At 52.0% G+C, this 282,752-nt stretch overlaps 2 protein-coding genes and 1 long non-coding RNA gene across 3 annotated transcripts; 1 reads left to right on the top strand and 2 right to left on the bottom strand.

Moving 5' to 3' along the window:
- The first annotated feature begins 59,414 nt into the window (after positions 1-59,414).
- Positions 59,415-75,541, top strand: TP53I11 (tumor protein p53 inducible protein 11). The gene is made up of 8 exons (XM_036326116.1): positions 59,415-59,614; positions 69,825-69,904; positions 70,311-70,470; positions 71,059-71,117; positions 71,327-71,375; positions 71,777-71,873; positions 72,681-72,782; positions 73,228-75,541. The coding sequence occupies exons 3-8, from the start codon at positions 70,342-70,344 to the stop codon at positions 73,359-73,361; spliced, it is 570 nt and encodes a 189-aa protein (XP_036182009.1). The 5' UTR covers positions 59,415-59,614; positions 69,825-69,904; positions 70,311-70,341; the 3' UTR covers positions 73,362-75,541.
- An 831-nt stretch (positions 75,542-76,372) lies between these two features.
- On the bottom strand, positions 76,373-222,473 carry TSPAN18 (tetraspanin 18). Its single transcript, XM_036326115.1, has 11 exons — positions 222,149-222,473; positions 194,390-194,468; positions 121,898-122,030; positions 95,413-95,496; positions 93,913-93,983; positions 91,202-91,396; positions 83,678-83,752; positions 82,485-82,583; positions 81,768-81,950; positions 78,876-78,959; positions 76,373-78,500 (listed from the first exon to the last, which is right to left on the bottom strand). The coding sequence occupies exons 5-11, from the start codon at positions 93,973-93,975 to the stop codon at positions 78,453-78,455; spliced, it is 747 nt and encodes a 248-aa protein (XP_036182008.1). The 5' UTR covers positions 93,976-93,983; positions 95,413-95,496; positions 121,898-122,030; positions 194,390-194,468; positions 222,149-222,473; the 3' UTR covers positions 76,373-78,452.
- Positions 222,474-241,068: 18,595 nt separating this feature from the next.
- On the bottom strand, positions 241,069-254,812 carry LOC118664009. The gene is made up of 3 exons (XR_004970248.1): positions 254,730-254,812; positions 253,695-253,784; positions 241,069-241,327 (listed from the first exon to the last, which is right to left on the bottom strand). It is a non-coding gene; the product is annotated as an uncharacterized LOC118664009 (long non-coding RNA).
- Positions 254,813-282,752: the final 27,940 nt, after the last annotated feature.

Below are 282,752 nucleotides of genomic sequence, written 5' to 3' on the forward strand. Positions count from 1 at the left end.
CATCTTCCTGGCCTACATTTGCTTTGATCCACAAATGGCTTCATGTTTCCTCTAATAACTTACTATTCCAAGTCCATTCTTGGTTCCTGTTTTTCTGTTAGTCAGGGATTGCTGAGCTGCAAGGAACAGAAAGGACTCAGACCAGCTCAAATAAGGTCGGGGAGGGTACAGGCATCATGCACATGGAATGGTGTCGGGCCTCATGGAATCTGGAGCTTTGAGGGACCAAGAAAGCAACTTACTCCCATTTACTCCCTCTCTCTCTCTTTCTATGTGGTCTGTCTTCTATGCCTCTCTCTCTCTCTCCATTTTTTTTTTCCTACTTACTCGGCATCCTTGTGGCTTCTCTCCTCCCCTGTAATTTTGGCCCAAGATACTCAAGTGAGAGTCTGTTGGTCTAGGGGGCAGAGAGGGCGCAAAAGAGAACCTTGCCAATTTGACTTGCTGTGGTGTCCAAACTGGCCCCCGTTCCTCAGTCCTTACAGACCCAGAGGCCACCAGTCATTACCCAGAGACTTCATGTCTCTTAATTCATGTTTTTATTAAAGAAAAATGGTTCCTGACCTCACAGTGGGCTGGCTCCCTGGATTAGCTGTTCATCCCTCAGCTCCCAATGTCCAGGAAGACGTGACATAGCAATGGCTTCCCAGCTGCGGTGGGCCTGGATTCTCAGGGCAGCAGGCTCCCGAATTCAGTCAGGACTTACCCTGGGATGTCAGGATCCAGAGAGACCTCTCCAGTGTGTCTCCTGGAGACCAAGGTAAGGGGACACCAGGAGATGGTCTTGCTGGTCAACCTACCAACTCTCCCCACCCAGGCCTTCCCTTCCAGGTCTCCTCAGGAATTGCTGTTTTTTTTCTCCTAGAGCAGTGATGGAGAACCTATGACACGCATGTCAGAGGTGACACGCGAACTCATTTATTTGGTGGATTTTTCTTTGTTAAATGGCATTTAAATATATAAAATAAATATCAAAAATATAAGTCTTTGTTTTACTATGGTTGCAAATATCAAAAAATTTTTATATGTGACACGGCACCAGAGTTAAGTTAGGGTTTTTCAAAATGTTGACACGCCGAGCTCAAAAGGTTTGTCATCACTGTAGAGGGTGAGCCGTTCCCAGTTTGTGATGGTGAGGTGCTCTGGGTCTGGCACGGAAAAGGGGCTCTCGTGCTGGTCCTGACTTTCATGAAGGCAGGACCATCACTCTATCTGGTTCTCCCCTGGCAGGAGGAGGAGGGGGAGGGGCAAAGGTAGGGAATGTCAATGCCTAATATAGTTTATGGTACTGGAAATCCTGAAAAAATGATGGCTGACTAACAATAATGATAGCAATTGGTAGCATATATCATTAATAACTAAGCTCCTTTAGCCTTTGTGTTTTGAGGGACTGAATCCCCTCATGCTTGCAGATGACTAGGACCCCTCAGCCTTGGGATACAAAAGTGGTATCAGGGTGTGGTGTGACTCAGTCAAGTGACACCTTAGATCTCCTTGATGACTGCTGCTGGTGGTGGTGGTTGTGGTGGTGGTGGTGGTGGGTGTGCAGCAGGCCTCTGAGGACCTGCTTCCAACAGTCCAGCTCTAAATCAGCCACGGCCTGAGGTGGGGTTCCTGCAGCAGGTTAGAGCCATGTCTCTGGGGCAGGGATCCCCACAGCCTTTCCAGGTATTTCTGAGGTCGGCTAGGTCCCTGTGAGGCCCCAGGCCCAGCACCCAGGTAGATCCTAGGAGGCCCTGGGTGAACTCTGGGGACAGATACCCATCCATGGATTCTGCAAACACTTCTCTTTTCCCGGCTTTCTGCTTGGTGGCCTCCACCTGCTTGGAGCACCCCTATTAGAACATGGGTCAGGAAAAAATGCAAATTTGTGACTCAGTTCCCAGACAGCAGCCAAGACTGAAGATCCAGGCATCTGTGTGCACATGGGGGTGGAGGCTGGCCCTTGCTTGCTGGCTTTGGAAATTGGGTGACTCAGATGACAGCTGTCGGCCATCCTGCCTCTGAGATCTAAAGGAGATGGTCTTTAAGGCCTTTGTTCCAACACCCAGTGAAGTTCAAAGCCTTCTCCTATACCGTTGCTAATTCCCAGCAGGAGCTGGGGGCGGCGGAAGCGTTGGTGCTCACCTCTGCTGGAGGTGCTGCCTCTGAGCTGCACCTCAATGACCCTGACATGAAATCTGCCTGGTTTCCAGAACAGCAACAACAAACATTTACATCAAGTACCTTCGAGTCAGTATCTTCTACTGGAAATTGGTTCGGAAAACCTGGGGATGGGCCTCCTCTCAGGATTTTCAGCCTCGTACCCTTCCCTGCTGCTTCTTCGCCTTTGCCCCGTAGCAGAGGTAAGGAGCACAGATCTGGAGCCAGACCCCCTGGGTTCATACACCAGCTCTGCTGATACTTACTAGCTCTGCAGCTCGGGCCCCTTCCCCTACCTCTGGTTGCCTCTATCACATGGGGAAACCAAAGTTACCTGTCCTGATGGCTGTTCTGAGGCGAGGACAAATTAAAAGAGTTAATGGTTGTAAAGTACAGCTAGTCCTCTCTTAACATCCTTTCATTATAAGGTTGATGAGGTGCCATAGGAACTTGGTTCTGTTTATATCAATTGACCTGCGGTAAATTGGTTTCATTATGTGTTGTTTCGAGAATGTTAAGTGAGTACTGACTGTACTCACGGGGATGCCTGGTTCGGACAAAGTGCTGTAGCAGCGACTGGTAAATCTCACCCCTTTCACTTGAAAACGGGGACTGATGACAGAACTTACCTCAATAGGTGGTTGTGAGCATGGCATGACATCACCTGTGTGGTGGACATTTGTTTTCTGGCTTTTGGTTGTGCCTGCTGCCATTAGCGTGACCGTAGCTATGGGTCCTGCCCCATGGCCACCAGGGTTCCTGACCAGTTTCTGAGCCTGACACCCCAGCTTCCCAGCAATGCTGTGAGCTCCCCAGTTTCCAACTGTGGCAGAGACCTCTGCTCCCCCTGGAGCGTCTCTCCTCATGCAGTAATAGAATATTTTGCTGGCCCAGGGGCTGCTCAGAATACAACTACATTGTCCAGCCTCCCTCCACCAGGAGTGGTCGTTGAGCAGGCTCTGTACTAGGCGTGTGAGCAGACAGATGTGTGCACCTTCGAGGGGGCCCCATGAAGGGCAAGGACAGCCTCTCCCCTGCCTCATTCTCCTTCCTGCCAGCTGAAATGTAGAGAGGCCATTGAGCCTTCCTGGACCACATGCTGAGGGCCTGAAAAATTCATAGAGCAGAACCACCGTAACATTTCAGCTACTTACTGAGAAAGAAAGTCATTGCCACCTTATTTAAGCATTGCTATTTCTGGTCTTCCTTTTCTAGTAGCCGCAGGCCTTATATATACCTCATACATCTCATGATTCTCTCAGCTGCTACAGCTGGCCAGAGGGGGTTCCTTTGTCTTGTTCTTTTCTGTTCTGTTCTTTTTCTTTCCTTTCCTTTTCTTTCTTCCTTTCTCTTTCTTTCTTTCTTTCTTTCTTTCTTTCTTTCTTTCTTTCTTTCTTTCTTTCTTTCTTTCTTTCTTCTTTCTTTCGTAATCAGGCCGCTGATTGCTGCAATATGCTAAGCATACAGTGTGCACATTCCTGAGTGGGGACTGAGATATCGGTAAACATTGTTCTGTTATTCTGCATCATTCTGCACTCCCACTGTTGTGGATGCCCTGGGAGCTGCACCCTCCCTCACAGGGCAGCGCCTCCCTCACTCTGAGGCTTTGGCGCGTGGCCCACAGTTCTTACCTTCCTCCCAGCACTTGTCAAAATATTTTTTTCCAAACAATGTTATATGTCCTCCTGTAACGAGCTCTGGTGCAAGCTGTTAATAAAAGTTCTTCCACTCTCATAAGTTTGTTTTGTTTTGTTTTGCCTGTAAGTGTGGTGTCCAGCATTTCTGTGCCTTTGATCTCTAACTGGAAAATAGAACCCAAGGGGCCTGGGCTTATGGCCTGTGGAGAGAGGCCTACCGGGCCAAGTTCAGCAGCCCCTGGGCTGAGCCAGGTTTTGGGTGGCAACTGGAGAATGTCCGATCCAGACGACCCCGAGATGCCAGGTGGAAAAAGGGAGGCCATTGCTGGATGTTGCAGAGTGAGCCAGGGACCACACCAGGACTTCTGCTTCCTGGCCAGTGATTCTGCTGCTGGACCAGAGGATCACCTAGGTCAGTGATGGCTAACCTATGACACGTGTGTCAGAGGTGACACGCGAACTCATTTTTTTGGTTGATTTTTCTTTGTTGAATGGCATTTAAATATATAAAATAAATATCAAAAATATAAATCTTTGTTTTACTATGGTTGCAAATATCAAAAAATGTCTATATGTGACACGGCACCAGAATTAAGTTAGGGTTTTTCAAAATGCTGACACGCTGAGCTCAAAAGGCTCGCCATCACTGACCTAGGTTGTTCCTATGCATGTGTGTGTAAGGGACACAGAAGCACCAGATATGGGTCCTGTCCTCCTGGGACTCACGGGCTCACAGAGGAGCTGAGACATGGTCTTCAAAGTCAATGCCATGGGGTAGAGAGCGATCATGACTAAGAGGGCTGTGGGCACCAAGGAGGGAGGGCTACGTGTCTCAGAGCGGGAGCACAAGGAGACTTCCTGGAGGAGGGGGCATATTAGGTGGTTCTGGAAGGATAGGGAAGTTAGGCAGGGAAGGCTTTCAGAAATAGGTACCTTTTATTCCACAAATGTTTATTGTGCTGGGTTGATGAGCGTGACAGAGATAGCCCTGCCTCCAGGAGCTTACAGTCTAGAAGAGAGACAATGAGTGAGCATAATAACACCGGCCAATATCTAATTGCAATTGCAAAGGATGCTGTAAGGAAGACCAGGAGACATCCAGCAGGCCCTGATCCCATTGGGATCAGGGAGGGGTCTTCGAGGAGCTGTCATTTCATCTGAGAGCTGGAGGATCAGTAGGTGCTATCATATCAGAAATGGGGTGAGTTCTCAGCAAAAGACACCTGCCAGCAAAGGCACCGTGTGTGGGACGGCCCAGGGCAAGGAAGAGTGCAGGGTGCCCAGAGCACAAGAGGGGAGAGAAGGTGCTGGCGATGCCGGAAGAGGCAGCCATGCATTCCGAACAAGGGAGTGAGGATACGAGGGCTGGCATGCCAGCTCCAACGAGTTTAAATGAAGTGAGTGTGGCCAAGACTGCTAGTGGCCCCTAATCTCCGTTCTTCCTTTCTTACCTGATCTCAGAACTCCAGTTTTTCTGCTGAGTATGTAGCCAGTCAGATTCAAGATTACATTTCCCAACCTCCCTCCCAGCTCTGTGGAGCCGTGTGACTAAGCTGTAAACACGAGTATAAACAAAACTAGAGCGTGCAGTTTTCAGGAAGTGTCTTTATATGGAATGGAAGAACCTTTCTTTCTGAGAGCTGGAATGCATGCATGATGGTGGGAGCTCAAGCAGCCATCTTGATCCATGAGTTAGGACCTTTTTAAGTGTAATGAAGCGACAAGCTAGAAAGAGCTGGGACTTGGACGGTCCTGGATCTTCTATGCCTGCCCTGAATTTGCCTCTAGGTTTTTCCACTTGTGAAAAACCAAAAGTTCTTATCCAGCATAATCCAAGGGCTTGGATGATGAATCAAGAGATAATGCAAGGTGCAAGTATTTTAAAGTATGGAAGTAAATACCCCCAAAATGCAACCCCAAAAGCTGAAAGTGCAGTAGTTGCTTCTGAAAACTGATGCAAGAGCTAGATAGAAGGAAGCAAGTATTGCTTAAAAAAAAAAAAAAGTACTATTTAATCTGTAAAGGTATACTTTGAAAATATAAAATTTAGAAAAACTGTGACGTGGACGTGGACTCTCCCTCTTTTAAACCCCTAAATCATGTGGACAGTATTCTCTGAGGGTAACACATAGGCTTTGTAGTCAAAGTGGCTGTGGTTGGTTTGCAATTGTATCCACTACTTAGTAGCTGTTGCCCAGGGAAGGGAGTGACTCTCTGAGCCTCAGTTTCCTCATCCATGTAATGGGTACATGAGTCTTCCGTACATGTTGCTGTGGAGAATTGATGCGGGTCAGGTGCTTGGCACACATCTGGCTCACAGTCCTCTAGGTAGTGTTTGCTGTGGTTATTTGTATTGTTTGTTCTGGGTTAAGCATTTGTAAACTCATCTCATCTCCCAGTGGTTCTCAAACTTGAGCGTGCGCCCATCACCTAGAGGGCTTGCTGAGAGATGGCTGAGTTTCTGGTTTGGTGGGGCTGGGCTGGGGCTGGGTCCCAGGGGAGGCCAGAGCTGTGCTGCTGCTTCAGGAACCACACTGCTCTGCTGCAAGGCTGCTTCGTGACGGAGCCAAAGTTGATCTTGGGAAACAGACTTACAAGAGGAGCTTCTTGGGGAGATAGCTCTGAGCGGGGCAGCAGCGCCTTTGTGGAAGGTTTCACAAAGGAAGTAACACTTGAGCTGAGTATTGACAGCCCGGGAGCAATTTGCAAGGCTAGCTAGACCAAAAGCACCCCCAGCGAAGGGAACAGCTAGTGCAGAGGCAAGAACTCGGGAGATAATATGGCACGTCGAGACACAGCGCCCATTTTTCCTAACTCCGCTGACATTTGTAGAGGGCACCGTGGAACGAACAGGGCGCTCAGCAGCCTGTTTGTGCGTTTGAAGATCGCTTTGAAGGGCTGGGTGATGAGTAACTCACCCAGGAAGGTGTGAGAGGGTCCGAGCTGGAGAGACAGCGAGAGCCTTGAAACTAAAAGGCTGCCATAACACCCTCCAGACAGGACGGCTTTGATGGTTCTCACGCATCAGTGATATCACGCGCGCAGAAGAGTACAGAGCCTCATTATAAACGCCTTTAATCCCTAACTGCCCCTTCCATGGGCGTCTTTTCACATCCTCGGGGCAGATGGGGCTTGGAGGTGAGCATTCCCAGGGGGTGCTTGCGGGGAGCAGCAGGGCAGACTCTAAAGTGATGTCCGAACCCGAAAACCCAGGTGGCAAGTTCACTCAAGGGCACAGCTTTCCTCTGAGGAGGCCTCCTCTGCCCCTGGTTCCTCAGCCCCTTCTCCTTTCCCGCCTCCATCTCGCCTGTTGCCTGGCTGTTTTCTGCTCTGCTGTAAATCTCACCCCAGAGAACACAGTTAGTCACTGGCCTGCAATTCCAATTACACATTAATGGAGGGTCAACAGTGACTCACCCAGCCGGTCTCCAGCATTTGAAGGTGCCCATGCTGAGCTCGGGTCCCAGTTGGCTGCGAGGGGCGGGGGGCCATCCCTCTCTGGGGAAACTGCAGGCTGGATGCCTCCAATTGCCACCACCTGCATCCATGTCCAATGTTGATTCAGTCCCTATTGTGTTTAAGGCTAGTTGCTGCAGGGCGAGGTTGTGGCTCTGTCTCCTCTGGCCAATGATCTCTCCTATCAAATGCCTACTAATGCCCGCCCAGCATGGCTCCATGGTTGAGCATCGACCTATGAACCAGGAGGTCACGGTTCGATTCCCGGTCAGGGCATATGCCCGGGTTGCGGGCTCCATCACCAGTAGGGGACATACAGGAGGCAGCCAATCAATGATTCTCTCTCATCATTGAGATTTCTATCTCTCCCTCCCTCTCCATTCCTCTCTAAAATCAATAAAAACATATTTTTAAAATGCCTACTGTACGAGGTCCCTGTGCTAGAGCCTTTCCGCACATTGTCCTGAAACGAGGTAGGCACTAATGGGCCTACTGTATAGAGGGGAAAAGTGAGTTTCAAGCAGCTTAGGTAAGCAAGGCCGCTGAGGGGACTATGGTGTATGGGTTGAGCATGCAGACTCTGGCATCAGCCTGTCTGAGCTCAAGTCTCAGCTCTGTTCTAACCGGCTGTGTGAGCCAGGGCAAGTTACTTCACTCTCGGTGCACCTGTCCCCTCCTCTGTAAAATGAGCGCTTCTTTGAGGATCATGTGAGCTGAAGTATGCCAAGCACGTAGAACACCGGCTGCCATGTTTGTGGCAGTTCTATTGCTATTATTAAATTAATTCATGGGCTGCAAGTGGCTGACCCTTGCTGGCTCCAGGCTCCTAGAATATTCAATCGATAGCCCGCACTCCAGAAGAGGGCTCTCATGGTGACCCAACCACGCTGGCACCCTGATTTGGACGGACGGCCTCCAGACTCTGAGATATGCATTTATGTTGCCCCTAAGGCTGGTTTCTGGGTGGTAGGGGAGTAAGGACACGAGGGATCACAAAGGTACCTGCACTCTGTACTTCAGAGTCAGACTGTCGTGGGTCTGCATCCTGGCGGTGTGACCTTGGTCAAGTCTCCTGACTCTCTGAGCCATAGTTTCCTCATCTTTAAAATGTGTCACGAGTGCTTTGAGGACTAGGAACATGATGACAGCTTAGTTCACCCAGGCTCCGGGACCACACTGCTTGGGTGAAATTCACAGTTATGCCATTTTCCAGCTGCATGCTTTGGATAAGTCACTTTCTTTCTCTGTGCCTCAGTTTCCTCATGTGTAAAACGGGAGTGGTGATGGCTCCCACGTCATGAGGGGGATGAAATGAACTGTCCCACTCAGAGCCCTTTGAATAGTACTTGGTGCAGAGTAGAAGCTACACAAGTGTGTGCTGAGGTTGTCATGCCCACAACCACCAGAGGCCTGGCACCAAGTAGGTGCTCAATAAACATCAGCGACGAGGAGGCTATACAATTCAGCCTCTCCTGTTACTAACTTAAAGCCTCCGGGCCAAGAATTCTCAGGCCAGACTGCTCATGAGAACAAGGTGGGGGATCCTCGGGGGGCCCACACCCGGAGAGTCTTACTTAATTGGTCTACACAGCACCTGACGCTGAATGATTTATTTGAAAGCTCCCCAGACAGCTCTAACAAGCATCTAGGACTGAGAACCGCTGAGTTAGAAAATAACTGGGGGGCTACTTGGAGGGGACATTCTAAGCAGAGGAGGGCAGGCCTCTCTGAGGAGGTGACATGTGGGCTGAGATCTGAATGGTGACAAGGAGGGAGCCAGACAAAGACCTGGGTGGGGGATGTTTCAGAGAACAGAGCAGGTGCAAAGGTCCTGAGCAGGCAGGCATGCGCTGGGTGTGTTGGAAGAAGAGCAGGAAGGCCAGCGTGGCAGAGAGGTCCGTGTGAGTTGAGGACCCACGCCCAGATGTCAAGTAGCAGAAACTGAGTCCCCTCCAGATGGAGGGGTAAGTTTAGCCCTTGGACTAGGCAGAGAGCAGCAGGAGGCATCACCGCTCATGTCCACAGCTGGGAATCTCTGTTGATTCAGGCCTCAGACTCCCAGGATAGTTTCCTCCCCTCCATCGGCCGAAGAAGGAGCCCTTTTGACAGCAAGGTGGGGAGTCATTCCAGGGTCCAGAGAGGGAGGAGGGGGAAGAGGCTGGCTGAGTGTGCCCCTGGGGCCCATCACAAAGGCCACTTGGGCTGGTGGCCCTCTGGCAGCGAGGGGCAGCAGGACTGCCAGGAAAATGCCAGTCTCCTGTGAAGGCTTCATTAATCTGCTCCTGCCGCCCGCTGCCGGGTAATGGCTTGGTGGGGAGCAGGTGTGTCTATTTTCTGGTACGATTATGTGGACAGTGAGGCAGGGGCCACAGCAGATGTGTCTGCTGCTGTGTGTGCGCTAGTGTAAGGAGTATCTGTGTGGGTGTACATGGGTGTCTGTCTTGTGCAGAGCGGCATGTTTGTGTGTCATCCTCGTAGGAGAGTATCCTGCTGGGTGGTATGTCTGTGTGTCCTTCTCAAGTCTGTCTGTGAGTCCATGTGTTGCAGTGTCTTTGTGTTTCTGTCTCACTCATATCAGAGCACCGTGTGTCTGAATCTAATATCACATGTGTGGTTGCTGTGGGTCTGTGTGTGTGCACATGTGTATACACATATCTGCCTAAATGAAGGTGCGGCCTGGCTCTCAAACCTGCAGCCTTCAGAGCAGGCCGGTCCCACCTCTGTGCCCCTGTCCTCAGCTGCTGAGTCGGCCACCGGTCTTGGCCCTGGGGCCACACAAGCACACATTGCTGTGTTGAGTCTCCTGAGAATACGTCTCAGTCCAGCTGCTTTGTCCAGGGCCGTGGCCTGGCCACTCCCCATGCCACATCCACATGCGTGCCTTGTACCGTAGGGCCAGACAGGGCCCAGCTGCATCCTGGCTTGGGCTCTGACGTGTGCTGGGCCATGAGGCCTGGCCTGGGGCTGCCTGAGCCCCTGTGTATTGTCTGTGCGTATGCATGTGCGTGTGGGCCCCACAGGAAGAGCCTGGCGGCTTCCCTATCAGCTGGGGTGCAGGGAGAGGAGCAGAGGAAGAGGAAGTGACTCCCCTTCACGGGGCTCAGGAAACGTCAGCCCAGGGCCAGCCAGGACCCAAGGATATGAGACCTTGGGGAGCCTCTCTAGTCATCAACAGGGAGGTGATGGGTTTCCATGGAAACATTTCACAGCTTATGCCTGAACCCTCACTCATTAGCTACTTGTCCAGCATGAGCTGAGCCTTTTCTCTGGGTCAGGCTTTGAACCTTGGCTGATATCAATTATGGAGTCTAATAATGAAGCAGCCCCATCTGTTCATACCACCAGCACAGGCTTCTTCACAGGCTCCTCCCACCACCTTGCAGACCCCCAGGCCTCCTTGCAGAGCCCCTGGGTTCCTGAGCCTCACCCATCCACCCCAGTCCCTCCTCAGGGCCTTTGTATGTGCTGTTTCCTGTGGCTAGAGCCGCCCTTTCTCCTGATCTCCCAGCGCCTGGCTCCTTCTCGTCATCTCGGTCTCAACTTAGAGGTCACCTCCCCAGAGAGGCCTTCCCTGGAGCCCTGTGAATGGGATTAGTGCTCTTGTAAAAGAGACCACCCCCCCCCCCCCCACACACACACACACCCCAGAGCTGCCTGGCCCGTTCACCATATGAGGATGCAGCGAGGAGTCGGCAGCCCGCACTCCAGAAGACGGATCTCATGGTAACCCAACCACGCTGGCACCCTGATTTGGACTGCTGGCCTCCAGATTCTGAGACAGGAATTTCTGTTGTTTGTAAGCCGCCCAGTCTATGGTATTTTGTTACAGTTGCCTGAACTGACTAAGAGAGCTATAGAGTGCAAGAAGCTAACTCCTTCTTTCTAGACCCACAAGGGGATTGCAGGGCCTTGGAGACAGTTTCTGGGGTGCCCGTGGATACCTGCCCCATGAGGTCCCTCCTTCCACTCACTGATTTCTGGTCCAGGGAGGGGCACTGGGCTAGGAGTGTAGCCCCCCATTCTCACTTGCTGTGTGACACAGGGTGGGTGTCTGTCCCTCTCTGAGCCTCGATTTTCTCCCCTGAATAATTTGGGAATTTGCACTTAACGAAGATCGCCTCTTAAGAGGACTTGCAGCTTCTACTCTTGCTGTCTGGGAACCTACAGCCACATGAAGCAGCCTAAGCTAACCCACTGGAGAGGCCAGGTAGAGGCAAACTGAGGCTGCCAGCCCTGCGGGGAGGCCCTCTGAGGCCAGCCAGGCCTCAGCTAACCTGCCACCTGACCTTCCCTTTTGCCTAAATCTAATCCAGCCAACACCACCTGGAGCAGAGAGGGGCCATCCCAGCCGAACCTTCCCCATTACTGAAGCCTAAATCGTGAATAATTAATGTTAGTTGTTTGAAGCTACTACGTATAGGGGTGGTTTGTTTCACAGCAGTAGATAACTGATACACCTGTCTGTCTGTCTGTCTGTCTGAATCCTTGGCCAGACTTGTCTTACTCTTCCTGTTTCCTGATCACAACAGAGCAGAGCGTTGTGAGCATAAAGCAGTTATGGGCCCTCAGGACTTAAGCACCTTGCATGCACCCTGCCTTCCAATACCCTCCCCTTAGGTTTTCAACATCACAAATTTTAGGGGGGTAGGAACACTCAATCTATAGCACCAGCCTCAAGCTTACTCAGCCAAAGACCCACTTTGAGCTAATCCCAAGGCTGACCTTGTCCCCTCAGTCATTCCAGGAGTCAGGATATTGGAATCCAAGCCCCACTGTGGCCCCGCTCCCGTCCTCCCTATCTCACCACCTGGCGATCTCTTCCATCAGCCCGTCTTGCATCCCTCCCCATAGAAAAACTTGCTAAATGGTCCCTTCCTGTGGAAGCATGTGCTCAATGTGCCTTGTCAGCTGACCTTCCTCACATCGGACATCTCTCGTGGTTATGTTTATTGTCACCTTCCCTGCCAGAATGCCAGCCTCTTGCAGGCACAGGCTGATTTCATTCACAGCTATAGCTTCAGTTTCTAGAACTCTGCCTGGCGCGTAGTAGGTGCTCAGCAAAGGTCTGTGAGAAACCCATGGAACCATGGTGTAGTGTCAAAGACTAGGAAGGATTTGGGTTTTGGTGGAGCCACACTTTAAACTCACATCAGCAGGGCTCCCATTCTGGCTTGGCCCTTATCTGCTGTGTGATCTTGGGCAAGCTGCTTGCCGTCTCTGAGCTACAGCTCTTCATATGTAAAACAGCAGCATGCTGGAGCACTGTGCCCAGGGCCTGTCAGACACTGCTTCCCAAGCCTCACACTGAGCATTCATATTCAGGTGACGAAAATGAGGACGAGGAAGTGCCAGACTCTTGCCCAAGGCCACCCACAGATCTGGGGTCAGGCTGCTCTCATATTTAAATTCAGATTCGTCTGCTTCCAAACCCACCAATTCTTTCTGCCTCCTGACCCCTAGTTCCGCATCTGCCTCATGAGGGTTGGACGAGAGGGTTCAGCAGGCCTGAGTGCCCCCCACTCGCCCACTGCCCGCAGCTGCAGAACCACAGCCTTTGGGGAGAATGCCAACTGAACGGGGTGGCGCTCTTTCCAGACGTGGTCTGGCTGCCTGATTAAGGCTCATTTCCAGGCTGCGACTGGCAGGCATTTATTTCCTTTTAAAAGGACAATGTCAGCGGCATATTTATGATTTAATTTGTGTTTTCTCCTCCACAACTCCCCACAAAACTACTGGAGGAGACACTGCAGTCTGCATGCGGCCTCCTCTCCAAGGGGCAACGCTGGCCTCTCACTGGGCTCAGAACAGCTGCCCCTTCCCTCAGCCCGTCTTGCACCCCCCACACCCACCCCTTTTCCTCTCAGAGTTGGGCTGCCAGTGTGTGCATGGATGTACCTGGGAAGCCTCAGCCCCTGGTCCTACCTCCCAGACCTGGGGGGAGGTGACCAGGAGGGTCCTCCCCCTAGAAGGGGTGGCTTTGGGGTCAGCATATTCTCCTGTTGTTCATTGCTTTCGTTTACATAACTTTTTGATTTGGAATCATTTTTTTAGACTCACAAAAAGTTGCAAAACTAGTTAGGAGTTCTCACCCTGCACCCAGGTCCCCCTAGTGATGATATGTAAAGTGACCGAAGGACATTATCCGAGTCAGGAAACCGGTGCAGGCACGCGTTACTAGCTCAGATGCAGACTCGACCAGTTTTTGCATGCGCTCCAATTGTATGATTTCTGATCTCCAAATTCCAGCTGTTGCCCAAGCTCCTGTTTAGAGTCAGCGGGTTAGGAGGTTCGTTAAGACAAGCTGCAGCTTCCAGCTCTGCTCCCCTCTCCCTCCACACCCTCCCCACTTTCAGTTCCTTCGGCAGAACATCTGTACTCAGCCCTATGGCTACAGAACATGCTTGTGTTCTTCTGTATGTTGTTCGGTGGTAGGCCTCGTCGCTGCTTCCCTGCTACAGTCCCTGTCCTTCCCTGCCCTGACCCACACTTCCTTCCCTCGCAATCTCCTCAAATAGCCGTGCCATAATTTGGGGAGATTGGTTACTCAGTGTTACAACTGAGCTTTTCATTTGCTTAATTTTCTATACGTTGATCCCTAATTTTTTTTTTTAACTCAAACTCTTTGCCAGCGGTTCAAAACTTTCTCGGGACTTTCACATCCAATGTTCTATCAATTTCATTGTTTGAAAGAGGTCTCTTCTGGAACCTTCTGGCCACTGAAGCTGGCACTCTGGGATTTCCCTCCCCCATCAGCCGAAGGATCCCTTCACCTCTCTTCTGAGTTGGAGTTCGTGCTTCCTGGATCCCAGGCTTCCTGTTTCCTTGTTCACGCCTTCATTTTATTGGAGCACATCCTTCAGTAGTTTCCTGAGAAGGAGTAGGTGAGAGGTGAATTTCTCAAGACCTCGCATGTGTTTGGGTGTCTTCACATTTTCGGCTTCACGTAGAATAAAATTGGCACAAAATTCTTTCAGACTTGTAAAGGCGTTGCTCCTTTATCTTCTCACTTCCAGAGTTTCTGTAGAGAAGTTGAAAGCCCTTCTGATTCTGTATTTACTTCTCTGGAAGTTTGTCGACTCTCCTCTGTGCTGCCAATGTCCTGAGATTTCCCATTGACCTTCCCAGATGGAAATCTGGCTTCATGTGCTGTGCTAATCACTTTGGACCTTGAGAGGCATGTCCTTCACTTTGGGGTAGTTTTCTTCAACTATTTTATTGGTATTTCCTCCCCACTGTTTTCTTCCTCTTTCTAGAACTCCTGTGATCTGAGTATTGGAGCTCCTGTACCAGTCCTCTAATTTTCTTATGGTGTATCTCCTCTTTCCAGTGGTTTATTTTGCTGTATATTCTTGAGAAATGTCCTTAACTTCATCGCCCAAATCTCTGGCTGAGTTTTATATTTTTGCTCTCAAATTTTTTCCAAGAGCCCTTCTTGTTCTCTGTGTTCCTTTTTTATGGCATCATGTGCTTTTTCGTGGATGCATTATCTTCTGTTCTCTCTCTCTGGATTTAGAGGGTTTTGTCTTTATTATGATTATATATTTTTATGACTTTTCTCTGTGCATACTGTCTTTTTCCATTCCAGCTCCCTTGGTCTGCAAAAGCTAACCACATGAGCTGTCACTATCCCGCCCCACTGTGCCAGACATTGCTAATCAATCATGACACTCCTTCCCACTGAACTAAAGAAGGATTTCTCCCCTTGGCACTATTGCCATTCGGACAGAATCATTCTTGGTTGAAGATGGGGGTGGAGGTGGGGTAGGACTATCCAATGTACTTAAGGACTTTGGCAGCCTCTACCCACTAGATGCCATTATTTCACCCCACCCCACTCATGACAACCAAAAGTGTCTCTGGACATTTCTGTCACATGTCTCCTGGGGGACAAAATTGCCCTTGGTTGAGAACTATTGGCCTAAACTCAACCTAAACATCTTTGTCAACATAATGCTCTCATAGCTAGTCAACCTGAGTTGTCCCATGGAATAAAACCTGTTTTGCCAACAGAGCTTAACACTTCATATAGTTTCAGAGCCTGGTAGGTCAATAACATAGTTTGGCAATTCTATGACCCAACTTCAGAGCCTTCTCTATGAGGGTGACAGCAAACCCAACCTGCCATTTCCTGACATAGAGGTCACAGCTGGACCTGAGGGCTTCAGACCTGCTGTGTTAAGTGTCACCCTGGCAGCTGTGGACTTGGTCCCATGGGCCTCCCAGAACCACCCAAATGTGTCGGGAATTGGGGCAGAGTTGTTGTTCCTTGTCTGCAGAATATGGAGAGAAGATGTGACCAGATGTTATCAGGGTTCTGACCACTCTTGACCTCAAGCTTGAACAGTGTCTGGCTGCAAGCAGGAAGTCAGAATAGCCTCAGAGTGATCTTCAAAGTGTCAACATGCAGTGCCCCAAGCTCCAACCGAGATCTTCTGAGTCAGCATTTTGAGGATGGGGTCTGGGACCTGCCTTGTTAACCAGCTTTCTGGGTGAAAACTAGTACCATGGGTAACACATGCAGACATTGACTCTGATTCAAATCCTGGTTGTGCTTCTTGGTAATATATAGCCTAAATAGCTAATATTACTAAGAATGGCTAATATTTATTATTTATTATGTGCCAAGCACTGTGCTAAACTTGACCGTGCATTAGCTTAATCAATCACTCGATGGCCAGTTTCATTTTTGACATGTTTTAGATGGGAAGCCAAGGCTTGGGGAGGTTGTGTTACTCAAGATCGCACAAGTGGGAGGCAGGGAGAGCTGGGACGTGTATCTGGGGGTCTGAGACAACATTCTTTCACTCAAGCCTTAAAAGCCGAGCACAGGCTCTAACAGCAGCGGGAGACCCATCCATACATGGTCATGTTCTATATCATTAAAGGGTCACTTTTGTTATTAACAACCCTGTGAGACAAGGATCCTTAGCCCACTGCATGAAAGGAAATGAGTCTCAGGGAGCCTTGACGACTGCTGCTAGAAAGTGGTAAAGTCAGGATTTGAACCCAAATCTGTGTGACTTCCAAGCCTAACTTCTCAAGTTTCCTGTGTTCAGTCACTCCACTGCCCTCTCTTGGGTCAGGTTTGACCCATACCCAGCATCTCACAAATAGCCAGGTGAGTTTGACCATTCATCCTGCCCCTTTGGGGATGTTCTAATGCTCTGCCCAGGACTTGATCCCATCCCATCTCCACCTTGACCCAGATAGCCATAGATACTCCATGGCATGGGAGTGGGTGATGTCAACCAATAGGGTGAATTTAGGGTACAAAGGTTTAGGATTTCTCAATTTCTCACTAATTCACTCATTCAACAAATCTTTGCAGGTGCCAGTCATGTGACAGGACTGAGGATGCAACAATGAACTAAAGAACAAAGCTTATGTCCTATTGGGATGAGACAAACTATGAAGGAAATTATAAATATGTAATTTAAAATAAGTTAGGCTAAGGGGAGAACAAGCAGCAGAAAGGGGGCAGGGATGGCCTCTCTTGGGAGGTGACAATTGATGGGATGACCCATAGGAAGCCAGGCAGTGAGCTGCAGGGACAAGTGGTTGGGGGGACTTCAGAAGTTGCAGGTGAGAAAGTGTGTGAGAGTAGGTGGGGGTGTCCACACAATGCGCCTGGTTGAGGGATTATGTGTCATTCCTGCGGAAATAGTCCTAGCCAAGGTCACTCAAGGTCTCCAAGACAATGAGGGGAAAAGGAAGACACCAGTTCTGGCCAGACCAAAATTATGTCACAACCGAGTTTTCTGCAAGGAGAGCAAAGAGACTTCCTTCCCTGGTAGCCCTGAGCACTTCTGGATGGGAGTAGGCCCAGGGCTGCCCTGCTCACCCCAAGGACAGAGTACTGGGAGAACTTTCAGACATCACATAGGAATTGAGGCCATACTCTGCTCTAGGCATTCTATTGGGGACTGTACACACTGCCTTGTAATCTGGGGGTAGGAATTACTGATTGCATTTTACAGTTGAGGAAACTAAAATTAATCTTATCACTGGAAAGTGACAGAAAAGTAGCTTGAGCCTAAATCTATGCAGAATCCACATTCTTACTATTACATGGTACTAAGAAGACCAAGAGCCTTAGAAGTGATTACCCAAACTGCAAGTTGAGAAGACCAGAACATCCTGAGCCTTCCCTACTTATTGACTACATGGATGATGAACGGATGGAGGGATGGATGGATGGAGGGAGGGATGGGTAGATGGATGGATGGATGGATGGATGGATGGATGGATGGAGGGATGGATGGATGGATGGATGGATGGATGGATGGAGGGATGGAGAGATGGAGGGATGGATGGATGGATGGATGGATGGAGGGATGGAGGGATGGATGGATGGATGGAGGGAGGGATGGATGGATGGATGGATGGATGGAGGGAGGGATGGAGAGAGGGAGGGATGATGGATGGATGGATGGATGGAGGGAGGGAGGGAGGGAGGGAGGGAGGGATGGATGGAGGGAGGGATGGAGGGAGGGAGGGATGGATGGATGGATGGGGTGGATGGATGGATAGAGGGATGGGATAGATGGATGGGATGGAAGGATGGATGGGTGGAGGGAGAGATGGATGGACAATGACAGACAGACACAAATAGGCAAGCAGACCCTTTTCTATAACTTTTATGCAAATGTTTTTAAATGTATTTCCCTTTTGTTTTAATATTGAAACTCTGTCTTCAAATGCTACCTGTGGGGAAAGTTGGGCATAATAAAAGAATTGCTCTGGATGGGGTTGGGGAAAGAGGTAGGCAAGTTACAAGAAGCTCTGCTCCTGTACCTCACCCTCACTTTCTGTAGGAGAACTAGAGACACCTTAACAAAAGCAAAGAAGGCCTTGGACAAAGGTGATCCAGAACATTCTGGTTTCAGAAACAAGAACAGACATATTGGGGAGGAATAGCTGAGTAATGGGACATCCTAGCCAAATCCCTAGCCTTCCTGTCCACATCAAATATTACTACCAGGTGGGTTAGCAAGGACCTGCCTAGTGAAGAGTAGCCCAAGGGAGCCCAGTGATGTCTGCTTCTAGCTCTCCTGAGGATGCATGAATGGGAGAGTTGGGTGTTACTTGCAACGCTGCCACGTTGCTCACTCAGCCCAGGGGCCCCGAGAGGAACAAATAACCCTGAGCAACCTCTGCCACCTACTGTGTCCCATTTGTGAATCAGACCACAGAGTGGGAGCTGGTCCACGTGACCAACCTCACTCACTGGATGCTCCTATGAGCTCCCCCAGAAGGTGGGACTAGCCAGACCAAGTAGGACATTAATTTGATTTGTCTGGGGATGCAGAGCCCAGGCAGGTTGAGAAATGCTTGGAGCCACTATAGCTGGGTGGGGGCAGGTGTTCTGTGTGCTGACAGCGGGAGACAGCACTCTCAGATGGAGTCCAGTCCCAGAAAATTGAAGGAGTCCACATAGACAAGACTCCCATAGAGTTCTTGGCAGATGACTATCCTAGTTTCTCTGTTGTACAACATTCTACTGAAAGAATGAGCTGAATGTTTAGGTACATGGAGTCAGCAAGACCTGGGCTGGAGTCCAACTCTGCCCTTGACTGATCAGATGACCTTCAGCAAGTTACCCATCTTTTCTGAGCCTGAGGTCAGAGAGGAGAATGCTTGGAGCTGTCTGGCCCGGTTATAGCCTATTTACTTAGGATAGGGTCCCAACTGCTTCGCATGACAGGCCTGGCTTCAGTCTATCTCCCGGTCTCACTGGGCATCACTGTCCTCTCTCTCCCTAGGAGTTTTAAACTCAAGGTTTCCTTGGGAGCACTCTTCTTCCTTCCCTCCTTTTCTCTCCACAGGGTGCCTTCTCTTATTTCCTTTTAAAGAACACTAGGTGCTGTACCAAATGAACCCCAAACATCCATGGCTTAAGGTAACAGAAGTTTATTTATTGTCCTCATGGCAGTACAAAGTGGGTGTTCCCGCCCTGTGGGTGGCTCTCCACCACATGGACTTGGGGATCCAGCCCCTTTCTGTCTGTGACTCTGTCTTCCCCCAGCATCCACGTCCAGATGGGGGAAGGAGATACCGGAGAAGACACACCTGCTTCTTAAAAGCCTTAGCCAGAGAATGGCACATACAACGTCCATTCATGTTCTACTGGTGAGATCTCATCACAAGGCCTCACCAGCAAGAAGAGGGCAGGCTGGAAGATGTAGCCCCTTCAATGACAAGTCTACACTATGCAGGGACAGCCAGCCATCTCGACCACATCTGGCGAGTTTCAGCTCCTCCTTCAGGTGTCCAGTTAAATGTTGCTCCTCTAGGAAGCCTGCCTTGAGTCTCCAGGTATGGGGATTAGGTGTTCCTCCCGTGTTCATCCAGCATCCCCAGCCTCCCCTGTGTCACACTGCACTGTGTTCTTGTTTGTGTCTAGACACAGAACATAAGCACCTTGAGGTCAAATTCTGTTTTTACCCCTGTTTACCTCTGAGGGGCCAGCCTATGTTATGCCTGGGACATAGTGGGCACAATATATTATTGGATGGATGGATGGAGGACAGACAAATCTTCCTCACGCAAGCCTTCAAGCTTTCTCATGCCTCAGTGGTTCTTGGTTCTCTGGAAGCTGGCAGTGGACTGGAGAATTCCTGGGTATACATTCTCATGACAGTGCTATGAAAACTACTGCTGAAGAGCCACCTGCCCAGGTAGAAGGCTGCTCTTCCTTCTGCTCCATTTCCTTCTGCTCCTGACAGTCCCGGGTGGGGCAACTGCCCCTGGGTTTCAGCCTGGAACCTGCTGCAGCCACAGGCTGGCTCCATTCCACGCCAGCCCCAGGTCACCTGCTCCCTTCGCTCTTTCTGTGGGGAGGGTCCCATGAACCCCACCAAACACCTTTCTCCCTTTATCTTTAGATTCACAAGGACTTACTAGTACAAAATTGGTATACTAACTATATCGGAGCTACATAGTAAAAGAACTGCATTTGAGTGAGAATTCAAAGCTTAAGCCAAAAGCTCTGATAATGAAAGTTTGCAAAACCTGGATTCTAGGCTTCTCTGTATGACCTTGGGCAAGTCACTTTATGATTTAAAAAAAAATTTTTTTTATTGATTTTGGAGAGGAATGGAGAGAGAGAGAGAGAAACATCAGTGATGAGAGAGAACCATTGCGCGGCTGACTCCTGCACGCCCCCCACTGGGGATCTAGCCCAAAACCCTGGCATGTGCCCTGACTGGGAATCAAACCATGACCTCCTTGTTCATAGGTCGATGCTCAATCACTGAGCCATGCGGGCCAGGTGGTCACTTTACACTTTTGAGTCTTATTTTTTTAATTAGTAAAGTAGGAACAATAAGAATAATTTCTATGTTGTATAGGAATGAGGAGTCCAGGAAGTTATAAATAGAATATCCTTTGACCTAGAAAGTGCCCTTGAGGTGTTCATGTTGATATTTTTGAGGGGGATTGATAAATATTTCCTTTCTTCCCACTCTGAGTTCTGAAACAATGGAGAAATAAGATAAAACAAATATCATTATTACCGATAAAGCGGATGATGGAAAATGTAGCTTATCTCCCTGGGCAAATGAGTGTCATGGAATTAGGCAGGAGTTCTGTGCCCCTCCCGCCCCAGGGCGGCTTGGGCTCCAGTCTCAGTGCTGAGATGGAGAGAGAGTGTGACTCAGAGTCTAACTGGTGATGGAGCTGACAAGGTTTGCTCATGGATTGATGTGGGTGGTGAGGGAAAGGAGAGAAACCAGGACGGCTTCTACGTTTGTAGTCTGGGGAACGGGGGATGTGGTGCATTTACAGAGACGAGAAAAATGGGGGTTCGAGCAGGTTACCTGGAAGGGAGCAAACCAATTCAAGCAGTGAAAGCCCACAAACTGCCTCGCTAGATCACAGAGGGCACTGACCCCAGTTGGAACGACCCTAACCCTGGCCACTCTCTAAATCCTGTCTTTGCCGATGTCCGTGATTGTGCCTTTAGTGCCCAAGGTCCCACAGATGAGAGTCAGCTAGAGGGGGTGGGAGCTGGGAGGCCCATTCAATGGCCCTCTGTCCCTCTGGAAGGTCAGCTGTCACATGGGCTTAACTCTTCTTAGGCCCATGTGGACCCCCACATTCCCAATGCAAGGGGCTCCTCTAAGACTTCTGGGGAACCACGCCCTCTGCAGGCCCTGGGACCACAGACAAATAGGACCCTGGTCTTACCTTTCAGGAGGGACAGCTGGGAAAGGCCCACCCATGCAGTAACCTCCCCTTAGAAGAGGCTGAATGGCTCAAACACGGGCCTGTGACTCCCTATCCAGTGCTCTTCCTACTCCTTCCATATCCCCTTCAGGACAGTTCTCTCGCCGCCCAGGACAGCCCATTCCCCAGGTGCCCCCTCTCCCCACCAGAGGAGACAGCTGTGATGACAGCCCCCGGGGTCCTGTGTGATACTGACAGTGCACATAGGATCCCGAGGGTTTCACCACGCTCTCGCTCTCTCGGCTTCATTCCTTGCAAACGGTCACAAGGTCACCCCCTGTAGCTTCAACCCAGATCACATACAGATTATATTTGGGAAAATATTGTTCTCTCCCAGCTGGGAGCCAGCAGGTGCTGAAGGCCGGGTGGATGGGGAGGGGTGAGGAAGGGGTTTCCACTCTGTACTGAACTTAGCCCTACCATGTGGGGTGTAGCAGGGGCGGGGGGCGGGGGGAGGGTACATCCTGAACACAGAAAGGCCAAGGGCAGGGGCCCTGCCCCCACAGGATGAAGTTTGGGCAGTTCCTGGCTGCCTGAGCCCATCTGACCTGAGAAGGTGGTGGGGGGTTGGCCTTGTGAGCCACCCTCAGGAAAAACAAGCACAGCGACACCAGAGAACACTGGGAAGGTGAGCCGAGGGCAGATGGTTCCACCTCCCATCTGCTCGGAGCTTGCCCAGCACGGGCGCAAACTGGGAAAGTGCACCAAGATCCCAGCAACCACTAATGCAAAACCGCACCTGGCTTTTTTTCCCCTTGGCTCGTAAGCCAATTAACAATATACTTACTCAATATTGTTTTTAGTGACTAAAATAATATCATCCATTGAGAGTTTACTCCAGGCACCGTGCTAAGTACCACTTATGCCTCAGCTCATTTAATCCCCTCATGAACCCTGGGAGCATGATTATCCCCATCTTACTGAAATGAACTTAGAGGAGATAAGCAGGTGAGCCGAGGTCCTCCAGCTAGGAGCGGGGAGGGGGAAGAATGGAACAGGGGTTGCCTCTGCAAAACCCACACTTGCAATTTTTGTCACTTTATAGTTCTTAAGTAAAGTAACATCTCCTCATCATTATTTTATTACTATTCCTGTCCAAAATTTTCTTGGCTAATCTCAAGCTATTACTGTTCCAAATGAACTTCACATTCCCACTGCTCTTTTCCCTGGAATTTCATTATGTTTATTAATTATATAAAAGGCAATTGATATCTTTGCATTTGGGATTTCCTCCCTAAAAATCCGATGTGTCTCCATTTAGTCAGATATTCTTTTGTCCCCATGCAGTAAAGTGTTAATAAATTTCCTCCTAGAGCCCTTGCAGTGCTTCTTGAGCAAGTTGCTAAGAGGGTTTTCGGCTTTTTGTTGCCATGATGAGCAAGATCCTTTCTCGAATAACACTCTGGAATTCAGTATAGTGACTAGATGGGGAAACAAGTAATTTTTACCTAATTCTTCTATCTAGTTCTTTTACCGAACTTTCGTCCCCAAGCACATTTGTTGGGATTTTTCAAGGTAGAAAATCAAATCATCAACAAATTTTTATAACATTTGCCTTCATTTTCAGTGTTATGGTTCCTATTGTGTTTCCTTGTCCATTCGGCCACCTGGCGCAATTCTGTCACGTGCCGAGACTGGGGCCGTGGCGGGCGAGGTCAAAGCCAACACTGCTGTACGTGGTGCTTGCATTTTGTATTTTGCAAGCACTTTACATGCGCTGTCTCATCTGATTTCCCAGTGGCAGTCGGTCAGCAACCATGTGCCGAACACCTCCCATGTGCCAGGTGGCAGGAGACATATTTCTTGTCTTCACACAGCGCAGCCCAGTGTGAACCCAGGAAGTAAACAATGCACAAATTAATTAAACATTTACAAGTAAATAAAAGATCAGAAAATGTGTGAAGGACCATCACCTCCAGTGTACAAAGGAGAAATTAAGACCCAGGATGGGGAAGTGACTTGCACAAGGTCAAGGTAGCCTTTTTTTGCTCCTGGAGCCTGGGGGCAACCTCCTGACTTTCTCTCTCCTGTACACGTGGTTCTTCTGGGCCCAGAGGGCCAGCTGTCCTCCAGGCCTGGCGGCTTCCTTGGCAGGGCCCTTCCAGCTGGCGGGGGGCAGAGGAGAGCGCTCTCTGGCTTTCCTCGATGGCCAGCCAGGGAGCAAAACGCTGCCCTTGGCAGGGCTTCTGCGGAGCCCAAGGCAGCCAGGCTGAGGACCTTGAGCCCCACAGCTGTTGCCACCCTGCCGGCACTGCCAGGCCCCCGGTTTGCCCTGAGGCTGAGCCCTGCTTCCCTTCCTGAAGGCTCTGCCCTGAAAAGTGAGGTCTGGCTACCGGATGTAACCCGGCTCCAGGGCATGTGGCTTCAGGCCCGGCTGAGGACCGAGGCCAGAGCCAGGCCTTCTAAAGTGGGAATGAGTGCGGCTGTTGACAAGAGGTCACATTTGTTTACAGACGCCCAGAATATGCTCAGAATATGGTGGTTGGGGTGGAACCTTCTATGGCTCAACGTATAAAACCAATCCTGAAGCTCCCAGCCTCTGCCCTCCTCCATCCGGTCCAGCCACATTTCACCCTGAGTAGTCTTCATGGTCAAGGCCAAATGGTGTTATTCCCTGTTTTGCATTTGCATCCAAAACTCACTCTGTGACTTTGCTCACTCCATTCCTCCCACCACGAACTCTATCTCCCTCTCACTCGGACCCCCATCCTTTTCCTACATGACCACATTCTCCACACCCCACCTACCCCAGTTCAGATGTCTTCTCCATCAAGCCTATCAGCCCACCCCGCTAGGAGTGACCGTGCTTCCCCAGAACTCCATGTCAGACAGAGGGATTCTGATTGGCTGTGTTGGTGGACCTCTCTGAGCCTCAGTGTTGCCGTCTGAAAAGTGGGATGCCAGCCCCACTACCTCAGAGAATCATAGGCTCAGAGGATAAAATCATAACAGCCTCTGCCACCCGTTTGACGTGTTTTACAGACGTGCCCTATTTTTCCCAGTCCATGAAGACAGAGCCAAGGCACAGGGAAGCGAAGGAGCAGCTCCCTGCTCTTGGCCACTGCATGGTAGCGTGTGTATGTGTGTGTGCCTGTGAATGCCTGTGTGTGTACGACAAAGCCCACAGCATAGGACCAGGCACCGAGTTCAGGGAGCACTTCCTTTCCACAGCCCTTTATCTCGGCCACTGTTTGACTTGGCCTTTTCTACTTCATTTCACCATTCTGTTGCTCATGGCTATCTCCCGCCTGTCTTTGAGCTCCTGGAGGCCAGGCCTAGCTCTCCCCGCGTCTGAGCTCCACTGACCCAGGGCCCCCACACCCTCCCACCCTCAGTGAGCCTTTGTGCCTTCCTTAAGCACGCACATCTTGCCAGCTTGCCAGGGAGGACCTTGCTGGGGCACACGAGCCGGGCCTGCAAACCAGAGGCCCCTGCTGCAGGTGCCCCTCCCCTGATTGGGAAAGGGCTGGCCCCTCTTCCTCCTTCAGGTCTCAACTCCAATGCCACCTGCTCAGAGAGGTCCTCCCTGGCCACCTTTCCCAAAATGGCTCACTTCTCATTCCCGTTTTATTTCCTTCAGGGAACACGTTGCTGTCTGAGACGGTCTCAATGTATTTATTTTTATTTGATTGTTTGTTTCTGTCTCCCTCCCACTGGTGTCTAAGCTCCGGAGTGAAATCCTTGTGCCCGGGTGGCTCAGAGCAGAGCTCTGTACACTGCCGTGTGCTCATGAGTCACCAGGAAACCTTGATGAGAGTCTGCACTTCTAACCAGTGGGGGCCATGCTGACGTGACTGATCCCCATGCATTGAGCAGCTGGGTCCCACCCAGTGCTGTGTTTCTCAGCCCCGTGGACTCGAAAGCTCTGGGTGGGGGTCCAGCAGCAGGTGTTTAAACAGGTGATTCTGATGCACACTCAGGTGTGCAGTCCACTGGCTTAGAGCAGCGTCAGGGGGACCAGTCCAGAGCCAGGGCTGCTCGGCTCATATCCTGAATAACTTCCCTTTCCTGCGCCTGTTTTGCCAGCCATGTAATGGGTGTGATGAGCGTCCCTTCCTTATAGACTGTCTGTCTGCCACCATCCGGTGATTTGTCCAATGAGTGGTTAGGCGTCAGCCAGAAGCTGTCCCCAGCAGGGGAGGGAGTCAGAACGGAAGGTTGTGCCAGGTCAGGTGTGACCTTCTGGGCCGGCTATCTTCTGGCTGATGAGGGTCCCTGTTTGCAATGACTCCCAAGCTCCAGCGAGATGACAGGGTTGACCTAAGCGCCCAGCAGCACCTGCTTTAAACAGCAGCTGGCTTCTCAGTGTTTACTGAGGTGTTGGCAGCACAGGAATCGAGGGGCCCTGGTGGCCAGCATAACAGCAAAGCACCTAGTCTTGCTGCTTCACAGATGCTGGCTTGTGGGTGGCCAGAGTACCAGGGAGGATGTGAGGTGGCTCTGTCACCAGCCCAGATGGATGGCAATTCACTGTTCATCACACACGCTCTTTCCAAGCAGCCTCATTGGAGCGAGTGTCAGCCTGCAAGCTGGACCTTATTATCCCTGTTTAACAGCCAAGGAAACCAGAGCTCAGGAAAGCTGCTGGGAGGACCCACAATAAAGCTACCTGCCCCTGGATGATGGCGAGGCAGGAGGGATGATACTGACTCAGAGGAAGGTCCAGGACCCCTGCGTGGTGTCACCATCCTTCACCCATTTATCGCTATAGGCTGAGGTGGACCCCCCCAAGACAAACACAGGGTCCCAAAGCTGCCTTTTAACTTAGCACAGGGACACTGCCTGGCCCCTGTGACTGGCTGAGGGCCAGTCAGAGTAAGTGACATGTCCACTGGGAAGAGAAGCAGGTTCCAACAGGAGGTCATAACCTTGTCTATGCCATGGACCCTGCTGGCTGCTTGGTGAAGCCTACAGACCCTTTCTCACAGAATTGTTTAATCATAAAATAAAATGCATAGAAGCCAATTATGTTAAAACATGATTATCAAAGTAAAACAAACATTCAATATAGTAACATATGGGCTTGTTACTGATTCACTGAAGAGCAAGATCCAGAGGGAGGCTTAATAACGAACGTGATTTCAAAGTCCCCAAGAGCACAAATGGCATTTCAAGATGCCGCAACTAGAATGTGACGTGAAAGTAGCTGGGTGGGCTGTTGGTGACAAAGTCACAGGTGTGCTAAGCACTGTGGTTTGTTGCCTACCCACACTTGAAGGAAATGCTATCTTTCAAGGAATAAAGATGCACTTCCCCCCCCATTCAAATCCATGGACATCAGCGGAGCGCTCTTTACAGGAGGCTGGGGCTCGGGAGCAGGGCTTGGTGGCTGACGGCTGGGTGACACTGCGGCTTTGGATGGAGACAACACTTTCCCGAGGCCCTTTGCCTTTGACCGTCCCCTCTCAGCATGGTGCCTGGCCCCTGGTAAAGGCTCTGACTTAGCCTTTCAGCTCCTGGTAAGTGTGGACACCAAATAAACTGGTGCTCACACCATGTGCCATGCTGCTTCCTCTACTGTCTTCTCATCATAGTCTCAGCAGCCTTTCAGCACGCTTCAGGAGAATGGACTCCAGGGGCAAGTCCACTCCTGAGCCCACTCCCAGAGTTCATCTCCCTGGGTTTGCAGAGATGCCTTGCCCCCACTGCCAAGGCCAATGTCACACAGCGGGAGGGGTGGGCAGGGCAGGGAGAGCTGGCTACTGCTGAGTCCATCCTTGTTAACCAGTTCTTTGCTATTTACAGGACTTGCCTGCTAATGGTCTCATTTAATCTTCATTACCATCTTGTGAATTAGTACTGCCATCTCCATTGTATAGATGGGGCCCAGAGAGGTGGAGCATTTGCCCGAGGTCACACAGCCAGGAAGTAGAAGTTGCCACTGTGGCTGGCCACTGTCCCTCAGATAAGTAGAAAGCAGGTCTCTTGTCTCTACAGATGTGGCTGCCTAACTGGGAATTCATTTGCATTTTGAATCTGGCTTCTTCCATCCATCCGTCCATCCATCCATCCATCTGATAAATATGTGCTGGACACTGTGCTAAGTAAGCCCAAGAAATGCAGTAAAAGCAGACACATCCCCCCCCCCCCCCATGGAGCTTATGGCTGGGGGTGAGGGGCTGCATAAACAGACAGGAACTCACTGAATAATGACACAAACATGACACAAATGAATGGAAATGGCAGCGGTGCCAAGTGCTCTGAGGCAGAGCTGTGATATCCATGGGGCTTCAGCAGAGCAGAGGAGGGGAGAGAAGGTGGAAAGCAGGCTCCGGGGGCAGGCTGGGATTCCCATCCCGAGGGTATCGCTGACCAGCTGTGCAAACATGATAAGCCCTTCACACTTTGAGCCGTGATTCCCTGGAAATCAGGATTATAAAGCGAGTACCTGCTTCTCGGGAGTGCCATGAAGATTTAATGAGACGAAGTGAGTAACACTCTCAGCATGGTGCCTGGCCCCTGGTAAAGGCTCTGACTTAGCCTTTCAGCTCCTGGTAAGTGTGGACACCAAATAAACAACTCCATCCATGCACTTTGCGGGAGGGTCGGCCTCGGCATTAACGGAAGGGGTGTGTGGAAAGCTCACCCAGCGGCAGCTCAACCTCAGCTGCACCTGAGACTCATCCAGGGGCCCGGTGTGTCCCCCAAACCGATGGAATAACCAGGGTATCTGAGGGTGCACCCTGGCGACAGCAGCTTTTGAAGCGCCCACATGATCCCAATGTCCATCCAGGGCTGAGAGGAGGGTTTCCTCAGTGTCAGGAGCAGCCGGGGAAGGGTTGCTGGGGAAGGGTTCCTGGGGCAGGTGGCGATTGAGAGGCTCTCCGAGAATTGAGAAGATTTGGAGCCACAGACAAGGCCAGGGAGGGCATTCCAGGCTTTGGGGAAAGGCTGAACATAATCTTGGAGATTGGAGGGCAGCACGGCATTTGGGAAAGGGGTGCAATGGCTGGGTAGGGGCTCCCACAGGGGGGTGGTTGGACACAGAACAGAGCTCAATTGCTGAGTTGGCTTGAGGGTTAAGAGGGACCTTTAATTTGGTTGGAATGGAAACGTTGCATGTGGGTAGATGGGCTTAGAACAACTCTCAATTGCAGGGCTGCCTCATTGGAAGCAGCAGGGATGGCAAAGGGTACCATCTTACATGCCAGTTCCCATGGACTGGCGTAGTGGCTCAGAGAGCTGCATTGAGAAGGATTCTGAGTCTGTATCTGAGTGTGGCTACTGAGTAACAATGGTGGCCGAGGGCTTGGGGACCAGATGGCCACACATGTGCCCGACACTTCCCATCCTGGCTAGGGCTGCAGGGGGCAGCTAGGGTCGAGAGTAGGAAGTGGTCTTTACTTCCCTTCTGTGGTGCTTTCCCTGAAGTTGCTTCAAGGAAGAGGCCTGTCCTCACATCTTGGCGATAAAGAAGCCAGCCAGGAGCAGAGAGTTGGGTCTATATGCCTTTGATGACTCTGAGCTACTGGGCTGACAGTGGGACTAGCAGAACCATTTCCACCCGGAGGGTTCCGATGAGGAAACTGAGCCTCAGAGAGGTTAAGTGTGCGAGCGAGGCCACCCTGTCAGGAGCCTGTTTGGATATGAGGACAGATGAGACACCAGCCCTTCCTGTATTAGAGGAGGGGGTGGGGACACAGACATGAAACAGCGGCCCCCCAGCCCAGTAATTAATTCTTCCCAGGGAAGAGGAGGGCACCGGGGGGAGGGGAGAGAGGGACTACTGTGGACTTGATGGAGGCATGTGAGGTGGAAGGCACAGCGCCAACAGGCAAAGGCTCAGTCACTAAATGGGCAGTGAGTAAAGCGAAGGCGAGACGTTGAGGGTGGAAGGAAGTCGCAGAAAAGGCAGCTAAGTGGGGAGGCGAGGAGTTAGCATAAAGAGATGGGACTGGAGGAAGCAAACAGGAAGGGCAGGCCTGCAGGAAGTCCACCGTAGACAAGGCTGAGCCAGGACGAAACACGAGTGAAAATTTTCTCATCTCCTACTGTCCGCCGTCTCCGTCTTCCATCCAGCTGATGGGTGAGTAGGCATTTCCCATTGCACGTGCACACCCACCCACACGTGCACAGATGCACACTCAGCCATCACACTTACCTGGCCTGGGGTTCAAGAGGCAGTCACAGTTTGGCACCAGTTGTATTGAAGTAAATTCGATAAATAAGCAGCACAGGACTCCAGTATGCCCGGCTCAGCTGTCACTGAGTTTGAGGCCTGGTCTTCTGAAGAGAGCCCAGGGGCTGATGCTGCCTGCCTCTGTCGGGCCTCCCTGCCCAGGGTCCAGGAAAAGCAGAGCTCCCCCCCCCCCCCCCCCCACACACACACACCATCTCTGCAAACTCCCCAAACCACGCTATCAGGAATTGGGGCAAAAGAGCTGCTGGGGAAGTTCAAAGCGAAACAGCCAGCAGGCTCTTCAAAGCCCGTCTCTAACAAAGGACTGAGAGGAGGTAGGACAAATAGGCGCTGGCCAGCAGGGGGGCGGCTCCTTGGCTGATAAGACAGACCCCAGAGAAAGGTGAGCTATATGAAGAGGCAATTAGAGCCCCCGGGCTCTCTGATCTTCCACAGAATCCCCTCAAAGGCCCTTAAGTCCCTCCAGCAGTGAGGGTGGTGGCCCAGAACTGGGAATTGAGAGGCCGGGGTGCAGTCCAGCTCTCCCGTTGGCTCACTACGTGACTTTGAGCACATTACAGTCATCCTCTCTGTGCCCCAGTTTCCTCATCTGTAAAATGGGCATAATGGGGACCACTGACTTGGGTCAGACTTTCTGGAAGCAGAGCCTGAGACAAGGATTCTCGTGCAGGTGACTCATTGGGAGGAACCTGCAAGTGGGGGGGGAGGTGGGGGTGGGGAGGAAATAGGCGAGGCTCTGGAAGAACCAGGTAAAGCACTGGGTTCCGCTGAGGTCTGGTCTGGGCAGGGAGCTTTGGAGTGTGGAACGCACCATGGAGTTGTTACCCTGAGACAAAGGCACGACTTTTGTACCTGTCCTGGGGGAGGTACCTGTCCCCATCCTCCCCCTGCTGTGGGCATGTGAATACTGGTCCCCAAAGATGCCCACATCCTCATCCCCTGAACCTGCTGGATGTTACCTTCCAGGTAAAAAGGACTTTGTGTTAAGGGTTTTGAGACAGAGAGGTTGGTCTGGGTTGGCTGAGAAGGCCGGTGTGGTCACAGGGTCCTTGTAAGGGAAAGCAGGAGGGTGGGAGTCAGTAGCAGGAGAGGTGGCGATGGGGGCAAGAGGCTGGAGTGGTGCAAGGAAGGGGCCACGAGCCAAGGAGTGCCGTGCGGCTCTCTGATGCTGCCAAGGCCAGGAAAACGATCTTTCCCAAAGCCTCCAGAAGGAACTCAGCACTGCCGACACCTTGGTTTTTGACGCCTGGCCTCTACAACTGAACGAGAATACATTTGTGGGTTTCAAGCCGCTAGGTGAGGGGTTATTTGTTAGAGCAGCAGTAAGAAACTCATACAGCTGCCAAGGCTCAGTGGCCACATGACGTGCCCAGGCTCAAGGGCCCAGGTCCCAATCTGTGGTGTGAGCAATCGCTGCTCCTGCTTACTGAGCACCTTCCCTGTGTCACACAGGTCCCCCTGGTTCCCCGGATGCCTCTTACCAATCCTGAGTGTCCCACCTCACCCTCAGCTTCTGTGCTTCTAATAGCCGTCAGGCCTGGAGCCTCTTTGGCCTCAGCTGGAGAGAGTTAGAAGCCAGGGTGACCCTCTGCCAGTGACTGGGAGCCTCACCTCAAGTCTGACCAACTCCTGGGTGAAACCTACCAGGAGAGCAGCTGGGTGTGACACCCTGGCTCGATCCTCCCCTCCCCTGCCCTGCCCTGCCCTCCCAGGCCCCCCAGTTCCCTTGGGAACATGTCCTTAATGACCCAGTGCATGCACAGGAGTCCTTGTCTCAGGCTCTGCTTCCGGAGCCGACCCGAGGAGCACTGTGCTAGGAGCAGCTCTATCCTGTCCTCACAATCACGCCCCGGGGCAGGAAGGAAGGCTGGTTCTCATTTCACAGACTCGGCCCAGCGCAGGGCCACCAGGGGTTAAACCGATGTCTACATCCAGACACCGGAGACCGTGCTCTTATTATTTATTTATTTATTACATATATTTTTATTGATTTCAGAGAGGAAGGGGGAGGGTGATAGAAATATCAGTGATGAGAATCATTGGTTGGTTGCCTCCTGCACAACCTCTACCAGGGATCAAGCTCATAACCCCTGACTGGGAATCAAACCATGACCCCCTGGTTCATAGGTCGACGCTCAACCACTGAGCCATGCTGGCCGGGCAGGAGATGGTGCTTTTAATCCGTGGGCTCCACCACCTCTCAAAGTCCTCTTCCTGGGGCTCCCCCAGCCCTTGGGAAACAGAATAATCATCTCTTTTCCTGCGGGCAGGGAGTGCTTGCATGCAATGAGCTGGTGCAGGAGAGCGGCTGCCCATCTCCCCTTCTGGCCCCGCCTGGGTCCCCAGAATGGACTGGGGTGGAGGGTGGCCCTGAATGTGGTTGCTGAAGTCGTGGCTCCCTGGGACCAGGAAAACTATTGAAAACTGCACAGACTTTGTATTGACTCAGGTCCAATCCTGGCTAATGATTTACCCCTCTCCCACCTCGCCCTCTCCTCTGTGAGGGGAGGATAACATCATCCAGCTCACCTGGCCAGGGCGGCAGAGGGGGGGGGAGGGGTGGCGGGGGGAGGACAGAGGAGTTACAGGTGGGAACGTGGCCAGGATGGAGCCTGACCTGATGGAGTCTTGTTCTGTGCTCAATCTCGCTGAGCCGCAGTTTCCTCTGTAAAAGGGAGGAAATCAAACAATAGTCCCCACTTACCCGTGGTTTTGCTTTCTGTGGTATCAGTTACCTGCAATCAATCACGGTCTGAAATTATTAAATGGAAAATTCCAGAAATAATTCCTAAGTTTTCAATTGCGTGCCCCATCCTGAGAAGCGTGATTAAATCTCTCACCATCCCACGCCGTCCTGCCGGGTGTGAACCATCCCTTTGTCCAGTGTCTCCACGCTGCTCTCGCTCCCTGCGCATTAGTCACTGAGCAGCCATCTCGTTCCTCAGAGCGACCGTCCAGGTGTAGCCGTGCTTGGGGTCAGGTAACTGTTATTTTACTTAATGATAGCCCGAAAGTGCAAGAGTAGCGATGCTGACAAAACGCCAAAGAGAAACTGTAAAGTGCTTCCTTAAAGTGAAAAGGTAAACATTCTCAACTTAATAAGGAAAGGGGGGAAAATTGTGCGGAGGCTGCTAAGATCTATAGCAAGAACAAATCTACCTGTGAAATTGCCCCATTTATAATTTCACTTTATCATAGGTGTGTGTGCATAGGAAAAAACAGAGTACCGGGGGGCCTTGACTTACGATCTGAGACCAAGCTCGTTAAGGAGCTCGTTAACTAAAATTACTCTGTCAACTCAATGCAAAAAATCGCGGAGAGACAGCTGGTATCTCAAAAAACTCGTCAGTCGGGACACTCGTAAGTCAAGGCCCCACTGTATATATAGGGTTCCATACTACCCTCGTTTCAGGCAGCCACAGGGGCCTAGGAAGAATGTATTCCCCAGGTAAGGGGGCTGCTGTGTCTGCCACACAGGGATCATGAAGAATGACTCAGCATCCCGAGGGGCTGCACTGGGGGGCACGGGTATAGCTTCTGGAGTCCCAATCCTGGGTGACTTTGCATTAGTCGCTTAACCTCTCTGTGCCTCCCCTGGTTGTGAGGACTGCATGAGTGCACGTGAGTGAGTTGCTCAGAAGAGTGCCCAGCACAGAGTCAGTGCTGTTGTTATCACGTATGCTAAGGGCTTGGCCAGCAGCTGGTACATTGTTAGTGCTCAGCAAACAACAGCTGCTTTATTATTGGAGTTTCCTGGCCCTTACAGTGAGGAAGGTCACTTCCACACATCTCCACAGCCCTATGGCTTCCACCCCAACCTCCCAGAGCCCCACTGGTTGGTTACCGGGCTCAGGCCAGTTGGATAGAAAGTTGAATTTATGAGGAGCAGGGACCCTGCATACCCTCTCCACCTTCTAGGGCAGCGGTCGCCAACCGTTAGTCCTTAGACCACTGGTGGTCCATGAGGTTGGCAAGGTTGGCGACTGCCATTCTAGGGGACTTTTCATGCCTCCAGCTCTCACCCCAAACAAGCCTTTCCATTTATTTCTCTCCCTGCCCAAGGGCCCAGCCTTCCCGCCACCCCCCTCCTATTCCCTGCCATTAGCTAATCCGGTGACTCACCATAGAGCTGGGCCAATGCTGCCCTGGGCTCTGCCATACTCCCCGGAGGCATTTACCTTCCCACAGCTCCTGAGGGCACATTGTCTGCTATTTCTGAAAGTTCGCCAACCTCTGGGACCCTCGGGGTTGCTACTTGCCTCTTCTCTCCAAAGAACAGTGTAATGTGGCAGCCCGTTCAGGTGGGAGGAGGCTCCCCGTATTGTCCTGCAAACACCTCTCCTGCGGCCATGACTCTGCGTGTTTGCTTCGGTGCATCCCTGCCCCAGTGGGAAAAAGCAGCTTCCAGAAGCTCAGTCTGGCGCCTCCGGTACCGGAAATGCTGTAGACGGCAGGAGAGGCTCCAGGTAGACCCATGTGGTCAGATAGTACCTGGGCTCAGCAACCTCAGTGCGTGAGTTCTGGCTAGGAAAGAATTCAGAGCCAAGACTCAAACTATCAGAGAACACTTATTTATAAAATCACGGAGGTAGCAGAAGTAATCTGTGGGAGAAATGGGCTGTGGAACCAAGTTATAGTGGTAAAGGAAGAGTGAGGGAGCGAATGTAATGAGGCTGGGGGAGTGAGGGGAGGTGTGCTCCCAGGAGGGAGAGCGCGTTGGGTCCTCTGTCCTAAGGGTTTTAAGGGTGGAGATTTTAGGGGAGGTCCCGGGGAAGATCTTAATAGAATATTCAGAAGGTTTTCAGGTGTCCTTTCAGGGTCTAGGTGTCCACTGATTGATTGATGGGTGCCAGGGCAGCTGATCCTGAGGGCAGCCTTGATGTCGCTTGTCTGGTTTTGCTGCTTTTCTGGGCCTGAAGCTGAAAAACAACTGAGGCCTAGATGTTCCCTCTAGAGATGTTACCTCCATGTTCCTCCCTTTCTGAGCCCAAATGCCTGGGACACGCAAGGCATCAGAGTTGGTCAGACTGCCAAGAGAAGGGGGCCCTCCGTGGCCCTCGGCCTGGCCTCCGTCCTGGCAGGCAATTCAGCGGCCAGGCCAGAAGCCCCCATCACCTCCGGTGCTCCCAGGACCTCAGCTGGCACCGGCCAACCCAAGTTGGAAATGGCTGGGGTCATTTTCACCCAACAGGTGAGGCTTGGGTTTGAACCTGAACCACCTCCTTTGTTAAATAAAACCAACCTAGAAAACAAATAGTAACAACCTCCAAACCCACCCACACAGAGCTCAGCCAAGCACAGGTTGTTGTTGGAGTGCCAGCCATGTGACGATGCTGACAGTTCTGGCTCTGGGCTGTGGCTGGGCTCAGGGATGAAGGCCCACATTCCCTCCCATCACAGCCCATGGAGGCTCCAGGCGCTGTGCCCAGGGGACCCAACGCCCAGGTGCGCAGACACAGTGAAGTTCTCTGTAGATTTCCAAGGCTCCTGCAGGGAGGAACACATCACAGTGTACATGTCTCTTTTCCCTCCACCAACCCCTCTGACGCTGCGGCTTTTGCCGGCTCCTTCTCTCACGTGCAGGCCCTTCTCTCTCCCCCTCCCCTCCTCCTCCTGGAAGCTGGCCCCAGCCTCACTTGTTTCAATCTGCTCTCCCCTAGACCGCCCTGGTTCCCCACTCCTCACACACGCCACATGCCTCCTGGATCACCTCCTGTTGCTTGAATGTCCCCTCTGTCACCACCACCACCATCCCCCTCCTCCCCCCAACCAAGAGACCCCTCTAAGCGCGGTCCCTGAAGGGAACTCCAATGACTGAAAATATCTCAGTCTTGTTTCAAATTAAAAGAAGCTCAGCTTTATCAAGGGCTAAAATGTTGGTGAATGTTGAAGTTCAAACTCAAGGCTGCAAAGGCATTTCCTGCCCATGAGATTAAATGAGACCAAGTGGGTGAAGCCTGGCCCATGTTTCGCACTCGGGGAAACTGTGCTGATGGAGGCTGCTTTAGACCACCCTGGGGAGATCTTTGCTCTCCTTGGTTGTCAAGCACCTTGGAGAGGAAGGCCAAGAAGCCTTGCAGTGTATGTGAGGGGGCCCCGGGAACAGTCACGCGACAATCTTCAGGCATGCGTGTGAAGGGGTATGTGTACACGTGCATGCATATGACTGACGGGTGAGCATAGGGAGGCGTGTTATAGGAATGCTCCCACAACCTCCTGCTGAGTCTCTTCTCTCCCTTGGGGTCACACTTAGCTGCTCTGTCTTGCTGCCACCACCATGCTGGCCTCAGGAGGTCACAGTCCCTTCTGGCTTGGCCTGAGCCCCTTTCCTTTAGTTCTCCCCAACTGTGTGGAGACTGGCTGTCATTTTCCAGGATGATTTGGCAGGAAGAACAAGGTGAAAACCTGATCATATTTGTGCTGGCTATATGCCCCATAATTATCGCTGAAGGCCTGGTTTCTGGTTTCAAGAGACTCTGAGGAAGCAGCAAAGACATTTCAGCCTCTGATTCTCCATCCTGAGATAATCAATCACAAAGACACCTGCCGATCCTGGGCACACGGGCGCTCTTCTGCACACTCTCTACTGACTAAGGGTCAACTGTGGTCCTGGCCATTGAGCAGGGAGAAGCGGGTCTTCCATCTACTAACAATGCCCTCCCTGGCCCCCCCTCCCCCCTGTGGCACAGGCCCAGATACGTCAAGTTCCTCATCTAAGGTCACAGAGTTGGAAATAATAGCTCCATTGATGGGACGTTCTCTGTGAGGTGGAAGTTACTCCACATTATATATGTGACAGCACTAGAGCCTCCTGAAACAGCAGTAAAGCGTTAGGTGCTACTGTTGCCCCATTTCACAAATGAGGAAACTGAAGCTCAGAGAAAGGACGTGATTTGTCCAAGGTCAGCAGCTGATTGGAGGCAGCTCGGGGCCTGTGGTCAGGGTGTGCTGAGAGCAGCTACATCCCTCACTTCTCCCAGGCTGTCCTGAGGAGGAAATGAGCAGCTCTTAACTTTCTCAGAGCTTTGTCCCGATAACGACAGTTAATGCAGGATTTGCAAGGGCTCAAGTTTAATCTGGGCAGGAAGTGCTGGCTTTGGTAGGTGGCCCAGAGCCCAGCTCTGCCGGCAGCCATTGACTCGTAATAGTTCTTTCTCTTGGACTCAGTGGGAGCAGGCATTTGGGGTGCTGGGGTCCTGGAAAGCCTCTGCCGGGCTCTCTTACTCTCCATCAACCCCTGAGTCCTCCCGCCCCAGCCAGATTCTGGGTCACTTCTGAGTCCCCATGGACCTTACTTTTTCGAGCCTCCAGTTCATGCTTTAACTTTCTACTCTACCCTGAGATAATGTGTGAAGGCATTTTGGTCTAAAAGTTGGTAGGACCTCTGCTGTCCTCTCCAGCAGCGGGACTGGCAGGGTTGAACCAGGGTGCTCCCCCTGCCTTGGGTGCCAGGAACCTGGGTTTAAATCCCAACCCCTGCCATGCACAACCCCTGCCATGCACAACCCCGGCCACACACAACCCCTGCCATGCACAACCCCTGCCACACACAACCCCTGCCATGCACAACCCCAGCCACACACAACCCCTGCCATGCACAACCCCTGCTGTGCACAACCTCAGGTGCATTCACTCACCTCTCTGAGCTCGTTTGCCTCCTAAGGTGCAACCAACAGTAGTACTTGACCCAAAAATGATGTGAGGTTTTCTTCACCCCCAATCCCAGCCCACCCCCCTTTTAAAATTTTCAGTGAACATTATTTACGTAATACTTGCTGTTCCCGGCACTGTTTTAAACTCTTTTATTCCTAATTTAAGCCTCATAACAACCCAATGAGGGAGGCACTACAACTATTATATTTTCCAGATGCGGACTCTGAGGCACAGAGAGGTTAAGTAACTTGCCCAAAGTCAGACAGCATTTTGAAAATTGAAATAAAATGAACATAGACCAGTGTAGTACACACAGCTTTTAAGAGGCAGAGGCAAGAAGCAAACCTAGGAAGGCTGGCCCCAGCTTTCATGCTCTAACGTCTACTCTATCCTGAGATAATGTGTGGAAAGCATTTTGGTATAAAATTCAACAAAGGGAAAGGCTTCATAAATGGTAGTTGTGGTTACGGTGTGACATTGGCTACATCATTTTACTTCTGTAAGTCTCCCCTCCTCCCGCCCCCCCGAAATGGGACTAGTGATGCTTCTCTGACAGGGGCAAGGTACAAATTCCATAAATAATGGGTGTGAAGTGGCCACCACAGATCCTAACGCAGAGCAGGCCACAGGCTTTTGGTGGGTTTCCTCGCAGGAAGGGACGGGTGGAAGGGGTCGGAACTGACAGACACATTCACTGAGCCAGCAAGAGGAAGGTGTAGAGAATCTGCCAGCATTGGGGGACCAGGTGAAGCAACAGGTGACACAACAGGTGTGCCGAGCATAGGTACAGGGCCTCTGAGGCAGGAGGTGGCATCTGGGGGTCCAGGCAGGGGGAAGAAAGATGTGAACAATTATGGGGCCATTTAATCCACCCCGAGAAAACAAGAGTCTCAGAGAGGGGATGTGACAAGATCACACTTCTAGAAAGCGGGGTGATGGGCTTTGCATCCATGACAACTTGTGATTTCTCTACCCCCTTCCCAGATGGCCCATCAGCCCAATGAAGGGCCCCAGCTATGGAGTCAAGGTCAAGAGTAACTATTTCCTGAGAGGGTCTAGCAGAGAAAGGTCAGAGTCCCTCCAGAAGAGTCATCCCAATAGGCAGGTTTCCAGGCAGCCCCTGAGCTGTGGGAAGAGGGGCCTGGCCTAGCACGGGCCAGGCAGGCAGATGGGTGAACCAGCAGCTGGGGCAGCCAGATGCAGCCTTGAGTCGGGCTCTGCCCTGGGAGGGGGCTGGGCCCAGCCAGGACTCAAGGGAGGATCCCTTCGGGGCTCCAAGAAGGACAGGGGTGCTCCCCCTGCCTCTGCCCCTCTCTCCAGAAGACATGCCCCAGTCCCAGGGTCAGAGCAACCTGCCCAGGACTTACGCCCAGCGGGTGACAGAGCCCTTTCCAGACAGGCCGCCTGCTGTCTTCAGAGGCCAGAAAGCCACTTCCTGTGGCTCCAACTGTGAAAAACCAAGTGAAAAACCAAGCCCCGGACCACAGCCTTCTCCTTCCTTTAAGCCAGAGGAAGCCTGAGCTGGATGCCCCCAGAGTCCTTGCCCTAAGAGGGCAGATCTGTTTTCTCTGGAGAGATTCCTCACAGTTTTTCCATCCCTTTTGAGGGTGATGACAGTCCAGTCTGAGTCCAGTGGCTCCAGAGTGAGGTCACCTGGGTGAGGCCTGACCTCAGTGTTGCCATGGAGATGCTCAGCCTGCCACCGCCACCTGTCAGCAGCACCTTTACCCCAGAGGGAGTGGAAGGGGAGCGTGGCTGATGTTGACTACGGTCACCCTGCTCCTGGCTGGCCGGGTTGTTTGCCCCCAACGTATGTTGTCAGATCTCAGCCCAGCAGGGTGGGTCAGGGGATGGGTGTGGGGTGGGTGTGTGTGTGTGTGTTTGGGGCCTGGGGAGAGGTGTTTATGAGGCCTCCCGGGGTGCCTCATTTCCCCCCTCCCTGAGCCCAGCTGCGATGCTAATCACTGTGCTCCTCATGGACCCAGACTGACATTCACAGCAACCTGGTCTCCATAGCAACCAGCTGTGACATCACAAGGAAGCTCCAGACCCTTCAGCAGGAGCAAAAAAGCACTTTCAGGGGAAGAAAGGCATCTGCTTCCCCTCTGGAGGCCCCGTGTGGTGGGGAAAGTGGGCGTAGAAACTTGGAGGGGGCGAGGGACTCTGCTTGGAAATGCCAGGTCTTCATGTGAGTTGCAAACCGACGCTTCTCTGGAGGTTTGAGCTGATTCTAAATGAAGTCTCTCCCTGTGTCTTCCTCTCGCCCTCCATCCCTTAGAAACTACATCTCGATGTCCTCAACCGTAACATGGGGGTAATAGAAGTCGCTCTTATGAAAGGCTGCATGAGCCAGGCATGTGGATTGCTCATTTACCTTGTAGCAACCCAACCAAGTATTTCCTCGAACTACTCTCCCTTTTATTAGCGGAGGAAAATGAGGCATCACAAAGGATCTGAACCCAGACTGCCTGGCTCGAGAGGAGAGTCTGTGTTCACAGCCTCGCAGGCGCTACGCGGCACCTCTATTTCCAGCCACGCTGTGACAAGCCGTTCCCCACCGGCTTCCTCTCATGATGCACTGACAGCATCTCGCCTCATGTGAGCATGGAACGTTTTCCTTCCCTGCCTCAGGCTTATGTGGTGCCCAGCACGGGCTGCTGGCAGGAGTATGCTCTGTGTGAGGACATGTGGAAGGAAGTTGGGCCAATCTCAGCCAGTGGGACATGGGAACCAATTGGGGAATATTCCTGCCAGTCTGCCATCTGGCTGCCAAGTCCGAGGGTCTTTCTTTTTAAAAAAATATATTTTATTGAATTTTTTACAGAGAGGAAGAGAGAGGGATAGAGAGTTAGAAACATCAATGAAAGAGAAACATCGATCAGCTGCCTCCTGCAGGCCCCTGACTGGGGATATGCCCACAATCAAGGTACATGCCCTTGACCGGAATCGACCCCAGGACCCTTCAGTCTGCAGGCCGATGCTCTATCCACTGAGCCAAACCGGCCAGGGCCCGAGGGTCCTTCTATACACAGCTCAGGAGTGACCCGACACACACAGCAGTGACCTGACGATGCACTGTTGGCTTTTTTGCTCTCCCCCCCACAACCCACCACGCTGGTATTAGTCCCTAATTTTTGCTCCCTAGGATCACCCCAGAAATAATCTCCCTGCACACATGTTCTTGCAACGGTTCTGCTTTGAGGGGACCCTGGCTAAGATGGTTGGCACTAGACCAGCCCTGAGAGCAACATTACAGGGTGGCAGACGGAGCTGGGCCACTTGGCGAGATGCAGCAAGGACCTCCTCTGGCCGCCCCGGCCTGCTGAGCCTCCCAGTTATTGCCTGTCACCTGTGGTGTGCTGGGAGGACACGTGGGTCGAAGGGGAAGCTTGGGGTTACGTGGAACCTCTAGCATCTGAAAGATTTGGGGCCATGATCATTGTAAGGATCATGGGGTTGCCTGGCTTCCATTTGCTGATTCAGAAGCTTTACACAAAGAAAGAACTCTCTCCTCCCGCAGCCAAACGGTACCGCGTGCTGGGATCCAGGTGCAGGATGGAACTGGAGGGAGGCAGGGCTGCGGAGGAGCCTGAATGCACAGCTCTCCTGGGCAAAGTCAGATCCCTGCTGGGGACAGAATGGGTCCCTGAGATGGCGACACTTTGATAGATGATTCTGAGAATCTGGGAGACCCAGACTCCACTGAAACTTTGAGCATTGAGCTCCTATAACTCAGCAAAGCATTCACTGGCCAGGTCGGGCAGGGGCTGCCTCCAGGAAAGGCCACCACGTCATTGCTCACCACCCCACCTGTCCCCTGCTCAGGCTCGGGGGGCCTGGCTGAGAAACCCTGACCACTGAGGGGTTCGTGTGTGTCCTCGAGCAGAACCCCAGGCCCTGCAGCTCGTCTCGTGTCAAATGAGCATGGGATAAATCAAGTCCCGAGCGGAAACACAACTTGGTGAAGTGGGGACTCGGCTCAGGCTTGGGCTCAGCTAGACCTGGTTCTAATCCAGGGGTGGGCAAACTTTTTGACTCGAGGGCCACAATGGGTTCTTAAACTGGACCGGAGGGCCGGAACAAAAGCATATAAATATAAATATAAATTCAAAGTAAACATCATTACATAAAAGGGTACGGTCTTTTTTTTTTTAGTTTTATTCATTTCAAACGGGCCAGATCCGGCCCGCGGGCCGTAGTTTGCCCACGGCTGTATCTAATCCAAACAACCAGTGTAAGTGCCAGGCTTGTTCTGAGCTCTGCAGACCCGCAGGATCACAAGATCACAAGTGGAAACAGGTGGTAGGGCTGGGACGGCACCCGCATCCCCGCCCCCTGCGCCTGGTTGTTTTGAGACTGTGACAGGCTCAGCAGAAGGATGTCCAAGGTTCAGAGAACACCAGTTTGGCCTGGTGGGAAGACCCAGGTAAGCTCCCCGGGGTGCTGACCAGGCAACCAAAAGAGCGGAACCAACGTGGATGGTGGTGAGGTCATCAGAGCAGCTGTAATGAGGGCTCGTCCTTGGAAGCAGGTTTTCAGAAATGGCTCAAGACAGCACAGCTCAGAGCAAGCATGCGCTCTGGCCTCCGCCCCACACTCAGAGCGGTCCTCACGTCTGCAGCCCCTGGGTTACAGAGCATGGGGACCAACCACTCGGGTCTCAGCCCCTCCTCTTTTTTTTTTTTTTTAAATATTTTATTGATTTTTTACAGAGAGGAAGGGAGAGGGATAGAGAGTCAGAAACATCAATGAGAGAAACATTGATCAGCTGCCTCCTGCACACCCCCTACTGGGCATGTGCCCGAAACCAAGGTACATGCCCTTGACCGGAATCAAACCTGGGACCCTTCAGTCTGCAGGCCGATGCTCTATCCACTGAGCCAAACCGGTTAGGGCTCAGCCCCTCCTCTTTGATGTATGAGCCCTATAGGGTAGGGGTCCCCCATATGGGGGCGGGGAGGGGGTGCTGGGAGGTTCTGGCCTGGATGGAAGTAAGGCTGTAGTGCTTGGGCCCCGGGTTTTGAGTCCTAGACACCCACTCCAGCCGGGTTCAGCAGAGAGGGAGGACTTCTTCATGAGGCCGATGTTGTCTTCCAGATGTTCACCCTGAACGGGCAGGAAGGGCCAGGCCTGGAGAGACTGAGCTGAGCTGGGAGCTGTCAGGGCCGTCTCTCACTCCTCATCTAGGCTCCCCTCGGCCAGCTGGCTTCCTTCCTCTCTCTCCTTGCCAAACAGAGCCTTCCATTCCTCGGAGGCCATGGCTACCCTGAGTAACTGTGGCCACTCTTCTGGCTTCAGCCCAGCTACGCGGACAGTCCAACTGGGCTGTCCTTTCCTCTCCTTTCCTTCCAAAATCCTGCTGTTTGGGAGAGAGAACTGATTGGCCCAGATTGGGTCACGTGTCCAGCCTGAGTCTAATCACCCACAGCTAGGGTGCAGTATGCGGTACAATCCCGCACTCCCCCTCCTGGAAGTGAGGGTGCGGGGGGGAGGTTGCTGCAGATAGAAGGGTCTTTGACACATAGGCTGTGCAGACCTCCCTGAAAGCGGCCGTAGGCAGGGACCTACCTCTACATCCACTTCCTACCTTCTCCTCTCCTCACCCCACTCTGGCCAATTGCCCACAGAGAACATTTTTAAAATGTGCAACTGGTTCTAGGCCTCAAGCAATCTGTAAGTCATCAGCTAAAGCTTTGTACCGTCAATGGAGTTAATGATATTTGCATCCTTATCGTTATCATTATTGAGCCCTTACTGAAGGCTTCCTATATTCTACGCACTGGGCAGAGCCCTTTACACATTTTTTTTTTCATTTAATGTTCACAACACTATGAAGCAGATGCCATTATCATCCTTCCTTTACAGCAGTGGTTCTCAGCCTTCCTAATGCTGTGACCCTTTAATACAGTTCCTCATGTTGTGGTGACCCCCAACCATAAAATTATTTTCGTTGCTACTTCATAACTGTAATTTTGCTACTGTTATGAATCGTAATGTAAATATCTGATATGCAGGAGGTATTTAGGCGACCCCTGTGAAAGGGTCGTTCGACCCCCAAAGGGGTCGTTCGACCCCCAAAGGGGTCGCGACCCACAGGTTGAGAACCGCTGCTTTACAGAATGAGCAACTGAGGCACTGAAAGGGGAAGCTGCCTGCAGATGTCACCCTGGAGTGGCAGAGCTGGTATTAGAGCGCTCATTCGTGTGTGTGTGTGACTCTGGGCTGGAGGCTGCGGGACATGGAGCTCTGGGGCTTCCGGTTGAGAGGAAAGCCTCCCCACAAACAAGAAACTCAGGGCCAGGACTCGGGCATGGCTGGAAGGGGTCACAGGAGAAGGAGGAATCCTGAACAGGCCATTTGGAAAGACTAAACAAGACAGCACGCCCAAGTCCCATCCTAGTGCCTGGCTTAAGACACACATTCCTTCCCCCCATCCCACCCCTTTGCAATTCTCCCTCGTGTCAAATTTGCGCTTCTGACACAAATGACGCACTGGTCTAAGAAAAGCACCACTTGTGAACTTGAATGCACAGGCGTGAGCTGAGAAAGCATAAAGCGTTTTCCCACTCCCGCCAGAGCGAGCACCAAGGCTTCAGAGTAAACCGGTCCAGGGCTGGGTGGGGGTCCTTGCAGGGGATCAGGCTGGATTCAGCTTCTGAGTTCTCCTCCCTGGGGTGCAGGGCACGGGGCAGAGGCAGACGGCTCTGGCTGTAGAGCTGGGCCGTGGAGCACTTTGTCAAGGAGACCCTTTGGTCTGGTTGACCAAGAATAGGCCAGAATGTTCTGGGTGGCAGGGCAGGGACAGCATTCCTCTTCCAAAGACTGAGCAACAGACCTGAGCTCCACCCACACTTTTTTTTTTCTTTTAAACAAACCACCAAGGAATGAGTAGTTCTGTTCCAGGCATTGTGCCAAGCAGGTTACACGGATCCCAGCCACAACCACTTGCACAGCCTTGGGAAAATTAGTTAACCCTTCGAGCTTGTCTCCTCATCTGTGAAATGGGTTTAATCATGTGCCTGGCTCATAGGGTTAAATGAGAATTAAATGAGTTAACACAGTAGCAATCTTAGTGAATGCTGGCCGGATTTCAGCATTATTTATATGTATTCGTCAATTTGACCTTCACAATGACCCTGAAAGGTAGGAACAATTGTCCTCTTCTAGGATGGGCCCGCTGATGCGTTTGTAGAGGGTGCAACAGCCTGGGCGAAGTGGGGAGCTGATGCAGGTGATTTGCAAAGGCCTCTCAGCCAGTAAGGGGAAGGGGCAGAGGCAGGGTTTGAATGTTGAGATAGGAACCTAAACCAGCATTAATAACACAAAGAGCACTTCCCCAGGGGGTGGTCACTGACCCCCTCTCTATTGCTCTCTCGGCCTAGGGGGTTCTGGCCTGGCCCTCTGTCCATGCAGAGTGCTGGGGGCCCTGCTGGCTTCCTTTCCTCAAAGCCACCCTGAGCCAAGACGGCCGGGGGCATGGGACCCATCAGCCCTAGTGGATTCTGGGTGGTCTCACCAATGTCAGGGACACATTCCCCATTGGCTCCCACAGACTTCCTCTCCAGGGCCCTCTGGTGCCACTGGGCACACAGAGAGCCTCTGGCAAAAGTCAGGAGCTGCCGAAGCATTTGGTTACTTTGCTCATTTTATTAATAAATGCGCAGTGGTGCCAACTCATGGAAACTGCTGCCTGGGAACAGGAGTGCGAACATGCTCTGGGGAGTTCTCTGGCTGGATCGTAGCAACGGGCTCTATGGCGGGAGGGAGGCGGACAGCCGGATGGTCCAATTTAGGGCATCCTGGGGCATCCAAGGACCTCTGGGTCTGTGGAGACCTTTTTGGGAAGAGGGGAGTTGAGAGGAACCGGATGGGAAAAGCCTGGTGCCCTGGCCCTTCAGCCAGAGGACTTTGAGCTGCTTGGGCTGGAGGCCTCGCTTGGCTCAGCAGCAGGCGGTCCCATAGTCACATCTTCCCCCAGGGGCGGCTGGACCCTGCGTGCACGCATGGAGCAGGCGAGGTCGCTGGCAGCGGTACAGCACCTGCTGAGGATCTTAACCCCAAAGCAAGGAGGAAGGCAGGGCGGCATCTGGGCCAGGTGCTGGGCTGTGCGGGAGGGAAGTGCAGGGCCCGAGTCTGCACACAGCGGACCTCCATGTGCACAGCTAGCATTGCAGCCCCTGTCCAGGATGCTGTAGAGAGAAATGCCCAGGAACAATGTGCCCAATAAGGACAGGCCAGAAAAGCGGGCCTCCGTGGAAGTGGCTGGCAGGAAACCTGGCGGGGGCAGGCTCAGGCCGCCAGGCCTCCAGGCTCCGTGCGCAGGCACAGAAATGCGCCTCTCCAGTGAGGATGTGTGTTCTCTTCTATTACTGGCCGGTGAATAAATAATCAGAAAGGCTTGCCAGGATCTGCCGTTTACCCTTTAAGGGCATGAACTTGGGGAGTTAAAAAAAAAAAGCCTCCCAGACAAGAGCCTGGGCTGGGAGAAGTGTTTCTCCTAGTCGTCGTCATGGAATGAGCTGGACGGATGGCGTGGTGCTGGCAGGAGCCTGAGGATTCCCAGGAGAGGGGCCCCTCATCCCCCGTAGGCGGGCACTGGGGCCTTGGCACCACCTGGACAGCCACCTCCGGCAGGAAGCCAGCACAGCCCAGGCGGCACAATCCTGGGCTCCTCACAGCACAGCCTGGGGTGCTCCACCAAGTGTGCTCATGCCCTTACCCCAGCAGAAAGGTGGATCGCACATATTCAGCACTTGCATTCCTTTATAAACAGAAATGGTGTGCCGCTGCACTCACACATTATGAATGTTATGGAACATGCACAGAAATTAATGGAAAATTAAATTAGATTACAATAAAACCGCCTTTTCAAAGGTTTTAATAATGGTGAATGGCTTTTTGGCATCGTTAGCTAACATCTCGAAGCAAAAATCTATACTGACTTTTGGGCTCATTAGTATTAATAGTGGATATAAACTCATTGCAAATTGTCTTCTCACGTACGTTTGAAATTTGGGGACCACTTTCTTGTTACAGCCAATTATGTTGTTATTACCTTTTCCTCCCTGGGGCTGAGCAGGAGGCAAGGCCCACACAGTGCCCAGCTCTGGATTCGAGGGCTTGTGTTACGTTCGTTGTCTTTTCCTTGTTTTCCTCCTGTCTTTTTATGTCCTTTGTCCATCGGGTGAAAAATCAGTTGAAGGGTGTTTTTACCTATAAATCTGCTGGACCAATCTCACACGCAAAGAAAAATTCTTCAAAACGCTAACAGCAAGGAAGAGAGCCTGCTGCCAGCTTCTCTGTGTGGCCCACGTCCACCCTTCCCCGAGTGACGACCCACGTAAAGACCAAATGGGGACCTCGGTGTCCATCTGTAGATACTAGTAACATTTACTTCTTCTTCTTTTTAGAGGGGACACAGGGGCAGAGAAATATCCCCACTGATCAAGCACGTCACCTTCCCTATTGCCTCCTGACCTATCTCTATTGCAAACAGTAGCAGCAGGAGCTTGTGGGAAAAAAATGTAGATATGATCAAGTCACTGCCCCTCCCTTGCATCCATGGATCTTGGGAAAAAGTAAAACTTCTTCTCAGGTCTTGCTGCTTCTCAAACTTCCTCTGTGCCTGAACCCTCCCTCCTCCTGCCCCACACTGTAGCCGCCATGAGGGCCTCTTGGAGCTCCTTGGCCCAGTCTCATACCTCCACCCAGTAGGACCTGTGGCCGGCTCCCTCTCATCCTTCAGGTTCCAGTTCTAATGTCACACCTTAGAGAGGCCAGGGTCAGCCTCTTATCTATAGAATATTACTACCCTCCCCCCCTTCTCTTTCTCTCAGGGCTCCTTTATGACCTTTAAGGCAAGAATCACATGTGGTCTCTGTATAAATCTATGGACTCTGCTGGCTCCTCCATCAGATGATAAGCTTGGGGACCACCGGGGAGCAGGCACGCCTCTTCTTTCACTGCGGTATGCCAGAATCCAGATGTTTTTGGGATATACAGGTTCCCAATAAATAAATGAATAATGAAATGAATGAGTCAGGTTTTAGAGCATCTACAAATGTTTTCCTGGATTGGGCTTGTCTCTTGGCCACAGCTGGAAGCTACTGGATATGGGAAAGTGCTCCCCCCGACCCCCTTTCCGGTCAGGCCCAGCAACAGTTGTGAGGCAATTTGCAGACCTTGATCACCCGTGATAAGCTGATGCCCGTGATAAGCTGATGCCCAGGGGAGGGACAGTCACCAGCCTCACGCTGGTGTCAACAGGTGTGGCTGCTCCCCGGCACCAACCACTAACGGAGCTTTTGCTCACTGCCTGCCTCTGGAAGGAAATGCAAGCTGATCCTCTGGGAAACCCCGGAGAGAAAGCAGGAGAAAACATCTCCTTTCAAGAGAGGGACCCAAAGGGACCCTTGTTCTACCAGATTCCTTGACAGTCTCAGTGAAATGAACCTTTTTATTTCTTTTTCTTTGAAACGAAGCTCTTTTAATAGCTTTTTAAAAGAAAACAGAAGCACAGGGGAATGACTGGGGTAGGAAGTGCTGGGGACCATTTCTAAAGGTCCTTCCCTCTTTGGGTCTCGGCTATAATGAAAGGATTGGCCTTGACAACCCAAAGGGAACGAACAGTGGACGAGGGGATGGATGGTAGGCTCCCAGGATGGGCTGGAAGGTTCCCAGAAGGTGGGGGCAGCCTGGGGCCTGACTGCAGGGGAGGGAGGTGCGAGGAGGAAGGAGGCTGTTGGAGGGAAACGGGTGTGGTAGATAGAGCCTCAAACCATGCAGCAGGACACCTGGGTTCCAGTCCCAGCTGTGCCGCTGACTTGTTGCGTGATGTGGCCCCTTCCCAGGCCACAGTTTCCCCATCAGTGAAACTGGTAGGAGTGGGTTAGACCAATAACCTCTGAGCTTCCCAGGGCCTGATGTGTGGGAGAGCCGCCCCTGCCCCACTGGGCCACCTCCTTGCTCTCGCGGAGGACAGAGGTGCCACTCGGATTCTCAGGCCGCTGGCAGCTTGCTGCTGGGCCTGCTAATCCCCCTTCACCCCGCTGCTGCCTGACTACTGTTGCCATGAGTGGCTCGTGGGGCCTCCTCTCCCAGGAAGAGAGGACTTTGTAACTTGGCAGGGGAAGGAGGCAGGCCTGGCCTCTGCCTGCCCCCGTCACCTGCCAGCGGCCCCCAGGCCATCTGTTCTTCAAGCTGGATCCCAACAGAGAGGCCATTGAGCACTGTGCCTGTGTGTGCCCCCCTTCCAGGCCCAGGCCTGAGCAGATGGCCCACCCGCCCGCCACCTCCCGCCCCCAATCCAGATCTCAGGAGCCCTGAGGCCCAGCTGCACTTGGGGGCGGTGGGGTCTGCCCTTCTCTGGCAGAAGTGCTCAGCCCCCGATTCCAGGCCCTGGGCCCCTGCCTCACTGGGCCTCTGTTGCCAGGCCTGGGGCCCTCCCTACCTCCCCGCAGCCCAGCCAGCCCCACCCCTGCTGGCCTCAACCTCAGATACCACCAGGCCTGCCCCCTGGGTCCGCACAGGAGGCACCAGCCGCCTGCCTAAGGCCACACAGCTCCTCAGGATCAGCCAGCCTGGGACAGAGTCTCTGAGAGTTCACTGCCTCACAGACCGTGGGAGCATCAGGGTCACTGGGGGTGGGAGGGTAGGAATGCCACTCCCTGGGCCCCGGCCCCGCAGAGTCTGACCCAGGAGGCCTGAGGTCTGCAAGGGGCCCTGTTAATCTGCGTTCTTGCTAAACTCGCAGGTGATTTCCAGAAGGTCTCATAGGCACTGCCACCTGCCTGTGGTCTGTTTCTTTCCAGCCCGAATGGCAGTGGAACTCCTGTGACAGGGGCAGGACCGGAGCCATCATCCCCATTTCAAGAGTGAAGATACTGAAGTCCCAAAAGGCACAGTTTCACAACGCAGATTTCACACAGCCAAGTCCTGCCCAAGTCGGGCCTGGGTGCTTCTGGCTTCCTAGTTAATGGCTTTGGGGCAACAGTCCTCTGCCAGGTCCTGGGGGAGATCAGGGGTGGCCCATACACACTCCCACCGCCCTTCCCCTTCCCCCTTCTCTCTTCCCCCTTCCCCCTCCTGGTTAAAACACTCCGAGGCCCCAAGGCCTGCAAAGAAGATGGGGTCTCCACTCACCCCAGCGCACTCCTAAACAAACAGCACTAAACTCTAAAATGAGTGTAAGGAAACCCCAGGATGGCAATAGCACTTTGATGAGGTTTTTTACATTAAATTCCTTATGACCACCTCCTTTCTTTTTTGGGGGGGGTGGCCTGCTATGTGGTGCCTGAGCAATACCCCCACTTCCTCAAGCTCACTGTCTCAGGTGCCCTAGCCAGTGTGGAGTCTGGGTGAGGGACTGGCTGCCCAAGGAGAGCTGCCCTCTCATCCTTGACCTGGTCCCTCCCCAACTCCCTCATTTCCATCCAGTTTTCTTTCCTAGCAGTTGGGATGCCCCCGCCAGGGGTGCCTGGCATCTCAGAGGGCCCTGGCAGGCAGACTCTGGTTGATGGGCACTTGAAACTCATGCCTCTGTCTGCCTGACAATCTGCTCCCCTTCCTGCGGGGGCCGTGGGCAAGGCCAGGCTCCCCCCTCCACAAGCTTCGGAGGAAGTGCTCCCCACTAACCTCTTTAGAGAGGAAAGAGACCCCAGAGAAGGGCAGCCCACCCAGGATGCAGCCCAGAGCTGCTCTCTCCACGTGGCCCACTGGTGCAAGATGGTGCTGGAGAATGGAGAAGCTGGGAGGGACTTCAGGGCTAAGGAAGCTGTGCTGTGTGCCCTTGAGTAGGTCATTTAACCTCTCTGAACCTCACCGAGGTAAAACAGGGCCAACATTCTAATCTGGCCTAACAGCATTATCCACAGTTGAAAGGAAACAGCACACAAACACACAAACACACACACACACACACACACACACACAGCGCATTTAGCATAGAGACACTGTCCTTACTGTCACTATGAACTAGTTTGACATCAGAAGAAAGAGCCCGGGAACGGAAGTCAGGGCACCTGCGTTCTCACTGGGCTCTGCCACTGATGGCTGGGTGGTTTTGAGCAATTCCCCCGACCCTCTTTGGCCTCAGTTTCCCCATCTGTAAAACAGGAGTGTGGGACCAGGTGACTTCTCTAGCTCCTTCCAAGGCTGCCTTTCCCTCCCTCCCTCCCTCGCTTTCCATAGCTCCCATTCACCCTCCCCCCGCGCAGTTAAATGTCACCATTTCTAGGAAGCCTTTCCCAAGATCCCTAAGCTGTGAGCCGCTCTGGGCAACCCCCACCGCCCCCCCACTCCATTCCCCCCACGGGCCCCCGCAGGAAAAACATGTCCCAGGCTGTGCGCTGTGCGTGCTTCCTTAGCCTCTGATGGCAGCCCCGGGGAGAACCAGGGGGTTAAGGTGACACTTTGTCAGCTCCCTTGGGCTGGTATTATTCCCTCCATTTTACAGACAAAGACACAGAGGGCCTGGGCATGAAACACCCCCTGCGACACAACTCGGGGAGCCTGGGAGTGCCAGGGCCCAGCCTGATTTCTGCAGTGACTCAGCGCGTCGACAATCAGGACGGCCGTGATTACTCCTTAAATTGGTTATTTTTCACTGTTGACTCTGCTGTGTGGGCCTCTTTTTTCTCCCTTCGCTTTTCAGTTTGCATTCACCGGGCTGGGGGAAGGGACGGAGTGTAAAACAAAGCCGAAGGAGAAGGAAGAAGAGGAGAAGGGTGGGAGGGCTGGGCAAAGGAGAGGGGCCAGGATGGCTGGGGTTTCTCACCGTCTCTGGGGCTGCCACGGACCTTGGTGGGGGCTGGAGGCTGGGGGAGGGGGAGTAGGAGTGGGGGCAGAGGTGACAGAAGGTGAGTGGGGGAGTCCGAGGGTAGATGCACCCGTGGGAGGCTCTGAGTAGGCTTCGTATGCTTGGGCCGGGAGCTGTGTGTGTAGGAGGGGGCAGCTCTCACAGTCTCCCCGCATCCCCACACTTTTCAGACACCTACCAGGTGCCCGCACTGTGCTAGGCACAAGGTATAGCAGGGAGCAGACTCAGAATCGAGCTGTCAAATCCACGACTGAGCTGCTGGGGTCGCTTGGGGGTCTGTGGCACCCACTCTTGGGCTAGGGCAGTGGTCGGTAAACTCATTAGTCAACAGAGCCAAATATCAACAGCACAACGATTGAAATTTCTTCTGAGAGCCACATTTTTTAAACTTAAACTATATAGGTAGCTACATTGTTATTAACTTAATTAGGGTACTCCTAAGGCTTAGGAAGAGCCACACTCAAGGGGCCAAAGAGCCGCATGTGGCTCGCGAGCCGCATGTGGCTCGCGAGCCGCAGTTTGCTGACCACGGGGCTAGGGTATGAGGGGTGCAGGTGAGGGTTGGGAAAGGCGTCCAGCGCGAGTGAGCTGAGATCAGAGGAGCATGAGACCGTGCTGGCAGCTGAAGGCCGTGGCAGGGCCCCAGCCGAGGGAACAGCACCCAGGACGGCCCAGGCGCAGGGCGGAGGGATGCTCTGGAGGGCACCTGGGGGTAGCACCTGCTAGATGTGTGTCTCCGTCAGCTCCTCTGATGCAACAGTGGGCTCCAGCCGTCGCTCGTTTCCTATGCGTACATACACGTGCGCAGGCAGGCTTTCATTCCTTCATTCGTCTGAGCTGGAACGACATAACAATCTTGACGAATGAAGTGCAAGAGCTGTGACGGCCTTTACCCTGGGGCTGTGGCTGCTGCCGCACAGGCCACATCCTGTGCCCATCCTCCCACAGTAAGTCCGGGGCGCTGCTCTACCCTGTCATCCATAGTAGTTATCGCCCTCTCCCCCTGTGATACGTGTAGAGTAAGTTGCTGGGGATACAACGGTGAGTGAGATAAATGAGGTTTGTACCTTCAAGAAGGGTATATTCCAGAAGAGGCAGATACAATAAACAGGAAAATTTACACAAGTCCTAGCAAAGGAAACCTTAGATGGTGACACAAGCTATATAAGGGCAGTGAGGCAGGGTGAGGCAGAGGAGTGACAGGGGTCTCCTGTGACGTGTGGTCTGGGAAGGCGCTCCAGGGTCACCTTTCAGTTGACATCAGCAGCTGGAGAGAGGCAGGGAAGGCCTGAGGGAGAGCATTCCAGGCAGAGGAAACAGCATGTGCCAAGGGCCCAAGGTGAAAACAAGTTCGGTGGCTAGAACTAGGAAGGCAGACGTGGTGTGGCTGGAAAGAAAGGACTAAGAGGCAGGGGCCAGAGAATGCAGGGCTATGCTGGCTATAGTAATGTTAAAATATATATATGTTTATATTGATTTCAGAAGGGAAGGGAGAGGGAGAGAGAGAAACATCGATGATGAGAGAGAATCATCGATTGGCTGCCTCCTGCACGCACCTCCCCTCCCCCACTGGGTATCAAGCTCACCACTCTGGCATGTGCCCTGACGGGGAATCAAACCGTGACCTCCTGGTTCATAGGTTGAGGCTCAACCACTGAACCACGCCGGCCGGGCAAGGGTGACTTTTTATTCTAGATTTTATTCTAAGTCGCAGGGAAAGGCGTATTTCATAATCTCTGATCAGCCTTTTCAAAGCTCTCTTGGACTCCAGGAGAGAAGCAAAGTTATGAGCTAGGGGACCATTTAGGAGGGAAGACAGCAGGTCCACGAGAGAGGACAGTGGCTTGGCTGAGCATCAGGGAGCGTGTGAGGGGAGACAGTGGCAGCTGAGGTGAAGAGGCACAGAGGGCAAGATGGAACTGGGTCCTCTTCCTGCTCCATATTAACAGTAATAATGTTCATGAGGACAAAGCGCCTTTACCGCCACTTTCCTCCCTTTGTGAAACGGACAGGACACTGGTTATGGGCCCATTTTCAGCTGTGTACACTGAGGCTGAGCGAGGTGAGGAGTCCTCTGAGGTCCACAGAGCCTGGAGGAGACTCACAGGAGCTCTCTCCCTGCCGCGGCATCCCCGCCGACACCTGCTCTTTCCGTAGGCCTGGCTCCAGGACCCCGTGGGAGCAGCCAGGCAGAGTGCGCTTCGTTTACTGGCAATTTTCGCAATCAGAAAAATGCAGGGGAGCTGCAGCTCCACGTGCTTGGATTGGCAAGTGCACGCTGTGCCCTTCCTTCAATATAAGGATATGAAATAATAATTAATGTACACGCAGCAACCAGAACACTTCCTGCAACCCCGCCCTTCAGCCCCACCTCCACAGAAGGGCTCCCAGAATGCCCCGGGGTCTGTGGGGTCCGGGGAGGCTTGAAGGCAAAAGGAGAGCTGTCCTGGGAGCCTTCCATGTATCCTTAACTGCTTCTCACCTGATTGTCAAAATAATCGTGGCCCGGCTGGCGTGGCTCAGTGGTTGAGTGTTGACCTATGAACCAGGAGATCACGGTTTGATTCCTGGTCAGGGCACGTGCCCGGGTTGCAGGCTCGATCCCCAGTGTGGGGCCTGTAGGAGGCAGCCAATCAATGAGTCACTCTCATCATTGATGCTTCTATCTCTCCCTTTCCCTTCCTCTCTGAAATAAAAAATATATATACATATATATTTTTAAAAAATTAACAAGGCCACAGAGCTAGGAGTTGGCAGAGCCATTGGCAGCTCTGTGGCGTTCAGAAGCCAGGGTCTGAAGCTTGTCACCAAGCATTAAAGCTATCTGAGGGTTCCACCCAGTGCTAGAAGAGGCCTACTGTGTGCCAGGCCCTCTGCTAAGCGGTGGGGCAGCTCCGTGAAGATGAGTCAGACCCAGAGCCAACTAATGGAGGCAGACATAACACTAGCTCCCCTAATGCAGTGTGTCAGGTGCTGTCACCAGGCCTCCCAGGGCTGGAGGAGACAGATTTGAAGGCTTTCTGGTGTGTGGGGGGCGGGGGTGAGGGGCGGTGATGCTGGAAAGACATCCCAGAGATGAGACAGCCTGTGGATGGGAGAAGGGCATTCCCGACACAGGGCATTCCTGGGCCAAGGCCCGGAGGGCTGGTGTACTGGAGTGTTTGGGGTACGCAGGGGCTGGTTCTCAGAGCCTGGGCATGGTGGGGAGTGTGGGGCAGGGCCTGGTGTGCTGACCCCCCCACACTCCCCACCCCCAACACAAACAGCCATGGCTGTTCTTTGACACCATCTGCTCAGTGGACACCAGTGTCGCGGCTGCAGAGCCCCCTGTGCCAAACCCTCCCCCAGGCCCCTAGATGCGCACAGTACTTCCATCCTGTCACTCTGAGCCCCAATGGGGAAACAGGCAGCAACTGATCCTTGGTGGCTATGAAACCCTCTGGGGGGCACGAGGTAAAAAGCATGGGCTTTGAACCCAACAATTTCAGGGACTGGAATGCTTAGCGTGTGGACCCAGACCCTTCTGGGCCTCAGGTCCCTGCCTGTAAAGCGGGCCACCTCACTGAGGCTGCCAGGAGTTGGATGCACAAGCCGCCTGTCCTGCAGCCAGAAGTTGCCCAACGTGTTGGTCTTTTTCTTTCACTCTCCCCCAAATCAGAGTGAGGGTCCGGCAAGGAGGGGAGGTGGTGAGTGGAGTGGGGGGAGCTCTGGCTCTGCCTCTGGAGCCCCCAGGGCCAGCTGCCTCTGAGGGCCTCTGTGCTTCTGGGCGTGGGAAGAGCGTGGGGTGAAGGGAGTGAGGAGTCCTGGGCAGGTGCAGCCCCGTGCCCGTGCCCGGAGCCCCAGCACCCAGGAAGAGTTCCCAGCCCGCCCTCAGCTCCAGGCCAAGTGCCCTCAGGGCCTCTGGCGCTTGCCAGGGCCCTCCGCTGCTCCTCTGAGCAATTACATAATGAAGCCTGGGTGCGTGGCTGCGGAGCCGCCTTTGTTATTGTAATCTGCCTCGGCAGCGGCAGCCCTCGAGTATTAATAAACCGATCACTCACGGTGCCAGGCTAGGCTTTATTTATGTAGATTTGGATTGGGGTACCTCTGAGGGAATCATAAACAGACACACGGGCCTCCTCTCCCGGCCTCCTCTCCCGGGAGGGAGGAATGGAGCTGGCCCCTCAGCACGGAGCCCCCCTCATCCCGACCCAGTCCACAGTCTGATCTTGAGATCGCAAACAAAAATACTCCTGCCCTTGCAGCTCAGTTGGTCGGAGCGTCATCCCTACACCAGTCAGGGCACATTCCCCAGGGACACTCATTACCCTCCCTGGGCGAATGGGCAAAACAAAGTGCCCAGTGTCCTTTCACAACTAGGAATCTGCTTCACGAACTCCACATGGTTCTCAAACCTCAGCTCCTTTGGGAATCTCCCGGGGCTGGGGAAACGCAGGCTGTTGCCCAGCCCCTCCCTGTCCCTGCGGGTTCCCATTCCGTGGTGTGAAGCGGGACTGAGACGTTGCCTTTCTAACACACGCCCTGTGAGCACACGGTGAGAACCGCTGCTCCAAGGCGATTTTATGAATTAGAATCTGTTGGCACAGGGGACGCTCAGCACTTTGAATCTGGACCCAGCCCGAGGCTCCTGTTGGTTTGGCAGAAGTGTCAACGTGCCCACAAGGAATAATCCACACTCCATCCTGCCTGAGTCCTGGAAGCTTCCCCCTTCATAGCACAGAGCCACAGGTGTCCTGGGCCTAGGGTTCAAGGTCCTCAGACATGTCCCCCACCCGCAGCTGGTGGAGGATGGTGTTCCTGCAGGAAGCCACATGCACTCCCCTCCACTTCCACTCCATTCACTGAGTCAATGAACAATTACTGAGCCTTTCTGGTGAGCCAGGCCCTAAGCTCAGGACCTAATGTAGAGTCTCACTTAATCCTCCAAGTACCCTGTGAGTCATCACAGTTTCCCTCTTTCCATTTGACAGATGAAGAAAAAGAGGCTCAGAGAGGCCGAGAAACTTTCCCGAGGCCAGAGAGGAAGTTAGGGAGGCCTAGGCCCTTGGCCCTAAACCCCAGAAGGTCTGACTCCCAAGTCCTGTTCTCACCTGTCCCCTTAAGTGTCACTCTGCTGGATGCAGAAAAGGGCTCACGGTGGCCCTCTGGCTCCAGAGCTGTCACATCCTTCCTTTGGGAAAGGCTGGCCTCCATCCTGCTGTCTGTCCCCGCAGGTGAGGAGCTGCTTGGCATTCCACAGCAGCAGCAGCAGGAGAAGGATTCCCAGGAGGGGGAGTGGCCTGGCGGAAGAGGGTGGAGGGGAGGCCTGTCTCAGAGTTCCTGAGCTCCCAGCTGCTTCTCCCAGGCGCCAAGGCTTTGCTCAGCCTGGGACCACCGGGGTGGAGAGGAAAGCCCCAGAGGTCTTACCAGGGAAGGAAGCTCTAGAGGAAGTGAGGGGAGCCAGGGAGAGAAAGTGGTGGGAAGGATGAGTGCCCAGCCCCTCTGCCTCATTCCTTGGGACAGTGGCCTTTTTGTCCTGGGCCAAAATGGTGCTCCTTATGGCAGCTTCACCCACCCTGGCCTGACAACCCCAGAGCCACCTTTCACAGTTTACAAAGCACCAGCACCCCTGCGGCCCTCTCCCTCCCTCCTCCTCTGGCTGCCCGTTAATAAGACCAGCAACAATAATTTACTACGTGCCCGCTCCTTGCTTTACAGGCATCCATGCTGTTAAACTCGCAATAAGCCCAGGAGGTAGGCACTGATATCTCCATTTCAAAGAGCAGGAAACTGAGGCTCAGGGAAATGAAAGCACTGGCCCATGGTCCCATAACTAGGATTTGAACCCAGGTCCATCAGCTCCAAAACCTCTGGACTCAATCACAAGGACCTCTGCCAACATCCTCTTCCAGTATGTGCTCCTCCTCCCGCACCTCCCACCCCCACATCCCCATGGAGGGGATCGCTGCTGAGACCTCTCTCCAGCCTCTATCCCTATGACCAGGCTCAACCCCTCCCCCTCGCCTCTCTCCTCCACCGCCCAGGTTCTGAAACTAGGCCCAAAGCCTGCATCTTTTTATTTTTTAAATATATGTTTATTGATTTCAGAGAGGAAGGGAGAGGGAGAGAAATAGAAACGTCAATGATGAGAAAGAATCAGTGTTTGGCTACCTCCTGCATGCCCCACACTGGGGATTGAGCCCACAACCTGGGCATGTGCTCTGACCAGAATCCAACCATGACCTCCTGGTCGATGCCTAACCACTGAGCAACACCAGCTGGACAAACCAGCATCTTTAAAATCCAATTGCATTTGTATTCTTCCTGGGGCAATTCACAATCCACAAGTGATTTCTGGTGCAGACAATGACATTCCTTGTGCCCATGCCATCGCCAGCACCCACCTGCACAGGCCCACACAGACACACAGACTCACTCACTCACACCCAGGCGCCAGGGCAGAGGGAAGCCCAGCTGCTCCCCAGTGGAGGAAAGTGACCCTCCCCCAGCTGGCCTTCCTGGCTCCATCCCCCTTTTTATCTCTCTTTTGAGGGAAAGATTTCATAATAACGAGAATCACAATAATAATGATAATCACAGGAATCAGCCTTCCCAGCTTACAAACCTTTTTCATCTAATTGCCTCACTTGACTCTCCCAGGCTCTGAGAGGCAGGTGTTTTTATATTTCCATGTTGCAAGGGCAGCAGAGGGCCCCATCGCCAGTTAGGAGCAGAGCCAGGGCCCTATCTCCCTTCTCACACCCTCAGTTCCTTCTCGTGCATCATAATGACAGCTCATTGTTACCAGGCACTGAGAACCTATTCTTGCTTAGATTTGGCTGCGCGTTATGAATGCCAGTTTTAATCCACACAATAGCCCAGCGAGGTGAACTTTTTAATGCTCAAGGTAAAGATGAGGTAACTCGGGAAAGTTAAGGGCAGAATGGCAGTCTAAGGAATGTTCCCGAACTAGATGCACATCACTTTAGACAAGTGTGGGAAGGAAGAGAACAAGAGCTTCTATGGGAGCTTTAGGGAAAGTGGATGCTGGGGGCGGGGGGGCAGCGGGGGTGGTGGTGGTGGTAATGAATAGTCTCTTCCTTCTACTCCGGCCCTCCAATTACACTTTGCCTGTGTAATTGTGAGCTGTGTCATTTACTGCTGTCTCTGTGTGCCTAAGGCCAGTCACCAAGAGGCTGGGCCTGGATTTGAACCTGGCAGTCTGGTTCCAGAGCACACGTGATTAACATTTAAGGAACTAGTGCAGAAAGAACTCAGACCTGCAGTCAAAATGCCCAGCTAGCTAGACGCCTGGGGCACCAGCGCTCACCTCTCTCTGCCCCATTGACTTGTCTTGTGAAATGGAGCATGTCATCAACCTTGCCTTCCTCTGCCCTCCCCCCTCACCCCCCTCCCTCCCTCCCACACATTTGTGACCATCAGACAAGATGAAGAGAGGCAGGCTGTTTTCTAAGGAGGAGGGTGCAGGCAGGGTCTTGGGAGTTGGGGTGAGCACACGACTGGTCACCGAGGGTTGAAATGAGTCCAGAATCTGGGGGGAAGGGTGTTGCTTATAGGAGCCTGGTTCTTTAGGCTGGAAGGCTCCCAAAGAGCCTCCAGAGTCCCCAAGCCCCATTTCACCCCTCTTTAGTCTGACAACTGAGCATCCCTACCCACTCCACATGTCTGGGAGCCCCAGATAAGATCTTAGTCATGACAGTGTGTGTGTGTGTGTGTGTGTGTGTGTGTGTGATCATGTTATTTGATAAAGTCACACCAAGGGGAGGGGGTGGGGGCGGCGGGAGAGAAGACTGGGCCTAGGCTGGAAGCCAGAAGGCTAAATGAAATCAAACATTAATGACAGCCATCTGTAAAATGGGACTGAACGCCCGGACCTCACAGGTGGCTGTGAGAATCAAATGAGTTGATGCCCATAACACCTTGGGCTCAGTGCGTGGCCCCGATGGGCTGGCAGCCAGTGACCATTATAACTGCGCTACTTACTGCACACTCGGTATCTACCAGCCAAGCAGTCCTTCCCATTGTAGACACCGGCCTAGGCTCCAGGGAGCACCCCAAGGATATCTAAGACAGTGTGGTTTGCCGACCTGTGGGGTGGTTGATGGTCTCCCAAAAAGGGCGCAGTCTTCATAACTTGCCAAGAAAGTCATCCCGGCCAGGCGGCGCGGGGCCTGGATTTTGATTCCCAAGCGTTTTCTCCTCGGGCGTGAGCGCGCCCCCGGGCGGCGTTTTCCAGGAAAGCCTCCGCTGGGGAGCCCGGAACCCAGTCCCCCCAACCTCGTCCTCCCGCCCGCCCCGGCGGCCACCCTGGGGGCGCGGCAGCCCGGTGCGTGGGAGGGGACGGCGCGCCATTGGCTTCAGCGCGGCACTGAGAGGAGGGACCAGCGCGGGCCTCCAGACTCGGGCAAACCCCAGCCGCGCGGGTGCCGCTCGCAGTCCAGCCCGGCCCTGCCCTGCCCTGCCCGGCGCGGCGGCGTGATGTGAGCGCCCGAGGGCCCCCTGCACGCCCGTTTCGCGAAGCCGGCCCCGGCACGCGCTGGGAACGTAAGTTCTGCTCCCCACCGCCGCTCCGGAGCCTCGCACTTCGCCCCTCTCGCCGCCCGCCGGCCGGTGCCTGCGCAGCTCCGCGGTGCTCCTGCGGCCGCGGGGACCGCTGGGGGCAGTGAGCGGGGCGCCCCGGGACCTCTAGGCACCGGCGGATTCGGCCGGGACCCGGGGATCCTCTCCCTGCTCTCCCAGGCGCCACCCCGCAGCCCTTCTGCTCCTTTCCTCTGCGCTCTCGGCTCGCTGCCCTTCCCTCTGATCGGCTTCCCTCTCCTCAGCTTGGTCCTCCGCTCTTTTCTCTCCCGGACTGCTTATTTCGCCCTCAGCCTCCCGTCCCGGGCTCTCGCTCTTGCTTCGGAGCCAGAGAGGAACGGAGCGAAGAGCAGTTTTCCTCTCGCAGGAGTCAGACTCTGCCCTCGCGCGCAGGTCTCTGTCCCCTCCCCCTCCCCCTCTGCCCCCATCCCCAACCTGCCATTGTTCCCGGGTCCGGGCAGCGCGCGGCCAAAACTTGCGAATCCCCCTCCTCCCCTCTTCGCCTGGGCAGGGCCCCGGAAGGAGATGGCAGAGTTCCCGCAGCCCACAGGTCTGGCTCTACCTTCTGGTTCAGGGGGCCGTGGGAGCGGGGATCCTGGGCCAGGGGACCCGGAGGCGCCCACAGCCCGGAGCTCCCCGCCCGGAGTCTTGCAAAGTGGGTAACTGGCTGGAGCTGGGAGATAAAGGACACCTTGGAGGGGGCGAGGAGCAAGGCCTTAAAGGATCTCGGTGTCCAGACTGGGGTTGGGGGGCGGGGGGGGAGCTGGCAGAAACGGAACCCCTGCCTCAGCCCCAGTTATTGGGGGCGGGGTGGGGCAGGCACAGGTGGAGACCAGCGCGCCTCCCCCACCCGCCTCCGAGTGGCGCGCTGAGCTGGAAGGGGGCAGTGTGGGGCCTTGGGCTTGGCGCTGGGTGGATGGGTCCCCGGCTGTCGGCAAAAAGCTCGCACCTATGCTGCGCGTCTGTAGAGGAACCGCCTGGGACGCCGCGCCCATCCCCAGCGCGCCTAGCGGAGCCTGGCTTTCGCTTTGGGTCCCCTCGCTCCACTCTCCACGCCCCCAACCAGTGCCGGTTCCACGCCTGCCTCCTTGCCTCCCTAGGGGAGCGTATTTCTCGGTTGGATCGGAGCGCTGGGGGCGGGGGCAGGAGCGTGGCGGAGGCCGTTAAGTCCGAGGTTCCTCCGGAGCCAAGGCTGCCTCCACCACCTCAGCCCCACCGCTGCGCACTTCCTGGTTGATTTCCTTCAGACAAACTTTTCCTGATGGGGCTGTCTAGCGGGATGAAGGCCCCGGGGCTGCAGGAATGCTCACCCCAACTCTGTGGCCTCTTGGACCTTTGCCCCAGGAGGCCTGTGGAAGAGGGGGGTCCACAACCCTCTCATCCTGCAGCCTTCAAATCCCAGGGACACTGCGGGTGGGGTGGGTGGTTGTTGGAGAGACATACCTTAGCCGAAGCTCCGCACTCAGACCAGGAGGAGGAAAGGTTTTTCTTGTGGGGTTGTTAGGAGATAAGGTACTGGGTCTTCTCCAGGCCTCTGTGATCCCGTCTGAGAAATGGGTCCCCGAGGTACCCTCTGCCCCCAGTATCCTGGAAGCCAGCTGCCCTGGCTTCTCCTTTTCAGACCACATGCTGTCCCCTTAATCAGTCCTCCCAAATTCAGGTGAAGGGCTGAGGCCCAAAGCCCTTCACTCGGATCTGGATGTCAACACCAGCTGGGGCCCACTGTTCAAGTCTGTTCTCTGCAGGAGCCCCCTCTCCCCCCTGCTCTCAGGCCCCCTGCAGCTTCTCCCAGCCCACGCTCAGCTGCTTCCTCTCCCCCAAGATCTCACGATAGCAATCCCCACATCCTCCCAGTGCAATTATATCCCACACGTCCCTGGACCGATCTGTGCTTTCACTCATTGAAGAAAACGTGAGCTGTACACCAACAATGGTTTAATGAACAAAGCGCCCCGCTGGGAGACAGCTGGGAACAAAATAAAGATTCTTGCCTTCTGGGAACTGACACTTAAGGGGCAAATAACTAACAAAATCAATGGTGTATTGGGAGGTGAAGGGGAAAAGTTGAGTGTTGGGCCAGGGAAGGGATTGTTCATTTAAATAGGGTGGTCAGGGAGGCCCCCCCTGAGGAGGTGACTTTTGAGGTCAGGCTTTGAGGGAGTGAGCTGTGGGGATATCTTTGGGAAGGAAAGATCCTGCAGAGAGCAGCCTGTGCCGAGATTCTGAGGCTGGAATGTGCCTGCTGTATTTGAGGAGCCAGTGGGGACGAGACAGGAGGCAAGGCTGGCTGAGAAGGGATGGAGCCTACCCATTTCACAGAGGAGGGAAGTGATGTCCTGAAACAGCATGGAGCGGCAGCTGTAGGGGGGGGTGGGGGGTGCCTGATATTCTGACTCTGGGCCACAATACTTTCCCTTCACTCTGCACCTCAACCATTCATCCGCAGCCCTGGTTGTGCCCCTCCCAGGGCCAGAGCTGGCCAAGTGCCAGGGACCTGGAGGGGAGCCACCCAGGCTTATACCCAAGGGGCTCCATATCTCTGCAACCTGTTGTCAGTTCCCTGTCCACCTGTTGTCAGTGCACTCAGGGCAGCATCTTCCTGCTGACCCAGGGTTCTCTCTTCCCATTTCCTTCCCATGGCCACCCCCTTGTAAGTGCCCCACTCTGTAGTTAATGATGATGGAGTCCCTGGAGGGTGCCTGTCCTGAAGCTTATGGTAAGGTCAAGGGGAAATCTGAAGCAAGGGACTGAGTCTCCTAGTCTGAGAATAACAACAGCAACATTACTATTGAGCGTTCACTACGAAACAGGTACTGTGCTTTTCTAGGTGTTTCGTGTGAGTTTTTTCACAGGTGTCATTATTACACCTGCTTAACAGATGAGAAACTGAGGCTCAGAGAGGTGGTGTCCCTGGCCCAAGGCCATGCAGCTAATCTATATATGTAAAAGCCAAGCGACCTGAACAACTGGAATGACGGGAACAACAGTCGCTATGACGCACACTGCGGCTGGCCAACCGGCCTGATCAGGGGCAGGGGTGACCGGCCAACCTCCTGCAGCCCCTCCCCCCGATGGCCTCAATTGGGGTGGACTGGCCGGACCCCACCCATGCACGAATTCGTGCACCGGGCCTCTAGTAAGTGATAAGCACAAACCTTTTTAGTTGTGACCTCCTCTTTTAATTACTAAGCCAGGGCCCCAAACCCTGGGGGAGATGTCAGTCCTGGACCGTGGTTCTGGCCCATCAGCATCCTGGGAAAAGTATAGGGACCCTTCTGCCTGCCTCCTCCAACTCCCCAGAAGGCATTTGCTTCTGAAAAAGTTCACTCAAATGGTGCAGTCTCCCTTCAAGGAAACTTCCCTCCTCCCCTCCTCCCTCTCTGAGTTCCTGAGTAGCTAGGGGGGCGGGGGGGGGGGGGGGGGGGGGGTGAGAGGGGGGGGGAGGCGAGAAGGATGTGTCCACTGCCTTCTCAGAGGAGCTCTGGCTGCAGGGAATCCGGGAACCAGGCTCTCCCAATGACCTCAGCCCCGTGGGATCCTGAAGCACCAGCTGCCTCTGAGGGTCCTGACATGGTCCCTGGAAAGGACAGGAATTCTCCATGTGCCCTGTCTGCCCTTTGTGAGTGACAGCAGGGCCAGGGAAAACCCTCTTAGTGACTTCTGAGTGGTGACAGACAGCAAGACCCCGCCCTCCCTGCACACAGCAGCAGCTTCAGACCCCAGGTCAAGGCCCCCAGGGATGTGCCCTCTGGGCCCTCTCCCCTCTGCAGCTCAGCAGGCGATGTTTACTTTCTGTCCCTGAAGCTTTGCAGATACTTGTTTGTGATGGGAGCTCCGGCTTTCCTGTGCCTTTCTGGAGATGAGGCACCTTCAAAACGAGAACTAGTGGCGGGACCTGGAGACCGGCAGCTGGAGTGTGGCTAGTGGATGGCAGGGTTTGGAAGCCAGATCCTGAATGTCACAGCCCGGGGGGGCCCTAGGGACCACACTCCCATATTTTCAGATGCGGAAACTGAGTCCCAGAATCTGGCCCTGTGGCAGAATCGGCCGGTGGCCTCAGCTGACTTGTCTCAGCCCAGTGGCTCGGGCTCCCCCACCAGCCTTCCAGCTTCAGTGGGAGCCCTCTGCTGCCAGCTCGCGCTCCTGGAGGCTCGTGGAAATGGAGCGTGGGATCCCTCTCCTGACTACGGAGCTTTGTCGTGGGAACCGGGCTTGTTGCCACAGCAGGATTCGCATCATGCTCCCTCCTCCCCCTGCCAGTTCTACTCTGTCATCCTCGCCCTTTGCAGCAGCGTGGACCCTGAGCTGAGCCCGTGGTGACGGTGACGGTGACAGAGATGGATGATGCAGCCTGGCTCACCGGCTCCTTGAGAGACCAGGCTGACTAAGGCTGGCCCAGCCTTTAGATTCTAAAGTTTAGAATAATTACGCTTTCCGGGGGACATGCAGCAAGGGAGCCCTGCCTCATGCCAGCCTGGCCTCGGCTTCCTCCCTTAGCCAGTGGGCCCTGAGACCTGCCCCCCCCCACCCCCCGGCAACAACCTGCACCCAGAGACCACTGTGATGATGTCGGTTATGCAGCTGTGTCCATCCGGCCTCCCTTGTGTCCTGCAACTTCCTAGTTTAGCTCTAACCCACCTACGATCTAGTAAGTCGGTCATTGTCACCCCCATTTAGAATTAAGGAATGGAGAGGTTCAAATGCCCAGCCAGGATGTGAACACAGACCCCTTTGCCCCCCTACCCCCACCCCACAAGATTCACTGCCTGAGGGCCCAGGTCATGGGTTCTGGGCTGGGGGTCTTTAAACCCCATCTTGCCCAAAGGAGTGATGGGCTGCCCCAGACAGGGACCACAGGGTGGATGGTGTGGCTCTGCCCCCTGGCTTGGGCTCTGTGCCTCCCTTTCTCTCTGGCCAGGGCCTGCATCTCTTACCGCCTCCCACTGCCTGATGCTGCCAGTCCCAGATCCCATTTCCAGCTATTTTGCACGATGTGATAACAGAACAATGGGTCTCCCAGAAGCCCTTCCCAGGTCCTGCTGGAGTCCCAGGGCTTCACCAATGCAGGGAGGCTGGACCCCAGGGAGGCGTGCAGATGCTGGCGACGGGCCAGGGACTTTCAGGGGGAGATGGGATGATAGCTTAGAGCTTAGTGCTTTTTGGAGGTCAGGCTCCCACTCCCACAGACGTGCTCCCCAACTCCTCTCAGGATGGCCAGTTAATTTGGTTTGAATTTCAACTCTGCCACTTACCCCAGGAGACACTTTGGCCTTCATTCCTGTGAAATGGGGGTGATAGTACCCCAGTCTCAGAGGGCGTGGTTGTGGTTACAGGGAGTTCCTTGTCTGGAAGTACTTTCGCCCCCTCCAGCCCCAGGGTGGATGCCCAGGGGACCGTTCTCCTTACCAGATGGGAGGACAGGTGTGTCCCGCTGCCAGCAGGGGCTCTTGTTTGCAAGGAAGTGGTTCTTGGCAGACACAGCAGCATCAACTCCCCTTTGAATCACAGGTGGTGGGTGTTCTGAGGCCCAGGCCCCTTCCTCTCCTTCCCCTCCCCCTGCCAGTCAGGTTCCACGATGGGGACAGCTCCGTAGTCCAGCCGTTTCTATGGAAACCCAGCTTCCGGGGACGGGGGTTGGGAGAGGTCCTCTAGGACTGGCAGAACGATGCCCCAGCCCATCTGCTCTGCGGCAGGAGCAGGGCCTGGGCAGCCGCCCGGTAGCCTTACTAATTGCTGTCCTTCACTTGGCACATAGCCCGTGCCAGGCCCTCCACTGCCTGCTCCGTGTGCCTCGTCACAGCCCTGCGAGCTGAGAAGGAGCAGTGTGGTTTCTCGAGGAGGAAATAGAGGCTCAGAGAGGTTAAGAAACTTTTCTGAGGTTACTGCCTAATTGAGATAAAGCATTGAGGTTTGAACCCAAGTTTACCAGTCGTGAAGTAGATGCCCCTCCCCACCCCACTCTGTCATCCGCCTCTGACACCTTTACCACCGCTGCGCCCTCCCTTCCTGCTGGTTCCGCCTCTGGGGGCTTTGCTTGGCCTCTGCCCAGTCCTGGCCCCTCTGTCTTGCTGCCACGGGGAGCTCTTTGGGGATGTTCTCCCCTGGCCTCAGATGTCAAGCACAGGAGGCAGGGGGGTGGGGATGGGCTGCTACCAGTCAGACCTTGGCCAGCAGGGGCCTCTCAACCCCACTCCCATCTCACTAACTTACCAGAAATAGATGCTGAGCCCATGTGCCCGGAACTGTCCCAGGCCCTGTTGACACCCCGCCCCTTGGCAGTCCCCTCCCAGTGCCGGCTGCAGCTTTCTGAGGCAGCTTTCTCACCCAGTCCTCTGACCCCACCACGTCCTGGCACCCATCTGCCAGGCCCTCTGGTGTTTGCACCCTCTCCTGGGGTCCTCAGCACCCTAGGGAGCCCTTGCCCAAGGCCACCTGCCCAGTAGCAAATTGAAGCCCAGCCCTGCCTGACTGCAAAGCCCCCTTCCTGCCCTCCTCTGCCACCGGCTCATGTGTGGCCTGGGGCAGGTCCTGTCCCCTCCGCCTCAGCTTTCTGCCCTGTGTGTTTGGAGCTGAGGCCCCCTTGGGCCCTGTGTGATCCTGAGTGTCCTGGGTGGGCAGTGAGATCTGCTTCTCTTAGCCTGTCTCGTTTGTCTGTGCTGACAAAGTGCCTACTGCGTGCCAGGGTGCAGCAGGGACACTCTCAGATGGGCACAATACCAGCCCTGCCTCAGCTCACTAAATCTCAGAAGGCCAACTGCCCGTGACATGACTGGGAGTATGGACCCATGAGCCCAGAGGAGGAAGGGCAGGGCCCTGGGAGGAGGAACAAGGAAGATGGGGTGGGAGGGGGGTTGGAGGGCAGGAGGGGGCCTCCTGGCTGAGCAGTGGCTCAGAAGTGGAAACAGCTATTAAAAGGAGCGACTTCCCAGCTTTATTGGGAATCGAGGTCAAAGCAGCTGTCCAAGGGCAGAATGCAGAGGGTCATGAACTCAGGGCTGGGGCCTGCAAGCCACAGTCTCCCTTCTTGCTTAGCAGATCCCCCCAAGTGAGCGTGTAGATGGAGGGGCAGCCCTCCTCCCCACCTTCCTCTGGTGCTGGGGAAGCCTGGCATCCGGGGGAGCCCTGGGGCCCTTCAGACTGGATCTGGGAAAGGAAGCGTGACAGCCCTGCCAGGCAGGCTTTTTCCATCGTGCGCGGCCGAGTGAAGGGAGAGGGAAGTCAGGAGCGTGGGCCTGTCTGTCGCGGGCAGGGTGCCTTGCTGCAGGCACTGCCCGCACGGCACGCCCTCTGTCCGCCAGCACTTCTGCAGGGTGGGCCTTCCCATTACCCCCATTGCTCAGGGTCAACACTGAGACTGCACGACTTGCCCAAAGCCCTGCGCCTGTAGGAGAGCAGACCCGGGATTTAAACCCAGGTCTGGCTGCCCCAAGCCAGTGTCCAGCCTGAGTGGAGGAAGAGGATCGGAAGGAGGTGCCCTCTGTCCTCTCTTAGGTTAAAGTGAGGCCAGGCCTAAAATAAATACACAGAATGGCCTCTAATAGGGAGGGAAGTTCAAGGGTTGCCTTGGGAGTGGGCATGCCTAAGGCTGATGGGTATACAGGAGTGGTGCAGCTGCTCACCTACCTCCCCAGGCAGCGCCCGGTCCTGCAGGTGAAGATGGGACGGAACTCAGTGCTCAAGAAGTTAACTAGAGGCAGGTGCAGGGGCCACTCCCTGGAGATCAAGTTCAAGCTCTTGCTCTCCCTGGGAGGTGCCAGGGCCCTTTCTTTGTTGGTGGTGAGCTCCGTGCTGGGGCTGGGCTCTGGGGCGGGTGGCTGCAGTGGGTCCCGCCCGCCCAGGTCCCCGGTGGCAGTGCCTGTGGATAAAGCTGGTCCCACCTATGAGTGATGCCAGTGTCAGACGGAGCCCCTTTACACCCAGCCCCAGTAGGCTGGCCCTGCCACGCCTCACCGTCTTTGATTTATGGCTCCGGCCTGTGTGGCAGACGGGAGCTTTGTGTGTTGCTGGGGGAGGACATTGGGCAGAGGAGCTGGAGTCACTGACACAGCCCAGGCCTGGGGGCTGGGGCTTGAGAGTCAGCCTCATGCCATGGGACTGAGGTCTGGGGCTTTGCCCAACGGAGGGAGATGTTAGCAAATGCTAGTGAGGCCCTTCTGATTTTCCCTGGCCTCCGTCCCAGAGCCACTGCTGCATGGGGAGCCAGGGTGGGGCCGGAGTGTCCAAGTGCCCAGCTCCATCGAGCACTTTCCAGGGGCCAGACACACTGCCCTACGTACTTCACAACGATAGCCTGTGTTCTCACAGCATCCCTTGAAGGTAGGACCCTTTATTTCCCCAAGTACAGGTGGGGGGCGGGGGCGCGCTGAGGCACAGAGAGATTAAGTGACTTGCCCACAGGCACACGGCTAAGAAGTGCTGGACAGGATTTGAACTCAGGTATGACTTCAGCAGTTAAGCTCTTAACCGTTAGGCCTTCTGCAGCAAGCTGGCCCTTCCTGAAGCGCTTCCTGTCCTCATGCTGTTTCTCCTTAGCCCAGCCCTAGGGGAAAGGTAAGGGTTTCCATTTCACAGATGAGAACATCGGGGCTCAGAGAAGTAACTTGCTCTGACTGATGGCTGACAGATCAGCCCCCGCCCCCCTGCCCCCACTCAGGCAGGGGTCCTGGGCCACCATCCTATACCTGCCTCACAGCACATCCTCACTGACTGCAGTTTCTTCATTTAAATGTGCAGGGGCTGCACTGTGTGCTCTGACCAAGCTTCTCTTTTTGCTGTTAAATCTTTAGGAGGTGGGAAGTAGTATAGCTCCATTTCACAGATGGGGAAAACTGAGGCTCAGAGAAGTGAGGAGACTTGCCCAAGTCACACAACCAGTAAAGACTGAGTCAGACAGCATGGCCAGCCAGTGAGAGAGGGTTAAAATACAGGGAGACCGGTTGGAAGACTGACCATGCCTGGTGCTGGCAGGATGGGGAGAGAAACTGGAATGCTCATGCATTGTGGGGGATGCAAATGGGCTGCCGTTGTGGATGCAGTTTGGCGAGTTCTCCTAGAGCAAAATGGAGAGGTACCGTATAACTCAGTATTTACCTTAGAGAAATGAAAACTTATGGTTGCACTAAGCCTGTATGTGGATGTTTATAGCAGCTTTGTTCACAGTCATCAAACTCTGGAATCAACCCAGTTGTTCCTTGGTGAGTGACGATAATGACACTGGTACATCCGTCCCATGGAATAAATACTACTGTGCAGTGGCTCTCAGGCCCGCCTGGCCGTGGGAGGGATGCCAAGCTGATTACAGCTTCTATCTGGATTCACGGGGAGGTGGTGGCAAGTGGCTGAGGTGTTGTGACAGCTCCTGGGTCCCCGAGGAGCAGTGTGATTAAGCCCTGGCTCCCCCAGCGGGACTGGCTGCCTCCCGCCTACAGGCATGGGGCACTGCGCTGCCTTCTGGTGCCCCCAGGTGTGTGTGGGGGAGGGGAAGGCATACCTGCCCCCAGTTGACAGATGAGGGTGGGGCTGGGGAGCTTAGGCGGGCTATCGCCAGGGACATCGCACTCACTGGAGACCTCCCAGCCGGATTTTGCCCTCCTTTCCAAACTCTAGCTGGTGCGTCCTGCCCAGTGTATCTAAGCCTACAGCCTCATTATCAGATCGCCCCACAGTCTGATTCTCCGATCTGATGTTTATTTGCTGGGTGCTTCATTTTGCTTTAAGACACAGGGGGGTGGGGAGGGGGGGGCTGGGAAACTGGAGGGGACCTAGGGACATCTCTGCTCTCTGCCTTTGGCAGCCCTGGTCAGCGAGGCTTGCCTGGGGCCACCCAGCACTAAGACCTGGGTCGGAGGCCCGGTTGGGGAGGCCGGCCAGTCCAGCCCAGGTTCCCGGCTGAGCCTTGTCTGTGAACGGGGTGATGGCCCTGCCTTCCCAGAGGGTGGCCGTGGGTGGCAATGAGATGTTGGAATATGGGTGGCACCCACTGCTGGTCTCTGTTGAACCTCATTGAACTTGGTTGAGCTTCATTGAACTTGGGTTTTCTCATCTGAGGAAGGGGTGTAAACAGCACCCATCTTGCAGGGCGGAGTGGCTGCGTTTAGAGGAGCCTCACGCCACCCCAGGGCCAGCTTCTGGAAGCCTTTGCTTCACTGTGGTTCTCACTCCTGTCTCGTCTGTGTAGGTGTTGTGCTGACAGAAGGCGAGAACGGGCACTCAACTCATCTCTGCGTCTCCCTTGCCCTGCACGGTGCCTGGCACACAGTAGGTGTTTAAGACCTAGCCCAAGGCGGAGCTGGGAGCTGGCCGGGGCCTGGGGCCTGGGGCCTGGGGGAAGTCATGGGCAGACATGTGGGGCGGGCGGGGGGGCAGGGGGGAGGCTGGTGATGGGTGCTGATGGCAGGGAGGGGAGAGGCCTGGATTGTCTGAAGCCCTGCCCATTCCGTGGCCATCCTTCCTCTGGCTCAGCCGGGTCCTATGCCAGCTCCTTCCCCTGCCTTGAGCCCAGAAGGTATGCAGCGGGGAGGGCTTGCTGGGCAGCAGGAATTGTCTGGGCAGGAGTTCACTGGGGAGCCTGGGCCCCAGCCTCCGCAGGCCCTGGGCTGGGTCAGGCTGCCCCCTGAGGTCTGGCAGCTGGGACCCAGGGCCTGAGGCCCGTGTCCCCCTGCAGCCCTTCCGCAGAGGCCGGGCTCCAGGACAAGATGGCGGCCAAGCAGCCCCCGCCTCTCATGAAGAAGCACAGCCAGACGGACCTCGTGAGCCGCCTGAAGACCCGCAAGATCCTTGGAGTGGGCGGCGAGGATGACGACGGGGAGGTGCACCGCTCCAAGGTGGGGTCTGCCTCTGAGGACCTGGTGGGGGCGGGTCTGGCCACCACTTTCCAAGAAGACTAGCCGAGACCCACAGAGCTGCAGGAGCCCTGAGACTTAGCTCGTTTTTCTAGAGACTTAATGGAGATGTCAGGGGAATAATAACAAAACTGATAATTAGGCTTGAGTGCTTATTATATGCCTGTTAGTATACCGCTGTTTTAGAAGCATTATTTCATCTTGCTAGTCCTGGAAGATGCAGATACAGGCATCAGCCCATTGTATAGATGAGGAAACTGAGGCTCAGAGAGGTTAGTGATTTGTCCAAGGCCACACCAGGAAGTGGCAGAGGAGCCGGGCTTCAAGCCCACGTCTGGCAGACCCCCGAGCATTCCTTCTCCGCCACTGTCTTTTCAGCTTCCCTTAATCTCTGGTGTCAGGGAGGCAGTGGGTGGCCTCAGTGGGACCTTCCAGCCTGGGTGGCCATTTGGCTAAGCATAGGTACCAGGTGGGCTCCTGAGCAGGCCGGGAGAGGGGGCCTGGGGGGTTGAGTGGCCTGGGCATGCCTTCCCCCTGGTTGCCTCTGACCCCTCCCCTCTGTGTTCACAGATCAGCCAGGTCTTGGGCAATGAAATCAAGTTTGCTGTTCGGGAGCCTTTGGGACTGAGGTGAGCATTCGTGTGTGTTATAGGGAGGAGCTGTGTAAGACCCCGTCTCATCAGCCTTGCCCCACTGGTCTTGCCCTGGATTTCATCCCAGCTCATTCCCTCCCCCCAAACCAGCCATCCCTGGGCACCTTGGCTGGAGAGGGGTATCCCCTGGGGCCTGGGGTGGGGGCCAGGGGTTGGCTGTGACCTTCCTATTGGTGCCTTCCCAGGGTCTGGCAGTTTGTTTCTGCTGTGCTCTTCTCTGGCATTGCCGTCATGGTGAGCCCCCCACCCCCCCACCCCAGAAACCTGGGCCTCTGCGAGGGGCTCCTCCCTGCCCAGGGCCCCCTGCTGCCTCTCCTCACCCCATGGCCTCCATGAGGCCCCATCTGTCAAGGCTCGCTGGCTGCCTCCATGTCCTGGCTCCTGACACATCCCACCTGTGCCTGCCTGCCCCGCAGCATCCTGGATCCGTGGCCATGGTCCCAACACCTTGTTCCTGGCAACCCCTTGCCCCTGGCAACCCCAGGGCCTTCCGTCCTGGCATGAAGGGGTTGGGGGGCAGTTAAGGTCCTGACCCCAGACTGTCCCAGGGACCCTGGCCCACTTCCTGGGGGAAGATGTCCAGGGAGTTTTCACAATGTCCCCCTCCCCCTGAGCCTCCCAACTGCTGTCCCCAGGCCCTGGCCTTCCCCGACCAGCTCTATGACGCCGTCTTTGATGGAGCTCAGGTGACCAGCAAGACCCCCATCCGCCTCTATGGGGGTGCGCTCCTCAGTGAGTATTGCTGGGGAGGACTCTAGGGGAGGTGATGGGAAGCTGGGGTCCCAACTGGGATGGAGGGAAACCTGGGGAGTCTTCCTCTGTGCAGAGGCTTCCCTTCCCAGAGCCCCGCTTCAGCTGCTGTCTGTCTCTGCTGGGTGTATGCTGCCATCTTGTGGCCACTGATAGAAAATGCACCCAGTGGTTTGGGGCTCTGCCATCTTCTGGACCAGCATTTACTGAGCGCTTGCTGGTAGTGCACCACCTGGGCACTGGGGTGCAGAGATGAATGAGACCAGGGCCCTGCCCTCCAGGGCCTCACAGTCTAGGGAAGCAGGCAAAATAAACACTGTAAGCTTGGCCTGGTAGAGGCTAAGTAGGTGGTTCTTCCTGGGAATATGGTCTGCCTCCCCCCACCCCCATCCCCACCCCTGGGAATTCCTTAGAGAGAGACCTTCATGGACTCAGGTTTTCTGTCTCCAGCAGTCGATTTGAAAAGAAAATGTGACTGTAGGACCAGACAGCCCATCAACCCAGAATCACAACAGAACCTGATAGGGGCAGGGTACCTAGAGCTCAGGTCTCCCATTTTACAGATGAAAAGACTGAGTCCCAGCGAGGAGATGTGACTTGCCCCGTGTCCCACGGTGTGATGAGTTTTAATTTGAGGAAATGTGTGAGGGTAGGAGATGTGGATGTACAGGATCCGGGCTCCCTTGCCATGTAGGGCCAAAGGGACAAGGAACAGGCCCCTTGCCCCTGCCCCAAATGGGTAGGTGGGTCGGGCTGTCCTGCCCCCAACCCCTCTTTACCCCTGCCCAGGTATCTCTCTGATCATGTGGAACGCTCTCTACACGGCCGAGAAGGTTATCATTCGCTGGACTCTACTCACCGAGGCCTGCTACTTCGGGGTCCAGTTCTTGGGTGAGTCCTGAGGTGGGCAGGGAGGGGAGGCTGGCTGACGGCAGGGTGGGCAGGGCAGCTTTTCCCCCACCTCCCAGCTCTTGCCACTGAGGTTTCTAGGAAGTGATGGAAACCTGGCTAAGGAGGAGGCCCCCCTGCAGCTGTGTTTACCTGTGTGCCTGCACACCTGTGCTCACGCAACGGACACCTACCTGTGTCTTCTGAATACACACTCAGGCATCTCCACAGCCTCCCGCACCCTGGCACTGGGGTGACAGCACACACGGGCTTTGCCCGCATGCAAACCTCAGTTCCTGCTGCTGCCGCGTGGGGGACATCAGAACAGACGTGTCTGTGGGGTCAGCCAGCTGGCAGGACCCCCAGCTCAGGGATCAGCCTGCCGTCCTGTGGCGGGGTGAGGGCACAGCCCTCTGACCTCTGTTCCTTCCTGGCCTTTCTCCCACAGTGGTCACTGCCACGCTAGCCGAGACCGGCCTCATGTCCCTGGGGATTCTGCTGCTCCTGGCCAGCCGCCTCCTTTTTGTCGCCATCAGCGTTTACTACTATTACCAAGTCGGCCGAAAACCCAAGAAAGTTTAAATGACCACTGGGCTGGGGCCCTTCTTGGGCAAGGAGGCCCGGGGCCTCAGTTTCCCTTTGGTTCATGGAAGGCAGGAAGGACCCTGCCCTGCCCCAGGCAGACAGGAGCGGCCCCCTTCCTCCTCCCGGGCTCTCCCCGAATGCTGTGATCAGGGCTTTCAGGTTTGAGGAGGGACAGGGCCTCTGCACCCTGTTCTTTGCCCCACACAATGACACCTCTTTTCTTGAGCCTCTTGGTCTCGGATCCCCTGGACAGACACGGACTGAAGAGCCTGCATCACGGGGTATCGGGCTGAGGCGAGGTCCTACCCCTTCTGCCGGACGCTCTTTCTTTTGAGAGAGGCTGTGGGCTGCCTCCTTGTCCTCCCCCTTTACCCCCAGCCAATCGAGTGCCCAGGCAGCTGGAAAACCCAAGAACTTGACCTTGTGCCCCTACTCCTTGTGGGCCCTCCCACATGTGGGGGCCCCTCTCCACCCCTAAACACAGGCACCTAATCTCCCCACAGCCCAGCCGCAGGCCGACAGGTGGGGGTGGCTGTCTTTGAGCTGGCATTTGCCGACCTCACAGGAAGGCCACGGCAGCAGAGCCCTGTCCCGGCCACCACAGGCTCTCCGGGGCCTCGATCCAGGCTGCTCTGCCTCCACCCCAGCTCCTGGGGCCTCCTAGGAGCCCCCCCTCACCCAACCTGCCTGGGTGCAGAGGCTGCCAGAGGCCTCACCCACAGGCTGGCCTGACGTGGACACAGAGATCCACCTGTAGGTGATGGGGCTTGGAGATGAGAAGAAAAGCCTTGAACTTGGCATGTTCTCCAGGGTCTAATGCTCACCCGGCTTAGCCCCTCTCCTCCCCTCCCCTCCCCCCCTCCCCAGGGTGTTGCCCTCTGGACCTCCAGCCTGGGCTGCCCCCAGGGTCTAGCAGGATAAGACTGGGTGCCCTTCGAGCTCAGCTGGGGAAAAATATAGAAATATTTCAGCGGGACACCTCCTCTCATGTCCCTCCACGCCCCCAGCCCCCCACCCCCCGCCCCGCAAATGGAGAAGGCGGACACCTGGCTCCCTCAGAATGAACAGCCCTGCAGACCCCCCCGTCCCCCGGCCTGTGTGTCCCCCAGTACTCCCTCCTCCCTCCCAGCACTGTCCTCTCCAGCCCTGTGTCCTGGGGACGGGTGTGGAGAGCAGTAGCCCAGGCCCAGTCTCGCTTTCTGTCTTGGAACAGAGAGTGTTTGGGGGCGAGATGGGTGGTCTTTAGTGCAGCCCAGCTCTGTCTACTGCCGGGTGGACCTGTGCCTGGGAACCTGCCCACACTGGGCTCCACGCTGCTGTCCCTGCAGCCACATACCTAGTGTCCAGCACAGCTGAGGAGCGAGGTCTGGCGGGTCAGGGGCCTAAGGCTACGCTGCTGGTGACCACGGCTGAGCCGAAGGGACAGCAGACCTAAGGAAGGGCCAGCTCTTTCCTGGCGTCCATCTCCTGCCACTGACGTGTGTGCCTGTCCCCAGGGAGAGCCCTAGGCAGGCTGCCCACTGCCCACTTTGGGAGGTGCTGTTGGTGACTGGTGGGTGTGCCCCAGACCAAGGCCAGGCCCTCCATCTGGCCCACGCCTTTGAAGGCCCGGCTGGTTCTCCGGCAGGTGGTGGTTTGTCCGAATAACCGCTGGGCCCGGCAGGTAGACCCCTCCAGAGGCAGGCAGGGAAGTGGAGGTATGGGCTCTGGAGCCGGGCTCTGTGTTCGGCATCTGCTAGGGCTGAGCTGGCCAACCTACTTCACTCTCAGCTGGGGTGCGGGGTGCAGGGCACGGGGTGTGGTGAGGGCCCACTGGAGGGCAGTGTCCATGCACTTCCTGCTGTTTGAACATTCCAGTGAGGCCTGGAGGGAGGGGCTCTGGCAGGCAGACATGGCCTTGGGGGGTGGGGGCACGCAGGGCGAGAGTGAGGGGGAGTCCTTGGGGAGGAGACGGTGACAAAGGGGAGAGGGACAAGGGGACCCACAAGTCTAGTGAGGAAGGCCCAGCTCCCATCCTGAAGATTTGGGGAGACCCAGAATGCCCCTGCCCAGTCCCCCCAGGTCCCCTTTGCCCCAGCCCACCCTCAAATCAAGACCACCTTTCTTCACGGTCACTATTTATTCTTCGTTCCTTTTTCTTTTTGTAAGAAACGGTCACAAAAACCAGTGCAAAACCATCAGTGTGGGTGTTGTTTTATATTACAAAACTCTTGATATATAATATAAAAGGGGTCCCGGGAATAAACATGATAAATTAGCTCTGCTATCTACTGCGAGGAACATTTACCATTTTCAAAATAGACTTTCGACGGGGCCCACGAGGGAGGGGAGGGGGCTTCTGCAGACGTGGGTGCTGGGGCCTCAGCTCGCTTGGGGGTTTCCAGGTGGGCCCCTTAGGCAAGGACAGGAGAGGGGGTGCAAGGGAGGCTGTGGTTGGGCCCCAGCCCCCAAGCTGTGTCCCTTCTCCCCGAGGCAGTAGTTTGGGAGCAGGGAGGGTGCTGGGCTCCCGTGTAAGGTCTTCCCTGACCTGAGGAGGCACTCCTACCTGCTGCCCCCCCCCCCCCCCCCCCCCCCCCGCAGCCGGCAGCTGCCACCAGCACCTGTTACATATGGGCTATACTGTAACCACCACAGCCGAGCTCAGGAGGCTCCTCATATTGGGGCAGAGCTTGCTTTCTTCCAAGCCCCAAGCCCCTGCCCTCCGACAGCCACAGGCAGCCTTGCAAACAGCTACCAGCCCGAGCAGATCCCGGGTTCCCTTCCAGCCTGGGTGGCCGGTGCCTGGGAGGTCAGCAGGGTCAGATTCGGGTTCCTTGGCACCATTCTGGAAAGTTCTTGGCGGGAGTCTCACCCCCCTGCCTCAGCCAATGGTCCTCCGTGACCTGCCTCTCACACGCGTATGGGCACTTCTTACCTCTGAGGCCCCAGATTCCCCTGGGCTGCCCTGCACTGGAGCCACAGCTGCCCGATTTGACCTCCAGTCCTGCCTACCCAGCCTGGAGTTTCTCTTTTTTTTTTTTTTTTTTTTTGTCAACCTCAGACCGGACACCTGCCTTTTCCAGGAGGCTGTGTATGAGTGGTAGGTGGATTTGGAGGGGCAGGCTCCAGGCCCTTGTCAGGCTGGGCTGGGGTACCAGCTGTGGGGCCCCTGGATCCTGGGATGCCCAGTTGCTAGGGAGCTCGTGGCATCATGGGATTGCCAGGGCAGGCTGGTACAGTGAAAGACCCAGGCGGAGAGGAAGGTGGGAGGGGGAACGGAGAGTTGGGAGGAAGGTCTAACCAAATTGCTACAGCAGGCACAGAGTTCTGGTGTAGCTCAGAAGGGGGCAGGGGGCAGGGCAGGGGAGCACTGGGCGCCTGGCCGCAGCTCTCTCCCCCAGTCGTTGGAAAGCAGGGGAGGCTGGAAGCTGGCACAGGGCCTGGGAGACAGACAGGGCTTGTCCCAGACCCTGAAGGGGCAGTGGAGAAGAGGGGCAGGCAGGCATCATGCTACCCTTCCCACCCCCACGCCTGGGGCCGACATCACCAATCGGGATTATATAATCGGGATTATACTGCCCTCTCCCACCAAGCCCAGGCCAAACCTCAGATCCTCTGCACAGCCTCCACCAGCCACTCCTGACTCAGCAGGGCTGAGGCATCTTGTAATCCAGTTGCCAGCACTGGTCTAGAACCTGAGGTCTGTGTTCTGAGGGGCTGATCTGTGGGAGCTGTGTGAGTGTCAGTGAGTCTGTGGGAAGACCTCTTCCTGCCTGAGCCTGGAGGGAGCACTCAGAAATGTGCTGTGGATGGTGAGGGGGCAGGAAACGATGTCACAGCAGAAATGATGAGATGCCTTGGAATTCTTTAGCCTGGTGATAACGGGGCGCAGGGGGAGACAGTGTGCGGCCTTAACACTCCGGAAAGGAGAGAGAGCCTTGGGCAGAACCACAGAAAAAGGGAAGTCTGAAGTCAGCTGTCGAAAGGCAGAATGCTGTCCTGGGAGGTAGTGAGGTCCCCATCCCTGGAGGTGTGCAAGAAGAGGGTGGAGATGCCTTGGCAGGGATCTTGCAGAAGATATCCAAGCTACAGTTCTGGGTGGGGAGAGAAGAACCGGGTGATCTTGGGGGCTCCTTCCAGCGCTGGGAGCCAGGGAGTTGGTGGAGAACAGGAAAGTGATGGGCTTGTGAGCAGAGACAGGCAGCGTGGAAAAGGGACTCTGGTGTGTGTACGTGTGTGTGTGTTCCTGGGGGCTTAGAAGGTGGGGAGTTGGGAAGGCAAACAGCAGGGATGGGGAGGGGGGCAGGGAGAGTCTAGAATCATCTTAGCAGTGGAACTGGGAAGAGGCAGTTCCTGGCCAGCTGCCCTGTCTCTTCTGGGGAAACCATGATGCCAGGGCCCGGGAGGGAGATAAGCAGCTCTGCTGGACCGACAGCCCCGGAGACCACCCAGTTCTTGTTCAGAATGTCACGCCTGTGCGGTGTGACTGTGGGTGATACTCTGGGCCTCCCAGATACTCGGTCCAACAGCTGGGGAGAGCGAGGACCCCGCCAGCTGGGCCATTCTCGGGTCCAGTGTCCGCAGCCCACTGTTGGCCGGAGCAGGAGCAGGGACAACTCCATTGACCGGACGAGGGGCCGCGAGGAGGTGCCAGGTTCTCAAGGACGTGGTGACCCAGTGTCCGTGGGCCCCTGGGCTCTGCCCACCTCTCCCCCAGATTTGCTTCTGCCTCCTTGTTGCCTAAATCCTCACTTTCTTGGCACCAGATCCCGAGGCTGTGAGGAGAGGGCCCAGGCCCAGGGCTGCGGGAGTCCGGTGGGGCCGAGGAGGGAGCCGGGCACGGGTGTTCCTTTGGTCTCTAGTGCAGACGGCAGCCTGGGTGCAGAGCCCACGGCCCCACCCTGGAATCCAGGCGGGGCACAGCAGTCCATATTTTCGTCATTTTGTTTTGTTAAAAAAATAGCTATTTTCCCCTGGCCCTTCTCCTGGCCACTCACGATGGCCTCACCTCCTACCCCTGGACCCAGGAGCAGAGGTGCCGGGGGGAGGAGGGCCTGGGTACTGGGCAGTGGTGGGCAGGGCGACTCCTCAGGCTCCAGGCCACGCCCTCTACTGGATGCCCCGGAAGAGGCACATGGCGAAGATCATGGCGAAAAGCTGCACAGAAAGTAGGAGTTGGCTAGTTAGGCCAGGCCCCCAGCCTCCCACGGGGCCGCCCAGCCTGAGGGGAAGGGGCTAACCCAGGGGTGGGCAAACTTTTTGAGTCGAGGGCCACAATGGGTTCTTAAACTGGACCGGAGGGCCGGAACAAAAGCATGGATAGAGTGTTTGTGTGAATATAAATTCAAAGTAAACATCATTACATAAAAGGGTACGGTCTTTTTTTTTTTAGTTTTATTCATTTCAAACGGGCCGGATCCGGCCCGCGGGCCGTAGTTTGCCCACGGCTGGGCTAACCCATGGGGGGTCTTCCCCAAACCCCCAGTGTGCCTTGCTTCTGGGGAGGAGCCACAGAAGTGGGCCTTCACTTACCTCGATGGCCAGCACCCCTATGGCGAGGGCTCCGGCCAGGTAGACGTAGGTTTCGAAGGCGTTGAGGATCACTGTGTAACAGCCCTGGGGGAAAGGACCAGAGGTGAATCCACAGCCCGAGGGATAGTCAGGGGTTGTGGGTCAGGGGTCAGGGACCAGGGCTGTGAAGCCGGGAAACTGGCATGTGGCCCCAAAGCTCAGGCAGTGCTGTTGGCATGGAGCAAGGCTTCTATCCCTGAAGGCTGCCCTCCCTCCCTCTGCACATCCCAGCTGGTGGAAAGGGTCTGAGCGCAGAGTTGGGGGGGGGAGGTGGGGGGGTTATCCCCTGCGTCTCTGGGTGTCATTGCAAGAAAATCCTTCCCCCCGTTCCCCCCCCGCAAGGGGACAGAAGCAGTAAGTCCTTCCTGTGCATGAAGCTGACTTCGACAGGCTCACCCAGGGGACCTTGTCCAGCAGAGAGAAGACATCCTGCCCCCCTCTGCTGTGGGCAGTGCACCTGGGGCCTTCACTGCTCATCTCCCCTCCATCTGGCTCAGCACCAAGGCCCTTTGGGTCCCTGGACTGAACCAACTGGGCCGGCCAATAGAGGCCCCCGATACTGAGCAGCCGGAACACCCTCATGGCCCCCATTCCCCAGGGAGAACTGGGTGTGGGTTTCCATTGCTCTTCCAGCCACTTTGCCATCATGAAGTGGTGAACACAAGAAAAGGCCACAGAAATCAGAGACAAGCCTTGGCTGACATGGCAGAGCCACTGGTACAACGTGAGAAGCCACCGTCTCCTAGAATTGTTTCCATGTGTGAAACACAAAGGGCTTTGCTTAGCCCCTTCAGTTGGGATTTCATTACTTGCAATAGAACATGCTGCTGCTGCCTACGATGGGACATCAGGCCGTCAGAAATGCACCCTGGGCCTTAGGGGAGTGGGTTCTGGAGGAAAAACAAACAGACGGTCCCTTGGCAGAGGCTTTTCAAAGGGGAGGAGGCTCGGGAGGGACGTGAGTGTCCCGGGGAAGGAGTCCCAGGAGTCAATCCCAGTCACTCAGACCAGAGGAAGAGGCGCCCTGAAGAACTAAGCCGCTCGGGGCCCTGTTGAGCCTCTGACAGCAAAGCCATGCCCAGGAGAGGGACGGAGGCATCATCAGAGTCTGAGTCAGAAATGGGAAGCATGTCAGGATGAAGCCCTCAAGGACCAGGGCCCATGAAAGTCTTCCCAGAACAACTCACAAGTGGCCTCAGATTAGAGGTTTGGCCACGTGCACCAGACATTCCTGACTTAGACGTTTGTTTGTCTTTCTTATTAAATCCTGAGTGGTGGCGGCTTTCTATGGAGTTGTCAGCAGCCCAGGCTCCTTCTCCCTTGATACTCTGACATCCAGACATCAAGTCAGAGCTGTCTGTCACCACAGCTGCATTCCAGCCAGGGGGCATGGGGGGGGGGTGCGCGAGGGGAGGCAGGCACAGTGCTTTCCTTTAAGGATGTTACCCAGTTGCACAAATCGCATCTGCTTACCTCCCTTTGGCTAGAAGTTGGTTACATGGCCTAGCTGCAAGGGAGGCTGGGAAGGGCAGCCTTTACCTGGTGGTCATGGGGTCTTATAAAGCCCCTCTTTCCAAAGAGGAAGCGGTGAATGGAATGTGGGGCAGCTAGCTGTCTCTGCCACTGTATAGGGGACCTGAGGTCCAGAGAGTGTGTCCTGGCCAAGGTGACATAGGGGTCAACAGCCCGGGCCAGCTGACAGCACAGCCTGAAACTGCGCCAATGTCCTGCAGTCTGTCCTCACGGCAGAGACCCAACCCCTGGGTGGCCCACCCTCCCCAGTTCAGCAGCGACCTGATCCCAGGGCCCTCGTCTCTTTCTTGCTGTCTCTCTCCCTCAGTGCAGGAGGGCAGGACTGTGGGGGGCAGAGGAACTTGCTTTTGGGGCCTTGTGTACCCTTTGACATGACATGGGCAGGTGCAGGGGATGATGGTGCTGAGCTGGTGAGATGAGGCTGAAGCTGGAAAGAGACTCACCAGATGGCCAATGTCAGGCCTCAGCTCAACTGTCCCCTCCCCTGAGACTCTAAGAGGCCTGCCTTGAGCCCTCTCCCCGGTCCCTTCTAGCCCACCATCTGGTTTTACTTCCTTTTTAGTCATTGTTGCCTCGTGAAATGACCACTTTTGGTTTATTTGCTTCTTGTTTATCATCTGCATCCTCTAACTAAGCCATGAGCCCCACAGGAGCAGGGGCCTGTCTCCCGTCCCCTGGGGGTCCCGTGCATCTGGAACTCTCCCATGAAATTCGCATTAAAGGGCTAATCCAATAAGAGGCATGAGTCCACCCTCATTCTGTCCTGCCTCTCTGGTCTCACATACACACTGAGGGGTCAGGGGCTGGTCATTGGGGAACCTTGTGTCACAGGAAGGGGAAGGGATTCTTCTGAAACTGAATGAAGTTCTAGGGTTGCAAGAAGTCTAGGAGCTTCCCTGATCTTGCTCCCTTGGAGCCAGGAGGTACCCCCACGTGGTCAATGTGAGCTTCCCCCAAAACAGAGTACATGACCAAGGAGGGGCCCCCACTGTGTGATTCTAGTTCTGGCTCCCAACCTACATTATAAGAAGCTCAAGGAGTGTTCTGCCTGGAATCCTGGAACACTCCTACTCACCCTTCAACCCCAGCCAAAATGCCCACTCCTCAGGCCTGTGCCATCACTGAGCCATCGGCCACCTTCATCCTTTACCCCTTTGGTTGGATGCCAGGAGCCTGGATGGAGCTTCCTTAGCCTCCATTCGGTCCCATATCTCGTCAACAGTCCATGGGATCCTGGAGTGCCTTCAGAGCCTCTGGGACGACCGCCACCCGCCAGCTCTGGCCACCCACGCCCCCCTGCCTGGGGAGCAGGGCCTGTACCTGCTTGTTCAGGAACAAGTCCCTTCCCAGGAGGCAGTCCTCCCTGCTCAGCAGGACCCCGTCCCGGGTCTGCGGTTCTCTCCGGCAGCAGGCCTCGGGCACCTCGTCGCTGTCCAAAGTCAGGAGTCGGAAAATGGATGCCAACTTGAAGTCTTCAGGCCCGTTGACCCCACAGCAACCAAACTAGGAGGAGAGCACAGGAAGGGTCTGTGGGCGGGAACGGGCCTGCGGGGCCAAGGGGGACAGACAGCCTCTCCAAAGACCAGTGAGGAAGCGGCTTGCTCCACCCGCTCCGCCTGGGGGACCTGGGAACGTCCCTCAGCCTCTCTGAGCCTCCAGTGTCCCCATCTGTAAATGGGGGAGGGGGGGTGGTGGTAACCACACCCACCTCACCAGGCGCCTAGTCAGCGCTCAATAAACAGTCGCTGTGATTACTATCGTTAATGACAATGACAGCTGCTTGGGGATTCCAGTCAGAGATGGCAAACAGGTCGTACTCAGAGTGTGGACTGTGATCGAGGGAGTGGTTCCTGGGAATGCCGTGTGGACCAACTCCGAGGTGGGTCTTGGCGGGATTGGCGAGGCAGTGCCCTGGTTGATCATTGGCACGAGCAATGGGATCTCTGCTGGCCAGACATTTGCAACACTGGGCACTGCGGCTCTGAAAGCTCATAGCGCCCCTGGGTGTGTGTGTGTGTGTGGGGGGGGGTCACTCACTGTGATCATGACCGAGTTCCAGGTGGCAGAGAAGACGTCCGTGTCGTTGTTGCCCTGATAATGCTTGGTGAGCTCCTTGGTGAAGAATTCCCGGGTGAGCTGGAGGCAGAGGGAGGGGGTGGGCTGAGACCCCACCTGGCAGCTTGGTGCTGCCCCACCCCTCCCGGCCTCTCCATCTGTCAGCTTTGGGGGAAGGGAGGGAAGCCAGGGCCCTGGTGCCAGGCTCCTGGCATTCTCCTAAGCTTGGGACCAGTCCTTTAACCCCCACTTCAAGGCCCGTGGCCTCCAGCCATCATGGGATCACTCACATGAAAAGTCAACACACATCCCTCGGCGACCCCGAGGCCAGGGCACCCGGGGACCTCACTCTGCCCTGCAGCTTGTCTCAGAGGGGGCTTCCCTCCACCCTGAGCTGTTCTTCAGACAGAGCTAAGCGGATGCCCTGGGCCCAGGCCCTGAAAAAACCACAGTGTGGAGCAGGGAGCCTTTGCACATCTAGTTTCCAGAGATGTCCTTGGAAGTCGCTCCTTCCCTCAGAAGACTCTCCAGAGGTCTAACCGAGAAGGAGGCCCGCTGGGCACTGTTCTGGGGACAGGCTGCTGCCTCCTCCCCTCTGGGGACAGCTCACCTGCTCACCACCCAGGGCCAGCTTGGGCCTCCGGCCCCCTCCCCTCCCCCTCCTCTCCTCCCCTCTTCTCTTTGTTTCCAGGCCACCTGTGGTTGGGGCCTGGCTCTTGCAGACTCAGGAGGGAGCTGGTGCCCAGGTGCTGGAGCCCCTGGAATAAGATGGCCTGTGGGGCAGGTGGCCCAAACTGGGTACCGGCCAGGGCCTCACCTGATGGTGCTCGGCCCCTTCTGTGCATCACACATTCCCGGGCTCAGGGGACAGCCTCCCTGACTGTCACATGACTACTGCTGTGCCATCACCTGGCAAGGTGTGGATGGACGATTCCAGAATCAGGTGTGTGATTGCACTAGATGTTTTTGGAAGAGCAAGACCCTTAAGGGCCCCTGACGCTAACCTTCTGGAAAAGCCCTCGTAAGGAAGAGGCTGGCGGGTCACCATTTGGGCTGAAAGTGCTGGGTGAGAGGCTGATGTCTCTGTGTGTCCCTCAGGACGGGACAGGCTGGCCGTGATGGCCTCTGACCCCTGGCTGGTGGCAGGGAGCCAGGGCGTGGGGCCCGGTACGTACATTTTCCCTGAAGATAAAGGCCAGGATGGCCGCCGAGAGCTCCGCCAGGAAGATGATCAGGATGAACAAGAAGAACTGCAACGAGAAGGGGAGGCTTGTGAACCCTGAGGGCGGGCGGCCCGGGGACCCCGCCCACCGAAGCCCCCTTCCACCTGCTCCACAGCTGGTGCAATGCACCGATTCTGTAAAACAAGGAACTTCACTGCCATTAAACAGACATTTTTCATAATAAACACACCACCCTTTGGAGTCAACAAGGCTGTAATGCAAATATGGAAAAAATACACAGACAGACAAGCCTTTGGTGCACACGGCCCCCCAAGACAAGGCCCCTGCCCAGGGGTCAGTCTGGACAACCTGCCTGGCAGCCCTGGCAGGAAGCGGAAGCTGAGTCCCAGGCTCAGGGAACCCTGGCGTCCCCACCCCCAGCCCCAGCCTCATTCCCACGAGCCAGGAGTTTGAAAACTAACAGAACCCACTCCACGCACTGTATTCCTTGATGCTCCCCAAGTCAACCAGGAGGCCTCTGTCTCGGGGTCCCCTCTGCCAGGAAGGCACGTCCTCCCTCAGTCACCAGCTCCTCGTTTTCCAGCCCAGGTGCAGCCCAGGCGCTCTCCTGCGGCTCCTCCCACCCATCACAGTGCCCCACAGAGATGTCCCCATGGCAGCCGCTGTGTCCCCACTGGGCCCCCAATTAAGCGCAGAGGCTGTGGCTCAGCACGCTCTCCCCAGGCCCGGGCAGCACAGACACTGGTTCGTGGCTATCAGATGAAGGAATGAAGCCAGGAGTGACCGACTCGCCATCATGACCTCGCTGTCCACCGCCTCTCAGGTCCTGGCCATCCTGGGCAGTGTTTTGGGCTGAGAGCTGTTAGCAGAAGAAAGGACACGGTGGGCCTTCATCACCTAGCACTGGTGCCGTTGGCATATGTGGTCTGTGACCATGCCAGAGTTGTCACCCCACCTGCGGCCACCAGCAGAGGACTGAGTCCCCAGTGCACAGCCAGCTGCCCCGAGACCTACTCCCGTGGGTCAGGGTCCCTGAGCTGCCAGGCCACACTGGATGTGCCCAGGCTGGAAGGACACAAAGGGTCCTGGGCTTAGTGTCCGGATGCCTCTGCCCGCCCTGCGTGCTTTGTGTGACTTGGGACAATCACTCAAACCATCTTCCAGCCTCAGCTTCCTTGTCAGTGAAATGAGGGTGTGACACCCACTTTGGGGCTCACCTGGGAACAAAAAAGTGATGGACGTGAAGTGTTGTTATGTCATAAGAGAGGCGGAGTCAAGCTTGTCGCCCAGGCTCTCACAGGAGCGGAGGGAAGCTGCTCCAAAGCCCCAGCGCCAAGCTCCAGGGGCACCCAGCTCCGGGGGCGCCCAGCTCCGGGGGCGCCCAGCTCCAGGGGCGCCCAGCTCCGGGGGCGCCCAGCTCCGGGGGCACCCAGCTCCGGGGGCACCCAGTTCCGGGGGCACCCAGCTCCGGGGACACCCAGCTCCGGGGGCACCCAGCTCTGGGGACGCTCAGCACTTCTTTCCTCCGACACTTGCATGGGCCACTGGGACGCCCTCAGTGTCTTTCTCCTGGATCGTGTTCCTTTGGACAGAAGCAGCTTTCTGCCACTGTATCCTCATCCTGGGAAGACCCGTCACATCCCCTCCCTGGCTTTTCAGCTTGGACAGGCTGCCCCATGAAGGTCCTGAGGCTCCTCCAAATTGCTTCACACCACCTTTGGGGAGCCACTGAGATGGATTTCAAAATGACTTACTGAGGACGTGGCCGTGAACACATCCCCTCGACCCATCAGACGGTTTGGTTTGGTTTGGTCTCTTTTAAATGTCCACACTCCAGAAGCAGCCCTGGCTCAAATGGACCAGCAGCACAAAGCTCCTCCCACACTGCTGTCTTTGGCAGCAGGAGTCTCGCCAGGTTTAAGCTGCCTCCAGCCCGGGCTCTATCCCTTCTCTTTCCTGGTTAGCCCCCCGCTTCTCCAGTGAAGAAAACAAGCCAGGGAAGGGAATGACTGCTCCCAAGGTGAGCAGCTCAAACATTTCAGAGCAAATCCCTCGTCTTAACCCGGCTCGTTTCCAGTGCCACGCTACCTCGCCTCGCTGCTGAGCCCTGGGGGTCTGCTTCCCACGGGTCAGCCTTGCTGGGGTCAGCTCTGCAGGTGACCCTGGGCCGAGCTGAGGGCTGGGCAGAGTTCCCCCACCACAGGGGCCTGGGACAGAGGGCCTCCTGTGCCCCTGGCCACAGCACCTGCAGTCCATTCCAGCACCCCGGCCCCGCCCCCACGCACTGGCTGGCCCTCGGGCTGAGCGAAGTGATGTGTTCTCCGCTTCTGTGGCCTCTCCTCCCCCGACAGTGACGGAGGCCGCTGGCAGGGCTCCTGGCACTTCCATTTCGCTGGTGATGGATGGTCATCCGGTGGTTTCCCGCGGCCTCCAGGGGAGCCCCTCCCTGCCCGTGCCCTCTTGGTGGAGTTGCTGGCAGTCCGCAGGCTGGCAAAGTGTGGCCTCAGAGTGGCCTCCATCCTCGGTGACTCAGCTGGCTCTCGCTATCGATCGATCGTCGCGGCTTAGACGGCTATAAACTATGAATGAGCCCGAGCTCCAGCCTCGCACTCCGCGAGCGCACTGCTCTGGAGCCTGTGCTGACCAGGATGACTTTGCACAGCTGCAGCGACAAGGCAGGCGAAGCCCGTGCACAAGGCGGGTGCGATGGGAGAGCTGCTCAGCAGGTGGCTCTGCACCGAGAGGAAGCGTGGCCTGCCTGAAGGCGGGTGCCGGCACGGTGATCTCCGGAAAGGCAATGCCAGCTACTGTCTGCCGAGCGCTTACTCCCTAGGCCCTGGGGATCGCACGGGGTCACGTCACTGAACCCTCTGGGCAGCCAGGAGAGGCCGCTGCTGTTATCATCAACAGCCCATTGTACTGACAGGGAAACTGGGACCCTGAGAGGGCAGCGGGCCCAGCAGGTGGGCCGCACACCTGGGGTACACGTGGGTTTCTGATTCCTGAACACAGCCCTTTAACACCAAGTCATCTAGGAACCTACGAGAACCTCCAGGCTTAAGACTTTCCCACGGCCTGCAGGGTCCCTCGTGGATCAACACCAGTCCCTTAGCTTCCCATTTATCACGTGTTTACATGTGCCAGGAACAGAGCAAAGCAAGGGATGGGGAGGAGGTGTTCCTATCTTCACTTTATGTAGAAGAAATCCGAGGCTCAGAGAGGTTCGGTAACCAGCTCAGGTCCCCCAAACAGGAAGCGGCAGAGCAGGGATCAGAGCCAGGCTGTTAGCACACCCCGGGCCCAGCCTTCTCTCTGCTCCTTCACTCCAGGGCTGTTTATGCTGGGCCAGGCGCTGTGCTAGGTGCTGGCAAACGAACACATCCAAGGCAGATACAGTCCTCATCCTGACGGAGTTTACATTGAGCCCAGTTTCCTCATTCAAGAAATGAAGTTCATGAGACGAAATGAAAGAATGAACCTGGTAAGTCACTGACAGGGAAAGTGGGCCTCCCCAGGGAAGGGGGTCTGCAGGCCTGCCCGCCATTCTCCCTCCTGGAGCAGGGTTCCCCAAGCATGGGGACCGCGGGGTGCCTTGAGTGTGTGGGAGTGCGGGTCACCTGAAGGAAAGTGCCCGGCTGTGCCAACATCATAACAAGGCCGCTCTGCCACTCGCCTCCTCCAGCCTGAGGCCCTTTCCTCCTGCATGACAGGGTCACCACTGGTCGCTTGGAGGGGATCCCCCTTGGCCCAGCCACAGGGCTTATCCCGATGCTTCCTGGGGCTTCCCCTAATCGGGGCCTTTCCAGGGTTTGTTCGCCGTGGGTTCACCTAACCTCAGCCCACCCGCCCAAGGACACATTTACCAGTGATTCCCAGCATCAGATTCACAACACTTTGCCCAGGATGGGAAAACTAACAAAGGGGTGGGAGCTGCTATTTTGCCTCCTGGGGAGCATTTCCAGACTCTTCTAGCCCATCTGCCTACAGGCTCATCTGCTTTCCGTTCCCACTTCTAATAAATATTTACCAAATTTATGCACTTCATGTGCCACTCAGCTCATTTATCTCTGTCAAACACATGCATCTCTTTTTGCTGTTCTCTCTTCCCATTTAGCATGACTTCGTTATAAAAGGTTTTTGTTTTTTTTAAAAAAAGTCTGCATCAAATAAATGGGCCCAAAAAATTCCTTGAAACTATTCAGAGGTAAGCAACCAGGGAAAAGGGGTGCCACAAGAACAGGCTGAAGCTGGCCCACTGTATGTGAAGATGCTGTAAGACTGATCAGCAGGAGTGTCTGCAAAATGTACCTTTAGAAAAACTGACCATTAGGGATGTGTGCCGGGGTCCAGCCCCAGCGGGTCCAGGGGTCCCCAAAGGCGTAGACGGAGTCGGCGAAGAAGGAAGGACACGGAGACAGTGTTCAGTTGATCAGCAGCCTAGCCAGGATCTCTAGCTAGGATGTCCAGCCAAGTTTTGTGTCCATGTTCTCTTGCTAGGTTCTCCAGGTTCTCCAGCCAGGTTCTGTAGCCATGTTCCCTCGCTAGGTTCTCCAGCCAGGTTCTGTCCAGGTTCTCCAGCCAGTTTCAGTCACTAGGTTCTAGTCAGGTTCTCTTGCCAGTTTCTGTAGTCAGGTTCAGTCCAGGATCTTTTGCCATGTTCTCTCGCTAGGTTCTGTCTCTAGGTTCTGAGGCCAGTTTCTGTCCAGGAACTTTTGCCATGTTCTCTCCAGCGAAGTTCTTCTGTCTCTAGAGAACGTTCTGTGTAGGTTCTGTGCCTAGGTTCTGTCTCTCTTGGTTCCGTATTCTAAGTTCTGTGTCTTACTGTCTTATTACATCTGTATTTATACCAGTTGATTCAATCCTATCAATCTCTATTACAAAGGTTAGGGCGTTTCTTATCTCCATTCCAGGGAGTAAAGATTATGTAGCTTAAGCATGATTGCTCGTAGTTAAAGTGATTAATTACCCACCTGGCACTAGTTAAGAGGCTTTATTCCCTCCCTAACTTCAGGGGAAAATCCCTACCTGGGGAAACAACCTTTCTCAGAGACCTTGGTTAAAACACATAGTGCCAAGAAGGTGAGCAAACATATTAAGAACAGTATGCCATATATGCCAGGTCCCTTGAAACAGCAAGCATGGACCGGCTCCTGGCAGATGTGGTCACTGGGCGCCTTGGCCCTGGGCTCAGGGTCCCTGGGACCCTGTGTTCCAGCCTCAGGGCAGGGGCGGGATGCTCAGCAAAGCCGCACCCCCCAGTCCCTTTTCCTGCAGGCTGTTGAGCCTGGGTTCCGGAGGAGCCTCCCAGCAGCCTGAGGGAGGGGTCTCAGGCTTCCCTAAGGGGTGGACCCCCACATGGACAGGTCCAGGTTAAAAGAGGAAATGGTCCTTCTTGGTTTTTAGATCATGAGTCTTTTTGAAAACCTTCTCGAAGCTGTGGTGTTTCTCCCCAGAACATGTATGTGCACACCACACACACACACACACACACAGCACACATGCGCAGGTACACACACGCAGGCCCTGATATTATATTTTACACATAATTGCAGGTGAGTTTTTAACCACTTGAGTCCATGCCAAGGTAGGAGCCCCTCAGCTCTGGTCTGAGAGAAGGAGACCTGGGCCCAAGGGTCCCCCCCTTTGACCTGCACTGTGACCTCCAGCTTGTGTGCCCTGGGCATCAGAAGGGGGCAAGAGGAAGAGGGGGTGGGAGGGGGAGAGAGGAGGGAAGTAAAGAGGAAGGGGGAGGGAGACAGGACGGAGGCGAGGAGCGCTCAGGAGAGGGGTAGGAAAGGCAGCAGGAATAGAAACCAAGAGATGAAGAGAAAGGGAGGGAGAGAGAGAGAGAGAGAGAGAGAGAGAGAGAGGGAGAGAGAGAGAGGGAGGGAGAGAGAGAGAGAGAGGGGTGGAGAAAGAGCGAGCAAAGAAAGGAGCAGCAGAGATGAGACTGAAGAGAGACAAAAGGGAGGAATGAAGGCAGTAAAGAAAGGCGTGGGAAGGGACTACTGTGAGGGTGGGTGGGCTGGACCCAGACACGCCAGGACTTCATTCTCTCTCGGAGCAAACCTCCTCCTGGGCCCCGGTCTCCTAAGCACTGAGGAGAGGGCCGGTCCAGACGGCAGGCTCAGAGGGAGCCACTTAGCTCGCTGCCTCCCCAGCCCGGAGCCCCAGCCCCTTCCTGGCTTGGCTTCAGAGATGAGCCCTGGGGGCCTGAGGTGTAGGGCGAGTGGAGGGGCGGTTCACTGTGTCCCGGGACCCATACCCAGCTCCCTTTAAAGTCCTGAGGGCTCCCCAAGCCCAGATTTCCCCTGCACCATCTGACACTGCCGAGAGTTTCCCACCAGGGGGCGCCCACGGGTTTCTTTGTTTCTCTCCCAGTGAAAAGTTTGCAGCGTGTATGTGACTGAAGGCCAAAGGGACCCAAGGCTTCAGTGTCACGCATTTCACAGCGATTTCACTTGGTCTCCGAGATGTAGGGCATCTCACTGGGACAGTGGGGGCCGTAGAGTGTGTCCTAATCTGGGGAGGAGGCACTGGGCCAGGTCTCTGCCTCTCAGAGCGCCGGCAGGAGCAGCCAGAGCCTTGCAAGGACGTCCTCCTGATGACCAGCCCAGACCTTCCTATGGCTTCACTCCCACCACCCACTCGCCATCCACACACACACACACACACACACACTTCTCAACGCAGGGCTGCTTTTAACTGAACCCATAGCAGGGCTGGGATCCACCCACAAGTTCTCCTCGCCCTGGGGGCTCACAGGACCCCGCAGGGGGGGAGGACCCACCCGCCAAGGCCAGGAAGGTGAGCAGAAGCCCAAAGAACCACAGCTCACGGGACTCCCACAGACAGAGAAACAACACCTACCCCTTCCCTCGTTTGGCTCCCACTGACAGCTAGCTGGTCGGCTCCTTGCTTACTTAACAAGCAAAGTCACTGAGACTCAGAGAGGTTAAGAAACTAGACGAGAGTCACATCATTAGTTAGGGGACAGAGCAGGGCGCACACTCCAGCGAGGTCTGCCTGCTGCCCAGCCCGTCCTTATGGGATCCACGCCGCCCCCTGTCCATGAGGGAGGGACAGACACTCTTGGCCCCGATGCATCGTCAGCACCTAGTGAACTACGTGGCCCATAGGAGCCATCCAAGGACTATTTATTTAATAAGAAAAGTACCTTCAGCGGTCCTACCATTTCTGTTTTGGAACTGGAAATGCAAACGGCGACTTATCCAATGGCTGTCTTAGCCCTTATACCAAGAAAGGAATTATCTATTGAAGTTCTTAAAAGCAAGCAAGTACATAAGCATCGTGGCCAACATTCTCCGTTGACAATGCCATGGAGAGCCTGGCTGTTTGGACCTGGAGGCTCTGGAAGCTGGGGCTGCAAGTCCCCATGGGAAAGGCTGGCGGCCCCCCAATTCCAGGAGGATGGCCTGCTTGGCCCACACCTCAGTGCGAGTCCCTGCAGGGTCGGCACCGGGCCCGTGGTGGGGCGGGGATGGCAGTACTCACAAACAGCAGCAGACACTTGTTCTCCCGGATGGCCCCGCAGCAGCCCAGGAAGCCGAGCAGGAAAAGCAGGCCCCCCATGGCCAGGAGGATGTAGACGCCCGTGATGAGCAAGGGGTTGGCAGCCACGATCTCTCGGAAGCCAGTGGGGTCCACCATGACCCAGATGCCGATGCCCAGCAGACAGGCCCCGCCCAGCTGCACGCGGGTCAGTCAGGAGGGAGGGGAAGAAACAGAAGAACGGAGTTAGGTATTAGATACCCCACACATACCTTTCCGAGCGAGGCCCAGCAGAGGCGGTGGGCCCTGGTGAGCCGGGCGGGAACTCCATTTGCTGCAGGAGCCGGAGTCCCAGCACCGCTGGTCACTGCTCCGAGTCTTCCTACTTACTCTGACCTGGTCTCAACCCAACCTCTGCCCCAGCCCCCCCTCGGCCTGTTGAGAACCATGTATGTGGAGTTTATTTGCTACTTTTATTTTTTATTTTTACTTAAATATATTTTATTGATTTTTTATAGAGAGGAAGGGAGAGGGACAGAGAGTTAGAAACATTGATGAGAGAGAAACATCAATCAGCTGCCTCCTGCACACCCCCCACTGGGGATGTGCCCGCAATCCAGGTACATGCCCTTGACCGGAATTGAACCCGGGACCTTTCAGTCCGCAGGCCGACACTCTATCCACTGAGCCAAACCGGTTAGGGCTATTTGCTACTTTTAAATTCTCCTTAAATGTCAGAGCTGCAGGGTGAGGAGGTCACCTAGTCCAACCCTCAGATTCCACACTGAGCCCCAGAGGGGGCCAATGACTTGCTGAAGGTCACACACAATTTCGAGGCAGGACCCTGGCCTCCCTGACTCCAGCCCCAAGGACACTCACCAAACTCCCGGAACATGCACTGACACCTACACTGTGCCTGCACCCTGCCAGGGACAGGAAAACACAGACAGAAGCCATCCCTTCTGTCCCCAACAGAAGCTCAGGCTGGGATCCCCACTCTCAAATCTGCACCTGGAAAGCCTTTGTGTCTATGTCTTCATCTCTGCATGGTCCATCTCTCCATGCCTTACTCATCTTTGGAGAGAGGCAGCATAGATCAGAGAAAGGGCTGTGGTACTTCTTAGCTCTGTGACCTTGGGTAAGTGGCTTAACCTCTCTGAACTTCAGCTTCCTCATGGTTTTAAAAAAAAAAGATAGTAATTCCCATCTTCCAAGGAAGAAAGGACAGAATGGATGTGAATGTACTTAGCAGGTTTCAATAAATATCCATTCCATTTGTCCTGGGCACAGAGTATTGGAAACAGATCAGTGGCAGGAGAGCCAGTTTGGCATTGTTGGGTTTTAAAGGCTGTAAAGTGTCTGAAATCCCTGTGTGGTGCGGGGGCCTGAAGAATGAATGACAGATGGTGGGAGGAGCAAACTGCCTAGCTCTGGCTTGGCTGAGCGGGGTCTGCAAGCTGCGGGGGAAGCACTGCAGTTTGGGGGAAGAGATGATATTTTAGGTACAGTTAGGGCAGGAGTGGGGTGGAGGGGCTGGAGGCACCCGGCAGCGGGAAGAGAGAGGAAGGGAAAACCGACAATTTTGCCTCTGTCATTGGTCCTGACCAGCCTCCAGTATGACCTGCGTCCCTCCTCATGGCTGGTGGAGGGTTGGGGTCTGCTGAGGTCGGCTGCAAGGAGGGCCTGCGCAGACTGAGCTGCCCAGGCAACTCTGCCCACTTCAGCTGGAGACACTGGGGCTGGCCGGGGTCACCCAGCTTAGAAACTGGGTCTAGAATTCAAGTCTGTCGGGCTTCCTGCTCTTCAGAATTATGGGGCAGGGGCGGGAGTCCAGGACAGTTGCTGAGATGAGTAAAAAATGGATGGAGAGACAGACACAGTCAGCCTTACCAGAAAGAGGCCTCTTTTTCATAGTGGCCCTCCCCTGGAGGACACTGGTGGGCGTTTAATCATCCAGGTCTTGGCTGCACTAAGATCAAAGGTTCAGGTGGGTCAGGAAAGCCTGCAGGGGCTCAGGACGCCAGGAGCGTGGCTCTCTCCTGGGCAAGGCCATGGACCTGAGCACAGCCTTGGTGGCTGCCAGCAGGTGGGCAGTGCTGCCGGCCACCTGAGCACTCTGGGCTCTGTCCACCATAGGTGGGAGGGGCTGGGGCTCAGCTACTGAGTGCTGACGCAAGGCAGGCACTTCCTCATCTTGCTTCATTTTTTTTAAAGACCTGTTGAGGTAGGTAGGGAAGGGATGAAGTTACTGAGGTTCAGAGAGGTGAAGTGTGTTTCAAATCGCATAGCTGATAAGATGCTAGGCTTGGCTTTGAATCTAGGTCTCCCAGTTCTAGAGAGGTTTCTAATGCCATCAGGTTCCCCTCCAGCTGGCATCTGTAAGGCTCTGGGGGTCGGGGCTAGGTGGGGCTCCCTTTGATCACCCCATCTCCTCCTTTCCCCAAACCCACCCGAGGTCAGATCCCAAGACAGTGGCCAGGACTGAGGCCCTCACTCTTTGTCGGAAGAGCTGGACCATCCCGGGCCCAGGAAAAATGTCCCTCCTAGAACGGCGGGGGAGGGGGGTGGGCACCGCGGGGGCCTCCCATCCAGGAAATCCTGGCCCCTGTGCCCGCCCTGGGACTCAGCTCTTTGTGACTATTTCCAGCAGCAGTCGGTTGTGCCCACTCAGCTGAGGCCTAGGGCGACCCCAGGCATGCTCCAGGAATACTTACAAATATGAAGAAATTGAAAACAAACATCAGGTACTTCATGCAGCTCAGACAGTCACCTTCCATGGCTCCACCTGCAAAACAGCAAGGCTCCTCAGGCCTCCCCCTGGTGGCCCTGTCCCTTCCTTCCTCCCGCTGCCCAGCCACCAGGAGGCTCCTCTGCCTGCCCTTCCAGACCCCAACCAGCTGCATTCGAGGTTGTTCCCTGTCAGGAGAGGTAAGGGCTCTGACGTGGAGAATTTCCAAGCGGGGAGTGTGTGCAGTGGTTCTCAAACTGGGTTCCCTGCCACTAACCATATCTTAAAGCTATTTTCAGGACATCCAATAACATCTCAGAAATCAACCCCTCACCACTAGCCAGGCACGTGTCTTGGGTTTTAGAGCAAGTAAACCACGCCAGGGTTGGGGACCCTGTTTCTTGGGTTATTCAGAAGCTCTGGCCACTAGGTATGTATGACTTTGCAGTCCAAACACGAAGGTGGAACTTTAACATGTACTTAACCAATGGCCTAGTGATGGCAACCCTGTTTGGTAGATAAAATCCTTGAAGTCTTGGGGCTCAGAGGGATGAAATGTGGGAGTCAGCATCACAGGCAAACTTGACTTCATGTGAATTCAATGTCCCACGTGCACTGGGAAAGCAAGCAGGAGAGCAGCTTAGGTCTGAATTCTGGGGCATCTGCCGCACGGGGAGCACCGGGGAGAGCCCTGGGCCTGCTGCCTTGGGTCTCATGGTCTCAAGGCACCTGTGCCTGCCACCGTGTCCCCGCACCTGGCCGAGTGAGGGTTCCGGGCTTACAGATGTGTGTTCTTTCCCTGGATGCAGCCGATGTTTCTTGTATAACAAAACCAGGTGTTTAAGAGCTTTGAGGGGATTTAAGGGAAGCTTTCCTTTGACACCGCTGTTTGTGTAAGTGCTGGCTCGAGCTTAGCCCTTGTACAACTTGTGTCACCAGCATTTTGGTGAAAGAAGTTCTTGGTCATAACAAGTCAGGGCGGCGCTGATCTGTTCCAACACCCTCACGTTGGAAATGAGAAAACTGAGGCTGAGAAAGGGAAAGGGGGTTTGGCCAAGTTCCAAAACCAACTAGTGGAGGATCTGAAACTGAAGCCCAGACCAGTGCCCATGGATACACTACTTATAGAAGTTTTACTCATTGATCCTGGTAGCACACATCTCCCGCTGTTAGAATATACACTTCCTAAAGGCATGGACCTGTTTACCCCCACCTTCCTAGTGCCTTGAGCAGCGCCTGGCACATGGCAGGTCCCCAATTAATATGTCTGAATGAATGAATGGTGGGAAGAGAAAGCAGATAGAGGACAATGGTCAGAAAAACAGAGAAATAGATAAAGACGAGTCAGAAAGAAAGATGGAGAGAGTCAGAGAAAGAGCGAGAGAGTAAGAAGTGATATAGGAAGAGACAGACGGACAGAAAGAATTGGGGGGGGGGGCGGGTAGAGAGGCACAGAGTGAAGAGGAGGCAGTTGCTGACTTGTCACCTGGGCAGTGCTTTCGGCGTCAGCAGGACAGAGTCTCCTGGTCAGAGGGGCTGCTGTATAATTCTGTTATTGGCCCGGCTTGTCCTATAAGAGAAAATATTCCATTACTATAGGAAGTCATTAAGGCACAGCCATGTTCAAGAAGCCGTTTATGAAAACCCGCCCTCTGGACACACACTCAGGCAAGTGCCTCGCTCATCTAGGCCCATTAGGGCTAATGAAAAGCCCTCGGCACCTGGGCCCCTCCAGCTGCAGAGGCCGGCAGGGATGCCCGCCTTCTGCCCAGATGGCAGCTCTAGGTGCCCCTGCCGGGGCTGCGTGGGGAACATCTTCAAAAGACTTGCAATTTCTGGCACGGCTTCATCTACGCTGCCACCCTGCATGTGGCTGATGAGCTGGGAGGAGACAATGGGCATGGGTGGCCCATGCACCTGGCTGCCACCTGGCTGCTACCTGGGCATCTGCAAAGATACCTCAGTAGAGAGTGCCAGCGGGGCCCTGTTCATCAAAGCCCCTCCCCAGGTTCCCCATCTCCCCTGAGAGAGAAATCTGGTGTTGGAAAGGGTTCCGTGGCTTTGCATAAGGACTTGCTGGAAGGGTCCTTCAGAGAGTCAGCTCCCGGCAGTGGAAATAAAGGTCTGATTTCAGCAGTCAAATGTGCCCAGGTGGAAAGTCCAGTTCTACCAGACTCGTGGGGAATTCCACAGCCGGGTCCTGCTCAGACACTGGGCTAAAGGACAAGTTTCAGGGGAGATCTGAGGCCCAGGAACTTGGGCTGCCGTGCATCCCCACGGGGAGGACAAGGGAGACAGAGAGGATTTCTGGGTCTCAGGTGCCCGTTCAGATTCCTTCTTCCCATTCAGGTCGGTCCATGCTCACTCCACCACCACTTCTTCTGCACAGCCTGGCACACCTCGCTGGGCACACCTGCCTGGGCAGCACCTGCCTGGGCCAGCTCCCTGAGGCCTTTACAAAGTCACTTCCCTCCTGGAGTCGTTAAATTCTCCTCTAAACACGGATATTCTCCATTTTGAAGCCAAAGGTGGTTGTAGGAATTCATGGTATGAGACATAAAATGAACCGATGTAATATGAAAACACTTGGAAACCAGTAAAGCACAGTTGCCGGGGGCAGCATCGTCACAGATGGGAAATAAGTGGATGCTTGAACCACATCCACCAGTTACCCATGGAGGTGAGCGCGGGAGGGGACCGTGGACATATGGCTGACTCAGGATGGGTAAAACACCTTTCCCCTAAAGGCCCCAAATTCAAATGAATGTTTACAGTGTTGTGATAACTGAACCTAGTAATAACTAATAGTATTGAGCAGTTACCGTGTACCAGACTATGCTAAGCATTTCTCCTCCTTCTTCTCTTGTTTCATCCTCACCGAGGACGAGGGTGCATTATGTCATTTACAGATGCGGAAACTGAGGCTCAGAGAATGTAATTAACTGGCCTGACTTTATTCACGTGGTCAGCAAGACATGGCCATGATTCAGGCCCAAGTTTGCTGGACTTCAAACCAGAGCTCCTGACAAAACACCAGTCCATGGACCTGGTACCAGGGAGAGGACACCAGGAAGAGCAAGCGCTAAGCCTCGGTCCCCAAGTCTCCAACCCAGTGCTGCTCTGCCCCGAATCAGGCAACAAGGCAGAATCCCTCCAGTGCCAGCTAGAGGCCTCTGGGGGGTAACCCAAAACTGCCATCCCTTGACAGATGGGGGCCCTGAGGCCCAGAGAGGGGCAGAGACGGGGCGAGGTCACGCAGCGCCTCAGGGGTCTCCTCTGCAGGCCCCTGCCAAGGCCAGACAGCTTTATTAATGTTGCCCCTCCCACTGCCCCAGATGGCGCCTCAGTCCCATCTGCACAGAGCGGGGTTCTCTGATTGAGAAGGGCAGCTCAGTTCATAAATCACTCCTTTTACTTTCATTGCCCCCAGCCCCGAGACATGCTCTCTGGAGAGAGAGAAAAGAAGACAAGTGGACATCAGCAATGGAGAAGCCCCCACCAGAGGAAGCAAATGTTAAGTCTGGGCTGCTGGGGCGTGAGAAACGTCCTGTACGCGCCCTACCAGGTGAGGGCGCTGTGGTGCAGGAGCAGCCTCACCCCCAAACCCTGGGTTCCAACCAGCAGGGTCTCTGCCCTGACAAGCTGAGACCTGGGCCACCCTCCTCAACACCTTGAGCCTGTTTCCTCATCTGTGCCATGGGGTTTCTCAGTCTAACTCCCAGGGTCCTTGAGAGAAGTGAAGGAGATGATGTCGGTGAAAGCACTTTAGCGGCTGCACATCCAGTTCCTTCCTTCCTGTGTGTGCCAGACACCTACTAATGCCAGCCCTGGGCTGGATCCAAGGCACAGAGACCAAGGACTTGCTCAAGTCTAGTGAGAAGCAATAAACCGGGTACTTGGGGAGGAGTGTTTACAGCCACCAACCTAGTGCTCTGGGCATGCCCAGCAGGAGAGAGAAAGGGCTGGAGGGGATCCTAGAAGCTGGGGAGGCCCGTGTGTGGGGAGGACAGGGAGGACCAACATTCATTGGGCTCATTGAGAGTATACTGTGCCAGGGGCCATTACCAACAACTATCTTACTTGAAAAAAACTGCAAAATAGATATTATCATCATTCCCTTTTACAGAAAAGGGGAGAAATTCTCCACCAGGCCAGAAAAGTCTCAGAGCCAGAACTGACACCAGGTTTTAAGAGCCACGCTTTCCTTCATCCGGATGGAGGAGGCTGGTCAGAATAACAATGATGCTAGCCGTCAGGTTCAAAGCTGAGTGGGGAGGACTTATTTGCGCTCTGGCTGCGCCTGCTGGGCCTCATCCCGGAGACAGACGGTCTGATAAACAAGCAATTGGCCCTAAATCCTGGAGTGCCTGGCAATGGCACGGACATGGGGACATGGACACAGCTGAGTGGGGGATAAAATCTAATTAGGCTCCTGGGAGTAGTGCCTTGAGGGTTAACGGTACCAGGCAACCTGCCTTGGATGCAATGGGATCCTAAATGACAGCTCCCCCAGACCCACTGAATTGTGAATGTCCAGGGGGCAAAGCATAGAGCGTCCAGGGCATCTGGGAAGGACATGTCTCTGGTCTAGGAGCTGAGGCAGTCCTTGCCACAAGCCCTTTCCTCTCTCCCACCCAGAGCTCACACAAGCTGTTTCCATCAGAGAATCTCCAAAGGAGAAAGCGCCTTAGTGAGGGGTAACTCGAAAGCCGGCTTTTCACACTGGGGATGCCGAGGCCCAGAGAGTGGCAGGGTCTTGCCTGAAGTCACACAGCAGGGCTGGAACCGGGAGCTGCTGACTCTAAGCCTGCTGCTTTCCCCCCACGCAGCCAGCCACCTAAGACTGACATCTTACTTTATCGTGACTATCAGAGCGCTTTTCCTACATTACCTCACTGAATTGCCCCAACTACCCCAGGAGATGGGCACGCCTGCTTTACAAGTGAGGAAACTGAGGCTCAGAGATGCGAAATCACTGGCCCAGAGTATCACAGGAAGCTGGAGAAATTGCTGGGACAAAGCAGGATTCCTCATCCTTCCCTGGCTGTCCTCCAAAGGTGTGGCCTCCGGGACTTGCGCCTGCTGACCCCCAGAGTGACCACGGTCCAGGGCTCCCACCCACCCACATGGACCTGGGCTGGACTCAAGCCACAGGGAGTGCTCATCCCAGACCCAGGCAGTGAGTCTGTGTTCCTGCCTTTGAACGGAGACGGCCCTATTGCAAAGGCCTCTGGGAACGAAGGTTCTGCTTCCTCTGCAGAGACTTTTACTTGCCACGGTCCGGGCGCTGAAGGCAAGGCAACCTGGCCAATCTGAACTTGGTCATGAGCAAGAGCGGTGGAGGGCACTCTGTGCGTCGGGAGCAGGATTTGGCCTCAGAACATGAGTCCACGTTCAGGGCGGTGCCCGCCAGCGAAATGTACTGAGGCAGCATGAGGGACGGAGTTGCAGGGCTGGGAGGGACAACGGAGGGCGGAGGGAGGACACCCGCCTCCTGAGGCAGATCCTACCCTGTCCTTCGCCCCTGCTGAGCCCTCCAGGGAAGTTTCCCTGACTGCCAACCTGGTGATCTGGGGAAAGGCAGGTGTAAGAACACACAAGCAGACATTCCCAGGGCCCAGGGAGGACAGGTGCAGTCGGGCACACCTGGGAAGTCCCGCTGGGCTGTGCGGGCACACTTGGGTTCTGGGAGATGGCATGGGCAGCGAGGAAACGGGAAAGGAGGCCAGCTCAGACTCCCAGGACGGAAGGGGCAGGAGTGTGCCCTCTGAATGTGTCATTGCTGTCAGACCTTCCCCACCAGACAGAAGCCTTCCATGGCCGGCACAGTGCTCCCACTTCCTCTGAGTCCCCTCAGGACACAAGGGGGTACTGGACGGAACATTAGCAATATAATAGCTGCTCCTGCTTCACGTGTGGCAGGAACCATGCTGAGCAGGGTTCCAGAATCATCTACACAGGGCGAGTTATCCTCGAGTTACTGAGGCTCAGAGGATGTGAGTGAGCGCCCCGTGCTGGCCCAGCTGGGAAGGGGCAGGACTGGGAGTCAGACCCCAGAGGGCACACTGCTGCTAAGTGCTAGGAACCCTGCTGGTGGATGGGCTAACAGACAACATGCTCACTGCAAAAACAAGTGGCAAAGAGAGGGGACTGGGTGACACAAGTCCTGGGTTCGAGTCCAGATTCTGAAAACTGGACGAAGCCTGCCCTCTCTCTGACCTTCGAGTCCTGTGGCTGTGTCCCATGGACAACCGCATCTCTGTGCCTCAAATGAGGAGCATGGACCTCAGCCTCCCCTCCTAGCAAGCAAGCATGGTCTCCCAGCCCACACTGCATCCCCCCTCAGGGCCCGGAGCGGCAAGCGACCCTTTGAAAAACTTGGTAATCCAGCCCAAAATATACAGGGCTGTTGCTAAAGCAACTTGGCTGCTACACAGCCTGGATTTAAACATTTAATGGCTTCACGGGCATGAAGGGGGCCTGGGAACTAGGTGGGAAAGGGCACAGGTCTGAGCAGGGATGAGGGGGCCAGGGCAGCCTCCTTCCCCCATGCCCATCCTGCAGAGAAGGGTGCCAAGGCTCCTGGCCTGTTGCTGTACTTACCCTGTCAGATCAGATCACACAAGGGGAAACAGATCCTGACTGGAGCCCAGGGAGTGGGTGAGATACAGAATTCCGCTGTTGGGGGTAATGGGAGGTGTGTCCCAGGGGAATTTCTCTTTTGCAGGTAGACAAAGAAAACCTACTCTCTTCTGAAGTGCCTGCTGTGTGCAGTTCTCATATGAATTCCTTAGAACCTCTATAATCCTGAGGCAGGCCTATTACTATTTCCAATTTACAGCTGAGATAACGAGGATCAGAGACATGAAATGACTTGCCCAAGGTCACACAGCCACTGACTGGCAAGCTTACACCTGAGGGGTTGTGGCTCCAAAGTCAGTGCTCTTTCTGTTCCATCTCTCAGGGGTCAGGGCCAGAAACACTGCTGATAGCTGATAACAGTAATGGCTAGCATGCATGAATTCCTTTCTACAGGCCGACACGGTGCTGAGGGCTAACCCACTGAACCCTCACAATCACCTTGTGAGGCAGGCTCTGTTACCCCCATGTTACAGATGTGAAAACTGAGGCCCAGGGAGAGGAACCAACAGACCGAGATCACAGGGAAGCAGGGGCGCTGGGATTCAGGCCTCAGCAGTCCCCACTTCATCTAACTCTTCTTTTAGAAAGGTGTTAACAACAATGACAAACCAATCAATCAATCAATCAATCAATCTACTTTAAAATCGCCTTTCACCCTGCTGCTATGTCCACGTCCTCCCAAGTTGGATAGGACAGCAAGAGGAAATTCGCCCAGCACTTAGCAATAAAGATGAGTCAGCTCAAGGTCTGGCTTCAGTGACTTGCTCTACGCACAAGACACATTCCCACAAACTCATGCAATACAGACAGAGCCACACAGACACACAGACACAGACACAGACACAAACACAGACACAGACACAGACACAAACACTCAGACACACAGACAAAGAGATGCATGCACATAGACAAAGGACAGATATATACATAGACACACAGACAGAGAGAGCCACGCACACAGGTACAACCTCATTCTGATGTGTACTCCTGGCATCTAACCAAATTCTCTCCTATGTTACATTCCTCACAACGCAACTCTTTCCATCAATACCCTGTTACAGCTCCCAAAGCCCTTCTATGTTTATGCTCTTGCTCGATCCGCAAAGCCATCCACTGAGGCGAGCAGGGCAGGGATGACTGTAGTTGTGGGAGCGGGGTCCGGGGAAGTGAGGCGCTTGCCCTAGTTGAAGCAGCCTCTGTCTGAGGGGGGCTCTCACCAGCTGTTGTGCCTGGTTTTTGAGCAGATTTCAAGGCTTCCTCAGCGACACCAGGTTGCTGTCAATTTCACTTTGCTCCTCTGCAAGGAACTTCCTTGGACCTCAGCCTGTCAGTGTTTAGTGAGGGGACTTCCCTGGTCCTGGCTCACCTCCCTCCTGCCTGTGTGCGGCGTGGAGGGCGGGCTCTCAGGGCTGGGGGATCCCGGGCTGTCCTGAAGCTTCCCCATCTGAGTAGGTTTCCTCTCTGAGGGCAGACTGGCAAGGCTTCCCCCCGAATCCCAGGGCCCAGCAACTCTCACGGAGCAGGTACCCCCACCCCCGCAGCCTGAGTCCACGGTTACATTTGCTGGGCAATAAATATTAGAGACGCGGGGTCTTCCCAGGGCAACTGCAGTGGATTCTAGTCACCTGGTCTGAATTAGGGAGGAATGACTACAGGTATTTAACGCTCACGTCCTGACGAGCCAACCACCGAAAACAGAGAGACCGTGACCGACTGCTCCACGCGGCTTGAGAAAAGCCTGGAGAAGATGCATCAAAGGGAAAAGCTGGGGCCGGGGCTTGAGGCCACAGGCAGGCAGGAGTCAGAGAGCCGTTTTCCTTCCTCCCCATGAAACATCATCCCAGGGGTGGGGGGAGAGCGGGGTCCTAATATAAGGTGGCAGGAGAAGATCTGACTTTGGGTGGAGGGCAATATACAGATCTTGTAACATACAAACCCACACCTGAAACCTGTATGTTCATGTTGACCAATGTCACCCCAATCAATTTAATAAATTAAAAAAAAGCATCATCCCAGCTGCTCTTGGGAGCCCTGAAGAAGCAGGGCTGGGGGCAGGGAAGAGGCTGGGCTGGGATGGAGACAGGTCTGGGTCTCAGACAATGGGGAACAAGGAGCTGCTGCACCTCTCCATGGAGCCGGCGCACCAATTCCGCCAGACAGCATTTTTGCAGTCAGGAAGGATGCTGGCAATCCCGCCAGGAGCCTCGGGGATGAGCACGTGTCGGTCTCACTAAGCTCCAGACGATTTCTACTTCCTTTGGACAAAATAATAGTAAATAATAGTAAATAATAATAAATAATAATACGAAGAAATAAAACTTCTCCAGGTCTTGGTTTCTCCATCTGTAGAATGGGACAGAAATCCCCACCCCCGCACGTGTTCCATTGGGTGGTGGGTCGGTGGGGAGGAGCCAAGGGAAAGACATGAACTTGCAGGGGACACGAGAGGATGTGCCAAGCACCCATCTACACCAGGGTTGGGAATTTTTTCTTTTGCCATAAAGGGCTAGACAGTAAATATTTCAGGCTTTGCAGCTATATTATTTCTGTCACAATGACTCAACCCTGCTTTGTTCGAGAAAGCAGCCACAGACTGCATATAAATGAATGGACAGGGCTGTGAGCCAATACAACTTTATTTACAAAAAAATATGGGAAAGGCTTAGCCCACAGAGAGTAGTTTGTGGATCCCTGACCCTAAGGAATATTTAGGGACTCGCCTTGGGCTAAAGCAGAGGATTAGAAGTGGATGTGTTTCCCCTAGTAATGTGTGGGGTGAGTAATGAGAGAGGCTACGGAACTGGATAGGTGGACGGCTGGTTCCAGCCCTGTGTTCAGGCTGTGCAGCTTAGCCAAGTCCCAGCACCTCTCTGAGCCTCACCAGCTTCACTGTGGACACAGGGATAAAGACGGAAGAGGGATGTCATGAGGGTCAAAGGAGGCCCTCGTGGATGATGGGCCGTACCCTCAGCAATCAGAAAATACTGGGCGAAAGACTAACTCAGACCGTAGGAAGCAGGAGAGCTGGGGAGGCCTAAGAGCTCCAAGCGGGGCACGCACCGGTCTGAACAGCACGGGGCTGGGAGCTGTCCATCAGAAGGGGCTGAATGAACCAGAGGAATTGGAGCAGTCGCCCTCTGGGGCCAGGGCCTGGTAGGAACCCAGGGAGAACCCTCCTGGATTGTATCCTTTGCCGAGAACTCTTGGGAGGAGGGCTGTACTGCACAAGGGTTGCTGGGGGGACGGAGAAGCCTGACCCTTCGGCCATGGCCACTGCCCGGTCCGGCGCACGGCAACGTGTCTGGGCAGCACTTCTTGGCCTGCCTGCTGCAGGCTTGGTCCCCTCTCTGAGGCCCTCACAGATGACAGATGACTGATGCAGAGCAAATTACAAGCCAAAGATGTGCCCTTTGATTAGCCCGTGGTGCATGGGAAGGCATCTTCTCTGTTCTGCTGAGGTCCAGTAGCAATTACAAGGGGCAGGGAGGCTGTGACCACATGGCAGGTTCTGGGAGGGGAGGATAATGGTGACGGTGGCAATGATAAGAGTTAACAGGATGCTTACTACGTGCCATGCACAGTTCTAAACACTGTGCGACTATTCATTCACTTAATTTCCACAACAATCTATGAAGTGGGGACAATCATTGTGCCCATTTTACAGACAAGGAAAACCAGGCACAGGGAAGCGAAGTAATGTGCCCAGTCACACAGCTATGAGGCTGCATTTGAACCTAGTAAGTTAGTCCCAGCATCTGGACTCAGAGGGCTTTGAGGATGTCCCAGAGCTGGTAGGTCAAACCACCAATCTCTCCAGAATTGGGAAAACCACTAGGAAAGTGTTGCAGTGGGAATTGGGGGCTCAGGGTCTAGTCCAGTGATGGCGAACCTATGACACGTGTGTCAGAGGTGACACGCGAACTCATTTTTTTAGTTGATTTTTCTTTGTTAAATGGCATTTAAATATATAAAATAAATATCAAAAATATAAGTCTTTGTTTTACTATGGTTGCAAATATCAAAAAATTTCTCTATGTGACACGGCGCCAGAGTTAAGTTAGGGTTTTTCAAAATGCTGACACGCCGAGCTCAAAAGGTTCGCCATCACTGGAATCCTTGTTCTGCCACTAGCCAGCCAGGTAGTGCCAGGCAAGTTCCTTGCCCACCCCGGGCTTCTCTGGTGAGGCAGCAAGCAGAGTGACCAGAGGCGCCAGCATATTCAGGCGGGATCCCTTCCCCACTGGCTACCTGTGCGGCCTTGGCCTTCTGATCTCATAGTCGTGTGAACATGCCATGAGCCCACAGCGCCTGAGACGAGGGAAAGTGCTCTAGAAGTGGGAGCTGTTATCCTCCTTCATTTAGAAGCCACACCTCTGGTCCACCCTAGGCCCTGAGCCATGGTCCACAGCTCTGTGGCTCCCCAGGCCAGTGCTGAGCAAGCACCGGGTGTCACCGGCTCCATTCGTGGGTGGAAAGAATTCTGCTATTGTCTTTCAGAAGTGGACATGGTGGTCTGAATATTCGATAAGCAGACCTCACCATTTAAAAATGTAAATGCAGCCCAGTCTGTAGCATCCAGAGCTAAGAAATGTCAGTGAAATAAAGGGGTGAGGGTAAGGAGGCCCTGCTGATACTCTGGGAACTCTGGGAGTGGAGGAAGGTGGCCCCTATGCACACTGATCGCAGGGTGTGTGGGCTGTGTCTGAGCTCAGTAGTGGAGGCCTCGCGCCCACTCCCAAACACTCAAGCTGCCCCACAGAGCACAGTCACTTGTGTGTCCCTTTTGGCCAGTTGGGGGTGTTACGAAGAGGGCTGTGGAAGGGGGTTTCAGGCCAGGCTCTAATCAGGAAAACTGGTACCTTTCCTCATTTCCAGGGGAAGTAAAGATAGAAGGTACTGCCCTTGGGTTTGGGGATCTGGGTTCAAGTTTAGGTTACACAGTCAGCCAGCTAGCTCTGGGGGTAGAGCCAGGTTCCCATCTCTCAGTGGGAATTGGGGGGCTCGAGGTCTAGTCCTTGCTCTGCAACTAACCAATTGTGTGTGCCAGACGGTCCCTCTGCCTCTCCATTTCAAAGTCTCATTTCTCTGCCTCTGTCTGCTCTCTTCCCCCTCTCTGAATGCCCACATGTGCATGTGTATACACACACACACACACACACACACACACACACACACACACACTATTCCTGGATAGGTGGAAGGCTACCTGCTTACGTCAGCTGGAACACTTCTTTAAAGCACACCTCATTCAGAGGCTGGGACATAAATCCCGGCCCTGGACTGTGACCCCCAGCAGGCGGTGGCCACATTTAATTTAGAGGCTCTGCATGTCTGAGCCATTGCACAAAGCTGGCCGGCCCAGAGCAACATCAGGACTGCCAGAGCCTGCTGAGAACAGGGGTCCTGGGGCGCCTCCTCGCTGGGAAAAGGAAGAGCCGGGCAGGTGTTTCATTTCCCTCTGGCTGCCCCGTCATTAATTAAGCAAGAGAAAGACTCAGCAAGTTCATGGGGCAAGGTTGGGATTTCCAGGAACATGGGGTGGGGAGGGGGTGTATGGAGCAGGCTTTAGACCATGGCGGTCCTGGCTCCAGTCAGACCCCATCCCTAGGTGCTGTGTGACCTTGAGCATGCACCGCTGAGCCCCTGTCAGATGACTTCAGAGCCACCAGGGCCCTGAGCACTTGGGCGGATCTGTGTCACGTCCAGGCACACCTGAGCCGCAGGGCTAAGTGAATGTTGGGAAGATGATTCTGGGTTTTGCCGGAGACCATTTTCGCATGGACTGCCTCTTCCAGGGTGTGATTCTGAATAGCAAATACTGTTGGAGAAGAGATTCTATGGGAAACGAGTCAGCTAGAGTGGCATCAAATTGGACTTTCCAGTAGAGATGAACCTGAAAGAGAACCTGGATCCACTACCTAAGTGACCGGAGGTATCAGGGGTGGGGTCAGCCCCTCCTGGCTGTGTGCTCTGGGGCAGGCAATGCTCCCTGCTCAGTAGGGCTGAGTGGAAAACAGTGGCTTAGAATAGTGCAGGCTCAGTGAACATCTGCGTGCATTGCCGGGCTCTGGCGGTAGGACACACATTTTCACACATATCTCATTGAAGCTTTCCTGCAGCCTCGAGAGGTACTAACATCCTTGGTTCGCAGACGAGTTGACGAGGAGTGAGGCCCGGAAGGACTTGGTAGCGGTGGAGCCAGGAGTGAGCTGACCTGTGGGAATTCTGAAGCCCCAGCTTTCCCCTGGCTCTCGGCCGCTTCCAGTTGCCTCCCCCCAGTTGAAGGTCATGTTTCCCTCTGAAATATGGATGTAAGGACCCTTTGCTCAGCTTCATCAGTGATGCTCAAAGAAATCCTTCCTTCCCAGAATGCCTTGTTCTTATCACCAGGTTACAGCTGCCCAGCTGCCCCCAGAGAGCACTGGGCAGACTGGCCTTCGGGGCAGAGGTTCAGAGGGTGGCAGGGGTTTTGGGGGAGCCAGGGCCTGGGAGGGAGCGGGGGGGGGGGGGGGCAGCTCACCAGGAGAGAATCAACAACAAGAATGTGGTGCCGTCTACAGACTGCGTGTGCCAGGCTCAGCCCTCACTGACGCCTGCAACTCTGTGTGCTGGATGCTGTAATTACCTCATTTTTAATTGTGAAAACTGAGGCTCAGAGAAGTTAAGTCACTTGCCCAAGGTCACTCAGCTAGGCAGTGGCAGGGCTGGGATTTGAACCCAGGCAGTCTGGGCTCCTCACAATTGCCCAGCACTGCCCCTCACCCATCTGTGACAGCAGGAGTCCCAGGCCTGCAAGCTAGTCCCTTTTCTGGGCAGCCCTCTAGAGCCCCAAGGTGAAGATGGGGCCCGCAGTGTGCTGCCCCCACCCAGAGTGGAAGGTGCTGTCCTGCTGGGTGGGCTCTCATGGAGGAATCCATCGCTTTTCCATCTTGGAGGATGTCAAGGCTTGAGGTCCTTGAGCCCGTCCCCTTCATTACATAGATGATGGGTCCCAGGACCCACCCACAGTCACCCCACATGTGCTGAGGCTGTCAGCACCATGGGCTGGGGCAATCCTAAGATTCTGTTTCCCTCTCTCGGCAGCTCCCTTCTCAGGTGCTCTGTGGCCAGTCCTGTGGCTCAGGGACACCCAGGCTGGGCCCCTGCACCCAAGAGGCCTCAGGAAGTGAATATTTGGGAGATGTTCTAGGTGCTTCTGTGCCCTCATTTAATCCTCACAGCATCACTAATAATATCCCCATTTACAGATGAGGAGATGGGGGTCTCAGGGCTGAGTATCTCAGTGGGCCTCTTTCAAGCATATTCGATTTAAAACTTGCTAAAATTTCACTGGGAGATACAGGACCATCTCCTTAATTTGTAGGGCCCAGTAAAAATGAGGGAAGCTCTTACTCAAAAGTTATTAAGAATTTCAAGCCAGCAACAGCCGAGAATTAAACCAAGTGTGTGTGTGGGGGGGGGGGGGGGGGGGGGGCTTCTAAGTGCAGGGCCCTGTGTGACAGCCCAGTTGCATAGCTGTGAAGCTGGCTCTAGAGAGGTGTTATTACCATTACCATTGTGCCATTCAGGGATCCGAGAATCAGAGAGGTATAGTGGCTTGTCCAACATCACACAGCATTATGCTATGGCTTAGAACCTCACAAACTCTCCCTCCTCAGTTCCTGCATGACTATGGGAGGAATCCTATTACCCCCTGCACATCTGGGGACCCAGCCCAGAGAAGACAGTGGGAGAGCAAACCTGCCTGTGAATCTCCTGAATCTATATATTTTTTCCTTGTATTTTACTTCAAAATAGTCTACAGTTGTTTTAATATAAAAACAGGGTAATGCCTTCCAAATCCTTAAGAACTGATGATCTATTAGAACACATCCTGAGACTCTGTGTACCCCATGGTTCAGGCAGGAGCCCCCGGGCCCTATGGGTACCCAGGATTCAGTTGAAAACGCACCATCCTAGGCAAAAGATCAGAGCACAGGCCCAAGAACCAATACTGCACAATACATGTGTGTCTCCCTCCCTCCCTCCCTCCTGCTGGCTTCGAAGGAAACCTCCTCCAGGATGGCCCTAGACCCAGATGGCGGGAGCCTCCACAGGGTGGTGGAGACGCCAGATCTCATTATTCCACCAGAGAGAGAGGGGGGAGCGGGCTTGGCTCCCTCCCTCCTGGGGGGATGCCCCAGCCTGTTCGCAGGAAGAGGAGGGCGGTAGTGCCCTGCTCACCCAGCCAGGTTCACTCACCACGCTAACTGGAACACGTAATGGTTGTTAATACGAACTCATTTGGGAAGGCGGGTGCATGGGCCTCTGGGGTCGGGTGTGGCGTGGGCGGGGGAGGGCCGCTAATAATATGGCCAAAGGGAACTGGGACTGTGGCTGAAAAGCCGTTTGGTTTTGGTGCTTGCTTTGCAAAGACTTGAAATCTGTTGTGCTGCTGCTGTGTGTGTGCTGTGTGTGTGTGTGTGTGTGTGTGTGTGTGTGTGTGTGTGTGTGTGTGTTCGAGTGCGGGACCAGCAGGGCCAGTGGGCATGTGCACAGTGCAGGGCTATAGGCCCACGGGGGGCGGGCGAGATGAGAACACTGCTTTATCACATCTAAAGGCAGCACACAGTGGTCTAATTTGGAGGAAGCAAACAAAGGCATCTATTTTCCCCCTGACTAACTCACCCAGCCCCTATTAACACTAATTAGGAAGACTGGGAATTCCCCATAACTTCATAATTACGGCTAACAGACTTCGCAGGGGCCAGGAAGGAAATGGAACACCCCATCCTGTTTTCATGGCCAAGGTGATGATGGCTCAGGTGGTCACTGTGACCTTCCCACTCCTCCAACCCTCCAAGCACTGGCATTCCCCCCCCACCCCCGCAGGGATCCCAGGTGACCAGGATGGCAGTCTAATGAGGTGGGCAGAGGGGGGTACTGAGGCTCTCACTGCCTCCTTAAGGTGAGGAGGCTGGGGCGCGGCCTGTGGGGAAAACCTGCTGGTGTTAGGGGCTGGGAGAAGGGAGGCAGGAGCCAAAGGAGGATGCGGACCGACCTCAGAAAAAGACCCCCAACGTGGGCCTTGGAGGAGTGGACAGTCCCCTGTACTGACGTTGACCCACTGCAGCCAGCTCAAGCCACGTGACCTGGGCTGCCCACCCTGCCCCTGCCTGCCCTCCCTCTTAGGCCCTGTCCATTAAGATGAACCATATTTTAAAGGCGGCGCCAAAGAGCTGCCAAGATCACAGCAGTGACTTCACAGTCATTAGGCCCCTTCCCCAGCCTGCTGTACCCTGCAGCCAGACGTCTTAGGAAACCACAGTGAAGCCATTACAGGGACCCCTCAGCTGCATGGCGGCAGGACGGCCACTTCTGCCAGATGACAGGCGCGCGGCTTCCCAGAAGCTCATTCAAGCACACAGACCCTCCCTTCAGCCTTCCCTCCCCAGCCCTGCAGCCCCAACATGCCAATGAGTCCCCTTCCCCCAGTGTCTGCTTGTGCATCTGCCCCCACCCCCAGGAAATGCTGTCCGTCTGTCTAGGGCGTGGGGCCTGGCTCCGCTGCCAGAAGACAGTTCTTTGTTCCTCCCTGTCTGCCCAGAAGCTGAGATCCTCTGTATATTAGGCAGCTTAAAGGCCACTTCCTTAATCAGATTAAAAAGGGCTAACTAATATGGTACCAAATACTAACTATCTGACTGTGGGTGATTTTCTTTTATTCTTTACACTTTCTTTTTTTCTTTATGATTTCTTTTGTTCTTACAAAGAACATGTATCGTTAATTTAATTAAAGCAAACTGTGAAAGGTCCAGTAAGCAGCACACTCTGAAGCTGCCAGGTCTTCTCAGATGCTACAACCAGGGCCTGCAATACCTTGTCTCCCTTTGTCTGCCTGGAGAACTTCTTTTCACCCTTCACAGCCCAGCCTGGCATCTCCTCCGCCATGAAGCCTTCCCTGATTTCTCCAGCCTAGGCAGTGGTCCCTTCTCAGTAGTTCCAATGCACTTATTTTGGAGATGAGAAGACAAGGCCCAGGGAGGGGCAGGGCCTCCCCAGGCCTCACAGCACGGTCACGGGTGATGAAGTCTGCACTAGAACCCAGAAGGCTTCCTTTACAGCATGGAGGGGCCTGGGGTGGCGATGTGGTACATACTCTACTTGACTCTCAACTCCCCCTTCCTTCCCCATAGCCAGAGCCTGGCCTGACCTCCGTCTTTGTTTTCCCCAGGGTACTCTTCTCCCAGCCTCCAGGGGCACACATCACTGTGGTATGAGTTAAGCAGCAGAGAATGGCCTTGTTGTTTTTCCACAAAGGGGAGTGGGGACAGAGGCACAGGGGCCTTCCCTCCCTCCATGAAGCTTAAGGCTGTGTCTGAATGGCCATCCCACGAGGGCCAGGCAGGCCTCCCTGCCCACCCAGCTCGCGTCCTGGGCCCCTCCCTGGCTGGTAAGTTGGAGGCCTGGCTCACGCAGGGCCACACTGCTCTGGGACTGAATCTCAACTTTGCCACTGAGCAGCTGTTGTTTTGTAGATCTGAGCCTTATCTTTCCTAAAAGAAGCTACCATTACGAGGCACTGCTAGCAGCCCGGGCGCTGGTTAGGTGTTGTATGTGCGCATGGCTCCTCTTTTTTCTTTTTTTCTTTTTCTTTTTTCTTATGGCTCATCTTCATGACACACCTGAGGCAGCTATCCTCACTCACATTTCACAGGTGAAAAAACAGGCTCACAGGACATGAAACCACTTCCCCAAGGTCCAGAGCCAGAAGCGACTGCTTTGGAACTTGAGTCTGAACCCATTTGGGGTCATAAGCCGTCTCCCAAGACAGCTATACAGACTGGATGAGCTCATCGCCCAGGCCAAGTGCTCCACGGACAATAACACACTGAACCTTGTGCTTCTCATTCTCATTTCATGAGAATAAGCGCTGTGGCGAACTGAACTGTGGAGTCAGCCCGGCTGAAGGTCAGTGGGGAGGCGAGGCTTCCTGGGTGAGGACCAGGCAGGAGTTGGCAGACCTCTGGCAGCTCCTAGCCCGGAAGCCCCAGGGCCCAGACTTGCTCCTAGCCAGGGAGTATTGTTTGAAACAATAAAATAAAATCTTATTTTACCCTCCAGCTTAATCCAGACCAAGATCATCTTTCCCACCAAAAAGCCCACAGCCAGAGAGAGGTCAGTCAGCCCTTTGCCACTTGCTGAATTGCAGGCCGGGAGCTGTGTGGGACATCAGTTCTGGAAAAGCCTGAGAAGTGGTCTGGTATTTGGCAGCAGCATCGAGAGGCTGGATCTGGGCTGGGCTGGCAGCCCCATGAGGGTGAAGGAGGGCTGGGCCCAGGGGCTGGTTCCAGGGGTCCCAGTTCTGCCCAGGGCCTGCTCTCCCTGCCCCAGGGCAAATCTAGCTACGGGAGGGGGCCGTGCAATGCATGCCGCCCTCCTGCTGCACCCTGAGCCCCGCGTGGCAGGGAAAGCAGAATGGGTCAGTGGCTGCTGGATCCTCTTCCTTTCCAGTTACCAGGCTGTCTCCCTCCCTCCTGCCTCTTCCTTTCAAGTGTGAGCAGAATGGTTCTTGTTCCAACCAGTGGCCCCAACACTCCCTACCTCCCACCCTCATTTCTCTAAAAAAAAAGGGCCACCATAGAGGAGGGGTCCAGTCCTAGCAGGTTCCACGCTGTTGAGGATTGAGGATCCTCAAATGGCCCAAGGGGCCAGCCTGGGCTGAACCCAGCCCCTGCCTACCCTCTCCTTCTCATATCCTCCCCACCCAGCTGCCAACTGGGGAGTGCCAGTCAGGCCAGACATAGACCCAAAGGACAACCGATGTACCCTCACCCAGGTGCCAAGTGTCCAACTAGTTCTCCCACTAGTTCCCATCTCACCATTTTCCTTTTTCGCCTCTGGAAACTTCCAGGAGGATACTTGTGAAGAGAGGTGATCAGTGTCCAGTCTTTGGAATCAGGACAAATGTGGGTATGAATCCTTGCTCTGTTCTAGGCCTGTGACCTGGGTCGCCTTAGTTGCCTTCTCTGTGCCTCAGTATGCTTACCTGTAAAATGGACCGCCACTGTACTCTCTCAGTGTGTAGGGACGACGGACTGAGATCATAAATGTAAAACTCTTAGCACGGTGCCTGACCAAGATGGCTATCATGCTGGTTCTTCCCAGGGTCGAAAGGGAGGTTTCATTCAGAGCTAAAGGCACAAGATCATTGACCTTTAGGGGACTAGATGGGCCCCTTCTCTTAAGGACCATGCCCACGGTACCAGGCTGCTATCTTTGGTTAAGGATGTGGGAGTTGGGGGTGGAACGCCACTGTATCTCCTCCACTGTGCTAGGCCCATCCCCTTTTCACAGATGAGGAGACAGAGGCTCCGTAGTACAGAGTTTGCCCAGGAACGCACAGCTCCTATGTAGAGTGAGAACGTGTTCTCATGCTTCCATACAGGGCTTGCCCCCACCCCACTGAGCCCCTCAACCCCTGTGAAGCATCCCATTGGATGTGGGAGTGCCATCCCATTCTGCAGGTGTAGGATCCCAGGTCCAGACACAAGTCGCCTGCTGGCCTGGAGCAGTGGGGCTGGCATGAACCAGCTCTGCCCCGGGGAAGGCCCAGCTCCTGCGAGCCCCTGGAGGGGCTGGTGCTGAGGCCTGTGAGTGAGGCCTATCAGCCCCCTCGTGGACAACAGCAACCCCCAGCCCTGCGGGAGGCACCTGCTCAGAGGGCTCAGGAATGGTGCTTCGTATCCAGGCAACAGGCACAGCTCAGTCCTCTTCAAGTCACAGGCCTGCAAGTCAGGACAGCGCTCCCGCAGACCTCCCTCAAGTGGCTAATTTTCTGCCTTCCAGAAGGAAATAAATCTTAAGGAGTCCAGACTCCCTGGCTCCCCAGACCCTGGAGGGAGGGGCTTCCAGCCACATTTCCCTGAACTGTCCTGCCACGTAAGCCTTGCAAATGCCCCTCCGGGTCCAGTCCTCTTCCACGCTGTTTCCTTTTCTCCCATCTCTCCCCACCTCCCTCGTCCAGGTTGGATGTCAATGTGGGTCTTGTCAACCAAACTAGACACAATGGGTGGGAATTACAGGAAGGCAGAGTTCACCTCCATGCAAAGATGAGTGCCCCCACCCGGGGGAGGACTGGAAATGTGGTTCAGGTGCTAAAAGATGCATGGGAATCAGAGAGACCCCAGGGAGAAATCCTGGCTTCCCTCACACCCTGCCTGTGTGATTCAGGCTGAGTGCCTCAACCTCTCGGAGCTGCAGTTCCTCAGCTGTCAAAGGATGCCATCCCGGAGGATGGGCCCAGAGGTCAAATGACCTCAGCAATCCTGGCACTTAGCTGAGATCAGGACATGTGCATTTCCTTCTGTCTCTGGGGGCAGTGAGCTGCCTGACCCTGGATGTATTAAACAGATGTCGGCAGGTCCTAGCGTGCGATGGGGTACACTCTCGCACTTTACTTCTTGCACTGAAGTAAAGATTGCACTCAGTGTCTCTGAGTTTTTCCAACTCTAAAAACACACACGACTTGGCCTAGGCTGGCCGTGGGAAGATGGGTATATCACTGAGTACACACAGTTACCCCCCCCCCCCGCCACCCCCCCCTCCCCTCGCGCACACACACACACAGTATGTGATCCATCCATATGAAATGTCCAGAAAAGGCAAAATCTATACAGAGAGTAGATTGGTGGTTGCCTGGGGCTGGGGGTGGGGACGGGAACCGATGACCAATGCATAGCAGATTTCTTTTGGGGGTGATGGAAATATTCTAAAATTAGATCGTAGGGATGGTTGCACAACTATAAATTTACTATGAGTCCCTGACTCATATCCTGCAAATGAGCACATTTTATGGTGTGTAAATTCTACCCCCATAAAGCTGTTAAAAACAACAACAGCAAAACAGCACAATCACCAACAAAGCAGAGGCCGGAGGGGCCAAGGCCATGGTTGAGGGCGATGGCCGCACCCTGTGGTGGCAGCGGCAAGCTGACCTGAGGTCTCCGCCAGTCTCCACTTCTTCTCTGGGGTTTCACGTGGGCACTTTCTTGTCATTTAAAACGCGAGGAAAGGGAACACGCCCACCAGCAGACCTCTTTAAATATCGGAAGCAAAGTCCAGGCGCTGTGAGGAGGTGGGGTTCAGCAGAAGGGTTAGAGGCCAGGGATGGTGCAGCAGGAGGGAGGAGCCTGCAGAAAACTGGTCTCCCAGAAGCCTTTGGAGAGCAGGGCTGGGTGGCGGCTCAGGCCACCTGTGGTCTGGGGTCCCTGAGCGAGGGTAAAAGCCATGGGCCTGGTCTAGCCTTATCGCGAAGGCATTGATGGGTCTGTTTGAGAGGTAAAGCAATGAAACCAACCTAGAACTGAGAAGCTACTCTGTGCCAGGGAGGGACTGACATTTATCTTGGTGATGTGACTGGCTGTGAGACCTAGAGGTCAGCAGAGAAGACCTGGGGAGAGATTTAAACTGCTCACGGTGGTAAAGATGCCTGGTTTAAACCTCTCCACAAGTGAAAGGCGGGCATCTATCAAACCCATTGTAGACGAAAGGAAACCAGAGCTCTGGAAGGTCAGTCACTTGCCTGAGGCCACATAACAGGTGGCAGGGGTAGGATTTGAACCCAGGACCTGTGCAAAGCAGAAGAATAACTTTCAAAGCAATCTGGACATTGCTCTTAGTTGGTAGTGAGAGCCCCATCACTAGAGGTATGCAAGCAGAAGCTCAATGATGACCTCTCAAGGTGTGAAAACGGATGACTTTGAAACCCCTCCCAGTCCAGTTAGTGTGTGAGGCTACAAGTCCTTGCTGACTATTTCCCATGAGAGTTAAGTCTATACTCTGAGTGAAGCAGGAAGGCCTGAGCCCTCCTGAGGGAGGGGACTCGTGGGGAGGGCCCAGCTGGCACCTCCTCAGTGGCAACCACAGCTGCTCTGAATGCTCACCACAAATCAGCACTGATTGCTGCTTGGGGCTAAAGTGATACCTGAATACACACAGGCCCAAGCAACTCCAATTTAGCCTAAACCCAGCCCCAGGAGTGGGTGCCCAAGAAGCAGGAGCTGCCAGTCCAATGGGGCCCAATCTGGCCCTGCAGCAGCGCCTGTTTCATCCCTGCCCCCCGTCCCTCTCCTCGGTGCCGGGCTTCCCGAGGTCCCAGCATCCTGGCTGCGGTTTGCAAGCTCCCTCCTCTCAGCCCTGGACTCACCACAGGATGAGCTCATAGGAGGCCCCTTCCCAAGTGAGAGCCCCAGGCCTGGGAGAGGCCCCACTGTCTTTCATGTGCCTGCTTGGCCCTGAGAAGGCAGTGAGGAGGCGGGGCCTCTGAGGAGGGGGGTGGCCTGGTCTGGGCTAGGGGCTCCCCAGTCACCTCCTCTCATGGGGCTCCTAAGCCAGCTTTGAGGAGGGACCCAGGTGAATGACAGGGTCTCCCTGATCCACACCTCCCGTCGTCCACCTGAGCCCCCCGGCTCTCTCCCACCTAGCTCCGTCCTCAGAGGGGTCCAGATTTGCTCTTGCAGTTCTTGTGCGTCGGCTCCAGGTCAAGAACCCAGACCTGCAGATGGTACCTAGGTCTCCTCCCCCACAAGAGAGAGAACATGGAGACTTGGGGTGGAAGGGGTTTGCAGACACTAATTACAGGGCAGGACAGTTCCAGATGCTCCTAAGGTACGGAGACAGAGGGACAGAAGTGGCTCTCTGGGCTCCAGCACTCAATTGGCTCAGCTCCCCTGAGGGAATGTGCTAGCAACAGGGCAGGGCTTCTCCAGGACCCAGGGTATCCAGCCCCACTGTGTCTCCTCCCCATCCATTGCAGGCTCAGCTCTGCCCTCCAGAGGCAGCCTCAGCCTCCACTCTCCCCACCATCTTCCCAGGGCTCAGATCTTCCCACCTCCTCTGCATAAACCCTTTCAAGGCTCCCCAGCACTTCTGGGGACCCACCAAACTCAGAGCACAAGAGGCCTATTGACCACCCCCGCCTTCCCCCTGCCCTCTTGTCACTCCACCCCAGCAGCACCTGTGTAGCTCCTGAAATGCTGCTGCCCTGTCATGCCCCAGGGACTTTGCATGTGCTGATCCCACCGCTAGGAATTCCCTCCCCTCTCCTAAGTCACACACAGTTTTATTTGTCACCTCAGTCATTCATAATCCAAGCACCTTCCCCAGCACAGGCCCCAACACCCCTTCTTTGTGCCACTGCCTCGCAGTACATTAAACTCCTGCCTGTTGCTCTCAGTGATTCCAACTTGAGCTTTCATCTGAGTCCCCTGGACGGCTTAGCAAAGCCCAGATTGCTGGACCTCAACCCCAGCCTCCGATTCATTAGGTGTGGGGAAGGGGGAGTCCGAAAATCTACATTTCCATTTCCAACAAGTTCCCAGGCAGTGCTGAGGCTGCTGGTGTGGGGACCACCTCTGAGAACCGCTAGTTAAACCCTAAACTCTTAGAGGTCCACCTTGGGTGACATTTCACCTTCAGTCTCTGAAAGAGTCTGGCATAGTTGCTGCTCAATAAACAAATGAGTTGGAAGGTGCTGTTTCACCTGTTGTAGCCAATGTGGTGGCAGGAGAACGTGCGGAGACCATCTTTCTGATTTGTTCTCTCTGCTGTGGGCAGTGTCCCTCCCTTTCCAAGATGGTGGTTAATCCCTGGGTCCAACGCCCGGGGACGGCTGTCTCCAAGGCCAGCACAGAGATCCTGGGCCTAGGAAGACAGGCTGGGGCCCAAGGAGGTAGAACACAGGGCGGAGCCTGTGAGGGAGGGGCAGAGGCAGAGGCTGGGGAAAGGGCTGGGGGACATTGCTGGAGTCAACAAGGAGAAGTGGATTTTGTGGGATCCAAGAGCTACAGGCTCAAGCGCCCTGATCCCGGAACAGCCTTCCCAAGAGTGACAGGACCCTGAGGTGCCTGAGAGAGGCTGGGATTCTAAACACCCAAACTCCTGGCCTGCAGGTGCAACCAAAGACCACACGCGTAGATTGGCATGGAAATGGCTGCCACCCACTTGTCCTCACTGGGCCCTGAGGCTTGGCAAATGAGCCTCTCTGGGGGGTCCTGAGTGCACTGAAGCCAGGCAGCCTCCCCCCAATATTCCGGGTCACGCAAAGGCCCCCAAGTTTCCTACACAATCCTAGGGGGCCAGTGTCCTCACTCCCCAATGTGACTGGGATTGAATGTCCTTCAAATGGGCAAGGGGGGCTCAGCAACAGTCAGATCTAGAGAAATAAAGGCAGGAGGCAGTTTGCACCCTCGTGTTGGTAAAACTCAAACCTGCCCCAGTCCATGAGCACCGACGATGCTCTGGGCCGTGTGCTGGGTAGGCCCTGGCCCCTTCCTGGTGTGGGAAGGAGAGTGGCAGCCGAGGGCACAGGTGTGGAAGTGAGTGATCACCCTGCCAGGAACAAGGCATCTGAAACTGGACTGGGCCCTGGGGCTCTGACAGAAGAGGGGGCCCGGGCATGTGGCCAGACACAGTGTCAGTGCACCTGTCCCTCCAGGCCTGGCCCCATGTGGCACGCCTCACACCACTCCCCTGGCCTCAGGACACTGGGGATCCTCCAGGTCAGAGCAAACAGGAGTCAGGGATGCCAGGCTGCCCAGAGGACAGGCTGTGCCTGGGTCCAACAGGACCACCGAGGTACCAGCCTCGGGACTTCTGGTCTGGACTGGCCACTGTCCCCTCCTAACTGCGTACCTGTCCGCTGTCCTTTGGAAGAAAAAAAGGAGAAAAGCTCCGATTTTGGAACATTGCTGGGAAAGGGAATGAGAGAGCTGGCCATGAGGGCAGGGGGTGGGTGTGGGGGGCTGCATTTGCTTTTTAATTTAAGTCTCTCTGGATCGTTTGAATTTTTAAGGAGCATGTTTTACTTCTGAAATAACTTTAAAAAAATAATCTCTGTCTTAAAAGTGCAAAGCATTCTGCAAAAATATGTCTGGAAGAAAGAAGTATATGCAACAACTAGCTTAAGGGGGTCATTAAATAGGCCATCAGCATCCTCTCTTGAGCGTTCCCCACGTGCTCAGAGCTCTGCTCCTCGTCTTAACACCCATTATTTAATCTAATGCTCATCAGAGCCCTGGGAGCTGGCTGCTATTAGTGCCATCATTTTCAGGATGAGAAAATAGAATTTAAGAGAGACAAAATAACATGCCCGAGGCTACCCCGCCTCGGAGCTGGGGTCTAAGCAAGCTCTCATCCTTACATCAGGGCACACGACACACTGCCTCCCACGACTGAAATGAGAAACTGACAAGCCCAAAAGCCATTTGTTTTGCGTCCCCTCCATGACTTGGAAACTACTAGTGTTGCACAGGAGCCAAAATCAAACTGTTACCGGTGCCTCCAACCACCTTGGACACTTGGACTGAGGCTAGGAGAGCAAGTATTACAGTGAGTCCACTGTAATCCGGCCATCTGTCCACCCTTCACCAACCACTGATGGAAGCTCCTGGCATGCCCGGCTCTGCGCTGGATGCTGGCGACTACGGAGGGTGAGAGGCTCACAGCCACCAGCAAAGGACCAGGTGAGCACAAGGCGATTGGGCCCCGCTCACCTTCCAATCTGTAGGCTTTGCGTCCTTCAGAAATATCCAAACTCCTTGCAATTTGGGATCCAGAGGCATTAAAGGAGGTGAAAATGAAGCATAGCCATATAATCCATGCCCAGTGGCGAGCCAATCTTCCCCAAAATACTTTAGTTTGTGTAATGCTGAGCCAGGAAATTCAATCCATCCCTTCAAACCACCTAGGTATAGGGCCAGGCCAGTTCACTGGGGTGGGCTCTCCAGCATTTCCCTGTAACCTCAGTCCCAGCACGGAAAGGGAGGGCTTATGTAAAGCTCCAGGAGCCCGTGTACTAAAGGGTCATGAGTTCGATTCCTGGTCCAGGGCATGTATCTGGGTTGCAGATTCGATACCTGGCCCTGGTTGCGTGCATGCAGAAGGCAATCGATTGATGTGTCTCTCTCACATGGATCTCTCTCTCTCTCTCTCTCCCTCCCTCTCTCCTCCTTCCTCCCCTCCCTTTCACTCTCTCTAAAAAATTCAATGGAAAAAATATATCCTTGGGTGAGGATTATAATAGTGTGAAAAGTAACTGACACACATCCACCAAGTCCGACTGTAATTCAGTGTTGACTGAGACACTGGACAAGGGACTGGGGGCAAGACACGCAGAGGAGGGGTCCTGCCCTCAGCAGACTCCCTGAGAGTGGGGCCTTTCAGCTTTGCTCCCCCTCAACCCCCAGCAAATGAAACAGTGCCTGGCACATAATAAGAACTCAACAGTCACTGGCTGAAGAAAGGAATGAATGAATACTCATTGCCCCGGGAGCACTGAGCACACCATATAAGGCAGGGTGATGCTGAACACTGAGCTGTCTGCCTGATGAGTCAGAGCTGCAGAATCCATAGGGGGTGGGCGGGGGGGAGAGAGAAAGAGAGAGAGAGAGAGAGAGGGGGAGAGAGAGAGAGAGAGAGAGAGAGAGAGAGAGAGAGAGAGAGAGATGAAGGCCAAGAAGGTTTGTGGTTGACCCAAATCAAGCAAAGGACAGATCTTAAAAAGCACTCGGCCAGTTGCCTGGGAGGCAGAAGCATATGCTGTGGTTTGCCATCTATTTTTTTCTGCAGAGCAATCTTTTTTTCAAATGAAATCATACACCGCACCCGAAATGCATCACAGAGGCTGCCACGGTGGACGTCAGCTGGGGCTGCAAGGCTGGCCCGCTTGCCTGTGCCCTGGGACCCCACACAGGCCCCTGGGGCCCTGGAAGATGGGCTCCCACTTAGTGACTTCCCTCTTCCCCTCCCTCTCAGAGACCCCAGGAAGTGGTGGCTGAGGGCGGGGGGTGGGGTGGGGGCTATAGCTGCTCTTCTGGGGGCCACTGAGAGCAAATAAATGCTAAAGTAGCTCAAGAAACATCACCCAGCCAGGGGGTGGGGGTGGAGTGGGAATGGGGCAAAGGGAAGAAGGAAAAGGTCCTTCGAGCAAGTGGAGGGGAACCCAAGGCAACCTGATACGGGGTGGCTGAGATGGTGGGGTGTATGTGTGTTTGTGTATATATGTGGGCATGTGTTTTTGTCTATGTGTGTGTATATAAATGTGTGTGTTTGTGTGTATGTAAATGTGTGTGATTCTGCCTATGTGTATGTGTGTGATTCTGTGTATGTGAATGTGTGTGTGTGCGTGCGTGTGTGTAAATCAGGCTTCCAGATACCAGATCCACGAAACCGAGGTCTACCTGTCAGAGGTCACAGGCAGGACCTGCTTGGGACAAATCAGCCCTCCTACCCGCTCCCTATCCCCGCCCCCCGCCCACTAGGGAGCATCCGCTGTTTTGTCTGCCCACATTCCTTCCTCCTTTTTCTGAAGATTGTACTTGGGCAGATGACCACCCAGAGTAAAGACTCTAACTTCCCGTCTCCCCTGTGGCCAGGTGTGTCATATATCTACATTCTGGCCAGTGGGACATGAATGCAAGTGACATGTGCACCCCCTTAAAGGATGGGGCGCCCTCTCCTTTTCTGATTGCCCCTCCTGCTGAGCAGAATGGAGACAGACACCACCGTGGGCCATCGCGGATCACGTAGACAGTGATGGAGGAGTCACAGGACAGAAGGAAACTCAGCCTCTCATGCTTTTGTGTAGAAGAAACCCCTTAGCTCAGTGGTACTTAAGAAAAAGCATCCTCTCTTTTGTTTAAGGAGCCGTGACTTTGGGGTTTTGTCACACACAACCAAACCCATATCCCAACTAATGCAAGGACCTTCGCGGATTGTGCACAATCTAGATAAAGCATCTTCACGAATCCTTGCAGTCAACAAACAACGGCCAATTTGCTCTGCTGGGATCTGGGGATTCACCTACGACAGACAAGCCCCTGCCCTCACTGAGTCTACATTCCAGTGCGAATGTGGACTCCACTCCATCCATGTGAGAATCAACTAGTGACAAGCTGACAGGGCAGGCACACGACTAGTACAGTAACAGCTAACACTTGCTGGGTCCTGAGCTTACTGGGTGCCCATCCTGTTCTCAGTCTTTTTCACGTGTTACCTTATTTTATCGTCACCACAAACCCAGAAAGTGGGTGCTATTGCTTCCTTGGTTGACTGAGGAGGGGGTTGAGACACAGAAAGGTCTCAAGGCCATACAGCTAAACACTGGTGATTCCAGGATTTGAACCCTGGTCTGCTGGACTTTAGAGCCTTAGCCACTCCTCCTAAAGAAGGGACTAAATCAGGGCCCTATGACAAAGAATGACAGGGTGCCCTGCTGACGGTTACCACTAGCAACAACAACAACGAAAGCAGCATAACGCCCCGTGCGGAACAAGCCTGAACTCCCTTACCTCAGTGGCTGGCGTCTGGAAAAGGCTTGTGTCCACGTTTCTAGAAGCCAAATTCAAAGGGTTCACGTCGCTTTGACGACAGTGCCAGAAGCTCTTGCCACTGCAAGCTCCGTGCTGTCCAGGAGATGCCCACCTGTCAGAGACAAACAGAGCCGCCCGTGACTGCCTCGTTGGGGGAGAGCTTACTGGCTCATGCTGCCTGAGGTCTCTTGTTTTTGTTTGAAATGCTCTCTGGGCCCCGAGGAGGCCGTGTGATGAGGCAAAGACTGCAGGAGTCTGAGGTTACTCATCAGGACTGGGAAGCCAGACAATTCTAAGACGCAAAGATATGCATATGCCTGTGTGTACGCCCGAAAAAAAATACGTAAGCATCTCGCTGCGTCTAGCACAGTGCACTTTGCAGAGTGGGGATGCTCGACAAATGTTCATGGCTTGCTTGAATGTAAAACACAATTTTATACGTCCAAGCGAGGGGGTGGGAACTGCGGGAGAGTTCAAGTGCATTGGAGGAAAGATCCTTGCTCATGTGCAAATGCATTCCTGGAATGCTCCATTGAGCCAGCCCAAAGGCATCGTTTTACCAACAAGGAGAATGACACCCAGAGAGGGGCAGTGACTTGTCCAAAGTCACACAGCAAGTTGGTGGCAGAGTGAGGCCTAAACCTGGGGTCTCTCCGGTTTCATGGCTGGGTGCTCTCTCCAGGGATGCTCCCTTCTTTGCAGTTGTCAGCCTTGCAGCCCCTGGAGCAGCCCAGGGCGCACAGCCAGGGTCTGCTGCCTGCCTGTCAGGTGCATGCTGGGAAAGGCCAGGGCCGAGGAGGGTTTCCTGGCTGTGCTTAAGCCGGGACAAGGTGTGGGAGGCAATGCCCACAGTAGTATAAGCTTCAGAGGCAGGTGGATCTCGCCCCATGCGGGGGCAACCTCTCTCCAGAAGTGGGGCCCCAGGCAGCTTAGGGCGTGAGTCTCCAGGTCTGTAAAACAGGGAGAATGGCAGCATTATCTTCAAGAACTGCAGGGAGTAAAAATGGCTTCCATGAGTCTGTAAAGCCTTCAGTAGAGCATTTGGCATACAGCAAGCGCTCAATAAATGTTAGGGAGGCAACACAGGAGAGAATGCAGTGAGTGCCTGCGGGGGAGGTGGGGCACTGGACTGGGAGTTGCTTTTTGTCCTTGGCACATCTTTAGACAAAACCCTGTCCATTCCACCAGTTATTTGTTCTCTCTGATCCACCTGACCCCTCTTCCCTGCCTCCCAGGGACCAGTGTGGGCCCGCACCCAGCCTATCTGCTTCTCCCTCTGGGCTGCAAACTCCCCACCTGCCCACGGGACCCCAAGCCCCGGCCCACATTTCACCAGCCAGCAAAATGCAAATGTCATTAGCGCTCTGCAAGCTGGTGAACGCTAATGTCACACCAGACGGCAGCCAGTGCGTGAGAACTGGAGAGGGGCGGAGCGGGTGGGGTGGGACAAATCCCCAGGAGAGGTGGCATTCTCCGCTTTTTCCAAGAGGGTCTGATAGAGGAAGAAAGGAATGGCTGCAGGAAAGAGGTGACGGCGGAGACTGTCTTAGCAGCGTGCTATGCCGCTGTGCCGTTCTCACGGGTTCACTGCAGCCGCCCATGGTCCCGGCTCCAGCCCCATCCGGATGGCGTGTGTGTGTCAGCCTCTCTGGGCCTCCTCCCAATACCCTTGATGAAGTGGCTCTTCTGGGGTGACCTCCAGCCTCCATCTTTCGTTTACACCCCAGTTCATGCTCCCTCACACCTATTAGGAGAAGCAGACCACCCACCCCATTAACAGACCCATGGCTGGGGGGGGCGGGGGGAGGGGGCCTTCATTCCCAGGAGGTGACAGCAGGAGGCCCCATGGACCTACAGGCAGCAGTCCTGGGGTCCCATCCCAGATGTGAGCACTCAGGCACACCTTCTCCTCCATGGGGCCCTGGCTTCTCCCTGTAAGAGGGGGTGTGGGACCCGCCACCGGTCCCTGCAGGGCCAGGTCTAAAACCAGAGCTCGAATAACTCACAGGCAGAGATACCAAAGTAAGGCCCCTCCTCCCCCAATGTCCTGATGGCCCCAGCAGGCACATTAGGGCTTCCTGGAGTAGAGGGCAGACGTGTGTATCTGGAGAGGAGAGAGGGTGCTGTGGGCAGGGGGGCCAGGGTGAGCAAAGGCACAGAGATACCCAGATTGGGGCCTCGGGCAGAGCAGGAAATGAGATGGAAAAGTCCTGTGATCAGCGCTTTACACAGAACGTTGGTAAAATGTGGACAGTGCTCCCTTGCACTGGGCTGGCCCTGAATGCCACAGAGAAGACAGGCATTTTCCTGAAGATCACAAGCAACATGAGCATTCACTCATGTTGGTGAGCATTAATTAAACACTTGCTGTATATCCAGTACTCAGAAGGTGCCAGGGATGAGTGAGGCACAAATTCCACCTCCAAAGGAGCTCACTGTTACGGAGAAGAGAAGGTTAAGTGCCCTGGTTTTCATAGTTCAAGGAGGCTGAGGAGGGCTCTTCACTTGGTTCTGAGTTCAGAGAAGGGAGGGCCCCTTTTTTGAGCCCCGGGAAGGCTTTCTGAAAGAGGGGGCAGATTTGAACATATGGGCAAAGGGACCAGGCTGAGCAAAAGCATGGCGGTACCCACGTGCGGGGGGTATCCAGGACCATGAGCCAAGACTGCCCAGGAAATGAGGCAGGGAGGGAAGGCAGGGGCTGGAGGGGTAAGGTCCTTGAATGAGGCTAGGCTAAGGATGAGAAACTTCATCCACAGGCAATGGGGAGCCACTGAAGGTCATAGAGCAGAGGTATTCTCCAGGTAGATAAAAAGTAGGAGGGAGCCCAGGCAAGTGGAAACAGATGAGAGAATGAAAGGAGGATGGGAAGGGCCTGGTGGTAGAGGTGGAGAGTAAAGAGATGATGAAAGGGTGGGTGGGAGAGGGAGACAGATATCGGGGGAAAGATGGTGACTGGACTTAGACATGTTGGGTTTGCATCCCAGCTCTACCACTGTCATCAACTGTGTGGCCTCAGGCAGGTCATTTAACCTCTCTGGGCCTCAGTTTCCTTCTCTATAAAGTGAAAAAATAATAAATAATAAATAAAAATAATAAATAATAATAATAATAATAAAGCCACTTCATAGGGAGGTAGGATTTAACCAGACAATCTATACTAATAAAAGGGTAATATGCTAATTAGATGGATAGACCAGATGTCTTCTGGATGTCATTCCAGATGTCCTTCCTAACAAAGCTGGGGCCCAGGCGAAGCCACCCAGGGTCCCGGGTGCCTGCGGCCAGAGGGAGGAAAGCTCTGGTCCTGGTTGCCTGTGGCTGGCTAGAAGACGAAAGCCTGGGTCCCAGGTGTGGGGGCCAAGGCAGAGGCAGTTAGGGGCGATCAGGCAGGCAGGTAGGCAGGCAAGCGGTTAGGAGCCAGCCATCCTGGATTGTGAGAGGGTGCAGGCTGGGCTGAGGGGACCCTCCTCCCATGCACGAATTTTGTGCACTGGGCCTCTAGTATGATATATGAGAAGCACTTGAAACACAGTGAGTGATTTGTTGGATGCTTACTTTCTAACATGTAAGCATTTATTGCTTTTATTAATCAGCGATGCCCTTCCCTATTGCAGATGAGGTGCTGCAGCTCAAGGCAAATGACTGGCTGGGATTGGCACCGCTGGGCCTCAAATCACAGGGGAAACAAGTTATGAGCAAATAAAACTGGGATGACTCAGAGAAGAGACTCGATTTTAAAATATTGCTTTTAAAAAGGGCTGTTTTATGACTTTTGCACTATGCGCTTATTAAACCCAAGCTATAAATGTGAACTAATAAGTAAAATGAGTTAAGTTAATGAAAAAAGTCAACCTTCGGGATAGATCGGTATTACCTAATGGCAGTCCATAAACATAAACATAAAAATTTAAAATACAAGAATGAATTGCAATGCCCAGCAGCTCAGGGATTCTGCCGTTTCTCTGTCTGAGAAATAAAAGCTATTGATTTTAGCTTGGGTTCTCATTGCTCATGAGTGAGTCTTTGAGAAGTCATAAAGGAAGGAATTATTTCTGATTGTTTACTCACTAAGGACCGGATGTATTGAATTTAAATCGTCTCCGATTCCTAATTAGTACAAACCAAAGTAGGATCTGCATATCGCAGAACTGGAAAGGCCCTTGGAGGCCGCTAAGCTCAGTTTTCTTTGTTGGATGGACCTGGAACCTGAGGGGAAGAGGAAAGCAACTTGACCAACGTGAGCCAGCGGGTGGGATCCAAGCCAGAACAGGGCTCCTGCTTCCTCCCGAGTCCTGCTCTGGTCCCTGCAGCCTCTGGGATCAGATCCTTCAATCCAGGCCTAAAGGGTATGCGGGGGTAGTAGGTGAGCCTCAGGGCAGCTGGCTGTGTGTGTGTGTGGGGGGGGGGGGGGGGAGTAACCTGCCTAGGAAAGGAGCCTAGAAGCAGACAGTCTAACACAGATTATTACACAGTGAGTTCTAAGACACTCCAGCATGCCGTCCTGTATGGCGCCCTTGAACCCTATGCCAACCACTGGGCCAGGCAGCTCAGCTGGGAAAGAGATACACGGGAGGAAGGGAAGGTTCTGTTCTGAGAGGGGCTTCAGGGTGGCACAGCCCCGGGGCCAGCTCAGTTCCTCCCTGTGTCCCAGGGGAGGATGGGGACAGAAAGACTTCAAGGTCTGATAGGGAAGGGAGGGGTCTTAACTCACCCAGGTGCGCTCTCTCTCTCTCTCTCTCTCTCTCTCTCTCTCTCTCTCTCTCTCTCTCTCTCTCTCTCTCTCCATGGTGACCAAGGAGCTTTGCACGTGTGCATGAGTGCATGTATGTTGAGCTTCAGCCTGCACACGATTATGAAGCAGATGTTTAATTACTACCTGAGTGTGATTAATCAACACGATTGATACACAACCCATACCACATAATTACTTTGCAATTACACCAAAACGAAATATTTTACTGCTGAGGGTTTGCTAATTACCCGGCCTTGCCAAAGGACAGGTATAATGGGCAGCAATTTTTCTTCCTTCCTTTTCTCGCTCCCCTGCCCTCTCATTAATCTTCTGGGCTGGTATGCCCACCACCCAGAACGGGGAGCCCAGGCAGGCTGCCGCCTCCTCTGCAAGGTGCTGCTTCTGTACTCAGGTCGGTTTTAATGTGAACCCTAACTCGTCCTGCCCTCTCCTCTCAGCTCTCAGCATGGAAAAGCATGTCCTTCCCAGAAATAAAGCCCACCTCCTGCAGGCCTGTCACGGAGAGGCATCATGGGGCAAGGGTCACCAAATGGAGAGCCTGGGAGGCCGATGGTTCCAGTAAGTGGCACGAAGGGGCTTCACACACCTCGGCTGTAAGGTGCCGTAGTGGTGTTTTCTTCCTGATTCTAAAGTAAGGGATTAGGGGGTCCGCTGGAGCTGCAGCCTGACCCCTTTTCTGGGCCCTGCACCCCCTCCTCCCTCAACCTCAGCAGTGCTGGCTGCTAAAGGCTCCACCTGCACTTAACCCTGACCCCTCACACACATGCACACACTCCCTCCCCTTAACACACAGGCACGTGTGCATGCACATACGGCAAAGCCTGGTGCTGGATTAAAACAATAAGGCCAATCGGTTGGGAACGCTGACCAAGAGGGAGGACACCTTTGTTCACAGCTCCGCTGTGTGCCCTGGGCAGGCCATGTGCCCTCTGGGGGCTTCTACCTTCTCCTCTTGAAAATGAGACAGGTATTCAGTAATCTTCAACCCTCGAGTGAAAGGAGGGGCTCAGTCCCCACAGATGGGTACAGGCGAGGCGAGGAGTTCCAGGGATGAAACGACCTGTGCCTGGAGAAAACCAGCTGGAGGCGACTGGGCGAGAGTCAGGGTCTGCTGCACCTGGCTCATCGGTGGGTGAGGCTGACTTTAAGTGCCCACCATTATGTGACTTTGGGCACCTCTGCGAACCTCTCTGGGTCTCAGTTTCCTCACCTGCAAAATGAGGACAATGCCACTTCTCATTGGAGTTAAATGAGAAGACGGGAGCTGCCCAGCATGGTCTGCCCCTAGTAACCTCAGTAAATGGAAGCTATTATTAGCATTATTAGCATTACAATGATAGCTCCTTTACAGCCTGGGGAAACCCCAGCCAGGCAGCTCACTCACCCCTCAGTGCTAATCTCAGGTGGGCAGGGACCCTGGGAAGTGGTTTACCTTCATCCTGGTCCTCACCCGACCCTGGGCAGCCCCAGCCCTGAAGGGGGACTTTCCTGACCATACCCAGCCACACTCAGACACGGCTCTGAAGTGTTGACATTGTTAAAAAAGAGACGACGGGCCCAAAATGGAGTCACTGGTGCTAAGCCACATCAGCAAACCAGACTTAATACCTAACCTAATTACAGTTTCAGCCTCCCCCAGGAATGTAATCTTAACTGGTCAGTCCGGAATTTCCTGGTCAGCTCTAATGAGATAATCCCCGAAGACCCCTTCCATCCCACAGAGGAGGGTGACCTAAGCCTAGAGCTACCCACTCTTTGCTAGAAATTTCCTCTTCTGCCTATAAAAGCCTTCCATGTTGTATAACTCCCGGGCGTTCCTTTCTAACTGCTAGATGGATGCCGCCCAAACACATGAAGAAGATCTTTAAATTTACTCCGTTGATTTTTGTTTTTGGTTGTTGTTAATCACCTGAGGATATTTTTTCCATTGCTTTCCAGAGATAGTGGAAAAGGAAAGAGGGAGGGGGAGAACGACGGGAGAGGGAAGGGGGGAGAGAGAGAGAGGAAGAGAGAAACATGGATGTGAGAGAGACACATGGATTGGTTGCTTTCAGGGCCAGGGATCAAACCTGTAACCCAGGTACGTGCCCTGACCGGGGATTGGACCAAAGACCCTTGGGTGTGCTGGGCCCACACTCTAACCATTGCGCAACACCAGCCAGGGCAATTTTTTTTTTTTTTTTTAACAACATCAGTCCTCTGGACAAACAGTAGGGAAAGGAGCCTGGCATCAGGGATTATAATCTCACCCGAAATGTGTCATTTTTTGCAAGCAGCATGTATCCATGTATCCTTACTAAATAACAACGGAGTAAGTCAATCTCTTGGGGACAGACACTGTGGGGAAATCCCGGGCCTTGGCCGGCCCCAATGCTAAAGGCTCCGGCTGTGCTTCTCATTCCTCTCTCCCGGCCCTGGGACAGGGACTATTAGGGATCACGCGGCCCATCTCCCGCCTGTGGGAGGGAAGGAGCTCACCCAGGCCAGGCCAGGCCAGAGAGACCTCATCCTGGGATGTCTCCATGCAGATGCGGACAGTGAGAGCAGGAAGCCTGACTCCACCCACCCAACAGGTGCTGAGGGCCTACTGTGTGCCAGGTCCCACGGAGCTGCTGTCCACGTGGCATCTGATGCATCTTCGCATGGACCCTACCTGGGAGGGACTGCTAAACAGGGACCCTGGGAGGGCAATGGTTCCAGGAAGTGGCACAGAGGTACCACAGCCCATGTTTTCTTTCTGATTCTAAAGTAAGGGGTTGGGGGCACTCTGGGGCTGCACCCTGACCCCTTTCCTGGACGCTGCACCCCCCCCCCCCATCCTCAGCAGTGCTGGCTGCTAAAGGCTCCACTTGCGCATTCTCCCCTGGTGCCATCTGGCCTCTCCCCACATCAAAAGCCCGAGACTCTCCCTCTCAAATGATGCTCCTTGAGGCTGGCTCCTCTCTCCCCTCCCCCACTCCCGATTCCTGTTATGTCACAGACTTCGCAGCTCAGCCAGGTGAGTAACAGGCAGAGAATGGGAATTTTTATCTATTAATTTGATTTCTGAACCCCTGCTGCTTGCCAAGCCTGAACAGCTCTCCACCGGCAGGCTCCGAAAGGAGGGGAGAGAGGGGGGCAAGCAGCAAATGGGGGACAACTACATCAGCAGCCGCTTCCCTGAGGGTGAGGGCTGCCCAGTGGGGCCGGGGAGTCAGTCTCCCTGGAGCCAAAAAGCAGGAAGGGGGTCTGGTTCTCAGGGCACCAGCCACCAGCTCACACTGCCCCACCTCTCACAGAAAGAGCCCACTGCTCAGGTGCAGAGCCCAGCCAGCCAGTACAGGGGACCCTTGCCCCCTCAGCCTTCCTTCCCACAACCATCAGCCTCTTTAACCTGGCCTCTCCCTGAAGTACCGTGAGCCCTGGCTACACGGGGAACTGCACTTCACTTAATCTTCAAATCTTTTCCCATCCACCCCGCACAAGGTAGCTATTGCTGTCCCCCCCCTCACCTCCCCCTCCCACCTCCCCCTCCTCCGTTCTACAGATGTAGAAACTGAGGTTCAAAGAAGTGATGTGTCCTCAGCAAGTTCTACATAGCATCGCCCCATGAGCCTGCAATTCCACTCCTAGGCATAGACCCCAAAGAAGCGGAGACAGGGACTAACAGCGGCTGCACAGGCCCTGCGCCCAGCAGAGCTCCTCCTGCTATGGCACGGAAGGGAGATCACCTCCCCCGACGAAGGGCACTTTCCTACCTGTTTTCCTGCGGGGCAGGAAGCCTGTCTTGGTTCACAGTTTATAATAAATGCAACTCCATTTCCTCGAGGTACACCCCCCCAAAGCCGGCCGTGTCTGTGAAGTGTCTGGGGCTCCGTGGACCAGCCCAACTGAGTCTTGGTGTTTTACTGTCTGAGGCACCTCCACTGCCAGATTCCCCAGGTCAGGAAGAATCAGGAGTTCTGGCCTCTTCGGAGATGGGCCCCTGCCAAGTGCTTTCCCCCATCAAACCACAGACCTACCCCAAATCCCAGCTGCCATTCAGGAAACATACCATGAAATACCTGAGCTGTATGTTGGGGGTGGGGGCAGAGGTGTGAAGCAAAAGGCCTATTCGCGTCGAGCTGGAGTCACTCGGAGTGAGCTGGATTCTGCCACTTTCTGTGAAATGCTGGGCACGTCATGTAACTCCTCTGAGCCTCAGTTTCTTCATCTGGAAAATGGGATAATAAGAGCACCCATACACCACAGGGCCATTGTGGAGACTAAAGGAGATAGTGTGTGTAAAGCGCTCAGCACGGTGCCTGGCATAAAGTAAAGGTTCCAGCCATGCAGCTATGATAGTTGTTGTTAATGTTCTTATTTTACAGACGCAATAACTGAGGCCCAGGAAGGCCACTAGGAGAGAGCCAGGATCCCTAAGCTGATAATGTACTCCTCTCAGCAAGTCCAGGTTTTAGACAAGGCACAGCCAGTGCTGCCTGGCAAACTACCCCTGGGTCTGGCATCTAAGCCACTGGGCTTGGAAATGCCACAGGCTGCACGTCCTCACTTCTGTGTGGACTGCGTGCCCTGGGGAGCGTCAAGGAGACAGCATGGAGGGTGGGAGGCCAGAGGGCTGAGAAGCAGAAGACTCCCCCGCTTCCTGGCCAGGTGGCCTTGGGTGAGTCACAGATCCGGGCTGCTGTCCGTGCGGTTCTCTTGGTTTGGAACGCTATACGTTTCTCTCCCCATCGAATGAACTCCTACTCACCCTTCAAGACCCAATTCACATGTTGCCTCCTTTGTGAAGCTTCCCCTCTGCCAGGGAAAAGCGGCCACTATTCTGCTATGCTCCCATCACAATTTCTTCATCTCTGCAAGTTCCATGAGGACTGTGTCTGGTTTTCTGGTTTGTTCTTTGCAATGTCCACCGAGCATCATGCCTGCCATGTAGTAAAAACTCCCTGAATGATGAATGTCTCTGTTACTGCACTCTGGCGTTGGACACTGACCAGAGGCATACATCTTACTCACTGGACTTGGAATGCCCAAGCACAGGACTCATTCAACAGCCGCCCCCTCCCAGGACTGGGTCCATCCTTGGTAAAAATCGACAGGACATGATCTCTCTAATAACTGTTGCCCTGCTTACTTCACTGCCTTAAGCTAATGAATATGCAATAAGATAACCATCAGGGAAGCACTTTATAAATCAAAGGAATTATATACATGTAAGGTATTGGCCTTAAGAAGAATCCCAAACACCAGATACTGCCAACGTTTTCAATAGACTTTTGGAAGAGCTTTTGCATCTGCAGTGGAATGTAGCTGACGATGCCAAGAAATCCACTTCAAACAAAACAAGGCGGGTAATTAGGGAGCCCTCCCTCCAGGGAAGGCAGAGAGACAGGGACTTCCCTGATCGGCCTCTCTGTTTGGCTATTGATGATGAGACATGCTAAGGGGCAGGAGGTAGGGCCTGGGAACCTCCTCTCCCACTGATACCCAAAGCAGAAAGAGAGAGCTTTGGGACCAGAGAAATCCAGTCCAGCCACTTGCCAACTTTGAGATTTTGGGTGAGTCTACTGTCAGGTGGTGAGGGGGTGTGGAGAGGTGGCGGGGATGGTGCGCCCCTCACTGGGTGGTGGTGAGCATTAGGCAATGAGGTGGTCAGATGTGAGAAGCGCCAGGCCTGGCACGAGGAAGCTCTCAATAAACACTTATTCTCTTTTCCTCACAAACTATCCTTGGACACAATTAAGACTGAAACAGTAAACTACAGACTGGGAGCAACTAGAACTTTCATACAGGCTGTCAGGACGGCCCAATGGCACACCGTTCTATTGGGCAGCGTGTGTTAAAGCTAACCCTTTGCCTCCCCTGTGACAATTCAGCATTTCCACTCACAGTAACAGTCCCAAGAGAAATGCCTGCACATGCCCCCAGAAAGACGTGGCCCAGAATGTGTGCTGCAGCCTTATGCATAAGCACCCAACGTGGAAACAACTCAATGCCCAGCCAGGGAAGAGTGGATAAACTCTATATATTTTGTGGAATATTACACAGCAATAAAAAAGAACAAACTACTTCTGTATGCAACAATATGCATGGCTCATAAAATCATGTTGAGCTAAAGAAGCCAGACCTAGAGGAATTCATGCTGCATGATTCCATTTACACAGAGCTCAAGCTACAAGAACAATGGCTTGATGCTGATGGAAGCCAGAACAGCAGCTGGCTGGAGGGGGTGGGGAAAGGAGAGTACTGACTGGGCTGATGGACGGGAATGGTCTAGATTTTGATCTGGATGGTGGCTACTCAGTATCTAAAACAAAAATCACTGAGCTATACACTGGAGATGGAGCCCTGTATATGTTATTCCTAAATAGGATTTGTAAAAACTTACTAGAGTAGAGCATGGATTCGATCAGACCATCTCCAAGGTCTCCCAGCCCTACCATCGTATGATTCTCAGAGCCTGGAGAGTGATTCTCAGGCTCTAGCCCTGGAGTTCGGGGACTCTGCTCAGTTTAGCCGTGTTCTTCGCTTTCACGGCATCTGGCTTGTCTAGAGAGGCCCCTGCTCCCGCTCATCTCCCTCTCCGGTTTGGTGTTGATCTATCCGCCACTACTGGTCTCATCACCCAACCTGTGAAAAGAGGCTCAGGCAGCCTGACTCCCTCTCTGGCTCTGCGGCTCTCCTGTGTGAAGTGGGGCTGAGGTTCCTGCCCGAACTGCAAGCTGTGTCCTGACCCAGCGGGTAATTAACGGGTTGCCTCTGCACACCACCGAGAGGCAAGATGTTGAAACAGAAACAGAGCCTGAGGTCGCTCTGCCCAGCAGAGACTGCCTGCCCCCCTGGGAAGCGGCCAAGGAGTGGAAAGAGCTCTCTGGAGCCAGCCTGCCCTGGACGGAATCCTGCTCCCTCCCAGCTCGGAGCTGGGTGCCCCCGGTTCCGTGAGTTATTTCACTCCTTTGAACTTCAGTTTTCTTCTCTGCAAAATGAGAAGAACAATTCCCTCACCCCCGGGGCTGATAGGAGCACTGAGCCAGATCACCTACAAAAAGGGATTAATTCCCTCCAAGCACTGTGCAAATGTTGTTTCATCTTTTGATGTCTTATGACATCCAGCTATTACAATACCAACTTTCCCTAAGGCGGGAGACACCTCCCTGCTGAACCCGGCAAGGACACTCAAGCCTGCCTCCCACCCTCACTTCCAGGTGACAACACTGGAGCCTTTACAGAGCCCTCACGTGTGCCGGGCACTGCGGGAATGCCTCTCCACGCAGTCTCCTCAAGCTCTCAGCAGTGACTGCTGAATCGTTATCGGCCCCATTTTATAGATGGGCAAACTGAGCCTCGAGTAACCTTGCTCCCTGGCTATGGGGGTGCAGCTTTCTCCCTGTGGAGGACTTGGACCAGGTAGCACCTCTGTTTCCTGTAGCGCCAAGCCCAGGTGGACCTGAGGCAGCTGTGCTCTCCGGAGAAGTCCTGGCCATGGGCTCCGGTCACTGCTCTGCAGGCACTGAGGATGGCCGCCCACTCGAGTTGGCCCCTGGGAGTGTGCACACAGAACAGGGAGTGTTCTAGGAAGTACAGGCCGCAGCTCCAGGCCCCAGGGGAACCATGCTGCCTAGAGAGCCCCCCAAATCAACAAAGCGGCTCATCTAGGCTAGATAGACAGCCACTGGCTCACTCTGCCCTCGGGCTGCTCCCTGCTGGCCAAAGTGCTCCCGAGCCCTAGATGGCCCTGAGCATCTGCCCCCTCCCATCACTCTGTCACCCCCCACGCCTCATGCTTAGTTCTGGTGGTGCCAGTCTTGCTCCAGGAAGCAATTAGACAAGATGAAGGGAGGCAGAGAGAAGGTGGGTGGTGGCAGTGATGAAGATTTGACACCTGAAAAACAGAGATCCTTGGGACTGAGGGGGGCGGTGGAGAGAGGGAAGCAGGCTAGATGACAGGGGAAGAGCAGAGGGGTTTGGAGTAGGGAGCAGATGTGCAGGGGGACAGAGAGAGAGGCAAGGCCACACAGGAAAGGGAAAGAGATGGAGGTGAGTGCTGTGACCATTCCCATTTTTCAGATGTGAAAACTGAGGCCAGACGTTTAGCAGTATGCCCGAATTATAGGATGAGTAAGCAACTGAGTGGGATTTGAGCCCTTATCAGCCTGACACCAAGCCTGCAAGCCTGACCCCTCTCTGTGTGACTCCCCAACCCCTTGGAGACATAAGAACATGGAGGGAGGCATGCTGGGGAGATGCATTTAGTCAAGGACGTGGGTGAAAACTCCTTGTGGGGCCTTGGGTTTCATCAAAGCAAAACAAAACACAAAACACAGACTCATCATTTGCCAATTCAGACACACACAGTGTGATCTGAAACCCAACGGTGGGGCGGGACGTCTCCCTGGGGCTGCTGCTTCCCTTCCCGGAGAAGAAACCCAAGGAGCGGAGCCCGAGGCCCGAGCTGGAGAAGAACTAATGAAGGTTTCCCAATTACCCTGTCTCCCCGTGTGTCCTTGGGAAAGACAGAAAAAGAATGGTGAAAAGTCCCCTCTTTGCTCCTGGCAATCTCAGAGTGTAAGCCTTGGGAACAGAGCTGATCCCCGGGCCACGCGTGGCTGGGCAGAGGTGGGCAGCAGTGATTAATGATCTGGCTGCCATCATAAATTCCTGTGCAAAGGGAAGCCACGCCCACCAGCCTGTTATTTACCTGCCCAGAAGGCTCTCTCTGGGTGGGTTAGGGGCAAAGCGGCCTCCTCTGCTACATGGGAGTGAGCACTTAATTGAGGATGATCAGGAATGGGGGGGGGGGGGGCAGCGGGGGTGGTGTACAACTATTCCCCTGCAAGTCCCCAGGTCCCTGAGACCAGACAGTAATTTCAAAAGGAAAAAGTCAAGGCCCAGGTGAGGTGTGTATTTAACTCAGTGTCTGCACTTAGGCCGGAAGTGCCAGCACCTTCCCTGCCCCACAGGTTGGCCTATCTGCCCCCGATTATGCTTCCCGGCTGGCCACCCTTCTGGGTTTACAATAATCTGCAGTGAATTTAGCCACTGCAGGTGAGCTCAGCCTAGTCCAGCATAGAAGAAAAAAATCATTCAAATCACTGTTGGAAGGCATGAAAAGTGGTCACGAATGAGGTGCTGTGGGTGATAACAGGAAGGAAGGACTAAGGCTGAAGGTCAGGGAGGGCTTCCTGGAGGAGGTGGAAGGTAACACCCGTGGCATTGAGACATCTACTGTCAAATGAGAGTAGTTATCTAACAGTCACCATTTGCCTTCGGCCAGCATGGAGCTGGAGGTTGTATTTAGTCTCTAAACATCAAACAAATCGAGCAAGGTCTTCTTGTTATTCTGCATTATAGCTGAAAGACAGAGGCTCAGAGAGCTTAAGCTACTTTCCCAAGTTCACTGAGCCAATAGGAAAGAAAGCTGGGCTTTGAACCCAGGTCCACATGTCCAGCCAGGACCCTGCCCTGACCCTGAGTCATGGACAGTCAGGCACAAGTGAATAGTAAGGAGCTCAAAGTTGGGAGAGGGTATTTCTGTTGGAGCAGGGAAGGCAGGCCTCCGGGAGGAGGTGGAGGTGACTGTGTGGGCGAAGGCACAGAGTCGGGGTGCAGAGTGGTGTTGGTGAGCAGCCTCATTTGGAAGATATCCAAGAGGCACTGTCAGGAAATGAAGTCCCAAGAATGTTTAGGATGTTCACGCCCCTCTCGGTAGAAGGCACAGAAATGGCAGTGAAGACTGACAGGGAAGCCATGGAGGTTTTCTGTACTAAGTGTGTCTCCGCAGCCGGTGGGAGCTGTCAGCTGAACATGGAGACAGGCTGCAGACACTGCAGGGCCAGGGATCTCTGGCCTAAGCCCCCCTGCCTTGGTTTTCTCACCTGCACAGATGATCTTCCCTCCTAACATTGAAGGAGATAATGAACATGAATGTGGCCAGACTATGGCTGGTACCCAATGGATGGTCAGTAAATATTTCCCCTTCCCTTTCCTGTCTGGCTAAACTAACACAACCATTCATTCTCCAATTGGCAAATAAATATTGAGTAACACCTCAATGCCAAGGGCAGTGCAATACACTGGGATGCAATGGTGAGCAAACCAACATGGTCCCTGCCCCGTTATTAAATAAATAATCCAGCAAATAAATCTATAAATCCAGTTTGAAATATGTGCCATGAAGGCAATAGAGTACAATGAGAGCGTAGAGCAAGGGCTCCCCAAGGAGATGTATCTGAACTGAACATTGAAGAATGAGAGGGACCTGCCAGGTGCAGAGAGGGCTGGAAAAGCACTCTAACCAGAGGGAACAGCCTATGCGTGGCTCCAAGGCAAGAAAGGGCTCACACTGTTCTAGGAACTGAATGGTGTGGGTGTGCAAGGGGAAAGGGGGGATGTGACCAGGTGAGGGGAGCAGAGACAGACCATCAGGGGAGGGGGCACTTTTTTCTAAGAGCAGTGGGAGCACAGAACGCTGGGAGAGCTATGGTTGATTCAAACTGCCTTTTTCAAAATGTCTGTGCTATAAAACAACAAGATACCGCTGCAAACCTATTAAAATCCAAACATCTCAAAACCCCCAAAACTGGGAACACCCAATGCTGGCAAGAATGTGGAACAATGGGGGCTCTCATTCGTTGCTGGCAGAAGTGCAAACTGGTACAATCGCTTTGGAAAATAGTTGGTCAGTTCTCACAAAACTAAACACACTCTGACTGTAGGATCCAGCAGTCATGCTCCTTGGTGTTAATCTGAATGAGTCAGAAACTTGTGTCTTCACCAAAACCTGCACATGAATGTTTACAGCGGTTTATGCATGGTCATAATTACCCCAAACTGGAATCAACCAAGATGCCCTTCAACAGGACAAACAGAATAAACAAATGAATACTCCATTCATATAAGGGAATATTAGTCAGCAAAAAAAATAAATAAAAATGAATTCTTAAGCTAAGTGCATATTGCTTAGTCAAAGAAGCCAGTCAGAAAAGGCTACATACTGTATGACTCCAACTATACAACATTCGGGAAAAGGCAAAATGATGGAGACATGAAAAGAGCAATGGTTACCAGGGGTCCAAGGGTGAGGGAAGCATGAATAAGCAGAGCACAGGGGATTTTAGGCCAGTGGAACTATTCTGTATTAAATAGCATTAATGGAAATAGTATGCATATACATTTGTCAAAACTCACAGAATGTATGACACAAAGAGTGAACCCTAATGTAAACTATGGGCTTTAATTTGCAATAATGTATCAATATTGGCTCATCAATTATAACAAATATCCAAATAATACAAGATGTAAGTAATAGGGGATACTCTGTGTATTGGGGGAGGGGTGGAGTAATTGGGAACTCTGTGCTTTCTGATCAAATTTATCGTAAACATAAAACTGCTCCAAAAAAAGGAAAGTTTATAAATTAAAACATAAACATACCTTTTAAAAAATGACAGGGCTGTCAGAGAGAGACTGGATTAGTGGGAGAGGCCTGAGAGATGGGGAGACCAGTTGTCCAGGTGGGAGATCAGGGTGGCTTCTATGGAGGCAGTGATGGAGAGAAGGAGGTGGATTCAAGAGTTATTTAGGAGGTAGGATGAACAGGACCTGGTGATGGACTGGCTCTTGGGGGAAGAAGGAGAGAGTCAAGGAGGACTCCCTGGTAATGGCTTTGAATAGTGAGAGAACTGAGGCTCCATTCACTAGTCAGACTGCAGAAGGGGAAACTGGGTGGATGGGGGAGGGAAGCTGTGAAGTCAGTAAGGAGCCTGTGGGAAATCCAGACACTGGGGATGTGGGCCTGGAGTTTTCTAGAAATTCAGGAATCTCCCCACTGTGGGCTCCCTCCCAGCTGCCCACTTCCTAGTGATGTGACCTGGACCAGTTACTTCACTGGGGTGGGCCTCACCCCCCTCATCTGTAAAATGGGGATGAAAGTCAGCCCTACCTCACAGGGTGTCCTGAGGATTAAAGGATCACCGGGGTCATTTGTAAAAGCTCCCACAACAGCTTCTGGCACATGAAGGTGCTGGATAAATGTCAGCCCCCCTACCTGATAGCATCTAAGAGTCCTTTGCTTTAGATTCAGTAGAGATTAAAAAAAACACACACAAAAACACAGGGAACTCTTTGCCCACCTTAGATAATCAGGGGCATCTAGAACACGCCTGGCCTCCCAGCCCTGGGCCCTGACTGATGCCCATCCGCCAAAAGGCAGTCAATGTCTCCACCCTCATCTCCACTCCTGAACCTTGGGAACACTCCTCTCCTGTGTTTCTGGCCGCACTGAATTGTGAGAATCTGTTTGGTGTCTGCACCCAGGCCCAGAGAAGAGCTGATTGAGAAGAGGGCTGGGCAGATGTTTTTTTTACATTCCCAGCACCAAGCAAAGCCAAGCCAATAAATGTCTGTGGCGTGAATGAATGAGTGATAGCAGTGTCCCTGTGGAGGCATCAGGCATGCCTGTCCTTGCTCAGGCTTCTCCTGAAATGGAATAATTATCTCAACAATAACAGCACAACAAAACCCCCGGCACGGGCCCTGTGCGCGCAGGAAACCCAGCCCATGTTTACATGAAGCCTCCTCTCGCTCGCTGGGGTTTGAGGAGCTGGCCTCAGGAATCCTGGGCCCAGACGCCTGGGCCCTGGGTTTTATCTCCATGCTTTCTCCTTCCTCCCATTGTCCTGCCTGGCTTCCCACAGCCGCAGGCCAAGGGTCCAGCTTTGTTTGCAGGTCACAGGGTAGCCCTGACTGCCCCCGAGATGTGAAGTAGGGCAGAATGGCCATGCCCCTCCTGGGGAAACCTTCCTTTCAGATCTTTCCCAGGTACCCTCCCCCTCACAGCTTGGTTTCCTTAGAGACTCGAGGCCACCACATCCTCTGTCCCTGCCCCCAACCCAGCTGACTGGTGATCAGAGGCCCCCAAAAGGCCAACAGATTAGCTAAGGTGGGGGAAGGCAACAATCACTACACTGAATAAGTAACCAGGACCAGTAACTTAGAAGCTAAATAATGACAGTTCGGAGGATCCTGGACTGAGAGGTGCTGATCCACCCCGCCCTAGCGGAGAGGAAATACCAAGGAGAGACTGCAAAAGCGATTTCTTAGAACTCAGCTGAACTCAAACTCAAAGGCCTTACCGCCAGACCCCCAACTGTGATGTGAGGCAGGTCTTAACAATGAGGGAGGACCCTAGAAAGAAAGCAGGAGGTCGGGATGGGTGACCAATACCAAGCCATGCGTTTTAAGTGATTTACAGCCACAGAGAAACCCAACTCCAAGTGGACGACTTCTCTCTCCCTCTCCTCTTCCTCTCCCTCCTCCAGCTACTTGACTCAAACGAGCTTGTCTAATTGTCTCAGAGAGTGATGTAAAATGCTGAAGACAAAAATATCTCCCAGCAATAGCAATTCTATTAATCTTGGTCTGAAACCTAAGTCATTTCTGATGATGTAATGAAGGGAGAGGCGCCCTGGATGCTACTAGCAACAGCTTGCGTTTACTCAGCGTCGACTATATGCCCAGAGTGTCCTGCTAATCCTCATAGCAACTCAGGGAGGGTTTCACAAAGACTCACAAAGATCACAACGCTGCCGATGCCATACAGCTAGTGGGTGACAGAGCAGGTCCTCAGACTCAGCTCCACCTGCTTGTACCAACCCTGTTCTTTTAATCTCCCAAACTCGTCCGGCAATACCGAATATTATACAGTTGGGGAAACTGAGGCCAAGGTGAGTGACTTCTCTCTCCTTTGTCCCCAGGAGCAGGGTCTTCATCTTCAGTTGGGGCCGGATGTGTTTTCAGAGTTAGACTGTGTCTCCTCAGGCTGCTGGGAAGTGCTCCTCAGATAACTGAAAGGGGCTGTCATTCCAGGGCAGAGAATGTTGGCTGCCCCCAGGCACTCATGCTTCCTCCCCTTTCAGAATGAAGAGTTGTGGATGGGAAGGGGCTGTCCAGATAGAAACTACATTTCCCAGCCTCCTTTGCACATTTGTGGCCATGTGATATGTTTTCACCAATGGGAATGGGAGTGATGTGAGTTTTTCCAGGACAATATGAGGAGGAAGAAGATGAGCCCTCTCTACCATTTCTTTCTCCTTCCATGGTAACCTTAGAAGCCACATATCGAAGAGGGAAGGAACTAGGGGTATGGAAAGCTGCTCCTCACTTTCATTGAACTGCTGCTAAGAAATAAATGTTTAGCCACTGAGCTCCAGAATTTACCTCTTATGGCACCAGGCACTGCCTTAACCAATATACTAGTCTTGGGCTCTCAATGATTCCCAACTACCTCATCCACAACTATTCCTAAGAATGAGAGGAAAGAACCTGGTAACCCTGAGAACTCAGAGAGAAGTTCGTTTAATTCAGAAAACATTTACTGCGTACCTCCTCTCCCTGGCCCATCTCAGCAACATGGAAAAGTTCTCTGCTGTCTTCAGCCCTTCACTGCCACCCGCAAGCACAGCGGTGACCCTCTCACTTTCCTGCCTTCCTCATCCAGACTTCTCAACGGAGCTGTCTACACCTCTGGTTGTCATTTCTACAGCTTCCATTCACTTCTCAACCCCTCCAGCCTGGCCTCCATCCCCAACATCCTAAGAAACAGACCCGGCAAAGGTTATCCTTTCTCCATTCCAGTCACAGTTTGGAGTATCTTAAATTATTGGAACCTCAGTTCCTGTGTCTAATGGCCTCACTTTTCAGAAGCAAAGCCAACCACAGACTATCTACACAACTGACTCCTTCTGACCCTCACTTTTACCTCAAGGGAATCATTCAGCTCATTTCTAGAAATTTCTGTGGACATCTACAGTGTGCTAGACAACGTTCTAGAAGAAGAAGAGGAGGCAAAGAAGAAACAATCCCTGCCCTTGAGAAGGAAACAGCTCATTGGTGACATCTTGTCCACTGACCCAACACACAGGAGTCATCTGAAAAAGATAACCAATGTACTTTAAAAGAAAAAGAAAGAAAGAAAGAAAGAAAGAAAGAAAGAAAGAAAGGAAGGAAGGAAGGAAGGAAGGAAGGAAGGAAGGAAGGAAGGAAGGAAGAGAAGAACCCTGTGTTCATCTTCTCTTCTACCTTGTTTTACTATCTGTGATTCTCTAATTCAAAGCCAATAGCTCTGAATAATCCCTAAGGAGACCCAAGGAAAGCCTTTGTCTTAACTTTAGCTGCATGCCCAGTGGTCCAATATCATTTTAATCAAAACTGTTTGAGCTTAAAAAAGGTTACATCCCCTCTCTGTGCTTCACTTTCCCCTGTGTACAATGAGAGGGTTAAGCTAGATGCCTACTCGGGCTCCTTGCAGTTCTCAACATTTGTAACTCTAGGATATTCTCACTTGCTAATCAGACATCAGAGATGGCCTAGCATGTTCACCTAACCCTACTAATAAGTTAACATTTTATTGAGTGCTTATCTGGTATGTCACAAGATTGAAGTCATTTATCTTTCAAAACAGCCCTATGAAGTAGGTGCTATCATTATATAGATAAGAATACCAAGAGGCAGAAGTTTCAGTCATTTGCCCAAGGATGCACACCAAGTAGGTAGAACCAGGATTTGAACCCAAGAAGTGCTATGTTGGTACCTCCCACAGTCTCATCTATTTTGCAAAAGGCTTTGCCCATAGCTCCTGGGGAGTGGGCAGTGGACCATATGACCCCACCTACTTGCAACAACTGACTGGCCCAGGGAGGACATCTATGTCCAGGGTAGCCAACCCCTTGACCTTTAGAGTGTAAAAGGCATTCAGGCTTGCACAGGGAGGCTCAGAGGGCATGGCCAGTTGGCTGTGGGGAACTGAACTGAAACCTATGAGGGCTCAGTGTCCACTCACCAGATGGTCAAGGTCAAGATAAATGAGCACACCATGCTAGTCAACAGAGAGAGAGCAATAAGCCATCCTGAGAGAGCCTGACCAGAGAGAGAGATTTCTTCTGATGGCTTTCTGGCTCCAGGGGCTCAGAGATTGCCCCCATTTTTGTTCCTTGGATTTCCTTGAGCCCCAAGTGTATCTTGACAGCACCAGCCCTTCGGTGGCACTAGGGAAAGTGGCCCTCTGTCCCCTGTACCCCCAAGGAGCTTGCCAAAACCAGAACCTCTAAGCAAATCGATTCCCTGCCTCCTTGCCAGACACTTCACTGGGTCTGACTGCACCTTTACAAACCAATATGCTCCCAATAAGTAAGCCATTGGCTCAGGCTCTGGATGTTTCTGTAATATAGAGCTCTGTGCTGTCACAATATTTACCGTAATAGGATTTGATAAGTAGAGCACTGGTGTGAGAGGCAGTTTGTATAAACAGGAAAAAACGAGAGAAAAGAGGTTAATAATAAAATAAAATAAAATAAAAAACCACTTCCCAGATCAAGAAAATGGAAAAAGCGGAGTGCATAACAGAGGGGAGAAAAGTCAATTAAATCATGATAATTACTTCCGCTGTTGTGCCCAAGAGCAGCATGAACGTCTATTAATTAGGATTTCCATGTTGACTGTGGCCGGTTGACTTCAAGGAGGCTGCCAGTGGGCTCAGTAATAACGTTCTCCTGGAGAGCAAGTGTGTGAAAATATTTTCACCCTGACAATTAGCAATTTTAAAGACACAGCCACACACACAAGGTCAGGTTCCCTGGGGTCCCTGTGATCGGCATGAAATGCAAGTTTCTGCAGTCCCCACCACCACCAACCCCCAGAAGTCAAGATACCCCAACGCCATCCTTATAATTACCTGCTCCTCTCAGGTCTCTAATTAGCACTGAGAAGCTTGCCGGGTGCAAATTCCTTCGCAAAAGCACCAAACAGGAGCCTGAAGGAAGCAGAGGGTTATCTTGTCCAGACCCTGCCACTGGCGAGACCAGCCCAAACCACTCAAGAGCCTGTCTTTAGGGGATGTGGGGGGAAGGAGGTTCAGAACAAGTTGACTCCATCCTCAGAACCAGATTCATATCTAGAAACCAGAAACATCAATGGCTTAGATACCAGTGAATATTCTAAACAATCCATAAAACCTCTACGATGATTTTCCCTGTTCAGACAGGCAAAGGCCCACAGTGTTTGCTCAAGAGGGGTCTCTGATGCTGGACTCTGGAATATCGGGCTTGGGAGTGGTGTAAGAGATCAGTTAGCAAAAGGGGAAACTGAGGCTCAGGGAAGCCAGGACATGTGCTTTTAGTAACAGGGCCAAGACTCAGGCTGAGGCCTCTGAACCCCAGCCAGGGAGCTAGAAATTGATATTATAGGCCATTCTTGGACGTATTATAAAATATATATGATATTATATATATATATATATATATATATACATATATATATATGATTTAACTTATATATTTGATTTTGCATACGTATAATGTCAATATATTAATTATTGCCAAATAGTGTCTGACACATGAAAGAAGGTCAATAAATACCAATTCACTTCCTTCTCCCCTCCCCTGCAAGGATAAAAGGCAGGCATTAGCTGCTATGTTTGGAGCCCTAGGGGACTGGTGGGAGGCAGGGATGAGGCAGTGGGGAGGGCAAAAGGGATGAGGGTGCTTTAGCTGGGCCAGGAGTGAAGCGGGCCCTGGCCTCTACTCTTGTTTTTTGGGAGAGAGCAGGGAGACAAACACAGGACATTGGGCCAGCCACTCTTCAACAAAGCCTGTGCCACCCTCCCTGCCCGCCTTGATCCGCTGGAAACAGAGAACCCAGGCGAGGAGTGGAGGGTGGGCCCTGCTGCATCCTCTCTGGCCAGCGTGTGTTGGCTGAGCTAGGAAATCCTCTGGCCTCAGAGCCCCAGGCTCTCCCTAGCCTCAGAACTGGGGGCAGAGGAAGGTCAGGGTCAGGGCCCAGGAGGGAGGATGTATAGAAATAGCGTCCCCTGCAAGGGCAGGGCCGCAATGGCAGGGCTCGCGGAGGAAATGGGCCTTCCTGTCATTCACTGTCAGTTCTGCAGGGGCCAAGTTAAACAACGAAGTTTTGCCCACATCACACACCTAACAGAGGCAAAATGTGGACATCCTGACTTCCAGGCTGATGCCCCCTGCCCTACTAGCCTAATAAACGTTTAAGGCCAAAGGAACAGACCTTAGTACTCAGCATGGAAGGGATCAGAGGTCTGTGGACAGACCTGCCAGCTTCCTGAATGGTGAGCTCAGCTACAGCACTCTCCACTCTGGCCTCAAACATCCCATCTACAAAGTAGGAATAAGTGCAGGCACCTCTGGGGAACACTCAGGCTGTATGTAAGCTAAACACTAGGGGAAATGCCTGGACCACAGTGGCTAAGGGTTCAGACCCAGGCTGGCCTGGTAACACGTCAGCTTCCGGGGCCTCACTTCCCCATTGGAGAAGAAGATGAGGTGGGGAATGGCCACCTCACAGGTGTTACACCTGAGGCACTTTGCATTGCAGCTGGCACATGGCAATTGCTCTGTGAGTATGAGCAGTGGTTCGTATATGAGTCCTTCTGCATCTCAGTGGTAATTTGAGTTAGATCCCAAGTCTTCCCTCCCCGTAATAGAACTGCTCATCCATACCCTTGCCTTAACCTCATGTGGGCAGTGACTGCCCACCCCTTGACCTTGGGCCTGACCATGAGGCTGGCTTTAACCAATGGGACATCAGAGCAGAGGCATGGATGTTCCTACATGTCCTTATGAGGGCCCCCTCATGCTCTGGTCAACTGCTGAGAGAAAATCAGAATAGCCACTGTCCCAGAATAAATGCATAGAGCTGACCACAGGCCCCAGCAGCTGCTGGTTCAAGAAGGAGGAGAGACCCAGGGAGCAGACTCAACCCCGACCTGCAGCTGGAGCCTGGAGCCCACAGCCTGGAGTCCAGGGCAGACCAGCCAAGTTGCAGTCCACCCCACACCCTTGAACATGAAGATAAATGTTGCTTTAAGCCACAGAGGTTTGGGGTCTTTTGTTACGTGGCATTATTTTGGTGACAATACCATTTTACTATGAGAAAGAGAGGATAAGTGACCTGCTCAAGCTCATGATGCTGGCAGGCAGCAAAGTCAGGGCTGGAACCCAAGACAGCCCCCTTGAGCATGCCCTTAGCCCCCCTGAGCATGCCCTTAGCCCCCTCTCCAGCACGCTGATGTGGGCGATGCTCACCAGGAGCTAAATAGGCCAACACCTGCCTCAGGTCCACACGTGGGGCCTTCACTAGGGTAGCCCCATCAGACTGCCCAGGCCACTAACCACAGTGCTGGCAGCAGAGCCCAGCTGGCCACAGGATCCCCTGCCCTGAAGGTCTCCCTCACCTGGGCCTGGGCACCCTGCTTCATCGCTTCACGCTTCCTTGTAGGGACAGACGGAGGTGAAACGCGGGAATAGGATAAGCAAATAGCAATCGGAAGGGAGGGCTGCCAGGCTCCTGCTGGGCCAGCCTGCCTCCTGCACCAGACAGTGGGCGGCTTGGGATCCAGATGATTCCAGTAAACCTACATGCACTCGGATTCGCAGGCGGCATTCACTGGAGACAGCAGGCTCCCGGGAGCAGGGAGGGACAGGCGAAGCAGGCAGTCAGCATCGATTCTCACTGACTCATTCCCCAAGTGATTCTCTGTCAGGGACAGTGTCCTCGCCTCCTCTGAGAAGGCAGCTGTTAGAGCAGAGAATGTGGTGTTCACAGAGATGGGTTCCAATTCTGGCTGCATGGCCAGAAAGAAGATCTTTGGGCCTCAATACCTGGTGTACGGAGAAAAGACTTAAACACCCACTCCCATGGTGGCCATGAGGACTTCATGGGTTATGAGCACCAAGGCCTGGTAGAAACTCTAAGGCAGTGTAACATGGTAACTACTGTTATGTTAGTCAGTGCCAGAGGCACACACCACACTCATTTCTGATGAAAATACACAGATGCTGAAGTTAGGTAAAGCACACACATATCCAATGTGGTCTCCTACCGATTTTAGTTGTAAGTGATCCAAGACTGGCAAATGGGTGGCATATGTGCAACTGTGGCAGACATCACTAATCGGTCTCAGCACTCTTTGCTGATCAACCCAGAAGGGACCTTGGCATCCTGCCAGCCCAGGGCACTGGCAGCCACTATCCCAGGTCTGAAGCGGCACTAATGGGAAAGCCTCTTTATCTCCCTGTCTAGACGAACAGTCTTGTTTTACAGAGAGGCCCGGAGCGGGCAGTAGACTCGCACACAGGAAGGCCTGGCGGTCACTCAGGTCCCTAGATTCTGGTGCTTTCTTTACCTCATCAGCTTTTCTCACACTGATGTGGATTTTGTTTTCTGGATACACTTGGGGAAAGGAACAGACTGCTGGTCTTCCCTGTCTCCTTAGTCTCTGACTCACGCAGTTCAGTAAGACCCTCCGTCTTCTGCTGCACTTCCCGCTCCCCAGCCGTCTCTGCTCCAGCCACCCAGCCTTCTTTATGTCCCTGGAACATGCAGTCTTGTCCCCACCTTGGTGCCTTTGCTAGCCCCTTTGCCTCCTAATGTCCCAGGGCTGGTGGGCTCTCAAGCCCGACTCTCAACTGCTCCTCTTCGAAGGAAGTCTTCCCTGATCACTCGATCTGAAGTGGCTCACCCCTCGGCCCCATCACTCCGGAACCTTCCTGCTGCAGCTCCCCCACTACACCCATGTCCACCTCAAGACCTTGGCTCTGGCCATTTGCTCTGGCTGGAATGTTTTGCTGCTGGTTCTTTGCATGGCCAGATTCTTCCAAGGGTTCAGATCTTCACACAAACATCACTTCTTCAGAGAGACATCGTCTCTCATGTTATCCTCCTGGTTCATATCTTTGTATCTCTTCTACTCCCTAAATTATTTTACCTACAGTGGGGCTTTGACTTCCGAGTTTAATTCTTTCCAAGACTGAGCTCGTTAAGGAGCTCGTGAACTCAAATTACTCTATCAACTCAATGCAAAAAATCGGCGGAGAGACAGCTGGTATCTCAAAAAACTCGTTAGTCGGGACACTCGTAAGTCAAGGTCCCACTGTACTTGCTTTCTTCAGTTTTCCTTTTATCTGTCTGCCCCACCAGAATTTGAACCCCATTAGGCTATATCTTGTAGGCCCTGTTCATAGTTTGTGTTTCTATCTAGCTGGTCTACTACAGTGGCCCAGTAAGCTATTGATGAATGAATGAGTAAATGAATGAATGAATGAATGAATGAATGAATGAATGATTCTCTGTGCTGACTCCCTGTGGGATTGTCCTCCCGAATGGCATTTCTCTCTGAAGCCCCAGTACTAACATGGGCATGGTGCATGGCCCTGGAACAGACACTTTTGAAGTGTCTGTTCAATGAATGGGCTTCTGCTTTTCAGGCTCTCAGTTTCCACATCCGTAAAATGAGGCACTGGAGGAAGTCAACACTCCTTAAACTGTGCCCGGAAAACCCCTGGCGGGGGTTCCCACGGCTGCTTTGTTGCTGCAGGTTTCAAATAAGCAAATGAGCAAACACAAGTTTTCATGAAGCCGAGCATCCTCCTGGTAAAGGTCTGTCCTTTCTATTCGGGTGAGGTGGGGACAAATCTTTCCTCATGGCAATAATGGTGCTGGGAGATGGGAGCTGTCTTTTTTTTTTTTTTTTAACATCCTTATTCTGCAACAGGAAGAGGTTGACAACCAGAAGCAGATGTCAGTCCTAACTATGTTTTTTTTTTAATCTTATTGGAAAAGGAAATGAAGTCTGGGACCCTCCACCCTGGAGCGCTGCTGACATGCCACAAACAATGAGGCATTTTCCACCACACAATGAAGAATTAAAATGCCCTGAGGACTCCTTCTTTGCTTTTGTCTGTTTCCTATTTGGGGCTTCCTTTGAGAATGTGGTTTTGTAGCTTTATAAAGTTTGAGATCTCTGAAGACTCCATCTCCAAGGGCCCGTTCCCAGGCTCTCTTTTCCCATCTCCAGCAAGTCGCTCAGACTTTCCTCCAGGTCCAGGTGTGCTTTCCCCCCAGGTGTTCAGAGCTGGGCTGATGGATCTGGAGGGCCCAGGAGGGCTCTGCCCAGCCCAGTCCAACCCTGCATGATGGCCTGCCAGTAACCACGGTCCTCTGACCAGACACACTCCTTCCCAGGCCTCTCAGAGACAGGTTTTGTGCACACACACAAATAGCAAAATAGCCCTTGACGTGTATTTGCCATGCATGCAACTGAGACCCTGCCGGTGGGAGTGGCTGTATCACCCCCATTTCAGCCTCGTTCAGAGAGGCCCAGTGTCTTACTCGGTGTCTTTTCTTTGCGAAAAGAAAGGTGCAAAGCCAGTTCTTAGAGGCCTTTCTCCCAGCAGCTAAGTGGACATTTCAAGAGCCTTTTGGCAACCTGTCCCGAACCTGAGAAACTCAGCCTGTCTCCAACTTACTCACACTGTGCCCACTAACGCCGGGTGTTGAGCACTGGGGCTGTGCCAGGCACTTTAGTCCATTATCTCAACCCACAAAAGCAAGCTTGTGCTATGATCCCCACTTCCCCCTGTGGAAACTGAGGCTCAGAGACGTTCTGTGAGTTGCCCACGATCCCATAGGAGTCGTAAGTGGCCAAACAGAGATCAGGGCTGTATCTGCTCTAAGTGCACCTTCTTCCTTTGTGTCAGTCCCCAAGTCATGGCCCCAAATCCCAGCCCACAGCCGTTCAGCTGGCCTTTCTCTGCTTGGGGTCATCTCTCTAAAATCAGCTCGACTGAGCTCCTGTCTTGCAGAAGAAGGACCTACCAGGCACAAGGAAGCACTGCCAGGTCCTGGCATCCCCAGGGGCCCTCTGGTGCCGACAGCAGCAGCAGTCCTGGACTGGGGGCTGCCCTTGGCATCCCCTCTCCCTCCCTCAGATACCCCTCTGGCTGAGAATCCACCAGCCCCTCCTCTAGCCAATGAAGCTATTGCACGAACCCAGCATGTGCCTTGGTAACGATGCCCAACCTCCTTTGGGTGTGGGGTTGATGGCTAGGCAGCTAGAGAAGCCATCCTATCATCCACTGAGCTGCCCATTTCTTGCGGACTCCCTTCTTTGAGTTCTCTCTTTGAGCTGAAATTGGCTGGTTCTACAGGGTACAAGAGTCAAAGTAACCGCTACTCCCTTAACCCATAACTCACCTTAGGCTTTCTATATATATAAAAGCCTAGGGGACCAGATGACCAGACAGTAGCTATGATGCATATTGACCACCAGGGGGCAGACACTTAATGCAGGAGCTGGCCCCTTAGTGGTCAGTGTGCTCCTGACAATTGGCTAGCACAGCTGGGAGGGCATGAGTCTCTCCCGAGTCTCTCCACGGGCACTCCCCCGTGCGCACGGGCAGGAGCAGTGGGGCCAGGATGAGCTGGAGCTGTGCGGTGCCCTGCGGCTTTGTGCCCTAGCCTGCGGGGATCGGGCCGAAACTGGCAGTCTGACATCCCCCAAGGGGTCCCGGATTGTGAGAGGGTGCATGCCAGGCTGAGGGACTCCAGAGCCTCTAGTATGTAATGAGGCATTTTCAGATTTCACCTTAACTGGGCACACACACACACACACATACCCCTGGAGACCTCGAGCGGCCTAACCTCAGGCTACACTGCTCACTTTGTCCGAAACGCCTCCCTGCCTTTGCCCACGTTGGACCCTCCCTGGGAATGCCAGCCCCACTTTCTCCGCCAGGCAAATGACTCTTCCTCCTTTAGGAAGCAGCTTAGGAAGTCACTCTGTGCAGACGGGCCCACACCCCTAGCAGACTGTGCTCCCAGTCTGTGTCTGCACGCCCTCTGCGATTCTGATTATTTTCATGTTTATCATCTCCCCCTTGGACTGCCCTCCATGAAAGCCCTTTAGTTTAGACACCACTCTATCCTACATCAGAAACAGAAAGTGTCTGTCTTCTGGAGGATGGATGGATGGAAGGAAGAAAGACAGGAAGGACACAGTAACAACAATCACAGAACTGAGCCCCTAATGCATGCCAGGCACCGCGCTAAACTCTTTACAAGCTCCAGCTCATTTCATGATTACTGAAACCTCATGAAGGAACCGAAGCCCAGAGAGGTTACATCATTTGTCCGAGGTCACACAGCCAGTAAGTGGCCAGGTTGGAACTTGAACCGAGGCCTGTGGATCTGCACAGTATATGCTCTTTGCCTTGGATAGGCCTGCCTGCCCCGCCATGGGATGACAGAAGATGACACAGCCCAAAGGCCCAATTGGCAAAGATTTTGCTTAATCACTGAGAGTGGATTTCCACCAGATGCAGCACGAAGAAACAGGCCAATGGCAAGACATGGTGTTGCCAGCCCTGCTCATTCATGGGGTTCACGGTGACAGTTGTGATCCTGGGAAGTGAGTTAACCCTTCTATTCTTCTTCTGGGGGTTTTTATTTCACCCACGGCAGCCGTTTTCAGTAAGGGGCTGTCAGCACATCAAAAAAGGGCTATGAGGAACTCAGTGGACAAATATTTGCAGAGCCTCACATTTTACACTTGGAGCTAAAGAAAATGTTTAATAAAAGGCATAAAACAAGGCACATGTCATCTAGGAGTTTATCACTGGAAGACTAATAGTGCTTGTATTTCTGATTCTATTTCCAAGGCTAATTGTAGAGTGAGCCTTTCTCTCTCTCTCTCTTTTCTCACATCCCTCGAATGGCGCTGAATGCCTAATGGAGGCAGTTATAAAGCAGGAACATCAGATTATGTCAATAAACATAAACAGAGACACAATCTCCTAGTTGGACGGCAACCAGTGGGAAAGCGGTGGCTACAGTGTGAGAAGGCACAGACGTGTGTGCAAGCCAGAGTGAGTGTGAGTGAGTGTGTGTGCACTTAAATCTCCAATTATTCATCAGGGAAATGGAGATATTTAAACTACATTTGTAGAACCAGAAGTCTGTTATTTTGGGGGATGAGACAGATAGTAACCAAATTCTTTAACTATAAATACCTGCTGGTTTAGTAATATTGAGAAATGACGCATCTGCCTATTCCTTTAAATTTTAAGAAAAGTGCCTGGCTGGTGTGGCTCAGGGATTGAGCACCGACCCAGGAACCAAGAGATCGAATGCAGGAGGGGGCGTGCAGGAGGCAGCCATTGTTCCTCTCATGTCTCTATCTCTCCTGTCCCTTTCCCTTCCTCTCTCTCAATAAAAACATTTTTTTAAAAAAAAAAATAAGGAAAACGGTGCATATCCCCAAAATTGGAAAATAGGTCCTCCAACAAGTAAATGTGCACCCATGCTCATAACGGCACTGTTCACAAGACCCGAAGGGTGGAAAGCCCCAGCTTTTCCAATGGCACACAGGCAGTGGGGTGATGCGGGTAAAGCACTGATGTCCAGGTCACCCTGGCCCTACTCTCGCTCTCTCTCTTTCTCACTCCGGAACCTGCACAATCACTCTTGTGCTCTCCCTGCTTCGGGTTCCTCCTCTACGGAATGGGGCCTCGCCAAGCCGTGTGGGGGCCCAGCAGCTGCTATTTTGGAAAGTGATTCTGAAAATGTGAGCTGAATTAAGCTAACATTGATGGAGGGCTTACGAGTCGAGTTTCTGCACTGAGCACTTTTCACTGTCTATCTCATTTAATCCTCATAACGAACCCACTTTACAGGAGAGGAAGCTGTGGTCTAAAGAAAATCAGAGGCAGAGCCCGGTTTCAAGCCCAGGCTGCTCTGACCGGAAGGCCACACTGCCACACTGGTTACCATGGTCCGGGAGAGCTGGCTCAGCTGTGCTCAGCACATCTCTAGATCAACACCAAGCACCAACCCCATCCGGATTCACGAACCCGCCTCTGCATTAGTTCAGCATCGAGCAGGGAGCTGGTCATTCTGCCCCACATCTCACCGACCAGCTCCTCTTTGCTTCTCAAATGGCTTCTTTCTGATTTCTTGGCACCCACTGATGTAAATTTCCCTGAAAGTGAACTTCAAATCATTTTGTTACAAAAACAACATTATCAAACACTCTCCATGTGCCAAGTGCCATGCTGGGTCCTGGGGAAGCAGAACAAAATAAGCCCACACCCCAGCTTCAAAGAACTGGCAGTGGAGATAAAGAGGAAACTAAGTGAGCACTCTCAACTATTATAAACTCAGCGATAGACGTCTGTTCAGGGTATGCTGGGCTGTGTGTCACAGGAACTCCCAGGCAACTCAGTGTGGCACAGTGCTTGTTAGGAAGGCAGACTCTGGTTCTAGTCCTGTTCTGTCCTAGCTGAGCTGTGTGACCTTGTGCAAGTCACCTAACCTCTCTGTTCCTCATTTATAAAACGAGGGCTGTGCTGAGGATTAAATACTTGAGGACATGCGAAGGGCTGAGAACACGGCCTGACACATGGTCATCACTATATGATTACCACCAGCTCTTATAAGGAGCATGGTCTCTGTCTGTGTAGTGTGCAGGCATGGGAACAAGTTAAGGCACAAAGTTCAAGAAAGACACACAGTGAACCGCAATAGATTCAAATGCTAAACAAACTCAGGCCCTGTTGTCAAGTGAAAGTCCAGGTGGAAATGGAAATGCCAGCCCTGTATGAATACGGGCAGTCAGCAGTCAGCACTGCCATGGTGAGGAAAACACAACCAGAAGACTGTCCACAACCCAGGTCCACCGGGAAATGCGAATACCAATTTCCAAGAAATGTCAAATTACATCCCTCTCCCTGTGTAGCTGCCAGGCCCCAGGGAGTCATTTCATGTTCAAATTGCTTTTTAATCCCATGAGATTGCATCTCCCACCCCCCCACCCCTGTGGTCTCTGGACGATGCCTTTGGACAATATTACTGGCTCCTACGCTGCAGAGAAACGTCAAAGTCAGAGATCAGGGGGTAAGCCCTGGTGGCTCCTTTCTAGGAAGTGCGGTGAAATGAAGAGCACAAGCCTGTGGGATGCCTTTCCCTGGGGGATCCTTCCTTGTGTATAAAGAGATGCAGGATTTTCTGGTCAATTTCCTGTCTCCTCTCCTGCACCGGGTCTGTCTATCATTACAGCTGTTCTCTGGATCCAGGTTCAGAGACACCAGTCCCTAGGGCGGTAGCAGCAAGGTGCTGGATGCAGCAAGACAGTGGAGGCTTCCAGTCCTCCATCCACTTCTTCTAGCTATAAGACCTTGGGCAAGTTACTTTACTTCTCTGAGCCTTAGTGCACTCATCTGTAAAATGGGAATAATATCACTTTTCTCATGGGGTTGCTGCAGGAGCAAGAAAAACTCAAGTGAAGCACCTGGCACATAGTAAGAGCTAAAAACAAACAAACAAACAAACAAACAAAAACACCAAAGCCTCCTCAATGATTAAAATCGTATCTCCTCCTAGGCCCGTTCCAGCCTCAAATTTGTAGAAGGCTGCTTCCCAGGATACTCCCCAAGTTGAAATGTTCTAGGAGACTCCCCAGAGCCCTGAAACCCAGCCAGCCCCCGTGGGCCCCTCTCTGGGGCAACTGGAGTCTGGGTCTGTCTTCCAGACCCCATGGGAGGCGCCTCTAATCTGACAGCCACATTCAGCCTATATGACTCTCCCCCCGTGCCCAGTGCTCCACACCCCACAGGAATGGTCCGCTCAGTGCCACAGGGGCTCCCCCACCCAGTTCCCGGATGGGGAAGCTGATGCTCCAAGGCTCTGACCGACTTGGCCGTGGTTCCCAGGCCAGTAGGCGATGCAGCTGAGGTTCAAACCCAGATATAAAAGCCAAAGCCTCTCATCCACTCCACCATGTCCCCAAACCATAACCGCTCACCCTGTTTGCAATATCCACAGCCACTCATTCCCTGACCCCTCTCCCCCTGTACTGGTCTTCACTGAATCTTGTTCTCTCAAACGGCTTCCAACCTACTCAATTTTAAAACTTAACCTTGAATTAGGTTATACTATCTAGGAAGCCATGTGTTTGATTGTTAAATACCTTTTATCAAATATTCACTCAGATAACTATATAACCATTAAAACGAGAAGTGTTCTGGTTCTCGTGAGTTCCATCAAAAGTCATCTGACAGCCGCATGCCGCTGACCGCTGACCGCTGACCTCGGGTGCGCTCCCTCCCCGCTTGGGAAGTGTCAAAGGAACCGGCCTCCCAAAGTCATGTTTGATTTAGATCTGCCAAAGACTTCTGTGATTATTCAGCCAGTGTTCCAAACACTGTTGGATGGAGCGTTTGTGGAATCAGAGTGGTCTCCCAGCCCCGATGAGTCAGACAGACTTTTATAGTGGAGCAAGTGACATAAAAGGGATGCCTTTAGACATCCATGCAGTCAGTGCAGACACTGCAGGAGTGGTGGTCAGGCAGCTCCATTTCTTGGGGAAAACCCTGGCTTCTGGGACCCCCACCCGGAACAGGCCTAGCACCAGTGCAGCTGACGGGGGCTTGTGATGACTGAGGCCGGAAAATCCAAACCTGTGTCTTCCTGACCTTTGGGGCCCCCTTCCCCAACATGCAGCACTCAACAGGCACTTAATCATTGTCTAGGAACTACAGATGGTGAACTTCATAAAGTACAACCTCACTCGGAAGGAGAAAGGTGTAATGGATTGCATAGCGCCCCTCCGCCCCCCAGTTAATGCTCATCGGAACTTCAGAATGTGGCCTTATTTGGAAAAAGGGTATTTGCAGATATAGCTAGGATGAGGCCATACTGGTTTAGAAAAGACACTAAATGCAATGATTGTTTCTTTACAAGAGGAGAGGACACACAGAAAGCTAGACACACAGGCCCTAGCTGGCTTTGCTCAGTGGTTAGAGCATCAGCCCATTGACCGAAGGGTCAAGGGTTCGATTCCCAGTCCAGGGCATGTACCTGGGTTGCAGGTTCACTCCCCACCCCAATTGGAGTGCATGCAGGAGCAGCCAGTCGATGTGTCTCTCTCGCATTGATGTGTCTCGCTCTTTCCCCCTCCCCCCTCCCTTCCACTCTCCCTGAAAAGCAATGGAAACAATATCCTCAGGTGAGGATTAACAAAATAAAACAAAATAAGAAATACACACAGAAGGAAGGAACACATGAAAAGACAGATACGGGGAAGGAAGCCAGCTGTATGAGGACGGAGGCGGAGATGGCGGTGACACCGCTGTGAAGCAGGGGGCGCCAGGCCTGCCAGCACCCTGAGAAGCTGGAGGAGGCAGGTAGGGTGCTCGCCTGGAAACCTAGAGTAAGCCCGGCCCTGGCTGCACCTTGATTTCATACTTTCAGCTTCCAGAAATGTGAGTGATTACATTGCTTGTGTTTTGAGGACCTCAGTGTATGGTCATTTGTCACAGCAGCTCTCGGAATCTAATACAGAAGACAAGTACCGGAGGCTCGGAGAGACCAGGCAACGAAGGTGAGGTCCCGCCACCAGTGACTCTCAGAACCAGGACTAGAACTCGGGCCTCCCAGCCTGGGTCTTGATCTCAACCTGAGAAACAGTCATTTTCTAGAAACCAGCAGCCAGAACACCAGGTGGGCAGCCAGACCCTAGCCCCCATCCCTCTCTAATTTCACCTGGACACTGAGGAACAGCCCTGAGGTGATGTTTGCCTCCGTGGAAGCAGCTTTTCCCCCACGTTTGCTCACAGAGAGCTGTGAAAGTGGCCAGAAATGCCACCTGTCACTGGCGAGGTCTCTGTGTTCTCACTGGCTTTCTGGGCAGAGGCACCCGTCCATGGCCCCCAGCTGGGCATCAGTAAGACCAACCTCTATGAAAAGTGGCAACCAGCATGGTTTCTTCTGGGTGGGCATCTCCGGGCTGCTTCAGCCTGCCATCAGCAGGACCCGCTCCCACTTCTAAGACATCAGACGAGTACCCCCCACACCCCCCAGGATGGCCGCGGTTTCACTGCTACTAGTAAACGCAGCCGACCAGGAGAAGGTCTATTCTTTCTCCATAAGCTGATTTCTCCCCCTGGGTCTTCCCCAGGCACCCCTGGAGCTGGGCTCGTGGCTCACCCCATGTACACACCCCACGCTGTTTTAGTAGCTCTCACCTCCATCATGGGGGCCGGGGCAGGGGGGGCGGGGGGCGAGAGTGGAGAGGTTCGCTTGCCTTCTCCTCTATCTTCTCCCTGGCCCGCCAGTCCCCCTTAGAAATGCAATCTACTTGTTATTTTAGGCTGGGGTTAGTACATGCCTTTGGACTTGAAAGAAACATTCGGATCCAACCCTTAAAGATAAACATACCACTGCAAGCATGACAGTTACCAGAGGGGAGCTTTGAAACCTCAGCCTGCAAAGAATCACTCATCCACCGCACACTGGCCCACAAATATTAGTCAAGAGACTTCCGAGGGCTAGGCTCAGCGCTGAGCTGAGAGGAATAAGGCCTCCGCTCCCTCCCTCGCTCCCTCCCTCCTTCACTCCCTTGCTTCCTCCCTTCTGTACACAAAACGTATTGAACTCTTCTATTGCCAGGCACTGCAATGTACTTGGGGTCCACAGAAGCAAAAAAACGAACTGATATGGCCCCTGCCTGTGGCCCTAAGTGAATTCAACTAAAAGCAGGAAGGGTCAAGGAAGCAGAGTAAAGATGAGTAACCATGTAATCTGATAGAGAGCAGGCGGACAGGCTCTGGGCTGGCAACATTCTATTCTTATTTTCAAGATTTAATAAATGTGAGTCAGACCTCCCTCAGTGCTGAGGCAACGCTGCTGGAATGGGACTGTGGTGAACAAAAGGGCGAAGGAGAAAGAATCATAACCTCTTCGCCCAACGCTGGGTTCATCACCCTGGCCCCTCCTCGGGCTCTTTCCAAATCCTCTGAATTCCCATCCTTTTTCTTAGCAGCCCCAATAATCTCTGAGGCACCTCAGCTCAAAAACTCAGAACATCATCATTTCTGCTCTTGCCTCATCCATTCGTCCCAAAGTCCTAGAGAGTCTCCCCATTGCTTCTTGCCTCTGGCCCCCATCTCCACCCATGTCCCTGCTCACATCAGGCCTGCATCTTCTATGGCTCGGACCTCTGCAGTAGACAAACTGTTCCAGTCTCTCACTGCTTCAGACCATCCTCTACACAGGTGTCAGAGCAAGACCCCAGTGGTCTGGCCTGACCCAAAACCTTAAAAGACTCTCCAAGGCTGAATAATTAAGCTCAAAGTCCGCATTCAAGGACTTCTAGAATCTGGCTCCAACCTACCTTCAAATTTAATATTTCACTACTCCTCCACATGTTCCCAGAATTACCACCAAAGGCTGTCATTCTTTCTTTGATGAAAATGTATACCCCATGCGTTCCCACGTCAAGCATTGGCAAAGGCTGCCCCACCACGTGGAATGCCTTCCTCCTAACCCCAGTCCTTTAAGGCTCCCTCGGTAAAGGCTTTCTCCACCAGTCTCTCGCGTTTGTCCTCTAAGAAGCCTTCACTATCCTTGTGGATTTTGCTTCTGGCACCATTTGTGCCCTACTGCGCGTTACAGTCTGTGTTTACGCCCTTTATTTTCTTAGACCTGGTGGGGCCTGGAAAACATCAAGTATCCCATTGATGGGCGGTCAATAGAATTAGCTCCACACCCCGTCTCCACCACTGTCCCCTTCCATCAAGGGGCAGGTGTACCGTTTACCATAGCAGCTCAATGTTAAAGTAATAACATTTAAACTAATGTTTACTTATTCTTGATTAATGTTTAAATAATAACATTAAAAATAATATGAACAATAATAAAATCACTGAGTTTGAGCAGACTCAGAGGGCTTCTCTAGCAAAGCCCTCGGTATCATTTTCTTTCACCATTTCCTCTTCTCTCCCACTATTTTGGGGACAGTCTGGATGAACTGAAGTTCCCTACCGCTCAGCTACATGCTGGATCCCCATCATCTGTAGCCCCCACCTGCAGACACCAGCTACCTCTCTCCCCTGGGTTCTTGAGCTCTGACAGGTATGTGTGTGTGTGTGTGTGTGTGTGTGTGTGTGTGTGTGTGTGATGTGTGATGCCCGAACCCCACAGGTCCTTCTGAGGGGCAGTCCTAACCCCCACAGGCCCTCCCTGGGGGGCAGTCCTAACTTCCATTTCTACCCTCTGGTCTCTCTGGGCTCCTACTTTGGCTCCTGTAATCCATTCTCCATGCAGCAGCTGGGGGTTTACTTAAAATGTAAATTAGAACCCGGAGCTCCTCTGCTTAAAACCCTTGGAAGGCTTCTCATTGCTCTCAGAACAAAATCCAACCTCTTCAAAGGCCTGCAGCCCACCCCCCCCCTTACTGCCCCCCGGGGCTCTCCCTACCCACCAGCCACAGCCAACTTTGCTTCTCTGGGTCCCTGAACACACCTGAGACTTTGTGTTTGCTGTTCCCTCTCCCGGAAAGACCCCGGGGATCTCCCCAACACCAGTGCTCCCAAACACCCCTCCACTGCCTCTGGCACCCGCTGAGGGAGTTGAAGTAGAAAAGGGAGGGTGGGGATCTGCCTTCGTCCACTTGACTGGGCGCTAAGAATGAATTATCATTAAGCTTTTCAAGTCTAGAGCCGGCCACCTGGCCTGAGTCCGAATGCGTTTCCCTGCTTCATAGCTATGTAACCTGGGCAGTCACTTCATCTTCCTATGCCTCAGTTTCCTCATGTATGAAATAGGAATGAAGATGGGAGCTCAACTCTGATGAGCATTAGGATGACCTCATAAAGGAGATGCTGCCCATGAAGGGCCTGTGCACACTCAGCAAGTCCTGCTGCCACTGGAGAAGGTCCCCAGACCAGGCATGCAGCGGCCATGCCCTCTAGCTTAGAAAGAGCACGGGTCCAAAGGCACCCCTAGACCCCTTCCCCCAGCACAGAGCTGGCCCTCTCACCCATGAAACATCGCATCAGGTCTGCAGAGGGACAAGCAGCTCCCAGGGTGTACAGGGGTGGCCCCAAGTCACGTGGCAGTAGGACACCTCGCCAGCCCCCAGTCTAGACTCCAGTGCCTGGGGTGGTGGACAAGCAGACGTCCCCAGCACTGATGGCCCCAGGAGTGCATCTTCGAGAGGCATTCCCTGCTCAGAACCCAGGCTCACGCAGCATCCTGCAGACCTCTTTCCTGCCCTGGCCAGGGACTACTTCAGCTGAGCATCTCCTTTATTCGTGCAGACGGGGATGGAGGGGGGTGGGGGTAGGAACCCAGGGCTTTGGGAAACAGAGTGGAGCCCTTTGCAGCCAGATCCAAGCCAGAGATAAAAACCTTCTGTGCGGCTCTGGCCGGTGTGGCTCAGCTTGTTGAGTTTTGTTCCATTGCACCAGAAGGTCGCCAGTTCAATTCCTGGTCAGGGCACATGCCTGGGTTGCAGGCTCAACCCCCAGTATGGGGTGTGCAGAAGGCAGCCAGTGGATATTTCTCTTTCACATCAATGTTTCTCTCTCCCTCTCCCTTCCTCTCTCTAAAATCAATAGATACATTTTTTAAAAAATAAAAAAAAATACCTTCTGTGCAGAAGCAAGCAGCGCTTTTCCAAAGCCCAGGACCCAAGGAGGTAGCCAGTGCCTTCCTTCAGATAAATACGTCACCAACAGCCCTGCTTCATGGAGGCAGCCGAGAAGGTCCAGGGAGGTTAACTGATGCCACCATGCTGCTGGGTGGGTAGCTGGGGGACCTGGATGAAGCAACGAGACCGCCCGCCTGCGTGGAAACAGCAGTCGGCATGTGCCAGGCGCGCCTGCGTGGGTGACGTGGGCTCTGACGCCAGAACCATCGTGGTCACCATTCTACAGGTGAAGTGATGGGGGGAAAGCAGGGAGGTGGGCTTCCGACTGTCTCCCACTCTTAACCACGCCCTGAGGTGCCCTGACTCCTGTAGATATTTTTCATTTTCTCCCACTATGCCCCGCAACTCCCCAAAGCTGATGAGGTTTCTCCAGAAGCCACATGCGCACTATGTTATTCCTTCCGCAGGTACTTAAATATGCGTGGCTCTGTGCTGGCAGACACAGATACACCAGGCAACAAAGCTAAGCCAACAGCACCAGTGCCAGAGCTCACTCCACTGAGACAGACAGAAACAGAAGATTCATAAAACAATTGCGTGTTTGCCCTAACTGGTTTGGCTCAGTGGATAGAGCATCGGCCTGCAAACTGAAGGACCCCAGGTTCGATTCCGGTCAAGGGCATGTACCTTGGTTGGGGGCATATCCCCAGTAGGGGGTGTGCAGGAGGCAGCTGATCGATGTTTCTAACTCTCTATCCCTCTCTCTTCCTCTCTGTAAAAAAACAATAAAATATATTTTTAAAAAATTGCGTATTAGCCTCCGTCCTGTGGAGGAAGCATAAGGGGCTGTAGGGAAGAATGAACGCAATCTTTTCGTTCAGGGAGGGTAGCATTTCGTGTATGGCTTTCACTGTTGATTTCAGAAATTTTCACACATGCGCACAAACAGCAAGGGTTCCACAGTGAAGCCTCGGGTACCCATCCCCGAGCCTCAGCAATCCTGCCATTCTTACTCTGATGCTGCTTAAAAATACATACCAGTAGATAAGCACATGGAGTTTAAAAAGCAGCAGACTGGGGGTCAGGACATCTGAGGTTTGGTCCTGGCGCCGCCCTAGACTGGCTGTGTGGCCTGGGCCTGGAGGTCAGGCCTGCAGCCCGCAGCCAGGGAGGGGTCCCCGCATGGCAGACAGCCACGGTGGCCTTCCCGAAGTCTCCTTCCCAGGAGACAGCCTTCCGGGCAGACACCGCGCATTCGTGGGGGGAAGCTCTGCAATTAGCCCTGATTTATGATCTGACAAACTGCCCAAGAAGTCCCTGCCCACCTCCACCCAACCCTGGGCAGCCTGCCTCTCAGAGAGGGGGTCACAAGGGGCCTGGATATGTCTGGCCCAGGTGGGGAGACCAGAAACTTCTGCCGACAGGTATCATGCAGCGTCCCGCAGGACAGCCCAGGAAGAGGCATCCCGAGCAGCTCAGTCCCAAATGCACTCCCAGCAAAGCTTCCCAACGCTGCACAAACACAAAGCCATCGGTCCGTCAGGAAAATCCCTGGACCACGTGGCCAGATCTCAGAGCCAGAGCGGCTTGTCTGGCCCCGGATCCTGGTCTCCTGCAGTAACTGGCCTTCATTCACAGCATCATTTTGTCGATGCTGAGCGGTGGGCTTACGTGAAATTCAACTGAGCCAGAAGAGGGTCCAATCTCAGCTCTGCAGGGCCCAGGAGCTCTGGGCCTCCTGCAATTCCTTTCCGTTTTTCCAGTACCTGCGTGGTCATCCTGAACCATGACCGAAACATGCATCATGCGTCTTAAAGCATGTGTCCTGGGGAGAGGCTGTTGTGGTGGTGGTGACAGGGCCTGGCTCACGGACACTTGGTAATGAAGCATTCTGATCGATGCAGTGGATGGCTAAAAGCAGACCTGAAAGCAGCCTGCCTGGGTTCGAATCCCGACTCTGCCACTTGCAGACTCTAACCATCGACAAGGAGCATCACTTCTCCTGCCTCAGTTTCCTCTCCTGCAAGAATAGCAGCAGCTACCACATGGGGTTGTTGTGACCACATAGATTGTAGCCAGCACATAGTCAACGCTCAATAAATGCTACTCCTGATGATGTGCCCGGCAATGTGGCCTGGGAGAGGCTGCTTCCACAACCACAAGCCCCTCCCGACCAGAAGCCACTGCTTATTCATCCCCTCACCCTTGAAGGCTAATAGATGTTTGTGGAATTAAAATGCAACTGAATACGGGTTGGGGGAACCTGAGGGAAGAATGAACTGGTATCTAATAAAACCGCTAAATCATCCGGGGCTGGCACAGTGTGGCTTGGATGGACCATGGGTGTTGGGGTGCAGGAGCAGTAGGGTGGGGGTGGGGACAGGCTCCCAGGATCCAGAAAATTCCTCTCCCTACCAGACCGGTTAAGTCTGGTTTTCCAGGGGACAAGGTTCAGGGAGGTCTTGGGCAAGGATGAGGAATGTTCCACGGGGCCCCTGGGGAGGGGGCAGGGGGGGCCTACAGCCTCACAAGGGTTCCATTGTGTCTTCTCTGCACCGGCTGCCCCGACAGTGGCCCAATCTCTGGGGAGCTCCCAACGAGAACAAAAAACGAGGGAGGGGAAGGCTGAGAAGGGGGACACACTGGCTGGGACAGAGCCTGGGAGAGGGGGTGGAGGGGGCTCGTACACCAAGGCATAAAGGCGAGGGTGGGGGGTGGGGCTGCCCTATGCTGGGCTCCCCTGCTCAACCTCAGTTCCATTCAATTCAATAAGGGGGGGTGGTCATGGTAGACTAGAAAAGCAGGACCTGGCTGGGACTGGACAGGGCCGAATAAAAGTCCTTTATTTGCCTTAATACCCCTTAAATGCACAAACTTGAAACCCTAAACCCTCCCTCTCTGTTTCTTTTGGATGTGGCTGTGCCTGGCAGAACTTCCCCCTCTTGCCTGAGCTTCTGACCAAAATTATACCAGTTTCCTGTTTAAAACTCTCCAACTCCAGGGGCTTCTGAGATGCTCAGCACTGGCTCCAGGATGGCTGGGGGCTGGGGGCGGGAGTGCCGGGGGAGGCCAAACTCAAGCTAGCAATGCAGACACCAAATTGGGGGCCCCAGTGGGGCTGGACCAGGGTCCCGGATAGATGGGGGAGGGTCCCAGCCCCTAGCAGGATAGGGTAGTGGTTAGGCTGGTGGGGAGAGGGGGTTCTCTGTAACCTTCATGTGACTACATCCTGGTTCTGCTACTTCCCAGCTGGCAAGCCACCTAATCCTTCCAAGGCTTGCTTCCCTTGTCTGTAAAATGAGGATGGCGATGACAGTGCCCATGTCACAGGGCAGCGATGAGCTTTCAATGAACGCTGCGTGGAAACTGCTCACAACTGCGCCTGACCCAGGGTGAGGCCTGAGTAAGGGATAGCCATTATTATGATGCTAATTATGGCACTGTCTTCAGCATAATCCTCAACCACAGAAGGAGAGTTCCCAGGAGCTAGGGTGGGAGGGCACTCTGGCCGTCTGACCCTCTGCAGAGGCAGCCAGCAACTGAGCAGATATGAGCACGGCCGGCCTGAAGAGCCGTTCTTGAAGTGTGTTCAGATGTTAATAAGAACACCAGAAGAAAAAAAAAGGCTCTGTGACCAGTGAAGTCTGAGAAATACTGGCTTAACGCAAGTTAAATAGAATCTTACAAAAAAACCAAAAACCCTCACCCAAGGATATGTTTTTAATTATGAGAGACAGAGAGAGACAGAGAGAGAGACAGAGAGATCGGTTGCCTCAGTATATAAACCAACCAGGGATCAAAACTTCAACCTATGTGTGTGCCCTGACTGGGAACTGAACCCACAACCTTTTGGTGCATGGGCCAACGCTCCAACCAACTGAGCAACACCGGCCAGGGCTACATAGGATCTTTTGTGAGAGCCTTTTTGGGACCCAATGTGCATCTTGAGTCTCCAGAAAGGGAGGCAAGAATACACCTTGGTTCCCAAACTCTCTGCTGTACAGTCATTTAGAGCCAAGGGTTGGTGTTGTGCATCACCCACTTAGGGAAAGGCTGGATGCTATTCCACCTTAAGCATGGGAGTGCTATTAATTCCTCCTTTCATTTATTCACACTTTTCATCTCTTCCTGAGCCCTTTCCCCGAATGAGCTTAACCACTCCACAAACCATTCCTGAGAACCTCATCCTCTCAGGCCCTGCACGAAGCACAGGGTGATAAAATGATGAATCTGGCACAGAAACAGTCCTCACCAATCTCTAGTCTCATCACGGAAACATTGCAGGTGTGTCTACCCTTCACCCATTTCTGTTAATGGGAGGACTTTTCTCCCAGATATTCAGGCCCAAAATCTATTAGTCACTCTTTATCCCTAAAATATGTCCCAAATCCAATTACTGCTCATCGTTTCTAACGACTACTGCACTGGTCCAGTCTCCATCATCTCTGGCCTCGATGCTGCGGTTCCTTCCTCACTGATCTCCTGCTTCCACTCTTGCCCCACCAGTTTTCTCTACAGAGTTAAATACAATTAGATCATTCCCATCCCTGGCTTAAAACTAACTGCTTCTTCTCACACCAAATAAAAAACAAACCCTTTGCTCCTTCTTGTAAAGCCCCCTCCCGCCTCAATCCTACCTCACCCACCACTGGCACCACAGTTCAGCACGCGCTATCCTCCAGCCACACTGGATTCCTTGCAGATCTCACCCCTGGGCCTTTGCACTTGCTGGTCCCTCTGCCTCCAATGCACTTCCCCGGGAGCTTCACACAGATAATCAGGAACTGCCCGATCTTCCACCTCTTCAGCGAGGCCTTCCCTGACCCCCCATTCAAAGTCGCTCCTCCCATCCCAACCAGCTCCTACCACATTTCCCTGCCTGCCTCCTTCACAGCACTACATCCATTTGAAAGTTTTATGCTTCGTTTGTTTCCTCATTTCTTTTCTCTGCCCTTGCCAGTAGGTAAGAAGCTCCATGAGGGCAGGGGGTTTCTCATGCATCGTTCTTGTCTCAGTACCTAGGATAATGTCTATCCATACTAGGTATTCCAGGAGTATCTGCTGGGCAGATGAGTGAAGGAGGATGCTCAGTAGAGAGTGGTGGGGACAGTTACTGGGTTGTAACACTACCGAGGATGGCCCCTGGTCCTGGTCCAACTGAGAAAATACTCCTGTCCATCACCACGCCTGGGCCCAATGACAAGGACCCAGGCTCCAGGGGCTGAGCAAACAGCCAGGAGTCTGCCCCACTCGGAAAGTTGTAGCTGAGACCATGTGTTGTGCCGAGTGCTGTGCTCGGCACTTTTCCACACAGGAGGCAACTTTAAAACCCTCATGTCAACCCCGAGAGGTTGGTTTCATCCCCCTAACTTCAGCTCAGGTCACACAGTCCATAACACAGCAGATCACCAAGTCTTTTCCTCCAAAACCAGTCCACCAGTGTAGGCTGTGAGGAATGAATCAATGAATGAATGGATGGATCTTCTAAGCTGCCAAAATGGGGAGGGAAACAATGGTGACCATTGGGGCCCCCCAGAGCCTTTCCTCTCTCACCCCTCACCTGGCCCCTCATGCCCTCCCTCTCCTATTCCTCACCTTCCACCCTCCTCAGGGTATAGTGCAGGCTCAAATTCCAGAGTCTGATTTATGAACGTACTGGCCATGTGCCTTCACAAGAGTCAACTTCTTGGAGCCTCTAGCTCTTATCTGTGAAATGGGCCAAGTGAGCCTTGCTCTGTCTGCTTTCCTGGGTGGTTGTGAGAAATCAGATGAGTGGACAGCACAGTGTGCCCAACAGACATGAGGAGTCATTATTAGGCACTCCTCCCAGGAACACTCGCTTGCAAAGACAGCGGAGGGCAATGCTCATGACTAAAGAAAGACCCTGCAGTGGTAGAATGTCAGGTCCAGTGACACCTGCAATGAGATGAGGATGCTACTTGGGGGCAGGGGATGTTCTTAATACGCTCAAAGCCAATAACGTAAGAAGCCCACCAGCCATAGCCCTGCCCAGTCCTGACCACACCCTCCAAGCCAGTGTCTCAAGAGTGTCTGCTGGCTTGAGAAAGCCCTTACAGACCCAGAAATAGGCATGTTAACAAATGCCCGGCTGTTGCTTTGCTCTGCCAGCCGGGGCAAGAGCTCAGGGGGCAGACAGGGGAGGGTGGGTGGGCGCACAGGGGCCTGGGTCAGCAGGCCTGGGGTTTGCTTGTTGCTGTGTGACAGGCTATCCCTGTCCTTCTCTGGTCATGATTTCGCTTGTGCTCACAGGCAGGGAGGGGGCGAGTGATCGCCAGCATTCTGCCTTCCCTGGCATTCCGGATTCCTCTGTGGGCACTGTAAGCAGAACACACACCAGAGGGGCTGGCCGTAAAATTCAGAGAGGAGAGGCCCAGCCTGAGACAGGGACAGTGGCTGGGCCCGCCCACATGACCCTGAGTTGGGTCTTTGCTTTCTGTCGCAGTGGTGTGTGAAAATAGGACACTTCTGCGGTGATGGTGGAGGAACCCACGGGGTGGGGGTCGGGGCAGAGGACCCTGACATTCATTTCCCACAAATCAGCCAAACAACCGTAAAAGCTGAAAACAACTCTCTTACTCCATGCCTCCTCCACGGCACGAAAATCACAACTCGGGTCATTTGCCAGTGACCTCTGAATTATGAGCATAAATAATTAAAATGATATTACAGTTGTCAAAATAAATTAGCAAAGAACCAGGAGCCTCCATTTTCTGCTCCTCCTCGACATCCTGGGAGCTCTCAGTCGCTGTTCTGTAAAAGCTGATGATCGTGGGCAAAGGGGCTCCTGGATGCTGAGACAAAGGGATGAGTGAGATGCAGATGTGATGCGGAAAGGGCAAGAGGGGTGTCTGAGGGGGTGAGGGAGCACACAAAGGACATCCGGTGCATGTGCAGCCGTGGCACAGCCTGCGGTCTGGGGTGGGTAATGCAGGGGACAGGCCGTGCCTGCGGACGACGACTCTACACTCAGCAGGCCTGAGAGCAGCGCCTCTGGCAGGTGCCATGTCCCTCCAGAGTCACAGAAGGCCGGCCCTGGAGCCAGTCTGCAGTGGGCTCAGGGCATGGAGTTGGCCCCATGGGTCTCCACTAAAAACACGGTGCATCCCACAGCGATGCATCCTAAGGCCCCACACCGCCTGGGAACTAATCAGATCCCAAGAGGTAAAGCCTGATTCCTCCAGGGGGTCTGGTGAGAGAAATTCTCCCCTCTCCCTGCTCCTATAGCAGAAAATGGGGTCTCGGGCTGCAGGAACCCAGGCAACCAAAACTGGCTGAGTGAGGGGTGGCCGTTACTTGGTGTAGACCTACTGGAAGTTCAGTACATGTGTGACCTTCACACCTGTGTGCCACAGGAGCCCACCACCATTGCCCACTGGGATTACTGCAGTGGCCTCTACCCAGTCCCCTGCTGTGCCACTACCCTCCTTCTTGGCATTTTGGATGAATGAAGAGAGGCAGAACTACCATTATGCCCATTTTACAGATGAAGAAACTGGGGCTCCAACAGGTTAACCGCTTGTCCAATATCCCCGCCATTTGAAGAGCCAGATTGGAACCCGTGTCTGACTGTAAAGCCTGAGTCCAAAATGCAAGTCCTGAGCTCTACACGCTACACATACACCTCCCCCCCCCACACACACACACACGCACACATATACACGCACACACACATGTGTCCCTGGCTGCTTGGGCTTTAACTCCCCAGGCACTAGGAAACACTCGATGCAGGTGGAACTGGTAGAGTCCAGAGGGCTGTAATTTCTCACACAAAACTTGACCATGGCGCTTTCTCTTTCTTCCTCTTGCCATGAGTCCAGAAGATGGGGTGCAGGGGGAAGAGGCCCTGCTTCTCCCTCCCCTCATGGGGACGTTCATTCCTGGGTAACACAATCAGAGCCCAGGATTAATGGACGTGGCTCTTGCTTTCAAGTCCCACCCGCTGACAGGTCGCCTAATTCCCGCCCCTCTTCCTGAACCTTTCAGAAAAAAACACAGGCGGCTTGCTTATCTGAGTGTGGGGTTGCCGTGGAAACTGCATCCCTTGTGAGATGCACTGTCATAACATTTCAGCGCCGTTTGGAACACTTAAAGACACAGCTTCCTCCTCTTCGGGGCCTCAGTCCACGGGCCGTTGTCAAATGGCTGGGGAGGGGGTGGAAGGGAAGTGTGGTGGGAGAGGAAGAGCTGGGAAAACCTCTGGTTTTAGAAATGTCAGCTCTCATCCTTTGTGCCCAGCAAGTGATGGGGAAGCTTAGAGAACAAACATTCTTCACGTGGCTTCAAGGCCAGGCAAGGGCTCTGCTTGCGTTGTGATGAACCCACCTATGTCCCCACATAGTCAAGCACTATTTCTACCCCCATTTTACAGAAGAGGGAACGAAGGCCCAGGGAGGTAGGGTCCTTGTGGTGAACACCGTGGGTGCTCCAGGCGACCTGTCACCCTGGGTTTAGTCCTCAAAGTCCCACACCCCAGGAAACCCTTGGTCCCTGAGTGTAAGGTCCACAGGGGGAAATCCTTTGTCTACTACCATGACCCCAGTACCCAGAACAGTGTCTGCAGCACATTGTAGGTGCTCAATAAATATGTTTGAATGAGTGACTAAAATGCCTGCCCCTCATTGACAGCTGGGAATCAGTCCATTGATCTAAGTCAGTGATGGTGAACCTATGACACGTGTGTCAGAGGTGACACGCGAACTCATTTTTTTGGTTGATTTTTCTTTGTTAAATGGCATTTAAATATATAAAATAAATATCAAAAATATAAATCTTTGTTTTACTATGGTTGCATATGTGACACGGCACCAGAGTTAAGTTAGGGTTTTTCAAAATGCTGACACGCCGAGCTCAAAAATTTCGCCACCACTGATCTAGGTGCTGTTACAGACGGAATGAAGCTCACGGGGTTAAATGGCTTGCCTAGGGCTGCACAGCTGAGAACCAGGGGTGCCCTGTGCCACGGGGACTGAGGGATGGCCATGACAATGAACCCATCCAGCAGCACCACACCCTGCACTTTGCTCCCAGAGCCTGTCCCCTCTTTCCAGAGCCGACGCCCGGACCTTGGTGACTGGCTCTCCTGTGCCGGGGATGCAGCAGGGACTAGGAGGGGGGATGGTCCACAGAAGAGGGGACAGGGCTGCCTCTGAGCACCTCTCAGTGCCCATGAGGAGGAGGGGCTGGTGGCAGCACGGGCAGTAACTTTTCAGACCAGAAAGATGCCCCCACCAGCTCCTTAATTACTGCCAAGGCCTCCAGCCTCCCCACACTGGGGGTTCAGATGGCAGCACTCCAACCTCTTCAGGGGACCCAACGTGTCCACTATTAATTAAACATAGAAGCCAATTAGCTCAGAGGTCTGGATAGAAATTATTACAGATGGATTTCAGGCAGACTTCCTTTTCCCCCACAAAGGTGGGAGGAGCAGGGGCCAAACACGATGGGTCCCACTGCTCACACCCCAGACCCACGGGCAGAGCGCCAGCCCCTGACTGCCATCCTTTCTGAACGGTTCAGCGGTGAGTGGGGAGCCAGGGAAGGGAGAAAGCTTCCTCACACCAGGCGTGGGACTACAGAGGGCGGGAGGACTCTCGATGGAGACCAGGGTAGCCTTATTTTCTGAGGGCCTGGAGCAGGGCCTCAGGAGAGACAGACTTTGCCTAGACGCCCCCCCAACAATGTGGGGACCCAGACAGAATGAAAACTCCTGCCTCAGACACAAAACGCCATTTCCTAAAGGGGCCACAATCAGAAGCTGACTTCAGGACCATCCTGGGGTCATCCTGTCCTGACTGCCGTTTCTTTGGCATCCACTGTGCACCTGGGTCTTCACTAGCCTGGTCTCCACCCTGTGAGTCGGCGATTAGCAGTCCCATTGTACAGATGAGGAAGTAGAGGCTCAGAGGGAGATACAGGATTCTAAACCTCGTGATGTCCCCTTCTCGGGTACTGAGCTCCGCTTGACCAGGTTCTAGGTTTCCTCAGACATCTGCCATCCCATCACCCTTTTGTTCTACAGCTCAGAGCAAACGTGCACATGAACATATGCACACGCAGCAGCCAGACTCCCTCCTGGCCCCGGAGAGCCCAGTAGTAAAGATGCTGCCTGCATCACAAACCAAGGGATACGAACGAGTCCATGATGTTTTAAGTCTTGGATTTAGGGACAGAATGAGGACACCCACATGATGGGTGTCTTCTGACAGCCCAGGAAACACTGAGAGATGCTGCTCTCCAGTGTACTAGCCTACTAGCAGCACCCCCTATTGCCCCCCCTCCCCCCCCCGCACCAAGTCTCCAAAGCACTCAACAAGAGGCAGGGGTGGGCCAAGGTTCTGGAAGGGTCTTTCAGCTCCATGCACCCTGCACAGTCCCATACAGACAAGGGCTGGGAGAAGGTAGGCGGGACTACAGTTTTGAACGTGAACTATTATTATTTTTCCTTTTCCAATGTTTGCAGTGTCTTGCTGACAGACTATGAAAATAAAGACTCATTTCCTACTGGTCTGGGGTATTCTTTCCTTTCCGTCCCACAAATACCGTAATTCTGGGTTTTGAGCACTCAGTCCACCCCTGGCTTGCTCCTGGATCAGCATCATGAACTTGAAGCCTCCTGGGGAGACGCCTCCCTCAGCCATATCACAGCCACTCTCAAGGGCAAGGGAGCTTCGCTGTTTGCCAAGGCCAGTCCCACATTTTGTCTCACCAAATTCCTACAAGCCCCCCGCAAGGCATCACTGCCTACCCCCACCGTTGTCAGATGAGGAGCTGAGGCTCAGAGAGGTTAAGTAACTTGTCTTGGGCCACATAGCAGTTCACAAAGGAACTGACAAATCATGGAAAGCTCTTCTTTTGGCAGCAATAAAAGCCACCAGAGCAACTTTCCTCCCAAAGGCTCCAAATTGGGCAATTTACCAGTAATCCTGCTCTTGGCTAAAGGTGGGAAGAGCCCTCTAGGGCTTGGCATTGGTTGGTTGGTTAAGTCCCCGCCCGTGACTCATTTCTGCGGAGAAGTGAGAACCTCAGCTTCTCTGTGATCCCAGCTCTGACTTGTGTAAACATTCGTAAACTGTGAAAAGACTTCACTAATGAAGTCATGCAACGCTCTCCTCCCCCGGTGCATGAAATCCAGCGACTGGCATGAGGGTGGTTTGCAAGGTTGTCGCACAGGGAAAATCGGCACGTCTCTCTCCCTTTGCTTTCTTCCCTCTCTGGAGGCCACGCGTGGCTTTAACAGGAAAACCCTCCACCAGGCGTGACTGCGGAGCTCCTCATGGTTTGCTCCCCACCCGTGCCCAGGCGCCCGCACAGCCTTGTTTGGGGGAGGCAATGGTAGCCAGATGCGTGGATTTCTCCTTTCCCTTGCTCTCTCCTCTCCAAGAGGCGATGGGCAGGGAATCAGTGTCAAGTCAACTCAGACACGTGGCTTCCTGAATCCTGGCCAGCTTCTCTGGATACAAGAGAAACAAACCCACCAGCAAGGTGCCACCAGCTCTTGTAAAACACATCCTCCAACCTACACTTTCTAATAGGGCAGCCACTGGTCACATGTGGCTACTGAAATCAATAAAGAGTCAATAAAACTATATGGCAGTCCCTCGGTCGCACTAGCCATGCTTCAGGTGGTCAGTGTGGCAAGTAGTTCTCATCCTGGACAGCGCATGCATCCGGGTCCTCACAGAAAGTTCCCCGGGTCGGCACAGGTACAGGAGCTGCTGAGCTTGCTCAGACATGCTGACAACCACAGCTGTCTGGGGAACAGGGGTCCTGGGGTGCGGCTGCTCCCCGGCTCCCAGCTCTCTCAGAGTGTCTACCTGCCGGCTGTGTAAAGAAAAGAAGAGGTGTGAAAGGTATACCCAGCCAGCTCCTGTTTACACACTGGCTTCTCACCCTTTTCTTCATCTGCAAAATGAGGATAATTAAAGAGAACTTCTCAGCCAGAGAGAGTAGGTGAAACGGACGCTGGCCTTGGCCAGGCTCCTAGTGGGTCCACACTCTCAGTGTGACTGCCTGCCTTGTGCTACAATTAGGGGCTTTAAGGCAGACACACGGTGGTAACCGTGAGTGAGGTGAATCTGGGAGACTTCGGAGAGCTCCAGAGAGTAGCCTCAAGCAAAGAATAGTCAATGAGTGATCAGCTCAAAAGCACCCCAAACTAGCTGGCGGGTGGGTCAGCCTGAGCTCTGGGCTTGGTCTGTACAGAGTCATATTCACACCTGCCAATACCTAGTCAGTGCTTGCTTAGGACGTGGCCAGGTGCTAAATGTTTGACATCCTCTAACTCTCATAAGAAGTCAGCTTATTACTTCCATTTTACAGATGAGGAAACTGAGGCACAGGGAAGCTAAGAAAGCCAGACAGTCTGGCTTCTACCCTCTAAGACACTGCCTCCCTCGTGCTGCCTTCCCGTGCTAAGAAGATGAGACTCAACCTCCAGTGGCCAGCAAACGACACATAGAATTGTCACAGGGGTCCAACTGGGTACATTTTTTTCAGCTCTGCACCAACCATGGCTGTGGAAAGATCCAAACTGCAGGTAGGAAAGGAAATATAATTCCAGGTTCTAGAATCCAACAGGGATGGCTTTGAATCCCAACTGTGTTCCTCACTAACTGCCTGAGAGCTAATTCCACTTTCTGAGCCTCAGTTTCCTTATCTGTAAAATGGGAGTCCTAAAAGTACATACATCATAAGGTTGATGTGAGAATTAAGTGAGTCAGTGGAGATAATATTAGCTTAACACATAGAAAGCACTAAAAAAATGGTTGCTTATGTCATTACTTTTCAAGAGTTGAAAATTTTGCCCCAATTTGTTTAGCTTTAGAATCCATTCTATCTTTGTTGTACTCCCCATCTTAACCCACCCTCATAAGCAGCAGATACTCCTTCCTAAATAGGTCCAACTCTGGCTAATAGCAAAACTGGTTTGCATTCCTAAGACTGCCCTGAACAGTGATGGAGGGAAACAGGGCAAGAGTTAAAAATATAAGTGGACAAACCATGTGCAGGTAATGGAGAAGTGACCACAGCCCTGACACCATCCCAGATCCCTACACACCTTCCACCCTCAGGGGGCCTGGGGGAGGAGGCCCCTAACCATTGTCCCCAGGAGTAACAGATGGCACAAAACTGGCAGGAAGAGACTAGAGGATGTCATTGAAATTCACCCTGAACCCACCCAATGCCAGGTCTCAAGGCACAAAACCAAGAACCTCTTTCGCTGCCAGTGTATCCCACCGCCCCAGCCCCCGGAGCTCACCGAGCCCCACCCCGTGAAGAGGGCTGGGGTGAGCATCCCGTGGAGCAGAAAGGAGGCTCCAATCCACTCTGTCATTCACCAGTGGGGGACCACAAACAAATCCCATCCTCCCTGAGCCTCCGTCTGCTCATCCGTCATCTGGGGACATAACACGTAAGAATGGTGGGTATGCAAAGGTCTGCAGACCCCAAACTGGCGCATACTGTGAAGGCCTGTGGGTGGCATCCCTGAGTGCTCTGGTCTCACCTGATCAAAGCAGCTAACGAGACAGGGCCTCCCACCGTGCTGAGGACCTCACGGGCTTCCCCTCCTAACCCTCCAGGCAGCCAGTGGTGGGCACTGTTGTTGAACCCGCCTTGCAGACAGGGAATGGGAAGAGTTCACAGTGACTTGCCCAAGTCATGCAGATATTAAAGAGCCAGTGTTCGCCCTAGCTGGTTTGGCCCAATGGATAAAAGCATTGGCCTAAGGACTGAAGGGTTCCAGGTTTGATTCCAGTCAAGGGCACATGCCTGGGTTGCAGGCTCGATCCCCAGTGGCGGGCGTGCTGAGGCAGCCGATCGATGAATCTCTCTCATCATTGATGTTTCTATCTCTCGCTCTCTCCCTCTCCCTTCCTCTCTCAAATCAATAAAAATATATTAATAAATAAATAAATAAATAAATAGTCAGTGTTCATCACCCTCCGCCACATGTCCTTGACTGCCATCCCTGCCCTGTGACCACAGCCATCCAAGGGCCGTAGCAGCCCGGGCACCACTGTTCAGCAGGCGGCAAGAGGAAGAGGCCCCTGGAGCAAAGTTCCGCTTGGCCAGGTCTCAACACCACGATGCACACGGAGCAAAACACAGAGGGGAGGAAACCTCCAGACAAAGGGAACTCTATTAATGGCATCGGCCACGCTGCCAAAGCCACAAATATTCTGTGGAGAAAACTCACAGTGGGCTGCAGCAGGGGCCAAAACGCCAACGAGGAATATGAGGAGGGAAATTGGCTTCGGGGGCCGGCGGGGGGCGGGGCGCACGTACCACCAGGAGAACATTTTTGGCGGAGGAAAGCAAACTCACCGGTCTTCCTTCCCTTGGAATGAGGGAAGGGCACAGGGCTGGGCTGGGAGCTCTGAAACTCTACCCGTGGCAGTAAAGCTCTATAAGCATTTGCTGAATGAATCTGTGTGAGGAGGAAATATTAAAGTAACGGATGTGGAAAAACCATAAAAAAGGAAGCAGGAGGAGGATACACGGTAAACCTAGGATGGGAAGAGACAGGCTAAGGCAGGGCACACGGGACGTTAGGTATTTCTGGGTTTAGGTGGTGGACACGCATGTGCTCAATGTATTGTTATCATTCACTCCCTACGTTTATTTTATAAAGATATTTTGCATCTCATCGATGTATAACAGAAGCATTCGCACGTGAAATTCATCAAGCCCTTAGGAAACATCTGGATTTGAGCACCAGCCTTGCCCGTATTAAGAATAATGCTTTGTATTATTACTGTGGTTAGGGATGATTAAAATCCCCATAGATATTTTTAATGGTACCGTTTATTTATATAGCACTCCACATTTTTATAGCGTTCACCACTCACATTACTGGGTTTAAACTTAGGAGTAAGGAGGGCAGCCGTCCCAGAGCAGAACATGCTAGAAACCAGAAGATCTGCTGCTCATTCCCGACTCTGCCCCTTTTCAGCCGTGAGACCCTAAACAAAGCCATTGATGTTCAGGAGGCCTCGGTCTCCCAATTGGGAAAATGGGAGCGTGTGCTTGGGCTGTCTGTCTTGCCGGGTGGCTGTTCGTTAACCCTCACTAATTGGTCAAGTCTTCATTGAGCAAGTCCTGGGGGTCAGGCACAGCCCTGGGTGTCAGGGACACGACAGTAGACATGGCAGGAGTGGTAGCGGCCTTCACAGCGTCTGCTGGCCAGGGACGGAGACAGATCGTGGACAGAGAATAGAAGAGTGCCTCATTACATGGAGATACATATGAGAAGTGATGGCACAGGGTCCCCAGAGAGCTAATGGCAAGGGTTCAAAAGGTCTGAGGGCAGAGCTGGGCCATTAATGCCTGGATTCATTCTCATCCTCTGTGGTCTTGTTGGAAAGGTAATGGGCTGACATGACTGACGTAAAGACAAGAATAAAGAGGCTTTAGAGAAAATGGGGGAAAAGCAGGACCGTGATCCAGGAGCAAAAGGCTGACATCGAGCCAAGAGCCCACCACACGCACCAGAACAGATCCTGCCTGATGCTGGTTGGCACTGGTTGGTAATTAGCTGTTGTTCTGGGCTCCAGAGTCTTCCCAACACCTCCCAGCCCGTCCCCCCTCACACCCAGGAGCTAAAGGGGGGACATCTGGGATCCAGCACTCTGACCACTGTCCACTCCGGCTCGTCAGCACCAGCACCGACGTGTCCCTCAATAGTTTGCACTTCGCCCTTGAGCAAAGTGGGGTTCTAAATGGCACTTCAATCTCTCCCCTTAAGCCAGCGGTTCTCAACCTGTGGGTCGCGACCCCTTTGGCGGTCGAACGACCCTTTCACAGGGGTCACCTAAGACCATCCTGCATGTCAGATATTTACATTACGATTCATAACAGTGGCAACATTATAGTTATGAAGTAGCAACGAAAATAATTTTATGGTTGGGTCACAACATGAGAAACTGTATTTAAAGGGCCAGAAGGTTGAGAACCACTGCCGTAAGCCAACAGTGCAGGCTGCGCCCTGGCCTCTTCCTCCCACCACAGAGCCTCTGGGATCCGAGGAAGCTTCTGGAATGCAAGGAAGTTTCCCTCGTGCCTGGGCCTCATGCGGCACACTGAAAGGCCAGGAGAGATCGTGGATGACAGCCAAGAAGAAAGTTCTAGAGGCACAGCCTGTGTGAAGGAAGCTCCAGGGGAAAGAGTTCAGAGCCTTGAGGGATGGTGAAGGCAGCTCCACACGCTGGCAGACAGCAAGGGGTCGGGGCCAAGCCACGTGGAAGAGGGTTTACCCTGGAGCTGAAGCTGAACGGGGCCAGCATGTCAGATGGTGTTGCGTAAAGAGCCTGCTGGCTGTAGGGCCTCATAGGGTCGGGCGAGTGCCTGGAGTGGGCAAGTCTTCAGAAATAGCTGTGGAATAGTCTGGATACATGTGTTGTGATCATCTTATTCCAGTCCGTGGCTTCCTACTCATTTTCGTCTTTGATGAGCAGAAGTTTTACATTTTGATGAAGTCCAATTCTCCACATTTTCCTTTTATGGTTATTATTTTTAATGTCCCGTCTAAGAACATTTGCCTACCACACGGTTGTGACGATATGCTCCTAGGTTTTCTTCCAGAAATTAAAAAATCCTTTAACTCGATACTAAAAGGACAATCAATCCAATTTAAAAAAAAGGGGGGGGGGCAAAAGACTTGAATGGATATTTCACAAGTGACGATATTCAAAATGACAATAAGCCCAAGAAAACATGCTCCGCTTCACTAGCCAAGTGCAAATTAAAACCACAATGAGTTAACATTACACAATGATCGAATGTGCACAATTAAAAAGCTGACCACACCAAGTGTTAACCAGGCCGTGGAAGAACTGGAACCCTCATGCACAGCAGGTGGGGGTGTGAAGTGGTACAACCACCTTAGGAAACAGTTTGGCGGTTTCTTATCAAGTCAACATACACCTAACCTCTGAGGCATCCATTCTACCCCTAGGTATTTTCCCGAGGGAAGCGATAGTGTGCGTCCACCCAAACACCTGAACTCAAATGTTCACAGTCGCTTGACTACGTAGTAGCCCCAAATTAGAAACAACCAAATGTCCATCAAAGGGTGAATGGATGGTCAAATTATTTTCTATAAACATGATGGAATGCTATGCAGCAAAGAAAAATGATGAGCTACCCATACAGGCAACAACATGGTTGAATCTCAGAAACACAAAACTGAGTAAAGGACATCAGATACAGGAGTGCAACTGTAGGGTTCCATCTCCAGGCAGGTCTAGAAGAGGCAGAGCTAACCCACAGTGACAGAAAGCAGATGAGGGGTTGGCCCTGGGGAGTGAGGAAGGACTGACTGGGAGGGGCCCAGGGGAACTTTCTGGGCTGGTGGAAAGTTCTCTGTCTTGCTGGGAGTGTGGATTACATGGGTGTATACAAGTCAAAATGTGCTTGAGCTCTGTATGTATTTTGTACCTCAATATTTTTAAAGGTGCTATAGTCCTATGTACCAAACATGACCAGAGTCGTGGCAGGACAGAGGCACGAACACACTGTTGGAAGGTTCCATTCATTCATCATCCAGCAAATATCTGTTGACCCTACTGTGTGCTATTACAGCCTAGTGGTTCCCAACCTTCCTAACGTTGTGACCCTTTAATACAGTTCCTCGTGTTGTGGTGACCCCCAACCATAAAATTATTTTCGTTGCTACTTCATAACTGTAATTTTGCTACTGTTATGAATCGTAATGTAAATATCTGATATGCAGGATGTATTTTCATTGTTCGTGACCCACAGGTTGAGAACCGCTGCTAGAGCAATAAGATAGTGTCCCATCCATCAAGGAGCTTAACAGTCATCTCGTCGTGCATGTGTGTATGTGTGTGTGCGTTCATGTGTGTGTGTGTGGGGGGTGTATGTGTGTGTGTGTTTGTGTGTCACATCTCTAGAAGTTAGCCATCACATTTTCCAATGACCAATTAAAGTTGTTATAATATTTTAAAAAAACCAACAACCACTCAGCCACCTCTTGGTCCCCAGGCCCTTGGCAGCCCCAACAACTGGATCTGCCCCAAGCAGCACCCCCCACCCCGGGGGTTGGGGACCAGGTGAGAAGCAGAGGGGCCTCTCAGTGGAATCTGGAGACTGCGGGACGCCCTCCAGCAGAGCCCAGCGTGCAGACGCCAGGGAGGTTTTCCAAGCCTTCAACAGGCTTCACTATCTGTACTCTGCAGACGACAGGACTGGCCGGGTGCCCTCCAGTGCAGCCACTTGATGACTAAGCCACCGTCTCTGGCTACTCCTCTTGCCCTTTGCAGAAACCTCTAGAGCATCGTATTTCCTTAATGTGTGTGATAAGCTAGTCCTTTCTCAATCGCTTTCTCTTAAAGGGACAGAAAAAAGAAACCACTGCTGAAAAGTAGGTATTCCACAGACGGGCTCAAAGACACAGCAGTACTCAGAAACACATCATTCGCCAACGTCCCCACCTCTCACTCCAGCCCCAGAGAGCTGGCAGCTGCAGGCAGTTTATTGCACCCCATCCCCCTTTAAGAAGGGTTTGGTTGATAGATGGAAGTCCCCAAACTGGCGCTCATGGCTGCTGTCCCCAGGGCCCAGAGCTCTTCCTGGAGGAGAGGCACCCCAATCCCCATTTTACAGATGAGGAAACTGAGGCTCGTAGAATGATATGGCATGTGCAAGGTCACATAGCTAGCAAGTGGCAGAAACTGGATTCCAGAGCTTCTGATTCCAAAAACAAGGATAAGGTCCGATGCCATTTTCTCCTTAACAAACCACAAACCATGAAGATTGTAGCAAGAAGGTAAGCCCCATAAAGGTACAGGCCATGCTTTTGCTGGGTCATTGCTACTGCTATGAGCTGGAACGAATGAGCGAATGGATGAATAGATGTGTGAAACAAAAGGGGTCAGGAAATGCACCCAGCCTCAGACGGTATTGCAGTGGGTCCAGGATTACCCCCTGACTCAATCTCCCCATTCTCCCCAGAGCCCCTGATGGGCTCAGCATCTGGGTACAGGGTCCTAGGTAATCAAGAGTTCTGTAGACCATGAGCTTCAGAACAATCAAGATCATCCAAAAGTTGGGTTGCAGCACGAGAGAGAGGGGAGAGAGAGAGAGAGAAAGAGAGAGAGAGAGAGAGAGAGAACATGAAGGGTGGAGAGGAGTAGGCAGGACGTGTGTTTGGAGAAAGGAAATCTGCAAAGGGAATGATGTGTGGGTGGTAAGTGGGTGCAGGTTGAGTGTGCAGGAGTGTGAGTAGGTATGTGCAGGCATGTGCACAGGTATGCTTAAGCATATGGGTAGGCATGTGCAGGGAGAATGTGAAGGCTTGGTGTGCAACAAGTGTGTGTGTGCCCATTAGGAGCAATTGAAGGCAGGCTCTATCTAAAAAAGGCCACGGTGACATGCTCCATTTGCTCCCAGGGGGACAAATGTCCATCATAGCCCTGACCCCGAAGGTTCCCAGCCTAGGAAGGTTCCCCCTCCCCCATTAAACCTCCCCAGGATCTGCCCAGCTGGCCTGCCTCACTCCTTCCTTCCTGTAGCAAGTCAAAGAGGGGCCCTCACTGAATACAGAAAGGGCCCAGTGCTTTGTATTAGCATCTGAGGGCAGCCAGGCCTAGGGAGGCTCTAGACAGTTTGAAATGTCTACTCTCTCCCTGGCCCCGTTTCAGAATCCTGAGGGCAGAGGGCTGGTCTCCCTTCACATGACCTGGGTTTAAACTGAGGACACAGCCCACAGGGACCCTGGGGGAGGGGAGAGAACAGAGGAGGAACACACAAAGCTAGAAGGAAAGAGAGCACAATGGAAGCTTCTCCCACTGAGCAGGGCTCAGGGTCAATGCTGGGGCAGGTTCCCAGGACAGACCCCCCTGCCCGCGGCCCTCACAAGGCCCACAGCGGCTGGGCCAGTTCTTCCCTCGGCTCAGCAAGACCTGGGGCCTCAGACAGAGCAACTGGTTCCTCCAACAGAGCAATGCTCTTCTTCGTGCACACACCCCTCAACGGGAGACCCGCGAGAGCAGACGCGGTGTTCCCCTCAGTATCCCCGGCACCTGAGCCAGGCCGCGGATACCGCAGGTGCCCAATAAATGCACGGAGCCCTACACCGACACATCCGCCCAGCCGCTCCTTCTGGAGCAGGCGTAGACTTGAAGGAGTTGCAAGAAATAAAAGCGGGATGTGGGAGGCAGGCGGCAGGAACCACAGTGTGATCTGTTAACAGTGGGAGAGGAGAGAGAATGAATTCATTTCCTCCCTGAAGTAATTTGCCTGTAAATATTCACAAAGCACGTAATTTCTCTCAGCCTTCCCATTAAAAAGAAACTCATAAATAAACCAGTCTACCCAGGGGCTTTGCACACAGACCGCTGTTTCTGTCCTAAAATACCAGGGTGACTACATTTATTTAGCTGTAACCGCCCCTCTACCCCCAAAGAGTCCCAGAGGGTGTCCGGAAGTGGCTCACCTACAGAGCTAGGGGGTGGCTTGGCAGAAGCCAGCGCTGGTCACCCAGGAGCTGAGGTAACTTTTCCTGCAAGGCCCCAGGAGTAGCTGACCCAGCATCCCAGAGGCCAGAACAGGTGGCCTCGCTGGCCAGGGTTTGGCTTGGCAAACTGTCCCCCCCAACCCCCGCCCCCAGCACGACTTCCCGTTGGAGGGTCAGAGGTCACACACAGATAGGCCTCTGTGCTCCAAGTGGAGGCCTTGATAAGGAGAAAAACAAATGCCTTCTTAGACGCTAGAAACGCATGACGTACAGAGGGGCTATTTGAAGCCAGCATCCCCTGGGCAGGGTCTCTGTCAGGGCAGAAGTCTTCCACTCAGTGAACCAGGGCCCCTCAGAAGTTACCCAGGGTCTTCTTGGTGTCCTTCCCTGAGCACCCCAGGAAGGGCAAACATCAGCCAGACAGGGGCAGGAAGCAGACTCAAGGGAGGGGGGGTCTCTATCTCCCTCTCCAGACTGACCGTGCAAACTCTGGGGGCACCAACAGGGAGCTCGGGCCCTGAGCCCAATCCCGCTAACATGCTGGGGATATGAACACATCCAGGAAAGCTTGTTAACCTGGACTCAACCAAGTCCTAGGGCAGTGATGGCGAACCTTTTGAGCTCGGCGTGTCAGCATTTTGAAAAACCCTAACTTAACTCTGGTGCCGTGTCACATATAGAAATTTTTTGATATTTGCAACCATCGTAAAACAAAGATTTATATTTTTGATATTTGTTATATATTTAAATGCCATTTAACAAAAAAATGAGTTCGCGTGTCATCTCTGACACGCGCGTCATAGGTTCGCCATCACTGTCCTAGGATGACAACGGCAAATAAAAGTGTAAAAGTGTAAAACACTTGCCCCAAGACAAGCTCTCTTGCTCTGAATCATCATGGCATTCCTAGGAGGCATGTTACTATTATTATCCCCATCATATAGAGGGGAAAGCCGAGATCCAGGAATGTAGTTGCACAGGGAGTACAGAACAGAGTCAGGATTAAACCCACACATTCTGGCTCTGGGTCTGTATGCAAAACCACTAGTGTATGGAGGAGGGGAGGCAGGAATGTGGAAAGAAGATGGATGCAGGGACCCAGACCACGGCACATTTGATTTTGTCAGGGGAGAGAGTATGTGTGTGCCATTTTTCTTTTCAATATACGAAGACCCTGATGTGCAGCCCACTCACATCATTACCTCACTTAATCTCAGCAAAGCATGTCAGGGAAAGGTTATTATGACCAATTCATGGGTGAAGAAGCTGAGGCTCACATAGCTTCATGGTCTTCTTCCAGCTCGCAAGTGAGAGCCAGGATCGGAGTCTGGGCCAACTCACCACCGTGGGCCACCTCTGCTGGCTTCAGGTCAAGCTCCTCCACCAGTCAGAGAGTGACTTGGGGCAGGTCCTTCACTAGTTGGACCTCAGTTTCCACATCTGTAACGTGGTCCCTTCTTGAGCCCCACCCCAGGGTAACTGGGAAGACAGGAGGTGGCAGTGAACAAGGACCATGGCAAAGCACACAGCCTACGCCACAGGCTCTAAAGCGTGAGAACCGGCTGTACCCAGAGGACTGACATTTCCAACCGTGCGCCCGACGCCCCACAGGATGCCTCGCCAGCAAAGAGATTCAATTATGGTCATTATGGTGCACTCAGGAAAACCAGGGAGCAGGCTAATACATTTTAGAAAGATTTGCAGCAACAGAGGTTGGATCAAAACGAGTCTGCTACTTAACCCTCAGTTAAGCAGAAAATCCATTTAACCACAAGGCAACACTGTCTTCCTAGTCTCCAATCACTTTTTTTTCTACTGTCTTCCAGTTAGAGTCATGTTTTTATCACCCTGAAGCTGCCTTAGAATGAAAAATAAGTTCATTGATGGAGATAAAGATGTGGGGAGGGAGGGAAGTCTCTGTGGGTTTGCAGCCCCTGGACCAACACCCTTGAACCTTTGCTCCCTCTACTCCAAGGACAATCTGCTTAGATCCATCACTGCCAAAGTTGGTTTGGAGAAAGCAGCCTGAGGGGCCCAAGAGGGAGTGCTAATTCACCTCCCACAGGGAGTAAGCCCAACATCTGTCGTCATTGGAAGCTCGCAGAAAGAGGCTGGGGAAGGGATGTGCTTAGGGGGACCATCGGGGCTAGACCCCGAGACCTGCCACAAGCAGGGGAAATCGGAGTGGTCAGAGAGGCACGATCAAGAGAAGGGAGAGATTCAAGTTAGGGAGGGTGTTCCCCACAAAATGAGAAAGAAGACACATGAACCAGATAGCGTTCTCTGTCCTTAAACAAAGCAGCATTGGTACACACCTGCAAAGACACACTCTCCGGACATGGAATTGTTGGATGAAATGCCGTACAGAATGCTCAGCTAAGTTTAAAGTTCAGATGAAAAACAAATAATTTTTGATTTGTATTGGCATGCCGAGGGTGGGACTCACATTGCATGGGACTTCCACTAAAAAATTACTCATAGTCTACACGAAGTTCAAGTTTCACCGGGGTGTCTGTGGTTTAATTGACTAGACCTGGCTCCTCCTCCCAGAGGCACGCATCTAGCAGAGGAGACAAGCTGCACGTCCCCTGGCCCGCGCTGCCCAGGAAGGTCCCGCACAGCTGCGATGCAGGACGGTGAGCAGAGAAAAGCAGGAAGCCAAACTGCACGGACCTTCTGGAGGCAGCTCTGCTGAATGTGCGCCTGAGCGGGAACAAAAGCAGGAAACGAGTGGGCCTCCTGTCCGGAGAGGGGGACCGAATGACTTCTTCTTCCTCTAGTTCCAAGCTCTCTGTCTGTAACGTTGTTCTATTGTCTTCATAGGTGCAGCGTACACATGCACACAAAACCGCCAACTTTTCTTATCTTTGAGCGAATCAGGTTTCCTATCAGATTTTGAGCTCGCTGAAGCCGGGGACTGGGAATGTTTAATCTTGGTATCCCAAAGGATGCTCAGGGAATGAGGGAGGGAGGAAGAAAGAAGAGGGAGGGAAAGAAGGGGTGGAGAAAGAGAGTAAAGAAGGACCAGTCGTTACAAATGCCAAGAGTTGGGAAATCCCAGCTAGAAAGTGACTTCTGAGGGTCACGAGCCCTCCCGGCTGGAGGAACTGCTGTCACCCTGAGTCTCCTCGCTACTCCTGGCTGGGGCGGCCCCTGCGGTCGTGGGCCGGGGTGGTATGTGGACAGCAGGCAGCACAAAGCCCAGCCTCTGTCCTGAGGTCCCCTGCTCCCCAGTCCTCTGCAGAGAGCCACCACCCAGCAAGGGGACGCACTGCAGGATGTGGGGACAGGCCTGGGAGCTCCCGGAGCCAGAGAGCAGATTCCGCACCCTCCTGCTCTGCCCGGCCCGCTCCTGTGGACATGCCTGCCTCTTAGTGCAAGTTCAAACAGATGCGTGTTCCTAAGAAGCCTTGTCTCTGAGGTCTGGGAGCAAATCTCAGCACCAAAGGGACATTTCCTACCGAAAAGGCTCTGCAGGGAGTCAGGGCAGAAATAAAAACCAAAAGCCCTGGATCCTTATCTCCTGGTATTTATGAGGCTTTTTATAGAATGGCTGCCTCCAAGGACCGCATGACCGAAAGAGAAAGGGAAGGAGAGAGAAGGCCAGGCAGGCATCCCACTGAGCAAGGCTGGACGTGTCCCCAGGAGGGCACACTGTCACCCTGAGGATGAAGCTTTCAGTGCCCAGCTCTCTGTAACGCTAGGCATTGTACCCAGATGGCATTCACAACTGGAGCCATCAGGAACCGGAGCCAAATTCCTACCAACTAAGGGTCCCCTGGACACCACGCTCTCTGCTGCCTCCACCTCAGCCTAGACTAGACCCCTACAAAGCCCTTCTACACCTCTCCCACCTGGAAGCTACCTGGTCACACTGCAGGACCAGCCACAGGTCTCCTTTTCAGGATCTTCTGTGTACCTTCCGCCCCTCCCCTACCCCCAGCAACAACCCACTTGTAGACACCTCCGTATTGGCATGCCAAGGGTGGGGCAGTGGGAGCAATCTGTAGGCCATAGGGCAGGGGTGGGCAAACTTTTTGACTCGAGGGCCACAATGGGTTCTTAAACTGGACCGGAGGGCCGGAACAAAAGCATGGATGGAGTGTTTGTGTGAACTAATATAAATTCAAAGTAAACATCATTACATAAAAGGGTAGGGTCTTTTTTTTTTTTTTTAGTTTTATTCATTTCAAAGGGGCCGGATCCAGCCCGCGGGCCGTAGTTTGCCCACGGCTGCCATAGGGGGTGAATTGTCTGTAGATAATTAAAAAGCAAACAAAACAAAACAAAACATGAAAAGCTGACAATTCTAAACAATGTCAGTGATAAAACACTCTGCCTTAAAAAAAAAATATTTTGTCGCTCTAAGTTCTTAACAATTGCTATAGTCGCTGATGAGTTTTAATATGTATGTAAGCTTCAAATGAAAGCACTGTTATACCTTAATCTTTAATAAACATGGTGCTTACATGGCAGTTAGTTCAGAGAACATCCTCTTATCCAGCCAGACCCAACATGAGCTGATCCTGTTACACACGTTCATCTCCGTGTGGAGAATAAGGATACAGGATCCCTGGAGTTCTCTGTAGCCAGTTCCCATCTCCAGCCCCGATGCCACTTGATATTCCCCCACTTACACAGTAGATCTGCACTAAGCCATGATACACAGTGGTTGTGAGGACAGGAAACGGAAACTGGATTACTGTCCTTGCACAATTTACAATAGCTAAGATTTGGAAACAGCCAAAGTGCCCATCAGCAGATGAGTGGATTAGAAAACTGTGGTACATCTACATAATGGAATACTACGCTGCTGTAAAAAAGAAGGAATTCGTACCATTTGCAACAGCATGGATGGAACTGGAGAGCATCATGCTAAGCGAAATAAGCCAGTCAGAGAAAGATAATTATCACATGATATCACTCATTTGTGAAATAAAATGAACAACAGAAACTGATGAACAAAAGTAAAACCAGAGACATAGAAGCATCAAACAGACTGTCCAACCTACGAGGGAAGGCAAGGGAGGAGGGGGTAAGAGATCAACCAAAGGACTTGTATGCATACATATGAGCATAACCAATGGATACAGACAGTAGAGGGTGAGGGTATATGCTGAGGGGTGGGAGTGGCTGGGGAGCAGTCAATGGGGGGGAAAGGAGACTTATGTAATACTTTAAACAATAAAGAATTTAAATTATAAGAAAGGATAATAAAAGAATACTACGACTAATTCTATGCCCATAAATTACTAACCTAGATAAAATAGATTAATTCCTTGAAAGACACAATCTGCCAAAACTCACACAAGATGAAATAGGCAATCTGAACAGGCCTGTGTCTATTAAATAAATTGAATCAATGATTAATAACCTTTTAAAACAGAAAGCATCAGGCCCATTTAGGTTCACTGGTGAATTCTACCAAACACCTAGGTAAGAAATTATACTAACTCTCCACAATCTCTTCTAGAAGATATGAACAGAAAGAGTATTTAATAGCTCATTCTAGGAGGCCAGCATTACCCTAATACCAAAACCAGACAAAGAAAACTATAGGCCAATATCTCTCATTAACATGGATACAAAAATCCTCAAGAAAGTAATAGCAAATCAAATCCAGCAATATATAAAGAGAATTATAGACCAGAGTCAGGGAATTTATCCCAGGTATCCAAGGCTGGTTTAGCATTCAAAAGTCAATTAAGGTAACCCATCACATCAACAGGCTAAAGAAGAAAAAAATCACATGATTATATTAGTAGATGCAGAAAAAGCATTTGACAAAATCCAACATCCATTCATGATTTTTGAAAAACTTGGCAATCTAAGAATAGAGGGGGATTTCCTCCACTTGATAAAGAACATCTGCAAAGAACATACCGATAACACCATACTTGTGGTGAGGAACCAAGAGCTCTCCCACTAACAGCAGGAACAAGGCAAGGATGTCCCCTCTCACCACTGCTTTTCAACATTGTACTGGGAGCCCTGGCTAATACAATACGACAAAGTTTTCTTTTGATTATTGAGAAGGAAGCTTTTTTTTTTACAGGTTTGCTTTTTTTTTTACAAATTGGAAAGGAAGAAATGCAACTGTCTTTGTTCACAGATGCCCTGATTGTGTAGAAAATCTTTTAAAAATGTGATAATAAACTCATGGAACTAATAAGCATTTATAGCAAAGCAAGGTTGCAGAACACAAGGTTAATATACAAAAATCAATTGCTTCCTATATACCAGCAATGAGCAAGTAGAATCTGAATTTAAAACACAATACCATTTCTATTAGCACCAAAAGGAATAAAATATTTAGGTATAAATGTAACAAAATATTCACAAGATCTATATGAGAAAAGCTACAAAACTATAATGAAAGACATTAAAGGAGAAGTAAATAATTGGATAGACATTCCATAGTCATGGATAGGAAGACTCGATATTGTCAATATATCAGTTTCTTCCAATGTGATCTACAGATTCAATGCAAGCTCAAACAAAATCTCAGCAAGTTGTTTTGTAAATATTGACAAACTGATTCTAAAATTTATGTGGAGAGGCAAAAGACCCAGAATAGTCAACACAATATTGAAGAAGAACAAAGCTGGAGGATTGACACTACCTGACTTCAAGACTTGCTATAAAGCTACATTAATCAAGACAGTGTGGTAGTAGTGAAATAGTAAATAAATCAGTGAACCAGAACAGAGAGCCCAGAAATAGACCCACATAAATATAGTCACCTGATCTTTGACAAAAGAACAAAGGTAATGCAAAGGAGAAGAAGTAGTCTTTTCAACAAATGGTGCTGGAACAACGAGACCTCCATATACAAAAGAGTGAATTTAGACACCGATCTTACAATCCTTGCAAAAATGCACTCAAAATGGATCACAAACCTAAATGTAAAACTCAAAACTCTAAAATTCCTAAAAGACAACACAGAAGAAAAATCTAGATGACTTTTTGTATGGCAATAACTTTTTAAAAATACAACACCAAAGGTATTATCTATTTAAAAAAACAATCAGCTGAACTTCATTAAAATTTTTTAAATGATGCTCTTTGAAAGACACTGTTAAGAGGAGACAAAGAGTTGGAGAAAATATTTGCAAAAGATACATAGGTAAAGGACTGTTATCCAAAATAGCAAAGAACTCTTCAAACTGAGCAATCAGTAAATGAACAACAGATGAAGAAATGGCAAAAGACCTGAACGGACAAGTCACCAAGATATACAGAGGGAAAACAAGCACGTAAGAAAGAAGATGCTCAACATCATATGTCATTAGGAAATTGCAAATTAAAACAATAACGCGATACCACTACAAGCGATTAGGATGGCCAACATCCAAAACACTGACAACACTACATGCTGGGAGGATGTGGAGCAGCAGGAGCGCTCATACACTGCTGGTGGGAATGCAAATGGTACAGCCACTTGGGAAGATAGATTGGCAGTTTCCCTCAAAATTAAACATACTTTTACCATATGACCCAGCAATCGCGCTTCTTGGTATTTACCCAAATGAGTTGAAAACGTATGTCTACAGAAAACCTGTGCACAGATATTTATAGCAGCTTTATTCATAATTGCCAAAACTTGGAAGCAGCCCAGATGTCCTTCAGGAGATGAATTGATAAATAAACCATAGCACACCCAGACAATGGAATATTATTCAGCTTTAAAAAGAAATGAGCTTAGCGGCATGATTCACAATAGCTAAACCGTGAAGCAAAAGTGTCCACTGACGATGAATGGATAAGCAAAATGTAGTTAAGCACATACAAAAAAAGGAAGGAAATTCTGACCTATGCTACAACATGAATGAAACTTGAGGACATTATGCTAAATGAAATAAACCAGTCACACACAAAACAAATACTATATGGTTCCACCTATATAAGGTACTCAGAGTAACAAAAATCATGGGCACAGAAAATATACTGGTGGTTACAGGAGCTGGGGAAAGAGGGGGACAGGGAGTTTTTATTTAATGGGTATAGGGTTAGTTTTGCAAGATAAAAAGAGTTCTAGAGATGAATAGTGGTGATAGTTGTACAACAATGTGAATGCACTTAATACTAATGATTTGTACTCTTAAAAGTGGCTAAGACAGTAAATTTTATGTGATATACATTTCACCACAATAAAGAAAAATGGAAAAAGAAAAGAGCTATCAAGTCATGAAAAGATGTGGAGGAAACAAATATATATTACTAAGTGAAAGAAGCCGATCGTAAAAGGCAGCATATTATATTATTCCAACTCTATGACATTCTGGAAAAGGCAAAATTATGAAGACAGTAAAAAGATCAGTGATTGCCAGGGCTTAGGGGGGAGGGCAGAAAGAATTGGCGGAGCACAGAGGATTTTTAGGGCAGTGAAAGTATTCTGTATGATACTCTGTTCGTGGGTACATGTCATTATACGTTTGTCAAAGCCCATTGAAGGCACAACACTAACAGTGAACCTGGGATGGGCTTTGGGTGATAATGATGTGCCACCGTAGGTTCACCGATTGCAATATATGTCCCACTGTGGTGCGATGTCAGGAGTGGGGAGGCCCTAGGTGTGTGTATGGGGGGAGACGATGATGACTCTGCACTTCCCCCTCAGTGTTGCTGTGAACCTAAAAATATATTTTTTTAAAATATATTTTATTGATATTTTACAGAGAGGAAGGGAGAGGGATAGAGAGTTAGAAACATCGATGAGAGAGAAACATTGATCAGCTGCCTCCTGCACACCTCCTACTGGGGATGTGCTCGCCACCAAGGTACATGCCCTTGACCGGGATCGAACCTGGGACCTTTCAGTCCGCAGGCTGACGCTCTATCCACTGAGCCAAACCGGTTAGGGCATAAGTTGATTTTTTTTAAAAAGGCCTGAGTCCAGAGCCCAGTCTCCTTCCTCGGTCCCACAGTGCCTTCCTTTTCTAACACGGCCCTGCCCAGCAGCCTCCCGACTGGGCACCGTAACAGTGCCCCATCCTCCTCTGAAAACCGGTAGATGCTTATCCATTCATCATCAACGGACACTTGCTTCACGGTTTAGCTATTGTGAATGCCCCAGAAAGGGAGACACCTCGGCAAATCCCCAAGCCCAGGGAATGGCATGGGTCATTCTTCTCCCATCAGCAGCTCTGGGCAGGTAACAAACTACCACAGCTAACAACACTGCCAGCAGATCTGGAATCGCTCCTGAATTCCAGGACTATTAATCAAAGTCTTATTTTACACTTTTAACTTATAAGAGAAGCAGCTGGGAGGGGCCAAGTGACCACTAGGAGGGAAGACTGGCAGACTAGACCCTCCTCTGCCATTCACAGCTGTGTGGCCCCCTCCAATGCTGACATGGCATCTGCACCTGGGGTCTTCCTCCCTCCCTCTTTGCCCTACCTGGTGGGTGTTTGAAAATTCAGCTGTGATTCACACTGTGGATATAAGTCATTATTTTAAAACAACAAAGAAAAGCCTCTTAGGCGGGCTTTCTGCTAAGTTTTGCTGCATAAACAGAAAAGCAATCATTTGCTCATTCTTTAGATGGCGGAAAGGAAGACTTCTTATCTCTCCATGATGTCAAGGAGGTCACCCCACATGGTGATGGGTCTGCCTGGCCTTGCTCTCCCAGCCACCCATGCCAGGGAGACGGGGTATCCCCGAAGGGACACTCCACCGACTTGGCCTCCTAGAAGGACCAGCAGGTATGTGGCCCTGGGATGAACCTTCCTGAGTAAATGTAAAACAACTTGAAAAAGAAAAGAAGGAAAAGGTTTGGGATGGAAAAGGGCCAAGAAGGGAGAAAAGGACCAGGGAGCTGCCACGCGTCCCATGTGGACGTGAGGCTGGCCTGAGGCCAGAAGCTCTGGCAGACGTTGGGCTGAGTGAGCAGGAAATGGGTGGTGAAAACCTGTCATCCTGTCCCCTCGAATACGTGTCCCAGACAGAGAACGAGGGGGAAGCCAGGAAGGCAGATGAGGCCTGGGGGCTGCGGCCCTTCCTGTGCTTAAACTCAGGGCTTGTACCCCACCAGTCAGAATTAGGGAAAACTGAGGGGTGGTGTTCAGCCACTGCAATTATAGCCACCGTTTTCTGGAATGTGGATTCCTTCCTAGGCGGTGGACATGTCTGACATCCCTCATCTCATTTAATCTTGACCATGAGTCCGCAATTGTCATGACTCTCTTCGTCTAACAGGAGAATAAACTGAGTTCATTTGCCCAACCTAATAACTAGCTAAAAAAAAATAGTCCTGAGCTTCATCTAATGCCAAAGCTATGCTCGCCCTCTGGCATCCTCAGAGGGAGGCAGAGGTGACTAGGACCTTCCAGCCAGCAGATGAGAAGGGGGAGGTAGAGATGCTGGAGAACAGCCTGGAGGAAAAGGGGTGATGCAGCCCACAAGGCAGATTTGGGGCAAGTAGACGGAGGGTATAAGTAAATAGATGTCAGCTCAGCACAAGGAGACACTCTGACCATCAGAGACAGCCCAAGACAGCCCCAGGCAGCACAGGCCACAATGGAGGCCATGAGCCCCAAACCCTGGAAGCAGTGAGGCTGATATTGACAACCACCTGGCAAGAACTTTGGGGCGGAGATTCTACCTCGCATTCAGTTGTCTGTAAGCCAGGGGTTCTCAACCTGTGAGTCGCGACCCTTCCACAGGGGTCGCCTAAGACCATTGGAAAACACATATATAATTACATATTGTTTTTGTGATTAATCACTATGCTTTAATTATGTTCAATTTGTAACAATGAAATTAGGGGTCACCACAACATGAGGAACTGTATTAAAGGGTCGCGGCATTAGGAAGGTTGAGAACCACTGCAAGCCCTTCAGCCTTCATAGAGTGACCCATTTGACCCTCCCCCAACCCTCTGCATGAATAGCAGAGAATATTGGTCCTACAGAGACCATGAGGATGCTCAGAGAGGTGGAGCAACTAGCCCAAGGTCACACAGTGGAGCAGAGCTGTGACTGGGACCCAGGTCTTCCTCCAAACCATATTAGGTGTGGGTTGGAGTTTAATCAAGCTCACCTGAAATACTGGCCTCTGTTCTCACCTTTGTCATCCATGAGGCCGCCCCAGAGTCAGGGAGGATCAGGATGTCTCCCTCATTCCCCTCTCTCAACTCGATAGTGGCCTCTTCACTGTCATGATTGTGGCTTGGCTTCAGGGCTGCATCCTCTCCCCCTGCACTGCCCTGGGTCATCCCAGCAGCCTCCCGACTGGGCACCGTAACAGTGCCCCATCCTCCTCTGAAAACCGGTAGTGCTCCGCTGTGGAATCAGCTGGGGAGCTTTAAAATATACTAACACTCCTCCAAAGTTACACATGAAGCAATAGTACTCAGCACAGCTGAGTGCCTGGTGCTGGCATGAGTATCTACACATTGACCAATGGAATGGAATTGCAAATCCACAAACACACCTACATCTATGGCCAACTGATTTTCAATGAGGGGGCAAAGACTATTCAATGGGGGAAAGAATAGCGCCTTCTATACGTGGTGCTGGGCCAACTGGATAACCACATGCAAAAGAATGAAGTTGGACCCCTACCTCACACCATATACCACAAAAGTTAACTCGAAATGAATCAGGGCCCTAAATATAAGATCCTGCTTTCAGATCTCAGCAGGAGGAAGGTCCCGATGCCTCCTAGAAATTGCCTTGGCTTGCCAGCTTGGCCCATTGCAGTGGTCTGGCTAGGAGATAAAGACACCAGGGACTCCCCTTTTTGCAAAGTCCATGCAAAGCCAAGTAGAGAACATGGGAAGAGTGCTACCATGGGCACCCTGGGGTGTCACTGTGGGCATGCAGGATGCTTTATGGACACAGAGGCACTACCATGAGTGCTATGGGGTGATGGCTGAGTCCTGTGGGTGCTTCCTGGCCTCTATGGGCCCTGTGGGGAGCCACAGTGCAGGTGCTGTCATTGCCACCATGGGAAGCCACTGTGGTGCTGTGGGGTACAGCTCTGGGCACACACAGGGTGCTCCGTAGGTGTGCAGGGGTGCCTCATGGCCACTGTGGGTGCTATGGAGTGATATAGCAAGCACGCTACCATTGGGGCAAGAGCCCTGTGTTTGGATCCTAATAAACTTGCTGCTTTTTAGAGGTGAAACCTAGAGTAATTTACTTCTATGAACACCAGTTGTCCTCACCTATAAAAACTGTATTAATACCTGCTTCTTGGGTTGTGGGGGGGATCAGCTATTATCTACAGAAAGGGTCCAGTGAAGATCATCAGGGCCAAGTGTAAACTACGGGATAAAGGCTCAGGAAGAACAGTTCATACCCGAGGTGGCCCCCAGCTCTCAGAACGGAGAGCTGACACAACCCAGGTCCCATACTCAGACCTTTTTTAGACCAGGCATGGAAAGAGGTATGTGTCTCCAGGGTAACCCCACTGTTTGGTCATAACACCCAGCTCTCACATCTCAAGAGCCTGAGCCTCTTCAAAGAGGTCACCTTGGGAGGCCTCATTACTCCAGGGGACTGCCATCGCTCAAAGCAAACAGGTATGTCTTGCTGGCGGTTTCCTCGCCCTCACAACCACCCAGTGGTTTGCCAAAAACTGAGGCTCTGGGAGATCCAATCACTCGCCTGAAGTCAAACAGCTACTGAGAAGGCAGAGCTGGGACTCAGCCTCCACCCGTCTGACTCCCAAACCCCAGCAAACATTTCCCACAACAGCACATGCCTGTCTGCCTGTGGCCATATGGTCATCTTTGTATTTTTCCTGTGACTCTAACATGGATCTGTTTCCTGGCTAACAACAGGGGTAAGGCTGAATCACTCCGCTCCCTGCACAGCTCCCCTGAAGATAACCCAGAAACAATAACACGCTTGCTTCTTTTTCATGTACTTAAAGAAATTCTTGGCTAGCATGGCTCAGTGGTTGAGCGTCGACCTATGAACCAGGAGGTCACGGTTCGATTTCCTGTCAGGGCACATGCCTGGGTTTCGGACTCCATGCTCAGTGTGGGGCGTCATTGATGATTCTATCTCTTTCTCGCTCTCCCTTCCTTTCTGAATCAGTAAGAGTATGCTTTAAAAAAGGAGATTCTTTCCCTTCGTTCACCCAGGCCCTCAGCTTCCTCTGATTAGAGAAACACCCGTAGCAGAAAGGTCCTGGGGAAGTTAAGCCTTTTCCGACTCACTTCAGAGCCTTCTCCTGAGTAAGAAAGCCATGCAAGATCCAGGCGCTGTGATAAGGCAATAGCTTCCTGTGAGGATAGGGCATCTGCTGCAGGAGGCTTACAATTAAGATGGTGGCCCGACAGCTGGCCAGGCTGGGGCACTGCAGGGCACAGGCGCTATTGAGGGGGAGAGAGAGCCCACACAGGTGCCAGGTCTCACCACTCCTCTGAGGCTGTCCACTAGGGCCTCAGCCTGGCTCCGCTTTACCTGCCTTGGGGAGCTGGCCAACCTGCCTTGGATTGCAGCTGGGAAAATCCTGGCCAGCCAGCACAGCCCGAAAGTGAGAGGATGAACTGGGAGAGCAGGGAACTCTCAGATCAGTGAAGAGGACAGTAACCCAGTGCTTCCCCACCACGGGCACCAGAGGCAACCAAAACTGCAAATGCCATCAGGCGGCTGGTGCAGCCCCCCTCCAAGGGCTCCCTCCCTCCAATCCCTCGGCCCTCACTTCCTGGGTGGACTCAGGAGCAACCCTGACCTGCAGTCCCCTCAACAGGGCAACCAGCCTCATGAGACCCCACTTGAGTATCAGCCTCTCCCCTCACACATCACACTTGCTCCCCATTCCTGAACAAACATTTGGGGTGGCGACAAGAGTAAAGTGACTCTTCACCTGCCCTGCATTCCCCAGCAGAGCTCTCTCACTCAGGGAGGGCGGGCTTGGAGGGCAGGGAGAGGAGAGGAGATTACACCCTCTTATGTGACTGAGTTGAGATGCCGCTCCACCATGATGCCAAAATCATACCTCTTTCAACTGGTCTTTTCTTTCAGGGGTGGCAGGATTCTCTTGAGGTCTCTCTCTGATGGTGGCTTCAGAAGACACTCTGGAGGGAGGAGAGAGAGAAGTAAGCTTTAAGAAGGTGTAGGTTAGCAGGGCATGGGGCTTCTGGGGGCCAGCCCAGTCCAGATACGCACCCACTCTCTGAGTGCATGCTCCCTCCTTGCACCTCCGCAGGTGCAGCAGCCAGACAGGTTCCCCTGGCCAGAAAGACAGAACTCAGCACCCAGCCCCACCCAGGTTCCCAGGATGGCGTCCCCAGGGCCTATCGATTGGGACATATTTTCCGTCTTCTAACATCAGCCCCAGAGCCTGTGCAACGTCCATGTGATGACTTTGAGAGATGCTAATTACAACATCGCATCATGTTTCTTTGCTTCTAGCTAGAATTTTATCAACTTGGTGTGGGAACCCCATTTTCCTTAGGCGGAAAAACGGTGCTCTGAGTAATTTTGGAAATGTGAAAGGGAATTAATCATTGCCTAATGAAAGCAGGCTTTGGGGGCGGAACAAACCTTTCAAGGTCTGGAATCCATGAAGAGATAAGTCATAAGAGGAGGGGCTGTTGGTGGTGAAAAAACAGCTCAGCCCCAGAGTGCAGGGGCCAAAGTCCCACCCCTCCCACTTCCTCTGTCCATATGACTGAGTCCCAGGTCACAGGAGAAGGATCAAATTTACTGTGCCCAGGCCACACACCTGCCTGCCAGGGCTTAGGCCAGTCCCAGGGGACCAGGTTATTCATTGAGTGCACTGCTGAGGAACAAAAGCAAAACTTATAGCAGACAGGGCAGAGCCAAGTTCCCTGACCTCCCCTCCCCCCCTCCCCTCTCCGGCTGCCCTCAATGGCCAGGCTGCACAGTGGAAGCCCTGATCGAGTTTCAGGCTACCTCAAACGATTATGACAATCAGCCCGACGCCCTCTCCAATTCTATGAGGAAGTATTAGCACTTCAGGGATGAGGACCAGGGATTCCGAGGCATTAAATAACTTGCCCAGGGTCATAGCTCTGAACTGGGGCAGAACTAGGACTAGAACTTGGGTCCCTGGGAAGTCAAGCCTGGTGCAAGTGCCACTTCCACAGTGAGAGGTGCAAGCAGGAGAGCCGTGAGTGCAAGGTCTGCTCTGCAGTGCATTGTCCTCACAGAGGGCATTCTCAGGGGTTCCCTGCTAACTGATGGGGAACAGGGCTTGGCCAGAGGATATTACCTCCACCTCTACCTCTACCTCATTCATCCAGACATTGTCAGCCTGGGGACCTCATGCATAGGGGCCAGACTAAGGCTACAATCAGAGGAATTCGTGATACATATACACATGCATGGACATATATTTTCTAACTACAATTTTCTAACTACATATTGGAAGTTCTTCCTTCCCCATGCATCCTAATTAACAGATAGAATCTCTGCAAAGACTCTGTACTGTGTGCCCTTCTAAATCTCACTCTATGTGAGCCCACATGCAGACAGTGTGACTTTATACAAATGGGATCCTGCCACAGATGTTCTACATACAAGGCCGCTTATCAGGGATATCATGTCTACCCATGACTGTGACACTACACAGACCTTCGGAGTCGTTTTCACAGCTGCACAGTGCCCCAGAGTGCATGTGCTCCACAATATAGTGTCCTCCTCCCCATGGATATGTGGGGTATTTCTGTTTCCGGCCATTGCAACCTTGCAGTGACCCCCACATCTCTGCGTGGAAATGTCCGTGCACTTCCAAAGCCTAGAAGCGGGTTGGCTGGGCAGAGGCTCTGACTAGAATTCAGCCGTGGGCAAACTACGGCCCATTTGAAATGAAAAAAACTAAAAAAAAAAAAAAAGACCGTACCCTTTTATGTAATGATCTTTACTTTGAATTTATATTAGTTCACACAAACACTCCATCCATGCTTTTGTTCCGGCCCTCCGGTCCAGTTTAAGAACCCATTGTGGCCCTCGAGTCAAAAAGTTTGCCCACCCCTGGACTAGATGTACACAAACCGCCTTCCCAAAATGCTGGGTGGGTTCCCCTCCCATCGCAGGGCAGAGGAGCCCTTTTTCTTGGGTGCAAATTGGAAGCCAGGGTTCTGTGGGCAGAAGGGCTGTTCCTGTGACCTCCCAGTAGCCTGGGACTCAGTCCCCAGCACAAAGGGAGGAGGAGATTTCTTGGCTCACGCAGATGGCCGCTGCTTCACTGCCCGGGGGGCATTTCTGAAGACTCAGGCCCACCTGAGCCGGGAACTACATTTACTGGCTCAGAACTGATAATGAGCTTTTATGATCTCTGGGGACCACGAGGAACACGTATTAATGTCAAGCATGCCTGTCAGCCACGCAGCCTGGGTGAATGTCACACATTAACGAAATTACAGGCCGCAGCCACACGGGGAAGGAGCTGGGGGCTGCATGTCGGCGGCGCGCGTAGGCCTGTCAATAACCACATTACTTCCCAGCTTTTGCACTCCCGAGCCTGAAGCTGTCTCCCGTCTTCACAGGAATTCTGCTTTCTTGCAACCTGAGAGGAGATTAGTTTATTACCATTCTGCCCGGAGAGGCAAATCCCAGCACTAATCCTAATTCCCATTTAAGCAGATCTTCATTGTGTGAGGGAAACCAGCTGGGCTCGGAATTTCTTCCCCCTTTTCCCTGAGATCTCATTTCAGCCCCCTCCTCTCCGTGGAGGAGGGAGGTCACTGCAGATGTTGGACCTGGAGCCCTCCTGGGAGGGAGAAAAGAATCCCAGGGTTTAAGGCCAAGAGGGGAGACCGGTGCTGGGTGACAAGAGGCAGCATCGCATGACGGGGAGCCGGGTGACGGTGTTTGCTGTCAGCCTGGCTGTCCTGGGCTGTGGGAAAGAAGGGCCACCACCGTCCAGGTCACAGACTTGGTCTTGCTTTGTACTAAGATCCCACAGATGTGAGGTGGCACAGGCTGAAATGCCCAGTCCAGCCCTAACCAGTTCTGTGACCTCGAGCAAGGACTTTCTGGCTCCACACCTCCACTCCTTATCTGGGAAAAAGGGCTCACAACATCCGATAACTCGTAAGATGTTGTGAGGATTGCATGAGGAATGTGTACACAAGACTCAGCAGAGGGCCTGCCAGACACTATCCTACTCCTTGAATACAAGACTCTGGATTATATTCTATGGGTTTCTAAGAAAGAAAACACGGTCAGCTAATTAATTATGACATGCCACTTTTTATATGATGCATCCTGGTCTCAGAGACATCAAAATATTAAAAAAACAAAGCGTGCCTTAGACTCCATGAAATATTGCAAGAACCTAATCAATGGCAGTAAATGTGAGGACTATTGGCCAGGTCCCCCCATTTTGCAAAGTTCCACTCAAAGCTCAGATCTCTTTCCTCCTCTTCTTCCAAACAAAGCAAACGTGCACTGTGTGAGGAAAAGCAGCTCTCGGGTCATAAGGCAAATTCTGAGAGCCACCTTGGTGTCCTGGATGACGCCCAGAGGAGAGACTTTAATGATGTTTCCTACTCTACTTTCACTCTGATGGTTCCTACTCTATTTTTTAAATTAAAATAGAAGACATACCCAGCAGTGCAAACTCTGTGACTTTTCAAAAACAGGGGCCCCAGCATAACTGACACCCACACTGAAGACTCTTCTCAGTTTTCCCCAATACTTGCTCCTCTTCCATCCATGTCTCTCAGACCATCCCTGACTCTCCACCCCCACCGCCCCTGCCCCTTCTGCCTGGATCAGCCTCACCACTGCCTGTCTGCTTGCTGCAAACAGGCTCCCTTCTCTTTTGCTGTAGGACTGGGCCCATCAATGTGGAGCACCGCATCTCCCTCCTGCTCCCGTGGGTCCCCTGGTCTCCCTTTGCCTGCACACGGGGACTTTTATCATCTTAGCCCTGGTTTCCCATCTTTCCAGGCCCACCTTCAGGGCCTCACAATACACACAGACCCCACAGTCAAACCGAACTCCTCTGCAGAATGTGGACAGTCACAGTCCCACCTGGCGGGCCTGAGCTGGGGACTGGATGAGCAAACAGATTGTAAGTGGTTCCCTAGGTACCTGGCACAAAAATAAACATAAGGAGGCAGGGATTGTGTAAAATAGGATCTGCTTGCTACTTACTGTAAAAATGGTAGTAGCCATGACCAGTGGTTCCAAGCTATACCTCTCAGACCCTTCCCTCCCCGCCTCCATCCCTCAGTGGTCGACACAAAAAACAGATGGGGTCTACACCCAGACATATGCTAACACTTAATTCACAGCAACTGGACTTTCTGATATTTTATATATTAAGTTTCCAGATAACATTGAAAACCACTATTTTATAATCTTCTGATACCCTAGATTCCAAGTCAGTAGGATTTCAGAGGAGAGCTGGGAAGGCTTCCTGGAAGAGGCAGCAAGGAAAGGATGAAGGGAGGTGATGAGCCCAGTGATGAGGCTTTTCCCAGCTAGCTCCTCTACAGTCTCTCTCTCTCTCTCTCTCTCTCTCTCTCTCTCTCTCTCTCTCTCTCTCTCTCTCTCTCTCCTTCAGCCACTCTATATCTCTTCCTGGCTCCTAGGTGGAACTGCTATCCTTCTGAGCCCTGTGACCACAAGGACTCTTGTTCCTGTGTCCCAACAAGGGGTAGTGTCCTCAGCGAGACCCTGGAGGTGGCTCAGCTCTGGGTCCTTTGTCCCCACACCAGCGCCAAGCCCCAGGATCCAGGCTGAGCCACTGCCAGCTGATGCAGGGCTTACTGACAGATAAAATCTCTGCAGTTTAAGGCTCCGGAGCGAAGCCGAAGCAGGGATTCTATATTGCTTTGTTTTAAATTAGCAACGCAGGGGGTTGGTGTGGGATGGGGGAGAGGGAGAGGAGCCAAGGCGAGTTCAGGAGGAGTTCCTGCTGGGCCCTGCATCTCAGCTATTCCCCGAGCAGCCCCTAATGAAGCCGCATCCGGCCTCTGCATCTTCTCTCCACCTGCACTTGTCTCCCTGGGAGAGTGCCTGCCCCGCCCACTCACTCAGCCCCGATCACCCTGTTCCCATAATGAGTCCCTGAATTGGCCTGCTAATTGCGCCCCTGGGTCACCGTGGGGCTGAGGGGGAGCCATGACATTCTCAGAAAGATTGGGATTTATTTTTGCTCCATAAAGGGAGAGCCACTTCCTACATTTAATTGGGCAGCGCACAGTGGGCGTTGGCACTGCTAGCAAGGGTCCCACTGGGCAAGGAACTCCCAACCTGAGTCCATTAGCTCTTGGCCTGGGGAGGGTGGAAGTACCAACGTAAGTTAACAAGTGAAGCTGTTTATTCTTAATGTAACTGTCATTAATAATCATCTCCCCTCTACCCCACCTCCCATCAGGTCTGGGCTTCGCTGCAGGCAGCACATGCCAGCCAGGGTCTCTCCTGCTCTCCCCAGTAGTGCCCGTGTGAGCAGACACCACCAGGATGCTCAGCGGAACAGGAAGGGCAATGTGGAGCCAATGTGGAGCCAATGTGGAGCCTGGGACCCCCTGTCCCCTGAGGGCACTGCCCTGCACTTGCTCTTGTCCTGCCCTGTCTGGAAGTGCTTTCCTGTGAGCAGGAGGTGAGAACACTGGCTACCCATTGCATCCATCTGCTGGAGTTCATTTTACACTTGATCTTCTGCCTCCCGCACTTGTAGGTAACACTCATCTGCCAGGAGGGTGTCATTGCTCTTCCCATTCTGCAGGTGAGGAAAGTGAGCAGCAGCATTTTTATGTAACTAAACATGGGTGCACTGTTGGTGGAAAAGGGGAAACAGAAAACACATATGATTCTATCCACCATGTCTGCCAAGTAAGGCTCCCTCGCTCTCGCAAAGAGGAGGTGCCCAGCAGACCTAGAAGCCTGATGTTAAGGGACCTGTCATCTGGATGAGAAACCACACGAAAAACACGAAGACATAACTCTTCTACCACATGGACTGTGTCCTCCCCTCCAGCGAAGGAGGGGCCTGAGGCTCAAAGAGGCCAAGCAGCGCTCCTGCCATCACAGAGCTGAATCAGGCTGAGGACCAGAACCCACAACTTTGTTTTCAGCCAAAGTCCCCAGAGCCACCTCACCTGTATCCGCCTGCACGAGGCCAACCCATAGGTCCCTCCTCCCAAGGACGCATCTGAGAGGTTCTCAGGCCACTGGGCTGTCTGCACAAAGATACCCGGGGGTTCAAAGGCACGAGAATAACCGGTGTTTCCAGTGCTTGGTTCAGGAAAGGCAGAGGTGGTCTTAGTGCTGAACTTGGCTTTGGTCCTAATTCTGCCTCCACACGTTCCAGCTCTTGGGCTCAACGTGGATCCACTGTGCAGTCTTACATGCACAGGGATGCGTTCCCCAGGACCCTCCACCTCTGAGAGCAGCAGTATGGTTACGCGCCGCCTAACGATTATCAGTCAACAACGGGCCTTACCTATACAGTATTGGTCCCATAAGATTATAATGAAGCTGAAAAACTCCTATCACCCAGTGAGGTCGTAGCAGCCATCATACCGTCCACTAGTCACGTCCCAGGTGCTGCATGTTGTCCTAAAGTCGCAGCGTAACTCATTCCTCACGTGTTCGTGGTGCTGCTGGTGTAACTAGCCTACTGGGCTGCCAGTCGTACGCAAGTATCGCGCACACACTTATGTACAGGACATAACACCTGATAATGGTAACCGCCGACCATGTTACTGGTTTACGTGCTTGCTATACTTTGTGTTGTCATTTTAGAGTGTCCTCTTCCTGCTTATTAAGAACAAAGAGTTTGCTGTAAAACACGATGCCTTGTCACGCTGGCAGCAGCCTCGTTCCTCCCGTGTTCATTTACCGCATCTCTTGGTTGCGTCGTTTTCTCTTGTGCTTGATTTCATCTCGTGTTGTTTTATAAATGTACTGCTGCCGCAGGGTACTGTGCTGGCAACGTCTACAGCCGTGTACAGGGACGTCCTGGCCTTCACATTCACTCACCACTCACTCACCCAGAGCAATTCAGTCCCGCAAGCTTCAGTCAAAGTGTCCTATACAGGTGCAGCATCTACCTTTTAGATTGTATTCTGACTGTCCCCTGTCTATGTTTAGATACACAAATACTTACCATGGTGTTATAAGTGGCGACAATATTCAGTGGCGGACCATGCTGAACAGGCTGGTAGCCTGGGTGCGAAGCAGGCTAGGTCACCGAGGTGTGCGTCAGTGCGCTCTGTGATGTTCATGCAATGACAAAATCGCCTACCAACGCGTTTCTCAGAACATATCCCTGTCGTTAAGTGACACACGGCTGTATGAAAAAGCCACACGACAGTAACAGATGTTTCCAAACTGGCCAGCCTGCAGCTCGCAGGGAAGCCGAAAGCTGAGAACTCATAACCTGAGCCGAGGGAAGCGGCCAACCCCAGGGCCTACCGCAGCCTTCCTCCTCCTCAACCTGGGGCTATTAACTCAGACTTTACAACCCACAGGAAGGTGGTGGGGTGGGGAAAACCACACCCCAATTCTTAGTAATTCCTCCTGGCTCCCTGAAATATATTCTAATGCACAAAGGGGTCTGCAGGAGGTTGGACGCAGCAGCATTAGCATTTTGATGGGTTTTCCCAACACGTGGAACAAGACAGCTTTAAAATTCATAGTGAAGAGATTAATCCTCCCAGCTACACTTCTCCCTTCCCAGCTTGAAGGCCAAGAAGTTTTTACCCCTTTAAGACCTTGATTAAGAAAGAAAGTCAGGAGCTCCGAGAGCTCAGTCTTGAGAGTCCTACAGAGAAGAGACAGATGGGTCTCCTGTGTTGAGCGTACATGTAGAGCCCTCCAAACACAAAGGGCAGAACCGGAGACAGGGGCGTGAAAAGGTTGTGACACCGTGTGGGGGTTGGGAGTGTCTTTGACTCAACAGAAGGACACAGCCTTCTGTTGGGTCCAGAGAGGAGCCTGCTGGCTCCTATCAGCAAGGTTCACCTATAGTAACTGGCAACGGCCATTCTTCCGAACACCCATGGTCACTCGCTCCGCAAGCATCTCCAAAATGAATTGCTCTGGGCTGGGTGTTAGGTGCTTGGGAGAGAAGGGTCTGAGGACAGTTCAGCTCAACAAATCCCTGAGAGACAGGGAAACTGACGGTTACAAAAAATAAAACAAAACATGGTGGTGACAGAAGCAAGTGTGGCTGCTCGGGGGCCCTCAGGGAAGAGGAGGACCTCAATCAAGCTGGGTTTACACCCTTTGGGGAATTCTGGTCCTGGTTCCAAACTTGCTTTTGAAAAATGTATGTGATGCAATATTAAGTGTTGAAGGGGAGGCGCACAGTGCTTCGTAGCGCACGCTCAGCGAGAGCATATAGATGGTGTTGAGGAAAATGATCCAAGCCTGGAAATAAGGCCAGGAGAGCACTGTCTTTGCAACAACATGTTGGAACACTGAGTAGCAGGCCCCCCAAGGACTACTGAATTATCCAGGGGATTCTGGAGGAATGTAAACTTTAGCTCTGGTGAAGTTACATGTGAATTTGTAGGTCTCGTAGAAAAGATAACCCCAAAGGTTAAGATTGCATTGCCCTGTAGGGCAGTAACCAGCTTTGTATCCCATCCAGCCACCTATTCCAGCATTCTTTCTCCAGTGTCTATATAACCAGCGTCTCTAATTCTCCGGAGAACCAGCTTTGCCATCCTGCTGGCTCTCACATTAATGAGCTCAATCAATCTCCGACCCTTGTTCATTTTACATTTATATGAGATTTTATAGAATTTACAATTTTTTGAAAATTATACTTTGGCAACATATGCCCAATCACCCCCTCCCCACCCCTCACCCCCCTCCCCCCCCACACACACACACACACTGCACAGGGGGAAATACAGCAAAATGTTACCAATGGGAATCTTTAGGTAGTCGGCATATATACATATGTGACTTTTATAATCAGGGGAAAAAGTGATAAATATTATTTTTTATTTTATTTTATTTATTTATTTTTTAAATATATTTTATTGATTTTTCACAGAGAGGAAGGGAGAGAGATAGAGAGAGTTAGAAACATCGATGAGAGAGAAACATCGATCAGCTGCCTCCTGCACATCCCCCACCGGGGATGTGCTCGCAACCCAGGTACATGCCCTTGACCGGAATCGAACCCGGGACCTTTCAGTCCGCAGGCCGACGCTCTATCCACTGAGCCAAACCGGTTTCGGCAAATATTATTTTTTAAATAGAGAAACACCCCCATCTAAAATTCCCCAAATTAACAGCTAATGCAAACTGCTTGCAAATCCCACCTGTGGACGGGGAGCTAAGCGCTTTGTGTGGATGATCCCACTGAAGGTCTCGCCACCACCCCACGTGAAAGGTACGATCACTCTCCCCATTCTCCCGATGCAGAAACAGAAGCACAAGGCGTTGGCCTCAGATCATAGGTCTGAGCGGTCAGAAGGGATCTGAATCCCAGCAGCACTGCCCAGAGGCTGCCTGCTTAACCACGCGGCCAGACACGGGCCTCCCACGTGGAAAAGCAAGAAATAAACACATCTGCGGGGCTGCCAGGGTCAGGCTTGGAGAAGGCTGTGTTCCCACACGCCCCCGGAGCACACAGCGTGCCGGGAAGCCAGGCACAGGCCTTACGGGCCTTGAATTGAATTCGCATGTGTCTCTCCCACACATGCAGGTGGGGACCAGGTCTTCTCCATTCTTAAAGCTCCCATCACACTGGATGGAGGCACATGTCTCAGGACACCTCTCCACCTGCTCTGGTAGCTAAACCTTCATGCACTCTAAAGCCAGCTTCGACTCCATAGTGCCCTCCATCTCTCCCTTTGCCTGCCCAGGCACTACAGACGGAGCTGGTTCACACCTCGATCAGAAAGCGAAGGGCAGACTGGCTTCAGCAAAGACCGGTTCTGTATGTTGGAAAGGGCCGCAGCCTAGGAACCCTGGAGGCCAAGGGCTCTGCTTCTAAATCACTGTGTGACCTTGAGCAAGTCTCTCTGGGATGGGGCACCGTGCCGTTAAAGGGGGCAGGAGGGCCCACGGTGCTAGGATGCCCCAGATGTTTTGCCCGCATCAGTCTCGCTTTTTACATGCAGCGAGCGTATTTTATATGCACCAGGCGTGGAGCCCTCACCAGGGACCCACGCCTATTGATTCTCACTAAAGCTCTTCATGTGGCAGGTCACTGCGGGCTAAATCTGTGCGGAAATTGGGTTTTGAGGGAGGAATACCATGTGATCTAGAAAACCAAATGGGGGGGGGGGGGTAGCTGCAAGAGGGGGAGTGTGGGGAGTGGGGAGAGAGGCTTCATTTACATCGGGCTCTTGAGAGCCCCTACAAACCACCCCATCGGTGGGTTCATCCTGGACACAAATGTATTGATTTCTTTTGGTCAAATACATTTTCCTAGGTCTCCAAACACCTTCAGACTCAGGTAGGATTACTTGGGTAAATGTTGTGTTTCAAAAGCTTCCAAATAAAAAGCCCCATTTTCCTTGATTGAACAATAAATATCCAGCCAGCCTTTGTCTATGGCTGTGAGGAGGCAGGAGAGAAAACTCAGAAATGTCAGCCGCTGAGTGTCAATATTGAGAGCCACGTCTCTAGGTGATTAATTAAGACCAACGGCCAAAAGCAGCACAGGAGGGCCCTCATATAAAAACGGAAAATGATCCTTCTAGTGACAATGATTCTAGCAAACGGGCCTGCTTCTGATTCCTGAGTGAGTTACTGTCCCTTTAGGAATCTCAGTTTTATAACTGGCACCTCGTGGGATGCTCAGAATGGGTTCCCTGTGGGTTCCCTGGGAGATACCAAAGTGGAGGGGAGGTGGGAGGAGCAGCCCCCATCCTGCTTCAACACAGCAGCTCCAGTGTGTTTCCTATTGGCTGCTGCAGGTTGAACTTTCTTTGACTTCTATGGCTGCAAGTAAGTTGAATGCCACTGAACTAAATCATCCCAGGTCCTTTTCACGTTAGTCTTTGGAATGACCAAGGTGGTACCTTGGTTAAGAAACCCAAGGCATTCTGGCGGCCGAATGGTTTTTATCCAAAGGCCTCATGGTGACTCATGTACAAGGTCACTAACTCTGGGGCAGGGCGTTCCATGCCAGGTCGCGAGCGCCCCTCCCTAGCGAAAGGGTCTTCCCAGACAGATCACAAAGCCACAGGAAGAGCTGGCAGGCCCGGGAGCACGTACATTGTCCCGGGCTTTTTACCTCTCAGTCCTCTGGGCAATAGGTGTCCATCTTCACTTCACTTTGCAGATGGAGAACCTCAGCACGACAGAACTGGGGTAACCTGCCCAAGGCCACGTGGCTCCTCAGCCAGGATTTAACCCCACAGCCTGATTCAATCACTGCCTAAAATCCAGCACCCCAGAAGACCCCAGAAGACCACGCTAGAAGGGGACCTGGGGATCGCTGGTCCCTCGCCTGCATCTTACAGTGGGTGACTGAGGCCCAGAGAGGGTAATAGACGCGCCCAAGGTTCATCATGAGTTTGTCGCAGAGCAGGGTTAAAACTCAGATCCCATCTTGAAATCTGTTTCTTTCCACTCCACCTCAGCATCACTGCGCCCCTCAGGACATGCCCCTCGGGACGGGTAGCATGAGTTGGTGGTCAGAAGCTGAGCTCACGTGCAGGCCACCACCCAGCAGCGGCCCCAGCTCTGACACTGATACACCGTGTGACACACTCAGCCCCATGGTGTTCCAGATCGCCAGCCCTAAAATGGGAAGGGCAGCTGCACTTACCTGTAGTGTCCCCAGGTGTGTTCTCACTAACATCTACCCTCTCTGTCCTGGGGCAGCATGAGAGGGACACAAAATGAAACGGATCCAGCTGGTGGAACCTTCCCCCTCCCCCACCTGGCCATGGCAAATGGACCACCGCCCCTGTTTGTTTCCCTAGCCGCCTCTGCCCGGACCATGGTGGGGAGGACAGACGAATGAGACCAACTGAGACCGACGTCCTGTCTCAAGTCAAGAGCGAATCGTCCTCTTGAGCTTTCTGTTTTCTCCTGACCTCATGTTAATTTCTAGCTCAAAATAAAATGATGTCTCTTCATACCAGGAAAAGGCTAGAAAAGTAATTTCAGGTCGGCACACCGTCTGCCTAATGAGGCTGAACCCACCCATTTGCAGAGTCAGGGAATTTAAGATGCAGGAGAGACCTGAGCTGGAGGACCTGAGATCCTGCGGAAGAAAGTCATCATCTCTCTAAATGTAAACTGAGAGCTTCGCCTCTGTTGGGAGGGAGGAAACTGAGGCCCAGAGAGGTTGAGTGATTTGGCCCGTGTCACACAGCCATGGTCGGTGAAAGAGACAGAGTGAGAACCAGGTCTCCTGACCTCAGGCTCTGCTGGGGTGGGGTAGGGTGTGTGGGGGGTAGGGTAGGGTCGGGGGAGGCGTGGAAAGAGGGAGGAGAGTTTGAGTGTGAGTTTGCAAGCACGTCTGAGCGCGTGTACGTATGAGATCATGAACCTCTGAGGTTGAAGAGGAGCATTTGAGTCATTTGACGTTCCACCTGCACTTATCTGAGTGAGAAGACGGGTGTGAACAAGTGTGAGGGCGGACGAGTGAGCAAGAGGGAGTTGAGTGGGAGTGAGTGAGAGGGAATCCAAAGGCCAGAGAGAGAGAAAACACGGGGAGGAAACACATTTGGGCCATTTTCAAATTCCCACAGTTGAATAAATCAAAACAGCTTGTTCTGAAGACAGAGGCCATTTCAAACCACATCCTTTACACCAAAGTCAACCCCAAACGGCCCCCTAGATGCTTTCTCAGAACCAATGACAAGAGCAACAGGAATATTCACAGTCATATTTAGGATTCTTGAGCAGCAGTGATGGGCCAGGTGTGATTAATGCCCACTTTCCAGAGAAGCTACTGAGGCTGCACAGGGGAAGGTGCTTGGTCCCCATACCCACGTGGTTTCTTGGATAAGGAAGCCTGGTAGGCAGCAAAGGTCCAGCCAGCAAGCTTCCGTGGAAGCACCAGGTGCCTGAGAAGCAGCCCTGGGGACAGGGCTGACCTGACTGTGAGCAGAAGGGAGAAGGAAGGGACCCAGTAGTGGGGAGTGAAGACAGCATGTTCCCTGCCGTTTCCTTGTCAGCTGCCCTACAAGGCAAGGCAGATGCCCACCTGTGCGGGAGTGCCTGGTGCCGTGACCAGCAGTCACCACCCCACCTGGAGCCTGGCCTCGATTGGCCAGAGGAATGCCAGGGCCCCAGAGAACTCCCATCTCCCACCCCGACATCAGCAAAGGGAGCCACATCGCAGTAACCGCCGAGTCTCCCCTCCCAATGGGCATGCGGGGACAGCACCAGGCATGCTGTGCGCTTTCTAATAGTCCTGTCCTAACCCCAACACAATCCTTTGAGGTGGGTGCTACTCTTCTCATCTTACAGATGGGTAAACTGAGGCTCAGGGAGACTGAATAGCTCATCCAAAGTCACCAAGTTAGTAAGTTTAAGCAGAGCCGGGGCTGAAGCCCAGCATGACCAGGAGACCTTTGCTCCTGCTAACTCACGCATCACTCATCCGCAAAGCCCTTGCCTCCATAGAATGGGGATCAAAAATCTCACCCCAGCCCTGGCCGGGTGGCTCAGTTGGTTGGAGTATCATCCCATACGCTAGAAGGTAGTAGGCTTGATTCCCGGTCAAGGCACATACCCAGGTTCCAGGTTCAGTCCCTGGTTGGAGCACGTGTGGGAGGCAACCGATCAATGTTTCTCTCACCTCTCTCTCTCTCTCTCTCTCCTCTCTCTCTCTCTCTCTCTCTCACCTCTCTCTCTCTCTCTCTCTCTCTCTCTCTCTCTCTCCTCTCTCTCTCTCTCTCTCCTCTCCCTAAAATCAATAACAATAATAATAATATAAATTTGTTTTAAAAAATCTCACCCCAGTCGGATTGTTGGGCATCAGATGAGGTAGTGTCCATGGCTCTAGCACAACCATGAAAAAACTCTCTGTGCTTCTGGAAAGAAAGGGAAGGGAAGAGAGCCAATGAGGTAGGTCACTCCACACCCGGCACCAGGCTCAATAGCTGAGCCAGCCTTTGCTGTTCCCTTTTTCCAGATGGGGAAACTGAGGCTCAGTTAGGATTTTAAAAACTCCCGAATGTCACGCAGCTAGTTTGGGACAGAATCAGACTCTGAACTCAGATCTCTGGGACTCAGAACCCAGAATTCTCACATTCAGTTCAAATGCCACTGGACTCCACAAATGCCTTGAAATGGCTTTCTTCTAGAAGAGCATTTAATTTCAATCCCAGACATTTCTCACCAGCAGACACACATGAACTTTACTCAATACACTATTATCGCTGTTTTGCCAAAAAGACTGTCAGTGAGACCGTTTTTTCTTTACACTCTCACACAACAAACACGAACCTCTCAATAGTTAGAATCGTGCTCGAATACTGGTTGGGCTACTTAGAAACAAAGATTGCCCGTTATTTAAATTCAATTACATAGCAACCACTTTTTAAAGAGGATATTTTTATTTGAGCTCATTGTGTGGCAAATCCTCAGACACTTTCTTTCTTCAAACTACTTGCAGAAGGAAACATTATCAAATGAAAGGGAGGAAATGTTATGCATATCATCCCAGCTATTGAAAATAATGCTGATGGATTTTCCTCCTTGGCTCTTCATTTATTTAAACAACACCCCCACTTCCCTCAACGGCCCTGCCTGGGCTTCCTAAGCGTCCTAAGCACTCTTCTCCAGGGAATTCAAAGCTTTCAGGTCACAGTCCCTGGTCAGGATTCCTAGGGGCAACTCTAGCGGCGGAAGGAGACCCAGAGAGCAAGCAGCCTCCACTCCCTAGTGGGCAGACGAGGTGTCAAAAGTCCACAGCAGAAACAAGAGCTAGTTCGAGCCAAAGAAGAACTAGGCTCTAAACTCTGACTTTCTGGACTCCCAGTCCAGTGCTCTCCCAATCTCACCAGTTGAGGAACAATGGGGACAGCAATTCATGGGATGATGGATCTAGGCTGTGATCCAACTGTCTTGGCACCCCCCAGCCCCAGCCTCCCAATTTCATGGTTTTACCACATTCCCAGGCCTCATGGAGTCCACCAGGCTCTGAGGTTGGCCTCCAGGGTCCCCATCGGGTCTCTGGGCTCAGAGGAGGGAAGTTCCCACCTGTGGCCCCAGCTCTAGCCCCTCCAGCACCACGGCCCCATCCTCCAGCTCGCTCAGCCTTGCACAGCAAGCAGGCAGCAGCCTCAGAGGTCTCTGTTTGCCTTGGCTCCGCAGCCTGCTTCCTCAGCAAGAAGCCACTGCAAAGGAAAATAAAACAACAACAGAAAGCCCTTTGATCTGCCAACAGACGGCCAGGAGGAAGGTGGGAATCACCCTCTGTTGTGACCTCTGGCCTCCTGCCCCCAAGTTCTCCGCAAAGGGTCTCAGGGTCCTTTCGCACACCCCACCTGGCCCAGGCACCTGGGTCCCACGAGGTGAAAGGGTCAAAGTGACATCTGTGAGCACCAAGCAGGGATGAACAGGAGCAGAAAGAGGCTAGACAGGGCCAAGCAACTGGGAGAGAGGAGATGGCCATTGACCCAGGAAGCCAGTCCACACAGGTGGTCTCCCCAGATTGTGGAGCATCAGGAAAGAGGTGTGTGCGAGAAAGGCCTTCCGGTCCATCACTAGGGAATCCGGCAAAGCATCATAGTTCTCCACGCAGGAACACCAGGCACCCCTCACAAAAGGATGCGCAGCGTTCAAGATACGTGAACTGTGGCTCTCCCACACCCCACGGTCCACCCTGGGGGCCCCCACAGCCTCAGGAAACATGCATTCCCTCTGGGAGCCGCATTCAAGCCCCCTTCCGTCTACTGGCCTGAAGTCAGGCTGGAAGTATCCTGGTGCCGATGTCCCAGGAGCAGCCCTCAGCTCATGGGAGATGGAAACTGGTGACAACCCACTGGGACAGCTCTCAGGTGAGCGCCACACAATCACTGGGAGGGTCCCCCGTGGGAGGGAAGGAACCCCAGTTGCCCACAGAGGTAGGCAGCTCACTAGTGCACCGTTGATTGGCTTTCCTCCCCTCCCTGCCCACTCAGCTCTCTGGGACCAACCTCATATTTACTATTTGCGTCCAAATCCTTGCTCAAAGTCTGCTCTTGGAGATAACCAACGAAAACAAGGCAGACGTGGATGTGCGAATGCAGAACAAGGGAAAACGTGCGGGAGGCAGAGCAGAGGGTGGAGCATCAGCAGCTGTAAGATGAAGGTGCTGCACACACAGATGTGCCCGTTGACCCAGAGGACAATTTGAGAGACAGGAAGCTGGTTGTCTCTGGGCGAGGAGACTGCGTTAAGACTGAGAGTTAGTTTCCACTGTATATGCTTCTGTTCTATGTCCATAGATTATTTTCCTCCTAAGCCTTTCACCACTAAAGCACGATTCTTTCCCAAGAGCTCCTGAGACCTGGAAAATAAAATAAATGGCCGCTGCAGAGGGAGAAAACCCTGAAGCCAGTCTTCTCCCTCACTCCCTGGGACCCTCTCACTTCCTTCCCTCCGCATCGAGGCCTCCCTCTCAGCCCCGGTGCAGGAAGAGGTCCCCATTCCCTCAAAGGCTTGGTAGCTGCCTGTGAACAAGGGATTCAGGGCCGGAAGGGAGAAAAGGGCGCGGCGAGAGGCCTCTGGATGCTGACTTCCTCGCCACTCGCGCTGTTAAGACACAAACTGGCCCCAATGGGAAGATCCTGGTGTCCCACGGGCACAAGCCAAGGAACAGACTGGGCTTGACACTGGGCTCCGGGGTTCGGACCACCTGGGTTTGCGTTGCTACAACTCTGGTAACCAGCTGTGTGGCCTTAGGCAAGTGACTTAACCTCTCTGTGCCTCAGTTTCCTCAACCATAAAATGGGGATAGTCATAGTACCAAATTAGAGGGCATTACAGGCTAAATTGTGTTTCCCCCAAAATTCATACATTAAAGCCCTCATCCTAATACCTCCAAAATAGAACTGTTTAGAGGTAGGGTCTTTAAAGAGGTAATTCAGTTAAAATAAGGCTTTAGGAAGGGCCCTGATTGAATCTGACCAATGTCCTTATAAGAAGAGATGACCTAGACACCCAGGAGGCATCAGGGGTGAACATGAACAGAACAAAGACCATGTGAGGACACCACGAGAAGGCGGCCCTCTGCAAGCCAAGGAGAGAGACCTCAGAAGAAACCACACCTGCTAGCACCTTGATCATGCACTTCCAGCCTCCAACACTGTGAGAAAATAAACTTGACATGAATTAAGTTATTTAATCCTCACAACTCAATAAATTAGATATTAGTTTTAGTCCCATTTTATGGATGAGAACATGAGGCACAGAGAGGCTGCGTGACTTGCCCGAGGCCATGGAACTGATGAGTGGTAGAGAGCTGGGACTGTAAGCCATTCTACTGGTTAAGATCAGACTTGTAAGCGCCTGGCACACTGCAAGTGACCAGTACATGTTAGCCACGCCCATTACCCAAAACAACCTGGAGGAGACTGGGCTGCAGAGGGGCACCTCCCGAGCACCTGCCAGGTCCCTGGGGTCCATGAACGAGCAAGGACAGACAGGACCGCTGCCTCTGGGACTTACACTAGAGTGGGGGAGACGGACATGGAATAATCACACACATAATCAACAACCACCCAGTAAGGAGGGGATTATGAAGTCAAGGAGGACTTCCCAGAGGAGGTGATACAAGGGGCTGGGATCAAAAGGATGAGGGGGAGTCAGGTAGCTTAAGAGGGAGACAAAAGCACTGCAGGGAATGCTGGGGAGAGCATACAGAGTGGCCCTGAGCGGGTGGGGGCAAGAGAAGGAAGCAAAGTGGGCTGGAGTTGAGGGAGGCAGGCTTGGATGGGGTGGGGGCAGAGGCCTCAGGAAAGCCTTTTGAACACAAGTGAGAATCCACGTAAGGGTTTCCAGCCAGGAGGCTAACATGCTCACATTACACAACAGATGTTTTCCCTGACAGCGTGTGAGTCGGACTCCGGTAAATCGAATTTTATTTTTAAGGCGGTGGGGGTCAATGGGAATCTGAGAGTTCATCCATCTGCAAATTGAATGAGGACCCTCTGTTCCAGCTGGCATTTTATAGCTCTGGCTGCCTCGAGCGAGATCCACCTGTTAGGTAGCAACCCTGCGGAAGGGTCGGCCTCCCTTCCATGTGCCAGAGTGGGGGGCACTGTTTCTGCTGGCCGTGTCCTTCTGTTCCCCATAAGTCGTGGGAAAGCCCCACACCGTGAATGTGGCTCTTCCCACTGGGCCTCCACATAGCCTGCTTCCTGTGGTGATAACCTTCTAGGCTCCCCTTCCCCAGCTTCTCCTTATCCTCCACGCTTCACCTTGTATTTCACTCCATGGGGAGGCCTGTGCTGCCCCCACCCCCAGACCTAATGCTTTCCCTGAGTGTTTACGGTGCCCTGGGACTCCCCACTGGGTTGGTTCCGGTGGTATCGCCAGACAAGAGGAAGAGACGTTACACAACAGATGTTTTCCCTGACGCAGTGTGTGAGTCGAACTGCAAGGAAGGATGTGATCCCAGAGAAGCTATTACTAAGAATTCAATCATTCATTCACTCATTCATTCAGCACACATGAACTGAGCATCTGTTCCACCCCAGCACGGAGCTACATCCTGCAGGTTCCATGGAAACAAAACAGACAGGCCTCTGCCCTCATCCCATGAAGGGAGGCAGAGAATAAATAAAACAATTAGAATAATTCTAACATTCACTGACTAGTTTTGAAGTGCCACATTCAATCCTAAGAGAAACATTTATGCATTTTATGCTTATTTTACCTTCATAAAACCCTATGAGGTCAAATGGTGGCACAGAGAAGTACCTTGTCAGAGTTCAAGATACAGGGCTGACCCGAGATTTGAACCCAGGCTGTTATGTTCAGAAGCCACACTCCTCCTCCTCCTCAATGGCACGGTGTCTCCTCTACTGTCACGGTGTGGGGATGAGGCTGCATGTCTGAACCCTCAGCCTCACCTCTGAGCCCCCAGCCCTCCTGGCCCCCCTGGGGCTGGGCTCTGGAGCTGGGAGCTCTGTTTCCCTCCTCAGCCCCCGCCTTAGGCAGAGCTGCCCAAATGCCGCCCCTGGAGAGAGAAGCCCAACATGCACACGTCCCGGCGATTTCAGTGCTAAAGGTGAGCCAGGACAAACGGCAAGCGAGAGCGATTCATCTCAATCAGAAATTCTCAACTTGAGAGGAGATGGCGATGGCAGGCGACTCAGAAAGACACGTGGGAAGAATGCAAATGGTGCCTGTCATGCAGTCCTTACAAATCATTATTTCTAGAAAACATTCTGCCTGCAACTGGTTACAATTCAGATCCGTTGCTGTTTCCTGAGCCCAGACTGAACACCCAGCACCTTTCCAGGCCGGAAGTGGGGAGGGGAGCAGATAGCAGCATCGGACAAATGCTCAGCTGTGGGCAAGGCACGTGGATGCAGACACTGACCTCCTTTGATGCTGATAACTAAGCCACGAGGTGGGTATAAATCCCTATGTGATGGATAAGAAAGCGGAAATGAACAGAGATTAATATACCCATCATCAGGTTAACTTGGGCAAGTTACTTAACCTCTTTGAGGTGGCTTTCTTGGTGGTAAGATGGGGCAATAATAGCACCCACCTGTAATGAGTTGGGTTGTGAACCCCAAAAAGATATGTTGAAGTTCTAATCCCTGGTACCTGTGAATGTGACCTTATTTGAAACAGGGTCTTTGCAGATGGACTCAAGTTAAGATGATGTCATTAGGCCCTAATCCAATACGACCGGTGTCCCCGTAAGAGGAAAGACAGACACGGGGAACGCCATATGATGCCAGAGGAACAGACTGGTGTGCCCACAAGCCAAGGAACACCAAGGACTGCCAGCAGCCACCGGAGCTGGGAAGGAGCAGGAAGGACCCTACCCTGAAGCCCTGCCAACACCTTGTTTTGGACTTCCAGCATCGACTGTGAGAGAATAAATGTCTGCTGTGCGAAGCCCCCAGTGTGTGGCACTTCGTTACAGCAGCTCTACGAAACCAATACACCGCCTCATCCAAAGGGCTCCTGGCTTGTTCTAAGCCAGTGATGGCGAACCTATGACACGCGTGTCAGAGGTGACACGCGAACTCATTTTTTTGGTTGATTTTTCTTTGTTAAATGGCATTTAAATACATAAAATAAATATCAAAAATATAAATCTTTGTTTTACTATGGTTGCAAATATCAAAAAATTTCTATATGTGACACGGCACCAGAGTTAAGTTAGGGTTTTTCAAAATGCTGACACACCAAGCTCAAAAGGTTCGCCATCACTGTTCTAAGCTCTACCCCAGGAGTTCCGGGTAGGAGGATTACAGACGCTGAGGTTTCAGGGACCCCGTGGTGGCCAACTCACAGGCCCACTGGCCTGCGTGCCTGCCAGGGATTCTCAGAGCAGCCAGGGTCAGCAGTGCCTCCCCAGCGTCTTGGCAGCTGCAGTAGAAGGTCACCTTCTGCAGTGCCTCCAGGGACAAGTGTCCACCATATCCAGGGGGCAATGGGTCACCTTCGAACCATCACCTCCCAAAGACTTCTCCATGCACCTCATGCTTGTGGGGGCTAAGACCCCGCAGCAGATGAACGCTCTGGGCCTACCCTGCTGGAGGGAGCCCTACCTGTCAGGCACCAGGTGGCAGGGGCTGCACCCCCAGGAGGCTGAGGCGCACTTGGCCAGCGAGCACACTGCAATCGGTCCCAGCCAGCGAAGCTGCAGTACGGGAGGGGGCCTCCCAGAAGCCCCCCGAGGCCCCGTGCCCACAGTGGTAATTAGACATGAAAAGATGGGCCTAAATCCAAGGGCCAGAGCTCCAAATTCTTCTCCCATTTCAAATAGGAGCCTTATTAGTTCAACATGAGAGCTCAGCCCAAGGCCATGGGGGATGGGAGGCCAGAGCCTCTTTGTCCAATATCATGGGTGGGTATGCTGGGCCGCTTCCAGCCTCCCCTCAGCACTGGTCCCTTGCCAAAGTGTGTCTTCCTTCTTACTCAGGAGGGAGAGGAGAAATAAGCAAACATGTTGTCACCTACTATGTGCCAGGCACTTGACTAGCTTTACAGCTTTCCCATATTCTTCCCATTTTGCAGAGGAGAACACTGAGGCTCAGAGGACTGAACAAGTGCTAAGTAAAAGAGTCAAGATTCAAACCTAGGTCTGGCCATCTTACTGTCCACAGAAAAACAGGGCTGGAGAGCCTTATCAGGACCCCTCTCCTCCCTGCCCAGTCCCATGGGGCTGCATGGATGAACAGGTAACACAGGTGACCTTGTGTGTCATTCGAGGGGACCCCCAAAGCTTGAAAGCACAACAGTTCCCAAAGCAGTATATGTGAGGCCCGAATTCCTGTGGCTCTCACTATGCATATTAAACCTATGATTCTCTCACCTCATGACACACACTTCTATCCCATCTTCCAGACACAGTTCCTGCAGCCTTCCCTCCCCGGCCTTTCTCCACACCATTAGGGTAGGGGCGGTGAAGATGGGAGGGAGCAAAAGAAGGTTCTGGAGGATTCTGGAAGAAGTCCTCTAGGCAGTAAATTTCAGGAAGCCAAAGGAGGCCATGGTAACAATGGTCAAGGGCCCTTGCTGTGTATTCATTCACTTGCCATCTCTTGCTCTCTCTGAGCAGTCCCTCCCTCCAGTGTATCATAATAGTATATAATCTGCCCATTTACATAAAGATCATTTCCATGTAGCAGTCTATAATCTATAAAGAGCAATATACATCAGAGATTATTAGGGAAAGGAAGCTTCCATATTTTCTTTTTAAAAAATATATATTTTGTTATTGATTTAAGAAAGAGGAAGAGAGAGGGAGAGAGAGATAGAAACATCAATGATGAGAATCATCAATGCTGCATCCTGCATGCCCCCCACTGGGGACTGAGCCCACACCGTGACCTCCTGGTTCACAGGTTGGTGCTCAACCACTGAGCCACATTGGCCCCAGGCAAAGCTTCCATGTTTTAAGGACTGTGTATGCTAGAAGCTTTCAGTGTGTCACATCATCTCAATTAATCCTCTATTCAGGAAATGTAAATGCAGGGAGTTCGTGCTCAGAAAATAGCCACTATCCTTCCATTCTCAGCCTCCCTTGCAGCTGGTTGGGGGCCAGGTGACAGTTCTAACCAATGTACTGGGGCTGAAGTGATGTGTGTCGCCTCCTGGCTAAGCAGTTGAGTGTTACGTATGCCTTTTCCATGTCTCTCCTCCCCTTCTGCAGTAACTGTGGGTGCCACGGAATCTAGAAGGTGCAATTACAAAGATGGCCGTCAGCCTGGGTCCCTGAGTAACCATGTGGAGCAGAGATCCATGTTAGACAGACAATGGGAGGGAGAATCAAGCCTGCAGTGTAAGCCACTGATAGTTTTGGGTCATGTGCTGTGGCAGCTAGTGTTTCTTGGCTTAACAGTATCATTGCTGCTATTATTCTGATTTTCACAGATAAGGAAACCAAAGCCATATAGCCACTAAGTGGCAGAAACCAGATTCAAATGCAGATCTGTGACTCCAACACACATCCTCTTTAAATGACAACCTTTTGTTGCTTAATAAGATCATTCCCCTCTGAAACAGACTTTCAAAAAGAAACAAACAAAAAAATAATGCCTCCAGCCCCTCATTGTCTCCAGAATGGCTGAGCAATCGATGCAGGATGAAAAGAGGGACTCTTGTAAAGCATTCTGAGCCCGGAAGATGATCAAAAGCAGGAAGAGAGAGCCTAGAGCCCTAGATGAATCTCAGGGATATCTTTCCTGGGGTTTAGGGGCTCACAGGAGGTTTTAATATAAGAGGAAAGATCACACAGTGGCTTAGAGCACAGAATGGGGGCATCAGATCAACCTAGGAGCACATCCCAGGCCCACTACTTACTCTCTTGACCTTTCTGAGCCTTACTTTCTACTCTGTAAAATGGGAACAATATCTGAACCAACGCTGAGGTGAGAGAAAGCATGCTCTCGCTCCTGGCTGATGGTGAGCACTCTCCAAGTGTCGGCCACCATAAGATCATCACTGGGAGGCTCAGAGCACCAGCCTTACTGGAGGGGACCAAGCAGAGGGATAGCCCAGGGAGACCGCCCCAGCCAGCAGGGCTGATAGAGCCCAGAATCTCAGCCTGTAAACCTGGCCCAGCCCCCATCCCTGCAACAGACCCAGGGGCAGGACACAGAGAGAAGCAGGGCCAGCCAGACATACTGCAACACCACAGAGGAGCCAGATTATTTACTTTAAAGTGGAAAGTGTCTTCCAGAGGACGTCCTTTTATTTGGGTGAATCTGGGGGCTGTGTATCAGCTAAAACTCATTATCTGCACACATGGTCTTCGTACTCCGGTTCAGGGTGGGAAACAAAGGGTGGAAGAGAAAGGATGGGCCAATAGGAGCTGATGAAATATCATCCCTCAAGTGCCAGAGACCGGGATCTTTTCAGTGACGTCACATTGGGCTTCCTGCCACGGGGATAGGGCTATCGTGAGAATACTCACAAGACTTTAACTTAGGAGTCCTCAATGAAGCAGGGAAAGAAAGAAAACAAAAAAGGCAGCTTATTTTATGTACCTTTGTCTTCTGTCCCCAAAACATGCTCCCTCTCTCTCTCTCTCCCTCTCTCTCTCTCTCTCTCTCTCTCTCTCTCTCTCTCTCACACACACACACACACACACACACACACACGCTGTGCCCCAGAAGATCAGAGTTGGAAAGGACCAAAGTTGATCTTCCTACTTCACAGTAACTGTATAATGATAACAATGACAAAATGATAATATCTACTGAGCATGTGCCACTTCCAGCCACTGTGCTAAGTGTTTTATATGTTTCATCTCATTGGCTGTTGACCATAAGCTGATAAGGTATTATTAGTCCCATTTTACACATAAAAAAGCTGAGGCATCAGAGATTGAACAGCCTAGGGTTGCAGAGCTAATAACTAGGAGAAAGCCAACATTCAAACCACCCAGGCAGCCTAACCACCACGCAATGCTACCTATAAAGAAGCAGAGAAACGAGCACAGAGAGGGGCGGTGACTCACTCCAGGTCACACAGCTCCATCTGTAACAGAATCAGGGTGAGGACACAAATCTCCTTAACTCCTGGTTCAGTGACCATTCCACTCCCTCCTGTTGCCTCTTAGTCCTTACTAGTACACACAGGCACACAGCAGTGAACATGCTTCTGCTCATCTCCAAGTTAAGTCACTAATTACAGCAGCAGTCGGGGTGCAGACAAGGGCTAAGGGCTGCACCTTATGAGAAGTGCCCAGATGAAAGGCCTGCTGTGCCCATTGCGAACACCGGGACTCATCATCTCCCTCTCTCTATTTTAATAAGCGTTTCATTATCTGCTCCCCCTCCCTCGATCGGAGCGCTGATGCGGGTCCAAGGTGCCAGCCTGTGTGGCAGGAGGAGCCCAAGCTGGCAGGTTTGCTCAATGGCATCAGGTTGCAGAACTACCCGCTCAACCCATCATCTGCTCCCGGGTAGCAGGGGGGGCGGGGGGTGGCAAAGTGCTGGTTTCCAAGGCCCCTCCCTTTGCAGTGTCCCAGCTGAGTCTGAACAAATGTTCCTGATTTTCTTTTCAACGGCTGATGAAATAGGCCAGTGAGCAGCTCTCTGGAAAGAGGGGTCCCTACAAGGGGCGGGCCAGCCACCACCATTTGCTCCTCCCAGGGAAGGGGAGAGAGTGAACGCTGGACAGGCCTCGGGAGAGAAGCAGCCTGCATACAGATACGAGTTCCCAGCAGGCACTGACATTACCCCCCTACCGAAAACTGGGGGAGGCCAGGGGCCTGGCTCACTGTGCTGTGTAGCGGGGGGCACGGCGGGATAAGACAGCCGGGGGAGGTGTCCGCCACTGGACCGAAGGCAGAGAGAGCAGGGCTGCCTAGCACCCTGAGAGGTTAGGCTCTTCTGATTTTACGTTGCAGAGCCGCTCAGATCTCCTAGGCCAGCACCCTTGTGTCACAGGCTGAGAAAGCATGTCCAAGAGGGGAAGTGACTCACCCAAAGCCACACTGATGACCCAGAAGACTGGGCTCTATTCCCGACCCCCTCCCACAAATCCCTGCCACAAGCTCTTGCTTTGATACTGCTGGGCACACCTGCCCTTGCCCAGCACCCTGTCCTCCAGCCCACCCCTCACACCATCAAAACCTTATTCGGCAACTCAAGGAGCTATTTCCAAGCTCACGTGGAATTTTTTTTATTGGGGAGGGGCTACTTTTTGGACCAATCCAAGGTGCCCTAACTCCAACTCCAGATGAACTTCTGCTTCTAGAACAGCGGTTCTCAACCTGTGGGTCGCGACCCCTTTGGCGGTCGAATGACCCTTTCACAGGGGTCGCCTAAGACCATCCTGCATATCAGATATTTACATGACGATTCATAACAGTAGCAACATTACAGTTATGAAGTAGCAACGAAAATAATTTTATGGTGGGGTCACAACATGAGGAACTGTATTTAAAGGGCCAGAAGGTTGAGAACCACTGTTCTAGAAGGTGCCCTGGAACTTCCACGGGTGCACTGGCATTTCAGCCACGGGCTGCATAAAGATGCCACCAAGGGTCAGGCATTTGAATGTATTTGGGGACGGGGTGACAAGGACACAGACTGACCAAGATGTGAAAAGTGGCGGAATCAGAGATGTCCGCGTCAGCAGCCCGGGGTCTCAGTTCCCTCTTCTCTTCAGGGCACGTGGGGGCTGGGGGGCAGTGCGGGGAGAATGGGTGGAACAGGACAGGGCAGGCTTTCCTCCTCAGAAAAACAAGTCACTGAAAACAAAACCAAACAACCCTTTTGTTTTCTGGCCCCATGGAATGTCTTGAAGCCGCATCCAGGGACAGCGGCTCCTCCACCCTTTCCTCTGTCTCTGCTCCTCCTCTTCTGCTCACAGTAAAAATCATGCTGATCTTTCCCTGTGGCAGCTCTGTCCTACAGCAGGTTGGTAGCATCCAGCAAAAACAATGGGTGGGCTGCGAGGCAAGCAAGAGCCTCAACTCTCTTTCTGGACCCTCCCCGCTTCCATCATCTCTGCAGGAGATCGGGGGACACACCGGAGGGGGGCCGCCAGTGTGCACAGTTTCTAGCCAAGGGAAAGATGAAAACTTCCACTGTGAGGCCACCGCACCGTCTTTGATGTGCTTATTTGTACTCACTTGGGGTGCAGGGAGGAGGCAGGAGAGAGGGGATTAGAGAGAGCGATGAGGAGGCAGTCCCTTCAGTGTCCCTTCAATGTCGAACAGCCCCACACATGACAGAGTAGACACTCTTCACCGATGCCAGCAGCTGCCTTACTTCCCAAGGCGTCTGCAGGGACAGAGACTCAACACACACGGTCCCTGAGGTCAGACAGGGCACACAGAGCAGGTCTCCACCAATCAGTGTGAAATGACCAGATGACTGTGGCCGTGGACCACAGATGGGAGGGGCGGGGGCTCTTGTTGACTGCTGAGAAAATGACAAGGGTCCCCCATCACCCCCACCCTTGCCTCCCAGCTTATTTGTGCCCAGAGAGTGTGGATAGGAGGGGATGTGACATGCCAGGAGACCTCACCCAGGCACAGCAGGTAGGGACCTGGCCAGATCCAGGGAACAAAGGTACAACTTTCACAGAAAGGGGGGTGCATTCAGCGACTGGGGGGGTCAGACTCCAGAGAAACCTCAAAAAGTTAATTCTCCCAGTCATTTTCTCCACACGGATTTGCTGTTACTGTACAGTTTCTCTCCTTTTTTTTGTTTTCCTGGCGGTGACTTTTTTATTCACCAGTACACCCTGACAGCCCAGCTTCCCAGCACACGGTGCAGTTACAAATGAAGCACCCCAGCCTCACACTCGACCCTCTCCCCCAGTCCGGCTGTGCGGAGGGGTGCTCCTCCCGGCGGGGCCCCAGGTGTGTTGGAGGGTCTGTGGTTGTCTGTCCTGGATTTCAGTACATTTGTCTGGAAGGAACCAGCCCTACTGGCCTTCCTATGGGTGAAAGGGCCGGGGAAATGCGCCCCCTGGCGGGAGCCAACTCACCTGGATCCAGCCGGGTCCCAAAGCCGGCGTGAACCCACCAGAGCCCGCCAGCCCTCCAAGCGGACTCCCGCTACACCCCCTAAATCTGCACACACCTGGGCTTCGGACCCACCGAGAACCACACAGAATCTCTGCTTCCCCAAACCGCACACACCGTGTAGGGGATCCAGGGGCCCCCGAAGGAAAGGGTGGCGCCCCGGCCTCGCCCCGCCGCCAGGGACCCCGAAGGCGGCAGGCTCTCAGTGCCCCTGCTGGGCCCAGTGATCTGCTAGCCGGGATCTTCGCCTCTCATCCCTAGACCTAATCCTGCCCTGCTACAGAGTCGGGTGGCGCGCGCACCCTCCCTCGGGGTGCAGCCCTCGCCGAGACCCCAACCTTGTAACCACACCTGCCACCCTCCGCCATTCTCCTGGCGCCCCCACTCACCCACCCAGAGCTCCCGGAGCCGACTGGCGCTGCACCTGTCCGCGGGGAAGCCCCAGCCCTCGGCGGATTCGGAGCAGGAATTAGAGGCGAACACGTCTCCCTTTCCTCCTCCGCATGCTGGTTTAAGTAAAACTTGGTTCCAGAGCTTCCCCGGACCGTCCTGGATACCCCTGATGGCACCCCTACCCCACCCACCATGCCCAACAGTCTCCCGCGGGGAGCGCGCGGGGAGTCTCCAAGTCCTGGGGCGCAGCGGCAGGGCTCACTGAGTAAAGGAAGGCGTGGAGCCCCCTACCTTCCAGCTGCAGCGGCCGGACCCCGCGCCAACTCCCGCCGGCGGCCGCGGGGGAAACTTTCCCGGGGCGGATAGGCGCGCTCTCAACTTGCTGGGCGCGGGCTGCCTTCCAGGCGCGGCGAGTCCCGGGACCCGCTGGCGCGAGGCGGCGACGACCGCGGAGGCTGCGCTCGCTCACTCGGGGCTCGGGGCTCGGCGCTGGGGGCGCGGGGCTTGAGGCCGGGCTCGGGCGGCCTCGCGCGGCTCCGCTGTGGATCGCCCCACGCTGCGTCCGCCCCGCAGCCTGGAGCCCCCGAGATGCCGGCGGCAGCTGCAGGCACTCGCGCGCCCGCCCGCCGGCCCCACCTCCCAACCACCGCTCCGTCCCTCCCTCTCTCCCGCGCTCCCTCCCCTCCCCAAACCTCCTCCCTTTCAGTCTCCAGTCGCCGCCGCCACTGCTGCCTCCGCGGCCGCCAGGAGCACACGTCTCCTTCGCAGGCTGCCCCTTGCCACCTCCCTCCCTTGGTCTCCGCCTTCAGTCCCAGCATCCAGGCCTTGCTCTGGGGGCCTGGGGCCAACTTCTGCCCTTCTCCTCTTCCTTCGCCCCCTGCGCGCCTCCCCTCTCTGCTTAGGGACCCACTTCCGCTGTGGAAGTGGGCAGAGTGGCACGCTAGACCTGGAGTATTTATTCCAGAGAACTTGACGTTGCCCCACCGTGATCCAGTTGCGGGGTTGGGGGGAGTGACCCCTCCATCCGGGCCTGCTCCTAGGCTTCTGATGCCGGGGGAGTACCTGCTGAAAGCCAGGGGGGCCCCCTCCTGGGCTGCTATTAGGCTGTGGCAGATAATAGAGGCCCCTGGAGGGGTTGCAGCAGGGAGGGGCTGACCCTAGACCAGATGCAAAGACTTGATCGTAAGAGGCCAGATCTGTGTCTCCAATCTCAGGACTTGTCTTTTCATCTCTGTGCTGCTGCCACAGCCTCACGCCCCCTCCTCAGCCCCTGACACATGACTTCAGGGAGACAGGGAACCTCTGAACCTCCTCTGTAAAGCAGCTACCCACCCACTTGCCCCAGATGAAATGGGTGAGCAAGCAGATCAAAGCTGACAGCGCAAGTGAAAGTGTTTGCTAAACCCCAGAGGAGAAGGGCTCAGGTTGTCCACTCCTCTACTCCTCTTCCCTGGGCAGCTTTTTTTTTTTTAATCCCCTCCCTGAAGCACCCATACCCGTATTTGCTGGCCCTGAACATTCAAGCACACAAGCTCTGTAGGAGGCCCCGTGGTCAACTGATTCTCACTAAAGAGTGACTGATAGGAGTCGACTACTCCAGTCTTGGATATGAATGTTGGTGCTATCAGCCCATAGGGCAGAGTTTCAAGGGGCAGGAAGTTGCTGCCTTTGCTTGCCCACATTCCAGGAAAAGGATATATCCCTCATAAGGCAGCGGTTCTCAACCTGTGGGTCGCGACCCCTTTGGCAGTCAAACAACCCTTTCACAGGGGTCACCTAAGACCATCCTGCATATCAGATATTTACATGACGATTCATAACAATAAGCAACATTACAGTTATGAAGTAGCAACGAAAATAATTTTATGGTTGGATCACAACTTGAGGAACTGTATTTAAAGGGCCAGAAGGTTGAAAACCACTGCTTCTAAGGACTTCAAGGATGTCTGGTCCTTTCAGCCATTTCACGGAGTCACTGGATAAACTGAGGAGGGGCTAATAGAGTAGAGATGTGGCTGGGACAAAAAAGGCGGGGGGGCACACATGGGATCCGCAATTTTTAAAGGGACCTAGTGAGCTACGCTTCCCCAAGCAGGGGCGGGAATCTCTAATAGTTCAAGTTCTGTAACACAAGGACAGGGAAAACACTAAAGGGCCTCAGGCTCCACACTCATGCTTTCAGCTGCCAAAACAGGGTTGAGAGAGAGGCTGACCCTTTGAGCTGAGAAACCCCACAGGCCCTGCGTTTATGGAATGCTGTTGGAAGAGGCTATCTGTGTGGGCCTCTCTGGACTCAAGGCGCACATAAATTTAAAGAGGAAAAAAGCATGAGCCTACGGTGAGGGTGCTGGGACCTGGGTGGTGGAGCCCAGATAAAGTCGGAGGGAGGGAGGGGGGGAGGCAGGGAGGGAAGGAGGGAGGGAGGGAGGAAGTGAGTTTCTGAGGGTCTGGGGGATTGGTCAAAAGCAGGCAGGAGGAAGGTGGGGGGAGAGAATGCAGGAGATGAGGACCCAGCAGGCCCACTGGACCACTCGGGCATCCAGCTGGGAAGATTTAGCTCCAGTTCCAAGTCCAAGTCCCCCAGGCCCCAGCCATTCCCCTGCCACCAGGAGATTCTGGCCACATCTGCACACCAGCTAGAACTGGTTGCTTAATAGCTTTCTTTAAATCACCTCTTGCTTTGTTATTGTTTTACTTCAATGTGCTTGTTTTTACAAAGAAATGCTATATCATTACCATAAATGGAAAACCAGAATCGCATTACTATAAATAGAAGGCAACCATAAAATAAATACAATGAAAATGAAAGTGTTATTAAATTCTAGCAATGTATATTTAACCACAATTTAAAAATATATATATATTCCCGCAAGATAATACTGCTTAAGGACGGTGCTGAGCAGGAGCCCACCCTCTATTGAAAAGGGAGATGAGCGAGGGCTAGAAGGGTGTTGGAGATATATTAGCAACAAACCAGGACTCCCACATTGTGATCAAAAGGACGGAAAGAGAACAGGGGGCTCCCCAGCTCCGACTCCTGGGAAGGTCAGTGGGGTTCTGAAGATCTCTGGCTGCCTGGCCCTAAATCTCCTTGAAGAACTCTTCTATCCAACAATTGGGAAACATGATTCTAAGTGTATTAGGCAAACGTCCTATTTGTCAGAAGTTACCAGCCACAAGAGTTCAGTCCTGGGCGGGAGAAGTGATCCCTGCTGCCGAGAGCGGGCCTCCCTCTCACAGGTGACCTTGGGGAAGTCACTTCCTTCTCTGTCCTGTGTCTCCACCTGTACAATGAGGAGCTTGGACAAATGGCCTCTCTGATCCCTTTTGCTATTCATTGATAAAAGCAAGAAAGGAAACTGAGAGAAGAGGGGATGAGGAGGGGAGGGACTGGGAAAGGGAGAGGACGGGAGGGGGCCACAAACAGGGTCAGCAAGTCTCAGGAGGGACAGGGGTGGTGTTACAGGCACTGTCGACTGATTGGAGTCTAGGTTGTCACAGACCCAGGAATGGCATGGCCCAGAATGTTCTAGACTCCCCATTTGCCCATTCTGGACAGTTCATTGTAATCCAACCATCTCATTTTACAGATGGGGAAACTGAGGAAGGAACACAGACCCAGGGGTGGGCAAACTTTTTGACTTGAGGGCCACAATGGGTTCTTAAACTGGACCAAAGGGCTGGAACAAAAGCATGGATGGAGTGTTTGTGTGAACTAATACATGTTAACACGGCTGCTGGTGAAGGAGCGGAGGGGAGAGCAAGAGAACCCTCCGCTCTTTCGGCTCCGCGGGCCGGATAGAACAGCCGAACAGGCCGGATCCGGCCCGCGGGCCGTAGTTTGCCCATGGCTGGTAGATCCTAGTCCTGGTCAGAGAGCTGGGCATCCGACTGAGGTCTGGTGACTCCCAGGCCATGGCCCTTTCTGCTCGCACCCCTGGTGTTTGGGGGTCTAGTAGAAATGGTTCTTTGGAAAATTCTCACCTTTCCTCCAAGGGGCTCTTAGGCTCTGTTTTCTCTGGCACCTGGAAGAATTGGCCTGAAAGCCCCAAATTCACCAGGGTGTGGCCAGTGCTGGGCAGCCCAGGAGCTAAGTCCAGTCATTGGAGTGAGCACCCACACACTGACATCCTAGGGGCACTAATGCAGAGCAAAGAGCCCCAAACCAGGAGTCCACAGGCCAGAATTCCAGTCCTGGTGATCTTGACAGTTCCCTTTCCTCTCTGGACCTCTGTGGTCCCAACTGTAAATGAGACAGTTGGTTTCAAGTTGGGCTGGCAGTTCCTGCTCCAGGGTATCCACTGGCAGCCACAGGAGAGGAGGAAATCCCTCTTCCAGCTTTAGCCAGAAGCTGGTTACCTTTTTATCTGTTTTGTATGATGGTGCCTCACTTGTGATTTTAAGGAGAAAGTATCCTTGGCTTAAAAAAGAATGTAAAATCACTAGAAGGGATGATCTCTTGCTCCTAATTTATAAATTCACTAGAGGCCCGATACACAAAAATTTGTGCAAGAGTAGGCCTTCCTTCCCCCAGCTGCCAGCACTGGCTTCCCTCCAGCACCCAGAACCCAGGCTGCTTCCCTCCTCCAGCCACTGGCAGGCACCCGGGACCTGGGCTGGCTTCCCTCTGGCCCCGGCTTTGTTAGGAAGAACATCGGGAATGACGTCCGGAAGGACGTCTGGTCTAATTACCATATTACCCTTTTATTATTATAGACTAGAGGCCCAGTGCACAAAATCTGTGCACAAGGGGTTGTGCGGGGGGGGGGGGGGGGGGGTCCTCAGCCTGGCCTACACCCTCTCTAATCCGGGACATCCCTCTCGCAATCCGGGACTGCTGGCTCCTAACCGCTCATCTGCCTGCCTGCCTGATTGCCCCTAACTGCCTCTGCCTGCCTGCCTGATTACCCCTAACAGCCTCTGCCTTGGCCCCCGCCACCGTGCCTTTGTCTGGAACGACGTCTGGAAGGACGTCCAGAAGACATCAGGTCTATCTGGTCTAATTAGCATATTACCCTTTTATTTGTATACATGGCTGATTAGACTGTGAGCTTCTCAAGGGTGGGGCCCTGCCTTATTCATCTCTGAGTCTCCAGAGCTTGGCACAAAATCAGGGCTTAAGGGGAAGTTGGAGGCCACTTCCTAAATGTGCTACCTCAGTCCAGCCACTTAAACACTCTAGCCTTAGCTGATGCATTTCTAAAGTGGGGATTGTAACCACACCTCTGGCACTGGGTGGCTGGGAGAGTCTCACAGAGAGCTCTCAGCACAGTCCTGGCACATAACAGATGCTCAATCAAGGTGAACCGGATGCACAAATGGATGGATGGATGATACTAAATGGGCCAACCTTTTCTCCAGCAGGCATCTTGACCTTATAACCCAGCTTTTCCAAAGCAGTCTGCATTTTCAACATTTAATCATTGCCTCCCTGATTTTTTTTCTGAATAATCTCTTTTTATATGCAATTTGCAATCATTTCCCCAACATGACAGTTCATTAAAAGTACAACTGAGAGTGATTGAATTTATTTATCTTCGCAGTGATTTTCATAGAAATAAATTTGCAAATCCTAAGACTGTCCTTGAGGGGTTGAAGCATGCGGTCTTGACCCTTCAAGGCCTGGACTAGTTTCAGGCATCCCCCTCTCCTTCTCTCTTTTTCTCCCTCCAACAAGATACCCACAGGCCATGGCCAGCCTCTCTGAGTGTTTTCAGTACAAGGCCCAAGGGCCCGCCTGCCAAGGTCCTCCTCCACCCCCAGGAATGCTGCTGGCTGGCTGCTGGAAAAAAGGATGGTGCTCGCTTCCTCCCAACCCTCTGCAGGAACAGAGATAGGTTCTGGGTGGCTGTGCTGGGAGGAGCCCAGTGTCCAGCTTCTGCTGGTACTTGTAGCCTAACTTTCCAGAAAGCAGAACCCAGGGAGAAGATGCCTAGCTTCTTTGTTCACCAGCTGTGTGGCTTTGAGCAAGTTACTTTGCCTCTCTGGGCTTTAGACTCCTAATCTTAAAGTGAGAAAGGGATATTGTATGCCAGGCACTGTCATAAGGTCTTTAGAGCAACAGCTCACTTAAACCTCCAAACAACTCTATTATTCACAGAGAGAAATTCAGAGAGACCTGCCTAATGTCACCCAGCAGATAAAGAGCTGAGATTCAAACATTTCTATTTTCACTTCTACCAGGACAATATGTTCATGAGAAAGGGAGAGAAGGGTGAGCAGGGAAGAGGTCAGGAGTCCTGGGGCCATCCTGGCATTGAACATTCTGGCTGTGTGGCCTTGGCGGAGTGGCCTAACTTCTCTGAGCCTCCCTCCTCTTTTGTAAAAGGAGATGCTAACACCTACCCCACGGGGCCGTTGTAAACTTTGAGAGAGATGAAGTCTGCAAAGGGGCTTTGAAAACCAGAAAGGGTTTGACAGATGTAAGTCTTTGTTTAAATAGCCTTTATCACCCATGTCGAGCTACAAGTTTGGAACCCAGGGGTTCCCCATGCAACTCAGTCATGCCACAAATATTTATGAAGCCACCACTGTGGGCCAGGAACCGGCTTCTTACCTGGACACCCACACCAGAGTAAGGACAAAAAAAATGTGCATGGTCCTGGCCTTTATTTGAATGACTGAACCATCAACATCATCAGTTAATTTTAAATTTAAGACTCATCTTGTAGCACAGCTCTCCCATTTTACAGATGAAAACAGTGAGGTTAAGCTGGGAGTGGACAGGGGTAACTGAATGAAGATCCGCCAGCAAGTTGCCTTCAGCGTTTAGGGGAGATTGGGTCCTGCGTCCCACATAAGTGTTCTTTTGATCAATCCTTCTGCCTTATTTTCTGCTCTGTGATCCTCAGTTGCTCCCGGATAACGTCTCTCCTCTGCTAACTATTAGTCCCCACACCTCTGCTCCCAGAGCCTCTTATGTCCTCTGTGCTCTGCTGCAAACACCTCCCAAAGAGAAAGAAATGGGAAGGCAATTACACATTACTGGTCAAGCAGGGGCCTCGGGCAACCTCCAGGAGTTGCTCTAGAAAGCCCCAGGGGTGGGGTCATGGCCAAGGGCTCTCCTGCCCAGGAGCAGAGGACACCTCTCATCTGAGTTGCTATGGGGGTAACAGTGATGAAGATCCATTTCCAGGCAACAGCAGGATGTTGCTTTTGTCTGGGGCAGATTAGATGTGAGCTGAAACCTCAGCCCATTGGGACCCTGAGCAAGTCACTTGATTTCCCTGGAGCCCAGTTTCCTCCTCTGCAAAATGGAGGTAGTAACTACCTCTTGGGGTTTGAGATGGTGAATTGAAACAACACATGTAAAGCACCTAACAGAAGGCACACAGTAAACCTTCAAGACAGTGGTATCTACTTCCCTTGCAGACCAAGTCTCATTGACAGACGAAACATTGACAGTCTACTATGTGCTTAGAGGGAGGCGAAGCTACAAAGGCCATAGCCAAGAACTTTATTGAACTCTTACTAAACTCCAACATTTCACTAAATACTGTACCTCTATTTATTCCTCCCAAGAATGCTAGTAGGAAGATTCTATTATTGTACCCATTTTACAGAAAGGAAAACTGAGGGTCAGACTGTTACCTGTCCTTGATCACTTGGCTGGTGAGTGGCAGAGCTGAAATGGAAACCCAGGCAGTTGTGTTCCAGCCCAGGTTCTCTATTTTGACTCATGCTGCTTGGTGAATTCTTCCCAATAGCCCCGTGGTTTTTACCATTGTCCTCATTTTACGGGTGAGTAAAGCGAGGTTCAGAGAGGTGGAGTGACTCAGGGTCAGAGCTAGAAAGAACTCCAGATGTTTTGACTCGAGTCCCATGACTTTTGAGACAAAGGAAAGGTGACTGGCCTTTGGGGTTCCCTCCAGCCAGGAAGGGCTGCCTACTAAGTCACCCTCAAGGAGTCAAGCAGGGCTCTCAGGCCACCGGGACGCTTGGGGCGTGGTTACAAGGAGGCTCGTCCTCCTCCTGATCATTAAATTTGATGTCTGTCTTACGGTGCCTGTCAGCTGCAGAGAGTGGGACTAAGGAACCTGGATCCACACTGGGCCATCTCCGGGCTCCAGGGCAGACCTGCACCTGCTGTGACATGACAGGGCCATGAGTCAACAGGCCCTGCTCCTGTCACAGAGGCAGCATAGGCTGGCTTCTACTCCCTGGCTCTCTTCAACCTCTTCTTCCTCCCTCCTGCCACCGCCCTTCCCTCTCCCTCTGTTATGGATTGAATTGTGTTCCCCCAAAGGCTGCTGAAGTCCTAACCCCCAGTAAATGTGAATGTGACCTTATTTGGAAATAGTGTCTCTGTAGATGATATAGTTAAGATGAGATCATTAGGGTGGGCTCTAATCCAATACGACTGGTGTCCTTACTTTAAAAAAAAAAAAAAAAGGAAGCCTGTACACAGACAGACCCGAGGGAAGACAGTGTGGAGACACACAAAGAGAAAGTCATGTGATGATGGAGGCAGAGGTTGGACTCGTGCGGCTGCAAGGCCAAGAATGCTGAGGGTTGCTGGCCACCATCAGAAGCTAGCAAGAGGCAAGGGGAGGTGCTATCCAGAATCCCAGAAGGAGCGTGGCCCTGCCACTGCCTTAACTTCAGACGGCCAGCATCAGAAATGTGAGACCAGCGTGTTCTGTTCTTTTAAGCCGTCTGGTCTGTGGTACTTTATTATGGCAGCTCTAGGACCCTAGGACCCCCTCTCTCTCTTTGCTCCCCGACTTGGCCTCCACATCCAAACATGCACGTCAAGGTGACCAGGTTCAAAAGAAAGGACTTGCCTCAAGTTCTCACCAACAAGTGTGCTCTGTGCCTGCTGTCCCTGGGACAGGTGCACAAGACAGTGGACTCCAGAGGCTCTCCTGCTCCTTAGAAAAGGGGTTCCTGCTTCATTAACATTACAGAGCATTCACTATGTCCCAGGTGCTTTGCTAAGAACTTTCTGAATATTTACTACTATCATTATCCCCATTTCACAGGTGGGAAAATTGAGGCACAGAATGGCTGGGTAATTTGACAAATGCACAGCTAAGTGGCAGAGCTGGGATTCAAACTCGGGCAATTGACTCCTGGACCTGAGCTCTTAACCACTTTATCTTGCTGCCTCTCATAGCGCTATCCCACTGTGTCCACTTCCCCACCTGTTAAATGGGAGCAACTAGCAATCGCACACCCTGTTACGTGCACTGGGATCCTAGTCCCCATCGTGGAGCTCACAAGCCTTGGAGACGGAAGGAACTGTGATGATTGGCTAACCCTCTACTTGAGTGTGTATGTGTCTGTGCTTGTGTGTGTACACGCCCATGCTTTTGTGTGTGTGTGTGTGTGTGTGTGTGTGTGAGAAAGGGTACATGTCAGTGCTTGTATGTGTGTGTTTATGTGTATATATGTGTGTCTATACTTGTGTGCATACATGCCTGTGCATGTGTGTGTGTGTGTGTGAGTGTGTGTGTATCTCTGTGTGTGTTTTTGGGGGGCGTTATACATCCACACTGACTAATGGCATCTTTTTATTTTTCAGAGTGAGGCTGATTCACTTAATCAAATTAATGTTCACATTTCGACTGACTCATTTAATGGGAACAGCCAGTTCGTGTGCCAATATGTGAACTGACCCTCAAGACCCTTCCACCAAAAAACTATGGACTGTGTCTTGTTCCTGCGTTAACAAGCCTTGGGCAGCGATCAGCTTTCCCGTGACTGGTTCTTGTTTTTCACGGAGACGCCTGCTGACCTCCGTCTGGCATGCTGACAAAAGAGGATGTGCGAAGGACGACGGGGAATAAGGCCTCCCAGGAGAGAGGGAGAGGGCCGTAGTTCACTTATCAAAAGCGCTTTTCCCAGCCGACTTTCCTCGCAGGTGCGGAACCTACAGATCACAGCAGGGACGCGGCGGCCAAGTTCACCCGCTGCTCTGCAGCGGAACCCGGGCCAAGGCCCATTAGTGCAGCTGTCCGCTTCCCTCCTTCCAGCGATTCTTTTTCCCGGGCTTTTCTTCGCTACGACTGCCTGCCTGATTCCGGGCTTTGTATTCCAAATACGAAAACCTCTAATCAACCCAGAGGCAGGCTTATGCCTGATTTATTCCCCTGTTACACAGGAGCCAGAGCTGATTCTGAGGTGGATGGAAGGCCCCATGTGCAGTTTCTAGAAATGCTTCCCCAGCATAAACAGCTTAGCTCCACAAAGCTAAGTGGCTCCATTTTTTAAGAAGCTGACCTTTGCTACGAGACCTTGGGTCCGCTCAGAGGATTGCAACATAAAAGGTCACAGTAGCCCACGACTGAGTGCACATGAGCCAGGCACTGCGGGATGGCCTCGTCCAGGGTTGAATTCACAGCACCTAGCAACTGGTAGGGGCTCAATAAATATCTAGTGAATGAAGAAATGAACCGAATGATCAATAAAATATTACTTTTAGCAAAAACAGAATTAGGAGAGTAAATCCTCTAAAGGGAAAAATATCGAATAGCATATCTTCTCCGGCCAAAAAGATCTTATTCTGATTATCCACACCATGGAGCACCTGTTATCAGAGAAACAGTGTGCATTCTGGGACATAATCCCTCAAACCAGAGGTTCAGCTCATCTAGCCAGTGTTTTAGAGCAGCGCCTGTGTGCCAGCGGCTCTGCTAGGTGAGCGCTGGGCAAAGAATAGTGACTCCAGCAGATGCGGCCCCTGCTTTCCTGGCACTTACAGGTCACAGGGAAGGCAGCCCTGTGGATGCAAAGGTGACCCGGCCCCTCCTCATGTTCCAAAATAGGGCAAGAGTCTCGGGGCCCACCTACAGGAATAGTGGGATCCGCCTCACCCCTCCTAAGGGGCCCAGCCAAGGAGAGCAACAACACTTTATTGGGATAAAAATCCACTGAACAATCTGTACCCCACTTTCCATAGCCTGGTCCCTGGAACCACTGCCCCCCAAAACAAACTAACAAGAATTCCTAAGAGGACTCCACGGAGCTCAGAGACACTGGACAGCAGATCAAAATGTTTGTTTCAACTTTGCTGGTGACGTGCTGATGGCCTGGCTCTGCCCTTTCTGAGTGCTCTGGGTTGGATGACATGAGCCATGCGTCCCCCCCTTAGCTCACCCCTTCTAGTACTTCTCTCTCTTCTCTGTCTTCTTTTCCCCTTGGCCTGTATTCCGCCCCCACCCCCACTTAGGAACCTGCTTATGCCTGGATTGTCCTGTGTAATTCTTAGTAATGTGCTCTCTTTCTTAAGAGAAAGCTTCCTAGGGAGCCACTGGCTGAGTCATGGGCAACAGATGGTGCCAACTCCAGGTTCACCCAGTGTCTTAAGGCAAGGCCTGGGATGAGCCTCATACCTTGCACTCATTGCCTTTTGGTCAGCTCAGTGGCCATGTCTAGGTGCAGAGGAGGATGGAAAATATAGTCCACCTGGGCGGCCGTGTGCAAGCCTACAGCTGTGTTACTATAGAGGAAGAGGGACTACCAACGGCCTCTGCAAAAGGGGGTTACTGAATGCGGCTTGACCCAACAGACAAAACACTGTAAGCTTAATCCAGACTGCCCCCCATTTTTTTAACCTTTCAAAGGTAACTGCCCTAGCCAGTTTTTCTCAATGGTTAGAGCATCGGCCTGCAGACCAAAGGGTCCCGGGTTCAATTCCAGTCAAGGGGTTGTGGGCTCGATCCCCAGTATGGGGTGTGCAGGAGGCAGCTGATCAATGATTCTCATCATTAATGTTTCTATCTCTCTCTCCCTCTCCCTTCCTCTCTGAAATCAATAAACATATATTTAAAATAAATAAATAAATAAAATAAATAAATAAATAAATGTAACAAACATCGTTGAGAACCTTCAGGAAGCTGAAGACACCCCTCCCCAGAAAAATATACATGTAATTGTTGTGGATTGAATGTTTTTGTTCCCCCAAAATTCATATGTAAAGCCCTAACTTTCAGGGTGATGGGATTAGGAGATGGGGCCTTTGGGGGGTGATTAGGTTTAGATTAGGTCATGAGGGTGGAGCCCCCATGATGGTATTAGTGCCCTTATAAGAAGAGAAAGAGACGCCAGATCTTCTCTTCCTCATGTGAGGCTATAACAAGAAAGCAGCCTTTTACAAACTAGAAAGAAGACCCTCACCAGACACTGAATCTGCTGGCACCTTGATCTAGGACTTTCCAGCCCTCGGAACTGTGAGGAATAATGCCTATGGTATCGTGTTATAGCAGCCCTAGCTGACTAAGACAATAATTTGCATACAATTTCAGGGGCTTTAGAAAGCCTATGGAATCTATGGACTTCAAGTTAAGAAACCCCTTTTAGAAGCTGATTATAAATGCATTAATCATTGAAATTCAGCTCTGAGTTTCCCAGCAGTCAAAGCAAAAAGAGATATTGGGTTCTATGGTCCTCATTTGTCTTCAGGATAAATAAAGTACATTATTTCTGCTTGTGAAGAATTTATCTCTGGGAGGCAAAACAGTAGCTTTTATTTTTCCACTGAGCAGGAACTGCAGGGTGCCTGGGAATTCCAACCTGCAAATATGGCCATGCCACCTTGAAATGTAAAACATTGCCAGCTTCCTTTCCCCAACAATAGATGCCATCCGCCCTGGGTGTAAACACAGAGCTGAGTTTGGAGGCAGGTTGCTAACATATGGAGGACCCTGGGGGTGCAGCCGCCACCAGGAAACCTTCCAGCAGCCAACCTGCTTCTGCTACTGCAGCCTCTGCAGCTGCTGAGACAGCTGGGCCTGGGACACCCTGCCTGGCTGCTCTCCTGGGAAGGAAAGGGACTGAGTCCTGGTGACCTTCCCTGGAGCAGACCAGGGCTGTCTCCGGGTCCATCACATGGCAGGGGTCTAAAGCCCTTCGTGAGGCAGGACTGGGGTTCGCCACTGTGTCTTGGCTTGCCTCTCCGCCAATCTGATCATTTCCTCCTTCCCGCTTTCCTGACAATCTCCATTTCTGACATTTTCTCCTTTTTCTTTATCTTTCTTTTGGCCATTCTTGTCTCTCTCTCTCTCTCTCTCTCTCTCTCTCTCTCTCTCTCTCTCTCTCTCTCTCTCTCTCATTCTTATTTCTCCCTTCCCTTCCCTTCCCTTCCCTTCCCTTCCCTTCCCTTCCCTTCCCTTCCCTTCCCTTCCCTTCCCTTCCCTTCCCTTCTCTTCCCTTCTGTCTCTCACCTATTTGCTCTCTGTGTTCCCTCCCCTCTCATCGATTCTCACCTCTGCCCCTGTTTATCTCCGCCTCCCTGCTTCTCGTATCTATTTCTCCCTCTATCGCTTTTACTGTCTCTTTTTTCTTTCATTCTACATCTCTTATTAGCTCTTTCCCTTTGTCTCTCCACCCACCACTGTTTTTCTTTCTGTCAGTACTTTATATAGATATCTGACTCCCCCCGATCCCCATCCCTCCTCTCTTTTATCAGTGTGTTTCTCCTTACTCTTACTCTTACTCTGTCTTTCTTTCCTGATTCTCAGAGAAGGGCCCCGCCCAGAGAACCCTCTGCTGTATGAAGCACAAGGACAGCTCACCAGCTCGGGACCTTGAATCTATCTATGCCGTACAGATGCCGTTTCCCACAGCCAGCTCGCCCTCTGGTCTCTGGGCTACCCCTCACCTCCCCCTTTCCCCTACCCTGACACACTCAGACTGGCCCTGGAGCCCAGCCTGACCTGCAGGCCTCTCGGTGGGCCTGCCTCCATTCCACTCCTGGCTCTAGTGCCTGGTTGCCATGGTTTCCTCACTCTCAGAGGCCACAGGGGATGGCTGGCGCTGGTGGCTTGGACTAACTGGGACCAGAACACCTCTCTGGCTCCTGTGCTCCTCCTCAACAGTTCTCTGTGCTCCTCTCCAGGGGAGGTCAGCCTGGAGAACCCACCACAATTCTCTAAGAGGCCATATAGTTATCAAAATGGCATTGCTGGTAGTTCCTTTGAAAAGAGAAGTGGAACCATGGCCAGCTCATCTCAGCTGGGTTCATGACGAGGACACCATTAGCCAAGTATGAGTCAGATTTAGACCGAAGCTGCTGAATCCTTATCGACATCCATCCAATCACTCAAGTACTCATTCATTCAAACATTTGGAGAAAGAGGGCTGAATAAAGACAGATCCCTGCCTTTGAGAAGCCCCCACAGATGATGGCTCCATTTCATGCTGAGTAAAAGCCAAAGTCTATTTGTAATGGAGCTTGAAACGCCAACCTCCCTGAGTCTGGGGTATCAGAAAGGTGCCCCAGAGGAGAGGACTGGGACTTAGAAGGTGAATAGGAGTAGGAGAAAGAGAGTGACTGTGATTTGAGGCAAATGACAGCTTGTGCAAAGGTACTGGGGTATGGGAGAATGTGAGAGTGTAGGTAATAGTGAGCTCCAGGAGAGCTGTAGCCTTGATGTCTAACTCAGTGTCTGGCAGAGTAAATGCTTAACAAATGCTGACTGATTGAATGAATGAGTGGGTAAATGAATTGCAAGGGGCTCACTGGAGCATGGAGGGGGTTGAGGGGAAAGTGTTGGGGAGATGTGTTTGGGCAGATTTTATTAAAGACGCCTCCACCCGTGCTGAAGAGTTGGGATGTCATGCCTTAGCCAACTAGGGTTTTTGTTTGTTTATTTTTTTCATTCATTTGTTTGTTTCCTTTTTAAAGAATCATCACTCTGGCAGCTGTTTTGAAGATGAACAGGAGTTGGAACTTGTAAAGTGGGGGTGGGGAACCTTTTTTTCTGCCAAGGGCCATTTGGATATTTATAACATCATTCAAGGGCCATACAAAATTATCAACTTAAAAATTAGCCTGCTATATTTGGACCAACATTTAATTAAAGTACCCCTAATGCCTTGGCAGGGCCAAACCAAATGATTTTGTGGGCCACTATGGCCTCGGGGCTTACGTTCTCCACCCCTGTTGTAAAGGTCCAGAACTGAACTCTTGATCTTCCACACCTTCCCCCAAACCAGCAAGAAGGAGGAAGAGCCGTGGCCTCCTCTCTCCAGTTGATGGCAACTCCATCCTTCCAGTTGCTCAGGCCAAAAACCCTGACGTCATGCTTGACTCATCTCTTTCACCCCCTAACTCTGACCTGTCAGGAAATCCTGTTAGCTGAACTTTCAAAATACGCCTGGAATCCAGCTGCTTCTCCCCATCACCATCACCACCACCCTCATCCAAGACATTGTCATCTTTTGCCTGGGCTGTTGTAATAGCCCCTAACTTTCTGCTTCCTCTCCCATTACCTCCCCCACCCCAAGTCTCTTGTGCAGCAACCGTAAGCCAGATCATTCCACTTTCCAGCTCAAAACTCTCTGATGGCTCCACCTCATGCTGAGTAAAAGCCCAAGTCTATTTGTCTTGGCCGGTTGGCTCGGTTGGAGGGAGTAGAGCCCCATGCACCAAAAGACTGTGGGTTCAATTCCTGGTTAGGGCACATACCTAGGTTTTGGGTTGGATCCCTGGTCAAGGCACATATGGGAGGCAACTGATCGATGTTTCTCTCTCACATTAATGTTTCTCTCTCTCTCTCTCTCTCTCTCTCTCTCTCTCTCTCTCTCTCCTCTCTCTCTCTCTCTCTGTCTAAAAATGAAAATAAAAATAAATGAACATGTACAATTAAAAAAAACAACACAAAGTCTATTTTCAATGGCCCGAGTCCCTACCTGATCTACCCGTCAGCCAATCACCTCTCTCATTTCCTCTCCTAGAACTCTGTGCCCTACACTTACTACACTCTGGCCTCCTGGCTCTAATTCAAACACTTCAGGCAAGGGCTTGCCTCTGCCTGGTGTGCTCTTCCCCCAGATACCCTCACTTCACACCGTCATTCAGAGCCATCTTCTCGATGAGGCCGATCTGATTCTTGTTTCCTAGGCTGCCATAAGAAAGTGATGCAACCTGGATGGCTTACCCAACAAAACGTGATGGTCTCAGTTCTAGAGGCCGGAGGCCAGGGCTGGTTCCTTCTGAGGGCTGTGGGGAGGAGGATCTGTTCCATGCTCCCCGCTAGCTTCTGGTGCTTTGCTGGCATCTCTGATAGATTCCTGCCATCTTCTTCATATGACATTCTCCCTACACATATGTCCAAATTGTCCTTTTATTCATAATGACCCGGTGTGGGCCCACCCTACTCAGTATGACCTTATTTTAACTAAAGGAACTACAATGAGGCCACATCCTCAGGTATGGGGGTGGGCATATTGACTTCAATGAATGAAATTTTGGGGGTGACACCATTCAACCCATAACAGCCACCAAATTTAAAATCATACCATCCCCTCTGATCTCCCTGATCCTGACCTATAGTATAATCACCACCCACATCTAGAAACATCCTTATTTGTTACAGTTATTGTTTACCACTGCTCTCCTCCTGTGAGAATATAAGCTCCATGAGAGCAAGACTTGTTGTTTTGTTCATCAAATATCCCAAGTGCCTAGATCAGTGCCTGCCACAGCACAGGGATTCGGCGGATTTCGCTGGATGAAGGGGGATTGACAGGCACCTGAAAGACCATTTAGGAGGCTATTTTGTGGCTTAGTCCTGACAAAGGCCGCACAAAAGGGATGACAAGCAAGGGACAACTGAAAGGATTTTGTGGAATTAAAATGAATAGTACTTAGTGGCTTGTAGATGATTTAAAGGGGGGGGGGGTAAAAATAGAAGACATTCCAGAGTTTTCTAATCTCTTGTGGCAGGCGCTGTTGATTGGCTCACCAAATCAAGCCCAACCCCCACCTTCCTTTCTGCTTTCAACCATGTAAGGTTGGAAGTATGACAGCTATCTTGCCACCATAAGGAAAATATCCAGAGAATCAGAGAGGCTATCAGCTCCTAAAGGACTAGTTAGCAAGGAGAATTGGAAAGGAAGAGCATTGTGGAGAGAAGGAACAGCAAATGGAAAAGCTCAGAGGCAGGGGGAGGCAGGCTGGGTAGATGGATAGATGGGAGGCAGTGAACGAACGGTTGGAGGGATGACTGATTGAATAGGTGGGTAGATGGATGGCTTCAAGAATGCATGGAAGATGCAAGAATGCACAACCTGCTTGGCCAACTATAAGGCTCAAGCATCTACCTCAAGCAGGAGGCCAGGGGGAGGGTCCTGGGTCATGCCATTACCCTCTGTTGGCCCTTTGATCTGAAACCCAGGCCAACCCTAATGACAACTGCCCCCACTCCCAGCCACAGAGACCAGACCTCTGGCCTCAAGCCCTTCTGTCCCTCTCCTGGAATCCTGGAGATGGGTTATTTATAGCCGATAACCCCCTGCCCCCTCCACCACCGACACTTGCCTCTCTCTGGCCATTTCCTTCTATTCTTCTGCCTTATGTGTGGGAGGTAGTAGCCCTGGCTCCACAGAGGCCTCCCCCTCCTTTCTTTTCTCCTTATCTTTCTCCTGGCTGAGTTTCCTGCCCAAGGAGATAGGGAGAAAGAGGCAGACCCTCCTGTGAGTGCTTGTAATATGGGAGCAAGGCTCTCAGAGGCTCCAGGGTAGGGTGCACCGTTCAGGGACAAAGGGCCCCCACCGGGCCAGCTCCCCCTGGCAGAGTGATGGCGCGCTAGGCAGGGGATGCCCGAACGTGGGGCTCGGATGGTGATGACGAGGCATGCTGCTGATGACTAAGAGCACGTGAGTTACCTCTGCCTACTCTCATCCTTGGGGGAGTCACAGCCTCCCATGCATGTCACAGTTCCCCATCTGTGGAACAGAGCTGGTGGCGGTGCCCATCAGCGTGAGAATTAAGGGACACAACGGAAGGCACGGCATGACTTTTATTATCGAGGCAGACAACCCCTTCGTGAGCTCTGTGGGGAGGAAAAGGGGGGTTCGGGCTGGGCCAGCAGGACCCTGAGCAGCACAGGGCTGGACAGCAGGTGCATCTCAGACCTACTGAGCTCAGGCCTGAGGCTCACTCCCCTGGGCCTGGGAATTGCTTGGGAAACAAAGCCTGCCTCTGGCATCCTGCCTCTGGCTTCCAGGAAAGACCCGGCTCCTGACTCCAGCTTCTCCCTCTCTCTCTCTCTCTCACACACACACACACACACACACACACACACACACACACACAGCAGGGATGGAGGGAGCTCCTCTCACTGCCCTCTTGTAGCAAATGGGGAAAGGTCCACAGAGACCCCTACCCCAGGCTTCCATAAGAGCCTGACACATCCCTTCCTAGCTGGTGGCTCAGAGCTAAGGGCCAATATCCCCCTCCCCCTCTGTGACTTTAAAGAGGATCTTGAGATGAGGAGGGGGCAGGGCTGACATCAAAGCAAAGAGACCAAATGGTGGCTTTCCAGCAGCAGCGGGGGCATGAGTGTTCCTGGGCATTTCTCCCATGATGGTCCTCTGCTCTGGTCTCTCATGTATTCATTCAACAAACATTGTCAAGGCCCTGCTATGTGCCAGGCGCATTGCTAGGCCCCGGAGACATAGAAGTGACCCCAGATAGGGAGGATCCTGGCTCTCTATGGGTAACAGAGGACAAGCAGGTCAACAGCAGTACCAATTACCAGCTGGGATGCGTGTTACAGGGGAACCAGCAGAGTGCGAGGACAGGAAAGCAGAGGGCGGCTGCTCCACACAGTGGCCGAGTGGCCTTTCTCGGGAGGAGACATTTAACAGCTGAGGCCACGGTGAAATCCCGGAGACCATTCCAGGTGAGGGAGCAGCAGGTGGAGAGGTGCATGGGGAGAACGAGTTCAAAATCAAAGTGTCCCGATTCAGACCACAGTTGGGCTCGAACTTGTTTCTCCTCCAGCCATTCATCACCTGCTTCCCCAGGGCACTTGAGGCTCCTCCTCACCGGGCCCCACAGACCATCGGTCATGGGGCTGAGAATCCCGCCTCTGAAATGGTTCTGTCATCACGTTCCCACCTCCAACCCTGGTCTGGGCTGTTGAGACACCTCCTCACTGGTCCCACCCTCTAGTTCAACCTCTTCCCTGCTCCCTGGGAGTGTTCTAAAACCAACACTGTCATGTAGCTGCCCTGCTCTAAAGCCTCCCGTGGCTCCCCATTGCCTACTCAGTTACAACCACACCGTTTCCCTGGGCCTCCCAGATGCTTCCCAAAGACATCACAGGCCGCTGGCCCAGGCCTATGTCCCCGTCACCACCCTAAGCCTCTTGCAAGGAGCATTCACGCTCCCCTGCCCTCTGAGCCTTTACCCATGCTGTTCCCCACCCCACCCCCTGCCCAGAATGCTGTTCCTCATGGTTCCTCCACCTCCTTACCCGTGGAGCTCTTCATCTGTGAGCAGTCCTCTGCTGCATGTCCACTGCACTCCACACATTCCTCTATCCACTTCCTCACCATGCCGGGTAGGGAGGGGTCCAGGTGTTGCTGCCCCCAGGAGGGATGTCTTTTTCATATTTGGGTCCTCGGTACCAGCCCAGGACTGACGGACAGGAGGAAGGCAGTGCAGCCAACTGGATGGACTTAACCTCAGATGAGAGTCCTGGCCCAGCCACTCCTACCTGGGCGCTTCAGTTTCCTCATCTGTAAAATGGGGATCATATGAGTACCTGTTACAACAACTTGTTGATGATTAGATGATGCATCTAATTGGGTGGCACTGCCCCCAGGGATGTCCTGGAAATGGATGGGGGCCTTTTGGATTGTCACAAAGCTGGGGGCAGGTGGGGAGTGCCACCATATGTAGGAGACAGTGGGATGGGGAAGGCAGGTGATGAGCAGAGGGTGGGAAGGTCCTGACCAGTGAGAACTGTCCCATGATCCACGTGACTCTCCTGTGTCCTGCTGGACATCACATAGGGAAGAAGAGATGTTTATCAGCCCTAACCAGTTTGGCTCAGCGGATAGAGCATCGGCCTGCGGACTCAAGGGTCTCAGGCTCGATTCCGGTCAAGGGCATGTACCTTGGTTGCGGGCACATCCCCAGTAGGAGGCGTGCAAGAGGCAGCTGATCGATGTTTCGCTCTCATCAATGTTTCTAACTCTCTATCCCTCTCCCCTCCTCTCTGTAGAAAATCAATAAAATATATTTGGGGGAAAAAAGAGATGTTTATCATTACAGGGGTCTATACCTTCGCTCTGCTTTGCACATAAATATAAAGCGCTTTTGCACAGTTTGAATATACACTGAATTTTCCAGGGGTGGCGCTGAGGACAAAAGCGAGAGAAGCCCATATTTACTTTATTCAGAACAGGCCAAGAGCTGCTCACAGTTTGGGACGGTGACCCTGTTGGTCTCCGCTCAGCACCCCACGTCTCTGCATGTCTGTGGCTGCCACCTTCACGGTGGCTTTGCGGGGGCCACGGCTCCTGACGGCTCCACTGTGTCTTCGGGAGCAGCTGGGCCTGAGCACTTACAGGTTCAAACAGATTTTATTTTACACGAGGTTCTTTTTATTCCTCCTTTACATTACAGTTGGGGCATTCTATATGGATATTTTTAAAAGTTATGTGTGTGGGCAAGTTACAGCATTCATGGGGTTCATTCCAGAGCATTAAAGAGGGTATCACATGTGTTTAATATAAAAGGTGGGAGAGGGCGGGGGACCGTGCTGCAGAGTTGTAGGGATTCAGGCATTACTGTTAGGGGCGCAGTACACATTGGACGGGTGAACGAATGAATGACTGGAGACCTGTTGCGAAAGGAGGCTCTCATGTTACCCTCATACTACCACCCTCATATGCCCTTCATATTACCACACACAGGAGACCCCTTGTTTGGGCCAGCCTGGCCCTGTGTGCTTCCGGTTCCAGAACCTTCTGTGGGGCCAGCTAAGTACAAGGCTTCCTTGATCCCGGCAGCCAGCTCATTGCTGCTCCAGGAAATTGCTCAGGATAACTTTACTAGTAACCTTGCTTTTGGAGCCCCTGGGCAGAGGCCACCTGGATGTGAAGGCCCAGCTGGAGCTGGATCGGGGCCACTGTCCCACCCTCTGGGGCCTTTGCCCCAGTCCCAGGGTGAGAGAGGGAATTCCCACCCAGACCCGGGCAGAAGGGAGGGAAAAGGTGGGCCCCGTGATTCTGGGTGTCATGCTCCTTCCTGCTGGGAATAAATATCATCGCGTTAGCCTCAAATTTGTTCCTTTATTTACTTACACATTTTCTCTTTACAGGAAATGCATGCTCGCTGTTAAAAGAGCTCCAACCGGTACAGGAGTGTGGATTCTCTGCTTTGTCTGTTCTTTCTCACTAACCAGAGGTGGGCTGGCACCGTCAATAACTGAGCATGTGCCTTCTCCACATGTGCATACCCAACACACTCTTTGTTCTTTACAAACCCAGATCACACTGGACCTATTATTCTGCAATTTGTTTTATACTAAGTCATGTGTTGAGAGCTCCTTTCCAGGGCAGCGCCTACAGAGCAACTGCTATTCATTTTATAGCTCTATGTTTATTTATTTGGCCTTAGATTTTGTTGTTAAACTTTTTTTCCTCATGGAAGGAATACATTCATATGGTTGACAATGATTTTAAGAGAAAAATAATCCTCTATTTCCCCAAAGTCTCCAAGTTTGCTTTTTGTTTTTCTGGACTAAACTTTTTAAAAAATATATATATTTTATCGATTTTTTTACAGAGAGGAAGGGAGAGGGATAGAGAGTTAGAAACATCGATGGGAGAGAAACATCGATCAGCTGCCTCCTGCACACCCCCTACTGGGGATGTGCTCGCAACCAAGGTACATGCCCTTGACTGGAATCGAACCCGGGACCCCTCAGTCCGCAGGCCGATGCTCTATCCACTGAGCCAAACTGGTCAGGGAACTGGACTAAACTTTTAAAAAACACACTGCAGCTTCTTCATGTGTCTGTTTTAGGCAACATCGGCCGGTGCCCCTCCATGGAAAGTGAGGGAATGAGGGACCCTTCCCTAAGGTTTGCAGTCTGGGTGATTTTATTTTTATGTTGCCAAGGTCCATTGGCGCTTATATTCTATTTCAGCCCCAGAAGTGTAACTAGGATTGATTGTAAAAAGCGAAAGTTAATATCCAGCAGTTTTGGTCACAGCTAACACTTATAAAACCCTTAACCATATCCTGGTATTGTTCAAAGCACTTCACGGGGAAGTTAACTTGTTTAATCCTCACAACAACCCTAGGAAGTAGCAACTGACATTACGCCCATTTTACAGGTGAAGAAACTGAGGCAGAGAAAGCTGAGTTGTCGTCCCAGGATGACTCAGCTAGTACGTGGCAGAGTGGGGACTGGAACCCCAATAGTGTCAGGTCTGTGTTCTGAACCAGTTACACTGATTTGTGTTCTGGCTTTGAGGTGAGAATCCCCAACCCAGAGGAAAACAGAACTGAGAGACGGCCAGATCTGAGTGCAAAGAACATAATTATGACCCCTGGATCCAACCGTGCCTGGAGCCCTACCTGTTGACACTTCCTGCATGCTGACATTTTCATGAGCAAAGATTCTCTTTATTGCTTCATCCAGTTTGGTTTGCATTTTTCTGTCACTGGCCACCAACAGTGCGGTTGAGGAAAGTTTTGCAGAAAGAGGTGATGCCTAAGCTAAGCAAGTCTGGAAAGATAAGTAGGCACTGATCAAATGCACGAAAATGGAAGGAAGTTCAAGAATGAGGAAAGGTATGGAGGCGGGAAACAGCAAGATGCGGAAGTCTGGTCTTTCTAGAGAGGGCAGTGGGAGGGGGGCTGTGACTGGGTGATAGTGAGGCCCACGGGGTCAGGACTGAGAGAAGCTTTCTGTCGTGGATGCATAGGCTCAGCCCATGGAGAGGAAAGGGAACCAACAGGAAGTCTGCTTTGAGGCCACAACTTGCGTCCAAATCAGGCGTCTTTTTACACTGTGCTGGTGATGACAGGAAACTAAACCGGAGCCTTGAGGAGGGAGAGTGGGAGGCCGGACTCCATGGGCTCTGGTCAAGGTCTGATTCAGAACCAGAAACCGTGTTGGTGGTGAGATGTCGCTGAAGCCAGAGCAGCCTCCAGATGGCTTGGGGTCTCCAGAGGCGAAGCACAGGGACACGACCCGCTCTTCTCGGTTGCACCTGCAGAACCTCTGTCTGAGGAAGAGAGAAGCTGGCCGTGTCCCTGGGTCAGGCCATGAATCGTGGCAAACACACAGCACTATGGCTCCCAGGCCATGACCTCAACCCTCACAATAATTTTACGAGGAAAGTCCTGCTATTATCTTTATTCTACAGATGGGGAGACTAAGGCACCGCCAGGCCAAATGACTTGCCTAAGGTCGCACAGCTAACACGTGGCCAAGCTGGGATTTGATCGCAGACAATCTGGCTCTGCCCAGGTTGTTGCCCCTGCCCTGTAGGAGGCTGGGAGTCTGAGACTCAGATGGGCCAAGCAGCAGCCCTGCCCTCTGCCTCGTCTTCCTCCTCACAACATGGCAGGAACAGTGGCTTGTGGACTCATGAGAGTTCTGACTCCCCTCCTTGCTGCTGTCCCAGGAGTGGGCTTGTGGGATAGAACTGGGGCAGGGTGAGAGGAAAGATGACATCTCACTCTGATCTTTCACCTGCAGGGGAAACTCTGAACACAAGGGCCTGTCCCAGATAGAGAAGAGATCCAGACCATGGGGGCAGTTCAGAATCATTAAAATCAGGATGGTAGCAAAAAACGTCAACCAGCTGTGACCTACCTTAGAGCCACAGTGAGGTCAAAATGATCTGGAAAACATTCACGTAGCTTTTAAAAATCCAAGTCTTAGAGCTCTTTAAAGCTCTCAGGAAGCTTTAAGGGATGAGGGAGGGGACCACGCCTGCTCTGGGGAAGGCAGAATGGGAGGCTGAGAGCAAGGCTTTGGCTTCAGCCAGTCCCAGGTTCTGGGTTCGAGTCCCACCTCCGCTGTCCACCATGGGAGTCTTGGGCAATCCCTTTAACCCCTTTGCTCCCCGGTTTTCTCATCTTACAATGGGAATAATAAAGGTGCTCACCTCCTAAGAAGTTATCAAGTTTAACAAGTGACAATCCTTGAAGATGCTAAGCCAGGGCCTCATGCACGAGGGGCATTCAGTTTTCACTAAATTGAATGAAATACATTAAATACTGTGGTTGGATAGAACGCATTTTATGTTATGGGGTTAAGTAGGGAAAAACAGCCAGACTGCAACACTAGCTCTAAACTAAATGGCAAGTCTGTAAGCATTACATCTGAGTGGGGACAAGGACTGGGGGGTCAGGGAAGAGGAGGGCATTAGGGGGGCTGCGAGTGCATTTGGGTTTTGTTTACCTCTAACATGGCTTGCACGGTGTAGGTATGAAGAGGAGGTGCCACACGATGGAGCGCCTATTGTCTGCCAGTGTCCAGGGTTGTAACTCATCTTCACAGGAATTTGCCAAGGGGGCTGCGTGGCCCCATTTTACAGATGAGGAAGCCGAGGCCAAGGGGGGCTGAACAGGCCCCGGCAGCAGGCCCGCGGGCCACCACTAACTCAGCCATCCTTCTCCCCATGGAAATCCTATCAGAGGTGGGAGAACAGCGGTGACTCTCTGCAGGCTGCTGTGGAGCCTCCAAGACATCTGCTTTCTGGATTGGGGACCCCACACCCTCAGGCCAAGGGAAGGAGGGAGGAGGCTTATGGGGGACTTGTCATAGCCCCCCACCTTGTTCTCCATTCAGGCAACCTCTTCCCAACCTCGAAACAACCCACATGAGAGTCTGGGACTCAGTGGCTGGTCCAACACCAAAAGCAGGAGCCCCCACTCACTCACCTACTCCCTGCCCCCTCCCTTGGCCCCCTCCCCAGCCTGGAGCCTGGGGCCTGGGGCAGCTCTCCACTCATCACCCCAAGTGGACCTGACCACTCCCCACCCCAAAGGGGGCAGCGTGTGGGGCAGCACTGATGGGAGAAGCAGACAGGCTGCCTAATGGGGCTCTGGGGAGGGGAGGTGTTGAGTGTGGCAGGAGGGGGTTGTGGCCGGAGAGCTAATGACATTAACAGGCCCTAAGGCTGACAGGGCTGAGTTGTCATCTGGGGCCCTGGGAGGGGACAAAATGTGGGACTAGAAGTTGGTACAGGTGCCCTGGGTACCCCTGCCCGCCTCACTTAAGCGACCCAGTGTCCTAGTGCAGGCGGGGCTTAGCTATGATACTACTAATAACAACAAAGAGAATAAATAAGGAAATCTGCCACACTCACCAGGCCACCAGCTCTCCCTGCTTGGTCTCATGCTTCACAGTGACCCTCTGAGGGAGACACTCTGTTGTCCCCATTGTGTCTCAGATGGCACCAGAGAGGGCAAACCATCTGCCCGAGGTCACACAGCATCTAAACCAGGTCTGAAGGGATCCATAACCCACCCCTTAATCTCAATGGCTACGTAGGTCTCCAACTTCAGTGAATCTGAGGCGCTGGTACATGCAGATCCCTAGCCCCACCTTGGTTCACTACATCAGAACGCAAGGGGACAAAGGCCCCTGGGCCCAAGCAGTTCTGGTAATGGAGGCTGCAGGTTGGGAAGCCGCTGAGCGGGCAGCTGGTGCAGGGCTGCCTTACAGGAAAAGGGGAGAACCCCAGGGGTGAGGGAGGCAGAGAGCCAGCTACCCTGCCAGGCGGGCACCAGGGGGGCTCTCAGGAAGGGCCTTTGCAAATCAATGGCAAATGATGAAAAATGCAGATGGATAAATAACTTAAAAGACCCAGGCTTGCTGGAAATGGTTTCTGATCTCAGATCAGCTGCTGGGCAGCCAGGCAGGCTCACCAGCTCTATTTTTAATTAGGGGCAGTTCGGTGGGGACCGCTGGCTCTTTGGGTTGCTTTGAAAGGAGGTTCTGCCTCTGTCTTCCCCACGGAGCAGCTTTTGCTCATCCTCTCCAGCCCCAGCATGAGAAAGGTCGCTGGGAGCCCCGACTAGGCAGGCAGGAGAGGTGGACAGCATGGCTTGGACCTCAGAAAGGGTGTGTGCAAGCTCCGGCTCTGCCGCTTCAAGGATGCATTTCTGGGCAGATCATTTACTCTCGCAGAATCTCATCGGTAGTACCTCCCTTGCAGGGACATTTGGAGGATTCGCTGGGCCTGTGTATGTGCAGTGCTTAGCACACACAGTCCCTGCCGAGGAAGTGCTCGGCGAACGTTAAAGGAAGCTGAGCTGACATTCTAGGGCAGTGGTTCTCAACCTTCCTAATGCCGTGACCCTTGAATACAGTCCCTAGCGTTGTGGTGACCCCAATTTCATTGTTACAAATTGAACATAATTAAAGCATAGTGATTCATCACAAAAACAATATGTAATTATATATGTGTTTTCCGATGGTCTTAGGCAACCCCTGTGAAAGGGTCGTTCGACCCCCAAAGGGGGCGCGACCCACAGGTTGAGAACCGCTGTTCTAGGGGAAGGCTGCCTGGATTCACAGCCTAGCTCTCCTCAGCCTCTCCCAGCTCGTCTCCTGACCTGTCGGATGTGTGCACTGACTGTGTCCTCCTCCGAGGCGGTTAACACGAAGATGAGAGATGACACATGCCTGGTGTCAGACCGGCAGTAAGCACTAGATCAGTGGTTCTCAACCTTGGCTGCACATGAGAATCACCTGGGAATCTTTTCAAAATCCTCATTTCTGGGCCTCATCTTCCGGAAATTCTGTTTCTGTGTGATGGGGTGGGGACACAACATTAGAAACAAAGAAACAGAATTTCAGAGATTGAGGCCCAGAAATCAGGATTTTAAAAAGATTCCCAGGTGATTCTCATGTGCAGCCAAGGTTGAGAACCACTGCACTAGAGGGTAGTTGTGTTGTTGTTTCATGAAAAGATTGGGAAGAAATATTAAATAACCCAAAGTCACTACTACAGGGTGAGGTCTGAGCCAGGGACGGAGGTTGTAGGCTGTATCCCTACCCATCCTGGTCCTTCATCTCTGATTATCGGAGTAAGAAATGCCGGGGGGAAGATGCCTCTTATGGTCAGGAAATGTTTCCTTGGGATAGGGCGGGGGTGCTGGTCAGTTCAACCTGGTGAGTGAGAGCTGGAGCCTCGACATCAGGACCAAGCCTCCACCTACGGACCAAGCCTCCACCTACGGACCATGGAACAAGTCCTTTCGCCTCTCTGAGCCTCAGTTTTTCCACCTCTAAGGTTCCTCCCAGCATAGCAGTTATGGTTGCTTGTTAGGATTTCGGGCCTTACATTAGAACAGGCTCAGAATAAAGGGCGGTTTTTAGAAAAAAACATTCCTTGGACAAGACCAGAGTCCGCAGGATCTTAGAGGGAAGGGGAACAGATTGCCCTACTTGAACGTGGAGAGAAGAACCGTGTTCGACATCACTAATCATCGGGGAAATGCAAATCAAACCCATAACGAGCTATCACCTCACAGCTGTTCGGATGCCCTTTCTGCAAAAGACAAGACATAACAGATACGGGCGAGAATGTGAAGGAAAGGGAACACTTGTGCACTGTTGGTGGGACTGTAAATCGGTGCAGACGCTGTGGAAAACAGTATGGAGGTCTCTCAAGCAACTAAGACTAGATCGAGCAATTCCCCTTCAGGGTATACAAGCAAAGGAAATGAAACCATGGTCTCAAAGAGATACCTGACTCTCGTGTTCATTGCAGCATTATTCACAACAGCCCAGATACAGAAACAATCCAAGCGCCCCACTGACGGATGAATGGATCAAGAAAATGTTACATACACAATGGTAGATTATTCGGCCATAAAAGGGAAGGAAATCCTGTCATTTGTGACAATATGGATAAATCCGGAGGGTATTATGCTAAGTGAAATGGGCCAGACAAAAATAAATGCTGCACGGTGTCACTTACATTTAGAATCGAAAACTCATAGAAACAGAGTAGAAAGGTGGTTGCCAGGGCTGGGAGAGAAGGACAGAGAGACTGGCAAAAGGCTATTAACTTTCAGTTATAAGGTGAACAAGGGGAGAGGGTCTCATGTAAAACATGATGACTATAATTGATAAAACTGCATTGTATAATTGAAATTTGCTGAGAGTAGAACTTAAATGCTCACACACACACACACACACACACACACACACACACACAGTAAAATGTGGGATGAAAAAAGACACGAGAGGTCGTGCTCACGCCCAGTGAATACATTGTCCCCAAAATGCCGTGGGCAGGAGGACTCTGCTCCCTGTCTCCCCTGCAAGACCTGCATTTCCTAGTTGATACCACACACAAGCGGGGCAGTCTGAGTCGCTACAATGCCTCCCCCAGCTAACTGGGTACCCCTGGAGAACGAGACCACGTCTCCCTCCCCCCTATCCCATAGCTGAGTTCTGGACTGGTATACAATCAGTGCTCAGTAAGGAGAATTGCACAATGGTGTGTGGTGGCACCATTTACAAAACAGCCACATGTGTTATGACCTCTCAATTCTATAAGACTGGCTTTACTACCTCCATTTTACCAGCTTGGATGGACCGGAAGACCGGCCTAAGGTCACACAGCTGCTAGAGATCTACTTATGCTCCCATCACCCTTGGATAGTCTCTAAAATGGCAGCTGAAGTGTTTTATTTTGCTTTTAACCTTTATTGTGTCTCACAGTCATTGGAACACAGTCATTGGAACAGAACCGTGGCTTGGAACCAGAGCTATTCTTCAGAGCCCATTCTCTCAACCACTACCCTCCACTGACCAGCACTTTCTTTCCAACTCCAAGCCATGTTTGCCAACTCCACAACACCCATTCATACAAGATGTCCATATTGCTTGTCTCTCACCTCACCCCCATACCCAGGACAGGGCAAAGCAGAAGGAATAGGCAGGGGTGGACACAGAGAGAGGAAATTACATGATAGGGGTCAACATAACAGTTAAGCAGCAAATCCAGGATTAGAATGAGGTTTGTCAGATTCCAGAGCCTGCATTCTTAAATAGTATATAATATTGCCTCCAATCATATTTCATTAATTTAGTAGTCTTTATATTTATACCATATAGTGGAATACTTATAGTTTATTAATCTCCCATTTATGGTTCTTACACATCCAATATAATAAAAGGCTAATATGCAAATTGACCTAACAGCAGAATGACTGATTGCTATGACACTCACTGACCACCAGCGGGCGGACGCTCAATGGAGGAACTACCCCCTGGTGGTCAGTGCGCTGCTCAGCCAGAAGCTGGGCTCATGGCTGGCAAGTGCAGTGTCAGTGGCAGGAGCGGGCCTAAGCCATCAGTTGGACATCCCCCGAGGGCTCTCCGACTGTGAGATGGCACAGGCACTCCCCCCTGCAGTGCATGAATCTCATGCACCAGGCCTCTAGTTCCATTATAATTAAGGATTCATTTGTTGTAGGTGAGGAGTCAATAAGATCACGTATGCACCATGCTGAGTGCACAAGGTCCCTACAGAGACCAGGAAATGCCCAAGTAGTTCTGAGCTCCTCTTGGGCGAGGACCGGGTCTCATTTACCTTTGTAGATGTGGCACCTAGCACAGTGCCTGGCACAGGACTGGTACTAGAGCAGTGAATAAAATAAATGAATGGAAAAACCTGAACCTCCAACCACATTTTCTGTTTATTTGTTTTTCTGATTTCCAGAGCCATTTCCTTTACATCACAACCTTAAGGATCTGAAGTTGCTGGAACCTTGAGTGGTCAAGGGCACAACCCAGCAGAGGTGGGAAGTGCCAAGGGGTGGACTGTGGATAGCAGTTTGGCTAAACATGGAGGCTCTGGACCCAACTTCCCTGGATTCAAATTCTGACTCTACCACATATTAGTTATGGGACCTCAGGCAAGTTATTCTCCCATCAGTAGGAGGGGCTGCCACAGGCAAGACTTTGGTGAAGGAATCTCAAGGTCCACCAGTGGGTGAGGCAGGCGGGGGTTTGCAGTTTTGCCTTCATGGGTCTCCTCTGTCAGACTCCCCTTGCGGCCAGCGTTGTACTCCTGCCTGGCCGAACGCATAAAGCCTTGTTAATAATGAATAGGCCCCTGTCTGCCTTACTTAACACTGAGCTCCAAGCAGATGCACAGCCCTTTATAAATGATCCAGTCCAGCTGATTAGGCCTCCCGGGGCGCGTTCCTGCAGCCAGCCTCTTGTTCCCCGTAATGGAATCATAATGTTAATGTGATTTCAATTAGGACTACGTTACAGAACACAGGTGCTGGAGTGAGCCTGGGGCCGGAAGCCTCCCCGGGGACTCATTTTCCTGGGAAAGGTACGTGTGTTTCCAAAGGCTCTGCCAACCTTGGGAAAAAGCAAGTCACCCCGGCCGAAGGGAAGCCATAAAAGCAGACAAGGGGTATCCAGAGCCCACATTTCCTGCTCTTCAGGGGCCCCAAACCCACGTTTCTTATTCAAACTTGATTTGTATGTAACCCCCTTTTACGAGAGAAAGTGTGTCATGGGGAACTCTGAGGTCCGCACGCAGGCCCTGATTGGAGAAACACTGGCCCAAGAACCACAGTGTTGGTCTAGGAAAATGTCTTTTCATTATAAATGATCACAGCGAGAGAGGCATTGTCTTAAAAAATGGCAACAGCATTTTTTTCTTAATAAAAATAGCTCACCTAGGAGGGGTTCACCATGTACCAGACGTAATTCTTAGTGTTTTATGTGTATAAGCTCACTTCGGAGAGCTTATCATCAAAACAAAAGCATGCAGCTATTTTTTGAAAATTTTCATAGGATGCAAAGAGCCCCAAGAACACACTTCTAGTCCCCAGTCTGCGAGCAGCCAGTCCAGATGGGATCCTGGAGTGCACTGGGCCGATTCTCATTCTACGTATGAGAAACAGAGAGCCACAGGCGGGAGGGACTGGCCCAAGGTCTCCTAGGAGGTGAGGGGCCAAAAGGAGACCAGAACCCAGGTGTGCTGACTCCCAGCCCAGGTTCCTCCACCAGGCTCATTATAAAGAAAGTACAGAGAGGAAAATAAAAACCACCCCAAATTCCACACCCAGAAATCTCCATGGCTAAGAGTCTAGAATCATCTCCAGTATTTTTTCTATAAACATATTGTATATGCACTCAATAGCATAAAATAGGATAATAATGAATAAACCTTCACGACCTGGTATTTCCCCACCTAAATATAGCATGCCAGCCAGGCAGTGCTGGGGCATTTGTTTCTGACACCATGTCATTCTAATGACCCTACAGGCTTAGGGGTCCTTCAGGCTGCCCACCCCCCCCCCCCCTGGACAAATGCAGGCAGAGAGGTGAGAAAGGGCAGTGGTTCCCAAGGTGCCCCAAGGGCCATCACTGGCAGAGTCGGGCTTAATACCCGAGGCTCTGGGGTTTGTCCCCACCCTCCACGACGCAGGCCCGTTTTCTATTCCTTGGCTGCGTACTGGCACCAGGTAGGAAGGTCAGGACCCCCTAATGCCCCTACGTGGGGCCCTGGCTGGGACAGTGTGCCAAGGGCTTATTTACATTGGGAAACAGTATATCTTCCATAGCAACTCCTGTAATACTCCAGGTGAGTCAATATCCAGGATCCTGGGAGCTGACGGACCCCTCCTCCCCCAGGCCTGGAAGCTGATGGAAGGAAGTGAGACAAGCCCCTCTCCACACACAGCCCTTGGCGATTATTCCTGGGACTCTGACCTGAGAAGTGAGCAAGGATGGCCTAGTGCCGTGGTCGGCAAACTGCGGTTCTCGAGCCACATGCGGCTCTTTGGTCCCTTGAGTGTGGCTCTTCCTAAGCCTTAGGAGTACCCTAATTAAGTTAATAACAACGTACCTACCTATATAGTTTAAGTTTAAAAAATTTGACTCTCAAAAGAAATTTCAATCGTTGTACTGTTGATATTTGGCTCTGTTGACTAATGAGTTTGCCGACCACTGGCCTAGTGGTTCCTTGGGAGCTGTAGGGGAGGCAGTGCCCAGTGGAAATTAACTTGCCCCCCCCCCCCCCCACAAGCTCCCATTCTTAGGGGTGGAGCCACAGTGCCTGGGGCTGGAATCCTCGCTCCTCTCCTTACCGTCTGTGTGGCCTTCGGCAGTCCCCTCCATTCTGTCTGCACTGTATGGCCCGATAGAGAAAGATGGAGCAAGGGATGCCACAGGGTCACCTGTAAAAAAAGAGGAAAACAAGGCATTACTTCAGGTTTTCCAAGAAAGCAAGAATTTATTTATTTTTTGTTTATTATTTTTTATTGTTGTTAATCCTCACCCAAGGGTATTTTTCCACTGATTTTTAGGGAGAGTGGGAGAGAGGGAAGGACAGAGAGAAACAGATGTGAGAGAACCACTTTGATTGGTTGCCTCCTGCATGAGCCCTGACTAGGGCCCGGGCTGGGGAGAAGCCTGCAACCAATGTATGTGCCTGTGACCTGAATCAAACCCGGGACCCTTTGGTCCGCAGGCTGACACTATCCACTGAGCCAAACCGGCTGGGGCCAAGAAAGTTTAAAATGGCAGGTTAAAGTCCTATTTACCCAAAGCCCACCAAAAAGAACAATGAATTTGGAAGAGAGAGGGGAAAAAAAAGAGCAAGACCTCCATCTTTTATTAAACTAGAAAGTATACCTGCTAAATGCTCTAAAATATGATCTCAAATAAGACACAATACCTGAGGAGGAAGAGGGTATCCCTGCAGAAGGCACAGTTGAGAGGCCTGCCTGGTGGATGACGGAGTCTGGGCTGAGTTTAGGCCACGGAGGGATCGGGCGCTTACCCATCCAGACCCAGTTCAATGTCACAGGGCAGTGTGGGGGAGGGAGGGAGCTTGCTGACTTGCTGTGTCTCCCTGCCCAGCACCCAACACCTCCAAACGCGGGCAGACTGCTAGATGAAGAAGTTGCAAAATGCAACTCTGGAGACTGGCAGCCTAGAGGTCTTTGCTGAGAGTTTCAAAAGCCTTAGGGCTGAAACTGTGAGGGTTGGGAGGTGGGGGTGGGGTGGGGGGGGTGGAGTCAGAGGCAATGAGCTCCAGGGAAAGAAAATGAAGGATTTAGTAAGATTGTTTTAGTGAGCACAAACCTAATCACACACACACACCCTCGCCCCCCCATTACCTGCTCCTTTCAACATCAGCTTTCAAGAAATGGCTGGCCTTTTCCAAGATGAATGAATCACAAAGGAACATCATGGAACTGCGGGGGGGGGGGGGGGGGGGGGACAACAGGAAAAAAAAGGAAATGAAGCTAAGAAACATAAGCAAAAGCCAAAAGAGCTTACATCACAAGAGGAATTACTAAAAAACAAAAACAGAGGGAGAGTTCAAACACATAGCTCTCCATGGACTCAGAGACTGCAGGGCTCTGACCTCTCTGAATGAGCTAAGAGATGTCAAGGGGCCGAAACCGGTTTGGCTCAGTGGATAGAGCCTCCGCCTGCGGACTGAAAGGTCCCAGGTTCGATTCCGGTCGGGGGCATGTGCCTTGGTTGCGGCCGCATCCCCAGTGAGGGGGAGTGTGCAGAAGGCAGCTGATCGATGTTTCTGGCTCTTTATCTCTCTCCTTTCCTCTCTGTAAAAAAAAAAGACTCAGTGAAATATATTTAAAAAAAAAAAAAAAAAGAGATGTCAAGGGTTCCTTAAAGAGACTGTGAAGTGACAGACAGAAGGAGAATTGGCGGCACTCAGGAAAGAAGTGAAAGCAACAAATACATTTAGAAATTAGAAAGACACACGGAAAAGAAGAAAAACTCAGGATAAACGCGGCACAAAACAGAGAAAGGTACATAGCAAACACCGGAGAAAAGCACACAAAAATAAATGGAAAGAAACTTAATAAAATTTATCTGAGTGAATTTGAAGATCTGATTGGCTTTGTTAGACCACTCACAGATTGGGCAGCACCCCATCTAGCAAGCAGAGAGCCAGCCACTCAGGAGTTACACAAGATGCAAAGCTGTTATAGAAAGAAACGTGGGACGAGGAAGTAATCGGCAAGAGAAAAATGCGTTCATTGGAGGAAAGTAAGTGTTCAGATGATCATGGCTTCTCATTGGCTGAGCTGCGGCCGTTTCCATTGGCTGGGCTTGTTGCTGGGCAAGAGAAAAATCTTTCTTCGCTTGGCTAGACTAGTAAATAGCTACACTTCCCGTTTGGGAGTACAAGGCATGTACATCTCTTCCTTTGGCGATCTTTTATTGAGCCTCTTCTTTTTGGGGTCAGTATTAATGTCTTTCTGTGTGTGTCATTGACATGCAGTGGTAGAGCATGAGAGCGCCTTCTACAGGCCTTACCAACTCCAATTTTAGTTGAAATTTCCCTTCTTTTCATAAAACACACATATAAACAATGGTGTATTTGTTACTGCTGTAACGAGTACCATGAACGGGTGGTTTAACACAACAGAATTTTATTCTCTTTCAGTTCTAGAGACTAGAAGTCTGAAATCCAGGTGTTAGCAGTACAGGCTCCTTCTGAGGGCTCGGGGAGAATCTGCCCCAGGCTCACTCCTGGCTTCTGATGATGACGGGCTGCCCTTGCCTGCAGCTGTGACTCTCCAATCTCTGTCTTCAGCCTCACATGCCGTTCTTCTCTCTGTGGTTCGTGTCTCTCTTCTTCTTATGAGGATAAAGGGCCCATTCTAACCCGTATGACCTCATCTTAACTGACTACATCTGCAACAACTCTATTTCCCAATAAGGCCACATTCTCAGGTATCTTTCTATATCTTTCTGGGCCCATCACAAATAGTTATAGGGAAGACTAAATGACACGGCGGACATACAACAGCTTCACATTTAGTGTTCCTGAAAAGACAAGTAAAACAAATGGAACAATGACGAAAAGCATTTAGACATAATGGGAAAAGGCCTTCCCAAAATGAAAACTTGAATGTGGAGATACAAAATAGATTCAGGACCATCAGCATCAAGTGTGGCCTTCTAATACAGTGGCAAAACTTTAAGGATAAAGACAGAATCACAGACAGTAGGGGGCTGAGGGCATGCACTGGAGCAGCCTGGGAGAGCTCAATGGGGGAAAAAGGAAACATATGTAATACTTTGAACAGTAAAGACTTTAAGTTTTAAAAAAAGAAAAAGACAGAATCACATGTGCATCCAGACAAAAGTCTCCAGTCACATGAATGGGGAAACCAGGCTGGCGGCAGACACCTCTCTAGACATCTCTGCAAATTGGAAGCATAGACCACAGTGTAAATGTTGTAAACACCAACAATAAGGTAATGATATGAATAAGACTAATAAGAATTGGGAGATGGAGTCAAGAAGGTGGCAAGAAGTGTAAATGTATTAATTTTCTCATTTTTTCACAGAAAATATTAATAAATATTTGGGTACATTTGAAAAAGTGTCACTTTAAAAATAATTATTCCAATCTTATAGTTAATATTTTACAAAATTATGTTTCTTAACTTTAAGGAACAAGTATGTGGTAAAAATAAAACGTTTCATCTAAAATTTAGTGATTTCTTCTGTTTCAAGTTACCAGTTTATTTTTTTAAGCTCTTTATGTTGAAATAATTTTAGATTTACAAAAAAGTTGCAGAATGTTCCCCATAAACCCTTTCCCTCATGTCTTTTAAGGTTAACGTCTTACATAACCACGCCACATTGATCTAAACTAGGACACTGACATTGGCACAATACTGTTAACTTGATTAGGATTTCACATTTCCTCACGAATCTCCGTTTTCTGTTCCAGGAACGATCCTGGACAGCACATGGCATGTAATTGTCGTGTGTCCTCAGTCCACTCCGATGGGTGACAGTTTCTCAGTCTTTCCTCATCTTTTGTGACCTTGACACTTTCAAAGAGTCTTGGTCAGGTATTTTGTAAAATGCCCCTCAATCTGGGTTTGTCTGATGTATTCTTGTGACTAGACTGAGACTACGTATAGATTTGGGAGAAAAATATCAAAAGAGTAAAAACGCCATTCTCATATATCAGGACGTATATGATAGCAACATGACTTATTACTGGAGATATTAACTTTGATCACTTGGTGGAGGTGAGGTCAGCCAGGTTTCTTTGTGAAAAGAAACCATTTCCCCTTTCCATCCTCTATTTCAGCGGTTCTCAACCTGTGGGTCAAGACCCCTATGGCGGTCGAGCGACCCTTTCACAGGGGTTGCCTAAGACCATCCTGCATATCAGATATTTACATTATGATTCATAACAGTTGCAACATTACAGTTATGAAGTAGCAACGAATATAATTTTATGGTTGAGCCACAACATGAAGAACTGTATTTAAAGGGCCAGAAGGTTGAGAACCACTGCTCTATTTGAAAGAACCAAGTCCCTAAGTCCAGCCCCTACTCAAGGGGAGAGGAACGCATCCCCTCTCCTAGAAGGAGTATGAAAGAATTTGTGCACATATATTAAACCTACCACAGTAATTAATTAATAAATATTTTAGGAGAGATACTCTGGGGACATTCATCAGTGGATCTTGCCGCAGCAATTATCACTCTTGTGTTCTCGTGGTGATTTTGTATTGGCCTCATTCCTTCTACATCTCTTATTTGGAATTCTCTAGAAGGAAGATCTGTCCCTCCTCCTCCGTTTATTTGTTTAGTCAATTATTTGTTTATTTCAGTATGGACTCATGAATATTTATTTTATTTTTGGGGTTACAATCAACACTGTCATTATCTACTTTATTGCTCAAATTATTCTAGCCTTGGCCATTGGGAGCAGCTTTATCATCTCTCTCTCTCTCTCTCTCTCTCTCTCTCTCTCTCTCTCTCTCTCTCTTTTTAACTTAATAAACTTCACGTTTTAAAGCAGTTTCAGGTTTACAGAAAAATTGAGTACAGAGGGTTCCCATATACTCTGTCCCCCCTCCCGCGCCCTCGCACAGCTTCTTCTATTATTAATATCTTGCATTAGTGTGGTACATTTGTCTCAACTGATGAGTCAATATTGACGCAGCATTATGAACTACAGGCAATGGTTTACATTAGGGTTCACTCTTTGTGTTGTATATTTCATGGGCTTTGACAAATGTATAACGACATGTGTCCATATACGCTTCATACAGAATAGTTTCACTGCCCTAAAAGTCCCCTTTGTTCCACCTATTCATCCCTTTCTCCCCCTAAGCCTGGCAACCACGGGAGCTTTTCCTGTCCACATTGCTTCCCTTTCCCAGGAGCTCATATCACTGGAATCATATCGCATGTAGCCTTTTCAGATCGGCTTCTTTGACCAAGCAATATGCATGTAAAGCTTCTGAATGTCCCCTTCAGGCTTGATAGTTCGTTTCTCCTTACTGCTGAGTAATATTCCTTTGCAAGGATGTGCCACGGTTGGTTTATCCACTCACTGATCTCTTCCCCTATTGGAACGCCTCGGTTGTTTCCACATTTTGGCAATTACAAATAAAGCTGCTCTAAACACTTGTGTGCAGTTTTCTGTGTGGACGTAGTTTTCAAATAAATTGGGGAAATGCCTAAGAGCATAACTGCTGGATCGTTTTGTAGAACTGTTTAACTTGGTAAGAAACTGCCAAATTGTCTGCCAAAGTGGTTATGATGCTTCACATTCCCACCAGCAATGAATGGGAGTCCCCGTGGCTCCACATCCTCCCCGTTTGGTGTTGTAAGTGCTTTAGCTTTTAGCCATTTTAATAGGTGTGTAGTGATATCTCTTTTAATTTCAGTTCCCTAATGGCTTATGCTGTTGTATATCCTGTTTCCTTCCACATCCTTTTTTTTTTGTCAGCACTTTCTTACTTTCTGGGACAAGATGCTCCAGACTCACATTTTCTCTGTTTCAGCCCTTGAGTCAGCCATTTCTCCAGGAGTCCTGTTTCTTTTTTTATTGGAGAATGGTATTTAGAGACCAAAATCTGGGTGCTGGGTGTGCTTGTTATTACTGGGGTGTCACTGTTTCCAGGTCTTCTCAGCGGACAGAACTAAGAAATACATGCATACACACAGAACTCTATATATCTCTGCATCTGCCTGTGTACATCTATAATAATAAAAGCGTAATATGCTAATAAGACTGGACAGCTGAATGACCTTCCAGATGTCTTTCCGGACGAAGCCACAGTGGCAGGGGCCAAGGCAGAGGCAGTTAGGGGCAATCAGGCAGGCAGGCGAGCAGTTAGGGGCGATCAGGCAGGCAGGTGAGTGGTTAGGGGCGATTAGGCAGGCAAGTCGTTAGGAGCCAGCAGTCCTGAATTGTGAGAGGGATGTCCGACTGCCAGCTTAGACCCAATTCCTCATGGATCGGGCCTAAACCGGCAGTTGGACATCCCCCAAAGGGTCCCAGATTGTGAGAGGGTGCAGGCCGGGCTGAGCCACACGCCCGACCCCCCCCCCCCCATCCCATGCACAAATTTTGTGCACCGGGCCTCTAGTATTCTAATAAATATGAGTTCATACTGGCCTCGTGACTCTAATTCAGCATCACAGCATTCATTCTAGCTCCTCCCTTACATCTTTGTAACTTCTTCCTCAGATAGTGAGAAACCTGGCTCTCATAGTCTAGAATATATATCTTTATTTGTTCTGCTTTGGATACACGAAGTGCTTTCAGGGTGGCTAACCTGGAGCCCCTGAGAAGCAAACGAATGAGACCACAGTGTCTGTGTGCAGTGTTTTCTCGTTAGTTTCAGGTATCCAGTCAAAAACTGCTTTTTAAAGTCACTTAGGTCAGCTCCTTTTTCCCCACTGAATTTTTTTTTTTTACTGTTAAAGTCAGGTAAAATTAAATGCAGTACTTTTTATTCTAAAATAGGGTGCTTGTTATCCTATTATCCATATTATTACAGTACGTCTCTATTTTTTTCTGTCTATCCATCCTTCTATCTCTATGTATACATAAAGTGACACCTGTAATTGCATTACTCAAATGGTAATAACAGTTGCTTCTGGGTAATGGGACTTAAGGTGATGTTTTTAACATTATACAGGTCCATATTCTGTAATTAATTTTTATAATAAGCATAGGTATTATGTTTACAGAGATATCTCCTATTGGTTCTATTTCTCTGGAGAACCCTGACTACTACAAGGGACCAGGGCACTGGACCCCTGAAGCTGGTGGGTGGCTGTCGCGGGTGAGCATCAGGCAAGATGAGGATGAGAAAGCCTGGCCTCCAGGGAGAAGCCACCTGAGCAGCTCTGCCCTCGGGGTAGGGCAGTTTTAGGTCTGAGAAGGACTTTCTCCTACTGGCTACTGCAGGCTGTCTTTCAAGTTCCAGTCTTCCCTGACCTCCCAGCACCAGGAGCAGATTCCCTTCTCTGTGCCTCCCTCTGTCAGGAGCCCCATCACACTGAATTCGCTTTGTCTCTTCCCTGTGTGCCTTCCTGTGCTTTGCTCATCCCTGTGTTGTTCTCAGCACCTGGCCTGGCACATTCTGTGGCCCAGAAAACATTTGCTAAATGAACCAATTTGGAAGCAGGGACTGATGGATGGGTCCCAGAGTCCAAAGGGACCTTGCCAGTGGTGGAAGTCCAACACCTCTCAGCCTCCTTATTTCTCACCACTTGCAGAAGGTAAAATGGGAGACCAGAGAGGTTAGACGGTCTGCCCAGGTCACACAGCAGAGCAGTGCTGATGACTGAAGCTGCAGCAGAAACAAGATCAAGGGCTGGGAAGAGTGGGGGTTGGGGGCGGGGGGGGGGGGGCGGGGAGACAGGGGAGGGACAGCTGAAAGGAAACCCAAAGATCTCAGCTCTGCAATGTGTCAGCCCCTCTCTGACAGGGGCAGACTGCCCTCTTCTCCCATCCTCCCTGCTCCACGGGCTGCAGGGAGCAAGCTGGCCCAGGGCCAGGGGTGGCTGCCCTGGCACATTTGGCAGCCTGTTAACTTAATCCTCACCCAGCTGGGGGGAGCAGGGGGGAGCTGGCTGTCACCTCCTTTCTGAAGCAGCTCCAGGCTGTTGGGGAAACAGCTGGACTAGCCCAGCTGTATTCCACCATCCCCCTACCCCCCACCCCCCAGTAAGGAAAAGGAAAAGGACAATTAAAAGGAAACCCAGAGGCAGGAAGCCAGGGTTGAGGCTGCCCTGGGAGGGGGAGGCAACCTGAGGAAATTCCTGTAAATGCATGTTAATTTTAATGGGAGGTAAAGGGAGAGGGGAGGGAAGCTATTCTGGGGATGGGGAGGCAAAGGGGAGGGGGATAAGATGCAGGGTCTGTGCTCGCACTTTGTGAGCTTCCTGGGGGCTGCCCATCGAGTGAGTAAGTGGCCAAGATGCTGGAGGCTGGTGTGGAGGCTGCCCTCTCCTTCACTCACACCTCCACCACCGCCTGCGTCCCTGTGACAGGACTGCATGCTAGGGGCTGGGCAAGTGAAGACCAATCAGCCCCGGCCCCTGCCCTCAAAACATGGGAAGAAAAAAAAAAACATGGGGAGACCCACAGCTAGGCAGTCTGTGGTAATGCATTGGGGCAAGCACTGGGCAGCCAGGTTCACAGGGGCTGTGGGAGCACGAGGAGGCCCAGGGACACAGGGCAGAACCTTCCCAGGTCGTCCCACTTTTTAGGACCCAGCCTTTTGGGCAGGAGGTACCTGGGGCATCCTCACGCCCAGGCAGTGGCCTGGAGGGCAGCCACATCCTGAGTGTCTGGGAGCCTCTCCCCCAGCTTCTCTGCCCAGGTGGGTCCCTGCCATCCCTGATGGAGCCGAAGGCCTTCCTCATGACCAGACATACCCTGACCTTCTCCAGGGCAAGGCTGGCTTCCATCCCTCCCACACACCCCCTCATTCAGGACACGGCTCTTGGCAGAGATTCTATGGGGTAGTCAAGTTCAAAGCTGAAATTTTCATTTATTTGCTCATTCATTCTTTCATTCATTCTTTATCCATTCATTCAACGAACCTTCATGGAGCATCGCCCCTGTGCCAGGCACCGTCCTGGGTGCTGGGGACTTGCCGTGAACCCAAACAATTAAAAATCCCTGTCCTCCTGGAACATCTAATGGATGAAGATCATAGAAATAAGAAAAATTACAGAGCGCCGGATACTGACAAGTGCTGTGGAGAAAAACAAGGCCAGGGCGGCCACGTCTCAGCCTGACGCTTAGCAGGAGCTTCTACCAGCACCTTCCACGTTCCCTCCTGCGAAGCGAATGCAACTGCCCGCCCCCCCTACCCCCCCCCCCCCACACACACACACCTGCTGGAGCCAGGGCAGAGCACAGAGGCCCTGCTGGATTCACCTCAGAACCCCCTCCCCACCCACACAGACAGACAGACACACATGCTCGCACCCCACCCTCTGGGGTGCTTTACACATTCCTTAGTCAGTGATTAAGACATATTTGCTAAATAATAAATGAGCGCAAACTCTCAGATCCAGGAAACCAGAGAGCCCGGCTGGGCCCTGCCTGTCTGCAGCTCCCCCTGTCTCCCAAGCTGCCTGCAGTCTGTCTGCTGGGAGGGAGAGACTTGGGAGCTGGGGAACGGGGCCGGCGGAACTGCTGAGCTGGCTGGCGGGTCTCGCTGGGGCTGGGGCTGGGGCTGACCATGATGTTTCTTTTGAAAGTTTTAAGACCCGGACAATTAGCACCGTGTGTGTGTGTGTGTGTGTGTGTGTGTGTGTGTGTGTGTGTGTGTGTGTTGGGGTGGGGGTGGGGGTAATGCTTGTTTTTCTTACTTGGTGATAATATCTCCTCACCTAACTAGCTCTAGTGGGCAGGATGGTTTTTGGAACAATGTGGAAACTGAGGCCCAGAATGGAGTCATGTGTTTGAGGTCCCTTGGTAAATAAGTGGCAGAAGCATCTCTGAGTCCAGGGCTCCTTCCACGACGCTGACTTCTCAGAGCTAGATGGGCTCTGAGGGCCTGGACAGTTGGGAGCCTGGTCCCTTGGGTTCCTGCTGGGGACTTGGGGGAGTGACTGTTCCCTGAGCCCTGGGGGCAGGAGCACAGCGCCCACCTGCTCTCAGCTTTCCACAGTCCCTGGGGGCCCGCCCCAGAGCCGGGCTCCAGGCCTCCTGCCCAATCACCAGCAGCTCCCTCTGGGAATGCTCCGTGCCCTTGGCTGCCAGCATTCCTGGCATTGGGATTCTCTGGTGCCAGGAGCGAGGGGGCCACATGTTCCCCATATGCCACCAGGATGAGGAGTTTATACCCAACAGCTGAACCGGCCGCTCCTCCTCTTCCCCCAGCAGAGCCCCCTGCCTCTCTTCTCTTTGTCTTCCTCAAAGGACCTCCCACTCCTGACCAAGGAGGAATTAAAATGGGATGTTTTAGCATTTGCTGGGCCCCTGAACTTTCCAAAGAATGTCCACATGCATTGGTTTCAGTTAAACAAATACGCATACCCTGAAGTCAAACAGAAATCAGATGCATATGCCGTGCCAGAATCTGCAGGGACAGGTTAAGGTGAGCTCCTCAGAGGATCACCAGACCTACATCTTTTCATCCATGTCTCCACCCATTATTCACCCATACATCCACCTTTCCATTTCTCCCTCTCCCTTCCCTTCCCTCTATTCATCATTCTACCTCTCTATCCCTCCCTCACTCTCCATCTCCTCATTCCTCCATCCCCTCTCTACCCTTCCATATTTTCATCCATCCATGTCTTCATTCCCCCATCCTTCCCTCCTTCTCTTCACCCAAACCTCCACGCCTTTACCCCTTCATCCAGCCACTCACTCACCTTTTCCTCTCTCCCTCCATCCCATCATCCATCCATCTCATTATGCATCCATTCATCCATATCTGTCTCTATTCTTCCTTCAATCTTTTCATTTTTCCATCCACTTCATCCATCCATTTATCTCTCCATTTCTCTGCCTATCTCTTTATCTCTTCCTCCATCCTTCCATCCTTTCTTTATCCTTCCTCCCATCCCTCCACCCCTTCACCCTTCATCTAGTCAACCAGTCCTCTCTCCATCTCTCCCTCCATCTCTCTCCATCCCCCTCCATCCCTCTTTCCATCCATCCATCCATCTCTCCACCCCTCCATCCACTTATTGAGAGCTCTCAATGAACCAGGCACTACCAGTGTGTCTCCTCAAGGGGGCAGTATGCTGCACACTGTGATATCTCAATAAACGTTTTGGGGTTTTTTTTCGTTGTTGTTGTGTTGGGTTTTTGTTGTTGTTGTTGTTAATCCTCACCCGAGGATATCTTTCCATTGATTTTTTAAATATATTTTATTGATTTTTTACAGAGAGGAAAGGAGAAGGGTAGAGAGTTAGAAACATCAATGAGAGAGAAACATCAATCAGCTGCCTCCTGCACACCCCCTACTGGGGATGTGCCCACAACCAAGGTACATGCCCTTGACCAGAATCGAACCTGGGACCCTTCAGTCTGCAGGCTGACGCTCTATCCACTGAGCCAAACCGGTTAGGGTTCAATAAATGTTTGTTGAATGGGCCTAATGGCACCCAAGTTCCAGAGCTTACACTACTGTGAGTGCTACGTCCCCCACAAACTAATTCTGCTGAGTCTGCAGTTGAAACTGAGTCTGTACTTGGGAAGCAGGTGAACAGAAAAGAAGCATTAGCAGGACCCCACTTTCATGAGCACTGACAGGGAGCCAGGAGCCTCTCTCCTCTTTCCTCTGAGAAGATGGGATTTATCCCCATCTCATGACTGAGGAGCTGGGCCCAGAGGCCCTGGCCCAGGAGGGAAATCTGAGTGCGCCGCGGCCTACCATCAGCTCCACTTGGGGGATCAAATGTGCCGTGCCTTTTCTGGTTTCACTGTATATCCCTCCTCCAGCCAGTCCTATACTCCACCAATCTCAGGCCACACTTCAAGGCTGATTTGTTTGCTCCCACTTCTGCCCTCAGCCCAGAATCCCCCAACCTTCTCCACCAGGAGAAATCCTACCCACTCGCCAATACTCATCTCCAGTATGCCTCCCTCAGGAGTCTGCCACCCTCTACGAACTTCCACAAGTTAATCATTTCCCTTGTTCCCACGAACCTATTGTTACACCCCCTTTACGCATATCACATTCTCTGCCTTGTCTGAAGGCATGCTGAGTGAAAGAGTTGTGTGTCTGCCTCCCCGCTCTGAGCTCCTTAAGTAGGTTAGGGACCTGCTATCTGAGCCATCTTGCCCCCCCCCCCCAACCACAACACACACACACACACAAAACCTAACACCAGCACATGCACAGTGGACAAGCAATAAATGTAGTTCAACCAGCTTTATAAGCCAGGTGAAATAAAAAATATTTGTCAATCAGCAGAGCATGGACATCTACTGTTGGAAAGTTGAGGACCAATAGGATATAATTTCTATAATAATTTCCAAAGAGCTTCAACCGTTTTCCCAGCCCCTCTTGACCCCCTCTCTCCCTCCACCTGGGAAAGAAACTAAAAGGTGTCTAGTCTCTGGGGAGGTTGGTGTGAGGTAGGTACTGACTGAACTTGGGGAGCCCAGGTTTGATTAGACCACACCCAACACCTCCTTCCCTTGCCTTCCCTGTCCTAGACTAGCCCCAACCAGGCCTCAGAGGAGTCTGGGAAGGAGGGGGAGAACCTGGGACTCAATCTATATATATATAAAAGCCTAAGCAGCCGACCAGCTGACTGACCAGCAGGTAGCTATGATGCGCACTGACCATCAGGGAGCAGGCGCTCAACGCAGGAGCGGAAACCACAGGCATGGAAACATGGAACAGACTGATGAATCTCAGAGGGAAGGGAGGAGAGGAGAGGGCAGGAAGAGGTTAACCAAAGATCTCATATGCATATTAGAGGCCTGGTGCACAGATTTGTGCACTGGTGGGGTCCCTTGGCCTGGCCTGTGCTCTCTCGCAATCCGGGACCCCTTGGGGGATGTTGGAATGCCAGTTTCAGCCTGATCCCCGCAGGCCAGGCCGAGGGACCCCACCAGTGCATGAATCCGTGCACTAGGCCTCTAGTGAATTAATAAGAGCAAATGTGTAACAAGGGCTACACCCGCTCTAGGGGCTGAGCTTGACATGCACCATTTCATTTAATCCAAGTCACCCTCAGGGGCGAGCGCCACTGTTATCTCTATTTTTCAGGCAGAAAAATGAGGCTCAGGAGGATGAGACAATTTCCCAAAACTTCCCAGCGAGTAGAGTAGGCATATGGCCAGGGCTGGAATTCAAGCAGCGAGACCCCCAGGACCTAGAGCTGTGAAGGCAGCCCACACTCGTGCCCTGGCTTTGGAGGTGCCAAGAGGGAGCCTGCACATAGGCAGTAGGCGGGGCCCTTTCAGGACAGGAGAAAGGTTGGAGCTGAGGCTCCATGTTCATGCACCAGCTTGTTCCTACTGGTGGGAGCTGAACCTGCACGCGCCATTTGGAAAAGAGGCCCCCGTGTGCCTGCAGGGCCTTCTGTGCCAGCTCTGCTGAGAGCCCAGCTTTGCACCAACATGGCAAGACAATCTGTGAAACCAGGAGGCATTACTTAACTCTCTGAGCCCCAGTTCTTATCTGTAAAATATCTGATAATATTTGCATCACAGGCTTAATGGGAGGGCATGTGGTTAAGGTGCTGGTCTGGTCCTTAGAAGGCATGCAGTAACATCAGTCCCCTTGTCCGTCTGTCCCCTGCACTGCACCTGGGCAACCAGGTGGGCATGGATAGGGTGGGAGAGTGGGTGGGCTTCTGAGGTCTCCTCTTCCACCGAACTGGCCCAACAGGGCAGGCACCTGGGCCAAGTGAGAGGGAACCTGCAAGGGCCCTCGCTGGCTGGAAGATGAGCCACGTGAACAGCGGTCTGCCTGGTGTCTCCTGGACCACAGCACAGCCAGCTCAGGATACTTGCCCTCGGCAACCGCAGTGCGTCACTTCTCGGGCACTTGAGGGCCCTGGGCACCCAGGATGAGCACTGGGACAAGGACAGTGGGGCCTGCTTCCTCAGTGCTGTGCTGGGTCAGGCTCACTCCATCCCTTAGCTCCCAGTTCACAAGCTGAGGATTTTCATGGCTATTTGGCCGATGAGACAACTGAGGTTCAGAGACACTAACTAACTTGTCCCAAGTTGTAGAGCTGGACGGTGGCCCAGCTGAGGCCCAGCTCCCATGCTGTGGCCTTGCCCTGGCCCTTGCTGTCTGGTGTTGATGTGTGGATGGCTGTGCCCAGCACCACACAAGCACAGGTTGGCAGTCACAGGGCGAGGTCTGAGCACCAGGGCACTGGCCAGGAGGGCACTCCAAGGAAGCTCCAAGGAAGCAGGAGAAATGAGAGTCCAGAGCCTCACAGGCCCCCAGGCAAGGTGCAGCAAGGCACTTCCCCCCTCCCCCCTACTAGTGCCCAGCAGGAGGCATCGTCTCACAGGCTTTAGCTCTGAATTCCTTGAGGAGAGTGACAGGCTTTTGTGGCCTCCTTCCCAAAGAGGGCAGTGTGGAGTCAAGAAGCCCAGGCTTAACCAACTTCTTGTGCCCAGGACCTGCCCAGTGTGGGCACCGGGAGTATTGCCACCCCAGGCTGCCTGCATGAGTGAGGGTGAGAGGAGAAGGATGAAGACACCTGGCTTTATGTTTCTTCTGGGGACCCAGGAACTTGACCTGAACAGGAAATGCCATCCTGCTTCTCTTATTTCACAGACTCCAAGCAGTTTTCCGCCCCGTGGCTCTGCAGTCTCTGGTGCAAAGAGAAAGCAGGGCCGGCTGGAGAGGAGGCTGGCTTCCTTCCTATGGGGCTCCTCCCACTTTGGTCCAGGGGAGGAGAAAGGCGAGGTCAGCAGAATCCTCCCTCCCACCCCCACCCCCACCCCCAGCCCTGCAGCAGCAACCCCCGAGCCCCCCACCCCAACACACACACACACACACCCACACCCCAGGGGCTGCACACCGCTATGGAGCTGGAAAGCCCTGGGAAAATAGTGTGAGGGATGCCAACCGCTGGGGGGCAGGGAAGCCCAGCCCTCAGGCCAGAGCCCACCATGGGGATTTCCAAAACTGCCCCTCACCCGCCACTGAGCTGGGGGCCGGGATGGGGGCGCAGAAGGGAAGTTACATTCAGCAAACCTTTTATGTGATCAGCCCTTTACATCTCGTAGATCTTCACGATAACCCTGTGGGCAGGAGGCACTGCCTCCCTTTTACAGATGGGAAAACTGAGGCTCAGTCAGAATATACAGCTAGGGAGTGGGGTGCTTGGGATCTGAGCTTCAACGTATGATCCTTCAGAACCTACCCACCCAGATGGGGGAGGGTGGAAGTTACTCTCTATCATGACCCTTAAGTGACCCTGCTGCTTGTTCCCGGCCCAGGAGGGTCTGGGTGAGTCATCTGCTGGACCATCTCCAAAAACTCCTAGAGAGCCACCCATCATGTCATTTGAGGTGGGTCACGGAAAGCCACTCTGGCCCCTGCAGGAGAGCCTCCCAGTGAGGGCTTGTGTGGGCAATGCTGACGACCTGGACAAAATGCCCTGGGGTCAGTGCCTCCTGTGCCTGGTCACACGGGAGGGAACTCGGGGTGCATGCTCACTGGCAGGTGGCTGCAGAGTGGCCACCCATGGGATGCCTGGTCCTCAGGACACACTCTGTGAAGGACAAGCGAGGGGGTGCTGGCACTGCTGGGAGAAATGTGCCAGGATGTGGAGGCTGGATTGAGGAGACGTGGCTGGTCAAAGGCTGTTCAGCTGTGCAAGGGATTGAGGCTGGCGTTTCTGGGGGATCTGATTGGAGTTTGGAGCTGGGGGCTCCCCACAAGCTCCAGGCTCAAGCGCCTCCCTCCCTGGCCTATCTCCTGGAGGAAACACGGTATGTCCTGTGTCTGCTCAGAAGTTAGCTGTAACGTCTGATGACTCTGTATCATTGTGTTTGGTGAAGGCTGGGTCTCCAGCTGAGGCCTCCATGGACCCCATGGCACAATTCTACTTGTGTGCCTGCACCTTCTACCCACAGACCCACTCGGGGGAACACACAAACACTTCCCTCAACAATCTGAGGGCAGAAAACGCCCTCCAGCCACAAAAGTCCAGCAACGAGGGTTCCACAGGCAGACCCCCAGGTAGAAAGGGGCATGGAGCTGAGCCCGGAAGCAGGGGAGGGGAGAGGTGAGCGGGGATGGCAGCTGCTGATCCAGCCCAGCTGTTCAAACATCCAGGCCCCCTTCCCTTTTCCTTCCAAAGTCCCTGCTCAGCACTCGGGCCTGGCTCTTGGCCACCCTGGGGCCCTGCAGTAAACACCACGCAGAGATTTCCTCTCTAAATCTCAGGGGCCAGAGGGCCACCAGCTCTGCGGGAGCCACCGGGGCTGCATGGAGCAGGGGATCGAATGGAGGACCCTGCTGAGCTCAGAGGCAAGCACAAGAAAGAGCATGGGAGGAGGAGAGGGACCACAGGTGTTGGCTGCAGCCAATACCAGCCCCTCTCTCTCTCCCCACACATCCCTACCTCTAGCCATTGTCCACAGTTGCCTCCCTTTCTATGTCTTCTCTTTCAAGGCCCCTACTGAAGTGTTTCCAGATGGAAAGCATCTCTCTCCATCCTCTGGCCCCATGGTACCTGGTCTTCTGTTGCCTTACATGATGGACATTTGGGTGGGGGCCACGGCTGCCTTTCTGCAGCTCTTGGGGTCAAGATGTGAGCTGAGTCCTGCCATGTGGTCCCCAGAGGGTACCCAACTCAGTGCCTCAGGGAGGAGCCAGAGGAACTGATCTGTAATGAGTTAGTACTTTGCCCTGGCTAGGACTTACCTGCCTCATAATCCTCACACGAATGCGGGGAGAAAGGCCCTGCCCGGTACACTTTATAGATGAGGCAACTATTGTAAACATTCTAATTTTTATTGTTTTCATTTTTGAATTGTTTGTACTGGGGCACAGACACATAATGGAGTTTTCTATGTCGTTTTTTTTTATCCAGCAACTTTGCTAAATTCTTCTGTTATTCCTAACACTACATCAGTGAGATCCTTTAGGTTGCCCACCATCATGGGCAAGTAGTTATTATTTCTTTCCAATATTTATATCCTTCAAGCTTTTAAAAAATTTTATTTTATCTTATTTTCTGTCTTCCTGTGCTGGCTGGGACCTCAATACAATGCTGACTGGAAGTGGCATTTTGTCTTATTCCCGATTTTAAAGTTTTCAATCATTTCTCCGGCTTTATAATGTGTATGCTCTAAAAGGTACCACTTATTGGACTAACACCATTTCTTCTCGCCCTAGGTTTCTAAGACTTTTTTCATGAAAGGATGTTGAAATGTATTGCACTCCTTTCTGCATCAGTTGAGATTATTACATACGTTCTGTCCTTTGACTTGTCTGATGTGGTGAAGGACTCCGATCCATTTTGCAAAGTCAAACTGACTGCATTCCTGGGCTAAACGGAACACGTCATGATGTGCGGTCATTCTTATTCATTAGCAGATTCTGTTTGCTAACATGAGCTCTGTCTCCATGTCCACGAGTGAAGCAGCTTCCTTCTCCATCGTGTTGAGTCTGGCTTGGCCATCAAGGTTTTACTTGTCTCATAAAAATGAGCTGGGGGTTATCGTCTCTGCTTTGATCTCTGGAGTATTTTGTGCACGATTGGAATGATCTGAAACCTGACTGTTTGGTAGAACTTGTTTGGAAAGTTGTCTGAGGCTGGTGGTTTCAACTCTGAAAAGTCTGAAACTTTGGAGTCAGTGTCCTTTGTGGGACTATTCCGGGGCCCCACACACACAATTTTAGAGGACACTGTTTTGCATCGTATTTCTTCTGGTGCCCATTTTCAAGTTTTGTTTTTCTAAGAATTTATTTATGTCCCATAATTTTTAAATACATTTCAGAGAGGAAGGGGGAGAGAGAGAGAGAGTGATAGAAACATCAATGATGAGAGAGAATCATTGATTGACTGCCTCCTGCATGCCCCCTATTGGAGATCAAGCCCACAACCCGGGCATGTGCCCTTGACCGGAATCGAACCTGGGACCCTTGAGTCCACAAGCCTCAGCTAGGGCGTGTCCCATAATTTTTAATATGTATTTGGAGAAAGCTCATAATATCTTCTGATTATTCTAGCAGCTTAATTGCTGTATAATTGACATAAACTAACTTTACTTATGCAAAGCAGACGTTTTGATGACTTTGACATATGTATACACTGTGAGACCCTGACTGCTTTCAGGACAGAATATATCTATCATCCTTCAAAAGTTTCCTCATGCCCCACCCTTCACCTTCCCTCCAGGTAACTACTGATCTGCTGTATGTCTCTACACATTTGTTTGCATTTTCTAGAATTTTGTAAAATGGACCATATAATGCACACACTGCTTTGTCTAGCTTCTTTCACTCGGTATAACTACTTAGAAGTTCATTTAAGTTGTGTTATCAACAGTTCATTCCTTTTCATTGCTGAGTAACATTCCATTATATGGATATACCACCATTTGCTTATTTTTTCACCTTTCCATGGCCATTTGGGTTGTTTTTAGTCTGGACTACTATAAATAAAGCTGCCATGAACATTAGTGTGCAAGCTTTTGAATGAAACATATGCTTTTTCTTCTTCTGGGTAAATAGAGGTGGGGTGGCTAGGTTGTGTGATTGGTGCATATTTGACTTTTCAAGAGACTGCCAAACTTTTCCAAAGTGGTTGTATCATTTTACATTCCCCCCAGCTGTGTCTGAGTGTTCTCACACATCCTCACAACACTGGGTAGGATTGGCTTTTTCACATTAGACATTCTAACGGTGGATAGCGGTACCTCCTTGTGGTTTTCATTAGCATTTCCTTATCTGGTTAATGATGTTGTGCCGGTAGCCGGTCCATCCTTGCTGTTTCAAGGGACCTGGCATATATGGCATACTGTTCTTAATATGTTTGCTCACCTTCTTGGCACTATGTGTTTTAACCATGGTCTCCTCTCTGAGAAAGGTTGTTTCCCCAGGTAGGGATTTTCCCCTGAAGTTAGGGAGGGAATAAAACCTCTTAACTAAGTGCCAGGCGGGTAATTAATCACTTTAACTATGAACAATCATGCTTAAGCTACATAATCTTTACTCCCTGGAATGGAGATAAGAAACGCCCTAATCTTTGGAATAGAGATTGATAGGACTGGAATCAACTGGTATAAATACAGATGTAACAACACAGAATTTAGAAGACAGAACTTGGAAGACAGAACCCACACAGAACCTAGAGACAGAAGAACTTCGCTGGAGAGAACATGGCAAAAGATCCAGGACAGAAACTGGCCACAGAACCTAGAGACAGAACCTGGCTACAGAACCTGGATAGAACATGGCAAGAGAACCTGACTAGAACCTGGTGACTGAACCTGGCTGGAGAACCTGGACAGAACCTGGCTGGAGAACCTAGTGAGGGAACATGGCTACAAAACCTGGCTGGAGAACCTAGCAAGAGAACATGGACACAGAACCTGGCTGGAGATCCTAAATAGAACTTGGCTGGAGATCCTGGCTAGAGGAACCTGGCTATGATGATCACCCGAAGGCTGCCTCCGTGTCATTCCTTCTTCGCCGACTCCATCCACACATTTGGGGACCCCTGGACCTGCTGGGGTTGGACCCCAGCAATGTTGAGCATCTTTTCATGTGGGATTTGACATCTGTGTGGTATATCTTTCTTTTTTTTTAATATATTTTTTATTGATTAAGATATTACATATGTGTCCTTGTCCCCACGTTACCCTCTACCCCCCACCCCCCCCACCCCCGCTCATGCCCTCACCCCCCCGTTGTCCATGTCCATTGATTAGGCCTATATGCTTGCATATAAGTCCTTTGGTTGATCTTTCCCCCTTACCCCCACCCTCCCCTACCTTCCCTCCAAGTCCCGACAGTCCAATCAATGCCTCTCCGTCTCTGGATCAGTCCTTGTTCATCAGCTTATGTTGTTCATTATATTCCACAAATGAGTGAGATCATGTGGTATTTATCCGCTCTCCAGTTCCATCCATGCTGTGGCAAATGGTAAGAGTTCCTTTTTCTTCTTCCTCTTCTTAAAGAATACCTTTCAGCATTTCATATAATGCTGGTTTGGTGGTGATGAACTCCTTTAGCTTTTTCTTATCTGTGAAGCTCTTTATCTGACCTTCTATTCTGAATGATAGCTTTGCTGGGTAAAGTAATCTTGGTTGCAGGTTCTTGCTATTCATCACTTTGAATATTTCTTGCCAGTCTCTTCTGGCCTGCATGGTTTCTGTTGAGAAATCAGCTGACAGTCGTATGGGTACTCCCTTGTAGGTAACTGACTGTCTTTCTCTTGCTGCTTTTAAGATTCTCTCTTTATCTTTTGCTCTTGGCATTTTAATTATGATGTGTCTTGGTGTGGTCCTCCTTGGATTCCTTTTGTTTGGGGTTCTCTGCGCTTCCTGGACTTGTAAGTCCATTTCTTTCACCAGGTGGGGGAAGTTTTCTGTCATTATTTCTTCAAAAAGGTTTTCAATATCTTGCCCTCTCTCTCCTTCTGGTACCCCTATAATTCTGATGTTGGTACGCTTGAAGTTGTCCCAGAGGTTCCTTACACTATCTTCATATTTTTGGAATCTCTTTTCTTTTTCCTTTTTCGGTTGGGTATTTTTTGTTTCTTTGTATTTCAAATCTTTGACTTGATTCTTGGGATCCTCTTTTCTGCTGCTGGATCTCTGTAAATTATTCTTTATTTCAGTCAGTGTATGCTTAATTTCTAGTTGGTCCTTTTTCATGTCCTCCATGGTCTCACTATACTTATTGAGGGATTCATTAAATTTATCGGCGGTTTCCATAAAATTCTTGAAAAACCTTATAAACGTGGCCTTGAACTCTATATCCAATCGTTTGCTTTCCTCCATTTCTGCCATTTGTGACCTGTTTCTTTGTCTCCGCATTTTGGCAGCTTCCCTGTGTTGATAGAGTGGCCCTGTGCGCCAGGTGTCCTGTAGGGCCCAGTAGCTCAGCCTCCCCAGTTACCTGGGGTGGACACTCTTGGTGCACTCTTGGTGTCTTGGTTGTTGTAGAATCACTGGGAGGAATTGACCTCCAGGCCAATTGGCTGTGAGAATCAGCTGTGTCTAAAGTGGGAGAACTTCTGTGCTGAAGACACCCTTCTGGGGCAAGACTTGCTTCAGTGGGGCTTTGGTGCTCACTGAGTCTGCTCCCTGAGTGTGTCCCTTATGGATCTGAGGAGTTGCAGTCTGGATGGACCCCCTCTGACCACTGGGTACAGTGGCTCCTGGATCTAAGGAGGTGCTAATTCAGCCTCTGCCTGAGGCCACACAGCAGGAGCCACGAGGCTCAGCTGTGAAGCAATGCAAGCAGCCGCGGGGCCTTGGGCCTTCTCTTGGAAGTTCCGGGTCTGCCTGGTTCGGCTGCAGTTAGGTGCATTCACATGCAAAAGCCTCTGCCGCAGCCTGGGTGGGGCGGGGTCTCAGGGAGTCAAAGGGCGGAGAAAGCAGCCATGGCCGATTCTCCGCCCGGAGTCGCGCGTCTCAGTGTCCCGGTAACGGCTGCAAGCACCTCTGAGGGAAAGCCGCCCTCAAGTTCGCTCGCTGCCGGACAGACCAGCCTCTCCCCGTATGAGTCCTGGGTCCCCAGAGACTTCCCGGAACCGGAGTTCAGAGCAGTCAGGAGCTTGTGACTCAAAAAGTCAGCCGCGTCCTCAGGTGCTACCCCCTTTCCTTGCGCGCGCGAGCCGCCGTACCTCTGCACTTCACCTCCGCAGCGCCTCTGGCTCTCAGCGTGCTTTTCTTTCCTTCTAGTTGTAGAATTTACACTCAGCCAGCCTTCCTGTTGTTCTGGATGATGTTTGCTCAGTCCTTTGCGGTAATTTTCAATTGTTGTGTGAGGCGACAATTTCCCGGTGTTTACCTATGCCGCCATCTTAGTTGCCCCTCCGTGGTATATCTTTCTTGGTGAAGTGTCTGTACAATTTTTTGCCCCTTTCTAACTTCTATTTATTGAATTTTAAGTGTTCTTTATGTAATTTGGATAGAAATTCCTCATCAGATAGGTAATTGGCAAACATACATACTTTTTCCTGCTTGTGATTTGTCTTTTTATTCTCTTACAATGTCTTTGAAAGAGCAAAAGTTCTTAATTTTGATAAAGTCCAGTTTTCCAGTTTTTTCTTTAGTGGTACAATGTCACACATATCTTCTGTTATGTTTTCTTCCACAGTTTTATAATTTTATGTTTTACATTTAGGTCTATTGTTCATCCTGAGTTAATTTTTTGTGTATGGTGTGAGGTATGGATCAAAGTTGTTTTTTTAAATACGGACATCCAATTGTTTCAGCACCTTGTATTGACAAGACGGTTGCTATGACTTTATTAACATGTGTTAAGTGGGGCACAGGGTGAGTCAAGGTTCAATAACAGACCACAAGAGAAATGGAAATGGGGAAGTTTATTATTCCCAGGTCTTGGAGGAAGTACACCACATGCCTAGAGGGCCCCATGTGGAGGTCAAGGCAGAGTGTAGATAAAGAGCAATAGAAATGGGGCGGGGGTGGGGGGCACATGCCTTTGTTAGGGTCCACGGGTGGAGTGATTTGGAGTTCCTGGGCTAAGGCCGGATTACCAATTCAAATATAAAAAGCAAGACTTTGGTAAACTCTCTGAGGGTCTTACCTAAGGGTCACTCAGGGGAAGGCCCTAGGAGGTGGGGGAGACTGTTGGTCACAAAGGCTGTTGAGGAAGTCACATCCGAAACTTAGTTGTGACTCCATAGGCTGTTCTCTCGAACCTGCTCTTGCAGGAGGGGCTAGTGTCAGGTTAAGGCCCTTGAAGGCACTTGGCCAAACAAAATGGACATCAAAGCAGCAATGCCATGGAAGAGCTTAGCTGAATTCTTGAGAACTGTCCTTCTCCACTGAATTGCCTTTGTACCTTTGATCAAAATCAATTAACCATGTATGTGTGGGTCTAGTAAACTCTTCATTTTTTTTCATTAAGCTATTCATCTATTTTGATGCTGGTAGCACACTGATATGATTACTGTAGCTTTACACTAAGCGAGGTAGTGAAAGTCCTCCAACTTCGTTCTTCTTTTTCAAAATGGTTTTAGCTGTTCTAGGTTCTCTGCATGTCCAAATACATTTTGGAATTATCTTGTCAATGTCTACAAAAAATAACGTGCCAAGATTTTGATTGGGACTGAGTTGAATCTGCAGATCCATCTGGGGAGAACTGACATCTTAACAACATTGAGCCTCCCAGTCCACGAACACAGTGTATCTCTTCACTTATGAAGGTCTCTTTAACTTCCCCCAGCAATGTTTTATAGTTTCAGCATACAGGCTTTCCATCTTTTCTCAGATGTATCCTTAAGTATTTCATATTTTCTGATATGATTGAAAATGCTAATTTTTGTTTCAATTCCCTATTGTGAGTAGTATCAAATTTTGTATATTGATCTTATATCTTGTCACCTTTCTTAAACTCACTAGTTATAATAGCATTTTTGTAGATTCCAGAGTATTTGTTGCATAGATCATCATGTCATCTGCAAAATAAAGACAGTTTTACTTCTTTCTTTCTTATCAGGGTGTTTGTTTTGTTTTTGCCTAAATGCACTGGCCAGAAACCTCCAGTACAATATGAACTGAAGGAGTGACAGTGCACATCTTTGGCTTGCTCCCAATTTCAGAGGGAAAACATTCAGTCTTTCATTGTTAAGCATGATGATAGTTTTAGTTTTTTTATAGTTACCATTTGTCATATTGAGGAAGTTCCCTTCTATTCTATTCTATTGCTGAGAGGTTTTTTGTTTTAGTTTTAAATCAGGAATGGATGTTGAATTTGACAAATGCTTTTATTGCTTCCATTTAGGTGACCAAATGACCTCTATTTTTTAGTCTGTTAAAATGTGAATTATAGTGATGGTTTTTTAAATGTGAAGTTACCCTTATGTTCTGTAATAAAATACTACTTGGCCATGATGCATTATGAACTTAATAGCTATAATAAAAAGTCAGATAATAACAAGTGTTGGAGAGGAGGTGGAGAAATTAGAACCCTCACATATTGCTAAAGAGAATATAAAAAATGGTACAGCCACTCTGCTGGTTCTTCAAAAGGTTAAACATAGAGTTACCATATGACTCAGCAATTCCAATCCTAGAAAACAGACATTCACACAAAACATATGAAAAATAAAACACACCCACACAAAAACTTGTCCAGTCATGCACTGCCTAACAACGCTTTAGTCGATGATGGACCGCATACAAGACAATGATCTCATAAGATTATCATGGAGCTGAGACGCCGAAACCGTCATAACGTCATAGTGTAACGCATTCCCACGTGTTTGTGGTGCTGCTGGTATAAACAAGCCCTCTGCGCTGCCAGCCGTGTGAAAGTAAACACGTGAAATTATGGACAGGACATAAGACTTGATAATGATAATAAATGACTATGTCACTGGGTTATGTATTTACTATACTAAGCTTTTAGTCATTATTCTATAGTGTGCTCTTTCTTTATACATTGCTATGAGATAAGTACCTGCAACAACCTCAGACATCTTGTGGTAACTGCGTCTCTGGATTGCACCATTTTCTCTTGCGCTTGATTTAATCTCGAGTTGTTTTGTACAGTAACGTGCTGTAGAGGCCCATAGCTATCCCACACAGCCTCGGTGTGCAGCAGGCTGTACCATCTAGGTGTGTGGAAGTGCGCTCTGTGATGCTCACACGACGAAGTTGCCTAGTGACTGTACATGAATATTCATAGCAGCATTATTCATAAAAGCCAAACAGTAAAAAATAGCCCAATTGTCCTTTCACTGATGAATGGACAAATAAAATGGACAGATAACATTCCTTACAGTGGACTATCGTTTGGCAATAAAAAAAGAATGAAGTATCGAGCCATGCTACAACCTCGGAAAGATTATGCAAAAGGAAAGAAGCCAGTCACAAAGCACCACATATGTGTGGCTCCATTCAGTGACATGTCCAGAGTAGGGAAAACTCTAGAGGCAATGTAGAAAGTAGGGGGACCTGGGACTGAGGAAGTTTGAGGGAAATGGGGAGAGCTCATGGGCATGGAGTACCTTCTGGGAGTGGTGAACCTGTCCTCATGCTGACAGTTACACAACTCTGTGCCCGTGCTAAAAACCTGGCACAGTACGCTTTACATTGGTAAATTGTGTGAGATGTGAATCACATCTGAATTGAGCTGCTATTTAAAAAGAGCAGCAAACAAACCAACGACAAGCAAACATAGGCTCAAAGATGAAAACAAATAACTGGCTTAGAGCTGGAATTTAATTTTTAATTTAGTCTGAAAATATTGTCTTCTCACCAGAACATTTAGTCCATTTACATTGATTGTAATATCTGGGTTTATTCCCACCACCTTATTTTGTGTTCTCTATCTGAACAGCTTTTTCTGTTTCTTTTCCTTCGTGCCTCCCTTTGAATTAAATGAATTGGACCCTCATTGAAAAAAACATAACAACAGAAGAAAAACAAACAATGGGAACAATAAGTAATGTGACCCGCCTGTGTCCCCAAATCCAGCTCTGGGAAGGGCTGTCTGCTTGGGGTGAACTGCCTCCTCCATGGAACTCTACTCGGGGACCAGCTCATGTGAACAGTAATAAGACGCGGTTCAGATTTCTATGTGTATTGAGTTTCATTTCCCCCTTTACCAGTTAAGCAGTTTTCTTTTCTTTCTCTATTCTTCTGGTTGTTCCCCTTAATATTTTCACATTCTTACTTAGCATAGCAAAGCTAAGTAAGTTCTCTTTTGTTGTAGCAGACTCCCCCGAATTAGACATTATCACCAATGCATTACAGTCACTGTGTTTTGAATTTAAGCACACATTTACCATCATCTTTGCTCAGCATTCTTTCTCGAATCTCAGACCTTCCAACTCTGAAGTATTTTTCTTCTCCCTAGAGTACTTTCTTTTTTTTAAAGCAGCTTTATTGAGCTATAATTCGTATGCCACATAATTCATCATTTTAATGGCACAATTCGATGGTTTTTAGTATAGGCACAGAGTTATGCAGCCATCACCATGATCGGCTTCCCAACATTTTCACCGCCCCAATAAGAAATCTCGTAATCACTAGTAGTCACTTCATATTTCCCCTGGAATCCCCCAGGCCTAGGCACCCACTAACTTTTGTTTTCTGTCTTTTTAGATTTGCTATTCTGGACGTATCACCTAAGTTGAATCATGCGGTATGTGGGTTTTTTGTGATTGGTTTCTTTCACTTAGCTTAATGCTATCAAGGTTCCTCACAATTGTACATATATTAGTACTGCATTCCTTTTTCTTGCCAAATAATGTTCCCTTGTATGAATATACTACATTTTATTTATCCATTCGTCAGCCAAAGGACATCTGGTGTTTTCTCACTTTTTAAATGAATAATGCAGCTATGAACATTTATATATAATTTTTTATATGGATGGATGCTTTTATTTCTCTTGGGTATATACCCAGGAGCAGAATTGCTGGGTCATATGGAAGCCCCATGTTAAATATTTTGAGGAACTGCCAAACTGTTTTCCAAACTACATTCCTATCAGCAATGTCTGAGGGTTCCAACTTCCCCATGTCCTTGCCAATACTTGATATTTTCTTTCTTTATTCTTTCCTTTTTTTAAAAAAAGTTTTTTATTATAACCACCCTAGTGGGTGTGAAGTGGGTTCTTATTGTAGTTTTTATTTTTATTTTTTTGATAGCTAAATATGCAGGGCATACACTTATGTGTTCTTGTACTTATTTGCCATTTATATATGTCCTTTAGACAAATGTATGTGCAAATCCTTTGCCTATTTTTAAATTAAGTTATTTGTCTTTTTAATATGGAATTGTAATAGTTCTTTATACATTCTATCTCTTATCAGATAGATGATTTCAAAATATATTCTCCCATTCGGTATTGGTTTGTTCACTGTCTTGATGGTGTGCTTTGAAGCACACAAGTTTTAAATGTTGATGAAGTCCAACTTACCAATTATTTCGTGGGCTGCTGTGCTTTTGATGTTATATCTAAGAAGGTTCTGCCTAACCCAAGGCCACTAAGATTTACACCTATATTTCCTTCTAAGATGTGGGGAGCCGATATAGGGTTAAGCCTTGGACTGACCTGTTAGCAAAATCACAAACAAGTCTTCTTCCGAGTCTTAAACAACCCAATCCAAGAGGTGGCCGCTGATTTACACACGCTGTCATTTAAAAAATAAAAATGGGGGAATTTGCCAGAAGCCGGTCCACCCTTGTTGCTTGACACAGTCGCTGCAGGGAAGAAACATCTACACAGCTTATGTTTCAAGGAACCTGGCGTATATGGCATATGTTTGCTCCCCCTCTTAGCGCTATGTGTTTTAAACAGGACCACCTCCCCGAGAAAGGTTGTTTCCCCAGGTGAGGATTTTTCCCTGGACTTAGGGATTAACAGGACTAAGGCTGTTGGCAATAAATTTGGGACTTGTTGGGCCCACATCCCCAGGGGTCTGCCTACCAGGGAAAGCACCAAAACCTATACCCCTGGAGACCCACCAACACAGGGCAGTCCCAGGGAAGGCAAGCAGCGAGGCTGGGAGGACATAACCTTTACTGGGTAGGATAATCTCCTCAGTCACTTCCTTGTAGCTTATCAGTAGAGCAATAACCTTGGAATAGCCCTTGTAATGGAACACAGAGATTAACCTAGACAGGATTAAACTCAACAGAACTAGATTAACATGGTGCTAGAGCGGTTAGGCAAGAAAAGGAAAATAAAGGCATGCAGATTGGAAAGGAAGAAGTACAACTATATTTGCAGATTAACACGCCCTAACCTTTGGAATAGAATGGATAGGATTAAAATCAACTGGTATAAATACAGATGTAACAAGAGAATAAAGAACAGAACCTGGCTAGAGAACCTTGCTATGCTGATCAACTGAACGCTGCCTCCGTGTCATTCCTTCTTCGCCGACTCCGTCCACACCTTTGGGAACCCTTGGACCTGCTGGGGATGGACCCCAACACTAAGATTTTTATAGTTTTAGCTCTTACTCTAGGTTTAGGATCCATTTTGAGTTAATTTTCATGTGTGCTTTAAAGAAGGGGTTCCAACTTCTTTATTTTGCATGTGAATCTGCAGTTGTCCTAGCACCATTTGTTGAAAAGACTATTTTCCCCCATTGAATTGTCTTGGCACCCTTTTGCATTCATGTACTAGTTTATTTCTGGTTTCTCAATTCTGTTCCACTGATGTATGTCTATCCTTATGCCAGTATGACAGCATCTTTTAGTAAGTTTGGAGTAAGTTTTAAAATGAGGAAGTGTGAGCCCTCCAATTTTGTTCTTCAAGTTTGTCTTAGCTATTCTTGGTCCCTTAAATTTCCATATGAATTTTAGGACCAATTCAATTTTAAGATCAGGGCTATTTATGTAAAACAACCAGCTAGAGTTTTAATAGAGTTTTCATTGAATTTGTAAATCAATTTGGAGTGCATTTCCATCTTAACAATATTAAGTTTTCAAATTAATGAATAGGAGATATCTGCCTATTTAGGTCTTCCTTAATTTATTTATTTTTTAATTTTCAGAGTACAATTTGCCCTTCTTTTGTTAAAGGTAGTTTGAGGTATTTTATTCTTTTTGATGTTATTGTAAATGGAATTTTCTTAGGTCCATTTTTTGATTATTCGTGTTAATATATAGAAATACAATTATTTTTCATATATTGATCTTGTACTGCACCCTTACTGAATTTGCTTATTGGTTCTAATAGTTTTTTAGTTGATTCCTTAGGCTTTCTATGTGCAAGAACATGCTCGTCTGCATATATAGTTGTACTTCTTCCTTTCCAGTCTGCATGCCTTTATTTTCCTTTTCTGGCACAATGTTAAACAGAAGTGGTGAGAGGAGATGGCTTGCTCTTGACTTTAGGAGTAATGTCCTTTAGTGAGGTCTGTTGGTGGTAAATCTGATCTTTTTTATTACATTTTTGTTCTTGAAAAATAGATTCATTAGAGAATTCTAGGTTAACAACTATTTTATTTCAGCTATATAAATTTTAAGTATACTAAAGAATCATGCTGTCTTCTGGATTGAATCACTGCTCTTGAGAAGTCAGCCATCTGCTTAAATGTGTTCCATTAGAGGTGACTTTTTGTCTCTGACTGCTTTCATTCTCTCTCTCTCTCTCCTCTCTCTCTCTCACCTAGTTCTGCTGGTTTACTGTAATTTGTATAGGTGTGGCTTTCTTTTAACTTTTGGGGCTTAAGAATTACCGGGTTTTCTGCATGTAAGCTTTGCT

This window comes from Myotis myotis, unplaced genomic scaffold (assembly GCF_014108235.1).
Source record: "Myotis myotis isolate mMyoMyo1 unplaced genomic scaffold, mMyoMyo1.p scaffold_m19_p_10, whole genome shotgun sequence".
NCBI lineage: Eukaryota > Metazoa > Chordata > Mammalia > Chiroptera > Vespertilionidae > Myotis > Myotis myotis.

Bases quoted from the DNA above. Each gene is read 5' to 3' on its own strand.
- TP53I11 (XM_036326116.1), top strand. From the start codon at position 70,342: ATGGCGGCCAAGCAGCCCCCGCCTCTCATGAAGAAGCACAGCCAGACG. The intron at 71,118-71,326 runs GTGAGCATTCGT...GTGCCTTCCCAG, and splicing joins CGGGAGCCTTTGGGACTGAG to GGTCTGGCAGTTTGTTTCTG. The intron at 71,376-71,776 runs GTGAGCCCCCCA...TGCTGTCCCCAG, and splicing joins TCTCTGGCATTGCCGTCATG to GCCCTGGCCTTCCCCGACCA.
- TSPAN18 (XM_036326115.1), bottom strand. From the start codon at position 93,975: ATGGAAGGTGACTGTCTGAGCTGCATGAAGTACCTGATGTTTGTTTTC. The intron at 91,397-93,912 runs GTAAGTATTCCT...ACCCGCGTGCAG, and splicing joins TTTTCAATTTCTTCATATTT to CTGGGCGGGGCCTGTCTGCT. The intron at 78,960-81,767 runs GTACAGGCCCTG...CCTTTCCCCCAG, and splicing joins ACTTGTTCCTGAACAAGCAG to GGCTGTTACACAGTGATCCT.